General features: G+C 41.9%; 1 protein-coding gene across 2 annotated transcripts; it reads left to right on the top strand.

Moving 5' to 3' along the window:
* The first annotated feature begins 13,482 nt into the window (after positions 1-13,482).
* Positions 13,483-129,371, top strand: LOC126235679 (cytosolic endo-beta-N-acetylglucosaminidase). 2 transcript variants are annotated; one of them, XM_049944408.1, is made up of 12 exons: positions 13,483-13,887; positions 43,900-44,048; positions 56,239-56,542; positions 70,755-70,920; positions 71,031-71,246; positions 71,317-71,534; positions 83,713-83,838; positions 104,624-104,749; positions 104,841-104,966; positions 115,763-115,912; positions 128,159-128,292; positions 128,816-129,371. In XM_049944408.1, the coding sequence occupies exons 1-11, from the start codon at positions 13,643-13,645 to the stop codon at positions 128,280-128,282; spliced, it is 1,950 nt and encodes a 649-aa protein (XP_049800365.1). In that variant the 5' UTR covers positions 13,483-13,642; the 3' UTR covers positions 128,283-128,292; positions 128,816-129,371. The 2 variants fall into 2 exon arrangements, with proteins under 2 accessions (XP_049800365.1, XP_049800366.1); XM_049944409.1 differs by lacking the exons at positions 128,159-128,292; positions 128,816-129,371 and having other exon boundaries at positions 104,841-104,956; positions 115,763-115,899.
* Positions 129,372-243,793: the final 114,422 nt, after the last annotated feature.

Genomic DNA, 243,793 nt, shown 5'->3' with positions numbered 1-243,793 from the left:
TCAGAGCCATTTGAACCATTTGCGAGGAGTATACTTACAGTGCATGTGTTTATGCTCTCTGTCTTCGCGGTATATGAGTGTCTGGCGGTCGATAACTACATGATCGATGCAAAAGGGGCGATTTTGTATGGCACAGGATACAGATTGTACGTTCACTACATCGATACAGTACACGAAGATATATTGTAGGCCTGGAGATCAGTTTCACGCTCTAATATTCAAGCCTCCATTCTCATTAGCAGAGCAGTGTAATTTAGCAAGTGTCTTTTCGTATTTGACAATCTGTATGCCACTTTTGCAGGGTTTAACTGTCAGTGCAATATGGCAATCTGTACAGAATAGTTTTGCTACTGAAAGTCTCGCCTAGCAGACTGTGCTTCCACACTGGCAGTATCAGTAATTTGGTGGGTGAATTCAGTCAGAGCCGATCAGATTGCTCCATTCATTCACAAGACATCCTTTGTGCTGGGACATAGGAGCCTCTACATAGCGGCAAGAAAGTTTGCTGTTTCTGAGCGGGTAACACGTGCCGGACAGGGTGCCTCATTACGACCATCAGGAAGAATGCAATCGGTATTATTCTGGGCTATTTTCGTAAACAGCTCTCGCCAGGACAACAATATCCATACAGACAAGCTGAGATATCACGAAAGCTCCTACAAAAGCGACCGTTAACTATTTCTGCACGCACTTTACTATTTCCAAGAGGTAGACTTGCCTTTTATTTACATAGACATGTGACGTCAGTATAACATTGAGAACCTTTTAGCTGCAACTGTGCTGTGAGCTACTATGCAGCCATCTCTTGCTTGATGCTGGACTTGTAGGTAGATGTGAGTCACAGTAAACACATGCGTGGCTGTAGGCGTCTCAAATGTCCCATTAGGATCACTAGGAACAATGCACCCTGTGCAATTGTGGGAGCATTGCAACAGATTTCTATAGCGTGACCTGAGACATCAGGATAACATTGAGAACCTTTTAGCTGTGTCTGCGAGGGTGAGTCGCTCGGCAATTAGGTCTTCACTCTACCGCAGATAGAGAGGCATCATGTCAGCAATGGTAAACATGTGTGTATCCAGAGGGTCACTTGGCTCTTATTTATATAGACATGTGACATCAGTTTATCACTCAAAGAATTCTAATTGTATACCCAAAAATAAACGCAACTTTCAACTGCTTGCTGTAGGCGGTAATGACATGAGAGATGTGGTTCACGCTTTGGCGGTGGCTTGTGGTGGCGTCAGCGCATTCACATTGTAGCCTATGAAATGTTGTGGTTGACGATAGTTCGAAAGCGTTTTTTATATGCAATAAGTTTTTGTGCAGTGCATTATTTTCGGCTGTTTAAGCGTTGTGAGTGTATTTGCAGAGCCTTTTACATGCATTATTTTGGTGTTTTACAAGTAGTTTGGAAGTCTGTAGGCTGTGTACTGCATTATTTGGACAGTTTAGAATTAGTGAGTTTGTTTGCAGAGCGTTACACAGGCATTTTTTTCGCGTCTGCACATCAGTGTACTGCATTATTTCGGTGATTTACGAGTTGTCTGTAGAATATGTACTGTGACTCCTAGCACATCAGAGCGAGTGTTTTGTATCAGTGTAGTAAATATACTGTATCAAATCCATCCCTAAATAAACTGTTCCAAAATAAATGAAGCACAGTCTTCCCTATCCAGCAGCCCAGAACAGGCTGTGTCGTTTTCCCGCCATTTCTCCCCCCCCCCCCTCCATCGCCATGGGATGACAGTGCCCTCTGGTGGCAGTACTTTGTACTATGTCAGGTGGACTCCAGACCTCATAGTGGACACAATGGATGGAGCTACTGCCTCATATTGCTTAAATGAACATTGCATGCAAAATAAAGAATTACGTCCATCCTATCCAGCACAGGCTGAGCCCTTTTCCCGCCAATTTCTAGTAAGAGGTGGCAGTCAGATGACAGGTTAGTGGAGGTAACCCAAGTGACCTTTTTTCCCGCCATTTTCTTAGGTTAGTGGAGGTAGCCAAGGTGTGTTGCACTGTCATGCTGGAATTTCAACTCCCGCCATTTTCTGGGACAGGGGAGGGGGGAGGGAAAGTAGTTAGGTTAGTGGAGGTAGCCCAATTGACCTATTTTCTCGCCAAAATTTGAACTTCCTGTGATAAGGTCATTGCGACGTTGCCATATCTACTACCGCCATCTTGGATCCGACATCATCAATAAATTTGGCAACAATGCAATGTGGGGCTGTATAAAAGTTGTCCCACTACTAATGATGGTGATTCTAAGTTGGTGACAAGTGTTTGTTAGGTACCCCAATCCCTATGTATACAACTGCTTTAAAGATGTCCTGTATATGGAGTTAGTGGCAGCATGGCGTGTAACTGTAATTTCACATGTCAAACACCGCTGCTACCCAGATGTCCGTTGGGCACTCTCCTTTGCTGATGATGATTCTAGAGGAATTATGCGAGCATAGTATAATTTTTGAACTATGGTTGGATGTGAACAATGACTTGGAGACGCACCATAATGCAGTAGCCAAATCCTCGTCCTCCTTCCAGTTCCTGTAACTGCTTGTAATGTCTTTCTATTACCTCTTGTAGCAGGAGAAAGCTTGTACAGGATTGGCTGAACTATGACAATACGTTCTCAATTCCAGCGAGAGGACTAAAATCAGAGTCCTGACGCATTGACTCAGCTCACTCTGTTTCTATACAGATTGCAGAAGGTGGTAGAAATAGCGCTCTCCGACTTCTGCTCAGATCGGATATAAATTGCGACGATCACATGGACAAAGCCACAGGAATGATGGGGCAGAGACCGAGGAATGCTTACAAGATGTAGAGGGACTGACGATAACCACATTGGAGTTTTGCTGTATGGGGGGGCATGTACCAGATAAATTTGGAAAAGGTGACTCGTTTCGAGATATGAGAATGCCACGAATATGATTCACCAGTGGCTGTAATGATTAAAAAAACATCTTCATAGGATCGAACTCAATTATGTGGTGGAATGGAAAGACTTGATTCCAAATTGCAGACAGCATTTCTACCACAAAGTGAAAAACTATAAGTCTGAAAAGCCAGAGAGAGCATTGATCACAAAATTCTATACATTTGTTATGCCTTCAGTCTAGCATTGATTAAAACATAGCACATTATCTGCTGTATGTGATCATCCTGCCTCACCTCTAACCTACTGGGTATATCACTGAACCTCTGACATGGCATCGAGAGAGAATGCAGTACAAATGCTATTTGTTAGCCTGAGAAATACCTAATGGTGACATGAGGCAGTTGCGAATACCGGATTGATACCACGTTCCTTAACCAAATCACTTTGTAAATTCGGTGAGTTTGATGATTTTATTAAGAGCTTACACTGATGGAGACATGTGCCCATGCTTTTAGTCTGTTAATACACACCCCAACAATCACCGTCTGTATTCAGTGTTGCGGTATTTTTCTGGAAGACCATTTCATTCGGAAGCAATACCAACCTCGATATATAAAGCTCGTACAGTTTTTAACATGGATATCGTTAGCGATACTTGTGTGTGCCCATAGAACGAAGACCAGTTTTTATGCTGGGTGACAGTAACATAGCCGTTGCGATCGTGTTTTTAATAGCTGTTCGCTTTTAAGACGATTATGTTTCTCTTCCTAAGACACACTGGTACCACTTGCAAGAAAAACAAATGAAATATGTTCGTCCATCAAGGATTTTCACTCAGTATTGTTTGGTGTCACCACCATTCGATTATTGGTGAAGTATTATACTTAGTAGGGAATGTGTGATAGATTTGCTGTGATCAGCAGGCTTATGACGTTTGTCTCTGGGTGTAAAGTTACTGTAGTAGTTGTTCCAACATGTGAAAAGAAAATAGCTTTGTCCTGTCGCAGAGCAGGTATGGATTTGACATGGGGAAATGATATTTCAGCGCATCGACGGCCATAAGGGGAATGGAAGATTTTTTTACATGGAAAATTATGTTCAGTCGTAAGGGGGCTGTAGATATTTATATTTCCAGAGCAGTAACCGTCAGGACGGGGTTTATCGATGCTTCGCTCATTGCCGAATATCATCAGTCTGAGGCAGATATTCTAATTAACAATTCTAATTACAGTGATAAATATGCGGCTGATTTCCTGGGACGATTGTGCCTGGCGTGAAGTAGCGCTTGGAGGAGGTCCTGTGGCCGGAATGACTGACATTTCTGGCTTACGGTGGGAGCTGTCATTAAGCCACCCGACCTGGATAGGCTGGATGCAAGAATGCAGCTGACCTGTGTCGCCCTCTAGGTGGCTGAAGAGGGAACTAATACTCACTATGTGTTGGGCAGCCTTCGTGATCAACGTGTGTTTTCTGTGGACATTTGGGAAGCTTTAATATGGGCGAATGTTTGCGTTGGACATTTAGTTACTTCTATGTAAATTGACCGGTGGACTTTTTGTATTGCCATTCTGCACATTTCCCTTCTTTGTTTGGTTGAGATAACATCGATTGTGATGTGTTTTGTGTGCCTCTAGATGGTGAGAAACAGATGGAAGAGGCGTTTACTGGTTCTCTAGACATGAGAAACACCTTAGTTGACTTTGTAAAGTACAGGGGTGATGTGGAATCCCTTATATCATCGATATCAGCATTGGTTAAAAAGTATGAGTGTAACTACCAGTTTCTTCTAATTTCGAGTTTCCACTTAATGATCTTTGCAGACGAGCGAAGTTTCTAGTAACTCAGGTGTTTTGCAACACATCACACATAAAGACTTGCTAAAGTTTTGGGTTTCTAGAGATACCATTTCCACTCTTTATCTTCGGAATTACACTATTCGAGCAATTGGTAGCATTCTGGTATGTGCTTGATATCGAGAACTATCGCGTAAATGGTATAGTATTCTGACAAACCAGGTGAAAATACATATGTTTTTGGTACAGTTACAGTTACATTCTCAGCAAGAGCAAGTACACCAAGTCCTTTAACCCATACATGTATTTTTTCATCATTACTAACTTTTCTACAAGAGCGGGTATACAGAGTAAAAGGCATATAACTATACACAAAACTAGGTCTACTTTGGGTCTTCGGGTCAATTCCACAATGCCATGTCTTGTAGGCGATGACGTGTCGGTCGGCGAAAGACTCTAGTCCAGTAAGCGATGCGTTCTCACAGCGGACAATTGCGAGTGTAAACCACCCACTGCCAGCTGCTCCACTTGCAAGATAAAGTGAAAAATTCACACGACAACCTCGAAAGAATATAGGTTCATTGAGAATAACAGAGTGTACAGTACCATTTTCGAGACTAATTATGTGTTTGTAGACTGGCATGCGATGGCGGCGGTGACGATACACACGTCGACGAGGCATAGTGCTTCAACGCTGTTGCAGATAGAGCTCACAACTCGTTGCATAAAACCACTGCAGCAAGCAGGCCAGGTCGGAAACAGTGCGGTCAACAGACACCTTGCTGCCGGGCGAACCAGCCCACCCTTTGTACATGAGTTCGGAGAGTGGCCACTGTGCGCCGAGGGCGCTCTGATCGCGCATCAGACCAGCGTGTGTTGGGAGGGCACTTGACTCGTGGCCGTTTTTCACACTGCATGACCGACCGACCTTGCAGGAAATACCGAGTGGTGCGACTGTATGCACTGAATGTGCTTTTTTTTTGGGGGGGGGGGGGGGGACTGTCCATCTTCGTGCTATATGTACTCGTATGAGTGTCTGCTGGTCGAAAGCTGTTTCCAGGATGCGGACGCTATGATTTTGTATGTTGCGCGATACGGATAGTATTTACTAAATCGATATAGTATGGTAGTACAATCGTTTGTGGTGATATATCCTGGTTGGAGGTCGGTTTCACGCCGAAAAATTCAAGCGTTCCTCGACAGCAGCAGAGCAGTGTAATTGGGGAAGTGTCTATGGCTTTGGTTTCCATATTTCATAGGCTGTAGACCACTTTTGCAGGGTTGAACTGCCAGTGCAATATGAGTGCTGAATTTTTTCGATGTGTACAAAACAGTTTGCCGCTGTTGTTGTTGTTGTTGTGGTCTTCAGTCCTGAGACTGGTTTGATGCAGCTCTCCATGCTACTCTATCATGTGCAAGCTTCTTCATCTCCCAGTCACTACTGCAACCTACATCCTTCTGAATCTGCTTAGTGTGTTCATCTCTTGGTCTCCCTCTACGATTTTTACCCTCCACGCTGCCCTCCAATGCTAAATTTGTGATCCCTTGATGCCTCAAAACATGTCCTACCAACCGATCCCTTCTTCTAGTCAAGTTGTGCCACAAACTTCTCTTCTCCCCAATCCTATTCAATACCTCCTCATTAGTTACGTGATCTACCCACCTTATCTTCAGCATTCTTCTGTAGCACCACATTTCGAAAGCTTCTATTCTGTTCTTGTCCACACTAGTTATCGTCCATGTTTCACTTCCATACATGGCTACACTCCATACAAATACTTTTAGAAACGACTTCCTGACACTTAAATCTATACTCGATGTTAACAAATTTCTCTTCTTCAGAAACGATTTCCTTGCCATTGCCAGACTACATTTTATGTCCTCTCTACTTCGACCATCATCAGTTATTTTACTCCCTAAATAGCAAAACTCCTTTACTACTTTAAGTGTCTCATTTCCTAATCTAATTCCCTCAGCATCACCCGATTTAATTTGACTACATTCCAATATCCTCGTTTTGCTTTTGTTGATGTTCATCTTATATCCTCCTTTCAAGACACTGTCCATTCCGTTCAACTGCTCTTCCAAGTCTTAAGTCTCGTAATTTGTCCATGTGCAGAAAGCGGTGGACAGCGCTCCCACACTGGCAGCAGCAAGTTGGCGTAAATTCAGTAGGAACCAATCAGAATGCTCCTTTCATAGGAAGTTCCATGATGTCAGAGAGTCACAAGACATCCTTTGTGCAATGCGTAGGAGCCTCTACAGACTGCTTCGAACAAGATAGGGGCAACGTACCTGTGGAAAGTTCCGTGACCTCTTCTTTTTTCGAGTGTTTGTAGACAAGTCCAAGCAGACCATCCTCCTCTGGTTTGGCCAGGCGGGATGTTGTCACCTAGCCGCCATTGTGGCTTTAGAGCATCCCCAGATAAGCAGTTGTAGGGCATCGAAATTTCACCGAAAATTTCAGACACTTTTCTCGTCTGCTTCGAATGCTGTTTGTAATTTTTTTCACGATCTTTTGTGGGATTAGAAATATGTCATGAACTTCTATATATGTAACTGTTCTTATTTTCCCGTCTGCGTTCAGAAATTAGTCTGCTTCTAAAAGCGAGGGAAAAAATTAGAGGCTTTATGTCCCTGACTCCAGCGGCAAATATAAACTAAGCTCACTCAGCGTTTTAGAAAGGTGGTGAACACCACAGCAGTTGTGGCACTCAGAAATTTCTCTCTGACAGTGCCTTCAGACAAGCAGCTAAAACTCGAAAGGTGGTGGGCGTCCTGTTTAAAGTTAAAGAGATATTTATTTAGACTTCCAAATGTCGTTGTTTAGGCTTGTAAAATCGGATACTGCAGCGCGCGAAGTGTCTCATGGATGAAGACTAGGAGGATTCATTAGTGTGCCGCAGTCTTTTTACAGTCATTGTTCAAGTGAGGCGGTATTCCTCGGAATAAAACGTGTAATGACATCGCAAATTGTCGAAAAGTATTTTCCACACACTCATACATTATCTTTTCTTTCCACTAATTGTGTAGGAGTCTATGGATACAGTCCGCAGCTGAGTCCTTGCATGTGGTACAGTTATTAAATTCATCCCTTCTCATCAGCAGCATTTCCTCCATTGTACACATGCTTGTGCCGGAGTGGGTGAACGTCTTGCCTCTTGTGCTTCGGAAGACTGACTAGTCTTTTATCGAATGACCTACAGTTACAGCAAATGCATTTATCGGTACGAATTGTGAAGTGTAACTTTGCTCCGTCCTGCTGCATCTTCATTATTTGATAAAGCATATTCGTCTTCTTCATACAGTCAATAAATACTATCACTTTCCAGGCATTGTGCATGTGGCTATGGACACAGTCCTCAGCTGCTTGATTACAGCTAATAAACTGTTAAACGCCTCTTTCTCCAGCACAGGCATCTCATCCGTTGAAAACATAGTACGCAGTAAACAATTACCTCTCACTCCAGTAGCAAAACACAGACTGAGCGAATTTCCCGCAATTTTTTCCCTAGGACACCATACTGGATTATGTCACGGGAGGAAAGGATGAGAGGAGGGGGAGGGTCAACAGTGCTGTCTGGCTGTGGTGGTGTGAACTATGTCAGTTGGCCTCCACACTTCAAGGGGAACATATGGATAGAGCTACTGTCTAGTGCTCAATGAATGACAACTCCAGTTGTTTAAATAAACTATACACCACACTGCATACAAAATAAATACTTACATCCATCCTATCTGGCAGCCCAGCACAGACTGAGTCCCTTTCACACCAATTTTCAGTTTCGCATGGAGAGGGGGAAGGGGTACGTGGGAGGGGTGGTGGAGTTAGGTTAGTGGAGGTGGCCCAATTGACCTACTATCCCGCCAAAATTTTAACTTCCTGCCATGACGACAGTGCGACGTCGTTACATCTATGGTCGACATCTTGGATCCGCCACCTTGAATAAATTTGGCAAAAATGCAGACTGAGGTGTCCCCCCCCCCCCCCTCTTAGTCGCAGTATTACCTACAACTCAGCCTCATGGCCCAAGTGTAGGAAGCGACAGCATAGCTTGTCACATAACTTTCGGAGTCTCTGGTTCGGACCTTCCGTCTGACTCAGAACCAGGGGGCACTGTTCTGTTCTGGGGACACAGCTGTAGATTGTGAGCTTCGTTGAAACTTCAAGAACAAGGATGGTACCCTCAACCCTCTCTCCTAATTGTTGGAATGAGCCAGGTATGACCTCGGAGCCCAGACAACAGGCGTCACTTGTTCCAACGTTCACCACAATCTATAGTTGCTTGCACCCTGTTCTACATCTACATCTACATTTATACTCCGCAAGCCACCCAACGGTGTGTGGCGGAGGGCACTTCACGTGCCACTGTCATTACCTCCCTTTCCTGTTCCAGCCACGTACGGTTCGCGGGAAGAACGACTGCCGGAAAGCCCCCGTGGGCTCGAATCTCTCTAATTTTCCATTCGTGATCTCCTCGGAAGGTATAAGTAGGGGGAAGCAATATATTCGATACCTAATCCAGAAACGCACCCTCTCGAAACCTGGACAGCAAGCTACACCGCGACGCAGAGCGCCTCTCTTGCAGAGTCTGCCACTTGAGTTTACTAAACATCTCCGTAACGCTATCACGCTTACCAAATAACCCTGTGACGAAACGCGCCGCTCTTCTTTGGATCTTCTCTATCTCCTCCGTCAACCATATCTGGTACGGATTTCACACTGATGAGCAATACTCAAGCATAGGTCGAACGAGTGTTTTGTAAGCCACCTCCTTTGTTGATGGACTACATTTTCTAAGGACTCTCCCAATGAATATCAACCAGGTACCCGTCTTACCAACAATTAATTTTATATGATCATTCCACTTCAAATGGTTCCGCACGCATACTCCCAGATATTTTACAGAAGTAACTGCTACCAGTGTTTGTTCTACTATCATATAATCATACAATAAAGGATCCTTCTTTCTATGTATTCGCAATACATTACATTTGTCTATGTTAAGGGTCAGTTGCCACTCCCTGCACCAAGTGTCTACCCGCTGCAGATCTTCCTGCATTTCGCTACAGTTATCTAATGCTGCAACTTCTCTGTATACTACAGCATCATCCGCGAAAAGCCGCATGGAACTTCCGACACTATCTACTAGGTCATTTATATATATTGTGAAAAGCAATGGTCCCATAACACTCCCCTGTGGCACGCCAGAGGTTACTTTAACGTCTGTAAACGTCCCTCCATTGAGAACAACATGCTGTGTTCTCTTTGCTAAAAACTCTTCAATCCAGCCACACAGCTGGTCTGATATTCCGTAGGCTCTTACATTGCTTATCAGGTGACAGTGCGGAACTGTATCTAACGCCTTCCGGAAGTCAAGGAAAATAGTTCCCTCAAAGGCTGCTGGAATAACTCTGAGTGTAATTGGTGTTCCTCCCCATTCCTTGCTGCCATTTCCTTAAGGGGTACCATTATTCGCCATACATTTGAACTGACAATGATTAATTTGCTTTCGCTGCCCCTTGATGCAGGACAGAACAAGTGAGTCTCACTGGCTTAGTTTCGGTTTCAATCGAAGCCAGCACCTCGAACTTGTTGGTCATTTGGATGGTTGCAACAGCCTGAGTGCTGGTCTGATCTCTGTCTCTGCTGTACAGGACGTCTAAAACCAACACTGACATGCCATTCGCAGTCAGGTGGACAAATAGTGATAGGGCTTGGATTTCCTGAAGGAGAGAGAGTATCCACAGGAGGGGATAGTACTTGAGGTAGTTTGGTACCTCAGGTACACAACACGTGGTAGCTCTCCCATCACACCCGCTCGTAACAGCTTGTAATCGCGTGACAGCAGTAAGGGCAATTTCCATCTGCTTATGAATAGCAACCAACTCATCCCCTGTCCTAGAACATGTAACGTACCCTCTCTGTTATTGTTTTTTTGTTATTGTAGTTGTAGAGATATGAAATTATTGTAGCGGTTTGCTTAGTCAGCCGTACTTCGGAATTTCTTGACATTAAATGGAGCCTGAAACTTGCGTAATAAATACTTCGCGTGAAGTGCGATTTGCGGCACAAACAAAAATTAATTGCGGAGATGCAATCCACAGAATATTAACAGAAAAGCTTTAGAACAATGCGCACGACTGACTAGACACATTCGCGTACGAGTGGTTGCGATCTGATGAGAAAGATCTATCATTAATTTTTTTGTGCAAAATAATTACGTCGTAACACACTCGGAGATTGCGAACGTACAATCAGGGTAGAGGCACGTACTTTCTATCATTCCCCGTGGCCTGGATAAAATAATTGCAATTATTTAAATTTAAGAATATTTCTTTTTCAATCGGACTCCTATTTTTATACGAAAAGGAAGATTGCAGGTTTTGAATGTCTCGGCAAAAACACATCGAAATTAATCTTAGCAGCCACCAAAGGAAGGTAGTGAGCACAATCACGTACCTCTATTGTTGAGTAGCGCCGTCGTAAAGATCGTCGCCTCCATCTAAAATTCGTCTTCTCGAATTAACAGAATAATTTGTGCTCCATTGGAATGGGATTTAGGCTTGATCTTGACAGAAATTATAAAACACATTTTTCATCATTTAACACCTTCATTTAACACACACATAGACATTAAACTATACAATACGTCTTTACGCCAGCACATCAGAACAGAAAAGGTAGTTAATACTAGAAGTAATAAAAGAATCTCGAAATTAGTCCCTTGTCTCTCAATAATAAAAAAGTTTTTAGAGTATTCCTCTGGTATGACAGTTGAACAAATTTTCTTCTTGTATCTTTGAGATTAAATTACAACATTTTTTAGTTCCTTTTCAAACAGCAATCACAGCGGGGCTGCATTATGTCTGGTAACAGGATAGCAAACAAATAACTTTCATCTGGTGCAGTATTTTACAGAACAGTAAACAAATAACTTTACGTCAAGTTTCCTGCATTTCTTTTAATTTGCGAGTTTGATATGGTACAAATATTACCAGTAATGTTTTAGAACTTAAGATGTTTGTAGCAAAAAACGAGATATCTGTTATGACAACAGAAAACTGGTACAAGGTCTACCGCTTCTCTTAAGCGCATTGCAGGTCATGGTAACTAGGAAATTTCGGCAATAGCCTTAGTTTACCGTCAGTGTAAACAATATATACTCCTATTAACAGAGAGAACTAACGTGACACGATAAGTTACATACGTGCAGTAAATGTAAATCGCAAACACTGATTTATTACGAAATTTAAAAAAATAAATAAATAAACGCCCCTAAACTACGAAAACCTTTGGAATCGATTACACGTCTCAAAAATATATCTCTTTTACGTAAATATGTTATTCAATTTGGGAACTGTTAGCTGAGAACACAGACATACATGTCTGTAGTTGTGAGCGGGGATACTGTGGCCAAAGTTTCTGAAAACCACAGTAATCTAGGATTTTCTTTAAAACGGGATGATCAAAATTATGTTCAGACTATGTTTTCGTGCCGAAAATGCTCAGAGATATTTTTATGTTTGGTTGGTTTCCAATCTTTCATTCTCACAACGACGGCGTTCACTCAAAGAGCTTTCCAAGTTGGAATGCTAAGAAATCTGAAGTCAAATGACAGAAATAAAACCACTATAGTAAACGTAAACAGCGCAACCGGACTTCTTGTACGTGAAAGAAAATATCGCTTGAAGAAGTCCAGTTACGAATTAAATGTGATCCCCTTACACTTTAGTCTCTAAGCAGAACAATTAGTATATCCGTAAATCATACAAGCTGAGAAGCTAATGTTTGGGGCAACTGTCTTGGCGAACGATGGCTTCAAGTTTGTGACATTAAGACAACGCCCCTTTTATACCTCTATGGTAAGAACAACGAGACTCACATTATAGACAGCAAATATGATTACGCTAAATCTGCACTTGATTACATACAATACGTTCACCTCGGAATGCAGTTAAAAGAGGTGTTTTTGCTAGGGTAACGCAATTTAGTGCTCACGCGAAATACACATCAGAATTCATTGTGATGTGAAATATACATTCTCGATCTGAATTCTGTGTGATTCATTTATCGATATTCTTCAATTATTTTTTTCTGTACAGATTCATAAAAACTTTTTTTTCTATACGGACGCACAGTAGACTAATGTTAAATAAAACTCGAAAGCCTCTCACTTATGAATCATAGGACACAATATTTGGCTTATTACTGTAAGAAAGAAGAAGCAAACAGACAGTTAACTGTATATTCTCTCAAGTTGATCTAGCACTTTTCCCCTCTCTTCGTGGTAGTAACATGTACAACGTCTTCTGTGGAATTTCCTTGTGTTTTCCTAGGTTTTTACGGATCACAATCATAATCTCCTATTATGCTGAAACTCTCGACGTTATAATTCACCACTGAATAACTGTCTTCCTAAAATCAGTATAAACACACTTTATTTTAATTTAAGGCAGATGAAAACAACGAGCACTTACGAAACAAATTTTAAATCAACCGCCTTAATATACATGTGACGATCAGCTGTTTCATTGAGTTTGGAAATATGTTGCAGGTCTACCATTATCTACGCTGCAATAATTGCACGGCTCTGTGAAAAGTCTACTTAGCATTTATCAGCTATATTTTTCACGCTTACAGAATTTTAATTACGTAAGTGAGCAAATTCAGTGTTTATTTCATCTTAATGCTAGCTTATAAGGTAATATATTGACAGGCGACAGTGAATAAAATTAAAGTTTTCATGCTTAGCACAACGGGGAGATTGGCACCCATGCCGAATCAGTTCTTTGTGACGCGTAAACACGACGCTATGCAATGCGTCGGGAGAAGAGCGGTGTGAGGCGGTTTTATCCAAGTAAACGATTAAGTCTTTCGACATACCATTGCGTCATTTGGTTCAATCAAGTTAGTTAACCACGACGTATTGTTCTTCGCAAAATCTTGTTGAATATTTCGGCAATGGCAGAAAACTTGGGAGTTATTTGTGAACCGCTGGACAAACTGGAGCAAGTTCTGTCATGGAAAAACTACAACACGGAGTGGTCTGGTTATGTGCGCTCACTTTCTGGAGTAACTGATCATTGTGCAAGTGGGACACAGAAATGTCATGAACCTGTTCTACGCCCACAACCACGATGCATGCGAAACAGTGTGCCACGAACGCTAGTGTGTCACGATATGCAAGGAGGATACTTAGAAGATCGGTGCGTATAAAACATTATCGTCATTTATTGGGGATGACACACATATAGAGCATTAAGTTTTGAAAAAAGAAAACACATACGTACCGGTATGTATTTGTTTACTTCACTTATAACGTAAACATATAACGTTTAACCAAGAAACCCAAAGAAATAAATAAAATATATGTATGCAATGCTCCCCCTCCCCCCAATACTTAACTCTCATAATTAAAATACATTACGAACTCATTCCATTATTTAGTTATCTTGCGGCTGGTACAGCAAATACTATCATCTATATAAAATGTTACTACTTTGGCCCACCAATTTCTTTTGTCTGAATCAAATTCTGAACAAAGGGGACTACTGAACTAGTATAACTGTTCTGGCAGAAATCATAGTACAAGGTATATCTTTATTTCATGCTAACTGGTTTACATTTACCAATAATTCATCGAAATTATGATGAGAAACATCTCTGACATGTTACCACACTTTTAATCCAGCAACAGTATTGTATTTCATTTTCTCACATGTGACATCAGTCAAGCGTCATTTTAGAAATTCAGCCCTCAAAAGCTGATTTTTTCCCCATAGTTATTCATTCTTTGTTCTATTTGAATCGTTTGTGTGTGATAAAATAGCAGAGTCATCCACTGATTCAGATTTCCTATTACATCACAGTCCAGCTTCTCCCAGTTAGTGACCAGTTTGAACTGCTTACCTCAAACTATAAGAAGGCAGTTAGTGTATCTCTCCATTAGTGCCATACCTAGTAAAGAAAGTTCTATATTATTGAGATTAACATTCCACTTGTGGACCTCATTCCAGTGCATCAGTTACAGTACTGTCCTCTTCTGATTATACATAAATGTTTAATATTCGTATATCTGATTATGTTACATCCATTTTTCCATTGTGTTCCTCTGTGCAATCCTGTACCATTGTAAAATATCCTTGGGCAAATAAATTACAAATAACAGTTATGTAAGTTAGAAGGATATAGAAAAAACATCAGACACAATTCTTCACACTGGAATTTCTTATTATTTTATCGTATCAAGTCTGTGGATCACTAGAAATTGAAGGTATAACTGACTGAAAGTCTTTTAAAAGTGTTATTGGTATTGCTTCCCTGTTTGTGTATGGGACTCCATCAAAAAGAGTTTTAACAATTTTATCACCATGCAGCTAGCCATCCACCATCCAAAAGATCTAAAGGGTAATCAACGTATTTGTCATTTAACAACAATATATCTATGAAAACTTTCACACGAAAGAAGATTTTTTCAAATATGAGTTTAGTAGTTACCCTTTTCATTTCTTGGGTGAAGTTTTCTATTGGTTACCTTGGTTAGAACTTCTACTGGGCTAAATGTATATATCAGACCATCTCTGAAATGTTGGTTGTGGTGACAGACTGATCTGTAGTGTGGCCTGAGGTATAGGTTAGGTTGAAAAGTTAGTTTGATTGTGAGCTGGTGAAATCAACGAACGTGAAAACAACAATCTGGTTGTGGTATCATATTGACTGACACTAGAGCCTAATGTTTATGTTCGCTTGACAAATACAAGTGTGGTCCAATACTTAACTTTTGTCCTGCTTTTGTTCCATAAAAATGGGTTATTCAGTTTGACACTCGTTTTGCCATTTTTCTTCATCCGCTTATCTGTATGTAGGCCTGCTGTCTTCAATTTTACATTTTGTGGTTTCGTATCCAAATGCTTCCTCTTTACAAGTATATGGAAATCAATCCACATCTGAAACTTCCTGGCAGATTAAAACTGTGTGCCAGACCGAGGCTCGAACTCGGGACCTTTGCAAAGGTCCCGAGTTCGAGTCTCGGTCCGGCACACAGTTTTAATCTGCCAGGAAGTTTCATATCAGCGCACACTCTGCTACAGAGTGAAAATCTCATTCTGGAATCCACATATGCTTCATAAATCATCTCCTGATGGAGACTGTAAGAAAACTTTCATACAAAGAAAACATTTGATTACACACTCTGTCATGAGAAGTTGTATGTTGTTGTTGTAAATTACTTCATAAAACAGTTTTCTTCCACTCTTTAACTGCGCATAATGCATTGTACTGGATGCTGATCTATTGAGTTATCCTTGTAAGGAACTGAAAGATGAAGCCATGTGACTCTGAAATCAATGTAAAACTGAGAATAGTAAATACAAATAAGTGGACAAAGAAAAAAGAGAAAACTGAGGGGATAAAATATACTTTCCTCATTGAAGTTCATATTAGCTGATGTCCCTACTGTATCCCATCATTTGGATTCATTTGAGGAAATTATAGTTTCTGTATAACTGATTAATTATTATTACAATATAAGTTAGGCCTAATCCTTGGTCATAACTGACACATAAGTATTGACACTTTATCACAAAAGCAACCACTGTTCAGTTGGAGACAGAGACTTGGTTCTTTCCAATTAAGGAAGTGCTTGTAACGTAGCTTACAGTGTAAGTAGAAACTAAAGATTTTGAAATCTTATCAGGGAGAAAACTATTTCTTAAGTTCTTTGAAAGTCTTTTGCTCTTTGTAGGTGACAAACATAATCCATTTTAATGTCCAACCATCCAAATATTGAATCTGTTTTCACAGAAAGTACCCTTCATTTATCTCTACTGTAGGTAACTAGTGTTGTAACTATAGGCCAAAGTTATGAACTGACAGTTGTTTACTGTTGTTATTACCGGGGAGCATTTTTCCTGTGAATATTGCTGTTTTATTGTTGATATTTTTAAAATTCTGTTTTTAGTATGTTCATACTGCACAATGCTATGGGCAGTTATGTCGCCTGGCACACAATACAGAAAAATGTTTTAACAGAAACAGAAGTGTCTTTTTTAACAGTATAAGGAAAAGATAGAGTGCAACTCACTGTAAAGATGACACATTGAGTTGTAAACAGGGACAACTAAAAGATAGTTACATAGTTAACTCTCAGCCAAAGCCTTCTTCAGAAAAGGAAAAACACACACACACACACACACCATTCACATTCACACAAGTAAGCACACCTTACGCGCACTTGACTGCCACCTCCAGAAACTCGGACCGGAATCCAACTGACACATAGAGCAGAAGCAGCAGTATATAGGGGACAGGGAAAGGGAAGGGATAGCAGGATACAGATAGGATGAGAAAAGAATGCTGTCTGACAGAGCATGCAGGGACTAGACTGCCATCAAGTGCAGTGTCGGGAGGCTGTGGTATGGGGAGGTGGGGAAGGGGGAAGCAGAAAACGATGGTAGTGGGGAAGGTGAAAGATGGGCAGGTGCGTTGGCAGAGAGCAGCACACAAACAGGGTGAGGGGACGAGAATAGGGAGAAGATAATAGGATAGGAACTGGTGGGTGAATGGTGTGGGGACAGTAGGTTACTATAGATTGAGGCTGGGATAATTTCAGAAGTGGAGAATGTGTTGTAAGGGTAACTCCTATCTACACAGCTCAAAAAAGCTAGTGTTGGAATGGAGGACTGAAATGGCGTGGGTTATGAACCAGCCATTAAAATTTTGCACATTATGGTCAGCTGCATGTTGTGCCACTGTGTGGCCTACTTTGCTCTTGGACACAACTTGGTAGTTGCCATTCATCTTGGCAGACAAGTGGTTGGTAGTGATACCAGTATAAATAGCTAGATGCAATGAGTCGAGCAGAGATGGTATATAACATGGCTGCTTTCACAGGTGCTGGGTGGGTGGATTGAACAGGTCTTCCACCTGGGTATTCCACTGGGATATGACCCCTGTGCTAAGAGGTTGGGATTGGGAGTGGCATAGGCCGTGGGCTACAATGTTGTGGAGGTAGAGTGGTTGATGGAACACCACTTAGGAGGTGTGGGAAGAATGTTGGGTAGGATGTCCCTTATTTCAGGGCACGATGTTAGGTAATCAAAGCCCTGATGAAGAATTTGATTCAGGTATTCCAGTCCAGGGGGATGACAAACGGGGCACTACTTTGTAGCTGGTTCTTGGGGTTGGTGGAAGAATTAGGGGTGTGTGGGGAAATAAAATGGAATATCTGTTTGCAGAATAGGTCTGGGAGACTGTGCCTGTCTATGCCTGTCTATGAAGGCCTTCGTGAGACCCCCAGCATATTGGGCAAGTGAGTTCTTGTCACTGCAGATACACTGTCCCCAGATGGTCAGGCTGTATGAGAGGGATTTTTTGGTGTGAAGGGATGACAGCTGTCGGAATCCAAGTACTATTTATTGGTGGTTTGTGGGTTTAATGTGGACAGAGGTGTGGATGGAGCCATCAGGCAGGAGGAGGTCAACATCCACAAATACGAGGTGCATTCAAGTTCTAAGGCCTCCGATTTTTTTTTTTTTTCTAAATAACTACTCACCCGAAATCGATGAAACTGGCGTTACTTCTCGACGTAATCGCCCTGCAGACGTACACATTTTTCACAACGCTGACGCCATGATTCCATGGCAGCGGCGAAGGCTTTTTTAGGAGTCTGTTTTGACCACTGGAAAATTGCTGAGGCAATAGCAGCACGGCTGGTGAATGTGTGGCCATGGAGAGTGTCTTTCATTGTTGGAAAAAGCCAAAAGTCATTAGGAGCCAGGTCAGGTGAGTAGGGAGCATGAGGAATCACTTGAAAGTTGTTATCACGAAGAAACTGTTGCGTAACGTTAGCTCGATGTGCGGGTGCGTTGTCTTGGTGAAACAGCACACGCGCAGCCCTTCGTGGACATTTTTGTTGCAGTGCAGGAAGGAATTTGTTCTTCAAAACATTTTCGTAGGATGCACCTGTTACCGTAGTGCCCTTTGGAACGCAATGGGTAAGGATTACGCCCTCGCTGTCTCAGAACATGGACACCATCATTTTTTCAGCACTGGCGGTTACCCGAAATTTTTTTGGTGGCGGTGAATCTGTGTGCTTCCATTGTGCTGACTCGCGCTTTGTTTCTGGATTGAAAAATGGCATCCACGTTTCATCCATTGTCACACATGTCTCCTTCAACTGTCGATGAATTTCAATTGGTTTCACACCACGCAAATTCAGAAAACGAATGATTGCACGCTGTTCAAGTAAGGAAAACGTCGCCATTTTAAGTATTTAAAACAGTTCTCATTCTCGCCGCTGGCGGTAAAATTCCATCTGCTGTATGGTGCTACCATCTCTGGGAGGTATTGACAATGAACGCGGCCTCATTTTAAAACAATGCGCATGTTTCTATCTCTTTCGAGTCTGGAGAAAAAAAATCGGAGGCCTTAGAACTTGAATGCACCTCGTACAGTACACTGGGTTGAGGAAGACCAGGTGAAGTACGTAGGAGAGGTGTTGAAGTTGTAAAAGAATGAGGAGTCCAGATCATGAAGACACCATCAGTGAACCTGAATCAGACTAGCAGTCTGCGTTTTGGGAGGCTAGGAAGGTCTCCTCTGGATGGTCCATAAACAGTTGCCATAGGAGGGTGCCATGCAGGTGCCCACAGCTGTGCCATGGATTTGTTTGTATACCTTCCCTTCAAAGGCGCTGTGGTTGTGAGTGAGGATAAAGTTAGTAAGGTGTGTGAGAAATGAGGTACTGGTAGTGGGTTTGGACTCTGAAGGACGCTGGGAAAGGTAGTGTTCAATAGTGGTAAGACCATGGGCATAAGGGATTTTGGTGTGTAAAGGAAGTGGTGATTGTGGATCCAGGAGGTAAAGGGATGGGGATTGTGGAGAGTCGGTGAAGGAAATGGTTGGTGTGCTTCACGTGGGAGGCTGGATTAGAGGCATTTTGTTGGAAGTGTTGGTCAGTGATGGCCGAAATTCTTTCAGTGGGAGCATAGTAACTAGCTATAATGGAGTGTCCAGGATTGTTGGGTTTGTGGATTTTGATTAGCATGTAGAAGGTGGGTATACGGGATGTCATAGTTGTGTGGAGGGAAGTGGATTCAAGGGAGAACTTCTGCGAAGTACATGAGGTTTTAAGCAGGGATAGATGTTATGTTGGACTTCTGGGACAGTATCACTCTGGCAGAGTTTACAGGTAGAGATGTCATATGATTGGCAGAGGCTTTCTGTCAGCTGGTCACTGCGATAACAGTGGTGGAACCTTTGTCTGCAGGAAAGATGATTAGCCTAGCTCAGGATTTGTTTTGAGGTTGTGAATGGCTGTCCTTTCTTCTGCTGAAAGATTGGTGTTCTGGGGAAGGATGGTGAGGCCAAGTTTTTAAAATGTATTTACAACAATAAATAGCTAATGCCCCAGTGAGATAACATATTTAATTAGGCTATGTCTAATCATCATATACTTTTTTTTTTCTTTTCGGTTCACCACTTTTCTGACTGGTTTGATATGGTGTGCCACGAGTTCCTCTCATGTGCCAACCTCTTCATCTCAGGGTAGCACTTGCAACCTACATCCTCAATTATTTTCTGGATGTATTCCAATCTCTGTCTTCTCTACCTCTACAGCTCCCTCTAGTACCATGGAAATCATTCCCTCATGTCGTAACAGAAGCCCTATCATCCTGTTCCTTCTCCTTATCAGTGTTTTCCACATATTCTTTTCCTTTCCAATTCTGCGCAGAACCTCCTCATTCCTTGCCTTATCAGTCCACATAATGAACAACATTCGTCTGTAGCACCACATCTCAAATGCTTTGATTCTTATCTGTTCTGGTTTTCCCACAGTCCATGTTTCACCACCATACAGTGCTGTACTCCAGATCTACATTCTCAGAAATTTCTTCCTCAAATTAAGGCCCATGTTTGATACTACAGACAAATCTTCGCCACCTCATTGAGGCTTTCAGTGTATTCTTTCCACCTATCCACTCAATCCTCACATGTAACAGTGGAATTCCCATTGCCCCTTGCTTTTAATGTCACCGAAGGTTGTGTGGACGTTCAGGTATGCTGAGTCTGTCCTTCCAACAATCATTTCTTTTTCGATTTCTTCACATTTTTCCTGCAGCCATGTCGTCTTTGCTTCCCTGTGCTTCCTATTTATTTCATTCCTCAGCAACTTGTATTTCTATATTCCTGAGTTTCCTGGAACATTTTTGTACTTCCTCCTTTCATCAACCAACTGAAGTACTTCGTCTGTTACCCACAGTTTCTTTGCATTTACCTTCTTAGTTCCTATGTTTTTCTTTCCAACACCTCTGATGGCCCTTTTTAAAAGTGTCCATTCTTCCTCAACTGTACTGCCTGCTGAGCTTTCCATACTGTTGCATCTATAGCCTTAGAGAACTTCAAGTGTATCTCATCATTCCTTAGTACTTCCGTATCCCACTTCCTTGTGTACTGATTCTTCCTGACTAATTTCTTCAACTTCAGCCTACTCTTCATCACTACTATATTGTGATCTGAGTCTGTACCTGCTCCTGGGTATGCCTTACAATCCAGTATCTGATTTCAGAATCTCTGTCTGACCATGGCGTAATCTAACTAAAATCTTCCCATATTACCTGGCCTTTTCCAAGTATACCTCCTCCTCTTGTGATTCTTGAAATTGAAATTAATTATTGTATACATACAGTAGGCCTACTGTCTCACTCTCATCACCTCAAATCATTCATAGTCCTGTTTATTTCTATCTCTAGACCATCGTACTTAAGCAGATTCATCTGTCAGTCATTAAGGAATGATTAAAACAGAAAAAACCAATAGTAGAGACCATTTTTGTATTAATGATCTTTACTCAAAAATAACATAGTATTATATCAAGTAAGTGTGACTGTAGTTTTGCCTTTATGAGTGTTATTAACATGAGCCAGCAGAAGAAGATTATGTCCCGATGTTCAAAGGCAGTTGCAAATGAAAAATATATCCACTCAGCAGGAACCCGTGTTTTAGGAACAACTGTTGGAAACTGTAAAAGATTGGAGCTCCACATTGTAGTCCTGACAGCAATGAATGGTGTAGGAAATAACTGTCATCGAAGATCTACTTATCTCATCATCATCATCAACAAGATGCATTCTGATCAGTAGTCTGCAGCCCCAATGCATCCCTAAGATTTATGTGCATAGGAGCAGCTGAAACTGTTCAGAATGGTCATATCAGTGCTGACAATGGGGAACCATGCTGTACTACCATTACCAACTCTTCACTGAAGGAATCTGTTATCTAGCTACCAATAGTTCCTCACTTGACCGAGGAACATCACCAACAAATTTTACCATTTACGTGTAAATTTTTGTGTGTATTCAGGGCTGGAGAAGAGACAAAGCAGACCAAAAGACCCAGTATGAAATACCATGGGAGAGAGAGAGAGAGAGAGAGAGAGAGAGAGAACAGTCATCACTTATATAGGGTGGGCGAAAACCATCAGAATGTCCTTGGTCCTCCCCCATGGTCTTCACAGAGATAAATAAAAATGGCTCATGGTATTTTTGCATTGATTGCCAGAGAATTAACCAGATCGCTGCTTGACAACTTTGCTGGAGTGTGTTTATGATGCAGTTCTTACCCTGCTCTGGTACCTGATTCTGAATAACATTAAGAATCGACAATGACATAAACTTTTTTTTTAATATATTCTCTATTTCTTCTGTTAATCTTAGGTGTTAAAGGACAGAGGCTTATGACTAATTCTCCATGATAAGTAAAAAATGAAGATTTTGGAAGTTGCCTGTTTCAGGGCTGAATTACATTTCCTTTGGGTGCTTCAAACAAATCACAATTTAGTCTGCAGAGTTCTTGTTGATTTCTGTAGAGGATACTTTTGGTTACCGAAAAAGGTTGCAATACGTGAGCATAAAAGTGCTCAAATAGTTTTACAGCAGATTGAAGTCAGCAGTATAGGACTTTACTGACAGTCATTCACATCTGACCAATGACCCTTTACTATAATAAGAGGAGCAAATTCCTATGCATAATTTATGTAGGATTATCCAAGTACGCTGTAAGATCCAATTGCCTTTCTTCTTGTAGTTCGGTTGACTTTATATTCCACAAGTCACTTATATCAGTGACTATCATTTTGATATTGATGCAGTGATTGAAATTATAAACTGTGTTATTATCCTCAGTGAAACAAATTGGAAAACTGAATCTTTATTTCATACTCTTTGTCATCCGCTGTTTTGATTCCATTATTTTAAATCGATGATGAAGCTCTCTGCTTTTGTAGCGACTTTCTAACATGGTTGTTGAACTAAAATGGTTCTCGCCCATCCATCACAATCTTGTTGAGCGTATACATGTTTGAAGTTTGTTATAAAGAATTCTCGAATTTTGTCAACTGATCACCTTTGGTCATTCTCAGGTGTTTTCTTTGTTTTCTGTATCATACTTCACCATGTCCTTCTTCATATACATGGTGATCAGAAACAGTCTGTAAAGTGTATAAGGGTGTTACAGTGTGGGTTGTGATGAGAAGGAAGAAGGAAAAATTAATACATTGCCCTGTTTCTGAGTTTATTAGTACTGAAGTAACCAATCAGACCATTGCACATAAAGATTCAAGTGGCCTGTCAGAGATGATGTCACCAAACATGCTCTTCAGAATTTGATTTCGTAAAACTGAACAAAAATTGGATGGGACTACCATAAAGATCGAACCTGAGCCAAAGGCTGAGCAGTCTTGTGTGCTATCATGTATGCTCTGAGAACAATTGACACAGTCTGTATCTGGTAGGCTGCTTGAGTTTGCATGCAGAGTAGCCTGATGGATAACTTCAATGCTAATTAACTCAGAAACATTGCTATGTACCAAATGTTTTTCTTAACAATTATTTCTCAGTACCATCTGTGCTGCAACACCCTTGCAAGATTTTCGGACTGTTTCTGACCACCTTGTACAAATGATAGTCTCTCTCATTAATATTCTAAAATGGAGGGAATACATCTGTAAGGTCCTCAAGTAGGTTTCATTCTTAGCATTGGCCAAATACCTTACTTGTAACTCCTTTATTTTAATTTTTTAAGTTTATTATATTCTTTATTTTTAGGATTTGCTTTTAATGAGCACAGCAATCTTTAAAATCTTTTATTAATATAAAACAATGGAAAACCCAGGGTGGAATAATGACAGTGTTATGAAAAGGATAGACACTCACCATACAGCGGCAGTGCTGAGTCGCAGATAGGCACAAAGACAAGACTGTCAGCAAGTAAACTTTTCGCCAAAAAGGCCTTCATCAGAAATAGACCACACACATGCATGTGCACGCACACGCACAAACAAACACACACACACACACACACACACACACACACACACACACACACGCACACACGTACACACGTGACCACAGTCTCTGACTCCAGAGGCTGTACGGCAAGCAGGAGTGCATTATGGGAAAAGCAATTGGGTGTTGGTGGTGAGGAGGAGGCTGAGGCAGGGAGGGAGAGGGATAGCAGGGTGTGGGGGGAGGGGGGGACAGTAAAGTGCTGCTTATGGGTGCATACAGGGATGAGGTGGAGAGAGGGTAGGGCAACTAGTGCAATTGGGAGGTTAGATGGTGGGCAGAGAGGGGGAGGGAGGAGGGGCAGAAAAGGAGAGAAGTGAAAAGACTGGGCGTGTTGGTGGAATAGAGGACTGTCTAGTGCTGGAATGGGGACAGGGAAGGGGCTAGGTGGATAAGGACGATGACTAACAAGGGTTGGGGGCAGAACGGTTATGGAAATATAGGATATATTGCTGGGAAAGTTCCCACCTGCACAGTTCAGAAAAATTTGTGTTCGTGGGAAGGATACAGATGACACAGGCTGTGAAGAATTCATTCAAATGCAGTAAATCGTGTTGAGTAGTGTGCTTAGCAACTGGATGATCCAGCTGTTACTTGGCCGCAGTTTGTTGGTGGCCATTCAAGCAGACTGACTGTGTGTTGGTTGTCATGCCGATATACAGGGTGTTACAAAAAGGTACGGCCAAACTTTCAGGAAACATTCCTAACACACAAAGAAAGAAAATATGTTATGTGGACATGTGTCCGGAAACACTTACTTTCCATGTTAGAGCTCATTTTGTTACTTCTCTTCAAATCACATTAATCATGGAATGGAAACACACAGCAACAGAACATACCAGCGTGACTTCAAACTCGTTGTTATAGGAAATGTTCAAAATGTCCTCCGTTAGCGAGGATACATGCATCCACCCTCCGTCGCATGGAATCCCTGACCCGCTGATGCAGCCCTTGAGAATGGCGTATTGTATCACAGTCATCCACAATACGAGCACGAAGAGTCTCTACATTTGGTACCGGGGTTGCGTAGACAAGAGCTTTCAAATGCCCCCATAAATGAAAGTCAAGAGGGTTGAGGTCAGGAGAGCATGGAGGCCATGGAATTGGTCCGCCTCTACCAATCCATCAGTCACCGAATCTGTTGTTGAGAAGTGTACGAACACTTCGACTGATGTACTTATGTGCTTGATGCTAGTATTGTAGAGCAATGAGTCGCATGTAAACACAAGCACCAAAGTCAACATTACCTTCCTTCATTTGGGCCAACTGGCTGTGAATCAAGGAAGTACAGTACACACTGACGAAACTAAAATGAGCTCTAACATGGAAATTAAGCGTTTCCGGACACATGTCCACATAACATCTTTTCTTTATTTGTGTGTGAGGAATGTTTCCTGAAAGTTTGGCCGTACCTTTTTGTAACACCCTGTAGAATGCAGGTGGTGGTGGGAGGATGTATGGGACAGGTCTTGCATCTAGGTCTATTATAGGGATATTAGCCATGAGGAAGGGGGCTGGGAGCAGGGGTGTGTGAGGATGGATGAGGATATTGTACAGGTTCGGTGGGTGGCAGAATGCCACTATGGGTGGGATGGTGAGTGGGGGGAGGGGGGGGGATGGGAAGGATAATTGACTGGACAGTCCTCATTTCAGGACACAGTGAGAGGTAGTTGAAACCCTTCCGAAGAATGTGATTCAGTTGCTCTGGTCCTGGGTGCTACTAAGTCATGAGGGGAATGCTCCTCTGTGGCTGTAGGGGGAGTCTTGTAGATTGCCCATGAATAGGTTGGCATAAGACGGTGCCATCCAGATGCCTATAGCTGTACCCCAGATTTTATTGTAAATGATGTCTTTAAAGGAGAAGTAATTGTGGGTAAATATATAGTTGTTATCATGACTAGGAAGTAGGTTGTAGCTTTGGAATCAATCAGGCATTGGGAAAGGTAGTGTTCAATAGTGGTATGGCCATGAGCATTACGGACGTAAGGGAGGTGACATCAACAGTGACGAGCAGAGCACCATGTGGTAAAGGGACAGGAACCATGGGAGAGTCTGTGGAGGAAATGGTTGGTATCTTTTATATAGAAGAGTTGGTTTCGGGGAAGAGGTTGAAGGTGTTGGCCTACAAGAGCAGAGATTCTCTCAGTGGGGCACAGTAAATGGCCACAATGGGACATCCTGGCTGGTTGGGTGTATGGAATTTAAGAAGTAGGAGTGAGGGGAGTGGTAGGATGGAAACGAGGCTAGCCAGAACCCAGTCCCCCATACTGTTAAGTACTGTGTTATTGCTTTGCTCATGGAATCCCCCCCCCCCCCAAATGGTCTTACCTTCAAATTATCCACCTCCTGCTGCAATCCTTCCTTCCACAGTGACCCCCATCTGTTCAGATTCCACCAGTCCATAATCCTCACCAACACAGTCCTGCAGAACCAAGTCTTTCAGATCCAAACCTCCTTGCAATACCTCCTCTGCATCCGTAACATTCTCCTGCTGTGCAATCCCAAATTCCTGGAACGCATATCACACAGGGATACTCTTGCCCTCCAGGTACTAGAGGAGCATCCACAATGCTCCCTCAAAAAACTCTTCACCCAGTTCATTTCCTACGCCTGTTCTCAGCTATCTCTACAAAAACCTCCAAACCTCTCCCACAACCTCTTATAGCTGACAAACCCTGCCTCACGCACATATCCCATTTACCCCACCCTCAAAAACTCCCTCACACCACAATACAGAATCCAGAACATAAACAGACCCGAAACAGTCATGAACCTTTCCTCCAAAAGCTTTAGCCCCACAGAAGTATCAGTCATCACCTTATGCCCCACTCTCAAATTCAGTCATGCAGTACTCGTTAAAGATCTTCTCTCTCCCTCGCAGACCCTGCAGTGGAAACACCTTTTTGCCACCAATTGTACCAATCAGATTCAACCAAGGACCAGTGTTGAACCCTGCCTGACTCAGTTCACTCTTCGAACCAACCATGATCCACCCCCACTGCCCCCAGATCACCTCCTGTTGACTTTCCAGAATTACATAACCTCAAACCTCCTCTCACCAGCTTTCCTCAAATCCCTTAATGTGCAACTAACTTTACATCTGCAGAAAGATCTGCAGTCCACCACCTAAAACTGATCCTGACTCTAAATCCTACCTGCTGACAAAGGCTCCACCACTGTTGTTTTGAACTACACAGATTACCTGGCAGAAGGACTCCACTAGCTGTCACATTCATCCACATACTAACTCTGTCACAGTCTCCATTCCAGAAATCCAGCAGAATCTCTTAACTTCTCCGTAGAGTCCACCTATGTCCTCACTCCTACCTTCTACATGCTTCCTGAAGTCCATATATCCAACCACTCACATTGTAATGAGTTACTGTGCCCCCCACTGAGAGAGTCTCAGCTCTTGTAGACCAACACACTCAGCCTATTACCCCCATCCTAACATCCTATAAAAAAGGTACATACAGTTTCTTCCACTGACTCTCCTCAGTTCCTGTTCCTTTACCACATTGTTATTTGCTTGTCATTTTTGATGCAATCTCCCTTTACACTAGTGTCCCTAAAGCCCATGACCTTACCATCATTGGACACAACCCTTCCCAATGCTGGACAGATTCCAAACCTACAACCTCCTATATCCTCACCCACAATGACTTCTCCTTTGAAGGCATCACCTACAAACAAATCTGGGGTACAGCATTAGGCACCTGCATGGCACCATCCTGTACCAACCTATTCATAGGCCATCTGAAGGAACCCTTCTGAAACACCCAGAATCCCAAACATCTCACCTGGTTCAGATTCATTGATGACATCTCCATGATCTGGATTGCAGATGAGGACTCCCTATCCACAATCCTCCAGAACCTCAACACCTTCTTGCTGTATCTAGTCCTCCTCAGCCAAACAAGCCACCTTCCTCAATGTTGACCTCCACCTCAAAGATGGCTACATAAGAAGCTCCGTCCATATCAAACCCGCCAACCACCAGCATACCTGTTCTTTGACAGCTGCGACCCATTTCACACCAAGAAGTCCCTTCCACACGTCTTAGCTGCCTATGGCAACCTCATGTATAGTGTGGAGCAGTCCCTCTTGAAATATACCTAGGGTCTCACTGAGGCCTTCAAAGACTCTAATTACCCTCCCAACCTTGTACAAAACAGATGCCTGCCTTATTGCTCCACCCCCCCCCCCCCACATCCCAAAGTCCCACCATCTGGCCACAGAGCCGCATTCCCCTCATGACTCAGCACCACCCAGGACTGGAGCAACTGAATCACATTCTCCACCTGTGTTCTGACTACCTCTTTTTGTGTCCTTAAATGAGAAATGTCCAACCCACTGTCCTTCCCAGCCCTCCCACAGGGATATTCTGCTGCCCACCGAACCTACACAATGTCCTTGTCCATCCCTACATAACCCTTGCTCCCAACCTCTTGCCTCATGGCTCATATCCCTGTAATAGAGCTAGATGCAAGAACTGTCCCATACATCCTCTCAACACTACCTACTCCAGTCTGGCTGGTCACAAGTATCACCAATCTCATCAAAGACAAGGCTACCTCTGAAGCCTGTCATGTGATCTACAAGCTACATGGGCATGACATCCAATAAGCTATCTATCCGGATGGATGGCCACCAACAAACTGTGGCCAAGTAACGACTGGACCACCTGGTTGCTGAACAAGCTGCCCAACACAACATTCTTCATTTCAATGACTGCTTCACAGCCAGTACCATCTGGATCCTTCCCACCAAAACAACTTTTTCTGAACTGTGCAGGTGGGAACTCTTCCTGCAATATATCTTATGTTCCTGTAACCCCCCTGCCCCCAACGTTTGTTAGTCATTGTCCTTACCCACCTAGCCCCTTCCCTATTCCAATTCCAGCACCAGACAGCCCTCTATTCCACCCACACACTCACAGTCTTTTTACTTCTCTCCTTTTCCACTGCCCCCTCCCCCTGCTCTTCATTTAACCTACCAACTGCACCTAGCTGCCCTACCCTCTCCCCAGCTTGCCCCTGTATGCTCCCACAAGCAGTATTTTACCATCCCTCCCCCCCTCCCCCCTCATCTGATATTCCTACCCCTCCATGCCCCAGCCTCCTCCATAGCACAACAATCTGGTTGCTTCTCCCATGATGCACTACTGCTTGCAGTCTGGCCTCCACAGCCAGAGATGGAACAGTTTCCTTTGCTGTTCTGACCAGGGCTTGTTGAAATTCTTCCCAGCACTCTGGATCTAAGGATTCAAATTTACAAGCGAATTCTCGATAGGACATCAGCTTCTCTATGTCAAATCTATCTTCTTTGCCTGTGTTTTTCTGGAATTTCTTGAAATTAGCTTAATTTTAATCTTTGAAAGTTAGTGATCTGAATCCAGGTTGGCATTCCTCAAAACTTTAACGTTCTGGATCTCTTGTTGTACTTTTCATGTGATGGCAACATTATCAATTTGATATTCTCCAAGATTTGGATTTGGGCATGACCAAGTTTTCTGTTTTCGTGGCAAGTGTTTGAATGCTGTTGATTTCGTGACTAGGTTAAAAGCTTTACACAATTCCATGAGTCTCTCTCCATTGTGGTTGGTTCTTTTATGCGCTGGGTAATTTCCAACAATGTCTGGGAATTTTCTCTCCTTGCCAAGTTGTGCATTAAAATCTCTGGCCAGGATAATGATGTGTTTATCTGGGATCTTGGGTAGGAGGTCTTCTAGTTCTTCCCAAAATTCATCTGTTCGTTTCTGATCTCTCTTGTTTGGCTGGTTGATATGTGCTTGAACATTCACGATGCTGTAAACTTTGCTTGTGCTTCAGAAAGAAATAGTAGATACTTGGCTATTTGGTGAGCTAAAGTCTATGATGGAATCTAGAATTTTCTTGTTGACTATAAATCCTGTGTCAAGATGAGGAATTGTTTTTACAACATGTTTGTCTGTTCTACCTTTAAATATTCTGTACCCCCCTGACTCAAAGATATGTTCATCTGTGAATCTCATTTCTTGAATTGCTGTAGTTAGTGTATTATGTTGCTGCAGGATACCTGTAAGTTGTTTTAGTTTACCAGCCTTCAGAAGTAGTTGGCATTACAGGTGGCAAAGTAATTTGGGCGTTTGTGCTTAATCTTTGCCGGAGTCTCTGATACCGCCAAGCATGTTTGTGCAGGCTCCCCAGACTCTGAAGATCTGCATGCGTCGTCCAAGATGACAGTGGATTGGGTACCACCTGGGGTAGTAGCATTTCCTGAGCTTTCCTCCATACTTTTCTCAGTCGAAACACTGTCTTTTGGGATCTTACAGAGAAGTTATAGCAATTTGATTGTTTTTTTTTTTTTTTTTTTTTTTTTTTTTTTACAAAACAAAGAACTACTGTTGATAATGTTTATTTCAAATAGCTTTGTTATGTTGTAAGATGAGTGTTTCAGTTACCAGTCCTAAATCCTAACTTGAAAATATTATAGGGCAAGGACTGAGTCATATTCAAAGTTTATTAAAAAAAAATTTATCTGTTATTTTATGTGAGTTTACAGACTGTGAGACAAAGTCTTGATGTATCAGAGTCCAATTTGTCTCTAGTGCTATGAAGGAGTATCTTTCCTCTTTGGTATCAAAATCACTTAAATTGCTTTTGACATAATCTAGTGCTGTATAGGTGTATAGGTTTACAAAAATCTGTATCTTGAGCTTGATAAAGAGTGGTCAGTAGTGTTCCTTAGGGTTCACTTAAAATGTTCATTATTGTGATTACTTTTTTTTTAATTTTCAGAATTTCACTGATATTCATGTATCAGTATGCCACAGGAAATATATGACTGGAAAAAACCAAAAAATTCCACATTCACATTTTCATTTTATTTATTTACATTTTATGGCCTTCATTGGACCACTCTAGCCAACTTTGTACCAAGAATTTTTCAGTGTCCTCTCAGCCCATTACTTCTTCATTGTCTCGGATTTCATCCTTCTTTATTCATCAGAAATCACCCTTCCTATTGTCTGTTTGTTGATTCTTGTTTGCAGTCTGGTTTGTTTGTCTGTGAGTTTCCTGATTTTGTCAGTTTTGTTTCTTAGGTCTTCCAATGTAATCTGTAGCTCATCCATATCTTCCTTGATTTCTGTAATCCACTTAACATTGCACTTACTATTCCACAATTTTTCTATTATTCTTCTGATGATCCTGTTCTCTGGTGTTCTGATTAGATGTCCAAAAAATGAAATGTGTTTCCTCCTAATTGTACTCATTACCGGTTCTATTTCCTTGTAGACTGTTTCATTTGTAGCTACTCTCCAGTGTCAATCTTTCTGGTATGATTTGATGATGTATGTTCTGATGATTATTCTCTCTGTTTTGAGTATTTTGTCTATTTGTGCAGTGTTTGTTGTTTTGAAGATGGTTTCACTTGTGTCTGTTATTTCTGGTTCAGTGACTGTTTCGTAGTGTTTTAATTTTGTTTTGCTATTGACAGGGTCTTTTTGTTGTAGGTGTTCTTGGTGATATAATGTGCTCTAGTCAATATGTTTATTCTGTTATGCCATGCTGGCTTTTCATTGAGGCTATATGTTATGATTTCTCCCAGATATTTAAATTTATCTACAATTTTCATTTCTTGGTTTCCTATGGCAATTTTGTTTATGAGTGGTGGGTCAGTTAACATGATGACTATTTTTTCAAAGGATATTCCAAGACCAGTTTTCTGTGCTATTTCCTGTAGTGAGATAATTGTTGTTTGGTTTCCTGACTGCTGTTGGACAAGAGAGCAAGGTCATCAGCAAATCCTAGACAATTTAAACTTATTTTGTCTTTGGGTCTTCCAATTTGGATGTTTTTTGGGTTAATCTTGTACCATTCCCCCATTATGTATTCTAAAGCACAGTTGAGCAGCAGCGGTGCCAAGCAATCTCCTTGTCTTAAACCTGTTTTTATGATGAATGGCTCAGAGAGTTCCTCCCTGAACTTGACTTTTGATACAGTGTTGGTTTGGTGACTTCTATCAATCTGATTAATTTTTTATGGGGTCCGAAATTTCTTAAGATTTTTAGCATTGAAGGTCTATGGAGACAGTCATATGCTTTTTTAAAGTCCATGAAGGTTATTACAAGAGGTTTATTTCGTTTCTTTAAATATGCTATGGCTAATTTTAAAGTGATGATCTGTTCTGCACAGCTTTCCAAGGACTGAAGCCTCCTTGATATTCACCTAATTCTTCCTGTAGTTGCTCTTTGATCTTCTGTTTAATTAATTTTCATTAATGATTGCATCTGTAAATTTCCACACAAAGTAACACACTCCTGCTGTTCTCTTGTAGACATGACAAATATTTATCCCAGTTTAATTTGTAATTAATGTGAAAGCCTAACAGTTTAAGTGATATTTTTTCTACAGTGTTAGTTACCCCAGAATTAGTTTCTATTATTAGATTATGAAGGAGTTTATTAGAAAAAAACCCAATCCATAGGCAGTCGCAATTTTTCTGAGTTACCTAATGCAATTCTATTGTGTCTCGATGTACACTGAGGTGACAAAAGTCATGGGATAGTGATAAGCACACATGCAGATGGCAGTAGCATCATGTACACAATATATAAAAGGGTAGTTGTCATTTGTACCCAGGTGCTTCGTGTGAAAAGGTTTCAGACATGATTAGGGCCGCACAGAGTGATTAACAGACTTTTAACACAGGGTGGTAATTGGAGCTGGATACATGGGATGTTCCATTTTGTAAATCATTAGGGAATTCAATATTCTGAGATCCACAGTGTCGAATGTTCCAAGAATACCAAATTTCATGCATTACCTCTTACCATGAGCAACACAGAGCCCAGCAGCCTTCACTTAACGAGTGAGAGCAGCGGTGTTTGAGTAGAGTTGTCAGTGCTAACAAGCAAGCAACACTGTGTGAAATAACTGCAGAAGTCATTGTGGGGCATGCAATGAACATATATCTATTAGGACAGTGTGACAAAATTTAGCATTAATGGGCTGTGACAGCAGACAACCAATGCGAGTACCTTTGCTAGCAGCACGACATCGCCTGCAGTGCATCTCCTGGGCTCATGACCATGTTGGTTGGACCCTGAATGACTGGAAAAACGTAGTCTGGTCAGATGTATCCTGAATTTGGTAAGAGCTGGTGGTAGGATCTGAGTGTGGCACAGACCCCACGAACCCATGTACCAAGTTGTCAACGAGACACTGTGCAAGCTGTTGCTGGCTCCATAATGGTGTTGGCTGTGTGTGCATAGAATGGATGGTATCTTCTGGCCCAACAGAACTGATAACTGACAGGAAATGGTTATGTTTACCTATTTGGAGACCATTTTCAGCCATTTGTGGACTTCAGCTTTTATGGACGACAATGTGCCATGTGCGATTGGTGTGAAAAACATTTTGGACATTTCAAGTGAATAATTTGACCAACCATTTTGCTCAACATGAATCCCATTGAATATTTATGGAAAATAGTCGAGAGGTCAGTGTGTGCAAAAAATCCTCTACTGGCAACACTTTTGCAATTAAGAATGGCTCAATATTTCCCCAGGAGACTTCCAACGACGTGTTGAGTCCATGTCATATCGAGCTGCTGCACTATGCCAGGCAAAAGGAGGTCTGAAATAATGTTAGGAGGTATCCCATGAATTCTGTCACGCTCAGTGTGTGATGAGCTGTGTTGTGGCCAGGGCTGGTTCAAGAACGTTTTTCCACAAAAGCGTCTTGTCTTTTGGAGCCCTGCCCCTTTTTGTTCATATGATAATGTATCCATCTCTTATAGATTAGGCCTTAGGCCTGTTCAATATGAGGAATGAGCTATGATTGTGGGATGTGTGATCATCATGTTACCAATTTGTCAAGCCGTTATTTGCCAGTAGATGAATCCTGATGGTACCCTGCTTGTTTATTCAAGAGCTCCATTTGGCTACACAGTGGCAGAATGGACCCCATGCCAGACCTCCCTTTCTCAGAAAAAATCTGAGGCAGTACCAGGTATCAAACACGGGTCATTCTGCACTATAGGTAGCAAAACTAATGATTAAGCCATGGAGGAAATCTATTAATTATGATACACATTGTACACAATAATACGAGAGAAGGAAAGTTGCTACTCACCATATAGCAGAGATGCTCTCTCTCTCACACACACACACACACACACACACACACAAGTGCAACTTGCTCACACATCTCGTGTGTGCAATTGCGCTTGCATGAGTGTGTGTGAGTGCGTGTGTGTATGTGTGTCTACTGCTGACAAAGCCCTTAATGGCCGAAAGCTGTGATTGTGTGAATCTTTTTATTGTGCCTATCGCGGCTCGGCATCTCCGCTATACGGTGAGTAGCAACTTTCCTTCTCTCATATTGTTACATTCCATCCTGGATTTTCCATTGTTTGACACATTGTGTGCAAATATTCCACTTTGCTGTTCGGCACCCCACACAGCTTCTACTACTTGTGATATGTCCACTATAGAAATCTTGCACTTGGGGCACCTCTGGCTCAGCTTGATATCTTAAGGGGCAGCTTGTGTCACTTCGACCTTAAACCGGCTCTGGTCATGTTACCTGCATAACACACTCCTAAACTGGCTCCTCCATGATAAAGTAAATCATTACAACTTTCTGTATCCATGCAAAAATATGACTGACATTGGATTCCAGGTGGTATGTGTCAAAATCGTAAGCAATTATAAATAAAAAAATAAAATCATTAATGCAATGATGAACTGAAATGGACGAAGACCACGCCCTGCGGCACTCCAGTCCAAACTTCATTCAACACGAAGAATCTGTTTTTAAGTGAGACAGACTGCCTCCTTTTGCTGAAATAGGACTTGATAAAGCTAATGATGGGTTTGGATGCCACAAAATTCCAGTTTTGCAAGTAGTATGTGAAAGGGTATACAGTAAAAAGTGTTTCTGTGATCACAGAAGTAAAACAGATGTCAAATCCTTATTTTCAAATGCACTTAACATCTGGTTACCAACTTCAGTGACAGCAGTAGTAGCATTTTTATTATGTTGGAATTCACTGTCTGTTAGAGAGGTGATCATGCTTTTAGAAATAGTTATTTAGCTGGTTGTGCACAAGGGACTTCGAAACTTCTGAGAAAACTGGAAGAATAGAAACTGTTCACTAGTTTTTGAGAAGATGCTTATGACTCTTTCAGCAGTTTTGAGTGCATCAGAGAAAACTGTGTATTAAAAATGAAAACAAGAGACTGACAGATAAATATATTTTTTAAAATTATATAATTTGAGAACGAATATCAGTTGATACTCCTGGCAGTAGAGAACCATGACATAGTCTTTATAATATTCTGGGTGATGATAACATTCCAGGGCAAGGCATCCCTTGTATGTGGTTCACTACGAAACAGTTAGAAACTCTACTTGTTCAGTAAATTCAATAATAAAGAGCTCCATCTCATTTTTACAGCTGCATTGCAGATAATTTACAAATCTGGTGACTCAAATTCGAGCTAACAAATCTGGTGACTCAAATTCGAGCTAACAAATGGTCAAGCTAAAAGAGAATCCTATCACTCTGATTATTTATAGGTTGCTGAGACCCCTTGCAACATATTAAAAAAGGTAAACTAATTAAAAATCATGCTTACTGCACTGTTGACATGAAATACACCATAAAACTGCAGAAAACATGTATTAATCATACTGAATCCTTCAGTAACTACAGTCACCAACTATTTGAAAAGGAGCTTTCCAAACATCTGTGGTCGTTGGGCCGTATAGAGGTTGTAGAACCGAAACATACCACTTAATCGATTGAATACTTTTATTGTTGCTAGAAATAGCTTCACGAAATGACGCATTGAAAATCCACAGTCGCTTGATTCGACAACATGGCGAACACTACTCTAAACATTTTTCAGTGAAGTTAGTTCAAAGATGAGTCAGTCGATTGCTTGCAGTCGATAACCGCCACAGAGCCCCCCGCCGGTAGTGCGGAGCACAGCATAATCGGTGAGGTATCGGATCTGCGAGGGGGGGGGGGGCAGATAGGCGAGGAAAAGGTATAGTCCCTATACCAGAGAGGAGACCAAAGCTGACGACCTGCTCTGGACATGGGGAGGGGAGAGGGAGACAGTGATGTTGAGGAAGAGGGACGCATGGAGATGGTGACAATGATGGTACCGGCTGTGTCGATGAACGATGTAATGCTATTGACATCGGCTTTGGGAGGAAGGGAGAGATGCCTGAGCAGTGTAACAGACGGATTTGAATCGTCGAGAGAGCGGGGAGGGGCATGGAGGATGAAAAGGGAACCCTCATGGACCTGTACTGCTAGATTGTAGGCTGTATACATGGAGACATCAACCGTGACGTAGATGCTCGACGGAGGAGCTGGCGAAAGGTGAGTTGCTGGCGACGGTGCGAGTGAGACACAATCACTCTACCTAAAGGGGGTGTAGCTGTGTCGCGCTGAGGGGGAGAAACATCACACGGGTCACTATGACCTCAGTCGGAACACTCACTTACAGTGTGGGCGTCACCCAGCACATCACTTAGAACACTGTTGTCACTCAGGTGAGTACACTCGACTGGAGTGGTGAAGTCACATGGAATAACGGATGCTGCTTCCAAGATGTTCCATGCCATCTTTAAATGGTTCACAGACACTGTGTGTGGTTGTCCGTTGATGGAGATTTGGAACGTGTTTTGGGAGAATGACAGTACCTTGTAAGGTCCTGTGTAGCGAGGTTGTAAAGCGGCATTGAGCCAAGTCTTTGTGTACGAAAACGCATGGAACTGTGTGTGCACGCAGAGGGGGTACATGGATGCGTGAAATACACGTGAGAACACGCTCGACCAAGTTGGGGAGCTCGTCCGATGAAAGGGGATGTGAATTCTCGAAGGACTCGCAAGGAAGAACAAGGGGCTCACTGTAGAGCACTTCCGCTAATGATGCTTGCAGGTCCTATTTGAAGGCTGATCGCACGCCTAAAAGCACCCAGGGAAGGACCTCCGACCACTCTTCCGCATGGCACATGAGGGCTGCTTTTAGTGTTCTGTGCCAGCGTTCGACTCAACCATTAGCTTGTGTTTGATAAGCGGTTGTATGGAATTTATTGACACCGCATAGTTGGCAAAGATTGGCAAAAAGGACGGACTCAAACTGCCGGCCCTGGTCCGTAGTAATCGCGGATGGACAGCCAAAGTGGGCGAGCTACGTTTGGACAAAGGCACGGGCCACCGAGGCAGCTGAGGTGTCAATAAGCAGTACAGCTTCCACCCATCTGCTGGTACGCTCGATCATAGACAAAATGTATCTGTAGCCCTCTGAAGGGGGGAGGGGACCGACGATGTCGAGGTGGACGTGGCGGAAGCGACCCTTAGGAACATCGAACTGTCTGAGTGGCGGCTGGGCGTGATGTCCGACTCTTACTGTGCTGACAGGGTATGCACGCATGGACCGAGTCATGCTTGACATTAGGCCATACAAAACGTTCGGTTACAAGGCATGTCGTAGCCTGAATGCCAGGGTGGGCTGGGTTGTGGAGGGTATCAAAAACTGCGAGGCAGGTATGATTGGGCGCGGTATGCTGGTGGAAGTGTCATATATGACTGGGGAGTCAGACCCCAGTAGGTGGCGGTTCTCCAAGGTAAGAGATGTGTTGGTGTCCTGTAATAAATCCTGTATGCTGGGATCTTGTTGCTGAAGGCGCGCATGATTAGCCATGTCAAACGGCGAAGTAATGGTGTTTATGCGCGACGTATAGTCTGTGACGACATTGTCTGCACCTTTTATATAGCGGACATCCGTCGTGTATTGGCATATGAGATCCATAAGTCGGAACCGACGCAGTGGGAGGTCGGTAGCAGGATTATGAATGGCATCTGCGAGCGGACGGGGATCAGTGAAAATAGTGACCTCGCGACCTTCAATATCTTCGCGAAAGTGTCTGACAGCTTCGTAAATGGCCAGTAACTCTCTATCAAATGCGGACCACTTGCGTTGAGAAGCGGACAGTTTTTTAGAGAAGAATCGGAGTGGTTGAGAGGTATCACCGATGTGTTGCTGAAGCACGGCGCCGATACAGGCGTCGCTTTCGTCCATAATAATAGAGATACGCGCATCTGCAAGTGGGTGCATGAGTGTAACCGCATTGGTCAGGGCGGACTTGAGATTGTCGAACGTGCGTGTCATATCCTTGGACCAAACTATTTTGCGTGCGCCTGAAGTGTTCTTGCCTACCAACGCGTCTGTGAGTGGTGCCTGAAGTGAAGCTGCGAGCAGGATCTGTCGGCGGAAAAGTTCACCATTCCTAAGAAACGATGGTCACAGTACGTTTCCAGAAGTGGAAGTCCGTTAATAATGGCGACACGCTCGGATGTAGGCCGTATGCCGTCAAGGCTGACCTCATGACCCAGAAACGTCATACGAGAGCAGCGGAGCTGGTTTTTATCCTCGTTAATTGCAACGCCATTGTCTGAGAGAATTTGTAGCACACGTGACAAATGTTCTTCGTGTTCTGTTTCGGGCGCTGAGAAAACAAGGACGTCATTGAGCTATGCGTAGCAAAAATGCAGTGGGAGAAGGAGTGAGTCAGTGAAGCATTGCCAGGTCTGCGTGGCGTTTTTGAGGCCGTACGTCATGGTACAGTATTCATAGAGGCCAAAGGGGGTGATAATAGCAATTTTTGGGATGTCATCAGTGTCCATAGGTATCTAATGGTACACTTTTTTACAGTCAATAACACTGAAAATGCGTGCACCGTGTAGTTGTTGTGCAAAGTCCTGAATATGCGGAATCAGATAATTGTCAATGATGGTGTGTGCATTTAATTTGCAGTAATCTCCACATAAACGGTACGAATTGTCTTTCCTGGAAACCAAGTGACCTGGAGAAGACCAGTTGCTGGAGGGCGGACAGACAATACCGGCGTCTAATAGGTCCTGTATGATAGCTTTTGCCTGGCAAAGTTTGTGGGCCGACAGACACCTGGCTATGTGACGAACTGGCGGGTCTTCGGTAGTATTCAGTCTGTAGCATGTGCCGTTCGAAATCACCGTGACATGGGGGCAATGGGAGGGTGTCGAATCACCCACAGCCCTGACAGTTGAAGAGTCACTGACCTGTGGTGGTGGCTATGGGAGCCACGTAGTCGGCATCGTAACAGGAGCTGCGTGGGCGTGGTCGGTGGAGGCCTTCGTGCGAAGTGCCGTCGCAGGAAGAGATCTGCAGTGGCTGTGACCTGTGATAAGGTGGGGTCGTGTGTCGGCTCGACGTGAGCAGGTCACTCAGCATGAGAGTGAGAGAATAACTCAAGCTGGAGTTCATCCGTAGAGTCCGCGACAGGTGCGGAAACGTGTGTGAGGTTGGCAATCACGCTGTGTGCGTGCGCTATCTCGCGTGATGTGTCTGCAATCAATTGTCGTAGTCTGTTGTTGTCGTTATGAATAGCATCTATTTCATGACGTTGGCGGTTGACTTCAGCGATGGAGGCGACGAGTTGAGCCGACAGGTAGGAACAATCGGCAGAAGCGTTGATGAGTGAATCATAACTAAGAGTCAGAGTTGTAGCACATGGCGCCAAGGAGCCAGGGATGTGTGTGCTGGAAGTGTGGTGCACCAGTGCTGCAAACTGTAGGTCTGGAGAAGGTCCATAATGACGGAGGAAATCAATCCCGAGCAGCAACTTGTCGATATCCGCGATGTGAAACGTCAATGGGAACAGCATGTCAGGTGCGAGCTGAAGCTGGATCTCAACTGTTCCGTGAATGCTGACATTGGAATTATTCGCCGTGCGGAGCGTGGAAACGATAGGTAGCAAGCTCGACGGAGCAAGTGTTCGGGGGAGAACGCTGGAGTCCGTGCCTGTATCCACGAGAAAGTGGAGTTTGGAGCATTCGTCGAGAATGTACAGACGGCTGGGTGCACAGCTGGCATCGTGTGTAGAATGTTTTGTACATTGCAGACGCCCTGAAGAGGCGGCGCGAGACGAGGCGCCTAAAGCGGCTCACGCCTGTAGTTTTCCGCCGCGCACAACAGTTGGCATTTGCAGGCGGCACTGCCGTGTGTTGCATGGAACCAGCACAGCCGATGAGTGGGAGGGGAAGCCGGGCAAGGAGTTCCCGCCATCGTCGCGGGGCTGTGCAGGGCGCCAGCAGTGGGAGTGCTAGGAGTGGTGGGGACAGGCAGTAGTTTTCCCATGTGGCTCCCAGGTGGGGACGCCGTCGGCTCACGCAATGCGTAGGAGTTCACGTGGCCGCTCCCAGGCGGCGCTGGTGAGGCACTGACACTTGCAGGTGTGCCAACTGTTGGCACCGTGCGAACATGGCTTGCAGGGACGAGGTGTATGTGCAAATATAGTTGATGCATGCTGTCAGCGATCCGTAGGCGCTGGTCCAAAGTTGCCATTGAGAGGGCGAGCAGTTGGGTTTGGTTGTCATATGGTAACTTGACTGACCAAATGGCCCTCAGGGCGGTATCTGGCAGGGTTTGCTGGTCGACCATTGAGCATAGTCGGCGTCACAGCTGAGACGGCGATCTGTCTTGAATTTGCTCGACATGGATGATTTGCTGCAGCGCCTCATCCGTAGTGCGTGCTAAACGTTCCACAATAATTTTCTTCACCGAAATATAGCGTGGCAGAGGTGGTGGTGAATTAATTATATCACTCACCAGCTCAAGCTTGTCGTGTAGATGAGTAATCAAACTGGAGTAACGTGCTTCGTCCGAGATAACACCATTAAGTTCAAACACATGCTCGACTAGAGCAAACCAAGTGACAGGATTGTCACGATTGAATGGTGGCAGTTTTGGGGGCTTCGACTGCTGTGCCACTGGAGACAAGGTGAGGGCCCGGAAACTGGTATCCGGCTCAGAGCGAGATGCGACGTCTGGCGTGGCAACTGAAGATGCAAAGTGACACGACATGGTTGGCACGGAAGATGCCTGGTGTGTTGCCGACGCAGATGAAACAGCCGGTGCTGCTGGAAACATGGAACAGTCCGAAATACGATCAGTGTTTGTTGCGGCAGGGAAGGCCAGTGCCACCGGAACAAACGAGCGGGCGATCTGGTCGTATTGCATGGCCTGTGTGCCGTACGGCACAGGTAACACAGAATACACAGCACATGATGCGTCGTCGATGTCTTGTTTCACGCGAACACTGTTGGGTGGCATTGTCACAACACAAGTGTCTGTCGCAAGCTGTGACTGTGGAGCGTAATAATTCGTAAGAGATGCAAACGTGGGATGTGGCATAAACGGTAGTTGTCCTGGAGCCGTTCGTAAGGATTCACTCGCACTTACACAGGACAGCGGAATCGTAGGCACACTCGCGTTGTTGATCGGCCACATTGTTTATACACGGAGTTCTATCAGAATCACACGAAAAACAATAGTTTGTTGTCACCAGTGTGGTCGTTGGGTTGTATAGAGATTGTAGAACCGAAACATACCACTTAATTGATTGAATACTTTTATTGTTGCTAGAAATAGCTACACGAAATGACACATTGAAAATCCACAGTCGCTTGATTCGACAACATGGCGAACACTATTCTAAACATTTTTCAATGAAGTTAGTTCAAAGATGAGTTGGTAGATTGCTTGTGGTCGATAACCGCCACACATCATAAGAAAGTTTAGTAATACAGTAATAATCTCTCTCTGACACAATCATGTGTGACAAGACTTTTGCTGATGACATAGGGCTCAAAGAAAGGATGATGATTTAAATTTTTTTGTCAAATGTTCTTTTACAAAGATAAACCAGGAAATACTGCCACCACTCCTTTACCATACCACTGCAAAGATGAGTGATAAATTTATCATTGTTAGTTGTGCTGAAAAAAGAAGAAATTGTTAATTTTCAGTGAAGCCCATGGGCTTGAAAGAGTGCACATACCAAAACAGTTACTTATCGGTATTTATTCATTTTTAACAAATAAGTACAAGAAGGAAAATATTGCAGATAGAAATGGAAAAAAAGTGTAAATAATTACTGAGATAATGCCATAATGCTGCAAAGAAAGGAAAATGTATTAAAATTTAATATCCCATTAATGGCAAGATAACTAGAGCATAAGCTCAGATTGGACTAACACGGGTATGAAAATTGTTTGTCTTGTTTATGGGACAACTTTGTATTCAGTTCAACTGATTAAGAAAGCAAAGAAAAATTAAATTGAGAGATATGTCAGCTACCATTAACACCATGCCCCTCCTCTGTATGAAAGCAAAACCATTGTCTTAAACACCGTAGCATCTTACTCTGTTTGCACTAATGAAAGTGGTGATGGCTGGTGAAATTTTGTGTGTGTTAAAAAAGCCAATATAGCAGATAAACAGGGGAAGAGAACAACAGACAATGTAAGCAATACATGGATTGCAAAGAGAGATTAAATATTGATGAATATTGTGGTGTGCGTACTGTAAGACCTTCGGTACACACACCATCAGATTATTTGACTTGTCGCTCTAACGAACTAGGTGAGTGTCAGCAATAAGTCTCGTGGTCTTATCGTGGCTTGCACGCTTAGAGTAGCAGATTGACGGTGACCAACTTTAAACAGAACTTGATTAATTTTCACACACATTTATTAAAATAATAACAAGCATAAAAATAACTTAACTTGGTTCTGGATGCTATTTACAATTGACAATCTGAAGTTCCTTTGGTCTTGGTACGTTAATCTTATTCTCACATATCTCTGATACTTGACAAAGTGTCTATACATTTCTCTTCATGGCTATGTACAGGAATATGGTAATCTTATTAGGCGCAGACTGAAACTTGACTATAGACTGGTACAGACAAATGCAGACTGACAGATCGGAGCTCTGTACTCTCGTTATAATACCTCGTGCGTTCATGTATCACTGTGCGAGTGTGATCCGCGAGGAGAAAAGGTTGCACGTTAGCAGCAATCTCACTGGTTGCGTTACATATTAACACACGAATCGGCAGAAGCAGAATTTGGTCCGTCTCTATGACAGCGTCATCTCGTAGTGCGGAGACGGACGAGCGCTGCGCCTGCGCTGTTGTGCTTAGTGGGGCGCGCTCTAGTGGGAAAGTTGTGTATGCGCTGACTACACGGAACTATGTACACAACAAATATATAGACATCACCCGAGAGCTGTTTGTTAATATTCCAGAACTGAGCATATAGTATACCTTGTTATAGAAGGGGCAACTGGAGAAGTAGCAAAATATAAGTATTAAAAATGGAGTCAAACGACAGATCACTTCTATTGTGTTGTTGAGTATATTCTGCAGAAAGTATTTTATGCCTAGACATGACTGCTGTGTCTTCTTCTGCCTATTATTTGTCAATGTGTTACTTTACTCTTGCTAATAAAATGTTTGAAATAGTTTCTCCACTCCTCAGTATCATGTCAGTTACTTTCCTATCTCTGTGTGTGACAATAGTTCTCCTCTCTTTATTTTTCACGTACATTCCCACTTCTTCTACCTTTTGCTTTACTTTCTTATTTTGTAGTCCTGGTTGTATCATTTTTTGTGTCTTTTTAATTGTTATTATTGTCCAGTCTTTCCTGATTTAGCTTGTTTTTCTTGTATATTCACTATATTGTTGAGAGCTATTACTGGCAGCCTTTTATGAACTGGAAACTTTATGTCAAACCCTGTTAACTGTTTATATTCTGATCACTGTTCACGTGCCTCTTTGCATTGTTTTCGTCATGGTTCAAAATACTTTTGTGTGATCTTGATTTCATGTTTTGTCAGTTGATACATTTATCAGCTAATTACCATTTAGTATTCCCAGTTCAATATCGGCTTTCACTGTTGATCACTGTTTACTTTCCACTTATATTTTATTAAAGAAGATGTTTTGGAATATTATATGTTTTACAAGATTTTGTTTTTTTTTTTAGGTTCCTAGCAGACAGTACTAAACATGATAGTTACAGATTTTTCCACTGGACAGGGATTGATACATTTGTCTACTTCAGCCATCATTTTGTTACCATACCTCCAGTTGGGTGGATCAATGCTGCTCATTTACATGGAGTGAAAATCTTAGGTAAGATTTGATTAATAAGAAAACCATTTTAAGCATTTAACAAATGCTGTGATGAATATTTTACTTGTCTATTTAGTTTACAGTGGGCATTGAGTAGAGCTATACAGATGGTAGAGGATCTTAAACTGTGTATCTGGGAGTGAGGAAGTATTAGTTATGTATGAATTCTTAGTTTCTTTTAAGAGATATAAACAACTTACACATTAAGAAACATGTTAATTTTATAGTAACTTTTAAAAGTGACAACTACTGCTCATTAACACATATTGAAGTGACACATGAAATTGTACATCTCACCCTCAACTTCCTATGTTTTGCTGTACAATAAGACAAACAACTAGGAAGCTACTAAGCTCTTCTTCAGATCCTACTGAGGTTTCATGCACTAAAACTTCATGTAATCTCATTTTTTAAAAAATTCTGAAAAAAGAGATCCAACGATAGTGCTGGCTTCTTCCAATCCAATTACAAGTGCATTTGTTGATCAGTTGCTCAAAAACATTAATCTCAAAGTGAGGTGGTGTTCAAACCACATCCTCTCATAAACAACAAGATGTACACTCTCCAACACCAGTGACGTCTCGAATGAAAACCAGGTAATAAGTATCCTCAGATGGGGTAGCAGCAAATGAGGTCGTAGTAGTTGATCTCATATAATTTCAGCCCACAAGTTGGAAGAGAGTCATAACTGATGATCTAAGGTTATCTTGGATTATAGGTTTTCATCACTCCAGACATGGTATCTGTATCAGTTGAAAACATCATCAGGAATGTAAGAGCCATCATCCATAAATCACATGGACAGTAGGAAGTGTGGCACTGTATTATTGTGCTGGAATACCCATTGAAAGAATTGAACTCTGGGCTCAAAATTATTTGTTGCAATTGCTTACACTTATTGTTTGTGATACTGTAATGGTGTAAAAGTATGACATGCTTTCAGTACCTATTACTGATATTTTGTCACAGCTGGTGACATCACCAGAGCACTGGCCATCATCCGCATGACAACAGCATTGCAGTAAGCTGGCATAAGGGATGCTGAATCAGCACTCACCACTGCATGGTGCAGCTGCCAGCAGCAGCAAATTAAATGGTCGTCAAGGTGCTATTTTATGCACCCATCAAGCCACCAAGGCATGAACCACTCAGTCACACCATTGGGCCACTATGTAGCCATCCATTCCGCTTACACTAGGCAGTCACTGTTTGTTCATCAACTGCCAGCTGTACACCAAGGTCTGGACTTTGATAGCCCCTGTGCCATCCTGACTCTCCACTGCTTCCACCACTGTGGTCACAGATTGCACTGCTGTGCGCAGGAGCTGATCTGAACGGTTGTAATAGCCAAATGCCACAGCCAAGTCGGACCCTCAGGCTTCTCGCCATGAGCGATGCGGCACCACCACTTTGATCTGTGCGGCATATGCCAGACCACACCTTGCAGGACATGGGTGCCTGTTCGCCTCCAACAAAGTACTGGAAGTCCTGTTGTTTGGGAAAGAGTCTGACTCAGCTGCTAACATCTTGCTGACTTGACCGTGACTATCATGTCTGCAGTTCGAACTGAAAAACTTCCCACTCTTCCAGTAACAGTCTCATAAAACTAACTGCTATAATATGGAGAAATTTCTGCTCCACCAGTACTCTTCAAACTGTATTCTTTGATAGGAAAGTTAATGACTGCACATTGATAAATCTTTTCCATCTCAGTCTGAACTCTGGGCTCAAAATCACTTAGACTCTTTTGCTTGCAAGACCTTGGGCAACTTTGATTCAACAACAGTAAATTTCTTTCAGTTAATGTGTGGCCTTTACATATGTGTGGCTTTCTAGTCACTACATGACAGTAGATTAAATGTATCTCTGCAGGTCCATATAATGAGCAATATTCCATCTTCTACAACTATTGATGAACTGTAAACATTGGTGATCTTGGGTGTGGATATATCGCAGACAGTTGTTTATTATTCTTCATGGTAGCAGTGCCAGTGTCGATGCAGGAAACAGTTTGTTAAGAAGTAAAAGCCTTTTACATCTCATGGTACACAGCGTATGAACCTCTAACATTTTTATGATTTTAAAAAAAATTGGGATATCCTGTATAATATTCTGTTTCCTTTGATATATATTGTGCTAATGATATTTCAAATTTGCTACAAACCCTGTGTTTAGTGATGCTGTTATTGTTGATGTTGCTGTTAATTATACAATATTTAAAGAGGTATTAGTGCAGTAAAATACTATATTTGTAATTTAATACTATGTTCTAAACCATTTGTACAAAGATGATCTACATTAGTAAAATCTCTTGGGCATCCAACTGCATCAAGTGATTTCACATGCATGAGCCCTTGGCTGAAAGTTGTTCTGCTTAATGCTCCACAGCCATTATCAGATGGTAACTGACTATGGTTTCTGGCCTCATCATTAAATAGAGTCATTACCATCTGGCTGTGACAGCACTGATGCTCAGTCAGTCACCATAGAACGCAATGTCTTCATACTGAATCTGCTGTGCCCACTTTAACCGTGTGATGCATGTATTCCATGCTGTCTTTGCTGCAATTCACAGTCTGCATTGAGGGTATTATCAGATTTTGTGATCTTCATAACTTCTTTTATTATGCTATCCCAGAAATTTTTACCCTTTCTGTTTGATACATATATTGTTCAATGCAATTTTATGTCAATTATTCCAATTTCTCTATATAATGTAGTTGTAGAGACCTCCTTTTTTTGACCCAGCATTATTCTATGATGGGAATGGTCTGCTAAACTTAATACTGTACATTCTCACATGCTATTTTGTTAATGCCAGAAGATTTTTGGTCTACATTATTTTTCATTGGCATCATTAGTTTGCATATACACTCCTGGAAATGGAAAAAAGAACACATTGACACCGGTGTGTCAGACTACTTGCTCCGGACACTGCGAGAGGGCTGTACAAGCAATGATCACACGCACGGCACAGCGGACACACCAGGAACCGCGGTGTTGGCCGTCGAATGGCGCTAGCTGCGCAGCATTTGTGCACCGCCGCCGTCAGTGTCAGCCAGTTTGCCGTGGCATACGGAACTCCATCGCAGTCTTTAACACTGGTAGCATGCCGCGACAGCGTGGACGTGAACCGTATGTGCAGTTGACGGACTTTGAGCGAGGGCGTATAGTGGGCATGCGGGAGGCCGGGTGGACATACCGCCGAATTGCTCAACACGTGGGGCGTGAGGTCTCCATAGTACATCGATGTTGTCGCCAGGGGTCGGCGGAAGGTGCACGTGCCCGTCGACCTGGGACCGGACCGCAGCGACGCACGGATGCACACCAAGACCGTAGGATCCTACGCAGTGCCGTAGGGGACCGCACCGCCACTTCCCAGCAAATTAGGGACACTGTTGCTCCTGGGGTATCGGCAAGGACCATTCGCAACCGTCTCCATGAAGCTGGGCTACGGTCCCGCACACCGTTAGGCCGTCTTCCGCTCACGCCCCAACATCGTGCAGCCCGCCTCCAGTGGTGTTGCGACAGGCGTGAATGGAGGGACGAATGGAGACGTGTCGTCTTCAGCGATGAGAGTCGCTTCTGCCTTGGTGCCAATGATGGTCGTATGCGTGTTTGGCGCCGTGCAGGTGAGCGCCACAATCAGGACTGCATACGACTGAGGCACACAGGGCCAACACCCGGCATCATGGTGTGGGGAGCGATCTCCTACACTGGCCGTACACCACTGGTGATCGTCGAGGGGACACTGAATAGTGCACGGTACATCCAAACCGTCATCGAACCCATCGTTCTACCATTCCTAGACCGGCAAGGGAACTTGCTGTTCCAACAGGACAATGCACGTCCGCATGTATCCCGTGCCACCCAAAGTGCTCTAGAAGGTGTAAGTCAACTACCCTGGCCAGCAAGATCTCCGGATCTGTCCCCCATTGAGCATGTTTGGGACTGGATGAAGCGTCGTCTCACGCGGTCTGCACGTCCAGCACGAACGCTGGTCCAACTGAGGCGCCAGGTGGAAATGGCATGGCAAGCCGTTCCACAGGACTACATCCAGCATCTCTACGATCGTCTCCATGGGAGAATAGCAGCCTGCATTGCTGCGAAAGGTGGATATACACTGTACTAGTGCCGACATTGTGCATGCTCTGTTGCCTGTGTCTATGTGCCTGTGGTTCTGTCAGTGTGATCATGTGATGTATCTGACCCCAGGAATGTGTCAATAAAGTTTCCCCTTCCTGGGACAATGAATTCACGGTGTTCTTATTTCAATTTCCAGGAGTGTATATTTTAGCTGTGGGTCTGAAGACTAACTTGATGTCATGATTCTTCAGGAGCCAGCTGTCTTCCCTGTTACTGAACCACAGACTGACAAAATCTACTCATATAGATCAGTATCACAACACTTGTAGCCATCACCAGTTGTCTCAAAAATTCAGTCTGTTAAGGCCTTTAAGGACAGAAGTTGTTTCTGATGCCAGATCTTACCACAAGAATTGATCCATCTGTCTTCTGTGAGAATGGCTACAATAAGCAACAAATACTGCGGGCAATTTCAGTATGCATACATCAGCGGAACACCACTAAGCAAATGAACAAGAATTTTTTGTCTGGTCATTCTGTGATTCAGTGACAGAACATTAGATCTCAGTTCCTGAAGAGACATAATGTCAGTCTTCATGCTTCCAGCTAAAATACGCCAACCCATGGCACCTGTGAAAGATTAAATAGATATCAGAGCACCTGGCATTTACAAAATAGTATATTAATGTGGATAGTACTATGTACTCAACAGAACAATGCCATATTGAACAGAAGAAGTATCTGTGACTGTATTATCCCGAAAAATTAACTGTAGCCAAACATGCTGTGCAAAATGGACATAAAATTGCATTTGATGACATCTCTATCATCGTGAGCCTAGTGGTTTCTGGAACAGCATAAAAACAAAATTATTGAGATCAAAATATCTAATAGTATCCTCAATACAGATGCTACCTCTCTCAGAATCTGACTATTGCAAAGTTACAGCAGGTGTGACAGACCCAAGTAGAAAACATTGCTGTATGCAGCAGTGCACCTAGCACCAGTGCTACAACATCCAGTATCATGGCTACGTAAAGAGAAGGCCAGCAACCACGCAGCAATGAGTTATCACTTAACAGTGGCTGAGGAGCACTCAGCCAAGAGTTGGTGCGTGTATATTAGCAAATTGACATGTCTGGAAGCCGAAATGATTTTATCCAGTCATATTGCAACAAAACCATGCATTCAAATACAGGGTGGGGCAAATAAGTGGCCCGGATGAGTGGATACGATTGGATGTCTATGTATGGCTACAACCACACCCTGTGATGCACACACCATTTATATGCCTGCCACATGATCCGCACCAGTTCAGAGCATAGTGGGGACTGTGTCATTGTGAATGGAGCAGTGCAAAGGGGCAATGGTACTCACAGTGGAGCATGGGGTGTTCATTGTGGAAAGTTTTGTGACCAACAAAGTCTTGGAAATGGTGTGGTCAGTTGTTTGCCGAGAAGTTTAATGGTTTCAAAGTGCCAGCCAACAAAGAGTGCCATGCAATGCTTAGTCTTAAAATGGCACCAGTGAGGATCTGTTTTGAACAAGTCAAAGAACATTCCAAAAACTGGCTGCAGTTCACCATAAAATGCTTCAGAGTCCCGCCAAATCAACCCGAAGCTTGTCCCGAGAAATTGTCTTATCGTGTCGATCATGCGGACGGTTACTCCACCTGGATCTGCACATGCATCACTACTGAGTGTGTGTTGTTTGTGCATTAAAACCAGGAGATGCTCCCCCAGTTTTGTGAGCAGGAGCTGGCTGAGATGATAATGAACAGCTTCAATATTTATGTGTGATGAAGCCTGGTTTTACCTGAGTGGTTATGTCGACCCTCAAGAGTTGTAGGTTCTGGGCAGCAGAGAATCTGCATAACTTCCACGAAACACTATTGCATGATCAGAAGGTTAGGCTTTGGTGTGCAGTGTCTGCGCACTGCATTATTTATTCCATTTTCTTTAATTAGACACTGACTTCGGCACATTATATTGCCAACATTTTGAAACCATTTGTGGCAGCATTAACAGAGGAGGAAAGGCCCTACAGTTACTTTCAACAGGATGAACCAACTGTCCATACAGCTGACTGAGCCTTGGAGCATTTTTACACAATCTTCATATCTGACAGAGTTGTTAGCAGAGGTCAGTCTGGTCGTGGCCCTTGCTGGCCACCCATGTGATCTGATCTGCCACTGTGTTATTGTGTGGGGAGCCCTCAAGTCTAAAGTGTATCATAAAAACCCTCATAGTCTTCAAGAACTGCAGCAGAACGTTTTGGATGAGACTGCAGCAATTCCAGGAGTCCAGCTTCAATCCGCCTTCAGCAACTTGATGATCAAGGTCCAAGAGTGCCAAGAGACGAATGCTAGTCACTTTCAACATCTGCTATAGGTTAGTGCTGTATTTCCTTTCCTCTGCTGTGTTTCTTTGTACCCGGGAACACCGCTCACAGGGCCACTTTTATTTGTTACATCCTGTATTGTAATCACCATGATTTCTGTATGTTGCTTCATATGAATTTTGGTTACTGTAGCCAGTTCATAGTTTAATGTGGTGCTGGATTTTCTCTAAGCAGAGTTAATGTAAGGCAAGAAACTCAAAACATTTCAGTTGCACTGCATTATGCCGTTGCAGAATGCTGTCAGTTTCCAGAGAATGTGTTGTTAACCCAGTTGTGAAAGTGGGTGTTGTGCATAAGGCAGAACCCAGTTTTGAGCTGTCAACCCCTTATGACTGTGGAAAAAGTCTGAATTGTCTGAATGAGGAACAGTTTCAGAGTTTGGTACACTGGCTGTTCGTGCAGTTTGCTACTGTCGGCTGTGACATTCAAGTGTGCAGGAGGCGAAGGACAAGGTTCAGTGTTTGTTTGAGTATACAGTTTCAGTGCATCAGGGCATATTGTTATCCCATACTCTCTGCCATATACTTTCTTCCATGGTTGCTAATACAGTAAGACATACAGGAAATCTTGGTGAAATGCAGATAGTAGGGGAGAGATCTCCCCCCCCCCCCCCCCCACCTCCAAAAACCATGGACCTTGCCATTGGTGAGGAGGCTTGCGCGCCTCAGTGATACAGATAGCCGTACCGTAGGTGCAACCACAACGGATGGGTATCTGTTGAGAGGCCAGACAAATGTGTGGTTCCTGAAGAGGGGCAGCCTTTTCAGTAGTTGCAGGGGCAACAGTCTGGATGATTGACTGATCTGGCCTTGTAACATTAACCAAAATGGCCTTGCTGTGCTGGTACTGCGAACGGCTGAAAGCCAGGGGAAACTACATCCGTAATTTTTCCCGAGGGCATGCAGCTTTATTGTATGGTTAAATGATGATGGCGTCCTCTTGGGTAAAATATTTCAGAGGTAAAATAGTCCCCCGTTTGGATATCCGGGCAGGGGACTACTAAGGAGGAGAAAGAAAACTGGCGTTCCACGTATAGGAGCTTGGAATGTCAGATCCCTTAATTGGGCAGGTAGGTTAGAAAATTTTGAAAGGGAAATGGATAGGTTAAAGTTAGATGTAGTGGGAATTAGTGAAGTTCAGTGGCAGGAGGAACAAGACTTCTGGTCAGGTGAATACAGGATTATAAATACAAAATCAAATAGGAGGACTGCAGGAGTAGGTTTAATAATGAATAAAAAATAGGAACACAGGTAAGCTACTACAAACAACATAGTGAACGCATTATTGTAGCAAAGATAGACACGAAGCCCACACGTACCACAGTAGTACAAGTTTATATGCCAACCAGCTCCACACATGACGAAGAAATTGATGAAATGTATGATGAGATAAAATAAATTATTCAGATAGTGAAGGGAGATGAAAATTTAATAGTCATGGGTGACTGGAATTTGATAGTAGTTAAAGAAAGAGAAGGAAAAGTAGTAAGTGAATATGGAATGTGGGTAAGGAAAGAAAGAGGAAGCCGCATGGTAGAATTTTGCACAGGGCATAACTTAATCGTAGCTAACATTTGGTTCAAGAATCATGAAAGAAGGTTGTATATATGGAAGAGGCCTGGAGACACTGGAAGGTTTCAGATAGATTATATAATGGTAAAACAGAGATTTAGGAACCAAGTTTTAAACTGTAAGACATTTCCAGGGGCAGATGTGAATTCTGGCCACAATCTATTGGTTATGAACTGTAGATTAAAACTGAAGAAACTGCAAAAAGGTGGAAATTTAAGGAGATGGGACCTGCATAAACTGAAAGAATCAAAGGTTGTAGAGAGTTTCAGAGAGAGCATTAGGGGATGGTTGACAAGAACGAAGGAAAGAAATACAGTAGAAGAAGAATGGATAGCTTTGAGAGATGAAATAGTGAAGGCAGCTGAGGATCAAGTAGGTAAAAAGACGAGGACTAGTAGAAATCCTTGGGTAACAGAAGAAATATTGAATTTAATTGATGAAAGGAGAAAATATAAAAAACGCAATTAATGAAACAGACAAAAAGGAATATAAAAGTCTTAAAAATGAGATCAACTGTAAGTGCAAAATGGCTAAGCAGGGATGGTTAGAGGACAAATGTAAGGATGTAGAGTCATATATCACTAGGGGTAAGATAGATACTGCCCACAGGAAAATTAGAGACCTTTGGAGAAAATAGAATCACTTGTATGAATATCAAGACCTCAGATGGAAACCCAGTTTTTAGCAATGAAGGGAAAGCAGAAAAGTGGAAGGAGTATATAGAGGGTCTATACAAGGGCAATGTACTTGAGGACAATATCATGGAAATGGAAGAGGACGTAGATGACGATGAAATGGGAGTTATGATACTGTGTGAAGAGTTTGACAGAGCACTGAAAGATGTAAGTCGAAAGAAGGCCCCGGGAGTAGACAACATTCCATTACAACTACTGATAGCCTTGGGAGAGCCAGCCCTGACAAAACTCTACCATCTGATGAGCAACATGTATCAGACAGGGGAAATACCCCCCAGAATTCAAGAATAATATATTAATTCCAATCCCAAAGAAAGCAGGTGTTGACAGATGTGAAAATTTCCGAACTACCAGCTTAATAAGTCACGGCTGCAAAATACTAACACGAATTCCTTACAGACAAATGGAAAAACTGGTAGAAGCTGACCTTGGGGAAGATCAGTTTGGATTCCGTAGAAATGTTGGAACAAATGAGGCAATACTGACCCTACGACTTAGAAAAAGATTAAGGAAAGGCAAACCTATGTTTCTAGCATTTGTAGACTTAGAGAAAGCTTTTGACAGTGTTGATTGGAATACTCTCTTTCAATTTCTGAAGGTGGCAGGTGTCAAATACAGGGAGTGAAAGGCTATTTACAATTTGTACAGAAACCAGATGGCAGTTATAAGAGTTGAGGGGCATGAAAGGGAAGCAGTGGATAGGAAGGGAGTGAGACAGGGTTGTAGCCTTTCCCGGATGTTATTCAATCTGTAAATTGAGCAAGCAGTGAAGGAAACAAAAGAAAAATTCGGAGTAGGTATTAAAATCCATGGAGAAGAAATAAAAACTTTGAGGTTTGCCAATGACATTGTAATTCTGTCAGAGACAGCAAAGCAGCCGGAAGAGCAGTTGAACGGAATGAACAGTGTCTTGAAAGGAGGATATAAGATGAACATCGACAAAAGCAAAATGAGGATAATGGCATGTAGTTGAATTAAATCAGGTGATGCTGAGGGATTTAGATTAGGAAATGAGACATTTACAGTAGTAGATGACTTTTTCTATTTGGGGAGCAAAATAACTGATGATGGTTGAAGTAGAGAGGATATAAGATGTAGACTGGCAATGGCAAGGAAAGCATTTCTGAAGAAGAGAAGTTTGTTAACATTGAGTACAGATTTAAGTGTCAGGAAGTTGTTTCTGAAAGTATTTGTATGGAGTGTAGCCATGGATGGAAGTGAAACTTGGACAATAAATAGTTTAGACAAGAAGAGAATAGAAGCTTTTGATATGTTGTGCAACAGAAGAATGCTGAAGATTAGATGGGTATATTACATAACTAATGAGGAGGTACTAAATAGAATTGGGGAGAAGAGAAATTTGTGGCACTACTTGACTAGAAGAAAGGGATTGGTTGGTAGGACATATTCTGAGGCTTCAAGGGATCACAAGTTTAGTATTGGAGGGCAGCGTGGAGGGTGGAAATCGGAGAGGGAGACCAAGAGATGAATACACTTAGCAGATTCAGAAGCATGTAGGTTGCAATAGGTATTGGGAGATGAAGAAGCTTGCACAGGACAGAGTAGCATTGAGAGCTGCATCAAACCAGTCTCTGGTCTGAAGGCCACTACAACAACAGGGGAGAGATATCAACGGAGTTGAGTTTTGAGTGAGATCATGTGTCTTGGAACAGGTAAATTGATGAGAATGTTTCTGTGGGTGGAAAAGTTTGAGTACAGCTTACAATTTAAATCTTCCAGGAAGCTCATTATTGAAACTTACAACATTGCATTAGAATTTATACTGCTGTCATGCATTTTTCAATCAGGAACAGTGGACCAGAACACTGTCATTTTTCCAAAGTGTAGAAGTGAATCGTGTAAGTTAAAAGTGACAGATTAATTGTTTTGTAATCGGTATTGGATACCAAATATCCTATTCTTGCATATTGTGTACTCTGTTCTTTTCCGTGACTGTTAATGTGTGGTTTTTTTCAGTGTTATTCCGTGAATAGTGCCTTTTAAACACACAGAAAACATTCGAAAGAATGCATACAACCCAAACTTTTCTGTATATCACCACAATGTATCAACAAACATTATGTTCAGAGACACCTTGGTCTGTGTCATAAATCATCAATACTGTTGTAACTTTTCGTTTTGCACCCCTATTGACAATTTGTTATGGGTCCATACACAGTAGTTTGTTCATGAAATCAGCTACAATAATCAGGCACTGCATTTAAAAAAAATTATGTCTCATCAACACTTCTGCATTTTAAAACACCTGAAAGCAGTGGTAACTCGCACTCTGTGAAGAGTGACTTTCGACACATTTTCCTCACATGAATCATAGCCTGTAATTTTTTTTTTTTTTTTTTTTTTTTTTTTGACACTACAAAGCTGTGACAGTGTCGAGAGAGCCTACTTCTTCCAGACTAGTGAAACATAGCTCAAATTTTCATCCTGGAAGTGATGAATATTTGAAGGAGACATATCAAAAAACAATGACATTGTTGTACATTTAAGTCTTTTTGCAACCCCCTCCCCCTTCCCCCAAATAAATGACATAAAAATCATTCCTGAGATATCTATCTTGTGATATGACTTTTTTTCCAATTGCAGCTTTTTCACCATTCTCACTAGTGTCACATCATTCTAGGTTCTTGCCAGTACAGTGTACAAGCTAACACTTCCACATTCTCCAACAAACCAGTATTGTAGGTATTTCTACAGTGCCACCAATAAAAGCCAATGACAAAAGGCTTTTACTATATGTCCTGAATGATCAACATCACTTATACTTATACATATACCTATTAACTTTCTCAGTTTTTCTTCCATTTCCTTGATCACTTTTTCGTGCAAGAAGTAGTACTTTATCTACATTGACTGCCATAAGGAAGACCCAGTGTTGACTTCCATTATTGATTAATATTTTCTGTAGTGGTAAAAATGAGACCAAGTCCTTGTAACCTTGTGAGGACAACCTAAAGATACTTGAAACAGAAAGAGAGATTAAGAGGCTCTAATTTTAAAATCTTCCATTGACACTTGAGAAAGAAATGAGCTAATCACTTGCCTCTCTGATACTGTTTCAAATGATGTCCCAAGTAGGAGAAAGATACATTGTTAGTGGTATTCACGCGGGTTCCTCGAACTGCTTAGTAAGTTTAGAATTTTATATTTTAAAAAAGTCTGCTTTCTGATACAATATCAAATGTTTGAAAGTGATGCCATGTCAAAGTAAGTTACTAGTCAAATGTCCTCCCTAAGTGCCCAACACTATACTATATATATTTATGTATTAGCATTTGAAAAACTGATACTCTTTAAGATATGCAGAAATATAGAAATTTTATGATACAATTGTGAAGACTGTTTCCTCATAATTTCCACCACATTAAATCATTATCTTACCCACTGTGCTTATATTTATGTTTTTCTTCCTTGTGTCAGGTACTGTAATAACTGAATGGAAAGATGGAGAGAAGATGTGGGAAGAGATTTTAAAAAGTGATGAAATTTGGCAGTCCTTTGCAAAAGCACTTTGTGATATATGCCACCACTACAGCTTTGATGGTTATCTTTTAAATATTGAGAATGTAATTGCCCCAGAACTAATGGGAAAGTTTCAGAAATTTGTGGACTTATTTGTTGAAACTCTACACAAGACTGTCACTACTGGGGAGGTTATTTGGTATGACAGTGTCACACAAGATGGAAAACTTGCATGGCAGAATGAACTAAACATTTTCAACAGGTAACAAAATTCAGCATAATATAATGTCTGAAACACACAATTTTCAGAGAAAACATAAAATAGATTGTTCCTGTCATTTTTACTTCAAATTAAAGATGCAGGTAGAGTGCTTTGCTTTTATCTTTATAGTCTATGACGTGCCAAGATACGACACTTCATTTGCAGTGCTGTTGTGCGCCAAATGTGAGTTCAGAATAGGTATGCTATGTCCAGATATAAAATTCATTCTCTGACTGACTGAAGAAGAAGCCAGGTTTCTGGATTGTGCTGTGACAGTGATGAAATCTTGGTTTGTATCACATATCAGATTATGAGTGAGAGTTAATGTAATGACACCACATATACACAATCAAAGAAAAAATCTAAGGCTTTACTTCCTGCTGAAAAAAATAACGTTCACAGGAAGGACACTTCTCATCAAATCTTTGCCTTGATTATGCATTGCCATACTTAAATCTGCTTTGACATATTACAAAAATTGTGGTAGTAGTAGTATTAGCAGTAGTAAGTAGTAGTAGTAGTTGTTGTTGTTGGAACTGCTGTCTTCAGTCTGTGAACTGGTTTGTTGCAGTTCTCTGTGATAGTCAATTTCTGCACATAAATACTGTAATGTACTTCCACTTGAATCTGCTCGCTATAATCAAGCCTTGGTCTCCCACTACATTCTTACTTCCAACATTTCACTGTAGTACTAAATTAACTGTCTGCTAATGCCATATCACGTGTCCTGACATCTGTCCTCCTTTTAGTCAAGTTATGTTATAACCTCTGTTTAAGATACTATCCACTCTGCTCAACTGATCTTCCAATTTATTTGCAATCTTTTTACAGAATTTAGATGTCATGGCAAATATTCAAGGGTTTCATTACGTGTTCTTGAATTTTATTTCCCTTTCCATATTTCTCCATGCTTTACTTTATTGCTTGCTCTATGTACAGATTGACTAACATGAGGGACAGGCTACAGCCCTGTCCCAGTCCCTCCGCAATTACTGCCTTGTTGTCATGTCCTTTGACTCCTACAACCACTGCCCGCTTTCTGTACAAGTTGCTCCCTGTATTTTATGTCATAATTTCATAGAGAGTATTCCAGTCAACTTTAGCTATAAAAACTTTTTCTAAACTTACAACTGCTATAAATGTAGATTTTTTTTCCCTCAGTCTGTGTTCTAAGATAAATTGCAGGGTCAATATTGCATTGGGTTTTCCTGCGTGTGTCTTTAACCTAAACTGCTATTTTTTCAGGACAGTATCTGTTAGTCATTTCATTATTCTGTGGATGATTAGTTCTCCAATCCCCTGCAGATAATTAGTTCTCCCATGGATCTTAGTAGTCCTGAAGGATTCTTTTGTACTCTGGGTGGTTTGTTTTCTGTTAAAGTTTATTTCCTTTGTATTACCCTTCTGTATATTCTGTTGGCCCTTCAACCTTCACTTCTTTACTTAGCACTCATTTGCCATCTGAGCTTTCCGTGTTTATAGAACTGCTTAGTTGTTTGTTTATTCACCTTGTTAGGATGGAAATCATTGGAATGTAGGTCAGCCTCCTCAGGTGAATGCCTCGATATTTTGTTTACCATGATATACATAGGAGACATGACCATTGTGATAAGAGATATCAGTGCTTGTTCAGTAAGTTTTATTTGTTCCTTATTTTCACATGCTTTTTGAGACTGGAATGGTAATGAAATAATGTGACAGTGGTTCAGAGAACTCCTTGCCAAGCACTTGATTGCGAATTTCAGAGTATTCATGTGGATGTGGATGCAGATGTTAAGGGAGGGGAAACAGGAAGGAGGGAGTCATCTAAGAATGGATAGGAGTACAGAAGTCCAAAATAAATTAATTAAAAGCTTACAAAGCATTACTTACTTAGATCTATGCCACAGTTCATTTTAACGTGGGACAGAGAGAAAGAAGGAATGTTTTCAGAAGGAAGAATGGACTATAAATAAGGGGATATAAAATAATATGGTTACATAGGTTTTGAGAGGAATTATAGAGGACAGTAAAAAAAGCAGAAATTAAATGAGAACATATAGTTTCAATGGAAACTGCTAGATTTGTTTATAATGTTTTGGGAGAATGAAGTAGAAGAATAATTGAGGGGATCATGCAAAAGAGCTAAGAGAAAGAATGGAGGAGAAACTGACAGTGAATAAATGTAAGACTAAATTGTAAAAAAAGAATGTGTAACAAACTGTACATTCAAAAGAAACTCACTTCAACTAAAAAGGCAACTCAAAGGAAAAGTAACTCAAATTTTATTTTTTCTGTCGCCAAGTGATCTTCCACTGGTTGTCAGTGAGGAAAAATGGGAAAAAGATGACATAACAAAATGTTTTAAGGACTCTAATATTTTATCCAGAAAGCCAAGTTATTTAGTACTTCTGTCATGTGTCTTGGCATAGAATCTGTAAGCAGTGAGACATAACAGCCTGCAGAATTAACTTCCTCCCACATGCTAAGAACACAGTTCCAAAGAGCGTCCGTTGCAGTCATTTGGTTTCATGGCCAGTTCTCCATTAACATTCTGGTGACCTCAGCCCAAATTTTCTACAGGGTTCATATCAGCAGCCAGTGGCATTCAGTCCATGACATTTACACCAATTGTGGAGAGCTGCTGCTGAACTTATGCAGACTTACGACTGGGAGAGTGATCCTCTTGCAATGTGAAGTCCTCTTTTCCATATAGCATTCACATCACATTTTCCAATATGTGGGCTAACTACTCACTGTTGAGAGTGCCTTCTATCCTGTGAAGAATTCCTGCTCTTCTCGCAGAAATCCATCCCCAGCAGAAAACAGATTGCCGTCCACTTCTTCTCATCTTGGGTACATATTCTTGTCAGTGGCGAGTCCCTTGTGGCCTGTAAACAGCAGTTAGACCTTTGTTAAGGAAAACACCTTCTTGCCAGTGAAAATTGTGTTTTCCCACAACACACTCAAATGGAGCTCCAGAAATGCTAGTCAGTATAAAACATTGTCTTCGCTGAGATCTTTCACAGTGGAGTGTTATGCATACAGTCCAGCATCCATCAGCCTTTTGCTATTTCATCCCGCCATCCCCCTGGACTGAACCTACGTTAAACAATTACACCAATAACCTGACCAGTGCTTTCCTCTCCCGCAACTATCCTGCAGACCTTGTCCACAAACAGATTTCCCGAGCAATACATTCCTCCCCGTTCAACAACAATGTTCCTACCCCCAGACCACACAGAAGCATCCCCCTTGTCACTCAATATTATCCTGGCCTCGAAAACATCAACAAATTACTCCGCCAGGGATATGACTTTCTCAAGTCAACCCCTGAAATGAGATCATCCCTTGACAAAATTCTCCCCACACCACCCAGAGTTGCCTTTCGTCGCCCCCCTAACCTCCGTAACATCCTTGTTAAACCCTACAATATTCCCAGATTACCTTCTCTACCCAACGGTTCCTACCCCTGTAACCGACCCCGCTGCAAAACCTGCCCCATGCATCCCCCCACAACCACCTACTCCAGCCCTGCTACTGGTAAAACATACACAATTCATGGCAGGGCTACGTGTGAAACTACACATGTCATTTATCAACTGACATGCCTGCACTGCACAGCCTTTTACATCGGCATGACAACAACTAAACTGGCTGAGCGCATGAACGGACACAGACGAACTGTCCGCCTAGGAGATGCCCAATACCCAGTAGCGGAGCATGCCCTCCAGCATAATTCTAGGGACCTAGGAACCTGCTACACCGTATGTGCCATTTGGCTCCTCCCACCCAACACCAGTCCCTCTGAACTGCGGAGATGGGAACTTGCACTCCAACACATCCTTTCATCCCGCCATCCCCCTGGACTGAACCTACGTTAAACAACCTCACTCCCATTCACTCTTCAGTCTTCTCCTCTTTCCCTTTCCTCTTTAGCCATTCACGCATCTTTTCATCCTACATAGTTGTGTTTATCTTTATACTATATACCTCTTTACTTCTGTATGCATCCTCTTTGGTTTGAAGCTGGCACAGTACTTACAGTAGAATATCTTTGGCTTCCCTCTGACAACCATGCCTCCATCCTTGCTACCCTCCCATTTTCCTTTCCCTGTTGCTTCATAACCTGGGTTGTGAGTAACTGAATCTCCTTTCCCTTCTTCCCTTTCTTTCCCCTCTCTCCTCCCTGATAAAGGAACATTTGTTCCGAAAGCTAAGAATGTAAATTTTCAGTTCTGTTTTATGTGTATCTATCGGCTGTACTGAGCTGAGGTAAGTACTGGCCAGCCCCTCTATCTCTTTGTTAGTATTTGTTACCCACTATTTTCTCCTTTTGAAGTTACCATACAGTACTTCAGGCTGCACTAATTTAGGTTTATTGTGACCTCCTTAAATCTATTATAACAAATGCCGCAATCAACCCTTTGAATGGGCATAGATGACTTCCTTTCCCATTCTTCCCAGTTCAAGATTCTGCCTTGCATCTAATCTCATATTTGACAAGCTGTTGTACTGTAATTTTCCTCCCTTTCTTTTAACCTACTGAAGGCAAGTGTCGCACAAAGGTTAATTGGTGGACACACTTATCAGTTATTGGATACACTGTCATTGACAATAGTAGCAAATCGCAGAAACGTCCTTTCATCAATGCCTATTTGTCTTCCTAACTGTGGTAATTAATTTTTCTCAAAACGATCATACTTGAAACAATAAAACTTGACTTGCTCAATAGTGCTCACTCCGCACAGGGCACAGATGTTTTGAACTGCCTCCACTGCTTTTGCCCTTGTATTAAACACAAGTAGAACACAATGTCACAAATGCTAGACTTTATTGTGTTTTAGACTCCATTTTTTATTGCATAAACATTGCTCCTCATAATGTAAAAGATGAGAAATATTCACGTTGTCTTAGCATGAGTTGTACTGCAAACTTGAACAAAATAAGACGATAATTAAACACTCTCACAGGAACAGGCAATACAAAATGCTTGAACATAGTACAATATCATACACAATGTTTTAGTAGTAACATAATGACACTGAAAATAAGAGCTATAAGACTTCTGCTCCTGACAGTGTGCTGTCATACTATCAGTACTGGAATCTTGGCGAATTTGGATCCAGATGGAACTCTTGCATAACAGTCAGTGTGGAACTAACTAGAGTTTCTCTAATGATCAGTACTGTAATCTTAGTCATACACTCAGGTGACACCTAACCCAATTCACATTACTCTGTCATCCTGAATAACAATTTATATTTAATAAAAGACTTTCAAAGGAAATAAGTTTCTTCAGAAACTTCCTGGCAGACTAAAACTGTGCGCCGGGCCGAGACTTGAACTCCCGTGTTCGAGTCTAGGTCCGGCACACAGTTCTAGTCTGCCAGGAAGTTTCATATCAGCTCACACTCCGCTGTAGAGTGAAAATTTCATTCTAGAAGTTTCATCAGGTTTTCATTTATGTATTTTCAATCAAATTACCCACTGATACAGATTATGTACTAAATTTCTTTTTGAGCTAATTAATGCTTATATTTGTACAGCTTCATTCATTACTACATTTCCAGTCTCCATATTTACAGTGCTGTAACTTCAGTCTTAAGAACTGGGGGATCCTGACTCAGACTTTCAGGCATCCTAAAGGGAGAATATGAAGACTGGACATAGTTCGATTTTTAGAGGCCTCAAGTCAGTTTTCTGAACAGACTGGAGAGAGTACAAGGGGAATAGCTAGATGTTCATGGTCCAGGAGTCTCCAGTGTCCATAGGATGTGCAGTGATACACTATGTTGTGTATCATCAGTTACCTGATTCAAACACTGCATGATCAAAAGAAAATTGTAAAGTAGTGCCCAACCAAATGAGGCAGTGTTGTTGTTAAGACACTGATGTCATATTTAGGAGGATGGAATTGTGATCTAGATTTTCTGTGGTTTTCCTAAATCATTTCAGGCAAATGCCAGGATGAATCCTTCAGCAGCTATCCTATCCTCATAAGAACATAATTGTATATTCTATTTATATGTATGTTTTGATCTGTGTATTTTCATTGTATGATGATGAAGACAAAGCCTTTATCAGTGTGAGATGATCCCTGGATGTATAAATAAATGAGTAAATAAATATTAGATGCCATTGTTATAACGTCAAGTTGAACACATATATTTCAAAACAACGCAACACATGTAAGTCACTGAGCAAGTTGACAAAGCAAGACATGTGAACGCAGTAACATTCGAATGAGAACTGAGTCCAAGTCTAGCGGCCACTGGCTAGCTGGTCCCTTAGGTGGCGCGGCTGCTGCATGGCTGGCAGACAGCGCCGCATGTAGAGGACACACGTAATTGCGCGGCAGCACTTTGAATGATCGGCGAGTCACAACACTTTTTCCCCCTTTGAAATTTTTTCACTGATCTTGATGGAGGTGGCCTGTAGATTGCTAACGTCAATAGGCGTTGTTTGACTGGCCGTAAAGTCTCGAGGAGGAGCTTTCCCGTACAGACGGAAGTGTCCCCGATGATAATGGGTCGAGATGACAGGAGATGTAGGGGTCGAATCTGCTGGGACCCCGTGCACCAATCTGCCCGTTGCGCAAGTCTGGTTGATATAACAGGAGACATGGGCGATGTGTCGCCATCCGTAGGAGAAGGAGGCGAATAGATTGGCTCGGACAGATGATGGTCATCCGGTTCCTGCATGGGCACGTCTCCTGGTGCCATCCGTTCTTGTACTGGCACCGAGATGAGAGGGCTGCGTTGTGAGTAATGAGAGATGCCAAGATCCCGAGCGTCAGGTTGAGCCGAAGGTGGTGTAGCAGCATTCGGAACAGGCGTTGCCGGCACCCGAGGCCGAAGCTGGTCCGAATGATGCACTGCAACACCCGTGTCTGTCTGGATTTCATACAGGTGTCGGCCACGGTGTCGTAAGATGCGGCCCGGACTCCATTTTGGCCGCCTGCCATATCCCCGTACCCATACAAGGTCGTCGTTGGTGAACCGGCCAAGCGAAGGCACCTGCGGCCGTGAGGTGGAAGGCCGCAGAAGATGAAGTAGCATGCATGGCTGTCAGCCATGTAAGAGCTCAGCCGGGCTGTAGTTGCCCAGGGCGGTGAAACAGTATGAAGCCAGAAATTGGAGAAGTGCACCATCAGCAGCAGAAGAAGTCAGGAGTTTCCTCATCTGAGCCTTAAAGGTGCGGACCAGTCGTTCAGCCTCACTGTTTGATTGTGGATGCAACGGAGGGGCCGTGACATGCATGACGCCATGATGAGCACAAAAATCCACAAATTTGGAAGAGGCACATTGCGGACCATTATCAGTAACAGGAGTAGAGGGAAGGCCTTCCAAAGAAAAAATGCGGGCGAGAGCATTTGTGGTTGCCGCGGTGGTAGGCGACGTGCAACGGACAATGAAAGGAAAGTTAGAGTAGGTGTCAATTACAAGTAACCAATAAGTACCTAAAAAAGATCCCGCGAAGTCAGCATGAATGCGCTCCCAGGGCATCTCAGGCGAAGGTCACGGTGACAAAGATGACTTCGGGGCGGCGGCCTATCACGCACAAGGGCTGCAGGCAGCGACCATGTGTGCTATTTCAGAGTTGATGACAGGCCAGTACACATGACGGCGTGCCAGAGATTTTGTGCGGGGGACACCCTAGTGCCCTTGGTGAAGGAGGCGCAAGACCGAAGCACGCAAAGACACAGATACCACAACACGCGGCGAAGCATTGTCGGTGGAAAGAAGGATAACACCATCCCTAGCCGTGAGGCGGTAGCGCAAAGCGTAGTAGTTTCGTAATGGATCAGAAGTCTTAGTGGACAGACGATCTGGCCAACCCTTCTGAATACAGCGTAAAACCCGGGAGAGGGTAGGGTCAGAACCCGTAGCAGCTGCCAGCCGGTGCCCGGTGATGGGGAATCCATCCACAGCCTGCTGCTCGGCAACATCCAGGTGGAAACACAAAAGTTTGTCCCTATTGAATGCTAGATCAGGACCCATTGGAAGGCGAGACAGTGCATCAGCATTCGCATGTTGAGCCGTCGGCCGGAAATGAATCTCATAATTGAAACGAGACAAGTAAAGAGCCCAACGCTGGAGGCGGTGTGCAGCCTTGTCGGGAAGTGACGTTGATGGATGAAACAAGGAAACAAGTGGTTTGTGATCCTTAACAAGATGAAAATTGGATCCATAGAGAAAAACACCAAACTTATGAAGAGCATAAATAATGGCCAAAGCTTCTTTTTCAATTTGAGAATACTTTTCTTGGGCATCTGTGAGCGTTTTGGAGGCATAAGCAATGGGTTGTTCAGAACCGTCAGAAAAACGGTGTGCAAGGACTGCACCAACCCCATATTGAGAGGCGTCCGTGGCAAGAACAAGATGTTGGCCAGGTCTGTAAGTAGCCAGGCACGGGGCCTGTTTCAGCATAGTCTTCAATTTCTGGAAAGCCACATCGCTTGACGCAGACCAGTGAAAACGCACGTTTTTTTGCAACAGGCGATGCAACGGCTGAGCCACCGAAGCAGCAGATGGTAAAAACTTGTGATAGTATGCTATTTTCCCCAAGAAGGCCTGCAGTTCCTTAACAGATGTAGGGCGAGGAAGGGCATCGATCACAGCGACAGTTTGCTGAAGCGGACGAATACCGTCCCGAGAGAGTTGAAACCCCAAGTACGTGATAGATGCCTGAAAAAATTGTGATTTCTGAAAATTACGCTTGACTGGCAGTCTGTAAGACATGAAAAAGTGTGCAGAAGTTCTGAAGATGTTCTTCAGTGGTGGAGCCAGTGACAACAATGTCGTCCATGTAATTGATACTCCCAGGGACAGGGAGCAATAATTGTTCCAAGAATCGCTGAAAGAGAGCAGGGGTGCTGGCAACCCCGAATGGCAATCGTTTCTATTGATAGAGGCTGAAAGGCGTGTTAAGGACCAGAAACTACTGGGAAGCAGCGTTGAGAGGAAGTTGATGATAAGCTTCTGACAGGTCAGTTTTAGAAAAATACTGGCCACCCACAAGTTTAGTGAACAATTCTTCAGGTCGGGGCATAGGGTAAGTGTCGATGAGGCATTGCACATTTATAGTGGCTTTAAAATCGCCACAGAGATGAATATCACCATTGGGCTTAGCAACAACAATGACAGGAGAGGACCACTCACTGGAAGTGACAGGAAGCAAGACCCCTGATGTAGTGAGACGATCCAGCTCCCATTTTACCCAATCACGAAGGGCCACAGGAATGGGCCGAGCCCGAAAAAACTTAAACCGAGCAATGGATCTGAGCGTGATATGAGCTTCAAAGTCGTTTGCATGGCCTAACCCGGGAGAAAAAAGGGATGAAAATGTCATCGACAAGGAATCCAGTTGAGCATAAGGAATAGCATCAGAGATGATATTGTATGAGTCATCTATGGAGAACCCAAAAACGCGAAAGGCATCGAAACCAAAACGATTTTCTGCGTTACTCTCGTCGACCACAAATATGGGAATAGTGCGAACGACGGATTTGTAAGATACCTCAGCATTAAATTGTCCCAAGAAAGAAATCTTCTGTTTATTGTACGTCCATAATTGCCGAGTGACAGGTGATAGGAGTGGAGAACCCAACTGAAGATACGTCTGAGAATTAATGATAGTGGCAGCAGAACCAGTATCCACCTGCATGCGAACATCCCGACCAAGGATTTGGACTGTGAGGAATAACTTCCCTGAAAGGGTAGAAGTGCAATTGACAGACAACACAGAAGCAGAATCAGTGTCACGGTCATGATCATCATGTATGTGGTCGGATTTGCAAACGGAAGACACATGACCCTTCTTTTTGCAATTGTGACACATGGTCCAGCGTTGGGGACAATCCTCACGTGAATGTTTCGTAAAACACCGCGGACATGAATGAAGTTGCTGGGGGTTTTGCTGCAGTTTCTGAGAGTGTTGTTTACGATTAGGCCGAGGCTGCGCGTGGGAGCGTACTGCGGCCACGTCGGCCGGTGGGGACGTGCTGCATGTGTTGCCAACAGTGCACAGAGGTTGTATGTCCCCGACGTCACCCCATGCCTCTATTTGCGCTCCAGCGGCGCGAGAAATTTCAAAAGACTGCCCGATGGATAGGACTTCATCTAGAGTCGGATTTGCCAACTGAAGGGCATGTTGCCTCACTTCTTTGTCAGATGCCGATCGGATAATAGCATCCCGTACAATGGAATCTGCGTAGGATTCTTTGTGAACGTCAGTAACAAATTGACACTTTCGACTGAGGCTGTGAAGCTCAGCAGCCCAAGCACGATAGGATTGATTCGGTTGTTTTTGACAATGATAAATGGCAACACGAGAGGCTACCACATGCGTTTGCTTATGAAAGTATATGGACAGAAGTGAGCACATTTCAGCAAGGGACAAAGACGCAGGATCTTTCAAAGGAGCCAATTGCAACAACAATCGATACATTTGAGGTGAAATCCATGAAAGGAACAGAGACTTACATGTTTGTTCGTCCGTGACATGAAATGCCAAGAAGTGCTGTCGAAGACGTTTTTCGTAATCAGACCAGTCTTCCACCGTCTCGTCGTAAGGAGGAAAAGGAGGTATAGACAACGACGAGAAACGGCCCGCATTGGATGGCGCGACGAAATCGCGAATCGCCGATGTGAGAAGCATTTGCTGTTCAATGAGACCTTGCAGTAGTTGCTCTAAAGTAGCCATGGAAACCTGTGGGTCAACGATGAAAAGGAAAAATCCACTACCTCATCGCCAATTGCTATAACATCAAGTTGAACACACAAATTTCAAAACGACACAACACATGTAAGTCACTGAGCAAGCTGACAAAGCAAGACATGTGAACATGGTAACATTCGAATGAGCACTGAGACCAAGTCTAGCGGCCGCTGGCTGGCTGGCCGCTTAGGTGGCGCGGCTGCTGCATGGCTGGCAGACAGCGCCGCATGTAGAGGACGCGCGTAATTGCGCGACGGCACGTTGAATGATCGGCGAGTCACAGCAGGCAGTAGTTGGTCCTAGTTACAGTTACAGAGATTTGTTTGTGTTGTTTATCATTATTGTGCACAAACATGTATGTACTGAGAAGTTCAAAATAAATTTAAATTGATATACAAAGGAGAAACCTAAAAGTGTAATTAAAAAATCTACATTTTGTGTCATTGTTCTGTATGCTGGCGGTACTGTTACCAGTGATGTAAGGAATGCTTACAGGTGACATATTACTACCGAGAAGCAAAACGCAGCTGCAATACAAGTTCAAAATGGCTGCCCCACTTGAGATCTGCACCAAGGAAGAAGAGCATTCTGTCATACCTTTTCTGAACAGTGAAGGTACGAAACCTATTGAAATTCATCAGCAAATGGGGATCCAGTATGCTGATGCATGTCTCTCATTGCAGCAACTGTGTGTGTGAAGCAGAAAGTTCGAAAATGGCATCACTCAGTGCTTGAGTCAAGCACACTGTGTTGTGATACCATTGCGTATTGCAGCTGTTGAGGTCATTATGATGGAAAATCAGCACGTGATGGTGTGTGAAATAGCTGCACATTTGCTTTAGGTGTGGCTCAGCACAGCACATTACATCATTCATGAAGTGCTTAAGTTTCACAAAGTGTCTGCAAGAGGGGTGCCACCGCAGCTCCCTCTAGAACTGAAAACAGCAACACACTGATGTGTGCAAAGAACTTTTGTGATACTTTGAAGTAAAAAGTGATCACGCTGAGCGGAGACCACAAGTTTGGACCACTCAAAGAGGTGATGGGAGGAAAGACATTTCATTCCAATGAAGAGGTGCAGCAGGCGGTGCACAAGTGGCTGTGCACACGACCAAAAGAATTCCTCCCTTCCGAGAGGAATTCGTGCTGGAGGGAGTGTGTTGAATTACAGGCAGACTATGTCAAAAGATGATATACTTTTTTTCAGTAAAAAATATTCAAGATTTTCATTTGACTCCCCATCGTACATTTAAAGTGTGATGAAAATCATCCACAATGTTTTTGTGGTGTAGTGCCACAGAAATTCCAATAGCCTTGTCTTTTTCTCCACACCCACATTGCCTCCCCAAATACACACTTTTACCCTCTGCTACTATAGTCTGTTCAGTTACCAATTTGGAATATTCAGTTTGTTTTACAATACAAGATCTAAAATCCAGTTCTTCATTTCCAGGTTGTTTGGTCATTGTTTTCCTATACTTCTTAAAACAAGCTGCCCTTAAACCCTGTTTATTTTCATGCAATCATTATCATCATCATCTTCTTCTTCTTCTTCTTCTTCTTCTTCTTCTGCTTCTCCTGTCTTTGTGGTACATTAGATCAATCACTTCTGGACGTTCTGTGCCTTTCTGTTAACCAAGTATGGTTCCATTCTTTCTGTTATCACTTTCCTTTCCTTTCTGCTTCAAAGATTTGGATTGTTTGTTTGGTTTTGATTTCAACTTCTAACTTCTCTTTCTTGTCATTGGACATTTTTCTTTCAGTTTTATTTATGACCATATTTTCTGTCATTTGGCATTTTTAAAGTCTCTCTCAATTTCCTTAAAACAGTTATCTATGTTTTTTGTTGTTGTGAAAGTAGTCAATAAGTTTTTTGGTTAGTCTATTTGGATTCGTGCTGAGGATGTGTCCACAAAAATCAATTCTTCTTTTCCTTGCTGTATCCGAGAGTTTTTCAGTTGTTTGGTGAAGGATTTAATTTCTGATATGGATTAATATGTTGTAATGGAATTTGGTGCCTTTGATTTGTCTCAATATCTTCTTTTCTTTGATCTCCAACCTTTGAACTGGGTCATGATTGGTGATGGGCAGTGTTTTGGCTGCATATAGGACTTCCAGTTTGATTACCACATTATAGTGCTTTATTTTTGCATTCCATGAGAGGGAACCTGCATGTTTTGGTGAGTTGGAAGGGCAGTTCAACTTTATTTTTTCTAGATTCCATAGCCTTTTCCTCAAGGGAATTTCAGATGAACCATTCTTCAAGATGTTTGCATTTATTAACCATTTTTATTTTTTTATTCTCTCACTTCAGACTGTTCCTGTGGGCTTTTTTTATGTTTGTCTGTTTTGTTTTTTACTTTGTGGAGGAGATTTTGAGACCAAATTTTTCTGCTTGTTTCTTGGTATCAGCTAGTAGAGCGGTTTTGTCTGCAAAGGCTATACAATTGACTCCTATATCTTAGTTTTGTGTTTCTAGTTGGATTCCACTATGGTTCTTTATGTTCCACTCTGACTAATTGTTGTAGGGCACAGTTAAGTAGCAGGAGAAGAGTCCATCTTCTCCTTGCTGTATTACAGTTTTTATCTCAAGAGAGTCAGAGAGTTCTCCCTTTATTTTAGCTTTGGAGAATGTGTTGGCAACAGTTTCTGTGATTAGGTTTATGATATTGTTGTTTAGGTTTAGTTCTTTTAGTGTAGAGATGAGGGATTCCTGGTCTCTTGAATCATAAGATTTTTGAAAGTCACTGGAAGTGATAACATATGATTTTGCTATTGATTTTTGGTAGGCCATGAGGTTTTGAAATTTAGAATTTGTTCAGCATAGGATCTTCCTTTCCTAAAACCCTTTTGATATTCTTGAAGTTGATATAGTTGAGGTTCTACTCTGTTTAGTAGGACTTAAAAAAAAAATCTTGTGTGCCACATCTGAGAGTGAGATTCCTCTGTAGTTGTTGGGGGTTTGTTTCGGACTTGTTCATTTGGAATGTGTGAATGAGGGCCATTTTACATTCAATTGGATTCTTCCATTTATTAAAATTCTTCAGAGATGTTTTGGAGACACTTTATGACACTTTTGTTGACTATTTTCCAAAGTTCGGCCTGATAGTGTTTGAGATTCGATATGGTTGTTTTTAGGGTAACTGGTTCCAAGCTTAGAGTTGGTTGTTGTTGAGGTGGTGAAGTCCATTTTTTGCTGTGGGTTCTTCACAGTTAAGGTGGCTTCTGAAATATTCTGCCAATATTGTGCAAGTATTCCTGTTGGTTTGGGCAATATTTCCATTTCTGTCTTGGAGTTGAAGGGTCGGTGTGCTGTCTTTGGTTATTTTTTGTCTAAGTCACGTAAAAATTATCTGCATAATTTTGAAAGAGGAGTTGCCTCCCCCCCCCCCCCTTTCTGTTGTAAATCTTAAATTCTTATTTGATACATAATCACACATTGATTTGTATTTGATTAAAATGTGTTCTCTTTCTGCATTTCAATAAATTCCAGTTGTTGCTGCATTTTCAGGATATTTTTTGACAAGTGTGATGGCATTTTCCTTAACTATGCATGGAGTGAACGACATCTTCAGAACTCTGTTAAAAATGCAGGCATTCGTGGGTATGATGTTTATGTTGGTGTAGATGTCTTTGGTCGCAAGTTTTATGGAGGTGGTGGATTTCAGACTAGAAAAGTTAGTGTTTCTTATAATGCATTTTTAAAGCTTAATCATACTATTATGTAATCATTATCTTTACAGAGTAGTTATCCAAATAGTTCCTTATAAAATGAAATTAATTTCAGGCTGTGGAGCTAATCAGAAAACATAACTTGTCCACTGCAGTATTTGCCCAAGCCTGGGTGTATGAATGCTTTAAACAGTCAGAGTCCTTTATACACCGTGAGTATGCTTTTTGGCAGACGCTATGGCCATACCTCTTTGTGCATGGACCTACAGATCTTCCTTTTTCAACATCATTTTGTCAAGGCAGTGGACATAAGTATTTCTCTGAAGGACGGGTATGTGACTTTCTGAAATAGGAACAATCTTTACCTACTCAAGCATCTACTGAATCTTGTTTTGTTGCAGATGGTGTCAGAAACCAATTGGTACAATCTGCGCAGGCAGCAGTACCAACCATGTGCAACAACTTGCTTAAACCATCGTTACAATGTGACAGCTGAAGAACACAATAAGAGCAGTGGTATATATCCACCTGTAGAAGACACTGGTTGTATGATTTACTATGCAGATGATGCATTTCAAGGAGGTGGATGTCTGTTACTTAAGTGGTCCCGTATAGAGAGGTGAACATTTATCTTTCTGTTCTCCCTAAAGCTACTGATAACTTCTGAAACTGAATTAATATCTGCCTACAACTTCTTGTACTTTACAGAAGATTTCTGAATGTGTGTGTGTGTGTGTGTGTGTGTGTGTGTGTGTGTGTGTGAGAGAGAGAGAGAGAGAGAGAGAGAGAGAGAGAGAGAGAGTGGACAGCATGTTGCCATTTTGTTTCCTGAGAAAGTGTACTACAGTTGTAAAACTAACTCATTCCACATCTTAGCACGAGGTCGCAGTTATGATCTTCAGGACATACTGTTTTGCAAGTGTATGCACCACAGATAGGATGTACCATGGAGGAGAAAGAGCATTTCTTAATTAGCTCGAAGAACAAATAACAGAGGTGAATACCATCATTATGGGATGGTAAGCTCAAGACTATGATAGACTTCATCATCACTGAAAGAAAAGCTGGTCAGTATGTTACAGAAATTAAAGTCACACCCAATGAGTGCTTAGGTAGCAACCACTGGCTATTGATTGCTGACCTAAAATATGTTCAAGTGCCAAAATTTAAACAAAAGGGAATGCCAAAGATTAAGATTTGCCTGTTGAAGCACATGGAAAAGAAAAGTAACTATGAAGCACAAATAACAGCCACATTACCCAAAACTGAAAAAGGTGGAGTAGAAGAAGAATGGTCTTTATTCAAAGAAACCCTTGTTAAAGAAGTCATGGACATCTGCAAAAAAATAAGTGCCACAGCTTAGAGAAGGAAACACCATGGTGAAATGATGGGTGGAAGGCAACTGTAAAAGATAGGAACATACTGAAAAGAAAATTAGACCATGAAAAAACAGATGATAGATGAAATGCATTAGCAATTGAACATCTAGCGGAGGAATGCCAGAGAAAGAAACTAGCTGTAAAAAGACTGATCCAGGAAGGAAAGGAAAATTGCTGGGAAAACTTTACTACAAGGACAGAGGAAGATTGTCAGGGAAGTATGAAATTACCGTACAAAGTACTAAAGAGTAAATGAAATCAATATGTAAATATCCTTGCACTGAAAACAGATGACAGTAACTTAATATGAACAGAGCAAAGGATCAGGGATGAAATGAAAAAGTACTTCAACTTGCTGCTAAATGAGATGGGGACAACTCAACCATCAATGACTGTAGAGTAATTAATGAATTCCAGACCAACGGACACCCATTAAAATGGCATGAGGTAGACATAGTGTTAAAGAGTGTGTGGAATGGAAAGTTGTCAGTCCTCAGTTCAGGCTTAAATTGGCTGTATAGAGTGTTATCAATGATTTCGGAAGAAGACAAAATCCCAGAAGATTGAGTAAAGGAGTCATCATTCCTCTGTTCAAAGAAAGCAATCAGTGAAAATGTGGAAGCTACAGAGGCATCATGGTGCTGTCACACACCCTGAAAATGTTAGAAAAAATCTTTTTTTTTTTTTTTTTTCAGTAAGAATGCTGGGGAAAAGCACTGGGAGTATGGAAGAAATCTTCGGACTGCATTTGTGGACATTGAAAAAGCATATGACATTGTTCCTCAAAACAAGATATGGAAATGTTTGGAAGACCTAAAGGTGCCAAGGACCTAATTGTTAAAGTCAAGATGCTATACCAAACGTGTTACAGCTATGTCCAGATAGGCAGTGGACGATCAGAATGGCTTGAAACAAAGAGAGGTGTCCAGAAAGGAAGTGCCCTATCACCACTCCTGTTTGTAATAGTAGTGGACGAGATCATAAAATGATTGGAACAACACATTCAAAAATTTTGGACTAAACATAAGTGAAATGAAGACAGTAGAATTGACCATCAACAGGCTAGGAACAATGTCAAATATATTTTTAGAAGGAGTCAAAGTAGAATCTGGTTCCCATTTCAAGTACCTAAGAAGCATGATCTCAAAGACAACACCATTAAGCAGGAACTACTCAGCAGGAAACAGAAAGTAGTCAGCAGGACACAGAAAGCATCTTATTTTTATAGTCAAATAAGAAATTTTCTCCAGGATAATAAAATGCAATGAAAAGCAAAGACGACCATGTACAACAATTATTTTGTACCAATCCTTACATATGGTTTAGTAACATGTATCCTACTAAACAAAGAACTCAGCAGATTTCTTGCAACAGAAGTGAGATTCATTAGCACTATGAATGAAACAACTACAAAGGACAAAATCAGGAATGAGGTGAATATAAAAGTAGTTGGTATTGAGGCTCCCATTACCAGTGTCATAAAGAAACACAGGCTTCAGTAGTATGGGCACATAATGAGAATGAGCAGCGAAAGACCTGCCAAAAAGTATTTCAACCTAAACGTCGTAGGAAGACGACCACAGGGAAGACCAAGAAAATAGTGGATAGAGATCAGATGTGGAGGAGAAAGGACACAAATGGGAAGTTGTCCTGGAACAGACAATGTATGAAGATGGGAGGAGATAGCGAGCATGTGTTCACACACCCGGTTTACTGGAGTTGGAAAATGATGATGATGAGAACATGCAAATAAATAAATGGAGTGTGTGATTGGAGTGGGTTAGGAGAAATGGAGAGCAGGAGGATTATTGAGTAAAGGCTGCATTGCAAAGATAACTCTCATTTGTGAAGTTCAGAGAAGCTAGTGGTAGATGCAAGGATCCAGATGGAATGGGTTGTGAGTCAGCCATTGATCTGGAGCATGTATGATTTAGCAGCATGTTTTGCCACTGGGTGGTCCAGTCTCCTCTTGGCCACAGTTTGGCAGTGGCCATTCATTCTGGTAGACTGTTGATTAGTGATCATGCTCATATAAAATGCCATGCAGAAATTGCAGCAAAGCTGGTATATGACATGGCTGCTTTCACATAAAGGCATTTCAAAACAGACATTTGCAGAAGTGAACTCCAATGGAATATTTGTGCTATAACTGCTAATAGAAAATGGATCCATTCTTGTACTTTTGAAATAAACTAGACACCAGAATATTTGACGAGAATGCTCTCTCTCTCTCTCTCTCTCTCTCTCTCTCTCTCTCTCTCTCTCATTTTCCTGTATCCTCAAAGTACCTTACGCTGTACAGTAAAATACTTTTTCCTCCCTCTGGCTTCTTTTAAAATATATGTCAGTCAACATTCACAGTGATGCGTTATTTATGTTCAGATACTCTGTTGAACACAGTGGAAGAATGTTTACTGTTTTGCACTTCAACTACTTCAGTGCTTCCACCTGTTTTAAACAGTTAAAAAGATCTGATAATACTGACTCAACTATAAATTTGAAATATAATTGCTAATAAACTGATATGATATATGTGATGTATCTCTACTGACAGACTGCCCATAAATCCCTTGCAATATTGCTTCTCGTAGACTTGAATTCCTCTGATGTACACTATACTAACTACTTGCTGTCACTGAAAATAACACTCCAGACAAATGCTGCTTCTTCGCTCACCACAGTTTTGTCAAAGTAATTCAAGACAAGACTAGTGATTCTATCAGACCTATTTGCCTTACTCCGTATATTAGAATAGGCATACTGAGAGTGTACAAACAAAAGTGAATTATTATCATTAAGTAACCTGTACATTATGACAAACTGACTGAAGTTAGCACTGTGCACTGGCTATCAAAATATTGGTAGGATATTAACATATGCTATTAATATTTGAATAAAATAACTAATATTAAATTGTTATGAAATACTGAAATTTAGAGAGCTGCCTTTGTGGAAAATTGAGGGTCAAAGAAACAGCGACTTCCATTGCATCTGTGGTATCTTATTGCTTAACCTCTGTTCTCTTCAAGTGTAGGTGAATTTGAGTTCTGGCACAGGATCTACATGCATTGATAATGACTTTGCAATAACAGTGTGATTTATTGTAGTAGCTTGTCAATGTGGTATTTGCAGTTAAACATGTATGATTCCACAGTCAACTTAAGTAGAATGACAAGAAGTTGTGACTGCAACGAAATCTGAGTCTGAATGGAGATTAAAATACATTTAGCTGTCTATTGTTCTTTTGATTAACTGTTTTGGTTTTCACTATCCTTTAACTTTTGTTAATGTTCATGTGAAATTCTGCTACAAGATATATGATTACAGAGATACGAGACAGTGTTGGTGCAAAGGATTCTTCCAACAACAAATGCTTTAGCCCTCCCAGTAACAAATATTACAGTAAATAATTTATTCTTATTCCAGATTCTGTGAAAATGAAAAATTGCTAAACAGTCACTTCTCAGTCTCAGACGAAGTGGCACTTTTAAGTATTTTGTGTCTATTCTGTTAATGCAGTGTGCATTGGCATCCATTGGTGATGGGGCCTGGTGCTTCTCATAGATTCAATGTCTTGATAATCTTCTGTCTTGTGCACTGGTTTCTTCTATTTTGAATCTTGTGTGCTTGTAATTTCCCCTCTTGTGGTTTTCCTTCTTCGTTGTGGATATAAACTCATTTCTTCTCAAAACGTCATCCTTAACAGCAACAATACTGCTGTTATAGTTATTCTGGAAACTTCTGTGTTTCTCTAATTTTTGTGTATCAAAACTGCTTCCTCCAGTTCACCACTGTTATCCTCTCACCCATATAAAATTTTCTGACTTTTTTTTACAATGAAAACCACTTCTCCTTCCCCAAAATTAAAAATGAGTGGTAATGATTCACAACCTGTTCAGTGCTGTCCATGTTAACATTACAGTGTTCCAGCAGCAACTAATTAATTTCTCTTGTTACTTCTTTGTTAATAGAAATTCATCACACATAAAACTTTTTCTACAGGATCAAAGCATATGTTGCATTCGGGAGGACAATGGTTCAATCCCGCGTCCGGCCATCCTGATTTAGGTTTTCCGTGATTTCCCTAAATGGCTCCAGGCAAATGCCGAGATGGTTCTTTTGAAAGGGCATGGCCGACTTCCTTCCCCATCCTTCCCTAATCCGATGAGACTGATGACCTCGCTGTTTGGTCCCTTTCCACAAACAACCCAACCCCAAAGCATATGTTGTTTACACAAAAATTATGTACGATTAAAGTTACACAAAATGTTACAACCAGTTTAAAGGATACACTGAATTTCATTTACAACTTAACACAAAGTAAAGAAAAAGGTTTAGGTATGTATAAATATTTATGATTTTTACTAAACACATAGTCGAACACCAAAAACCTCTTTGTGTTGAAGTCATTTTCCATAGGTATGTGGGAGTTTGGGTCCTTATCATTGTAAATAACAACCCGTTGATCCACTTGTTAAAACAATGAGCACATTTATTGTCACACTTCAGATATACGTCATTACACATTGAACACTCCCCCCCCCCCCCCCTCCTCTGCAGTGCAGAGCACTAGGTTCTGGTTGTTGTGGGGGGAGGGTGCAGGTGTTGCGCCATTTTCGTCTGGAGGGGGAACTGGGCGGGGCAGAGCTGGGGTTGGAGCCCTTTTGGATGGAAAAATGTAATCACGGTGCCACACCGGTGGGAGTATGCGGCAACCGGTTCGTGAGGTGACAGAGGGGGTGGGGGGAATAGATGGAGACACGGGGTACAACACGTACAGTGTCCCCGTGGCATCAATGAAAGATTGAATGAGGGAAGGATCTAAGGAATTGGGGATCGGCGAGGAGTGGAGAATGGAAAGTTGGAAGGTGTCATTGTCAGCGGAGCGGGGGAGAGCGTGGATGACTAAGAGAGAATCATTTGTGGTATTTATACAGATGTCCGACAGTGAAAAGTGTGAGACGTCGATGGAGACGGTAGTGGGTTGTTGAATGTCGGGTGAGAAGTGTGTGATGGACGTAGCAGGAGAGGGTGGGGTGAAGGCCGTGGACCCCGGACTCTGCCCAGTGAGGGTCCCCAGCGTTGGGGAAGGGGCCGTGGCCGGTGTGTCATCCCTTGAGGAGGTGGCAGTGTGGAGGTTGTTGTCTGTCGTGGTCGGTGGTGTCAGGTCACTGGAGGTGTTGTCATCTGCAGTGACCCACACCGGCTTGAGTCGAGACACTGACACTGTCGAGGGTTTGCCTTTGATACAGATGTCGAATGTATTCGACGAGCGCCTAAGTACCCTGTAAGGGCCTGTGTATGGGGGTTGCAGGGCGGCGCGCACTGTATCGTCCCTAAGCATCACAGCTTCACACGTGTCTAATCGCTGGTGCACAAATGTTTTAAGCGGAGTCTGTGCTTTTGGAGTGGGTGCTCTCTGCACTCGTATCATCTGTTGTATGTTCTCGATTAGCACGGGGTATTCAATGGTATCTTGGAGCAGTGAAGGCTCGACAAACTCAGCTGGTAGGGTCAACGGCTTGCCATAGAGCAGTTCGGCAACCGAGCACTGCAGGTCATCTTTATATACAGAAAGGAGGCCTAGCAGTACCCACGGGAGGGCGTGTAACCGCCATTCCTTGTGGCACATTAGCGCTGTCTTTAATGTGCAGTGCCATCGTTCCACTAAGCTGTTGAATTGGGGGTGGTAGGCTGTCGTGCGAACGCGGCCAACGCCGAAGAGCTCACACATTTTTGTGAAGAGGACAGCCGCGAATTGATGGCCTTGGTCTGTAGTAATGGTTTCGGGGCAGCAGAAATGTGCAACCCATGTGGAGAGGACAGCGTTGGCGACTGTTTAGGCCGAAATATCAGCTAGAGTGGTTCCCTCGACCCATCTAGTTGTTCTGTCAATAAAAGTATGCAGGTATCAGTAACCATCCACCTGGGGAAGGGGGCTGACAATGTCAATGTGGATGTGGCGGAGTCTGCCAGAAGGAGAGCAGAAGACGCCTGAGGGGGGCGTGCAGTGGCGTCCGACTTTGGGCCGCTGGCACAAAATACAAGTGCGACACCAGTCGTGACAGTCTTTGCAAAGCGAAGGCCATACGAAACACTCAGCGATGATGCGCGTAGTTGCGCGAGTTCTCGGGTGGGCGAGACTGTGCAGTGCATCAAACACTGAGCAACCCAAAGAGGAGGGGACGAGGGGGCGTGGCACGCCTGTGGAAGTGTCACACCATAGCTCCGAGCGTGTGCCAGGGATCGTCTTGCGCGCCAGGCGCAGAGAGTGATTATTGTCAGATAAAAGGCTCGCCAAGGAGTCATCATTTGTTTGCGCCTAAGCAAGAACTTTGAAGTCGATTGAGGAAGATATGCCCGAGATCCGGGAGAAATAATCAGCGGCTATGTTGTCAGATCCTTGAACGTATTGTAGATTTTGTAGATTGGTTGTGTATTGTGAAATGAGGTTGAAATAACGGAACCTCCTAGGAGGTGGGTCAGCAGGAGGGTTTGTGAGTGCTTGGGCGAGAGGTTTGTGGTCTGTAAAGATCGTGAGGGGACGTCCCTCGACATCTTTGCGGAAATATGTAATGGCTTCGTAGACAGCTAAGAGCTCTCTGTCGAAAGCGGACCATTTGCACTGAGAGGGAGAAAGTTTTTTTGGAAAGAACTTACGAGGTTGCACCACCTCTCCTCTGTGTTGTTGAAGTACTGCGCTGACTCGCATTCTGGAGGACGATGGTTCAATCCCGCATCCGGCCATCCTGATTTAGGTTTTCCGTGATTTCCCAAAATCGCTCCAGGCAAATGCCGGGATGGTTCCTTTGAAAGGGCACGGCCGATTTCCTTCTCCGTCCTTCCCTAATACGGTGAGACCGATGACCTCGCAGTTTGGTCTCTTTCCCCCAAACAACCCAACCCCAACTGCGCTGATAGCTATTTCACTAGCGTCCGTGGTAAGCGAAAGTGTTGCATCCGGGTGTGGATGGGCAAGTGTGATGGCTTCCATGAGTGCGGTTTTGAGTTTTTTGAAAGACACTCGGATGACCTCTGTCCACGGCACACGTCTGTCGCCTGACGTTTGTGGCCTGCACAGTGCGTCTGTGAGGGGGACCTGTAGTTTGGCGGCTCTTGGAATGTGGCAGCGGAAAAAATTGATCATTCCTAAGAACCGGTGGAGTTCATTGTATGTTTCTGGTATCGGCAGCTGTTTGATAATGTCTATTTTCTCTTGTGTGGGCCGGATACCATCAGCTGAAACTATGTGTCCAGAAAAACAACAGAATCCTGTCTCAGTTTGCATTGTCTTTGTTGACGTTCACACCAGGGGATTGTAATGTGTCAAACAGCACCCGGATGTGAAGCTCGTGTCCCTCGCGAGAGGAAGAAAAGATCAAAATGTTGTCCAGGTACACGTAGCAGAAAGGTAGGGGTTGTAACACTGTATCTAAGAACCTCTGCCAGATTTGAGCGGTGTTTTTCAATCTGTAAGGCATGTAAACATATTCGAAGAGGCCGAAGGGTGTGGTGATGGCCATTTTAGGGATATCTTGTTCGTACATTGGTATTTGGTGATACGCTTTCTTACAGTCTACCACACTGAAAATTTTAGCACCTGCCAACTGAGAAGCGAAGACCTGAATGTTCGGTACTGGATAACTGTCCATGATTGTGCAGTCATTGAGATGTCTATAGTAGCCACAGAGTCTGCAGGAACCATCCTTCTTTGGTGTGAGATGAATCGATGACGACCAGTCACTGGAGGATGGGTGTACAATGCCTGCTTTTAATAGGTCCGAGATAATTGCTTTCGCCGCTTTGAGTTTGTGTGGATTCAGCCGTCTTGGTTGGTGTCTGACCAGAGGTCCCTCAGTCGTATTGAGTTTGTGACATGCGCCACTCGTGATTGATAACATGCTATGCGCGCGGGGTGTGTCGTTAGCATTCGACACTCGTGCAATGAGTCAATGATTTGAGTGCACGCCGGTTTGTGCAAAGAGCGAATACCTCGAAGTGAGGTGAGTTCGGATTTTGTGCTCTGTAATATCTGTTCGGTACGCTCGATAACGGAGGTGAGCTTGGCCTGTGTTTGCTTGAGTCCACTGATTTCTTGTCGTTGTAGTAGCACGTCGCAACTTTTACTAGTTAACTTGGCCGCAAGAAGAGTACATTCAGTCTGCAATAGTGAAATGTCAATGTTTGTCGACTGAATGGGTGATACAGACGCAGTGGCCGTAAGGGCGATAGTCTTTTGCGAAGGTTGGTGGACTAATGTACTTTGCGGAATGTCTAGCGAAAATTTGTAGTGTCACAGAAAGTCAATCCCTAAGACCGGACAAGTCACCTGTGCCACGTGAAAAGTCCACGAAAACTTCAAGTCTTTTGACAGTTTGAGCGTTAAAGGCGCCGTACCTAACACATTGATATGAGAGTCATTAGCCCCGCGTAACAGTCTGGGCGAGGAAGTTAACACGGTAGGTGTGAGAGCTGGGGGTATTACACTCGTATCAGCACCACTGTCAACGAGGAATTTCGTTCCTGAGATGAGGTCAAGAGCGAATAGACAACCGTCGGTGCTTACCGTGTTAGATGCTGTTGCTGCTGTAACGCATCTTTTTTCCTGTGCATGAGACGCTGCGCCTATGGCGCCTCGCGAGCTGCGTTTCCCACCGTACAAGGGCTGCGGCAACATTTCCTGGCCATGTCGCCAAAGTTGGCGTGGAACCAACACAGTGGCCAGGCTGCGTTAGGCGGGGGTGATGTAGAGCTCCTGGTGTCGGCTGTGTCCATTGTGGAGTGCTGCAGTGCGGTGTTGGTTGTCATGGCGGATGTCGTGGAGGCTGTATCTGGTTCCCCACGATGGCGGGCAGATGCCACCACTGTCGTAGCATGAGCGCTGAGGAAGCGAGCTTGCCCGAATCCTGGGGGGGGGGGGAGGAAGGGGGGGGGGAAGGGGGGGTGGCGTGCTGTTGAGATCACTACCCTCACTCTTCATGCTGTGCGCTCACCTATTAATAATCCTGAAAGCTCGATCCGCGACCGAGAGCTTCTCGTCCAAAGTGCTGTTGGTGAGCGGCAGGAGCTGTAGTTGTAATGCTTCCAGCATTTTGATGAGCCACATCGACCATAACGCTGTATTGGGTAGCAAATCCACAGGTGCGAGGGCACGGAGTCGTCGCCATAGTCCCAATGGGGTGAGGTCGTGCAGGTGTTCCTCGTGAATGATATGATGAATAATCTCGTCCGGAGCTCAAGAAAGTCTTTCACAAATGAGTCTTCTCATGTTCGTATATTTCGGTGAAGTCGGCGGGCTGATCACAATGTTGCTAATCAAATCCAAATGGTCATGCAAATGTCCCACCAAATACACGAAGCATGATTCTTGTGAGTCAATGCCTGTGGCAGCGAAAATAGTCGACTAACGCGAACCATGTGTTGGGCTGCATTTTTGCAAAAGTCAGCAGTTTAGGTAACTTAGTTGGTTTGGAATCCACGACCACTGAGTGTGTAAGAGGCACAGGTGTGGGAGCAGTCAATATGGTGTCTGCCGGGGGCTGGGGTAGGTTCGGGGGCCCGTAAACTGTTACACCCCTCAGATCGGTCGTTACTGCTCTCTGATATCTAGCAAAAGTGGATGAGGTACTAGGAGAGGTCACATTCACTATACACTGTTCAGTTCGATCAGAAAATTGAGGCTGTGTGTAGCCAGGCGCGGAACCAATTCGCAGCGCTATGATGTAGCAGCCGTGTAGTGGCACTGCTCCAAAAGTTGGTGCAAAGTTCAGAGGGGGGTTGCGCCCCCCTGAGCATGCGACGTTAGCGGTGGAATGTCTGGATCTCTCTTCACACTTTGTCCTGTATGTTCGAAAGAACGCTCTTGAGGCAAGATGCCGGGCGGTACGTACGTGTTGTCTGTGAGTGTTGTGGTACTGCAATCCACTCGCAGGTCAGAGGGCCTCGAAATGTTTGATGTATAGAGTCCATGCGTAGTGCAGGTGGGTGGCATGGTCGGATTCTGACTGTAGAAATCGTACGGCAGTACACCTCGTTGCGTAGGCCACATGACGATATAGGCGGTTCACTCGTACACACGATTGTTATTGTTATTGAACTCTGGTAGAACACGGGAAGAGCGTCACAAACTGTTGTTGGGGTCACCAATGTAGGAGTTTGGGTGCTTATCATTATAAATAACAACCCGTTGATCCACTTGTTAAAACAATGAGCACATTTATTATCACACTTCAGATATACGTCATTACACATCGAAATATAATTGAGGGAAACATTCCACATGGGGAAAAATATATCTAAAAACAAAGATGATGTGACTTACCAAACGAAAGCGCTGGCAGGTCGATAGACACAAAAACAAACACAAACATGCACACAAAATTCAAGCTTTCACAACAAACTGCTGCCTCATCAGGAAAGAGGGAAGGAGAGGGAAAGACGAAAGGATGTGGGTTTTAAGGGAGAGGGTAAGGAGTCATTCCAATCCCGGGAGCGGAAAGACTTACCTTAGGTCTTTCCGCTCCTGGGATTGGAATGACTCCTTACCCTCTCCCTTAAAACCCACATCCTTTCGTCTTTCCCTCTCCTTCCCTCTTTCCTGATGAGGCAACAGTTTGTTGCGATGTTGCGAAAGCTTGAATTTTGTGTGTATGTTTGTGTTTGTTTTTGTGTCTATCGACCTGCCAGCGCTTTCGTTTGGTAAGTCACATCATCTTTGTTTTTAGATTACACATCGAAAGTATCACGTAGACAGAACATAATGGCCGCCTTGGCCCAAAGAGTTTTTGCACGCCAGAGATGTTATGGCACATCTTTGTTGCCACAGGTATAACGTGTAAGTGAATAGAAACAGATAGATCAAAGGAAACAGAGTTCAGAATTAATTCTGTAGAGTTTTACATCTACATCTTTATTCTGCGATTCACTATAAAACTCATGGCAGAGGGTACTTTGTATTGTACCCCATATTCCATTCCATTCACAGATGGTCAGATTTTCATGTTAGCCTGTGACATATCTTTAAACATCTTCCTGTTAATATTTTTCAAAATTTCAGTTACTTACTCCCACCAATCAAAAAACCTGTGACCATTTACACTGCCTTTCTTTGTGTATGTTAGTTCTACATTAATCCAACCTGATACAGGTTTCTGACATCCTATGGGTGAATTATAACTTTCCATTTGTTTCATCAACAGCTAAGCGTATGTGATCAGTCAATTCAATTTTCTGTTAAAAAGTTTGCTAAAACATACAGTCAGTGAGCTATTGCAATGCCATAAGTTAATCTGTAATCTTCTTTGAGTTTGATATTGTAGTCAAAATTACGTATGTGTTTGGTAAGTGGATTTTCTAGTGTTTTTTATGTATCCAGACTGAAATTGTCACTTTGCAGCAGAAAATATAATTTTATTCTAGCACTGCTGATGAAGTTAGTGAAGCTGAAGCTGTTCCAGGAGCTAACAAAAGTGAAAACGAACCTTCCCAAAAGGAAATGACTGAGAGTCAGCCAAAACCATTGGATGCTGTGGTGTCTTGTAAGAGGTAATGAGCAGAGAAGTATAAATGTTGACACTTAAAAAATAATATAAAAGTATTTTCAGGGCCATCTTACCATATGCCAACAAAGTGCATATTAGGTTGAAATATTTTATTTCATATTAATGGACTTTTATAGGCAACAAATTTTACGTTTTTCTTATTTATGTATTTCAAACAATGGAAAATCCAGGATCGACTAATGACAATATTATGAAAGAGTGAAGGTGTTGAGTCACAGACAGTGGAGATGTTGAGTCACTCACACACACACACATGACCACTGCCTGTGGTTGATGAGGCCAGTCTGGCCATTGTGTGAGCTGCATTTGTGTCAGTTTGTGTGTGTGTGTGTTGTCTATTTCAGAAGAAGGCCTTCTGGCTGAATGCGACATGTTTAATAGTCCCTTTGTTGTGTCTGTCTGTGATTTATGTATTTATTTACTAGCTGAGTATCCATTGTTGCCCCGATATGTACTTATTCTAATCTTCGATTAGTCCAGCTCGTCCTTTTCTCCCCCTATGTCCATCTGCTCCTTCGCCCCCTCTTTGTTCATCTCCTCCACACCATTTTTCTGTCCACATCCCACTCCCCCCAGTCTCTGTACAACTCATCCTGCCCATTTACCTGTCCATATCCTCCTCCCCATCCCTCTGTCCACCTCTTCTTCCTCCCACCCCTTCTCTGTCTATTTCCCAATCTCATCTTCTTCTGTCCATCTCCTCCTCTTTCCCTACTCTGACCATCTCCTTCTCTCTCTACCCATCTCCTCTTCCCCCTTATCTGTGCCTATCTCCTCCTGCCCCCTTGCTGTCTGTTCATCTCATCCTCCCCCATTCTCTCACCATGTCATTATGCTCAACCAGAAGGGGGCTCAGGGTTCATACCCCACAGTATTTCCATCCAGATTGTAACTAATATGTGTACCAAATTTAGTTGCAATCATTCCAAGGGTTTAGAATGGGCTTCTACCCCATTGCTTTGCTCGCATATGCTTATTTCAAATATACACTGATGGGGGGGATAACAGCACTAAGAAGGAGCGGTGCAACATAAACGAAAGTTGGTAGGTGTGTTGCTGCATCTGAAAGATGATGTCTATTCAGATTTTGCTTTAAATACGTGCTATAACAGTTGTGAGCATCAGTTACCTTTTGAGATAGGACATGGTGGATTGATAGTAGTCAAGAATGCCTTTAAAGTCCCAAACACCATTATCACCACCTCACTGTGTTTGGACAAGGTTGTGTAATACGGCTATGGAAAGCTGGACGTTCCTTCTACAGTATTGCAGAAAGACATGACAGGAATGTAGCCACTGTACATGATTGCTGACAGTGGTGGCCACAAGAGTGTACGGTCTCAATAAGACTAGGCTCCAAACAGCCATGTGGCACTGCCAAGAGGGAAGATCATTGTCCTTGGTGTATGGCTCTGGTGCATCACACTGCATCTACATCAGCAATTTCAGCAAGAGTTGGCACCGGAGTGACACACGAACTGTTAAAACTTTTAAGGACAACTCCTAGCCAGATGCCCTGTAGCTTGCATTCCACTGCCCCAGAGCATTGCTGTTTTTGACTTTAGTGGTGCCAAGTGAGAGCTCATTGGAGGGCAAGGTGAAGGCCTGTTGTGTTTTCTGATGAAGGCTGGTTCTGTCTGGATGCCAGTGATGGCTGTGTGTTGGTTAGGAGGAGGCCAGTTGAGGACATGCAACCAACCTGTCTGTGTGCTACACACACTGGACCTTCACCTGGAGTTATCATCTGGGGTGTGATTTCGTATGACAGCAGAAGCACTCTCGTGGTTATCCCATGCACCCTGACTGCAAATTTGTGTGTCAATATAGTGATTCAACCTGTTGTGCTGCCATTTGTGAACAGTGTTTCAGGGCGTGTTTTCCAACAGGGTAACACTCATGCATATACCGCTGTTGTAACCCAACCTGTTCTACAGAGTGTAAACATGTCTTGGCTTACTCAATCACCAGGTCTGTCTCCAATCAAACACATATGGGACAACTCCAGTGTCATCCAGGAACAGCATTAACCACCCCTGTATTGATCAGTTAAGTGCAACAGGCATGGAACTGCATCCCATAAGCTGACATCCAGCACCTGTACAACACAATGCATACATGTTTGCATGCTTACATTCTACATCCTGGCAGTTGCACTGGTTATTAGTGTACCAGAATTTCACATTTGCAATGACTTATCTCATGCTTACATTAACCTGTGATCTTGCAATGTTAATCCCTTAAGTATTTTACCTAGACCTATGTGTTTCTGAAATTTTTTTGCTCTACATTAAGTATTTTTTTATACTGCAATTTGATTTTTTTCCATCAGTGTATTACACATATATTTAATATTTTTCTCACATATTTGTACCTATATTTCCCTTGTGTCTCTAACAAATTTCAACTCACTGTTTCCTTTACATGCAGTAGTAAACAAGTAATAAATTAAAACATTACACATCATGCGGCAGTTCCACACGTATCTCAGTGTTTATGAACTCACATCTCCTGAACTATGTCTTCTACAGTGATTACCGTATTTACTCGAATCTAAGCCGCACTTTTTTTCCGGTTTTTGTAATCCAAAAAACCGCCTGCGGCTTAGAATTGAGTGCAAAGTAAGCAGATGTTCTGAAATATGTTGGTAGGTACCGCCACAACTAACTTCTGCCTTCGAGTATATGTAGCGCTACACAGGCATGTGCTTTACAGGCACAAAGATAAATGCTGGCGCCAAAACCTCTGCGTCAGTAAATAAATTAAAAAAAAAAAAAAGGTGGAAGACGAGCTTTTTTCTCCGCCCCGAATTTCGACCACTGCATTTTCATACATTACCCAACGAAGTAAATACAAATTCCGTATTGTTCATCTTCGAATGTAGCAGCTTTTCAATGTACTACGAAAATCCGACTGGCAAGACCGTTTGCGATGTTTGTCAGTATGGCCAATTCTACGTTCTGATTTTTTTTCTACCTGTGAGAAGTGATGGTTGTTAATGGGAACTTTTGTGAATTCTGAATCACATGCAGTATTCTCTTCACCATAAGAATAATACGAATACAAACATTTTGCCATGTATTCTTTCGTGTTTGCTGCTATCTCATTTAAATCTTGTCTGCCTAATAAACTACGAAACTAGAGTGAGACAACACAAACGCGGAAGTATACACATATGTCATGTTCATACTCGTATTATTCTTATGCCTAATAGTGATACACTCAGAAATGAAGCACGGCAATTGACTAGATTTTTAAATCTAAGATGACTCTAATTTCTGTGCAGAAAATAATGTACTAAAGAGGCGTCTGCAAAGATTTTCAAACGGAGAAAAATTTTCGCTAAACTCTCGTTCAGAACATCTTCTATCATACGCAGTTTATTATTTGGTTCTTGTTGATCATTATCAAAGAAAGCAGCAGTGTAAATAACAACAAATAGCAGTCTCTTGCCATTGTTTCGCTACTGAGACAATTACTCTCTCTTTTTTTTTTTTTATTGTAAGCGGCGGTAACACGCACAAAAGCAAACCATGCCACGACAGGTCGTGAACATTCATTATCGGAATGCGAAAAACAATGCATGACACAGTACAGTAATGCATTTTCAGCTTAGAGTGACGGAAACACCTATAACAAAGAGAACGGCAATTATCAGATCAACGAAAAATAAGCAATCAATTCAAACCAGACGAAGCACGTGAAAAACGAAGGGTACCCACATAAATAAGGACGGAGCGCCTGACGCATAGCAATGGCTACCTGGTAAAGCTTAACTGCTAAGCTTACGGCTCGAACCAAATTACTGTAGCTGTATCGTCATTCATTCGACCTGAATTCTGTCTCATATTACAATGGAACAACTTTGTTTCGATTTGGAGGTGCGGCCTAAAACTTTTCTCTCACCTTGAATTTCGAGTCTTAAATTTCAGGTGCGGCTTAGATTCGGGAAATTATTTTTTCCTTTATTTCGAGTCTCAGTTTTCAGTAACAGTCTAAGAGAAACGAAACAATGCACCGCGAGGAATTATCCAAATGGGACAAAAATCAATAGATGTGATGTACACATACAGGCAAACAAATGATTATAACTTCAGAAAAATTATGATTTATTCAAGAGAAAGAGTTTCACAGGTTGAGCAAGTCAGTAATGTGTTGGTCCACATCTGGCCCTAATGCAAGCAGTTACTCAGCTCAGCATTGGTTGATACACTTGCCTGATGTCTTCCTGAGGGATATCGTGACAAATTGTGTCAAATTAGTACATTAGATTGTCAAAATACCAAGCTGGTTGGAGGACCCTGCTCATAATGCTCCAAATGCTCTCAGTTGGGGAGAGACCCAGCGACCTTGCTGGCCTGGGTATGTTTTGGCAAGCATGAAGACAAGCAGTAGAAACTCTCACTGTGTGCAAGCAGGCATTATCTTGCTGAAATGTAAGACCAGGATGGCTTGGTATGAAGGGCAACAAAATGAGGCCTATATTATCATCAGTGTACTGCTGTGCTGTGTGGGTGCTGCAGATGACAACCAAAGGGGTCCTACTATGAAAGGAAATTGCACCCAGAGCATCACTCCTGGTTGTTGGGCTGTATGGCAGGTGACAGACAGGTTGGTGTGCCACCACTGTCTGGGGCATAGCCAGACACGTTTTCACTGGTCATAGGGGCTCAGTTGAAAGCGGGACTCATCACAGAAGACAGTTCTACTATTAAATGTCCTTCTGCTCACTGAAGCACCAGTTGCATGTCGGGTTGATGATAATGATGTATCCAGGGCTCTGGATGCTTCTCTGACAGTTGATTGGTCCTCTCATTTTGTCATCTTTCTAAGTTCACTGCTTCCTTCTTGATGCTGAATTTGGTTGTGGTTCACACATTCCTCCCATCATATCATCAAATAGTGGAATTGCTCTTTTCAAGTGTCGAGCTATTCACCCATTACTCCAAGCAGCTTCTTCAAGTCCAACTATGTGTCCTCTCTCAAACACTGACATCTGCATAAATATTTCAAGCCCTGTCTGCAAGGCATAGTTACTGTCCAACAGAGTACACGGAATTAAATTCATAAAGACTTCATGCCCTGGTGTCAACATGTCCCCTGTTTACTATCCTTGTGAGCTGCATAGTGAAACTGCACTGTACCATCATGCATTCATCCATTGACCACCAACATTTACAGTTTTGCAATTTACATCACTATCTGTATGAATGTCAATTAATGACCAATTAGCATAACTCCTTCATGGTGGGTCTTAGAGTGTAATTTTGCTGGTACATTCAGTGGTGTCCGTGAACCCTCTCTGCAAAATGTTTCTCGAATACAGTTAGTAGTAAGGAAGTAATAAATTAAAACATCATGCTTCATGTAGCAGTTTTACTGCATAAACAGCAAAAAAAGTAGTAAAGGATAAACTTTTTTTTCCTTTCATCATTTTGTGGGTGCTGTTAGTAAGAAAAAGTTTTGCAAAAATTTGAAATGATGTGTAAAAATTGTTGCAGATCTCTTAAGTGTTCTCATTCTCAAGTACTGGATGACTGAAGTATGGGTATTCGTGCATCATGGGCTACACTACTTTTGACTCCCACCCCCACCCCTTGAATGGTAGATGTATATTTCTCCCACAGTGATTCTTTCAAGACAATAACACACACACACACACACACACATATGTATATACGTATACTCATTTTTAGAATATGTATGGATTTGTTTCATCGGACAATATTTCTGCCAGAAGACAAACAGTCTAACAAAAATAAGCAAAGCACATAGAAGAGTAGCAAGAAACAAAATGGAACTTCACTGGTTGAGAGGGAATGTGTTGTTATTTCAGTGATTCCAAAATCAAATCAGATTTACAAAGGACTTGGTAGTATGAGCCTCCTGGTTACCATGACATTGCCCCCCCCCCCCCGCCTCCGCCCCTATAGCTTGTGTGCACCCAGTGATTTGGTTCGAAAGTGTCATAAAGCCATTTATCCTCTCCTGAGGCAATTTGGCCCAAAGCTGCGGTAACTGGTCCTTGATATCCTCTACACTGACACTAACAAGGGAAGTCTCTTGGCTCGAACAGAAATTTCATGTTTCAATGTATTTAGAAGCTTTACATACCATTGTAATTATGCTGGTGAAAGCACTGAATTTTGTTACCCTAGTTTGGCCACTATCAGCCTTAAAAAATGTACCTGAGGTTCCTTAACAAAATGCATGAAACAATATGCAGTATCATAATAGGCTTATTTGGTGAAAACAGTGTCTGGACATTCCTCAGAACCACATTCTTGAGCTGCAAAATCAAATGCCACTTGAATCACAATCTTGAATTCAGCAGCATGTTCTGGATTGTTGTGCACAGCTACTGCCAGGAATATTGAAGGAAGGGCTGATACACTGGAGCGGACAGCTGGTTATGAATAATAGAATGCATTTCCATTATGAAAATTCTGTTTCCTAATTTAGTGTCAAAATCACTGCCGGGAGTCCTTACAGGGGCTGTTATACTTCTTGCATATATTTTATACTAGCTTAGTGCCTGCTGCTTTGCTCGCATTGACCTTAAGGTCTGTACAATTTTTTTCTTTCTACTTTTCCTTTTATTTTTGTGTTGTTACACCCACTGCTCGTGTGTAAATCTACATACTGTGCAAACAGTGGTGTAAAACCAAAAACAAGTTGTTGTGGTTATAGCTTCAAAATTGCCTTAATATTTTCAAAAAACTCTTCACCCCTTGTTTCTGCCCCTTAGTGGTGAAATTCTGAAAAATCCCTTCTTAAATTATGCATATAGCATAAGATCAAAACCCTCTCCAGATTTCAGGTATCTATCCTTAGCATTATGGGCTGGGCAATGATGAGTCAGTTAGTACATTTCCTTTTATAAGTAGTGATTGCAGAAGAAATATACATCAACAGGCCATGTGTATTTGGTTTTTTTTTGGTGGAATGATTATGCATTCAGTGTCTTTGCCTGCAAATAAATCATGTACTATTGTTGTATCCTTGTGAGCACTCCAAGAATCACAAAGTAGTGTACACTTCTGGTTATTTGTGACATTGTCATTAAAACATTCACACAAAAGGATTTTAAATGCTTGTTTCTCATTTTCCCAGTTGTGCTGGCCTCCAAATGTCTTTCCAATTTTTGTGCCAGAAATTATGTCTTAAACACAAACATGCAGTTTATTTGTTAACCGCTTACTCATTGAAAGTTGGACATCCATTATATAAGTGTGAGTTGTATTGTGTACAGATTGGACTAATGCAGCTGTTGATTTTTCCTCGTTTTTAGATAGCGTCACACCAGAAGTTAGCTCATAATTAAATCCACTTTAATCAGTGTTCCAAATTTAGTGTGGATATGCTGGAAACTTGCAGTTTTCTGGTGTACTACTTTGACAGAATGGGCCTCAGACTGGTGAATATCTGGTGGTCTTCCTGTACGTATCTGGCTGATATGAAAGCAGTAATGTATGTATGGCACATTCTGCATTTTTTCTTGAGACATGCTGTAAATGCGGCAGAACATTTAAACTTGGTGTGACCAGTTTCTCTTGCTTTTTGCATTGCCAGAAGTTTCATATGCCAGTAATGGACACATTTTCCTTTATTCCTTGCTATGTCAGAATGAAGTGGAATATGTTGTTTTATCTCCAATTCTTTGATTGCTGTGTTTCTTCAGCATGTATGTTCATAATGTCTTTTTTTTCACTTAATCAAATATTACTTTGAAGTTCGATATGCTCTTCAGTATCGAACAGTAGGTCACAACTTTACATGGAGGTGTATGATAATCATCGTAAATACATTCAAAATGTAAAATACTGAAAGTATTGAATTTCTTTTCTGGTGAAGGTTCATAGTCACCATAACTGTGAGGTTATCTTTGAGGAGTACTGTTTCTGCCACTGCCACTAAATTTTTTTTAATAAAATCTTGAACACTATTAATTGTGTCATTATCTATAAAACAGTTTTCTTCACCCTCTGTCCTATGCAGTGTAACTTAAGCAGTTAAATGAATATTCATTTTTCTCAATTATGAGATCTGCCAAAAACACTACGAAATTGTCATCAACCCATTCTAGATCATCTTACTTTGGATAATGCCTTCTTAATGTGGCTACCACAATATTTAAAATGTTCTAGTCAGTAATGGATTCATTCATTTTTGCTGTATATGTATGATAATACTGACAGACATATACTAAACTTGTCAACTAATTGCTGAGGGAACTGATTGACTGGTGTGTTAACCCACTCTCCCAAGACCGCAAGCACTGCTGTGTACAAACTGAGAGTAACACAATCACATGCTGTCGCCAACATAGTTAGAAATGTATTATGGGTTTGTCTACAAATGTGTAACTACAAATACCTGTTTGAGCCTGGAGATGTCCCTTGTAAGACTGAGTTGTTGCCCAAGCTGATCCCATGTATTTTCTATCAGGGCCAAATCTGAGGAACCTGTTTGCCACAGGAGTACTTCAACATCACACAGACAGTTCAGAGAGGCAAAAGTCGTGTATGGATGAGTATTGTCCTGTTAAAAAATGGCATCACAGTACTGCCATATGAGAGGTACCATATATTAGGACATGAGATGTCCATTGTGTACTGCTGTGTTTTCAGTTCCCTCCATCACTACTAGCCATGAGTTGTAGACATACCCGGTGGCTCACCATGACACCACAGGAGTAACACTGCTGTGTCTCTCCAAAACAGTGGAAAAAGGAACATCTTCCTAGGTTGGTGCCGTACTCACCAGTAATGGTCAGCTGGTGTGGTGCGGAACAGCAATTCATTGCTGAACACAATGCAGTGCCAGTCATCAAGGCACCACTCCAAAACCAGCCATTTGTGTTGTGTTGTCATTGGTAACCTACGCATGAAAGTAATTCCCTAGTCTGGCTGCTGCTCATCTTTGACCAGTTGTAAGGGATGACGCAGAATGTTGCACGGAGTCCATCACTTGCTGTTTGGTGGCAGGCACAGGTGTGAAGGGGTTACGATGAGCAGGGTGCAAAATATGGCCATCCTCCCTTATGGTAGTCAGATGTGATTGACTACTGCCTTCACATTCACTAGCAGTCTGACGCAAAGCTATTGTTACAGACAAATCTGGATACTGCACTATTTGACTAGCTGGACAAAACAAAACCCACAGTGAGGCCCTACTCAAACCCTGTCATGTGCTGATAATTGTGGCTCACATGAGTATGTGGTGTGTCCCTGTGCTTCATAGTGATCACTGTGTGCCTGATACTGTTCATGCCTCATATTAACCTGCCAAGCCTGGTAACAGCAATAAACATGAACAAAACTAATGCACTCTGGTTGCCGCTCTACATGTGACAGAAAATTACTACTCAAATTATTCACGTACCTGCCGACGATGTGTATGTGTATGAGGTTACATTGTTATCTAACCATGTTTTTCGGTGCTTCATCTTTTTTGTCAGGCAATGAAACTTAAATGTTTGAGATTACAGGACACTGTAGATATCCTCAACATTGACAGATTGTGCACTTGTGTGCCCTCTGCCATCTGCTTACACTCCTGCCGCCCCCCCCCCCCCCCCCAAAAAAAAAAAAAAAAAAAAAAAAAAGAGGAGGGTAGAGAGAGAGAAAGAGAGAGAGAGAGAGAGATTATGTCACTTGAGGACACTGATAGTGGTAAATGCCTTAGTTTTACAGAACATGAAAATACAGCAGTTAAGACCCTGGGCACATAGTCAGGGTTCAACCACATGGCCATCCTGATTTAAATTTTTCCTGGTCCATTATTGATATCAAGCATACACCAAGCTGGTTCAACCAGGACGGCCTTAGTCAGTTTGCTTTTAAATTTGCATTCCAAACAACACAAGCCATGACCTGCAGATGTCACTGTCAGTTCTGTTAACAAACAGGATAAAGACATTTGTCAAGATTATAATGTCCAGATATGATTGGCACAAGACAGAGACCCTATGACCATTTCAGCTAAGTCTACATTATAGTGCTACAAACACAGTGAAAAACTGGTCAGATGCAAGTAGGACTTGTGTACAGAGGGTTTCGTGCAAACTTATTTACATTTATAGACAGTTCATCCATTCAGGGAATCAAGAATCTTGATCATTTTTGCCTTTATCAACAAGGATATTAACAAGGTGATTTTCAAGAACATTTTAATTTCAATAATATGTTGTTGTTGTGATCTTCAGTCCTGAGACTGGTTTGATGCAGCTCTCCATGCTACTCTATCCTGTGCAAGCTTCTTCATCTCCCAGTACCTACTGCAACCTACATCCTTCTGAATCTGTTTAGTGTATTCATCTCTTGGTCTCCCTCTACGATTTTTACCCTCCACGCTGCCCTCCAGTACTAAATAGGTGATCCCTTGATGCCTCAGAACATGTCCTACCAACCGATCCCTTCTTTTAGTTAACTTGTGCCACAAACTTCTCTTCTCCCTAATCCTATTCAATACCTCCTCATTAGTTATATGATCTACCCATCTAATCTTCAGCATTCTTCTGTAGCACCACATTTCGAAAGCTTCTATTCTCTTCTTGTCCAAACTAGTTATCGTCCATGTTTCACTTCCATACATGGCTAAGCTCCATACAAATACTTTCAGAAACGACTTCCTGACACTTAAATCGATACTCGATGTTAACAAATTTCTCTTCTTCAGAAATGCTTTCCTTGCCATTGCCAGTCTACATTTTATATCCTCTCTACTTCGACCATCATCAGTTATTTTGCTCCCCAAATAGCAAAACTCCTTTACTACTTTAAGTGTCTCATTTCCTAATCTAATTCCCTCAGCATCACCCGACTTAATTCGACTACATTCCATTATCCTCATTTTGCTTTTGTTGATGTTCATCTTATACCCTCCTTTCATGACACTGTCCATTCAGTTCAACTGCTCTTCCAAGTCCTTTGCTTCTCCGATAGAATTACAATGTCATCGGCGAACCTCAAAGTTTTTATTTCTTCTCCCTGGATTTTATTACCTACTCCGAATTTTTCTTTTGTTTCCTTCACTGCTTGCTCAATATACAGATTCAATAACATCGGGGATAGGCTACAACCCTGTCTCACACCCTTCCCAACCACTGCTTCCCTTTCGTGCCCCTCGACTCTCATAACTGCCATCTGGTTTCTGTACAAATTGTAAATAGCCCTTCGCTCCCTGTATTTTACCCCTGCCACCTTCAGAATTTGAAAGAGAGTATTCCAGTCAACATTGTCAAAAGCTTTCTCTAAGTCTACAAATGCTAGGAACGTAGTTTTGCCTTTCCTTAATCCATCTTCTAAGATAAGTCGTAGGGTCAGTATTGCCTCACGTGTTCCAATATTTCTACGGAATCCAAACTGATCTTCCCCGAGGTCAGCTTCTACCAGTTTCTCCATTCGTCTGTAGAGAATACATGTTAGTATTTTGCATCCGTGACTTATTAAACTGATTGTTCAGTAATTTTCACATCTGTCAGCACCTGCTTTCTTTGGGATTGGAATTATTATATTCTTCTTGAAGTCTGGGGGTATTTCACCTGTCTCATACATCTTGCTCACCAGATGGTAGAGTTTTGTCAGGACTGGCTCTCCCAAGGCCGTCAGTAGTTCTAATGGAATGTTGTCTACTCCTGGGGCCTTGTTTCAACTCAGGTCTTTCAGTGCTCTGTCAAACTCTTCACGCAGTATCGTATCTCCCATTTCATCTTCATCTACATTCTCTTCCATTTCCATAATATTGTCCTCAAGTACATCGCCCTTGTATAGACCCTCTATATACTCCCTCCACCTTTCTGCTTTCCCTTCTTTGCTTAGAACTGGGTTACCATCTGAGCTCTTGATATTCATACAAGTGGTTCTCTTTTCTCCAAAGGTCTCTTTAATTTTCCTGAAGGCAGTATCTATCTTACCCCTAGTGAGATAAGCCTCTACATCCTTACATTTGTCCTCTAGCCATCCCTGCTTAGCCATTTTGCACTTCCTGTCGGTCTCATTTTTGAGACGTTTGTATTCCTTTTTGCCTGCTTCACTTACTGCATTTTTATATTTTCTCCTTTCATCAATTAAATTCGGTATTTCTTCTGTTACCCAAGGATTTCTACTAGCCCTCGTCTTTTTACCTACTAGGTCCTCTGCTGCCTTCACTACTTCATCTCTCAAGGCTACCCATTCTTCTTCTACTGTATTTCTTTCCCCCATTCTTGTCAATTGTTCCCTTATGCTCTCCCTGAAACTCTATACAACCTCTGGTTCTTTCAGTTTATCCAGGTGCCATCTCCTTAAATTCCCACCTTTTTGCAGTTTCTTCAGTTTTAATCTACAGGTCATAACCAGAGTCAGAGTCCACATCTGCCCCTGGAAATGTCTTACAATTTAAAACCTGGTTCCTAAATCTCTGTCTTACCATTATGTAATCTATCTGAAACCTGTCAGTATCTCCAGGCTTTTTCCGTGTATACAACCTTCTTTTATGATTCTTGAACCAAGTGTTAGCTATGATTATGTTGTGCTCTTTGCAAAATTCTATCAGGCGGCTTCCTCTTTCATTTCTTAGCCCCAATCCATATTCACCTACTACGTTTCCTTCTCTCCCTTTTCCTACTACTGAATTCCAGTCACCCATGACTATTAAATTTTCGTCTCCCTTCACTATCTGAATAATTTCTTTTGTTTCATCATACATTTCATCAATTTCTTCGTCATCTGCGGAGCCAGTTGGCATATAAACTTGTACTACTGTAGTAGGCATGGGCTTCGTGTCTATCTTGGCCACAATAATGCGTTCACTATGCTGTTTGTAGTATCTTACCCGCATTCCTATTTTTTTATTCATTATTAAACCGACTCCTGCATTACCCCTATTTGATTTTGTATTTATAACCCTGTATTCACCTGACCAAAAGTCTTGTTCCTGCTGCCACCGAACTTCACTAATTCCCACCATATCTAACTTTAACCTATCCATTTCCCTTTTTAAATTTTCTAACCTACCTGCCCGATTAAGGGATCTGACATTCCACGCTCCGATCCGTAGAACGCCAGTTTTCTTTGAATAATATAAATGTGACATAAAGTCATGGAGGAGGCAAGCAACCATTATTACAGTAATCAGTGTTTCTCCATTCAGGCAGACAAGGTCACAATTGTAAAAGTCAAACATCAGGCAAATAATGACTTCATTGTTTATATCAAACAATGGAAAATCCAGGATGGAATATAACAATACCAGAGAAGGAAAGTTGCTATTCACCATATAGCGGAGATGCTGAGTCACGAGAGGCACAACAAAAAGATTCACACCATATAGCGGAGATGCTGAGTCACGAGAGGCACAACAAAAAGATTCACACAATTATAGCTTTCGGCCATTAAGGCCTTTGTCAGCAGTACACACACACACACACACACACACACAAACGCAACTTGCACACACGTCTGTAGTCTCAGCGAGCTGAAACTACACTGTGACAACTACAGTGTAGTTTCAGCTCTCTGAGATTGCAGACGTGTGCAAGTTGCGTTTGCGTGTTTGTGTGTGTGTGTGTGTGTGTGTGTGTGTGTGTGTGTGTGTGTGTGTACTGCTGACAAAGGCCTTCATTGCTTATATGACGCATTTCAAAATTTATCCAAAAATAGTCTGCAAATATTTGTTTCACATATAACCTGAAACACTGTATCTACTTGCAGCAATTGCTTCTGGATATTTGATGATGGATAAATTCCGAAACACATCTGTGAGTAATAAAGTCATTCATTGCCTGGTGTTTGACTTTTACCATTGCAATCCAATCAGTCTGAATGGAACTACTGATTGTTTTACCATCAATTTGATGTTGGATAAAAAAATTACAAAAGAAATATTTTGTCAGGTGGTATAATTACAAATTAACAGTTTCGGATTTTTTCCTTTACTTGTACTGTGAAACCCTGTTTATTGCCAAATTTCCTGATTCTATGCCAATGGGAAGTACCCAATAGGTTTTGATGCTGAGTGAGTTTGCGAGTATCAAAATGAGTGACATAAATGGCCATATATTTTTATTACATTGACTTAGAAGCTTCAAGTTCTTACACTGCCAAGGGACAATAGATCTTAGTACATGGCATAACATGATACATCTACCCATTCCTGAGAAAAAGGGTTTTTAACAGTCAGAGAGACAGACAGACAAACATACGGACAACAGAGTGATACTGTAAGGGTTCTGTTTTTACTGATTGAGGTTCAGAACCTTAATTACGCGCCTTCAGGCGCCATTGCCACTCACAAGTAATATTGTTACAGATAAAATATTATGTTCAAACCTAATAAGTCCCATTATCCAAATGATACAGTCCTATAATGGATGCACTTCAGGAACATTATCTGGCCAACTATTTTTGTCAGAGATGGTGTCACTACTGGAGACATTTGATGGCCCAGTTCTCAAGACCTTTTTCTATACATGTACAGCTCAAAGTAACTGTGACAAATAGGCTGATGAGAAGGGAACTGTGTTTCTTGAAACAAGAATAATACTTTTTATGTTTGACAGCCAGTGGTTACCACGAATCAAATGGATGCATGGCTGTTGCGATGTGATGCTGCAGTATTGATCATAATTGACAATGTTGACTGCTACTTATTGTGGGTGCTCAGAACATGTGTAAAGCTGCAAGGATGGGTCATGGGTAATGTTTGTGGTAGCTCCATCAGTAGAGCATTCACCTGCAAGAGCCAAAGGTCCCAAGTTCAAGTCCCAATCCAGCACACTGTTTTAATCTGCCAGGAAGTATCATATCAGTGCACACTCTGCTGCAGAGTGGAAATTTCATCATGTGTTGCCATTGTTCTAGGATGCAAGATTATATCCATCTACTAGCACACTCCTATAAGCATATTCAAGGACTGTGACAAATAGGCTGATGAGAAGGGAACTGTGTTTCTTGAAACAAGAATAATACTTTTTATGTTTGACAGCCAGTGGTTACCACGAATCAAATGGATGCATGGCTGTTGCGATGTGATGCTGCAGTATTGATCATAATTGACAATGTTGACTGCTACTTATTGTGGGTGCTCAGAACATGTGTAAAGCTGCAAGGATGGGTCATGGGTAATGTTTGTGGTAGCTCCATCAGTAGAGCATTCACCTGCAAGAGCCAAAGGTCCCAAGTTCAAGTCCCAATCCAGCACACTGTTTTAATCTGCCAGGAAGTATCATATCAGTGCACACTCTGCTGCAGAGTGGAAATTTCATCATGTGTTGCCATTGTTCTAGGATGCAAGATTATATCCATCTACTAGCACACTCCTATAAGCATATTCAAGGGCTATGAAACAGTACTGCACATACCTAAGAATGCCGAAGCCCTGTTGATGGCAGTGCAGGTAATGCTTATACCTTTCCCTACTCATTCACCAGAAACATCACTGATCTAACATTTGTACAAAAGGATACCTAAGCATTATCCAGCAGTAAATGTTAATGTTTTATTTAACTTTGTGAGAAACATTTTAGGAACTTTCGTTGATTGGCAGGTGTTTGGTCAAAGGCATTACATATATGTGGCTTCCACAGCAGACTCGTTGATTTAATAGATTCATTCCTTTTCACACATTTATGTAGATATCATAGTGATAACCTCCTGTTAGATAGTTTTGTCCAAGGGAATGGTGTGTTAAAAGGCTCAGTATTAAATGTTATTTTCTTTCCTAATAAATTCAGTAGAATAAACCCTACAATAACTGTTTTTGTGCTCTTCATTCATGGACATTTTCGTAATATACTGCTCTTCTTCCAACATAACAGCGATGACTCATTAGTTGTACTAGATGATTAGGATGCTGGAGAGTGAGCAACAATAACTTTTTTAGATATCTATTCCTTCGTCGTAAAATTCGGCCGCCTGCACCTTCAACCGCGTGGTTACCTCTTCTTGAAGCTGTGCGTTGTCATCAAAACGCTGCATAGCCAACCACTTCTTCATTGCAGGGAATAAGTGGAAGCCAGGTTGGGACTGTACGGCGGATGAGGAAACAACTCCCACTTAAAAGATTTGAGAACTTTGCGAGTGGCATTTACCGTGTGGGCCCGGGCGTTGTCGTGAATCAGCAAGATCTTTGAGCCCAACTTTCCCCTGCGCTTGTTTTGTATTGCTCTTCCGAGGTTGTGCAGAGTTTGGCAATACCTTTGAGAGTTTATTGTAGTGCCTCTTTCCAGGACATCCACAAAAATCACACCTTTTCTGTCCCAAAAGACAGTCATTACGTGGTTGAAGGTGCAGGCGGCCGAATTTTATGACGAAGGAATTTCCAAGCTCGTCCATCGCTACGATAAGTGCCTTAATTTAAATGGCAACTATGTAGAAAAGTAGTATTTAAGTGTGGCTTTCATCTGTATATAATAAAAAAAAATTCCAATACTTTATTTATTTTTAATTCCAAAACGTAATGTACTTTGTGGATAGCCCTCGTATCTTGTGCTAGGGGGAGAGAGTGCTATCTAATTCAGTTGTCAAAAGTTGAAACTCTACTCTCACTAGTAATGAAAAATTCTCCCACTTGTTGATAGTAATCCAAATTAAATTGAGCCTGCATAAAATAGCTCTGTCAGAAATGCTGACACTTTCAAATCACTGGACCCGAGATTTAATGATTACTTCCTCACCCTGTAATCAAACATTGCACCCCCTAATAAATAACCAAATACAATTCCATTTGTTTTACTTGTATGAACACCTAATGAACATTAGTTAAGACAATATAATCCGTAAGATAACAAAATCCTTCGGGTCACTGATAAGTAGTAATTTACTGACTATAAATGATGTTTGTAGCAGAATATTAAAATCTTGTAGTGACTTAATAGGATTACCCTACAGGTATCTTTGTGACAAATCAGTGACCCCCGTACAGACGCAGATATGCTGTATTAACATCCATATATCCAGCTGGGCGGAATCAAACCACCTCTGATTACAGACAAATATCACTCCTTGCAGTCCTTTCAGACACATTTGAGGATGTGGCAGAATTCTAACTCTTTTCATTGAGGTGGACTTTTTGATTGGCTCTCCAGCTTCACTTTTCATTAAGGATGCTCCACAGAGAAAACAATGACTTGCCTTACAAATGAAGTCTTGGCAGAGCTAAACAATAAAAATAATATTATTGGCATATTATGTGGCCTTGCCAGAGCCTTTGATTGTGTGGGCCATGATATTTAACTTGGCAAACTAAAGTGTTGTGGCAGTAATGGTGTCCCTCTTACATGGATAGACATTTCATAACAGAAAGTAGTGTGTCTTATTAGGAGGCTGTATCGTGGACATGAAACTAACCTCAGAATAGGTGAATATAATGTGTGAGTGTCCACAAGGACTGGTGCTGATCCCACCCTTGTTCTTAATGTACATAAGTGATCTTCCAAAGACTTAAAAAGAACAGTTCAAAAAGCTAATGTTTACTGGTGGCGCAAGTGTACTCATCAATTCCACAGCAGTGATGGTAGCTGAACAGGCCTACAATTAACAGTTTAAGCCTTAATCTCACAAAGATTTCAAACAAGCATAAACTGCCTGCTAGCATCAGCAGTAGACATTATTACTTATTTGTTTAACATATGACAATACAAACTGAAATACAAATAATTTACATGAATTGCATAATTTTACAAAATAAATACAACAAATGAAGTAAATCTACAAATTAAATAATGGAAAATCTAGGATGGATCACACACCTCACAAAGTCCAACCATGCGGCCAGAGATGAGTGTTTTCCTCGTGATTCAGTGCCACTCAGGACTGGAGCAACTGAATCACATTCTCCGTTTCAACTGCTTCTTGTTGCGCCCTGAAATGGGGAATGTCCTACACACTATCCTTCTCACCCTTCCCACAGTGGTTTTCTGCTGCCCACTGGACCTTCACAATATCCTCATCCATCCCTACACAACCCCTGCCCCAACCCCTTGCCTCATGGCTCATATCCCTGTAATAGACCTAGATGCAAGACCTATCCTGTAAATCCTCCCACCACCACCTTCTCCAGTCCTGTCACTAACATCATTTAGCCCATCGAAGGCAGGGCTACCTGTGAAAACAGTCACATGATCTAAAGCTAAGTTGCAAACCCCGTGCTGCATTCTATGTGGGCATGACAAACAACAAGCTGTCTGTCTGTATGAATGGCCACTGACAAACTGTGGCCAAGAAACAGTTGGACCATCGAGTTGTTGAACACGCTGCCCAACACAATGTTCTTCATTTTAATGACAGCTTCACAGCCTGTGCCATCTGGATCCTTCCTACCAACAACACTTTTTTGAACTGCACAGGTGGGAACTCTACCTGCAATATATCCTATGTTCCTGTAACCTCCTGTCATTGTCCATCACCAGCTTATCCCCTTCCCTGTTCCCACTCCAGCACTACACAGCCATCTATTCCACCAGTTCACCCCCGGAATTTTACTTCCCTTCCCCCTCCCTCCCCCCTCCTTCCTCCCTGTTCTTTATGTAACCTCCCAAATGCACCTAGCTACCCTACCCCCTCTCCACCTTGTTCATCCCTGTATACTCCCATAGGCAGCACTTCCCGGCCCCCACTCCTACCCTGCTATCCCTCGCCACCCACGTTCCAGCCTCCTCCTGATACCCACCTCCCAAATTGCTTCTCCCATCATGCACAGCTGCATGCAGTCTGGCCTCGACAGCCAGGGACAGGGATTTTGTGTGTGTGTGTGGGTGGGAGGTCTAATTCGGAAGAAGACTTTTTGGCCAAAAGCTTACTACTCAACATATCCACCATTTTGTCATAAATTTACAAATTAATATCTAAATTTTCAACCCTTTCAAGGGCTCTCTGTGTCACTTCAAAGAAATCTTGATTCCCAGAGTAAGCACCTCTGCTAAAGCTTGTTACAGTATGTTTTATTTTATGATGTTCAGTGCCATTGTTACATTAAAAAGATCAAGCATTTCTTCATTGGTGAATGTTTTCTGCAGATATGCCATTGCCTGTATGATTCCTGTTAATTGTCCTCCAAAAAAGTTTTGGCAATTCCATGCAGTCTGTTCTTGTATCAGGCCTTATGAGAGTCAGGTATTCTTCGTGGGTAATGCTGATCCAAGTTTCCGACCACTTTCTATTCATGTGGAAATCCATTGCTTGCGATAATTTTGTCAGTATAGTGGACGGCTGCATAAATTTTAATCAGCTCATTATAAGTGCAGACACATCAGAGTGGATTGGAAAGTGGGAATTTTAGTTACTTTTTCATATTCATTGAGAAGTACATTCTATCTTCACACAAACAGTGACACTGTGAGTGAAATTCTATGGGGTCCGGTTGGGTGATTAATTAAAATGAAGTCAGTACATAGGTAACTAACCAAGAAGTACATTTCAGCGAGTTTTGCCCGTAGAAGCAGCTCTGATTGTGTTGACCTGAAGATAAGAGCGTTTGCTCATTTTGCATATTTTTTATTGCATGAAATTATCTTCTGGTTTGGTCCACCTAAATTAAATTCTTTATTCCAGCAGATAAAATCAGTAAGAATATTGTGTAAAGGAAATAACAACATGTCTTTTAAGGATTTAGAAATTTTTGCATTCACTTCCCAGCACATTTACTGCATAATATTTTTTATTGCTAACTATGAAAATCTGTTTCAGCTGACCTGTGTCTAGCACAATCACAATACAAGGCACAAAAATAATTTTAATTAAGGCTTTATCACCATGTTTGGGGCTCAGGGTGGAGTTTTGTAGAGTGGTGAATAGACAACAAGCACTCGTCTAGCAAGAGTACTATAATTCAAAAGAAAATTAAGCATTAAGCCATATAATGATAGTTTATTATTAATACAGTATGCAGATTACGTTTTTGATTTGACCGTCTTTTGTTAATGTATACCTTGAATCATTCCACATCCCTGATGCCACAAAATGGAATATTCAATGTTCATGAAAAAGATATTCCAATTTATATTGGGGAGAAGTAGGTATTGTAAGTAGAGTATACAAAACAACATTGAACACTGCTTACTTTTCAGATAATGTTGTCTTTTTTTGAAACTTTTTAAAGTATCCTAAGAAGGCCTACACATACTTTTTGGAAATTATGAAACACCTTAGGAACATTCAACTGTAATGTAAGTTAAATAAGTAGGGAGAGGAGCAAGAACATCCTTCTTCTCTTGTGTTGCTGTGTGTTAAATGGCTCTGGGACGTTTGTCCAGTCTAAATCTTTAAAGAACATATTTCCTCCACAGGTTGTACTGGTTGTTGTTTTTTCCCCCCCTTCTTTTGGAAGAAGGAGCAATGCAGATTTCAATTTGTAATTTATATTTTTACAAATTGCTTGCAATTCTGTCATTTGCACCCATCTTTAAACCTCATTTGCACCCATCTTTAAACCAAAATTTTGGCTTGCCAGAGATCAACAAATTATTGCGGATAGCGTTTGATTTGAGTGTACTTCTTAAACATGCTAAAAACTCAACCTTTTTTTTCCCAACTATGACAGGATTTGTAAAAGTAATAATTTAAATCAAGTTTTTTATGAAAAGGATAACCTATAACTGCCCTGCCAAATTTATGATTAATAATAGTGTGGTAAGCACATTAACTTGTAACATATTTTTTCTGAAATGTGGCTTGATAGTAAAACTACCATTTTTGCTTGTGTGCATATGTCATTACAGTTTCTTCATATTCAGATACAACAAATAAAAAACAATTTCTTTACATTAATTTTTTTCATTTCATTTGTTACAGTTGTCATAATGAAACAGATGTCCCCAGTGGAGATGCAGCCCCATCAGTAGATGCTATAGTTGAAACTGGGGAAGCTACTCGAAGACCTGATCCAGCACCTGAAGTACCAGAGTCCTTTTATAAGAGGTAGAGTTCTGAAAATTGGCTTTAATTTAGACAAGTCTTTACCAAGAATGATATTACAGTTTGTTTTAAAATGTACTGTGTAATTTTTCAGGCTGATAATATGCAAGTTTGAGTGGTCTGGTCTGTTATTGGTGTCAGTAGCCATAAAAGATATAAACCATTTGGATGCAAAACTGGATATAATGTTTTTAATACAAGAAAGCTCAGGCAAGTACAGGTTTGTGTTGCAGACTGTTTTTGCATGTTTCTGTGTTCTAAGATGTAAGGAGATGCATTGTGTTAATCAATTCTGATTACAAAATATTAATGGTGGTAAATTTTTGAGATAATGCATGAAAAAAGTGCTTGTAATCTCTGCAAAACAATGCATGTCGCTTGTGCATTTCCACTATCATGTATTGGTTGCAGTTATGGTTCTTTGAAGACTGTGTATTAATATACACACCTCAAAACTTAAAATGTTTTGCCACTTTTACTATTTCTTATTGGTACAAGACTTAGAGTAAAATACTGGATTAATTGTGATTAATGATACTTTAAAGCAGTCCCCAATATGCATATCATTGAAGTGACTACATTGTTTACAGTTTCCTGTAAAATAATGACTATATCATTTCAGAAATAATTAATCCTGTCTTCTGATTTAAACAACATTGCAGACAATTTCAACAGATCAAGAATAACAAAGTTCCAATGATAAAAATGTGTGGCATACCTTTAAATTTCCTCCATGATGCGTTATCATCCTTACATTATATGAAATACTTTCTATAACTTGCTCAAATAAGTTGTTGTCCAGGCATGTACCTAATCAGATCTGTTGAACAAGTAGCAGAGGATCCCAACTGGTGACATTTTCACAGTTAGAAATTTTACAATGTATTCACAGACATTTTAAATAAATTTCTTAGTTGAACATTTGTTTGTTTTGTAATAGGCAAGTTGCACAGGAAATCAATGAAGACTAACTCTGATGTAGTAAACAGTTTGAAATCTGTTACATAATACTTCCAGAGCATTGCAAGCTGCATGAGAGTAAACAGTCCAGTTCACACACTGTCAGAGTTCCCCAATAACAACCACAGTCCAAAATACGAGCCCCATAAACCTGTAGGCAAGGACCTACACCACATAGATAAAATACTTGTAGTGAATAATGAGTGAAAAAACTCTTTATTTGTAGAATAATGCCAAAACTACTATTAAACAACTAGAATCAATAAATGCTAAGAAGTTGCATGACATGTCAGCAAAGATAAGAAACAACATCCAACAAATAAACACATCACACACCCTGACATCAGGTTGCACAAGTGCACAAAAAGTATCTCTGCCACACAGCCCCCTCTTGAAGTGCAGAGCCCGTAGGATGTCTTGATACCTGAATTTAATCCAATGGTTGGCTCTTGTGTGCGTCTCGGGAGTGGTGACGCTATTGTTTGCAGTGGTGATGTATCTGTCAGTTGTGGTGCTGTCTCGGATGATGTGGGAGGTATCCATTCACTTCATTCTGCATTCGCTACGTCTTGATGTACAGATGTGGCATCTGATATTGATGCAGTAAAACCCACACTGGCTTGATGCATTTCATCAATACCTTTGCCGAAATGCCATTGTTCAACATGTCCATGATGTGCTTGTCTGTTTGTAACATTATGTGAGAGCAATCGTGTAAGTCTTTGTGTACAAACACCTTATGATTGCCATAGTGGGAAGGCAGTGAGCAACATATATTCATGCAGTCAGCTGCAGCCACTGTGTGAGGTGCTCTGTGTTTGGCAGTGAGATTAGTACTAAATAGTCTGCTGGAATCCATAGTGGTTTGCAATAAACCATCTCAGCCCCTGACACACCAATGTCACATTTGTGAGCTGTTCACTGGCCTAACACCACCAATGGTAACACTTCCGTCCATCTCACTTGATGGCACATCAATGCTGCTTTCAGAGTTCTGTACTACCATTCCACCAGGTAGGGTGATAGCTAGTCATGTGGCATTGGAAACCACACATTTTGGCGAACTCTGCGAACAGTTTGGACTCAAACTGGCATTCTTACTCAATCGTAACATGGAGAGGGCACCCAAAACATGAGACCCACATACACTGAAACATCTTCGCTGTAGTTTTGGCTGATATATCAGCTGTTGGGGCTGCCTCTGCCTACCTTGTACACCTATTTATGGCAGTAAATAAATACCTGTAACCCTTTGACAATGGAAGAGGTCTGACCCGGTCCACATGAATGTCTGTGAATCTAGCAGAGGTACCTTGAAAATTTCCAATATCAGTGTGCACATGTTGGCCCACTTTGCTTCACTGGCAAGGAATGCAGAAACGTACCCAAAGGCACAGGTCTCTTTTCATACCAGGCCACAAAAAGCAGCATGTGAGCAACTTGATTGTGGCATTGGTTCCTGGGTGTGAAAAGATGCGAACACTTCTCTGAAATGTATGGTCTTGGTTTGCCTTGAGTAATGTCACACCACGCTTCAGCTGAGACTTAGGAATTGGAATTTGTTCGAACTTCAGATCTGTAGGCAGGTCTTTTAATAGTTGCTGTAGTTCTGAATCAACAGTGTATTCCACCAGGAGCTCGTCATAGTCTACAATCTCTTAAATCCCACAAGTGCATGAAAAATAGCCAGCCACTAAATTCTCTGCACCTCCTACATGGTGTGTGTCTGTTGTAAACTGGCTTATGACTCAATATAAGGGAACTGTATTGGTGAGCACTTATCGCTAGTGTTTTTAAAGGAAGGTGTTATAGTTTTTGGTCTGTAAACACACTCATTGATCTAGCTTCTGCTAATTGCTTCATAGATCGCCAACAGTTCCATGTCATACCCACTCCACTTTTGTTGTGACCCTTATAACTTCTTGGAGAAAAACTGCAGTGGCTGCCATTGGCCTGCTAAACACTTGTGAATTTCTGCCCCAATTGCCGACTGGCTTGCATCCACAACAATAGCTAACTGTGCATAGCGAATTGGGTGAGCAAGCAACACAGCCTGGCTGAGGCTTTGTTGTAGGTCACTAAATGCTTTGTTCATTTCTGGTGTCCAGCTAACTGGTCACTGATCCTTGGCCCACCACCGATGGCATTGCAATTGATTCATAATGGCCTTGGGCAAGCTTATATGCAGGAATCTGCTGTTTGTCTCTTAAGAAGACACTCCTGAGTGGCACCACAACAGTTGGCAGTAATGTTGCACATGCTGCTCAGTTTCCATAATGACAGTGGGTGGCACCACTGTAGTTTGATACACAAACTGTGATTGCCTCAGAATTTCATAACTCCACTTGTCAGTGATGATCATGAAGTAAAAAGAGTGATTCCACACATGCCAGTAACTATTCACCAGTCTCCTTCCTCTATACAGCATTTTCCTAAATTAAAATGCAGGAAAATGCTGTAAGGAGGAAGCAGACTAGCAAATAATTATTGACAAATGTGGAATCATCCTTTGTGCAGAGACCTCATTTCAATATGTCTGCAAAATTAATGAAATGTAATTATGTGCTATATGTAAGACAGAACAATACACAGTCTGCCCAAAAAAGTCAGAGACTGATTTTATTCCTGGCGATAACTATAACTATGGTGGCAGCTTGAACTAACAACTGCAAACAAAACCTGTGTGTTTGAACAGTCAGTGTGAGCAGGCAGTAGTGTGTCAACATCATTGTGTCACAAATTGTTATGGAACAGCATCTGTAAATCAGGTGTTCAAGACATTCACCAAAATGTTGTGAAGCAAAATGTGTGTAAAGTTTTTTCACACCTCCACCTGAAACAAAAATGGTGATGTTTGTATGCCTGTCATGACTTGATTCTAGTGGGAAACATGGACAGTTCTTTCTCCGAAAAAATCATCACGGGGCGATAAGAGTTGATGTTATCGGTATGAATCTACCACAAAATGACAAAGTGCAAGAATTCACATGAAAGATCAACACTTTGACACCATAACCAACTTTCAGAACAGTGTGATGCTAGGATTGAATAGTAACCCAAAGAAGGCCTTTTCTGACGATTTCATATTGTTGTTTGAGTTTTCTGTGTGTGGTACTGTGGTTCTGAAGTGGGGTAAGACACCTGAAGCATGAAAAACCACCATTTCAACTTTTTTATATTTTGCACAGGACAGCAGGAACAGGTTTGATATGAGCTTGTGGATCAGAATGGTCAATTTAAATAATAAAGCAAGGAATTTCAAAAAGAGCCCTGAAGGGTTTACTTATGAAAAGAGGTACAAATTTTAATCATGTGGGGAAGCAACAAACTTCTTACAAAGTTGGCCAAAGTCTCGAGTATGGCATGGAAGAGTGGAAGTGGACATGTTAGCAGGTCAGGTGCTGGCATGCAAGAGAGAGAGAGAGAGAGAGAGAGAGAGAGAGAGAGAGAGAGAAGCAACCATGCTCCATCCCCTGCCTGCCCACATCCAGAGCACCATGTGATCCTCTCTCACACCCCTATTGGCCAGGGATTGTGAACGAAGTCCATTCAAGGCATTTCTTGATCAGCAGTCCTTACTGTGTGAGCAACAACAGCAGACCAGTAGCTTGTGCTGAAGCCATGGGGGGGGGGGGGGGGGGGCTGTGAGCAGTCTGCACAGTATTCCAACCTGTAGTAAAGGAGTATAAATTCTCAATAAAAAATTTTAAAATTTGCTGCCCATGTGCCCTCCAAGGGGGTCGTCCCTGTATAGTTTTTTTTTTTTTTAATCCAGTCTCTATTTGGACAGATGGGGTAGGTATCAAAGGTACAAACTTTTTGGTCATTTTGGAAATGTCAACCATATAATTGATTTTACTTTTAATAGGTTTAACAATTTTTTCCTCTTATTTGAGAAGGAAATTTGAGAGAATTTTTTATTTTAGTTCCTTGTATTTTTTTCATTCGTGTACTTAGTAGACTGCTACTTGCCACAAACAGGAGCTGTCAAGTTACAGACAGTCAGAATGAAAAAAGAGTGCTAAAATTTTAGCTTTCAGGCAAGAAAGTTCTTCTTCCAAAATAGAAAACACACACACATTCACTCAAGTGCAACTCACACACACAGATGGCCACTGTCTCTGAGTGTTAGGGCCTGACTGTGGATTGCAACTGTGTCTGATGGGCACAGCAATCTTCTAGGGAGGGTGGTGGCTGTAGGGATAGAAGAGGAGTAGTGGAGGGTAGGGATAGCAGAGTATGGGTGGGGAAGATGATGTGCTGCCTGTGGAAACATCCAGGAACATGGTGCAGGCAGGATGGGTTGCTAGGTGCAGAGTTGACTGGCTGTGTTGGGGAAAGACCACTAGCTGCGTTGGTGGGATAGAAGGTGTGTTTAGTGCTGGAGGGGAAGGGGATAGGTACATGTAGGACAGGGAAATTTGAAAGTCAATGCCTGGAGGGGTTACAAGAGCAAAGGATATGTAGTAGATAGAGTTCCCATTTGTGCAGCTCATTGCTGGAGTCACTAGGAAAATTCCTGATGGTGCAGTCTGTGAAGCAATCATTGAAGTGAAGCACATTGTGTTGGGCAGCATGTTCTGCAACTGGGTGGTCCAGCAGAATCATGGCCACAGTTTTATATTAGTGGCCATTCAAGTGGGCTGACAACGTGTTGGTTGTCACGCTTTCATGTGAAGCAGCACAGTGGTTGCAGCTTTGTTTATAGATCATGTGGCTGCTTTCACAAATGGCCCTGCCTTTGATGGGAGACTAGAGTAGCTGGTGGTGGGAGAATGTGTGGGACAGATCATGCATCTAGGTCTACTTTGAGATATGAGCCATGAGGCAAGGGGATCGGAGTAGGGGTGAGTTGGGGATGGACCAGGATATTGCATTGGTTCAGTGGGTAGCAGAATACCAGGAGTGGTGGGAAGGATAAGTCATAGAATATTCCTCATTTCAGGGCACAATGAGAGGTAGTCAGAACCCTGGCAGAAAATGTGATCCAGTTGCTCTAGTCCTGTGTGGTCCTGAGTCATGAGGGGAGTGCTCCTTTATGGCCATATGATGGGTATGTGGGAGATGGTAGGTGACAGCAGAGACAAGGCATGGAAGATCTGTTTGTGTATGAGGTTGGATGAGTAACTTCAGCCTGTGAAGGCCTCTGAGATCTTTGGTATATCTGGAGGTGGACTACTTGTCTCTACACATGTGATGGCCATGAGTGTCTAGTCTTTATGGAAGGGACTTCTTGGTATGGAGTGGGTGGCAGCTTTCAGCTGAATAGACGAGGCATGGGAGATGTGCATCCCTGCCTATCCTCTTCCCCACTACCACCCCATCACTACATACCCCTTTTATCCCACCAACCCACTTTTTTTGCCTCTTCTCTATTCACCTCCCTCCCCCCCCCCCCCCCTCCTCCCCTGTCCACCGAGCAGAGGCTCCTGAGTCTGCACCTAACAGCCCACCCTGTGTTTGCCACATTCCGGCATGCTATGTTTCCACAGGCAGCCCACCCAACATCTTCCCTCTCCCCTAACCTGTTATTCCTTCCCCTATCCGGCCCATGCTGCCTCCTTACACTCACCACCCACCCCAGTAGATTGCTGTGCACATCAGACCCAGTCCACAGTTGAGCCCATAGTGCCTGGATACACTGTTCATGGCTTGTCTTTTGGAAGTAGGACTTTTTTGCCTGAAATGTTACTTGTCAAGTGGTCTTTCTCATTGCACCTGTCTGTAACTTGATGCCTCCTCTGTGTGGTGAGTTGCAATTATCAACATTCTATTGTATCATTCGGATACAGTTTTTGTTTAGTTGGTGTTTTTTTTAGTATGTTAAAATTTGAGTGAGAATATGAAAATACTTTCTGACCATTCTTCATTCTAATTATTTAATAAATTTTCTTGTTTATGAAGAATCTCTAATATTTGTTGTGATCTAAGGTTTCCCTGAAAATTTACTGATATTGGAGTTAGTGTTTATAGTGAGAAAACTGTTCTTAAAAATTGATTAAATTTATTAACACATATATTGAGTGTAATGATTTCATGAAGGTCATTGTAAACTTTGCCCTAGTCAACAATTTTTTAACCTCGTCTGAAGTGTAACTCAGCCTCACTGTTAGGTTAACCAATGTATATCCTGTAGTCAACTCTGTATCTTGATTTTACTATCCATTTGTCTACTTTTGACTTCCTACTTTCTTGAGGTACTCAAGTATGGAAATTTATGACTGATTGTGCCCAGTAATGAACCACATTTTCTGTCAGACTCCAGTCAAAAATGTATTTAAAATTAGTGTAAATCAATAATCCCTCCTTTTTCTTGGCAGACCACTCTATATAGTGTCAAAATTGCTCATAGAGTATTTTTATTTGCCTTACAAGAACCTAAAAAGAAAAAAAATTGAAAACATTTCATTTCCCCATGTCAGAGTAGCATTTTATGTTAGAATCTGGCTGTCTAGCAAGTACCGTGCAGAGAGAGAGGTAGAAATAAAACAACAGAATACACTGCGTGCTCCAGATATTCTCTTTCCTAGTTATTGGCAATGTTCCACATGAGCACATGGTTTCTACATTCTAACCCTCTCAATACATTTTTCTATTTGAGAAAAACTGCTATTTTTCTTTCTATAATGACTGTTGTATTTGCTGTATGTCACTCATAATGAACACTTAAATGGCTAAATGCTGTATGTACATTAACATAAAGATCAACACAAAATGCAATAAGCATACACCGAAGAGCGCAGTACAGGCAGATGTGCCAGAATGATGGTACTGGATGAAGTTTCATGTGTACACAGTCCCTTGCTACTGCATTCATCTTCACCACTACCTACTTATCTGCACATCAGTCTTAACTCCCAAGAAGCTGCTTCCATATGCTGATCTACATGGAACTAACTTATATCCATATTTTTTAATGTATTCATTTTTTATAAATATGACTAACCTAACCCTATGTATTATATAATATACACACTCATCTAGCTTATATACACTTGTGTGAAGGATATCTACTGTCTGGTTAAATGCCGTCTAAATAGACAAACAATTCTTCACATCTTCCAAGAATCAAGAGCTCATTGACTTTCCCCCTTAACATAAAATCTGATTTGGTGAACAAACACAACTGAGGATCATATTGATAAGACTGAGAAATGTGCACCAGTTGTAAATTATATTAGCATAACTATTTTTAGAGACTATTGCTCCATCATCGGGTGTTACACACTGTAACCAGAAAGGGAAGACTTGCTGTAGTACAGTAACAGTTAAAGTCTTGGCTAATGGATGCTTACTCAAATGGTTTGTCAAGTCAAGGCTGTGGAATGAGTGGACCACTTAATTGTAATATATTTAACTCATGCATGCGTTACATTAGGATCTGCAACAGAGAATACAATGATGAAGGGGGGGGGGGGGGGGGGGGAGACATGACTGAGATTTTCAATACAAACATGAGCATGCCAGAGCTGTCAGCAAAACGCCTGTCTCGCCAGCACAGATGAAACCAAATTTTGCTTAACAGCTGGGGCAAGGTTTCACAGCTGACTGTTACATGAACTTGTGTGGATGTTAAAGTAAAGTAACATGTCACTGTTAACTGAACCATCTGCTTCCATTAATATAGAAGTCAGAAAATAGAAATGAGACCTAACCATGGTACAATGCAAAAATTATGGTGGTACTACATGAAACAAATTTATACTAAAATAAAAATGCATTATCTGGGCAATAAAAATGGGCAACGGAGTGCTGGTACCATACCGTACATAGCACAGCAGTCTGTAGTGCTCATAAAGATAATAAAATGAGACATAAAAATCTATTTGAAGGCCAGGAATTGCAAAATCAAAAGTTAGGTCTAGAGTGAGCAAGCGAGCACAGACTAAAACCCTGGTGGAAGCTAAAGTATATGAAGTTAAATAAAAAACAGGTATAAAAAACAAGCATCAAAAAGTATATCATGTATGTTAAAGAGCATGGCTGTGGGTAGCTTTGAGAGATGAAGTAGTGAAGGCAGCAGAGGATCAAGTAGGTAAAAAGACGAGGGCTAGTAGAAATCCTTGGGTAACAGAAGAAATATTGAATTTAATTGATGAAAGGAGATAATATAAAAATGCAGTAAATGAAGCAGGCAAAAAGGAATACAAACGTCTCAAAAATGAGATTGACAGGAAGTGCAAAATGGCTACGCAGGGATGGCTAGAGGACAAATGTAAGGATGTAGAGGTTTATCTCACTAGGGGTACGATAGATACTGCCTACAGAAAAATTAAAGAGACCTTTGGAGAAAAGAGAACCACTTGTATGAATATCAAGAGCTCAGATGGAAACCCAGTTCTAAGCAAAGAAGGGAAAGCAGAAAGGTGGAAGGAGTATATAGAGGGTCTATACAAGGGCGATGTACTTGAGGACAATATTATGGAAATGGAAAAGGATGTAGATGACAATGAAATGGGAGATACGATACTGTCTGAAGAATTTGATAGAGCACTGAAAGACCCGAGTCGAAACAAGGCCCCGGGAGTAGACAACATTCCATCAGAACTACTGACGACCTTGGGAGAGCCAGTCCTGACAAAACTGTACCATCTGGTGAGCAAGATGTATGAGACAGGCAAAATACCCTCAGACTTCAAGAAGAATATGATAATGCCAATCCCAAAGACAGCAGGTGCTGGCAGATGTGAAAATTACCGAACAATCAGTTTAATAAGTCACGGATGCAAAATACTAATGCGAATCCTTTACAGACGAATGGAAAAACTGGTAGAAGCCGACCTCGGGGAAGATCAGTTTGGATTCTGTGGAAATATTGGAACACATGAGGCAATACTGACCCTACGACTTATCTTAGAAGCTAGATTAAGGAAAGGCAAACCTACGTTTCTAGCATTTGTAGACTTAGAGAAAGCTTCTGACAATGTTGACTGGAATACTCTCTTTCAAATTCTGAAGGTGGCAGGGGTAAAGTACAGGGAGTGAAAGGTTATTTACAATTTGTACAGAAACCAGATGGCAGCTATAAGAGTTGAGGGACATGAAAGGGAAGCAGTGGTTGGGAAGGGAATGAGACAGGGTTGTAGCCTCTCCCCGATGTTATTCAATCTGTATATTGAGCAAGCAGTGAAGGAAACAAAAGAAAAATTCAGAGTAGGTATTAAAATCCATAGAGAAGAAATAAAAACTTTGAGGTTCGCCGATGACTGTAATTCTGTCAGAGACAGCAAAGGACTTGGAAGAGCAGTTGAACGGAATGGATAGTGTCTTGAGAGGACGATATAAGATGAACATCAACAAAAGCAAAACGAGGATAATGGAATGTAGTCGGATTAAGTCGGGTGATGCTGAGGGAATTAGATTAGGAAATGAAACACTTAAAGTAGTAAAGGAGTTTTTCTATTTTGGGAGCAAACACCACAACAACATCCCCTGTGTTTTACAATGACATATTTTTGCAGTTACATTCAGTGGTATATGTGAATACTGTCTGAAAAATGTGTGGGTAACAGAATTTGTAGTAAAGAAGTAATAAAATGAGAGGTTATGTGTGATGCAGCAGTTTTCTCGCATGAGTAGTGAAAATGTCATAAGTGATAAACATTTTTCTCTTTCATCATTTTGTAGGGTGGAGGGGAGGGAATGGGCGGGGTGTCAGCAAGAGAAAGTCTCATAAAGGTTTGAAATTACATGTAAATTTGGTTTGCAAGTCACTAAGTGCTTCCAATCTGAAATACTGGATGAATATAGCCTGGCTATTTGTGTATTGTGAGCTGCATGATATTTTCACCCCTACCCTTTGAGATAAAGGTGGAGTGGTGGTTCTGTTCAGATGGTAAGTGATATACAGTTTGTACCAAGTTTGGCTGAAATTGATCAGCAGGAGGAAACATAGAACAGACCGACATACTTCCATCCTTATAGTATGTACAGATTCAAAGATTAGAGGCAGTGGCCACCGTTGATATATCAGAGAAAGCATTTTGTAAGGCATTTACTGTTAGTTGGTGTTTTTGCTGAATTTTTATTCTATTTATTTTTTTGTTTATTTTCTAGCATGAAAGAATTATTGGATACATATACATCATCTCCCGGTGATGAGGGTGTGTATCCGTACCCGCAACCGGACATTTTAAATAAAGAAATATTTGAGCTTTATGGTAGATACTTACCAAAACCTGCTGAAAACAGTGGCTGGAGAATCAAGTAAGTATTGTGAAGTGCTGAACAGCAGTATTTTTACAGAAAAGATTGTAAAATATTGATATAATACTCTAGTCGAGTTCCATCTATAATTACCTCATTCTCATTGGGATGTTACAGCAGAAACTTCCAACCATACATCCTTGTTTCCTAGTGCAGGAAGACTTAATATAGCACAAGGAATAGGAAATCAGCATTAAAAATACTGTCTCTGTGATATTCCAGTGTACAATCAAAAACAGAAAACATTTGATTGATCATAAGTGCTTGAAGTGACAGTCCATTATGTATTATGATGACTTCATTGTTACGAGAGGCATTCAATAAGTAATGCAACACATTTTTTTCTGAAAGCAGGTAGGTTTCCTTTAGGATTCCAGTGCACCATATTATTCCCCACTCTTTGGCTGCAAAGCCAAATTTTTGAACATAATATCTGTCTAATGCGATGGCCTTACGCCACCTTACTGAGGGGACCTGTATGCTCACATGGCATCATTTTACTGGTCGATGTCAGAGACAATGGCTTGCTGCATCAATAACCTCCCATCGTACACATACTGCTTCCCGTAGAGAGCACCTTTCATTGGTCCAAACAGATGGAAATCAGAAGGTGTGAGATCCAGATTATAGGATGGATGAGGAAGAACAGTCCAATGAAGTTTTATGAGCTCCTCTCTGGTGTGTAGACTTATCTGAGGCCCCATGTGGTCATGGATAAGGAGAAGTTTGTTTACATTTTTGTGGTGATAACCACACTGAAGTCATTTCTTCAATTTCCTGAGGGTAGCACTGTACCCTTCAGAGTTGATCATTGTACTATGGTGGAGGACATCAAACAGAATAACTGCTTCAGAGTCCCAGAAGACTGTCACCATGACTTTACATGTCGAGGATGCAGCTTTGAACTTTTTCTTTGGAGGAGAGATGGTGTGACGCCACTCCGTGGATTTCCATTTTGTTTCTGGTTTGAAGTGATGAACCCATGTTTCATCATCTGTAATGATGTTCATCAAAAAATTGTCATTAATAGCCTCATAACTTGAAGCATTTGTTTACAGATGTTCCTTCATTGTTCTTTATGGTTTTCTGCTGGGTGATGAGAAATGCAGTGGGCACATGCTTTTACGTACCCCAACTGGTGCGGGAGAATATCAGCACTACCAACAGAGACATCCAATTGTGCAGCAAGATGTTTAATTGTGACCCATTGATCAATTTGAATGAGAGTGCTCATAAGTTCCAGGAGTAATAGCTTTCTGTGGCCAGCCACCACCTGGGAGATCAGACCGGTTTGCACGACATTGGTACAATGGTGACAGGCACCACTCCCAATGACTCACCATGCTTTTGTTCACTGCCAAGTCTCCATAAACATTCTGCAAGCCTCTAAATATCTATAATACTCTGGTTTTTCACTAAAAGAGACTCAGTAATGGCTACATCTTCAACTTTTGTTTTCCTGCCGTCATCAGTTCCATGCAATATTACAGTATGTTGATTATTTTTACTTTTGGGCCATCTAACAACAACTGATTGAAATGGGATTTTCATGCCGTGTGTGTTTCACTTTTATTCTGTGCAAGGCATCTTCAGTGGCAGGTTTCATCAGTGTTGTTCTACATGTTGTGTTTTTGTTCCATTTGTGGCACTGCTCCTACGCTGTGAAGTCTGAAAAACAAAATTTCAAATGGTAATTATAAGAAGGAGAATAGTACCAAAAATGGAACAAAAACACAACATGTAGTACAACATTGATGAAACCTGCCACTGAAGGTGCCATGCAAAGAATAAACAATTTCCACGCTATATACATATAAATGCCATGCAAAGAATAAACAATTTCCATGCTATATACATATAAATGCCATGCAAAGAATAAACAATTTCCATGCTATATACATATAAATGTATATAGCATGGAAATTGTTTTATTCAGTGGTAATGAGATGGTCCAAAAGCAAAAATTATCAACACAGCATAAAATCAATGATAGCTGTCTACTTGGAACACACCTCTGTTACAAACGGCATTTTGAGGCTATGTGTGGAGCCACCGTCTATCAGAACTTCATGAAACTGTAGGAGCTGAAGCAGGATTATTCCAAAATGCCCAACAACAAATTCTGCATTTTTTCCACCAAAATGGGCAAAGAAAAAAAAGGTGTTGCACTGCTTATGGAATGCCCCTCGTAAATGTAATATCTGTAGTTTAAACCAACAAAAATAAAATGGTGAAAATGATTGTTTCTTAAATGTGACCAGAAATAATTTTATCGTCTGTGGTAGTGGTGCAAATAATTTTTTGGGTATTTTTCTGCTTTTGACAAAAGATATGTTTCTGTTTATCCAACTTGACTGATTCCATTTTTACATACAATATTGTGATAATGGACCTAACTGTAATTTCTACCTGTTGCAGGCAATGATCTTATGTGTACTCCACCTTTATGTTTCTGTCTAGTTTATTAAATGCTTATATAATAATGTATGGAAAGTTCTGGTTGAGAATTACAAATTATTTAGGAATAAGGGAGATGACTCACCAAAAGGCAGAAGCTCTATGTTTTGATAGGTCCACAAACAACAGGTACAGAGCTTGGGTAGCTTTCAGAGTGCACTTCCTTTTTCAAGCTTGTGTGAGAAACATACACACACACACTCACTCATATGCACATGCCTGTCTCCCTACATTGTGCTCAACAAACTGCCAGATCTTTCCTGGCCTAAGATGAATGTACTGGGGTGAGGTGGTGTTGAGTGGGGTGAGGGATGGAAAGAGGCGGAAGGCAGGACAGGGGTTGGGGAAAGCGGCTTGTGGAATAGTGGGGAGGCATCTGTGGGCTGGCTAGAGGTGCAAGTAGAGAGGGCAGGCAGCAGACTGCTGGGCACGTGATTTCATAGTGCGGGGCTTGAGATGACTGCACATATCTAGCTGATGTGGGTACACATACTGGGTGGGGTTGGTGCGGTAAGGAATGGTGCACGGATGCACTTTTGCACATGCGTACGTGCGCGCGCGCACACACACACACACACACACACACACACACACACACACACACACACACACACACACTATTGGGTGAGCTCCCATCTGTGCAGCTCAGAAAAGCTGGTAGTCATGGGGAGGATTCAGGTGGCATTGGTTGTGAAGCAGCCATTGAAATCTCATTTTTGTGCTCTGCTGCATGTTGTGCCTCTGAGTGGCCCACCTTGGTTTTGGCAACAGTTTTGCAGTGGCCATTCATTCTAGTTGACAGCTGGTTGGTTGTCATACCAACGTAAAACGCTGTGCACTCCTTGCAGCAGAGCTGGCATATAACATGGCTCCTTTCACAGGTGGCCCGGCCTCTGATGGGGTAGGATAAGCCTATGACAGGACTGGAGTATGTGATGCTGGGTGGGTGGATTCCACAGGTCTTGCGTCTGGGTCTTCCGCAATTGTGTGACACCTGGGGCAGAGGACTGGGGAAGGGGGTGGCATAGGGATGGTCTAGGACATTTTGGAAGTTGAGTGGTCAGTGGAACACCACTTTGGGAGTGGTTGGTAGTATTTTGGATGGATGTCTCTATTTCAGGCCACGATGACAGATAATCAAAGCCCTGACAAAAGATGTGGTTCAGTCGTTCCAGTTCAGTGTGTTATTGGGTGACAACGAGGGTGCTTCTTGTGATTTGTTCTTGGAATGCATTTGAGGATCATGTGTGTGGGAGCATCTGGCACAGGAGATATGTTTGTGAATTAGATTAGAGGTATTCCTGTTGGCAAAGGCCTTTGTGAGGCTTTCAGTATATTGGGTAAGGAAGTCATCATCACTGCAGATGCAGCTACCATGGATGGCCAGGCTGTATGAGAGGGATTTCTTAGTGTGGAGGGGTTGGCAGCTGCCAAAGTGCAGGTACTGTTGGTGATTGGTGAGTTTGATGTGGACCAAGGTGTGGATGGAGCCATCTGACAGGAGGAGATCAAGATTTAGCAAGACGGCACAACGGGTGGAGGATCACCAGGTGAAGTGGATGGTAGAGAAAGTGTTGAGATTGTGGGGTAATGATAAAATGTCCTAGTCTGGGTCCATATTATAAAGATGTCATCAATAAACATGAACAGACCAGCAGTTTGGTGTTTTGGGAAGCTAGAAATGTTTCCTGTAGTAGACCAGGAAGATGGCATAGGGGAGGGGGCCATATTGGTGCCCATGGCTGTGCTACAAATTTGTTTATATAACTTCCAACATAACCTCCATTCCCTGCTGAAATCCTTAGGCCCTTCCCAGAACCTCTCCCCTGATTCCATCTCCATACTCACCCCAACAACAGCCCACATCCCACATTCTACCTGCTTCCCAAAATCCACAAATCCAATCCTGGGCACCCTATTGGGCCTAATTACAGTGCCCCCATTGAAAGAATCTCAGTCCTTGTCAATAAACATTTCCAAGCATTTGTCTTAAACCTAGCCTCCCACATTCAAGATACCAACCACTTCCTCAACCAGCTCTCCACCATCCCCACACCCGTACCTCCCAGATTAATGCTTGTCTCTGTTGATGCAACCTCCCTATACACCTTTCCTAATGCCCAAGGCCTTGCTGTGATTGAATACTACCTCTCCCAGTGTCCTGTGGATTCCAAACCCACCACTTCATCCCTTGTACACCTGACCAACTACATCCTAACCCACAACTACTTCATCTTTGAGGGGAAGGTATACAAACAAATTCATGGCGCAGCCATGGGCACCCACATGGCACTGTCCTATGCCAACTTCTTCTTGGGCCATGGAGAGGAAACATTTCCTAGCTTCCCAAAACCCCAAAATCATGGTCCGATGACATCTTTGTAATCTGGACCCAAGGCCAACACACCTTATCCTCATTCCTCTCCAACCCCAACACCTTCTCTCCCATCCACTTCAGCTGGTCCTCCTCTATCAATCATACCACCTTCCTAGATCTCGATGGCCTCCTTTCAGATGGCTCCCCCACAACTTGGCCAACATTAGACCCACCAATCACCAACAGTATCTGCACTTTGACAGCTGCAACCCCCTTCCACACAGCCTGGCTCGGCTACCCATCGTTGATGCATTTGCAGTGATGAAAACTCCATCACCCATTGTGCTCAAAGCCTGACGAAGCCCTTTGAAGACAGGCAATATCCTCCAGAAATAATTCACAAGCAGATCTCCCATGCCATATCCTCACAAATACCTGATCCTCACATCCATCCCAAGAACCAACCACAAAGAAGCTCCCCCCTGGTCACCGCATATCACCTGGGACTGAAACAACTGAACCACGTTCTTCATCATGGGTTTAATTATCTATCATCTTGCTCTGAAATGAGGGGCATCCTACCCAAGATACTTCTATCCCCTCCCAAAGTGGTGGTCTGCTTCCCACCCAACCTCAACAACAACCTAGTCCATCCCTGTGCCACTCCCAACCCCAGTCCCCTGCCACAGGGATTGTACCCTTGTGGAAAACCCAGATGCAAGACCTGCCCAATCCACCCACCCAGCACCACCTACTCCAGTCCTGACATAGACTTAGCCTACCCTATCAGAAGCCAGGCCACTTGTGAAAGCAGCCATTTTAGATACCAGTTCCACTGCAACCACAGCACAGTGTTTTACATTGGTATGACAACCAACCAGCCATCAAACTGTTGCCAAAAACAAGGTGGATCACCCGGTGGCAGAACATGTAGCAGTGGACACCATATGAGATTTCAATGGCTGCTTCAAAACCTGTACCATTTGGACTCTCCCCACCAGCAGCTTTTCTGAGCTGCGTGGATGGGAACTATACTAACAGCACATCCTTCGCTTCTATAACCTTTTTGGAATAAACCTAAGATATAAAAAAAAGGGAGGAAGGTTTATCTGTTTAGCAAGAGTAATAGAAGGCAGATTTCAGACTACCTAACAGATCAAAACGAAAATTTCTGTTCCGACACTGACAATGTTGAGTGTTTATGGAAAAAGTTCAAGGCAATCGTAAAATGCGTTTTAGACAGGCACGTGCCAAGTAAAACTGTGAGGGACGGGAAAAACCCACCGTGGTACAACAACGAAGTTAGGAAACTACTGCGAAAGCAAAGAGAGCTTCACTCCAAGTTTAAACGCAGCCAAAACCTCTCAGACAAACAGAAGCTAAGCGATGTCAAAGTTAGCGTAAGGAGGGCTATGCGAGAAGCGTTCAGTGAATTCAAAAGTAAAATTCTATGTACCGACTTGACAGAAAATCCTAGGAAGTTCTGGTCTTACGTTAAATCAGTAAGTGGCTCGAAACAGCATATCCAGACACTCCGGGATGATGATGTCATTGAAACAGAGGATGACGCGCGTAAAGCTGAAATACTAAACACCTTTTTCCAAAGCTGTTTCACTGAGGAAGACCGCACTGCAGTTCCTTCTCTAAATCCTCGCACAAACGAAAAAATGGCTGACATCGAAATAAGTGTCCAAGGAATAGAAAAGCAACTGGAATCACTCAACAGAGGAAAGTCCACTGAACCTGACGGGATACCAATTCGATTCTACACAGAGTATGCGAAAGAACTTGCCCCCCTTCTAACAGCCGTGTACCGCAAGTCTCTAGAGGAACGGAGGGTTCCAAATGATTGGAAAAGAGCACAGGTAGTCCCAGTCTTCAAGAAGGGTCGTCGAGCAGATGCGCAAAACTATAGACCTATATCTCTGACGTCGATCTGTTGTAGAATTTTAGAACATGTTTTTTGCTCGAGTATCATGTCGTTTTTGGAAACCCAGAATCTACTATGTAGGAATCAACATGGATTCCGGAAACAGCGATCGTGTGAGACCCAACTCGATTTATTTGTTCATGAGACCCAGAAAATATTAGATACAGGCTCCCAGGTAGATGCTATTTTTCTTGACTTCCGGAAGGCGTTCGATACAGTTCCGCACTGTCGCCTGATAAACAAAGTAAGAGCCTACGGAATATCAGACCAGCTGTGTGGCTGGATTGAAGAGTTTTTAGCAAACAGAACACAGCATGTTGTTATCAATGGAGAGACGTCTACAGACGTTAAAGTAACCTCTGGCGTGCCACAGGGGAGTGTTATGGGTCCATTGCTTTTCACAATATATATAAATGACCTAGTAGATAGTGTCAGAAGTTCCATGCGGCTTTTCGCGGATGATGCTGTAGTATACAGAGAAGTTGCAGCATTAGAAAATTGTAGCGAAATGCAGGGAGATCTGCAGTGGATAGGCACTTGTTGCAGGGAGTGGCAACCGTCCCTTAACATAGACAAATGTAATGTATTGCGAATACATAGAAAGAAGGATCCTTTATTGTACGATTATATGATAGCGGAACAAACACTGGTAGCAGTTACTTCTGTAAAATATCTGGGAGTATGCTTGCGGAACGATTTGAAGTGGAATGATCATATAAAATTAATTGTTGGTAAGGCGGGTACCAGGTTGAGATTCATTGGGAGAGTCCTTAGAAAATGTAGTCCATCAACAAAGGAGGTGGCTTACAAAACACTCGTTCGACCTATACTTGAGTATTGCTCATCAGTGTGGGATCCGTACCAGATTGGGTTGACGGAGGAGATAGAGAAGATCCAAAGAAGAGCGGCGCGTTTCGTCACAGGGTTATTTGGTAACCATGATAGCGTTACGGAGATGTTTAATAAACTCAAGTGGCAGACTGCAAGAGAGGTGCTCTGCATCACGGTGTAGCTTGCTGTCCAGGTTTCGAGAGGGTGCGTTTCTGGATGAGGTATTGAATATATTGCTTCCCCCTACTTATACCTCCCGAGGAGATCACGAATGTAAAATTAGAGAGATTAGAGCGCGCACGGAGGCTTTCAGACAGTCGTTCTTCCTGCGAACCATACGCGACTGGAACAGGAAAGGGAGGTAATGACAGTGGCACGTAAAGTGCCCTCCGCCACACACCTTTGGGTGGCTTGCGGAGTATAAATGTAGATGTAGCCCTCCCACCCCCGACCCAATAGTGTGTGTGGGTGGGGGGGGGGGGTGAGGGGGGGGGGGGCGAGCAAGCTCGCATATTTTTCCCACAAGCTTAAAAATGGAAGCGCATTCTGAAAGCTAGCCAAGCTCTGTACCTTTTGTTTTGTGTATCTATTGACGATGCAGTAATTATGCCTTTCAGTGAGTCCCCTCCTTTATTCCTAAATAATTCATAATTTTTAAGTGGTAACAATAACAGATATTTTGCATCCATTTGACAGGTATGTCACACTCTTACTTTCCTAAATACGTAGTATCTGTAAAACGTTTACCATATTTGTAACACTTGAGGTATATGGAATTCAAAGTAATACCTTCCTGCATTCGTTTATGACATTGTTTGTACAATAAATGAAAAGCTTTTTGCATAAATAGACAAAAATACCCATTACTGTATTATTACATGATTGAAGAACGGAATGGCTACATAAAACTAATTGCAGGTAAGGCAATGTCAGACTGACATTTACTGGAAGAATACTCAGGAAATGCAGTCCCCCAACAAAGGAGGTTGCTAACTATCCGCTTGTTCGAACAATACTCGAATATTGCTTATCAGTCTAAGATCTGTACTACCAGACAGGACTGGGAGAAGAAATACAGAAGATCCTAAGAAGAGCAATGACTTTTTTGCAGGCTTATTTAGAAAGTATGAAAGCACCACACAGGTGCTCAGCCAAACCCAGTGGCAGACACTGCAAAAGAGACATTTACCATCACACTGTGGTTTCCTATTAAAATTCTGAGAGAGTACATTCCTAGAAGAGTCAATCAGTACAGTAAAACCCCTTTTAACGAATCTCAGGGGACCAAAAAATTTGTTCCTTAAAAGAAGGCTTTCCTTAAATAATGGTTTAGGTCAAAACGCACTAATTAAGCATTCCAGAATCAAAATTGGAACCTAGGCTATTTAGGCCATATAAATACTCCATAATCACAAACTCACCTTGTGCTGCATACAAAAATACAGTGAACATGAAAATGCTTCTTGCCAAATTTATAGATATTTTGGATGTTAGGTCACATCAAAAGTCATCAACTGGTATCTTAATTTAAAAGGAGAAAACTTTATTTAGCTAATGGCACTCAATGAATTAGATACCACAATAATGAATAAAACTGCTATACTGTCTTTATTTCTGAAAAAAATCGAGAAGAGTAGTCGGCTGCTTCCTTCCAGCACAGCGTATGCCTAGAAGTTGTTGTTTCAGCTGGTTAATACTGTTAAAAACTGACTCATCTACAACGAAGGATGAGAAATACCTTCTAACAGTCTCAAGTACTTCCACAGCTGCATAAAAACTTGGTGTTGGTGAGTCCACATCTTCATCATCATCCTCGTCACCACCGCTGTCACCACCAATTTCAGTTTTTTCACCAATATCAGGAGAAAACAGCTCACTCATGTCCATAGTGGGTGTAGAAGAAAAGTACATTATCATCACACAAAATAAAATCTTTGAATGTCTCAGTCTCAGGAACATCTATAACATTCCAATCTTCTTCAGGGATATCGTCCTCCACAAACGATGTTGCACCACAGCAAAGTATAACTTTTCCAATGCTCCACTCTTTCATTGCCCACAGATGCACTTTCTCCACTTAAATTTTGGATTGAGAGATTGTGATGTTTTTTAAAATGTTCTAGCCAGCCATTAGATGCACTGAAGTTTTCATATCCCATCCTCAGTGCAATTTCTAGTGTCTTCTCAAGGACACATTGGCACCTATGGGAATATTTGCAGCTCTTATTCCCTGAAACCAGTCTAATAGAGCAGTTTCTACGGCTTTGAAAGACGACTCACGAATATTCTTCCGTTTTGATGAACATGAACTGCGTGCTTCTAAATTTAATAAAGCCTCCTTATTTTTTATTATTCTGCACAAAGCTGATGGCGCCAAATCGTATTTCTTTGCAACATCGCATAATTTCATACAGGTATTGCAATTCTCTTCAAAATCCCGAATAATTGTTAGCATCTGCTGTATCATCAGTTTTCTTCATTTGCTGGCCATATTACACATAGAAAAACACTATTGTAAGTAGACTACACAACTACAGTATATATTTTATGCTTTTACTTTATAGCGTCAGACATGACGGCTGGAGTACGGTAGTGCAGAAGAATTGTGTTTTCAAATCATCTGTTGAACATTCATCAGTCTCTATAACTTCACAACTATCGTTACGAGACCAATATCTGAACGCTAATGTGGACATCAATTTTAAGAATGCAAATGGTCAAAGCCTCACGTTAAGATTTGTTGTCCGAAAACAAGAAGTGCAGCTGCAGACCGTATTTTAATTTGCGAATTGTAACACACTTATTCCTTAAAAGCGGGATTTAATAGAAAGTGTGATTCGCTAAAACCGAATTTCAGCAACACTGTTTTTATGGCGTTATCTCCGGGACCAACGAAAGTATTCCTTAAAAGCGGGATTTCCTTAAAAGCGGGTTCGTTAATATGGGGTTTTACTGTATTTTGCTTCCTTGTACACATATCTTACAAAAGGACCATGTAGACAAAATTAAAGAGATTTGAGCTCACATGGATGATTGCTAGCAGTCATTCTTCCCATGAACCATCTCCAACTGGACCAGGAAAAGGGGAAAGTGGCAGTGGTACAAAAAGTACTCTCCACCACACAGTGAAAGAGGGCTTGTAGAGTATGGATGTAGATGTAAATTTTCAGTCCACTCATATTTGTCAGAAAGTGACTTCAGCTGTGAGGTTCAGAACCCATCACTTCTGAAAATTTCTGAAACAGTGCCTCTTGAGTTAGGTTTTTACCAGCAGGAATAGGTTGAAATCAGCATATGCAAGATTGAGAAGCTGGGATGGGTGATCCAGTGTTACATTCTTGGCAAAGTAAATTTAAACTGCTATGCAAGTACATTGTGAAGCAGAAACACCAGTTTATTCTCTAACCATATGTATGTACTTCGTTACCTTAACAGTTTGTAAGCTGTGGATAATGGCTGCATAAAGTCCCATTGTCACAATTTAAACCTCTGAGTTTAATCCATAGTTAAAGACATTTTGTCCACAGTTGTATGGCAAATAACAGTTTTAAATGGCAATCATGATCTTGTCATCAGCCATTTCAGTGGGATTGCTTGCTGTTGACATGCAAACTTCCCTCTGGTCAAGGGAAAAAAATGGTTCAAATGGCTCTGAGCACTATGGGACTTAACATCTGTGGTCATTAGTCCCCTAGAACTTAGAACTACTTAAACCTAACTAACCTAAGGACATCACACACATCCATGCCCGAGGCAGGATTCGAACCTGCGACCGGAGCGGTCACGCGGTTCCAGACTGAAGCGCCTAGACCGCACGGCCACACCGGCCGGCAGTCTGGTCAAGGGACAAAATTTTGGAAAAGATGTAAACAAACTTTATGCTTATTCAAAACTTCATATAATAATTGATCATTTTAGATAAGTGTGGTTGGATATACTGACAAGTAGGCTTAGTGTTTTCATCAGTCATGGAAACGGCCATGTGTCTATTGTAGAGTCATCTGTAGTGCTTGTGATGTGTTCAATTAACTAATTTTTATTGTCATTTCTCTGTGGTTTTTCATTATCTCATTTAAGTAGGTTCTCCAACATCTGCAATGACTCAAAATGTTATTTTCATAAGAATATTTTAAGAAAATCAAATGTTGGCACATTTTGTGTTAATGAACTTTTAAAATCTGACAATGTAAGAATATTGTCAGCCGCAGTTCCAGTTATTTGATAAATGGGAATTGGGAACTTCTTGTAATCTTTCCCTGGTAGACTTCACTTTTAAAAATGGACTGGGATTTTTGTGTGCGTATTTCATTTTCATTTATTACAAAAAAATATTATAGTATTTTGGGTCTCTCACACTGGTCAGGGTATAAGACCATTACTTAGAAGAAGGTGCATGTGAATCCCGTCCCAGTCATCCCAGTTCCTGTTTTCTGTGGTTTCTCAAATTCCATCAGTCTCTCTGTTCCTTGGCTAGGTCCATGTAATCCCTTTCTCCTTCCTTGCCTAGTTAGCTGATAATGAATCTGTAGCAAGCTCACTGTCCATTTAATGTTAAAACCTTAAATTATTATTATTATTATTATTATACTGTTATACAGAGCTGTAGACAGTTTCTCTTTTTCCATTGTGATAAGTAATTGAAGTGTATCATATGATCATATTCTGGGTTGCTACATACACACTGAATTTTCTTTTACCTTTGATGTTTCAGTCATTATTTATTCCATGTAAACGGAACAATTCTGGAGATAGGAGCAAAGCTCAGAGATCCAGGGACAGAAATACTGTTGGGATATTTGTCACTATACCCATATGGGAGACGTTACCGATTATAGTGTGTTCAAAGTAAGTAAGTGCTACAAGATTTTGGTGAACATATATCTGTGCTCTTGCAAGTCACTGAATTTAAGTCTACAGAACCATGTGTCAATGTAGAAATTACTAACAAATATGTATTGATTGGAAAGACAAGTTAGGCATGAATTGAACAAAAAAAAAGTGTAGGAAAACAAAAGAAAGCGGAGAAATAAAGTAAGCTGCAAGTAAAAGATGTTATTAAAGAGCTTACCACTGAGAACCCAAAAACTGTTATTAATGACTGGTTGCAAATCCAGATATGGATCTTCTTTTGTACCCAGTGCTCAAACTATTATTAGTAAAAGCTACTGTGATCCTTACAATGATTTCATTAATAAGCGATTCAGGATCACAGTGTTCCAATTTCTTTTCTTTATGTCACTACTCAAGAAGAGAGGGAGAGAGAGATAGAAAAGGATAACTTTTTTAGTGTACAAATTTAATTTTTTTAGAAGCAACTACAGTAGTTTGTTAATTTTAACTAATTAGTTATTTGTATTTTCTGTTCCAGTGATACCAGACATTTTGAGCCCGTAACCAAAGATTTTTGAAAGTAGAAGTAATAGGTGACAAGAAGTCAAGAGAATAAGAATTATCTGTTGTAACTGTAGTGCTTTATCAGTGACCATAAAATTTTATGTATGAAGAATGGATTGTGAAATAAGATGATTGTCATATCCAGTATAATTTGGTCTGTAATATTATTATTGTCTTTTCCCATTATTTTGTTGCTGGTCATGAAACATCAAATTATCAATAGTTTATTTTTGTATGTCTTTAAAATTGTCTTTTAATGGCATTTCAACTGTGTGTGGAACCAACAGGAAGTCAGTTACATGAAATTACCTAATGAAAGGGTCCATGTCTTGAGTGTACTGCAGTTCATATCAGCAAAACATGACATGTTACTGTGACATACATATCAAAAAGTGTGATTTCAATGTAATGGGTAAAAATGTTGGGGATATAATTTTATAGAGGATAAGTAGAAAGAAGAATACAGTTATTCTTATATTATGAAATGTACGCTATTTTTATTATATATTTGTTATTGACAGTGAAGTATATTTTATCTTGGCTTACAGGTTGTATTAAAAAAGTAAAAAAAGGAAGTTATTGAGAGATGTTGAGAATCTGAGAATCCCCCTAGTCACTAGAAAGATAATGAGAATCATAGCATTTGCAAACCCTCTTTTGTGATACTGCATTGCTACATTTCCTCTTCATTCCTTTGTTCTTTCTCCAAACATTGAGACTTCTTAAAGGTATACAAGTTTGCAATGTCCACAACCATTTTTTGTAAAAGAGAACAACACCATTGTGTTCTGTAATGTATTTGCTGCTGCTCATGTTGCTGTTTGGGACATGTTTTGTAAGAAAAATCACGCCTGAATTAATCATTATATTCTGTAAATAAAAGGTGAGTTAAGGAAATATCTCCAGGAAGAAAGAACCAAAGGGATAAAAAGACCATACTGTACTTATTTTATTTACATATTTTGAAAATGGGTCACACTAAAATTTTAAAGAGGGTTATGTTCTTTTCTTTCATATTTATTTAGCTGCCTCTTACATTACTTCAAGAGGTCCACCCCTGGTCTAGGGTAGTGCCTTTGACTGCTAATCAAAACATCCTAGGTACCTTGTTTGAACTCTGTCACTGCTTAAATTTTGAATAAAGGTCCTCAGCAATGACAGCCAAAGACTTCCGGCATAAGAAGTCACGCTCATTCTGCCAATGGCCTTGTCAGGCACAACTGAGGATTGATCAGAGTTTTAGGCCACACTCTTGCCCGTGGGGTGGGAAACTGCCCCCTAAAGGCAGAGGAATCAGTAATGATCAACAACATGAGGATGCAGAAGACAGTGGAATCCACTACATTAAAGACACGCAATGGGTGTCCACAGGACATGTTGCTTGCAATTGAAAAAGTGTCATCATCTCTCCATTGGCAATAAATTCTGGATTGGCCCACTTTTTGGAGGCCCAGGAGGGCGGAGACAAGGGGAAGGTGACATGAGAAAAAGATGGAATAACCAATGACAGGATAACATTCTACAAGTGAGAGCATAGGGTTCAGAAAAGTCCCTTTTTTATGGCAGGGAGGACAGAAAGAAACCAAGTTTTAAGAGAGGTTAGGACTGAGACAAACGTTCGGTTTGAGAAGGAACCCAAAAAACATAATTCTAGCTTATTACATCAGCATAAACAGCTATTGGTTAAGAATGTTCAACAATCAGCAGAAATTTCAGCTCTACCCAATTTTAACTCAGTCAGTGGGAAATGTCAGCTGTCTTTTTGCATAAAAATATTTGAGGACTGAGAAATAAAATTAATGAATTAATTATCTGCATAGATGAATAAGAGTCCTCAAACCCAGCTGACATAATTTGCCTTTCTGAACATCATGTGACAGAACTTTTAAGTGTTACAGGATTTAGGTTAGCATGTCACTTCTGTAGAGCAGAAATGGAGGAAGGAGGAGTTGCCACATTCACCAGGAACTGTCATTAATTTAAGAACAGAGACATTCATAAATTTTGCTTGGAACAGGATATGGAAGCATGTGCAACAGAAGTAGATTTTCACAAAAGATCCTTCATAATATTAAGTGTATATTGAGCACCTGCAGGTAACTTTAATCTGTTCGTAAACCACCTTGAAGCTGTACTGGCCCATTTAACAACCAAAAACGAAGAAGTAGTGGTTGCTGGTGACTTCAGTGTAGATTTCCTTACAGACTGTCCCAATAAGAACTTATCTGAGTTAGTTACACTATCATTCAACGTAATTCCCACTGTAAAGTTCCCCACTAGGGTAGCCAATTGCTCACAAACACCCATTGATAATAACTTTATAGAAAAGTGCAATGAACAAAATTATATTACAAAACCAATAGTAAATGGCCTCTCAGACCATGACATGCAGTTCCTTCTGTTAAATGTTAATACTGAACAGAATATAAAATCTGTTAAATCCGAGCTCAAGAGGGTAATCAATAAGCCAAAAATTGATTATTTTGGGACACTCCTCGGAGACATTCACTGGACTGATGTTTGCAGTGCTCATGGCACGAATGAAAAATATAACACTTTTGCTAATAAAGTGCTTACCTTATTTGAACACTGTTTTCCCCAAAAACTAACCAAGGTTAGAGTAAAATCTACAAAGAAGCCATGGACCACCCGAGGAATAGAGGTATCTAATATTCACTGAAATCGAACACTTCCCTTGACCTATATAGGTCAACAGAAACTACCGATACCAAATCATGAAACCCAAAACTACAACCACGTCCACAATCATCACTACCTCAAAAAGCACAACAAACCAACAAAACTGGAATCAAACACTTCCCTTGACCTGTTATCCTTACGACATCTCCACATGTAGCTGTCCCTGATCAGAGACACTGGAACTTTAGTAAGCCTCATTTCTTCACAACACACTGAACACTTCATGACTTCAGCCAACAGGCCGAATAGCTGAAGAAATTTTATTAGAGACAATGTACTGTCCCCCACCATCGCCGACAACCAAAAACTGTTGACATTGTCAGTCATATCCATACCTACAGACATAAACAAAGCAATTTACCAAAATTCACACACGATGAACAGAAAAAAAACTACAATAACGTCGACATAACAAAACCAAAATCGTTGACTCACTGAAAAATATTCCACTGAAAGCACAGTCACCACCGATACCACACACGTGCAATGCTACCACGCAAATGAACCTCATATGCCACATAACACGCTAACCATAAACACACCACCAGAGAGAACCACCGACCACAACAATACGTCACCTATAAACACGCCACACATGCAAACTAAAACCAAAAACATCACACAACACATAAACACACCTCCAGAGAGCACCACCGATCACATCAAAATGACACCTACAAACACTCCACTCTCGCAAACTAAACTCTGCGCCGTTGTGACGTCACACACCACAACAGCCTTACGTCACAGGTCAAAGCTGACGGGTGGAATTGGACGCTTGGGTTGACCCACTCACCCTGTCGGTACAGCCGTGAAAACAGAGAGTAAGAATCTGGGTCTTAAGTCGCAGAATGAAATTGGAGTATGACCGTAGTGATGCTCCATAACGATTCCGAAACTGTGCGACGCTGCATAACGATTCCGAAACAGTGCGACTAAGTTGCACGACCACCCTATTCTGACGAAGACCAGATCAAGAATCCCCTGCACCCGTGCAATGCATGATCAAAACCAATGTTACTCAGCTCTCCACTACCATCAAAAAACCGCGAATCAGCATTCAGTGATGATTCCAAAATTCCCCACACTATCTCAGAATATCATTTGCACCAATAGTGATTGTTCCCTCCAATTTCGAGCAGGGCTTTATGACGTCAACTGGCCTCAGTTTAAGTTGACTAATCATACCCCTGCTATTTAGATGAGGGCACAGAACTTTCCATTTGACTGGCTACGAAAACAACATGCCTAGACCACCGGCCATCTGGCACCAGACAGTCGCGCCCAGCAGGGCACAGTCCACAAGTTTTCTCAGAATCATGAGGACAATACAGTCAGTCAGTGCCAGCAGTCTTCGTTCCAGACACACCGGAACGGTAAACACACAAACTGTGGCGACACTCAGACGGCTTGCACGTCGTTTCGCCCTGTATACAATAGGCGAAACTCAGGTGAAGTCAGTCACCCCACTAAGCGCTCAAGCCCATTGATGTACGATCCTCTCTGTATTCGCGGAAATGCAGCCGCCTACGGAAACGCAGTGTGCTGCGTCCTCTGGTGCTCGCCTCGCAATGGGCCACCCAGGGAAGTAACAGAGGAAACTAAAAGCAAGACCACATTCAGTTACCAACACGCATAGCAATCAGTTGAAAAGTACTATAAGCTCTCAGTACGAATACTCTCATTAGAATAACCTTGTTCGGCGTGTTACCGCCATGCAGTGACAAAAAACATTAATAAAACTGATGGAAATGAGAGGTGACATGCAAAAGAAGGCATGGAACCTCTCACATGCTCACCTATTTAAACATATAAATTCAACTGTGACACATTTTTAGAAAGCTGAAAATAATTTGAAGTCATTGTTCATTCATGGCTTTCAAGTGACTCATAATAGTAAGAACATTTGGCAATGTTATAATTGGAAAGTACACTTAAGTTAATTGCATTTTTGAGAATTTGTATTGGGGATGAAACTACAAACACTGTTTTTGCACTTTTTTACAGCATTATTTTAACATTTAGGACAAATACTGGTTTTAATAAATTGTAGTAATTTATTGGTAAGCAGCCTGGCACCAGTCTACATTGAGAGAAATGCTCATCATAATAAAATAAGAGATATCAAAGCTCGCATGGACAAATTTAAGTGTTCATTTTTCTCACATGCAATTCGAGAGTAGAATGGTAAAGAAATAGTTTGAAGGTTGTGCCTCTGCCAGGCACTTTGAGTTACAGAGTGATCATGTAGATATAGATGTAGATATTTTAATCATGTAGGCACACATACTTGACAAAGACATATCCAAAAGGGAAGTAAAATACTGAGTAAACTAAGTAATCGTAAACTGTAAGGACTGATCTAAAAAATATGCTCGAAAGTGTGTTTTAATGTGAAGGAATAATATTGAGTTTGGCCTTGTGAGAATGTAAGTTTAGTAAGGAAAATAATTTAACAGACATTAGAGGTTATAAAGTTACTGTAATTAATAATGTAAATTAAGTTACATGAAAGCTTTTGTCTTGCGGGGAATATGTGGTGTAACATGGGATTCCTTCCCCTCTTATCCTCTTAGGCCAACAAAAGATGCTTGTGAGAAGTGAAAACATGGTTTAGGTAGGTATTAAGTATGGAACGTCACATTGTGCATGATCTTATTTAATGTATGTGCAGATGAAGTGTAAGTCATGTCATCTCTGAACATCGGCAAGGCACAACTGTGAGTAAACCATTCTGCCTGCTATGGTGGGGTTCTTCCTCTTTGCACATTGCAGCTTGGTTGTCTCTTGAAGGTCAAGAAACAAAGATGGCATGCAAAAGAATGTGAATGATGATAAACAATTGAAAAATAATTATAAGATCTATCATGTGATCGACTGATAATTTCAAAGCAAGACACACATGTTGTAATAGTCTGTCATGAGCTATAAGATTTGTTCACCAATTGTTGTGATTGGAGGTGTATACAAGAAACAGTGGATGTAAAATACACAAGAGTTGTCATTAACCATCAGTAGTCACATAACAGAGCACACAATGTGGATAGACTTATTTTGATACTCCCTAAAAATAGCCACGTTGTGAAATACTGAGCAGTAAAGTGGAACTCGATGCTATATCAATTCACGTTTGTGGACAACCTGTACGGGCAACAACATAACTAAAACAAAATCACTGGGTGACTTATGCACCCACATAACTACTCATGGGTTAAGCTGTTTACATTATTTACTATCTTGGATAGATTCAAGCCCTTTTCCAGCACCCACACATCTCAACAAAGTGAATAAATCCAATAGAATGGTCATGTGACACTGCATAGTAGGACCACGAAAGTAATGAACTTTGAGAATGGAGACTGCAAAGTACTTACAAGGTAAATTTGACACAAACACACACGGAGTTCCAAATTTACCAAGTAATGCCCTATTCTGACTTAGTACCATGACAGGACACTGATGGAACATTCCAGTATGTGTATTACAACAACTAACGTGTTGAGTACAAACACTTGACTTTTTTTTATCAGCCATTACATCTATATTATTGGTTTTTTACAAAATGTACTGTACAAATAATCAATTTCTGAGTAGACTTGGGTCTCATTTTGTTTTGCGGCTGCAGAATTCCGATTAGCTTAGTCCACCACTGCCCTCTATCATGCACTAGACACTGGTTTGTGAGTGTAAATGCTTGAAAGCGCCATTGAAGTGTCACCAAGAGAACAACCTGAAAAACTTCCTTGACATCATAACACTAATTTCTTTAATTATCCTTGATAAGCAGAACAACAGAATAGTAGTCTGGTAAAAAATCATTTGAGATCATAGACAAAGAAGTCACCACATAATTTCCAGCACACAAAAAAACTGAAGCATGACCTTCAAATAACATGGTGAGTATGGTAAATGTGCTGTAAAATCTAACAGGGACAACACACGTTTGGATTTAAGCAAACATCTGTAGAGAGCGAAACTGAAAGATTTCAATCTTCTCAGCACAAAGAGGGCTGCCAAGGATCTAACAACCAAGTACCAAAAAAATTTTAAAAACATACAACAAGGTATAAACATTATTGTAGTCATCAACCTTTAGTCCCAGGTCCTCCAAACAGAATCAATTATTCAGGATACAACACACAGGAAAGCAATATTAACACAGAACTACACATTTTGAGAGTCACTGGAAAAACCATTTGTTCTGGAAATTAGCTGATGTGACAAAAAGAATACACAGTGAGAAACACAAGTGAAGGAAAGAAGGCTCACTGTTGAATGAACAGTATGATGGGATGGAACAGGGGGACACCAATTGGAAATTTTAAAGTAGACTGAGAACTTTTTGTCACTATGTCAGAGAGTGCACTAGTCAGAAGCTGATACTAACACACACTAATTATCGATTCTCCAATTGAAAGATTGCCCCCCTCTGTGTAAGTACCAAACTATTCATCTCCTCCTATGGTAGTACCAGAGATAATTGGACTGAGAATGTTATTGGGAGCTCAGTCACTAATTAAACAGTTCTAACAAATTTCGGAGTGGGGCATCAGTTAGATGACAGTTGTGGTCATCAGTCCAGAGATTGGTTTGATACAGCTCTCCACACTAGTCTATCTTACACTTTTCACATCTCTGTAATTACTGAACCCTACTTTCTCTTGACTTGTCAAGTCTCAATCGCCCTCTACAGTTTTAGCCCACACTCTTGTCTCCTTTTCTTGGTACTGTGGGATGTAAACTATGAGCCTATGGGAAACAGGAATATGGATAACTGTATACACAACATACTGTTCCCATAAATGTTTATACATACATATATTTCAGCACAAAGAAAGATACACCTGTACACTGTACAAGGTACAAAGGTCGACTGGAACATTAACATGGTAGCTCACCAGAGCAGCTAGAGGTCAGATAAATCGACTATGCGTGAGAAAGTATTGATCAGTGAAAAGAAACCAGGGGGAATGTTTTCCGTGCCTTTGATGTAGCGTATGTCATTAGTAAATTGAGAGACCAGTTCGAACTGGCGGAAACGCCTTGGGGGTGGGTCCTCGGGAGGATTGCAGAAGCTGTCCGCAAGTGGTTTGTGGTCAGTAAGGATGAAGAAAGAACGGCTCTCAATGTCAGGGTGAAAGTGTTTGACGGCTTCATAGACTGCTAGAAGTTCTCTATCAAAAGCAGAATATTTCTTCTGTGCTGTATAAAGTTTTTTAGAGAAGAAATGAAGGGGTGAACGTGTTCCCTTTGCATTGCTGTAATACTGCCCCGACCGCGATGTCGCTGGCATCCGTAGTGATGAAAAACTCGGCAGACGGATCGGGGTGGGCGAGTAATACGGCGTGAACTAATACTGTCTTTAGAGCCCTGAAGGCCTCTAGCACAGGTTCAGCACAACACACTGGCTTAAGGCCCAAAGTCTGTTTGCCAGACAGCGGGACCTGCACCGCGGTGCAGAAGGTAGATGTCGGCGGTAGTGATTCACAGTACCCAGGAAACGTCAGAGTTCTTTGTACATAGCCGGGGTGGCAATGACGTGATAGCCTGCACACGGGATTTGGGAGGCTGTATTCCGTCTGCGGAGACGGTGTAACCCAAAAATGTCACAGTAGACTGGCGCAATTAGTTTTTTCTTAATGCAGACGACAAGGCTGTGTGTGAACTGGTGATCCCAGTGTGGTGACAGTGTAATGTACCGTTGAGTGTCTCATCTTTTACCAGTGTTGCAGTAAGCGATGGACAGGTGATTTCAGGGAGCTAACGAAGGAGGTAGTAGTACGATGAATCACCTGCAATCACTTCGATGTCAGCATTGTTGGGATGGTGCAGGTGTCCGTAAGTAGACAGCAATTGTGAAGAATCAAGGATGTGTTTATTGTGAAGATGTGGGAGGAGACTAAAATCCGGTACATGGATATGTCTCGATTGTTCGGTCCGCAGTTTGAGCGAGAGCATTTAGGTCAACATCGAAAACTTTTCTGTGCATGATCAGCAAAGTGGGACAGACAAACATTCCGCAGAACATCGCCGTTAAGTTGCGTTGTTACCTGTCAGCGTGCGAAGACGACGAAGTATTTGAAATAGTGTATGGTCGCCAAGTACTTCAGTGCAGAGCAATTTTTCAGGTACGGTAGCTTATCTTCTGACTGTGACAAGTGTGTTACAAGCACACGCTTGGTAGAAGCTTTTAGTGCTTGGGATGTCTTGTACTTCCATAGCCATTTACTCGTTAAGTACAGGCACCGCATAACTATTTACTTTGGCGAGAGGTGGCGTTGGCGAAGACAAATTGGCTCTCAAAGGTGGGCGATTCACAGTACTGGATTATCTGGCCAGAAGGGTGGGGTTTCACTGCAGTAGGACTAAAGATCACGTTTGCCGCTGGTAATTCAGTGACTGACGCGGTAGGCGTTGATTACGCAACACCATGGCTCACGAGTAATTCTGCGCGGCGCGATTTACGCGAAGAGTTACGTGCGACGCGTTTTATCGTGCCGACAAGCCATTCAGTTTTTCCGACGTACCATGCTATCGTTCCGGATAATAATTGGGAAACTTGGGGTCAGCAGACATCGTGTGTAAATGCAATTTATTTTAGCATACTACATGTCCGCCCCCGGTAGCTGAGTGGTGAGCGCGACAGAATGTCAATCATAAGGGCCTGGGTACGATTCCCGGCTGGCTGTTGTGTTGTCCTAATCATCATCATTTCGTCCCGATCGACGTGCAAGTCACCGAAGTGGCGTCAGATCGAAAGACTTGCACCACCCAGCGAACGGTCTACCCTAGTCACATATTTCCATTTCCAGCACACTACATAACAGTTAATAACAAAGAGCAATCGTAGTCATTAGACTGCTAAGATGTCTGTGTGCAGGGTGAACATTAATAAAACCGACAAACTGCAGGGACGGATTCCTGACTGGATATGCAGGAAAAAAGGTCCTTTGAATATGTGTTCGGAAATTCATCATTGCCACTTTAGATGGCGCTGACGAATGACAGTTTCCCTGACCACGTTCCGTGTGTTCCTTCCGTATTTCAGGCTGTGTGATTGACGCAGCGTCCTGTAAGCAGTACGGTCGCAGGTTCGAATCCTGGATGTGTGTGATGTCCTTAGGTTAGTTAGGCTTAAGTAGTTGTAAGTTCTAGGGGACTGATGACCTCAGATGTTAAGTCCCATAGTGCTCAGAGCCATTTGAACCGCCGCCGGTTTTTTTTTTTTTTTTTTTTTTTTTTTTTTCCAGCAGACTGGTCCGGTGTTTGTGACGGGAAAAAGCTGAGATGGTGTTTATGTACGGGCAACCAGACGGAAACGGTCGAGAGGCAGCACGGCTATACCAAAACAAGTACCCTCACAGACACCAAGCACATCACACAACATTTCAAGTCCTTTTCGGGCGTTTGCGTGATCATCGGTCCTTTCAGACAGACGAATGAGCAGGGAGGCGGCGGACTGTGCATACACCAGATATGGAGGACCCGGTTCCACAGGTTACTGAGACGAATTCTAGTATAAGCTCCAGGCAAGTGGCCCGCCGACGTGACGTAAGCCAAAGTACGACCATGCGTGTCCTGTATCACAACCTCTACCATCCCTGTCACCTGCAACACGCGGCACGTGGTCAGAGGAACTGTCATTAGTCAGCGCCATCTACCGTGGCAACGATGCATTTCCTGACACATGTTCACTGGATTTTTTCCCAATTTCCAGTCAGGAATCACTCCCTGCAGTCTGTCGGTTTTATTGATGTTCACCCTGTATACAGGGTGAGTTAGGAGGAAAGGTACTTGCTTGTGATGATAGTATTAGTCATTCTGAAAAAAGAACTTCATATGGACGTGTGCCCTATTCCGAATGGTTTCCGAGATAGAATACATTTAATATCTCTTTCGTACGTTTTCCTTGAATAATTCGAAAACCACACCCTCCAGCGAAAACGTGTCGCAGTACAAAATTGAACTACATTCAATTTCCTACGAAAATAGTTCTATTCATTATTTCTCTACGACTAATATTTTCTTTGAAGTTATTTCAAAAGTTTAAAATAAACAATATAACACTTAAGACTTCAAACTGAATAAGCGACTTTCGAAATAAATCCAATATATAAACAATAATTAATATTAACATTATTTATATTAATTTATCTGCGTCTATCTTCCTCTTCCCGGTATTTCTATTCGTGTGGGGCTGTCAACCGCTGTTTGGAATCAAATGGCACTTTTATAATATTCATATGTTCTTGACCTTAATGATCTCTTTAGTGTTTTTCCGATTGATGCAGCTACACGGTCAATCTGGAATTCCCCAAGGCAGCTTCACTTGCTTACCCAGGTCTTTTGCCGGCCGGAGTGGCCGAGCGGTTCTAGGCGCTACAGTCTGGAACCGCGCGACCGCTACGGTCGCAGGTTCGAATCCTGCCTCGGGCATGGATGTGTGTGATGTCCTTAGGTTAGTTAGGTTTGAGTAGTTCTAAGTTCTAGGGGAATGATGACCACAGCGGTTAAGTCCCATAGTGCTCAGAGCGATTTGAACCATTTTTTGTCCCCCTGAAGCAACCTCGACTTAATTGTCGATCGATTCAGTGAACTAAAAGGAATGTTTGTTGGGATGGCTTGTGTTCATCCAGTTAGCCCTAGAAGACGAGTTTAATCAGTCCATGACAAGGGGAAACATAGTCGCCCCTAATAAGTACTGTCGCTACTTGAAATGTTTCGGTGGCTTTCTGACGCTGAGTAGTCAAATTCCGACTTAGAGACCGTTGGACCGGCTTCAGACCTGTTAACTCAAGGCAGGAGCCCTTCCTTGCCACAATTAAGACTTCCGTCACTCCACGCTCCGATTTATAGACTATTACCTCTCCGTCGGTTATTCAGTCCTTTTTTTCCATGGTCACCTCCCACTTCGCAGTCCCCTCCCTGTGATCCAAATAGGGGACTAATCCGGAAGCTTTTGCAAGCAGAGACATTGTTATGACACTTTTTTCAATTATAAGCCACATGTCCTGTGTATACACATTACGTGTCTTTAACGTAATGGTTTGTATTGCTTTCTTCATCCCCATGTGGTGACTAGAAATACTAGAAGAAATTATGTTGCGGCGAGATGTCGTAGACGTAGCCTAGGTAGTTGTTTTCGGCATGAGTGTCTCACTCTGCAGTGGAGGCAATGCTGTTTTGAAATTTATTAGCGTATTAAAGCTGTGTGTGAGTCCGGGTCAGTTTTAATCTGCCAGGAAGTTTCAAATAGCTCACTCCCCGCTGCAGAGTGAAAGAGTCGTTCTGGAAATTTAATTTGCAATTACATTAAGTGCTAGGGAGAACGTCAGTTCTGAACGTTGGCCTCGATAATTACAGGTGCTTTGCAGGTAGAATAAAACGCGAGTCTCAATTCTGTTGGCAATGGAACTTTCTGTACAAGTTACAACTTGCCGCGTCAACTCAACGGCATGCAGTAGCGCGAGGTGGAATCTTAATATCTCCGTTTCCAACTGCCACGTTTGAAAGTGCAGTATAAAAAGTGTCGGATAATAAAGCTGTGTGTTTATCGCGTTGTTTTTAACGTGTGTGTTCTTGAAGCGAAAGTGACGCAAGAGCCGTTACTTGCAGACGGGAGAAACAGTTTATTGAAAAATTCTTGGGCTAAATAAACTGCCACGTACGTATCCGTTACGACAAGAAAATTTCAAAAAGGCTGCGATCATCTCATGCAACCATGCAGTATATAAGTTTTGAGTAACAGGAAATATTAGTCTTTTTCTGCACTTTCTGTATTGTCTTAATTGTGGCCTGTTACGCTTTCCATACCTTTCTCAATCTCGACTAGCTCTTTTCCGTTTTGGTTTAAATTTCTTTATCTGACGTGGTAGTCTCTCTGGATCCATTCTTCGTAGATGTTAATTCCATTTCTTTTTATTTTCATCCAGTTTTTCTCTCACACTTCAAATTTTCAACTCTTTTCGAATATCTTCATTTCGTATTTTATCTATTTTTTACTTTCCTTCATCGCTCTAACAAATCTCATTGTTGTTCCTTGTGATTATTTATTTTTCTTTTCTTTGTCATCCGCTATTCACTTCGATATAATGGGACTGACAATGCTACTGTTTTATAAAATTGTTTTTTGATTGAAAATGGCCTACTATCGTATTTCTCACTGAATATTTGCCCGAAAGTGCTAGTGACTTAAATTTACTAGAAGATAACGTATTTTCATATTTTAATCTGTACGTCGTACATTCATTTCGTAAAATCTTTTTTGTAAATGATTTTTTGCCGGCCAGTGTGGTCGAGCGGTTCTACGCGCTTCAGTCTGGAACCGCGCGACCGCTACGGTCGCAGGTTCGAATCTTGCCTGGGGCATGGATGTGTATGATGTCCTTAGGTTAGTTAGGTTTAAGTAGGTCTAAGTTCGAGGGGACTGATGACCTCAGATGTTAAGTCCCGTAGTGTACAGAGCCATTTGACCCATTTGAGCTTCTTTTGAAAAAATCTGTGCCACATCACGAGCATACATACATTGTTTAGTTCTGTACCCCGGTGTTTATCGTAGAATCTCGTCAGCGAACTGCATAGTCAAAAAATGCTCATATGTGTGTGAAATCTTATGGGACATAACTGCTAATGTCATCAGTCCCGAAGCTTACACACTACTTAACCTAAATTATCCTAAGGACAAACACACATACCCATGCCCGAGGGAGGACTCGTACCTCCGCCGGGACCAGCCGCACAGTCCATGACTGCAGCGCCTGAGACCACTCGGCTAACCCCGCGCGGCGAACTGCATAGTCAATGGAAATATTGAGCAGAATAGGGTAAAAACTACCGTCTTGTCTCACTCATTTAATTATTTGAATCAGTTTTGTATATATCTGTCTTATGCCTAAGAGCCCTAATGTTCTTTTATACAGACGTTTGTTAGTTGAGATTAGCTGTAGCTCCATAACTTCTCTCTTACCGCTTTATCGAAAGCCTTAAAATCTGTAAAAGCAATAACTGCCTCTATGTTAAACTCTCTCTACTTTGCGATAAGCTACCGTAAAATAAAAAAAGAAATTATGAAACGTTCCCTTAGAAAAATTATGAATAACTGTGGTAGTGAACTTCTACGTTATTTGACACAAAGACAGCTGAATAAAACTGAACGTACTCAGGCAGTTCTCTCTTTACTTATTCTGATCATCACTAAACTGACACACAGTATTTTTTAGCGCAACACAATCTGACTTTCAATAATCCCTACAAAAGAATGGCCCTGACCAACAATAACATATACCTTTCATGAATCACCTCACAAAAATCTTCGTTACGCGAACTACTGCAATAGAGCGAGCGTCAATACTGCCAGCTAAATAAAAGATTCTAACTACTGAAGGCACTGACCACGGATAGGCATAGTTATCAAATGAAAGATTTTGATAGAGAACAAACAACGTATTTACCATAATAATGTTCAAAAGTCATTAGTCATATCCAACTGCCCAACACTACGCAAGCAAATATTTCAACAATGACTCCAAGCAGCCACAGACTGTACACGGCGCAGTCAGAGATTTTCACACACAGCGCTACCTGGCGTTACCAACATAAAAACCTAAACAGCCTACTTACAAAATATGTCAGTCGCTGATCATGCCTTTCTAAATCCGACACGTTTTTCCCGTGGTGTAACGAGACAATACACGCCGGCGGCGATTTAAAATGGTGCGACATCATATGGTGGCACCAAGGCTGCTGCAGTTCTCTCGCCCCGTACTGGAGGGCGCTGCTGTCGGCAGTGGTCCAGTACTAGCACCGCACACAGCCAACGAAGAATCCCCACTGTGACTACAAGAAAGAAGGTAGCGGAACAACCCAACAGGACGGACTTGAAGAGGCGCCTTGGTAGATGTTGTGTGTTGCCAGGCTGACAGCCGACAACACTAGTGTGCTGTCCATACTACGGCGTGTCCAGTGCTGTTTTGGCGTACAGCAGTCTGCGCCTTGCGGTTCACGGAGAGCACGAACTGGAGCAGTGTTTTGGGTTGTACATGTATGAGGGGCAGTCAAATGAAAACGAGGCAGGTTGAGAAAATGAGTAAACTGATATTTATTTCAAAAGTAATCGCCATAGCTGTTATAGATCTGTCCCACTGTGAGACAAGACCGTCAATGCGTTAATTTAAAAATGTTTGCGGTTGCCTGTGGAACCATAACTGTATCCATGCGTTCACCTGTTCATACGAAGCAAATCGACGGACAAGAACGTCTTTCTTCAGGGCTGCAGAAATATCGAAATTGCGTGGCGAGAGAATGTGATTGTATGGAGGATGTGTAATAGGCTGTGTTCTACGTTAGCGACAGAAGCGAGTGACAGCGAGTGACTTCTGGAAACGCGACGCTCCAGCGACAAGCAGCAGCATCGGGCGAAAAGCTTGGGTGTCCTGCATGCGAGCGACCATGTCGCGCTACAAGGTGGCTGCTTAGAGCCAACCAGCTGTTTCTATAAAACGGCGTCCTTAACCTGTAGAATACTGTAGTTGGGGTGTAAGGCTACAGAATTAGGTTTACTTATACAATAAAGCGAAAAGGAATGCTGTGCATGACATTTACAAAGGGAGGAATGTCCATGGAGAATTTCGTAAGTATCATCAACTAAGAAGATCGCCAGCCAAATTCTTCGAATACACGTGAATGAGCAGAGGAGCATTCGAGTATTTCATCATTAAATTAAATACGAATGTTTTTTTACATGATCAAGAACTTTTAACAGCCAATAAATGCAGAGGAACGACTATTTCATCAGTGTTAAGGTCAAGCGTTTCAATTACTCTAAATAGACTGTAAAAGTAAAGCTTACAAAATTTTTGAAAAGAAAGTCAAACGTTTTGTGTGATGATTTGTCTAAAAGTATGAAATAAAAAATATTAGGAAACGTTTGGTGCACCTCATTTTCTGTACATGATGTCGAGCGTCATTCAAAGGCACGTAGAACGTTACTCTGACCTACTTATTTCTTTTACACAAATCATTTCATAAAATATTTGACTGCTTTCTTCCATTCTTGAATTTCAAGTTTTATTCAGAAAGTATGATCTTACTGACTCCTCGTTTGCTTCCTAATGTACTTGATTTGAAGGAAGCCTTTTAGACATTTAAATACCGAGACAATCATTTTATGTGCGAAATAGCTAGATCTTGAACAGATGAAATTTTTGACACATTTACAGCAGTTTTTCGTGAAATATTTCAATTTTTCCACAGCTTATTAAGTTTTCGTTCATTACCCCGATTACTTTCAAGCAGTTAAATATTTTCATGCCAAACTAGACCTCATGCTGGTCACTTTGATACGCCATTTACCTGTTTCTCTCCCTTTGTTTGGCTATGAAAATTCAGACATAACCTCATGGTGTAAGTTATAGGGAATATTTTATTAGCTCTGCTGACGCGTTTACAAAAACGTATCGAGTGTTAATCATATGATAAAATAGTCCTTTCTGCATGCTGTCGTTTCCAAAATTCGTTGTTTCGATATCTTGAACCTTTTATGAGATACGACGAATTTTACGACCACTTGATTCCCGAAGCGCAGGAAAGGTTCGGAGGCGCCGGGAGCGACCCATCCGCGGATACAACAACCAATATCTCAAGAATGAAAATAGAGATCATTCCGTTCTCAACTTTAAATACAATTTAGATATATTGGTTACATTTCATATGCAATAATGTATGGCCTTAAATGAACTATACGGAAAGTCTACACTATGTGATTTTACCTCTGCAAATTCTTAAGAATGTTGTGCAGCCATGTACTCAATTTCGTGCAGCACAGTAACTATGATGAATAACGAAAATAAATCTGACCCTTATCATTTAAGGATATCAAGCTATAGGTTGCGGAAGAATCAAGTTTTTTCACTGAATAGTTTTCTTAAAATCGGCTGTTAAGTAATTCATAGCTGCCGTCGCATCTGCTCCACTGCTTTGCCAAGAAGACACATGACTGTCACTCTGTGTCACGCGAGCTGCAGCGACAAGATTCAAACACGTTTGAATTCAAAGGTCGCCAGTGCAGCGGGAGACAGGCAGCGACACAGATGTCGCTCACGTAGGACACTTCCGTAACTATACATGCGGTTGTGTTTTGTCGTCTGAAGCTGTCGCCCGTTGTCGCTCGCTTCTGTCGCTCACGTAGGACATGGTCAAAGGGCTTTCCGGCGAAACTTCTCCACTGTAGTCAGAACAAACTTGGAAACATGTAGTTGGGTCCAGAATTTTCTCTGGGAAGCCGTTATGCAGCTTCCACATAGTCCCCATCTCTCCCATTGGAATTTCCATATTTTTGGAGCCCTGAATATAGATATTCGTTGTAATCGATTTGCTTCAGACGAAGATGTACACGCCAGGGTACAATCATGCTCCGATTGGGAACCACAAACATTTTCAAATGAAGCCTTTGTCGGACTGACTTGTCTTCTCACAGTGGATAAATGTACCAATTATTACGGTGACTACATCTGAAACAATAAAAAGGTAACTTAATTTTTTGCATCTGTCTTGCTTTCTTTTGACTGCCTCTTATATATATATATATATATAGGATTTCCTTGGCCCAGTGCAAATTGTTGTTAAGACTATCTGCTATACGGTTGGTATTGTATTTACTGGAAACAGCATACATTACTAATGCGTGTAGTGTACTCTACGACGGACTATAGGATTATTACTAGTCTTAACTGCCTTGTCAGTAATCGATCAAACCTCCTCCTCAGTGTATGGACTAAGATTATTTCGAACTTTTCATCCTGCAGTATTTAAAGAACCAACTTGCTTTGCTGATTAGTTGGTTTGTTGGTTCATTCGGGGAAGGGGACCAAACATTGAGGTAATTGGTCCCATGGGATTAAGGAAGAATGAGGAACTAAGTCGGCTGTGCCGTTTCAAAGGAAACATCCCGGCATTTGCCTGAAGTGATTTAGGGAAACCACGAAAAACTTAAATCAGGATGGCCGGACGCGGGTTTGAACCGCTGCGCCACCTCGTTCGGTTTGATGATTAGTGATGCTAGTGCCCTCGAGTAATAAATTTGTTTTGGGCTAAATTACGCTTAGTTAGAACTCTTTCTTGTCATTCTGTAGTTTAGCAGGGCCTGTGAGCATGATTAATTAGCGTAATTTTTACGTGTATTATGTGTCTCTTGTATAGTGTGGTTTTATTTAGCCTATGTCTCCGTTTGCCCGAGCTTATTATGAGTCTTGTATACTGTTTCTGAAATGTTTTGACTCCGTGTGTTTGCCCAGTGCAAATTAATTACCGAATTTGAAATATGAAACGTCCCCTTTTGAAAAATTATACACGACTGTGCTTAAACTGACACACAATATTTTTAGCGCAACGCAATCTGACCTTCAGAAATCCCTACAAAAAAATGGCCCTGACTAACATTAACCTATGCATTTCACAAATCGCTTACCTCACAAAAATCTTCGTTACTTGAACTACTGCAGTACAGCGAGCGCCACTACTGCCAGCTAAATAAAAGATTCAAACTACGGAAGGCACTAACTACTGATAGGCATAGTTAGCAAATGAAAGATATTAATAGAGAACAAACAATGTATTTACCTTAATACTCATAATATACACTCCTGGAAATGGAAAAAAGAACACATTGACACCGGTGTGTCAGACCCACCATACTTGCTCCGGACACTGCGAGAGGGCTGTACAAGCAATGATCACACGCACGGCACAGCGGACACACCAGGAACCGCGGTGTTGGCCGTCGAATGGCGCTAGCTGCGCAGCATTTGTGCACCGCCGCCGTCAGTGTCAGCCAGTTTGCCGTGGCATACGGAGCTCCATCGCAGTCTTTAACACTGGTAGCATGCCGCGACAGCGTGGACGTGAACCGTATGTGCAGTTGACGGACTTTGAGCGAGGGCGTATAGTGGGCATGCGGGAGGCCGGGTGGACGTACCGCCGAATTGCTCAACACGTGGGGCGTGAGGTCTCCACAGTACATCGATGTTGTCGCCAGTGGTCGGCGGAAGGTGCACGTGCCCATCGACCTGGGACCGGACCGCAGCGACGCACGGATGCACGCCAAGACCGTAGGATCCTACGCAGTGCCGTAGGGGACCGCACCGCCACTTCCCAGCAAATTAGGGACACTGTTGCTCCTGGGGTATCGGCGAGGACCATTCGCAACCGTCTCCATGAAGCTGGGCTACGGTCCCGCACACTGTTAGGCCGTCTTCCGCTCACGCCCCAACATCGTGCAGCCCGCCTCCAGTGGTGTCGCGACAGGCGTGAATGGAGGGACGAATGGAGACGTGTCGTCTTCAGCGATGAGAGTCACTTCTGCCTTGGTGCCAATGATGGTCGTATGCGTGTTTGGCGCCGTGCAGGTGAGCGCCACAATCAGGACTGCATACGACCGAGGCACACAGGGCCAACACCCGGCATCATGGTGTGGGGAGCGATCTCCTACACTGGCCGTACACCACTGGTGATCGTCGAGGGGACACTGAATAGTGCACGGTACATCCAAACCGTCATCGAACCCATCGTTCTACCATTCCTAGACCGGCAAGGGAACTTGCTGTTCCAACAGGACAATGCACGTCCGCATGTATCCCGTGCCACCCAACGTGCTCTAGAAGGTGTAAGTCAACTACCCTGGCCAGCAAGATCTCCGGATCTGTCCCCCATTGAGCATGTTTGGGACTGGATGAAGCGTCGTCTCACGCGGTCTGCACGTCCAGCACGAACGCTGGTCCAACTGAGGCGCCAGGTGGAAATGGCATGGCAAGCCGTTCCACAAGACTACATCCAGCATCTCTGCGATCGTCTCCATGGGAGAATAGCAGCCTGCATTGCTGCGAAAGGTGGATATACACTGTACTAGTGCCGACATTGTGCATGCTCTGTTGCCTGTGTCTATGTGCCTGTGGTTCTGTCAGTGTGATCATGTGATGTATCTGACCCCAGGAATGTGTCAATAAAGTTTCCCCTTCCTGGGACAATGAATTCAAGGTGTTCTTATTTCAATTTCCAGGAGTGTATATAGCAGTTCATGACAAATTACAAAACTCCGCCATCTCTCTCCCCACACCCACCACTGCTGGCGGCTCACCTCCAACTGCGCAACGCTACGCGCTGTTCACATCCAGCTGCCGCTGCCCAACACTACAATGGCAGACAACAATGCAAACCAGCCACAGACTGCACACAGCACAGCCAGTGATTCTCACACAGACCGCTACGTAACGTTGCCAATAAGAAAACATAAAGAGCCTACTTACATAGCCCCCATGCTCCCCACAAAAAATTTTACAAATTGTTTTGGGCACTGGCCAATACAGATTTGAAAAAATTTTTCATAATTACGGTAAGAAAGATATCAAATGCACACACTTATTAATACAATGTTGGTCAAAAGCTAAATTTTTCTCACAGTCCATAAAGACAGTCATGATCATTCATCACAGTAACATTGCAGTGTTTTTCTCAAAGTCTGAGCAGTAAAAGAAAATGCACACGGAAGTAGTGGATTTCCATGCAATCTTGAAGAAGTAGTGTTGTCCTTCCAACGAAAAGACAGTGCTGACTCTTGATATGCAGACAGGTAATGGGCCACAACAGAGCAAACCCACCGCAGAGTCAGTCGAAGTTTTGAAGAATATTGGTACGTAGGTCATCACAGAGTAGACCCACTGTAGTCCTGGTAGAGATTACGGTATTGGTAGGTCACCAGAGGTGCAGACCCACTGTAGTCAAATGGTTCAAATGGCTCTGAGCACTATGGGACTCAACTGCTGTGGTCATAAGTCCCCTAGAACTTAGAACTACTTAAACCTAACTAACCTAAGGACAGCACACAACACCCAGCCATCACGAGGCAGAGAAAATCCCTGACCCCGCCGGGAATCGAACCCGGGAACCCGGGCGTGGGAAGCGAGAACGCTACCGCACGACCACGAGATGCGGGCCCCACTGTAGTCCTGGTAGAGATTACGGTATTGGTGGGCCACCAGAGGTGCAGACCCACTGCAGTCCTTGTAGAAATAATGGTACTGGTGAGTCAGCAAATGTGTAGACCCACTGTAGTCCTTGTAGAAATAATGGTATTGGTGGGTCATCAAAGATGCAGACCCACTGTAGTCCTTGTAGAGATGGCCAGCAGCCATCTGTTGTGACTGTGCAGGTACACAATCACCACTGAAGAGTCTTGCGGATAATATAGCAAGTCCATAACCACCACTTGTGCACTCACAAAGTTTTTGGAATTGTCCTTAGAACCAGCAATGCTGTGATCCAGTCCCTTGCTGAATTATTAACACACGTGCAAACACTAACAGTCCCTACTTCTCACATATTGTCCATATACTATGACCAACAGAAACGTGTGCAGTGAAATGTAACTTACAAGTTACTTAATTTGATGAACTGGTGTCAATTACAATTTTATAACATAAGATTACAATTACAAAGATACAGAATACATCATTAAAGAACATAACAATACAGATAACATTTGCAGTAATAGGGGCTTTACAAAAGAATAGAAATAAACATATACACCAGTGTTACAGGAATTATGACATGAGTACATAGATAAAAGATCAGAATAACTTTCGGAATATAAACTTCACACATGAGTATTAAAACAAAACAGAACAAATAATGTTTAAACATCTTTACAAAGTAAATAACATGGTATTAGAAAAATTCTACAACATAACAACATCAGCTAAACACACAAAGACAGGAAAAACACAAATACACAAGGGAACACAAACACATAGTGGGATAACACAAGGAAAGGACAGGGTTTCTTTTACTGCAGTATTTTGCAAACAAAACTTTCTTTACTTCTCGGAGATCTCCCTTCGTTCCTCATTATTTCCAAAAAGTCCTATCTACACCTGCTTTCTGTACTTTTTCGTATGACTTCTCAATGCATTTCTTCCAATTCATCGCAACTCATTCTCTTATATAGTCTACCCCCTCTTAAGCTAACTTAAATCTACTGAGCTCAGATGCTAAACTAAGGGACGAGGCAATGCAGCAGCACAAAACAAATAACACAAACAGCAATGACAAAATATTCAAATTCGCAAAGCAAGCAGCAATATTACAACTAATATAAGGCAATGTGCAGCAAACAAAAAAAAAATCATTAGTAAAACTGGCTTAACAGAATAATACAAAGTCAAATTCAGTAGCACTAGGCCTGGCAAACAGCTGCAGTAAATGCTATAACGTATACCTAAGCATGACAAAGCTCAAGCAGAAAAAATAGTACACTAAAGACAACAATGCAGATAAAGGTAATGTATAATCGCATCTTAATGTCTATGTAATTAAAGTGGTGCACCACAAGAAGTTATTCTACCAAAAAAGTTACCAAGTACTTGAAAAGAAAATTATAAATGCAGTTCCTGTGAAGGTAAATGTCTTTTTGTGCTCCCTCATTTTTTTAAAAAAATTATTATTTACTCGATCTGTAGACAGAAAATATTTATATTAGTACATCTATAAAATTTTATTTTAACCAATGCTGCAGTGCCGCTAGAAACTAGATATTAAACAAAATGAGTAAATAAATACATAAAGTAAGCCATATGGCATTTCTCTCAACAAGCAAGACAATAGCCGTGAACTGTTTCTCATCGTTTCATTAGGCATTTTAGTAAATATCATAAATTAAGAGCTCCACAGTATAATCATATGTTTTCAAGTTTGAGAGTGTCGTATTTGCGATGCTTTCTACAAAGGAATGTCAATAGCGAGGATAATGGCCTCCCTTTTTTTTTGCACCTAATGGCTTTCTTTTGTCAGACGACTACCTCTCAGCTGGGCGCCCAAAACGCATTACGTCAAGGTCACTTACCTTTCTTTCCGAAATATTTACGACAGCAGCTTCCGCTACAGTGACAGTCTCATATAAAAATTTCACAGGTCGAGAATTTGCGTTACAAATGTGTAGAAACAAAATCTTATGAATATAACAGTGTCCAAAAAGTTTTCGCCGGCATTGTGATACATTCACGCATTTACACACATTTCATAGCCCTTAAAGTACGATTCTTGGTTACCAACAACCTTTTTCACAAATCAGCGTCCGTAACCACTACTCATTATTTCTTACCTTCTTCGTCGACACTTCTTCAATATTTCATCATCACAGATACGTAGCATAATCAAATAACTCATACAGCATCAGCTTATTGATCATAAACATACCGCAACAGCGTAATACACATCGTTATCATAACATCATAAAACTTCAGCCAAATCTCAAAAACGTCGTAGCTTCCTTCAATAATTTCAAAACCTAAAAAAATTCTCTGCTCATGTCAAAAGTGTCATCTACCTCAAATGTACTTTAAAAATCATGATCCCATACCAAATATATGATTCAAAGCTCTCATAGTATCACAATGGTTAAAAAAAAATATATATGAACAGTTCACACAGTGCAAACAAAATACAATTTCATAAGTGTGAAATTATCCACCTGTGTAATTGCGTAAACATCTGTCACTGATGTAGAAAAAAAATGTTTGTTTCTCTGTTAAATAATCAGGTAGCTGTGTATTTTGTGTTGGAGAAATATGGTACCGATGTGTAAAGTTGTATAAGCAAATACCATATCAGCTAGGGCTCCTTGTGCTTGCCAAACACATGGTACACAAAGTAAGCGTGTACGCCCCTGAGGATTAATGTAATTATACCCTCAGGTGTTACAGATTACAGCAATGGAATGAAATGTATCACGGAAACCTTTGCATCATTGTACTTCAAATATCATTAAAAATAAATATTTTAAGTACAAAATTAATCACTCAAATACGTGTACTGTAGCGCTAAACTGTGCGTCTTGTAAGATAATCTCTGTGGAAGTCTCGTAGTTATCGTCCTCTGTAAGCAAAGTTCTGCTGAAGTCAATGTACTTACCTCATGATAAACAAAAGTGAAATGCTTTGCGTATAGATATCGTAGTTATTACGAATATTGTTGTGATGAAGAAAGTACTGTACTGTAACGTATTGTTCTGCTATGGAAAAGGCTGTCTCATTGTAGCTATACCGCAAAAGTTACTACTAAAACATGTTTTACTTTCCAGAATAAAACAGAAAACTGTGCAGATATAAAACAGAAACACTGCAAAAGCAACATTGTAAATTGTCACTCATTAGTAGCGTCGTGATAAAATCATGTAGCTGTCACATAAACTAACCACTGTGTCATCTGGTATTTCGCAGAAAGTACTTTAAATCCAGAATGTATTTTCAAGTAAACCAAAATGTTGTATTAAAATCTCATTAGCAGTACTGGTAAATGTCCTAAGTATGTGAGCCTTATAGTCGTTACGTAATCGTGCAACTAACAAGCAAGAATGTACACACACAATAACACTGTGTCATCTGTTCACAATAACAAAGCATTCGTAATTTCTGTTTAAATAAGTTCTCTTGGTTCTTGATTGGATATTTAACTTCAAACATTGTTGCATGGTAACAGTTTCTAAGTCTGACAATGCATACTAGAAATGTGAAGTGAAAAGTTTTATGGCAATGACAAAGTTAAAAAGCAGATTATCTTTCAATAAACGGTTTTACATGTGATATGTGGTGTAAACCTTTACTCTTCCTAGTAAGCAGAGTTTCAACTTCTACGCAATTATCATGTGGTATACGTCGGATTCTGTAAGGTCCATTGTAAACTAGAAAGAATTTGTGACTCAAGTGTTTCTTCTTATGTGACAATGAATGAGCTTTAATGAGAACTTTCTGACCAATGTATAATTTCTTTGCATTTGGTTTACCGTGTAGTTTTCTCCTTTTGTCTGCTGCAGATTTTATATTTTTAATAGCCAAATCAATTATGTCTTTGTGTCGAAGTTTACGTGTATTCGGGAAAGGTACAAGCTCTCTGATTCTGTTCGGTGGTTCTTCATTCTTTAGTACAAGAGTAGGTGGTAAAGCAGTGGAGTCGTGAGGCATTTCATTCAGCACTTTTTGAAATAAGTGTAAATATCTGTCCCAATGCTGATGCTTTCTGTGACAATAAAGTCTGCAAAGCTTATTGATTTCTTTCATAATCCGTTCAGACGGGTTACAATGTGGTGAGTACAATGAAATAAAAACAGGTTTGACTTTATGATTCCGAAGCGTGACCAAACAGCAGATCTGAATTGCGGTCCGTTATCTGAAATGACTTTACTAACGTGTCCAACTTCACGTAAGAAATTTTTAACAAAGGCGTTGGATACAGACCGTCCAGTGGCTTTATGTAACGGAGTGAAAGAAACAAATTTTGAAGTAAGTGCAACAGCGACGAGAACGTACGAAAATCCATTAGATGTTCTGACAAGCGGTCCCAAGAGATCAACAGCAGCAAATTCTTTTAATTTAGAAGGAATAATAGGAAACAACGGAGCACGATGTGAGACAGTAGATGGTTTCGCCTTTTGACAAAGTTCAAAAGTAGACAAGACTCTTCGAATTCTCTTTTCCATATTGTTAAAATAACAAGTCGTTCGAAGAATATGATAACATTTTCGTGGACCAAAATGTGCGTAGCTGAAATGAATGTACCAAATGAGCTTATTAACAAAATCGTCTGGAATGCAAAGTACCCATAGCTTGTCATTAACAGTGCAGCGTTTGAAGAGTATGTTGTTTCTAACCAGGTAATAATGCCGAATCTGTGTGTGTGTCTTTTCATGCCATTTGCTCTTGATGTCTTTCCAAATCGGATCTTTATCTTGTTCATGAGCAATGTCCTTTAAAGATGTGGTGATGAAGTTTTCAAAGGCGACTTTCTGAATGTAAAGAATACTGAAATTTTTCTCGAGGTTGCCTTCTGTGTTACTTTTCTCAAACCCAGCCGGTGCGCGTGACAGTGCGTCCGCAACAATGTTCTCCTTGCCGGGAATGTAGACTATTGTGAGCTGAGATACTGCGTCCACCTCCTACAAACAGGTGGCACTGACAGTGTTGTCATCTTTCATTGCTTTGTTAGAAGTTAGTGAGCCATCGCGTTCACACATTGGTCGAGTTCGGCGATCTGGTTGTTAGGTTGCTTACACACATGACTAGACTTGGGGATTTGTGCAGTGCCAAGGGGATAGAAGAATTTAGGAAACCCATCGTCTCGTTATAGCTTTAAGTTCAGGAGTTTCACGAGAAAACACAAGTACTGTTGAATAGGATAACATAACATATCATGGAAAATGAAAACTCTGCCAGGAATGAGCTAGGATGTAAAGAAGCTGTTGTTTCAGGATCCGTTGAGGGCATGTCTGGAACATTTACTAAGTTGTCTCATTCTTTGGTAGGAGCATTACGCGAAGGAAGTGTGTTGTCGGTTAGGACTAGTGAAGACATTGAAGTTACATTACATTTCCTCCTCCAACTACAAGACAGGGAAGAGGTGCTTGGATTAAAAAGCTTTCAGTATTATCAGTTGTTAGTTCCAATGGTTTCTGACCACTTAGAACAGGCGCTGCAGGAGGCTAAGGTGAAAAGACGGCATTTTGCAAAGTTTTGTGAGATAATTTGTAAAAAATATCTATAGAATACAGCTAGACATGATATAGTGGAAAAACTGCATTTTGGAGTGCAGTGTTCCAGAGGATCTTTGGAGGACTATGTCAATAAAGCAAAAAAACGGCGCTCGATGTATGTCTCTTTCCTTTCCTGTGGAAGGGATTGTTAACAGCATATTGGGGGGGGGGGGGGGGGGGAATGTGCCCTGCGGATAGGACATGAGTAATGTTTAATACTCGTTTAGGGAATTTTGTACAACTGTAGCAATATTGATTTTGCAAGCTGTGGCCGTACGGGAATCGGATAGGAACGACAAGAAGGGATTGGCTCGGCGTTGGTACAGGGGGAGGATCGAGAGCCTCTGGTTGGGGAACGCAACTGGGGAAACATTCCATTTTTCATGTGTAACTGTAATGATCTTTAGCCAGGAACTATCTTGATAATGACGGAGGCGCCAGTAGATGACGATGGGTAAAACGAAAGCCGCAATGAGTGCTGAGGTGTTATAGGATCCTTGCGGCACTCATTTCTCAGTTCCCTTTTGCATGTGCTTGTGTTAATGGAGAACTAGTACATGCACTGCCCGGTACAGGCAGCTCTCTCACTGTAATCAGTTAGGACTACTATATGTCGAAAATAAAATGATATTTGTAAGTTTGTGGCATTATCCTGAGAAGGTGAATAATGTAAGGTGGACAAATCAAGAGAAATGCACTTGTTGCTTGTATATGATTTCACGTGGACATTTAGAGTTAGCGACGCTCAAGGACTGTCGGTTGTGGTAATCTTTGGGCGGGTTTTGTCGATTATATCTGTTTAGGCCCTATTTGGCGCAAGAAAATGTTCCTTTGGTTTTCCTCCTCAAACGGTAACTGAATTCTGCAGACATTTACCTCTCACGGGAGTGCATTCGGTTATTACTGATAGTGGTACTCGAGTAACATCTCATGAATTGAGTCATTAGAACGCAGGGCAGCGTGAACAACTGGCGAACTTGTGTGAAGAATTTACACTACTGGCCATTAAAATTGCTACACCACGATGACGTGCTACGGACGCGAAATTTAACCGACAGAAAGAAGATGCTGTGATATGCAAATGATTAGCTTTTCAGAGCATTCACACAAGGTTGGCGCCGGTGGCGACACCTACAACGTGCTGACATGAGGAAAGTTTCCAACCGACTTCTCATACACAAACAGCAGTTAACCGGCGCTGCCTGGTGAAACGTTGTTGTGATACCTCGTGTAAAGAGGAGAAATGTGCACCATCACGTTTCCGACTTCGATATAGGTCGGATTGTAGCCTATCGCGATTGCGGTTTATCGTATCGCGACATTGCTGCTCGCGTTGGTCGAGATCCAATGACTGTTAGCAGAATATGGAATCGATGGGTTCAGGAGGGTAATACGGAACGCCGTGCTGGATCCCAACGGCCTCGTATCACTAGCAGTTGATATGACAGGCATCTTACCCGCATGGCTGTAACGGATCGTGCGGCCAAGTCTCGATCCCTGAGTCAACAAATGGGGACGTTTGCAAGACAACAACCATCTGCACGAACAGTTCGACGATGTTTTCAGCAGCATGGAATATCAGCTCGGAGACCATGGCTGCGGTTACCCTTGACGCTGCATCACAGACAGGAGCGACTGCGATGGTGTACTCAACGGCGAACCTGGGTGCGCGAATGGCAAAACGTCATTTTTTCGGATGAATCCAGGTTCTGTTTATAGCATCATGATGGTCGCATCCGTGTTTGGCGACATCACGGTGAACACACATTGGAAGCGTGTATTCGTCATCGACATACTGGCGTATCACCCGGCGTGATGGTATGGGGTGCCATTGGTTACACGTCTCGGTCACCTCTTGTTCGCACTGACGGCACTTTGAACAGTGAACGTTACAATTCAGATGTGTTACGACCCGTGGCTCTACCCTTCATTCGAACCCTGCGAAACCATACATTTCAGCAGGATAATGCACGCCCGCATGTTGCAGATTCTGTAGTGGCCTTTCTGGGTACAGAAAATGTTCGACTGCTGCCCTGGCCAGCACATGCTCCAGATCTCTCACCAATTGAAAACGTCTGGTCAACGGTGGCCGAGCAACTGGCTCGTCACAATTCGCCAGCCACTACTCTTGATGAACTGCGGTATCGTGTTGAAGCTGCATGGTCAGCTGTATCTGTATATGCCATCCAAGCTCTGTTTGACTCAATGCCCAGGCGTGTCAAGGCCGTTATTATGGTCAGAGGTGGTTGTTCTGGGTACTGATTTCTCAGGATCTATACACCCAAATTGCGTGAAAATGTAATCACATGTCAGTTCTGGTATAATATATTTGTCCAATGAATACCCCTTTATCATCTGCATTTCTTCTTGGTGTAGCAATTTTAATGGCCAGTGGTGTAGAATTATCACTAATCGTCTAGGTCATGTAAGGCGCAGGGAGCATAAAATCTAACTATTGTCTGTCTCCTCTGTGAGTGAAGGAATCCATCCCATCACTTGATTAACCCTCTTGTATTTCATGGTTTCAGAAAGTGAAGGTGTTTACTAATAAACATCTTTACCCTTAATCTGGCACATTTTCAACTATCCTTGGCTGAGTAGTGAAAATCAACAACTGCTTTTGTGAATGACTGGCATCTTTTGTAACCTCCCCCTCACTTATCGACCTTAATGACAGTGAAAAATTAAACCGTGTGTACCTAATGGGAAATTTGGGAAAGCAATCGTCACCGAAGTTAATCTGTCGGTAAAGAGGGAGGAAAGGGTTACATCTAAATGAAAGGAAAAATGCGAATGAAACTGGTGGAAATTAATTTTGAAAAGGGGTAAAGTTAATAAAGAAAGTAAATGTGCGGCCGTTACGTCAACAATTAACTAGCGGTAATTAGATATTTGAGATTTGGGGGAAATCACGGTCGCCAGTCCTAAGGACAATTACTATAGTAACTGAAAAAGAAAGGTTATTACACATATAATTAGCACTAGAAGCGTGGCAACTGAAGGTTGACACGTGTAGTGTGAAAACTGAAAGTTTGTCAGAAGTAATAAATTTCGCTACACTCTGACTTAATTTAGCAAAAGAATTAATAAAACCGGAAAATCGAAAGTTAATTTAGTGACTGAAGTTAATAGTGAGCTTTCTTTCTGAAGCACATCGAAATCCAGCAGAATACGGTTAGTCTTGGACTACCTCAACAATCATTTCAAAAGCAACTTGACTCTACGCAATTTAGAAACAAGAGATTTAACTTTGAACTTGAATTAAATGATTCTGAATAATTAACAATAATAAAATTTAGTACGTACCAAGCTGAGCTGCAGTCACAGGTAAGCTAAAATATGCTAACAAAACTCGCACTCTTAATTTGTGCTTGTGTAATCTAACTATTGTAGCCAGCTATGCTTTAACTGCACTTGGAAACTAAAGTAATGAAATGCAATGATAGTACTTTAATGCTGGCGTCTGAATTTCAACGACACTCGGTTTCATTTCGGAAAAAAGGAAGGGACCCTGCTTGGTAATGCAATTGGGACAATGAGCAACAAAGGTTCATGCTGAGTTGCTGTAATTTTGCGAGGCAAATGGAACAATTTGAAAAGCTGAGGTCTGCCATACAGTTCTGAAACTTTACGTGCTTTTAGTCTTCCTTGTTAGTTGATTGAAGGTTTGAAGCCGTCGATCGAGGAGGTGGCGACGGTCACTCATTGTCGGCCGTCGCTGTTGCAGAAGCTGGATGTTGGCGCGCCTTCTTCTCGACACGGTCACCAAACGAAACGGGCTCTTGATGCGCGCCGGCTAATGCTTCCCGTCCGCGACACCGTGCCAGAAACTAACATAGCAAGTCGAGCGCAATTACATGCTGCTAAACCCCGAAAGCGCGGCAACTCGCGGGAGCGTCACACCACACACCTGCTCCACTCGCTACTCCAGCCAGACCCCAACTGCTCTGCCCGCGCTCCACGCGGCAGAGTTAACCCTACCAAAGATCCTACACACTTTGATTCTTCACACGACCTATCCATGTAATCGTTCGATAGCAGTTTTCCCTAGGCAAGACCCAGCGTAAAAATACAAATAATATTTACGAAACAAACCAATTATACATCGACATAAATGCATACATACATACATACATACATACATACATATATATATATATATACAAATAGTAAACCAATTACAATATATAAAGGCACAGAAATGTCATATATTCAGGTAACAAATTAAGGAAAAAACTTACAGTACAATAGATGGAAATAGGAGGATATGCATTTCCGGCGTTACACGTGCCCCACATTGTCTGAGGATGTTCGTGTAACCTAAACAGACTCAGAAAATGTCCCAAAAAATAAACAGCGGAAATGCATATGCTCAAAACATCATCAAAATTTAGCATTCGTCTAATTAAGCATAAATCAATTTTTTAGACCATAAAAATTGAGTGGAGACAGTCCTAATCTTATTCCACTCTGTCATCTTGCACAAAATAAAACAGGTTGACGACATATTAAAATTCATAGAAAGCATAGAAAATGGTTTAGCTATTCTAAAAATCTAAATTCCTAGCAGTATCAAGAAATGGAATACTATTTACAAAATTAATCAGATTACATGGTCATAGAAAACAGGTATATCAAAATACGCAAATTAATAATTAATTACATAGAATACGTATTTTATATAAACTTTTCATAATTAATATTCTCGTCATGAGTGTGCACTTGACGCTAAACAAGAAAATAATATACAGCAGATCGACAAAACCATAAATGTTGACAACAGAATTCTTTCATATCAGCTGTCCGGGAAGAAAAACAACTCCGCCTTCCGTACTCGCAAGTACAAAGAATGCCGACACCGGCACGAGAGCCGACAGCGACCCAAGAGCCGACAGCGGCTCCACCTTGCCAGTATTGTTGCGCCCGCCTGTGCGGCACGCTTGATCTCACTCGCCTGTGTAGCGGCATTTCTAGAACGTCCGTTTCACTGAATTCTTTAGGAAAACTCACTCCCGAGTAATCTCAAGGAGTCCCTTAATACTATCACAGTGGATAACTCAACACTGTCCATCATCACACGCAGGTACTAGCCTGAAACTTAAAACAGCGTCTAAGTACATCGGCAATGACTAGTAAAACACACATTCATGCATTCATGAAATCTGACAGCTAGTTACAAAAGCATATTTACATTCCTTAATCTACTGTGACTCAGCTGAAAACTTAAACTAGCAGCTTGGATTTTTCAATTGGTTAAAACGTCTAATCAAAAATTAATTACTTGTTAATTACAAGTTCTTTAATGACCTCTAGGTCAGGCAAAAGCATCGCAACATGGCACATCCTTAAATCTTACACTCTATATTACATACTGTACAAATTACCCATTCTGTGGTATTAATCAATCCTAGGTTGGTACAATTTCAAGTCCACAATATTCCGTATACCTAATCGTTTTCCAGAGCTTAGATACTCTAACCAATAAGCATTTGTGTGAGGTATACCAATGACTTTATATGGTCCATTATACACAAACTTAAATTTAGAGATTTCATTGTCTATCTCGCTCGATTTCTCGTGAGCTTTTACAAGAACTAAGTCTCCGATTGCAAACTTAGCAAAACGCGCTTTAGCGTCATGACGACGTATGCGAGCATCGGCATTTAGCTTCATTACTTCTCGCTAACGATCTTTTTTCACACCAATATTAATGTCAATCCGTGGAGGGAATTTGATTATCTCTTCCAATTCACTTTCTACACTTTTGTCAATGCCGAAATTCCTCACGTTATGGCAGTTCAAACTCATTCCTACGTCAATGTTATCCGGCCAGTTAACAATGTGTATAGGCTGGTATTGCCTATGCACACCGCCTCCTGCCTCGTCAAAACCAACTACCATTGTTTTATCTAGTGACATACATGTCAAAGTTTTGCTTTCGCAATTAATCACTGCACGGTACTTTAATAGCCAATCTAACCCGATAATTACTTCCGTAGTTAAATCTGGCACGACGACAAACTCTTGTTCAAATCGTGCCCCACATATCTCGAAGTGGATAAAAATCTGTTTTGTGACCGGTTTACTGGCCTTCCCAGTAGCACCGATAATTTTCACTCCTGTTACTGGCATAACTACGATGCCAGGTCTGTCTTTCAGTAACTCAAATATTTTCCCAGATACAGCACTCAATTCTGCACCGGTGTCAATCAACACGTTTAGTTGTAGGTCGTGCATATTAACAGACACTACTATCTGTCTACACTTGTCCTCGACTGTTTCTTTATTTTCCCACAGTAAATCCTCGTCTATATCCAGGTCATTCCAGAAAAAACCATCCGGCTTTGATCCTAAAACCGGCTTATCTGGCGGCCTTTTCAGCCTCTGTTCACATACAGTTTTAATTTCAACACGTTTGTCCTGAGGCTTAGTCTGTAGCTTCGCCTCCAATACCGAAATCTTTTCCTGTAACTCGTCAACTAGTGAGTGTTGCTTTGCAATCAATTCACTAATTGTCACCCTCGTTGATTCCACATTGGTCAGATTGATCTCATCTGCCAATCTACCTGGAGGAATGTGCCCAGTAGTATCTGCAATTACTTCCTCTGGATCTGCGCAACCCACACTGCTATCGTCTGACCGTATAACGTCAGCTCTAACCTCATACACGTTATAATCTGCGTGCTTTTCTACCAATCGTGTCCGGCTATCACTAAAATTCTCGTACTCTTTCTCCTTAATACTTTCGCAATGTTTAAACTGGAGGTTTGCGTCGGATGGGTCGGCTACTTCTACCACTATAACTTTCGGTAAAGTCTGCCGGTTAGGGCCAGAACTTTCCGTTACTATTTCAGCATCCAACTCTTGCGGGACGAAACACGACGAATCTTGCTCGTGCCCCCCATTAACATCAACTATTTCTGGTAAAGTCTGCCGGTTAGGGCCAGAACTTTCTATCACTTCACAAATACTATCTTCCTGTGGGACGAAACGCGGCAAATCCTGCCCGCGCTCCCCATAAACGCTTCTCCCATACAGACCCCTATAATCTCTTAGTTCGTCGTATAAGCGACCGAACTGCCTTAACCAGACCTCATCCCTCTCTGCATCCCCTCGCTCGATGACGGACGTTTTATCCGACATCTGATCTTCTCTCAACACTTGCGAATCATTCTTAAACTCAATCTCCAGTTCCGCTGTGGGTATTACAGCTACCACTTTGTAATCGATTTCCGGAACACTACTTAAATTGTTCTCACTGACAGTGAATGTACTTCCTACTGCCGTGTATACAGCTGATTTACTACCTGTGGGCGCACTCCTTTCTCCTAACACTGGCACACTCTCCCGCCGTTGATTATTCCACACGGAATTTTCATAACGACGACACCTGGGTTTTCTACTGTTATTGAGCCGCCAAAATTTCTCCACGCCCGGTCGGCCCCTCACCGGCGCGGCTAATGGTTTCCCTGTCTCGTCCCAGCAGATACGCTCCCCGGATGCTGCTGAGGCGGCTGATCACACACTCTGGCGTTATTACTATTCTGCGAAGCCCGTATCACGCTAGTATGATACTGGTTTCCGTCATTCCTGTTATTATTTGCAGTGTATCGATTGTCATTACGGCCCGAACCACTATTGTTATTGCTGCCAAGATTGCGGTATGCATTATTCCCATAGTTATGATTGTTGTGGTTGCTGTGGTACCCGTTGTTGTTACCACGGCCTCTACCAGTATCGCGATTATTGCGCCAATTGTCCTCGTCCTCAACTCTTTCCAGGAAATGATTGATTGTCCTGTAATTGCTTCCTACGTAGCGTTTTGTATCATCTGGAAGCTTCTTGTAGAGTTCCCAGACTATTTCGGATTCCGTGCGGCGATCACGCAAATATTCCAACTTGCGGATCCAGCCCTCACAAAACTCCTTCATCGAGCCGCGCGAATTCGCATCGAAAGGCCTCGATACGACAAATTCGCGCCAGACACTTTGCTGTTTTTGCTCTGACCAGTATTCAGCCAGAAACAAATTTTTAAACTCGTCAAAGGTCAGGTTCGTAATGTTGAGGTTTAAGCCCCAACGCTTGGCATCAGCAGCCAACACATCAATAACCGCATTAATTTTTCTCTCATTAGTCCATGATCTGGGTAAAACTCTTTCACAGTTTTTAATGAAATCCGTCGCGTGTATACCGCCTTTTTTCAAGGGGTCGAACCGCTCCTCTTTCGTCAACAATTCCGAACTATGTGCACAGATTGGCACATAGCTCTGTTTTTCTTCAAGTTTCTTTTCTAATTCCGACACTCTCGTAATCACTTGGCAAGTGGTTGTCGCAAGCGTTTCCACTTCCCTCTTTTTCTCTTCGCAGGTATTAGCCTGCTTCCTCACTTTGGTATCTACTTCGGATACTAAAACCTTTAAAGTTTCCACCTTCTGTTGATCGTCTTTTCTCACTAATTGAATTTGTTCCGTCACCTTATTCTCGATGATCGGAGCAACTGCGCCTCCTACACTTTTCTCGATTCTGCTAATTTCGGAATTAAAACGCGTATTTATGCTCGCAATTTCCGCCTGAACGCCTATCATTTCCTGTTTAAGATTACCGATTTCGGTATTAATCACAACAATATCTTCTTTGATTTTATCAACTTTTGTGTTAACAACTCCAACATTGTTGTTAACAACATTAATAGCTTTGTTCTGATTGTCTAGCTTCCTGTCAATTTTTCCAGACTGAGCTTTAATTTCTGCCGATTGAGTTTCTATCTTGCTAGACTGAGCCTTGATTTCGTTAATCAAAACATTCAATAAATCAGTTAAATTCCCGGAAACTACCGGTTTTACTTCCGTAGCGGCTTCCTCTTTAATTGTCCCCCCGTATTCGTCATCAAGGGATTCCGATTTGATTTTCACTTTCGATTCCGAAACATTTTCTAATGTTTGGAATTCCATTTCTGCTCTTTGTTGCGTCTCGGCGGTCGCGTCTTTCATGCTAGCCGCCTGCCCCTGAACAATGGGTACCGCGGTGCGTGTTTCCCACTGTTCGACCGATTGTTCCGTACCCAAGTCTACCAAATTTTGGTAATTGTTGCCTTCACTCATTTTAATAGTTTTCAATATAAATAACAAATCTCAAATCTAATTAGGATTCCTCAGACTAATATTCTCGCTGACGTATCGACCATTTCGTAACCAGTACTTTGTTACGAGATTTGCACAATGCAAAATTCGTGTCCAGACCAACCTCAAATTTGAAGATTGTCCTGTCACGGTCGCCACGTGTAACCTCCCCCTCACTTATCGACCTTAATGACAGTGAAAAATTAAACCGCGTGTACCTAATGGGAAATTTGGGAAAGCAATCGTCACCGAAGTTAATCTGTCGGTAAAGAGGGAGGAAAGGGTTACATCTAAATGAAAGGAAAAATGCGAATGAAACTGGTGGAAATTAATTTTGAAAAGGGGTAAAGTTAATAAAGAAAGTAAATGTGCGGCCGTTACGTCAACAATTAACTAGCGGTAATTAGATATTTGAGATTTGGGGGAAATCACGGTCGCCAGTCCTAAGGACAATTACTATAGTAACTGAAAAAGAAAGGTTATTACACATATAATTAGCACTAGAAGCGTGGCAACTGAAGGTTGACACGTGTAGTGTGAAAACTGAAAGTTTGTCAGAAGTAATAAATTTCGCTACACTCTGACTTAATTTAGCAAAAGAATTAATAAAACCGGAAAATCGAAAGTTAATTTAGTGACTGAAGTTAATAGTGAGCTTTCTTTCTGAAGCACATCGAAATCCAGCAGAATACGGTTAGTCTTGGACTACCTCAACAATCATTTCAAAAGCAACTTGACTCTACGCAATTTAGAAACAAGAGATTTAACTTTGAACTTGAATTAAATGATTCTGAATAATTAACAATAATAAAATTTAGTACGTACCAAGCTGAGCTGCAGTCACAGGTAAGCTAAAATATGCTAACAAAACTCGCACTCTTAATTTGTGCTTGTGTAATCTAACTATTGTAGCCAGCTATGCTTTAACTGCACTTGGAAACTAAAGTAATGAAATGCAATGATAGTACTTTAATGCTGGCGTCTGAATTTCAACGACACTCGGTTTCATTTCGGAAAAAAGGAAGGGACCCTGCTTGGTAATGCAATTGGGACAATGAGCAACAAAGGTTCATGCTGAGTTGCTGTAATTTTGCGAGGCAAATGGAACAATTTGAAAAGCTGAGGTCTGCCATACAGTTCTGAAACTTTACGTGCTTTTAGTCTTCCTTGTTAGTTGATTGAAGGTTTGAAGCCGTCGATCGAGGAGGTGGCGACGGTCACTCATTGTCGGCCGTCGCTGTTGCAGAAGCTGGATGTTGGCGCGCCTTCTTCTCGACACGGTCACCAAACGAAACGGGCTCTTGATGCGCGCCGGCTAATGCTTCCCGTCCGCGACACCGTGCCAGAAACTAACATAGCAAGTCGAGCGCAATTACATGCTGCTAAACCCCGAAAGCGCGGCAACTCGCGGGAGCGTCACACCACACACCTGCTCCACTCGCTACTCCAGCCAGACCCCAACTGCTCTGCCCGCGCTCCACGCGGCAGAGTTAACCCTACCAAAGATCCTACACACTTTGATTCTTCACACGACCTATCCATGTAATCGTTCGATAGCAGTTTTCCCTAGGCAAGACCCAGCGTAAAAATACAAATAATATTTACGAAACAAACCAATTATACATCGACATAAATGCATACATACATACATACATATACATATATATATATATATATATATATATATATATATATATATATATATATATATATATATATATATATATATATATATATACAAATAGTGAACCAATTACAATATATAAAGTCACAGAAATGTCATATATTCAGGTAACAAATTAAGGAAAAAACTTACAGTACAATAGATGGAAATAGGAGGATATGCATTTCTGGCGTTACACTTTCCGAATACAACTGGGTTCCCGTTGGTATGTCAAGTGGAGCAGCTGTGTTATCTCGTCTAGGCGCTCAGTCCGGAACCGCGCGACTGCTACGGTCGCAGGTTCGAATCCTGCCTCGGGCATGGATGTGTGTGATGTCCTTAGGTTAGTTAGGTTTAGGTAGTTCTAAGTTCTAGGGGACTGATGACCACAGATGCTAAGTCCCATAGTGCTCAGAGCCATTTGAACCACTTTTTTGCTATCTCGTATTTTGGATAATGACTTTCCAGGTTTAAAGTTCTGCTGTGCGTATCACTACTCAGCTGATCTTGTGATGTTTAGTCAAAATTTTCAGGAGTATCTTGGCCATTTGAGGGTGGCTCTTTAATGTTTCCAAGAGGCGCAGTTTACGTTAAGCCGTCTATAGTAAAGTTTGCTCGGCCCGAAATCTACTTTCTAGAGTACATAGTATTGGCTGTGTGAGTTCTCATCAGCCAGAACAGATGAAAGTGTTCCACGCCTGCCTACTGCCTAAGAATGTGAAAACAGTGGGTCGTTCTATAGGCATGGCGAATTTTTAGGAAGTTTACCCTGAATCGCTCAGTATCCAGCCTCACTTAACGATTTGAGAAAAAAAGGAGAAAATTTGAGTGGCGTTCATCCCAGTATTTGTTGTTAAATGCTTTAGGTGGCCGTTTTGGTCATGCCCGATTTTGAGACTGAATTTATTGTGCAAATGGGCGCATCTCTTGGGGTTGCCTCTGTCCTTCTTCAAGAACATCCAGCTATGAGACAGCCTTTGGCCCTTGTATCTCGCAGTCATTCTCCTCTGGGAATTAAGTACTCATTTTATGAACTTGAGGTGTTGTTAGCTCTAGAAAAGTTCAAGGTGTATATAGAACACTGTGTTGTCAACTGGAAATTGATAACCACACCTTTGGTTGGGTCCTTGTAAGACCAGGGTAGACCGAGTGGGTCGTCACTTGAGTGGTTAGAATTTCTGTATTTCATTTTAATGTCAAACATGTTCGTGTAACTGAGAAAGCAGTTGCTGTTGGTCTTTGGCTTATGTTTGTTGCGGAGAACGCGTGGGAATTTGCGGAAGAGGGATAAGTTCAACACCAAATTAGGTGAGGAGTGCGTCCCATTTGGACGGGGCTTCCATTCTTTTTTAAGGATGTAGAGAAACAAAAAGATGTGAACCAGGAGTTGTTTACAATTAAAGAGTGGTTAAAAAGGGTGAGATAGTAAGGCAATATGTTCTAAGGGGAAATATCTTGTGCTGTCCAGCTTGGTCACGATGGGGAGATAATATTGTATTATCGTTTGAAATGGTTCCATGCCTATTCAAGTACTATCGTGAAACATCCATAGGTGGCCACTTGGGCAATTAAAAGACAAGGATGAAGATTTCTGAAAAGTAGGGAAGTTGGTCCAGTCATGTAAGACCGGTTGCCTAAGTAAGCCCACATCGAATACCCGACAGGGATTGCTGGCCTCTGAAGTCGCGCAAGTGGCGAAGCAAAAATGTATAAACATTATGCCGGTCCGTTTCCGCAGTGGAGGCTTTATATTCGCATAGAGGGGACGCAGGAAGCAAGACAGTATGTCACAAGTGTTTCAAGTCGATGACACTGTCTACCGAGTAAGGATACACATTCAGCAGAAAGTAGACTGCGACAGAAAACTAAATGAAGCGGGGCAAGCATATTCGTTAGCTCGTAAAACACTATGATAGAGAATCTATCTCTTTTGAATATAGCAGAATAAGGAGGGCTCATTCCATCATTACGAAGCGAGCATTGCGTCAGAGCCCCACGCTAGCTGCCTTTAAATACTGCAGCTCTCTATGTCTAAAAATGGCTCTGAGCGCTATGGGACTTAACTTCTAAACTCATCAGTCCCCTAGAACTTAGAAATACTTAAACCTAACTAACCTAAGGACATCACACACATCCATGCCCGAGGCAGGATTCGAACCTGCGATTGTAGCAGCAGCGCGGTTCCGGACTGAAGCGCCTAGAACCGCTTGGACACCCCGGCCGGCGCTCTCCAGGTCTCGTCAAGAGTTGATTATTATGGTCGATGGCATTCACAGTAATAAGACTCGATTCCACGATTACGATACTGTAGTGAATCTATGTTCTGGATGCTTCAGTATAGTCTATGAACTAGCTCAATATGTACTCAAAATGATTTTCACCTGAACTTCATGTTGCTCGCCACCTACAATCTACTGATGGGGAAACTGACTGCCTTCCGACAGCACCACATCACAGAGAACCGTCAGTACAGGACTTCAGCGTGGAAGCCAGCAACAGGACCTCTTGGGGTGGTTGGTTTGCGCTATAAAGGGACCGAACTACACGGTCATCAGTCCCTTTTTCCTGAGGCGAGCAAGGCTCAAGGTACAAAAACACCCAAAGTACGTTTGAGAAAGTAAAAGGGGGAGAAGGAATGGGGAACAACACCTAAAAAGAAAACGAATGGAACGAACATATAACGGGGAAAACATACAAGGAAGAGTAGAACAAGGTATTAAAACTATAGAGCAGATGGTCTGGGCTGGCTGCTCACAATAATAAAAAGTGGATGAACCAGCCACATTGCAACACATTAAAATGTCCACCCCAAAAAGACAAGGCGAGATGAACACATATGGGGAAAAGAAGACCACCAAGACAAACAAATGCAAAGAAAGTGCGACAGAAAAAATGGTTCAAATGGCTCTAAGCACAATGGGACATAACATCTGAGGTCGTCAGTCCCCTAGAACTTAGGACTACTTAAACCTAACTAACCTAAGGACATCACACACATCCATGCCCGAGGCAGGACTCGAACCTGCGACCGTAGCGGTCGCTCCGTTTCAGACTGAAGCGCCTAGAACCGCTCGGCCACATCGGTCGGCTAGAACAGTCTTTGTTTACATGCAGCGTAGTATGTTGGTTTCCGTGTTGTGCAAAGAAAGTGCACCCCGAACATTTTTTTTTTTATTTTGTGACTGTGATTTGTAATTGAAAATGCGTCTGAAATGTTTAATGAAGTTTTTAACTAAGGATAGTGAGTATTATGAAATCTGTGTCATCTTGCAAGAAGGCTCTCTCTAACAATGTGCACAAAGTTGACACCTAAGTTCCACTGTTTGCCATATGTAGATGGAAAAAAAACAATATCATGAAAATGTGAGTAAGTATCTTCACTTGCCTTCAAATACCTGGACCTTTTACATCATCCCCTAGATACAAAGATGACATTGAGAGCCACAATTACATCGACGAAACAAAATGAGTACTAAACATTTTTGCTCATTGTTACAATCACTTTAGAACTTTTTTTCTACACTGCTGTTTCCAGTTTGAATAACTACGCATGTACATAGCTATTACTCTAGTTAAAGAGATGAAATTCTATAAACTATGTACTAATGAGTTTTAATGGAACTTAGGGAACGACAGCGTTTGTAGTGAAGTGTACAGATTGTGTATTGAGTGCGTCGGATGATCAGAGATACTACACATGGAATTGATAGCATTTCCAGCAGGATAATAAAAGCTTGTTCCCAAGAAATAAGTGGGATTCTTAGCCACATATGTAATAGCTCTCTGAAGCAGGGTATTTTCCCAGATAGACTGAAGTGTGTCATTGTTAAAGCACTGCATAAAAAAGGGGATACGCCTGATGTCAACAACTACTGTCCAATCTTTCTTCTGACTGCCTTATCCAAAATTCTTGAAAAAGTAATGTATTTTAGAGTAGCTTCACACCTATGTAAATATAAAGTTTTAACAAAATGTTAGTTTGGTTTCCAGAAAGGTTTTTCAACAGAAAATGCTATATAAACTTTCACTAATGAAATATTAAATGCCCTGAGTAACCGGAAATCACCCGTTGGGATTTTTTGTGATCTCTCAAAAGCTTTTGCTTGTGTAAATCATGGAATACGTCTAGATAAGCTCAAGTGCTGTGGTATGAATGGCACAGTGCTCAAATGATTTAAATCATACCTAACTGGAAGAGTGCAGGAAGTTGAAATAAACAGTTCACATAATATGCAAAAACTGGTGATTTCTCAAACTGGGAAACAATCAAGAATGGGGTGCCGCAAGGTTCGGTCTTGGATCCTCTGTTGTTCTTAATATATATTAATGACTTACCATTCTATATTCACGAAGATGCAAAGCTGGTACTTTTTGCAGATGATATAAGTATAGCTATCATACCCAAAAGACAAGAATTAACTGGTGAAGTTGTAAACAACGTTTTTCAGAAAATCATTAAGTGGTTCTCTGCAAATGGGCTCTCATTAAACTTTGACAAAACACAGTACATACAGTTCCACACACTAAACGGAATGACACCATTAATAAATATGACTTCGTTCAGAAATGGGCAGCTAAGGTAGAATACACAAAATTTCTAGGTGTATGCATTGATGAGGGGTTGAACTGGATCTGCTGAAACGTTTGAGTTGAGCTATTGATGCTATTAGGGTCACTGCAAATTTTGGAGGTATACATCTGAGTAAATTAGCTTACCACTCCTGTTTTCATTCTCTGCCTTCTTATGGCATCATATTCTGGGGTAACTCATCATTGAGTAAAAGAGTATTCATTGCACAAAAGCGCGTAATCAGAATAATTGCTGGAGCTCATCCAAGATCATTCTGCAGACACTTATTTAAAGAGCTAGAGATCTTCACTGTAGCCTCACAATATATATATATATATATATATATATATATATATATATATATATATATATATATATATTCACTTATGAAATTTGTTACTAACAATCTGAACGAATTCAATAGTAATAGCAGTGCACATGGCTACAACACTAGGAGAAAGGATGATCTTCACTACTCAAGGTTAAATCTAACTTTGGCTCAGAAGGGGATAAATTATGCTGCCACAGAAGTCTTTGGTCGCTTACCTAATAGCATCAAAAGTCTGACAGATAGCCATATAGCATTTAAATGGAAATTAAAAGAATTTCTTAATGACAACTCTATCTACTCATTAGATGAATTTTTGGATATAGTAAGTGGGTAATTTCCTCAACCCACCCCCCCAAAAAAATTTAGTGTCATGTAATATTTTGTGTAATGTAATATCTCGTATAGACACCTTTTATTAACCTGACAAGTTCCACATCATTAAGAAGTGTCGTATTCATGATCTATGGAACAAGTACTAATCTAATCTAATCTACACACGGGACGTCCGTCACTACAATGCGGCGTGTTGTGGTTGTTATGTGGTGGCAGGTGTGACTGATTGTCCATGTGCCATTGTACAGAAGGTGATGTAACACCACCTCCCCTGTATTTCACTGTCGGCACGCGATGGCAGGTAACGTTCTCCAATAATTCGACATACCCAAGCCTTCCATCAGATTCCCAGAGGGTACAGCTTAATTAATCACTCAAAATCGCTCTTGTACATTCATCCACTGTCCAGATACATGGCTCTTTACGTACCGCAAGCGTCACTTAGCACCGACTACACAAAAGTGTGGCTTATTCTTTTTAACTCCTTTTGCGCTGTCATTGTGTTGGCTAGACCACTGGTAACACTTCGGAACTCATAACTGATTCCATCCGCTGATTTCATGCGACGTTTCACAACCATTATCCGCAGTGTTCGACGGTCCCTGTCCGTAGTACATGATATCTGGCTGGTCTTGGCTTAGCTTTCGTCGTTCTTCTACTTTACCAACAGTGGACTTGCTCAGCTTCAGAAGGCTTGATATGTTCGCGATGGATTTGTCACTCTTGTGACATCCACTGACTGATCCTCGTTCGAAGTCACAGAGGCCTCCTGAACTGGCATGTTGTGCTATTTCTACTTCTCTACTGAGAACACCAGACTCTCGGTCTCCCTTTACACTGGAGGACCCGCTTGTCGTGACGTCTGGTGGTCATTTCCGCATTACACATGAGTGTCCGGATATACTATTCTTTAGCTAGTGCATGTGTCTCTCTTTTCTTTGTCTCAGTATCTGACGGACACACAACGAAGGCTGGTTAGAAATGCAGACAGCACAGAGAAGGACTTGCCGTTCTCACCGACCGAAATGTCAGGTGTGGAGGACGGCGTACGGTCGTGCGCAGCAAACCGAGTGAATGGAGGCGTCGCGTCGTGGTGCGTGGGCGATGTCGTGCCGAGATCACCTGCCAGCCAGCAGTCCGTGACGAGACTAAAGCATAAAGTCCGGTGCGCGATGGCCACCGCCGTGCCGTCTAGCTACTGCTGTAACCCTGACATTTATACGCACATACGACTCCAATCAAAACTAGTGGCGCCATTGTTATTTCTGGTTAGCTGGATCCACACGTTCAACCAAATTAGCAGTTGCACTCTTCTAAGGACTAGTAACAGAAATATTTCTCGTTGATCTCAGCTCCTAATAAATAAGTAACACTAACGGTTAAGTAAATATGTAATCATAGAGAGTATTGAAACCTCATGGTAGCTTAAAACCGTGTGCCGGACCGAGACTCGAACTCGGGACCTTAGCCTTTCGTGGGCAAGTGCTCTACCATCTGAGCTACCCAAGGACGACTCACGACTCGCCCTCACAGCTTGAATTCTGTCATTACCTCGTCACCTATTTATTTATTTATTTGTTGTTCCGTGGGGCCAAATTAAGGAGAAGTCTCCATGGACATGGAACGAGTCAATACATGAAATTATAGCACGATAGTAGAAATAGATAAAATGAAATATAAGAAACGTATTCAGGCGACAATTCGTAAGTTTAAATGAAGAAAATCAACAATGTAACACTGGAATTTGCTTAATTTTTCAGCTCTTCCAGGAGCTCCTCGACAGAATAGAAGGAGTGAGCCATGAGGAAACTCTTCAGTTTAGACTTAAAAGTGTTTGGGCTACTGCTAAGATTTTTGAGTTCTTGTGGTAGCTTATTGAAAATGGATGCAGCAGAATACTGCACTCCTTTCTGCACAAGAGACAAGGAAGTGCATTCCACATGCACATTTGATTTCTGCCTAGTATTAACTGAGTGGAAGCTGCTAACTCTTGGGAATAAGCTAATATTGCTAACAACAAACGACATTAAAGAAAATATATACTCTGAGGGCAGTGTCAGAATTCCCAGACTATTGAATAGGGGTCGACAAGAGGTTCTCGAACTTACACCACATATAGCTCGAACAGCCCGTTTTTGAGCCAAAAATACCCTTTTTGAATCAGAAGAATTACCCCAAAAAATAATACCATACGACATAAGCGTATGAAAATATGCGAAGTAGACTACTTTTCGTGTTGAACTGTCACTTATTTCAGATACTGTTCTAATGGTAAATAAAGCAGCATTTATTTTCTGAACAAGATCCTGGACATGGGCTTTCCACAACAGCTTACTATGTATCCGAACGCCTAGGAACTTGAACTGCTCCGTCTCGCTTATAATATGCCCATTCTGTCTGATCAAAATATCGGTTCTTGTTGAATTTTGAGTTAGAAACCGTAAAAACTGAGTCTTACTGTGATTTAGTATCAAATTATTTTCCACAAGCCACGAACTTATTTCATGAACTACATTATTTGATAATGTTTCAATATTACACAGAAGATCCTTCACTGCCAATCTGGTGTCATCAGCAAACAGAAATATTTTAGAATCATCTGTAATACCAGAAGGCATATCATTTATAAAAATAAGAAACAGTGGTGGCCCCAGCACCGACCCTTGGGGAATGCCCCACTTAACAGTGCCCCATTGGGACTGAACATCACTACCACTCTCAGTATTTTGGAGAATTACCTTCTGCTTTCTGTTCTTAAAGTAAGAGGCGAACCAATTGTAAGCTACTCCCCTTATTCCATAATGGTCCAATTTCTGCAGTAATATTTTGTGGTCAACACAGTCAAAAGCCTTCGTTAAATCAAAGAAAACACCTAGCTTTCGCAACCTTTTATTTAATCTGTCCAAAACCTCACAGAGAAAAGAGAATATAGCATTTTCAGTTGTTAAACCATTTCTAAAACCAAACTGTACATTTGACACCAAATTATGTGAATTTAAATGCTCCAGTAAGCTTGTATACACAACCTTCTCGATAACTTTAGCAAATACCGATAGCATAGAAATAGGTCTATAATTGTCAACATTATACCTGTCTCCCTTTTTATAAAGTGACTTCACTACCGAGTACTTTAATCGGTCAGGAAACCGACCACTCCTAAAGGAAAAGTTACAGATATGGCTAAGTACTGGGCTAACATACATAGAACAATACTTCAGTATTCTGCTAGATACCCCGTCATATCCAAGAGAGTTCTTGGTCTTCAGTGATTTAAATATTAACTCAATCTCCCTCTTGCCAGTATCGTGGTGGAGCATTTCAGGTAACAGTCTCGGAACACTTTTTTCTACAAGCGCTATATGATTCCCTGTTGGGACTAGGTTTCTATTTAGTTCACCTGCTATATTCAGAAAGTGATTATTAAATACTGTACATATATGCGATTTATCAGTAACACGGACATTCCCACTACGCACTGATTCTATATCCTCCAAACTTCACAGAAGCTCTCCCGCAGACCTTGCAGACTCCTGGACGAAACGATACTGGATTTTCATTATGCAGAGAGAGTACTGTCGTGACTATGACGACATACCCGGGAATAAAGATTTACTCATTACTCAAGCTCAAGCGAGGACGTTACAATTACAGGGGAGGGAGTGGATAAAAAAATATGGAAAATCCAAAAACACAACTCTTTTCCATGCTTAATACGGTATAGGGAACCCGTTGGTGTTGGAAACAGCTTCTAGTCGTCTCGGAGTAGATAAATATGGGCTTGTATGGTGTTCAATGAAATTTTGTACTATTCTTCCTGTAGAACAGTGACAAGTTCTGATAACGATAGCAATCACGCACGCTTCTTTCCATGACGAACCACAGAGGCTCAATAAAATTGAGAAGTGACGACTGTGGCGACCAGGGGATACATGGCAATTCATCCCCGTGCTCACAAAACCAGTCCTGGATGATGCGAGCTGTGTGAATGGAGGACCTGTCGTCTTCGGGACCAGATTACCACTGGGTAAGGGATGTTTTACCATGAAATGGATCTGATCAGCTAGAATGGTTGCCCAAATCTCCCCGAACCCCCGCCACGTTCCACTCTTGGGACATAAACTCGGCCAGAACTGAGAAGCAATGTCAAATAAGAACCATCCGACCAAATGACTTCCTTCCATTTCTCCATAGTTGAGGTTTTATGGCATCGGCACCACTTTCTTTTTACAGACATTTGCATCTCTGGTGTTTGGAATTCCAACTTGCCCTGCAATTCCCTGCTAATGGAGCTCCCTTGGTGTTGTTCAATTCCGCTGTGACTTTTGTAGCGGTCATTCCCTTATTTTTCCTCACAGTTCTCTTCAATGACCGTCTGTCACGATCACTCAACACACACATTTTCCGCTTTTCCCGTATGCGGTGTAAATCTTCTAAAGGGCGCCTCTTGAAGTACCTAACTCTTCGGCTCCCTTCGTTACAGAGGCCTCTCTATGCGAGGATCAACAATTTGCCCAAGTTCGATTACACCTAGCTCCAACCTAATGCACTCGCAGCTATACAAAACATGTTTCTCACCACGACTGACACTTGCAACGTATTGAGGACACTGTACTGTTCGTGGCTTGTCAGGCTTGTCTAGCATCTCGCGGTGCTTCCATACCTTTGTCGATATTTCCGTAGTTTTGTCCATATTTTCTAAAGTTGCACTAGTTTGCTGTTCTTACAGTTCTTACATCACTTGCTTGTAAAGTATACTTCTCAAATGCAAATGTTTGGATTTACTCTTTTCAGACGATGTATATCTCTGCGTTGCAATTTCTTGGCAATTATGCTAAAGTGATGTACCAACCATTCGTATAAAAATGATTATTGACACATTAATTTTTTTATTTTATTGTTAATATTATTAACACTAAGGTATCTGTAGTATGTCACAATCGCGGTTGATTTCATGTCATATTCTCTGGGGTTGTGGAACATTGAATGTGAGACGCCCGTCCCTCCAATCTCACCGCACTGCCGCCACCAGAACAGAAACCTCCATCTGTCCCTGGTCAGCACATTTACAGCTGATATTAAAACATGATAATGCAGGCTTCTTTCTTTCCATAGTGCAGCTTTAGGATTTTTCACACTTATATTCGTGGTCCTGTCATTCCTAGTTGCTTTACCTTTCTCTGAATGTTTTACTAAGGTAAAGTCCTCGAATATGATCCCATATGAAAAAATGGCCACCCCGTCTAAACTATCCAGCAAGTGGCACGGTCATGCGGTATTACTGTGAACTTCTTCAGAGAGCGCTGTTGAGCTACGAAGAGCGTGAAACAAGAAACTTTCTCGGTGATAGTCCTTAATCTTGTGTTTTCTTTCGGGAGCAAAGGTAAGTTTTTGCTTCGTTTTAGTCACAGAATGTATTTCACTGTGAAACATAAATATTAGAAAGCCAGTTGTTTGATCACAGGTAGTCAGCATTCTTTGCTTTATTTTGGATTTTTTTGAAGATATTTTACGTCAACTGTACTGTTGGCAATCATGCGCCAAATGCAATGTTTGCCGTTGTCCTAATATGGCCCCAGTCCTGGATCTAATTATGGCCTCAGGCCCGTATTTGCGTAAATGGCTTAGCATATCATCAAATAGTTTCTCCTCCCGCTTTCAGATGGCAAAAAGACGAAACTGGGAAAAAAATGCAAGTCGCAAGTGGTGGTGGTTTGAGGTCAATGTAATGCACGACACAGGGCGTCTAGCTCGTAGCTGCCGTTGAAGTAAGTGATTTGTAATGGATCGTTGTGCCACTGCGGTGACAACTGTTGCTCAGATTGATGCTGCAGATGTAGTACGATGCTCCGGAGTCACACATCGAACACGATGGTCCTCCCTCTCGGTAGTGCCATGTGATCGTCGGTGGCCGGTCTTCTTGCGATCGTACATTCTCGTGACCACCGATGCCAGCAGTCATGTTGTAAGCGTATTGTCATATCGCTGACTTAGTTGTGGAGTATCTTTGCGGGCAGCCGCGTCTGTCGAGTCGAGCGCGGGACACGGAACTGTTGTGTTGTGTAGTGTGTAGCTCTGCATGTGAGAGGCTTTGTTAATATGGAAGTTAAAGTGTTCTTACAAGTGCTATTACAATAAAGTGATGAAATATGGAAATGATTCAGAGGAAAGTGCGTCGAGATGTAATTTAAAAATGAGCAGTGCTGATGATAACGTATTTGTGTATCCTCTCGTTGCGTGTCGTGCCGTGCAGTATCAATCATCCGCGCCGTGTTCGGTCTCCCAGAATGAACTGATGTGAATCAGCAAAAATTAGTTACCATAAAAGAGTGCAGTCAAGTGCCAGTGTCTTGTAGCGAGCGTGAGGACGTGCGTTCGCTCATCGCGTTTTCGCTGTCAACAATCAGCCGCGCCGCGACGGTTACGCGCACGCCCGTACAAATGAGAACTGAAAAACTAACTTTACGAACAGTTAAAATTTATTACTAGTGTCAAGGAGGACTGGTACCAAGTATGTGTGTATGCGTGACGAGCGTAAGATCTTTCGTGCGATCATTCGGCTTCCACATCATCAACAATCACCCGCGTCGTGTCGGTTACGCGTACGCTCGTCTGAGTGATATTGTGGTCTGGTAATCATCCATTAATTGGGATAAACACTTATGAATTTGAATGTAAACAGTGCAACCTGCGATTTTCTTTAATCGTCTCAGAATATAGTTGTTCATACCAGACGTCGAACAGTGTTGTTTTAACGTTGAGTGGCTCCCCTAACCCGGCTTGCATATTTCGATAGATAATTTCAGGCAAGCCAGCAGCAGTGTGGAGCAGAACAGTACGACCGCCGCGGGATTATCAGATACGTGGTGTGGACAGGGCGCACGGTCCCAAAGCAGAAGCGACAACCAGTCTAACAAGGGGAGGCCGCCAATTGTGAAATTCAGATTCGATTCATATTGCGCATAATAAAAGCTCATAACCAGAGGTGTAATGTGGCAAAGCACCAAGATGCACTTCTCAGCCGTTGTCGAGAAAATCGACAGTTAAAAGAAACCGTTGAGGCGAAATACTCTCTACGATTTGTAACTTCCTACAGCGTCGTGGCGTAGCGGTAAGCGCTCGGGTTCGTAATACGAAGGTCGCCGGATGGAATCTCGCGCCATGCAAGTTTTTTTTTAGTATTTGTTATTTGTAATTAAGATATATATATATATATAAAATTCCCGGCAATCAGTTGCAACAATTATGCATATAATAAGTTGTTGAAAGTCGTTTGTCGTGGAAAAACTGGCGACTTCGAACATGATTATGTTTTCTGCAAACAAAGTTGTATTTCACAAATGTTTTTTGTCTTCATAATGTTTACACGTGTAGTTAACAGAAGACGTAGAAACGATATTCCGAAACGAATACGTATAGTGTAAGTCAAACGTTCGAATTAGAGACCCCATGATATATATATATATATATATATATATATATATATATATATATATATATATATATATATATATATATATATATCAAAAGATTAAAAAACAGCCGACCAGTTGCAAAGGATAAAGTAATCTTTACCTAGGTTTCAATAGATATAAATCTATCTTCTTCAGAAGACGGCAATATTACAGTAACATGGAGTGAAGTATCCTAGTCATTTTTGCAAACATTTACATAACTCAGTTGATCCAAATAAAACATAGCCCTGAGAACAGGGTTTGTCAGACATATAGAGATTAAGAACATAGTAGTTGAAGAGCGCATGGGCGCCCATGCGCTCTTCAACTACTATGTTCTTAATCTCTATATGTCTGACAAACCCTGTTCTCAGGGCTATGTTTTATTTGGATCAACTGAGTTATGTAAATGTTTGCAAAAATGACTATGATACTTCACTCCATGTTACTGTAATATTGCCGTCTTCTGAAGAAGATAGATTTATATCTATTGAAACCTAGGTAAAGATTACTTTATCCTTTGCAACTGGTCGGCTGTTTTTTAATCTTTTGACGTGGAACCGTTGCTGTAGCGCAGCTATGTTTAATATATATATATATATATATATATATATATATATATATATATATATATATATATATACTCCTGGAAATGGAAAAAAGAACACATTGACACCGGTGTGTCAGACCCACCATACTTGCTCCGGACACTGCGAGAGGGCTGTACAAGCGATGATCACACGCACGGCACAGCGGACACACCAGGAACCGCGGTGTTGGCCGTCGAATGGCGCTAGCTGCGCAGCATTTGTGCACCGCCGCCGTCAGTGTCAGCCAGTTTGCCGTGGCATACGGAGCTCCATCGCAGTCTTTAACACTGGTAGCATGCCGCGACAGCGTGGACGTGAACCGTATGTGCAGTTGACGGACTTTGAGCGAGGGCGTATAGTGGGCATGCGGGAGGCCGGGTGGACGTACCGCCGAATTGCTCAACACGTGGGGCGTGAGGTTTCCACCGTACATCGATGTTGTCGCCAGTGGTCGGCGGAAGGTGCACGTGCCCGTCGACCTGGGACCGGACCGCAGCGACACACGGATGCACGCCAAGACCGTAGGATCCTACGCAGTGCCGTAGGGGACCGCACCGCCACTTCCCAGCAAATTAGGGACACTGTTGCTCCTGGGGTATCGGCGAGGACCATTCGCAACCGTCTCCATGAAGCTGGGCTACGGTCCCGCACACCATTAGGCCGTCTTCCGCTCACGCCCCAACATCGTGCAGCCCGCCTCCAGTGGTGTCGCGACAGGCGTGAATGGAAGGACGAATGGAGACGTGTCGTCTTCAGCGATGAGAGTCGCTTCTGCCTTGGTGCCAATGATGGTCGTATGCGTGTTTGGCGCCGTGCAGGTGAGCGCCACAATCAGGACTGCATACGACCGAGGCACACAGGGCCAACACCCGGCATCATGGTGTGGGGAGCGATCTCCTACACTGGCCGTACACCACTGGTGATCGTCGAGGGGACACTGAATAGTGCACGGTACATCCAAACCGTCATCGAACCCATCGTTCTACCATTCCTAGACCGGCAAGGGAACTTGCTGTTCCAACAGGACAATGCACGTCCGCATGTATCCCGTGCCACCCAACGTGCTCTAGAAGGTGTAAGTCAACTACCCTGGCCAGCAAGATCTCCGGATCTGTCCCCCATTGAGCATGTTTGGGACTGGATGAAGCGTCGTCTCAGGCGGTCTGCACGTCCAGCACGAACGCTGGTCCAACTGAGGCGCCAGGTGGAAATGGCATGGCAAGCCGTTCCACAGGACTACATCCAGCATCTCTACGATCGTCTCCATGGGAGAATAGCAGCCTGCATTGCTGCGAAAGTTGGATATACACTGTACTAGTGCCGACATTGTGCATGCTCTGTTGCCTGTGTCTATGTGCCTGTGGTTCTGTCAGTGTGATCATGTGATGTATCTGACCCCAGGAATGTGTCAATAAAGTTTCCCCTTCCTGGGACAATGAAATCACGGTGTTCTTATTTCAATTTCCAGGAGTGTATATATTTGAATTACAAAAAACAAATACTAAAAAAATTTGTATGGCGCGATATTCGATCCGGCGACCTTTGACTTACGAACCCAAGCACTTACCGCTGCGCCACGACGCTATAGGAAGTTATACATCGTAGAGAGTATTTCACCGCAACGGTTTCTATTAACTGTCGACTTTCTCGACAACGGCTGAGAAGTGCATCTTGGTGCTTTGCCACATTACACCACTGGCCATGAGCTTTTATTATGCGCAGTATGAATCGAATCTGAATTTCACAATTGGCGGCCTCCCCTTGTAAGGGTCCCCCACCCCCATTTGTACGCCCGGGCGTGGTACAATGTACACTGGCTACATTCCTGCGAAGTCGTTTTGCATTATCACATCCAGTTTCTCGTAGCCCTATTACACAGCTTCGCTCAAAATTAGTTAGGTTACGATAACTTTGTTGCGTTTAAGGCATTCTTGGCTAACATCAACCCACAACGTCCAATCTCAAAGGTCACTAACGCTCACGACCGTTGCAGCGCGTATTTAAACCAAACATGATTTGCATCTTCAGGCGCCTGGCGCGAAATTTCAATAGACATCACAGTTCAGATATAGGAACACACCTACCGCCTTTCGTTCGTGCCAAACAACTACTTCTTGGCGTTGTCATTTTTTTGCCGTTAGTGTATCTCAAAAGTTATTGGTTTCAGGACATCCATTTACATGAGCTTTTGTTGTATTTTATGACCAACGCTAACAACCTCTAGGAATATGTGAGATTTGTTTTTTACACACTGTCTATGTTCGTGTTCACAGCGAATTGATGAATTTGATCAATAAATACGCAATTGGGAACTGCACTAGTCTGTGTTGTACTGTACTGAAATGCGTTCATAAATCCCCGCACAGCACCAAAATTTCCATTATCGCCACACTTTCACAAGAATCAACTGCTACAAAGACTGTTAATACCAAATGGTTCAAATGGCTCTGAGCACTATGCGACTTAACTTCTGAGGTCATCAGTCGCCCAGAACTCAGAACTAATTAAGCCTAACTAACCTAAGGACATCACACACATCAATGCCCGAGGTAGGATTCGAACCTACGACCGTAGCGGTCGCTCGATTCCAGACTGTAGCACCTACAACCGCACGGCCACTCCGGCCGGCTTTTAATACCAACTTGGAAGCTTTGCTAGCGGCATGCTCACTTCTTCTCTGGAAGAATGTCTTAAATTTGTTTGACATTTCTCATTAATGTATCTTGAAATGTACACGCAATATAGCCTCGTTCGAATTTCATATAAATAGCTCTGTATTTTCGTGCTGCATCGTAAGCCATGAGGTATGAAATGAGTAAAGGATATTGTCGTATGGCATTAATGACTGGGATAGTTGTCTGGGGTTGTTCCGTCGGCCGGCCCTTGTGGCCGTGCGGTTCTACGCGCTTCAGTAGGGAACCGCGTGACCGCTACGGTCGCAGGTTAGAATCCTGCTGTTCCGTCGCTTGGGGTACAAGCCTTTCTATTTGACGCTACTTCCGCGACTTGAGTGTATTTGTGATGACGATGAAATGAAATGATTGGAACAGGACAAACACATATTCCCGACGAGAGAAAACCTCCGACCCGGCAGGGAATCCAACCTGGGACCCCAGGATCTAGGGGCAGCGACCCTAATCGCTAGACCATGAGATGCAGACTGTAAGATAATTTCTTCTGACTGTATATTGTTTCCACCGTATCCGACCACAGTTCCGCATTGGAGGAAAACGTGCGAGACACAATGTGCTCAGGTTCACCTTCAAGAACACGAAAATGCGTACGAATTAAACCGCTGATATACCACCAACTCTCATCGGAAACTCAGTTGAATTCAGATCATGTTAAACATCGTTAAATTGTTCTACTGTTTAAAACCACCAGGTTCCAAAGCAACTTTTTTTTTTAATGCCAGTTCTACCCTTAGCTCATGTGTCATGTGATGTGGCTCTCAGCCCAGCGTAAGCCTTTTGAGTGGCTGACTTGAGAGAGAGATATGACACTTATCATACTACTTCCGGAAAGCAACGAAAGAGAATTAAGGCTTAACATCTCAACATAAACTAGGTGGTTAGCGGTGAAGCACAACTTGGGATATTTCACGTTTATTTCCAAATGAACTATCACAGTATTCGTCTTAAGCAGTTCAGAGAAGGCATGAAAAACCTAAAAACTTATCTGAACGGCCAAATGGGGGTTTAAAGCACACTTCTCACAAATGCACGGCCACTTAGCATCAGCTTATTCAGTTCCTGTTTCCAATACTCGGTCAAGGAACAAGCTATTTTCAGGTGCTAATAACAGTAGAGTTTTGGACCTGAAATACCTGCTCCTTCACACGTATGTTTGCCATTTTTGTAAAACAAAAAAGGAATTTCAACTCGTCATTGGTTTACAACAATATTTTCAAAACTAAAATGCACATGTATATTATATCACACAAAATATTACTTAGACCTTCCATATATTTAATAAAATGCACAGAATATTAACAGCATGGAGGTACATATCTAAAGAATGCGAAAAGTACGTATTCATTTTTAAGTGATAGTCAATGAGATTCAGATTGATTCTAATTGTATTCCACCGAAATTTCAGCATTTTTTAGCAATTGAATATAATTCTTCGAAAATTTAAAAGAGGTGTTTTCATAGTTCGCTGTCACCTGGAGTTCTGGCTTTATTAAATCGTTGGACTTCTGTTTCTTGTAGAACACCACTTATTCTTTACGAATGAAAAGATTCGCTTCACAAAGGTACTGGAGCCACGGATACTGAACAAAAATCCTATCACTTCCGAAATATTTGGTACGTGTTGCTCAGGTACTGAAGAAAAGAATGTAAGCCAGTGTGCAATATAATCACCATCTTTGTTCACACTGCTGCTAAGGTTATCTCAATGACTGCTAAACTCTTCATATAGATCATGTATGCTAATATTTTCACTTAAGTGAACCAGTTCTACAGCCTTTTCAAAAACTTTAAACTCAATCCCTTCCTGCAAAGAAAATGTTATAAGGAGTATACAGAGGCTGTCATTTGCCATACCATAAATTTTTTGTGGTTATTGAAGCATACTGCTACGAATTCTATTGAGGTCTTTAGTTACCGTTTTTTGTAACGACATAGAGAACCCATTTAGAATTTCTTTCGCTTTGCTAACAAAAAAAATTGTGTTCTTCTTTGCTGAATTTTAGAATAGAGAAGTCTCATTTGTTTCTACGTCTCTAGTACACTTAAGTCAGATCTTTCTGTGCTTTAGCTACCATCTCCAGCTGATGCTCAATATCACTAAAAATTACTAAAAAATTACAGCACATTTCAGTAACACTGTCTACTCCGGGCCATCTTTCATTAAAGTGTTAATTAGTAATTTTAGACAGCCAGAAATACAATTAAAGGAACTTTTAATTGCTTCCCAGTTTTGAAATACTCTAGAAAAGGCTGGTGGTCATCAAATCTATCTGATCGGAAAGTTCCTCAAAATTTCAGTCCACTCTGGATTCACAAATTCATCGAACGATTTTAATTTTTTTCTTATTTTGGCTGAGACAGAATAGTGGTCGTTTATCTTTAAGGCTGCATTTTCATGACAGTATCTAAGCTGTCAACTGCAAACTTAGTTGTTATGGACGACATAATTGGGACACTTAGCTTTCAGTAAGTTATGGTTTTCATCTCTCAGCAACTGGTATATGGAATGTGTTTTCCAAAGTTCACATTGCCATTGTCTGCAGATTAATAAAATATAAATTCACATCCAACATGTGTTTTTCCAAGCTTTGTAATACCACGTTGTGAGGTGGCTATAATTTCGCACCTTACAAGCACCCATCCACATACTTTACTGTGATCTACAAACACAATTAGATATCATGTGATAGGTTGTACATCGTATATATGAATATATAAAGGAGACTGACACTGTCACGTACGCCTTGTATATAATAGTTAACGCTTATTGCATGAAAGGTGACGGAGTGTCTTTATTATCAGAATGGCGTAATGAATGATTGCCTATACTAGTAGAGGTGGGAACGACTGGCAGGCGGAATTCAAGCCCTGAGTGGATAACCCACACTGGTGTGGTGGTTCAGCTCCACACAGGAAGTGCCAAGGCGGACAGTCTGGACACCTGAGCGCGAAGAGACAATACAGGGGCGACCGGCCGCTATTGTAGTGGGGCCAGAAGGATAACCGGATAACACTTCCGAACTCTGCAAATTTTGGACGCAGGTGAGAGGAACGAAGAAGCGGCACCGGGGAAACCACTCAGGCTGGGTTATTTCCAAGGATTTTTACTCAGAAGCATACCATTGTGCGAGTACAGGCATTTCCTCGCAAACTTTCCACACTGGACAACAAAAGACTAAAATATGATTGGTCGGCATTCGGAAGAATCTGTAGGGAGGGGAATATTCCGTGGTTTCGGGAATATGATTCGTTTTCGGAGCCTTGCTGGGAAGCAAGCGGTGGGGAGACTTGGTCTTCCGTTGTAAGCGCCCATGTGTGACGGTCGCTCGATATCAGCTTTGTTGATACAGACCGACTTGCTGTCTTTGCTCTCAGAAAAGTTTATAGTCAGAAGGTACTGCACCGTTGCGAACCTATACGATTCTGGACTTCACCTCCGGGTTGGATGTCGTCGTTGAGTACGCAGCGTTCAGAAATTGAGAGCACTTCCTATACTTACATTGAGACGTTATCTGAACTCCGTCCTTGTGGCTGGGAGTTCGCGTTTCTCGTCTGTAGAGCACAGAGAGGAGAAGACAGTATTAGAGTATATTAGTCAGAGGACTGCCTTCTGCCGTCCTAGTGTCTGAAAGAGTTTATTTGCGGCTGGAGTTCTTCCATCGTCGCAAACGAGTACGAGAACCATCACATCAAAGCACCGGACGCAGTACATATGGTGATACTGCAAATTGCTTTGGCTTATTAGAGCTATAAAAACTAAACAGCTGTGATCACGTCAGTTTATTTCAACTGAGGTTCCACACCATAGTAGATCATCTTTGAAAGTAGTGTCTTCTAGTGTTTGGTACGTAGATGATGTCAGTCATTTCGCGTTATTGAAATTAGATCGCGCAGTCATTATAAGGGGCAGAGTTGGGCAACTGATTACTAATTTTGCTTGGGAAATGTAAACTTTGTAATATAAAACTTTTACTTAATCTACAATAAATATATAATCAGGAACAACGTTTATCATTTAGTAGTATTAGTTGCCTTAATCATTCATTTATGTTTAAGTTGTAATTTATATGTTAAAGTCCACTAAGAGATCCTAAGATCTGCTTCAGGGGTAGTCAGACAGGACGAAATCTTAATTTTAGCCTTTATTATTTTCCGTTGCGCACATTTATTTTTACACTCGGCTGGAGTAGCATCTTGGAACATTAATAATTTCCATAAATCTTTCCTCACCACTTTCAACAAAATATTCACTGCCTTCAAAGGGTCAAAGTACCAGATGCAAAATGGGAACATTTCCGATTGTTTTGTTTGAAGTATTGGCTGTCAAGGAAAAAATGTTAGTCTTTTCTGGACTCCTTAAAGCAGATACAAAGACATGATCACTTTTAGGAGCAAGAACGTTCTTCACAATCATTTCCTCTTTAGTGCATCCGCATGGAAGTAGGGAAGCAGTAGCAGAATCACTAAACATGTGGATGACAAGTTTCTTACCGCACTCCAGGCTTGAATAACTTCGACTATGTTTCACTGGATGGCACACCAAACTAAGTTCATATGCAGCTTTTTACCATACCCTTCTTTGCTCTTTAAGCCTACAAAATACCTCGCAGTTTATGTCGACTTCCAGAATCACAGTTTTCCTTAATCTGATGTTCTTCCTACTGGGGATATTGCCTCAAGACAGTTCGTCCACTTTGCGAAATACTGAAACGCTTCGTCTTGACATCAAATGATATCGAAGTCTACCCGCCCCCCCCCCCCCACCTCCCTAACCCTTCCAGTGTGTGTGGATGCGGGGGGGGGGGGGGGGAGGGCAACTTTGAAATATTACGTGAGAACCCACATTTTTGTATTACAGATTCCGATTCTACGGATAAAAATACCTCAGTTTTGCCTGAAACACTTTTTTTTTCCTTTCGCCATAGATGACGCTGTAATAGGAAAAATCAAGATGGGTAGAAAATTCTATAAAACTTCCTGGCGGATTAAAGCTGTGTGCTGGACCGAGTCTCGAACTCGAGACCTTTGCCTTTTGCGGGCAATTGCTCTACCGACTGAACTAACTAACCACGACTCACGATTCGTCCTCACAGCTTTCTCCCAGAAGTACTAATCTTGCAAGGTTCTCAGGAGAGCTGCTGCTGTGAAATCTGGAAGGCAGAAGACGAGGTACTGGCGGAAGTAAAGCTGTGAGCAGTGGTCTTGAGGCGCGTGCGTAGCTCAGTGCCGGCACGGTAGCTCAGCGTGATCGGTCAGAGAGCCAGGGGCACTCTGTAATTAAAAAAAAGAAAAAAAAAAGAACTGAGTAAAGGAATCAACGATCAAATAGAACGGATATAATGTGACGTCCGCCCAGACCAAACGCAACGAACAATACCGAATAAAATGAAAAATATGTCCGTAAAGCACTACAATCTGTCTACACCTGTCATTATCAATGGTTTGGTCTTCTCATAACAAATCCTCATCTGTCTCCAGGTCGTCCCAGAAAAATCCTTCCGGTTCCGGTGCCGACTGCGGTTTTCTAATTCTTTGTGTTTAAACGTTTTTGATCTCTATTTGTCTGTCCTGCGATAGTTGAACTTATTTTGATCTCAACACCGTGTCATCGATTAATGAACTTTGATTAACCAATAGTTCGCTAATTGCCACGTCAGGTAGGTATTCTTCGGAAAGATGGCTGTCATCTTCCGAGATTTTTAGAGAAAGGTGCTCTGTTTTTCCTTCTATCTCATCTCCCGAGCTCACGCAACCCTCATCACTCTCGTCTGACTGTATAACGTCAGGTTTGACCTCATAGGTATTGTAATATACGTGGCTTTCAATTAGTTGTACCTGGTCATTATTGCCAAATTCATCTCGCCCCTCCTCGTAACATCCGCCTCTGTTTTCAATAGGACTAGCGTCGCTGGGGTTGGCTACTTCGAAAACTTCATTTGGACAAGCGTGCCGTTCAGGTACAGAGCTTTCCGTTTCAAAAACGCTAATTCCTTGCGGGCTGAGAAGCGTCAATTTCTGTCCGCTCTCCCCATTAGCACACCTCCCATACAATCCTCTATAACTTTTCAGTTCGTCGTACATCCGACCGAACTGACCTAACCACACTTCCTCGCGTTCCACATTTCCCTGCTCGATAACGGAAACTTTTTTCGAGATCGGCGCTGTTACTTCCTCTGCCGACTCATACACCACTGAAACTTGCGTAACCGTTGTTGCTTTAACAGCGGCCGCTTCCTTCTCCCCTACCGGTATACTAATATCATTATTACTTTTACGAGCATTGACAGATGCGTCGACTGCCATTTCCAGCTCAGTTATCATTACTCTAGGTGCGTCGCTCTCCTTACTCTCTCGCACATTCTCCCTTCGCTGAGTTATCCTTTCGGATTTATCATGGCGGTATTGTCTAGTTTTTCGTTTGGGCCGTCAAGGTCTCCCCACGCCCGGTGGGCCCCTAACGGGCGCGACTAGTTGTTTCCCTGAGTAATTCCGACAGACCTTTTGCTACCAGACTGCCGTGATGTATCATTCCGCTCCTGTCTACTATCATTCCTCCAAGTACCACGTACCATATTTACTTGATACTGGCCCGTACCATTTCTACAGTTGTGGTTATTGTTACTATGACCATTATTGTTGTAGTGGTGTGCATTGTTATTACCATGATGGTTGCTACCATTATTGCCATGATTATTGTTATTGTTCTGGTTGTGACTATGGTGGTAATTGTTACCATTCCCAAGGCTTTTAACATTTTCGCGGTTATTCCCTCAATTGTCTTCGTCTTCTACTTCCTCTAAAAACGCAGAAATCGTTCCCGAACTACTGCCGATGTATCTCTTGGAGTCATCTGGAAGCTTCTGCCACAGGCCTCAGACAATCTCCGATTCAGTTTTCCGATCTCGCAAATATTCCAATTTGCGGATCCAGTTTTCACGAAACTCTTTCACGGAGGCGCGTGTTTACATCGTAGGGCCTCGACACTACGAAATCACGCCATACACACTCTTGTTTCTGCTCTGACCAATACTCTTTCAAGAATGCATTTTTGAACTCTTGAAACGTCATGTTTGTTGTATCGAGATTTAAGCCCCATCGCTTAGCCTCGCCAGGTAACAAGTCGATTACTGCATTTATTTTTGTCTTGTCTGTCCATGATTCCGGCAATACCCTTTCACAATTTTTAATGAAGTCGGTAGCGTGCAGTCCATCCTGCTTTTTGAGGGGATCGAAACGCTCCTCCTTCACTAATATTTCAGCGCTATGAGGGTGGTAAGACACATAGTGCACATTTTCTTCTAATCGTTTCTCTAACTCATTTATCCTTGTAAATACTTGGCAAGTGGTAACTGATAATGTTTTCACCTCCTGCTTCTTTTCATTACACACAACCGATTGTCTATTTACTTTAGCACCTACGTCGGATATTAAAGTCTGTAAACTCGTTATTTTCCCTAAATCCTCTTCTCGAGCTACTTTCACTTTTTCAGCTACCTTGCCCTCTATTGTGGGACCAACAGAGTCTACCAGTTTCTGTTCGATCCTCCCTACTGCAGTTTCCAAATGACTATTTATGTCTCCTATCTTTGTTTGGGCTTCATCCATATCATGCTTCGGATTACCGATTTCGGTACTCAATGCTACTACTTCTGCTCCAGTTTTATCTACCTTTGTGTTAACAATTCCAATATTACCGTTAACAGTTTTAATTGCTTTATTCTGGTCATCCATTTAACTGATTAACAAACTGAACAAATCCTTAAATTTTTCGGAAATCACAGCTTGCAACTCCGGTTCTGTCTTAATAGATTCCTCGTATCCGTCATGAACAGGTTCTGTTTAGCTTTTTATTCCGTATTCCGTAGCACTTACAAGTGCATGGAATTCCATTTCTGCCATTGTTCGATTTTCAGCTGCAGTGTCTGTGATGCTAGCCGCCGAATACTGAACAATGGTCCCGCTTCATGGGTCATGCATTATTCGACCGATTGTTCCACATTTGGTACAATCAAATCACTCGTTTCGCCTAATTTATTCATGTTGACCAGTTTGCTGATTACTGTGAAATTTAAATGTGTGGCTTATTTCTGCCACTTACTGTTATTGTAAATGAGCGACTTTGTTTGTAGCATCAAGTTATTATGCGCTACAAAACTGCACAATTCAAATTCGTGCCCAGAACGATAGCAAACTGATATTTTCCTGTCACAGTCGCCACGTGTAGCCCCAACCCCCCCCCCCCCCCCCCCTCTTATCAACCTATCCCGCTTGCGATATAAAATTTGACCGTGGATCGTGTGTATGCCTAATGGATTTTTTCTAATTGTATAAGGCTATCTTTCCCGAAGAAGTGATACCGATAAGTAGAAGGAAAGTGTACAGCCGACCTTTCTGATGGTAAGTCCACTAAAAATAAAAGTAATTAAACTGAACAGGGCTATAATTTGAAAAATGAAAGTTGTTTTGTGCATTTACTCACGAACAACACTAGACAGGAAGGGGTACCACTGATCATGAATCCAAAAGTTACACTAATGAACGAAAAGGAAGTAATTAAAGCTCACCAGGCCACTAGGGCAATTTACATCCAAAATCCTGAACAAGATGATGGGAAAGAAAAACATGTATTTTTAAACACTGACGTGGCAACTAAAGGACACTAATTTTAAGTGAGGATGTAATGAGAAAGAAAACTGAGAAGTCACTCTTACGTTATGTTTAGCATTAAATTTTGAAAAAGGCAATCGAGTAATGATTTGAAAATATGCAATTAAACTGCATGTTAGAACTGAACTTCACTACGTGAACAATGACTTTCAGTGGCCTCAGCATAACGTCATCAAAGAAATTTAGGAAAAAGAAGCAAGGACTTTTTACTTTGCCGTTACTTATTTTACAAATTGGATTTCAAGTTATTGTCTGAACAACTGAGCATTTTTCACTGACTCGAACAGAATTAAATACTATAACAAGAACCAAACGAAACAGGTATGTGCTCCAAGCTACATGTAAAATAAATAAACCTTCCGCTCTCTTAATTTGTGCATTTCTTTAGATTTGGATTTTTTCCAGTGATTGATTCTCAAACTTGAAAAATGAAATTGCTTTACTTCAGTCATATACTGAAGCCTCTGTTGTACAACAGTTAATTGAAAGTAGACTGAGGCTAAAATTCTTAAATGAGAAACTATTCATTAATAAACTGATTGTTAACTATTCAATTTGTTTCTTATGACACTCAGTTAGCGTATTAGGAAAAAAAGGGAACAAGGATCCTGCTTGGTAACAATGTCTGGGGGCAATGAGGACACAATCGCCCTGAGTTTAACTGATTATTATTTAAATAAATCTTATCAATCAAATCACATTCTGTTGTGCTGCTGGGTTAGCCGTTAATACTTTCTACCAATGAACAGTCAGTCTTACTTCAGTGCTGTGCATACGACGAAACTCGGAGCCGACGACGAAACTGTGTTGCTGGAACTGCCGCTGTTGTTGAACACGGTAGCACCTTGTGGGGCCACGGCTAATTACAGGAACGGGCAATCGTAATTAATACAGCCTCTTCCGCCCGTCCACTGCCCGTACTCCTGCTGTAGACATCTGGCCGGCGCGCGTACATGATGCCGCCGAAAATGTTACTGTCTACTGCGAGAGCGTCAATACCACACTTCTGCACACTACAAGGGCTGGGACCCGTCTCTCGCTCTCACCGCGCGCTCTGCGTGACAACTCCCTACCCAAGGACTTTACAACGCACAAGCACTGCTATTATCGTTGCTAGTCGAAGCAAATAACAATTCCTTTGGCTTTTTTCCAGAGCTTATAAGTTTCACAGTAAAACACAGATAAATACAATGAAACGTCAACAGACTTCTATCTAAATGTACACATACAGTGAAGCAATGTCCTTACTTATTAAAAGAAAGCATTTAAGTTACTAATATTTACACACAATTAAAAAAAATTATACATCGGTAGCAGGTGCCATGCATCCTGCACTTTCAGTGTTACAGTAAGTGTCATTAGGTGTCTATCCACAGGTATTATAATTCGCGTAAGTAAAGCGCAGCTGATTAGCGTATGCAGTGATGTCGCACATAGCCACCCAGATGGATTCCATAGGATTTACATTAGGTGAATATGGTCGCCGATTCATCAAGTTCACTATAAAGCTATTCAGACTAGTGTAGCACGGTTCTGGCTCTGAAACATGGACACTTATACTGCTTCCATAGGATTTACATTATGTGAATATGGTCGCCGATTCATCAAGTTCACTATAAAGCTATTCAGACTAGTGTAGCACGGTTCTGGCTCTGAAACATGGACACTTATACTGCTTCCATAGGATTTACATTAGGTGAATATGGTCGCCGATTCATCAAGTTCACTATAAAGCTATTCAGACTAGTGTAGCACGGTTCTGGCTCTGAAACATGGACACTTATACTGCTTCCATAGGATTTACATTAGGTGAATATGGTCGCCGATTCATCAAGTTCACTATAAAGCTATTCAGACTAGTGTAGCACGGTTCTGGCTCTGAAACATGGACACTTATACTGCTTCCATAGGATTTACATTAGGTGAATATGGTCGCCGATTCATCAAGTTCACTATAAAGCTATTCAGACTAGTGTAGCACGGTTCTGGCTCTGAAACATGGACACTTATACTGCTTCCATAGGATTTACATTAGGTGAATATGGTCGCCGATTCATCAAGTTCACTATAAAGCTATTCAGACTAGTGTAGCACGGTTCTGGCTCTGAAACATGGACACTTATACTGCTTCCATAGGATTTACATTAGGTGAATATGGTCGCCGATTCATCAAGTTCACTATAAAGCTATTCAGACTAGTGTAGCACGGTTCTGGCTCTGAAACATGGACACTTATACTGCTTCCATAGGATTTACATTAGGTGAATATGGTCGCCGATTCATCAAGTTCACTATAAAGCTATTCAGACTAGTGTAGCACGGTTCTGGCTCTGAAACATGGACACTTATACTGCTTCCATAGGATTTACATTAGGTGAATATGGTCGCCGATTCATCAAGTTCACTATAAAGCTATTCAGACTAGTGTAGCACGGTTCTGGCTCTGAAACATGGACACTTATACTGCTTCCATAGGATTTACATTAGGTGAATATGGTCGCCGATTCATCAAGTTCACTATAAAGCTATTCAGACTAGTGTAGCACGGTTCTGGCTCTGAAACATGGACACTTATACTGCTTCCATAGGATTTACATTAGGTGAATATGGTCGCCGATTCATCAAGTTCACTATAAAGCTATTCAGACTAGTGTAGCACGGTTCTGGCTCTGAAACATGGACACTTATACTGCTTCCATAGGATTTACATTAGGTGAATATGGTCGCCGATTCATCAAGTTCACTATAAAGCTATTCAGACTAGTGTAGCACGGTTCTGGCTCTGAAACATGGACACTTATACCGCTGAAATATGACATCGCTGCTGGGGAAGACATCAAGCATGAAGGGATGCAGGTGGTTCGTAGCTGTCAACATGTCTTTGATTGCTACCACAGCTGCCATGCAAGTGCAGGAGGATCTCTTCCATAGGATAATATTGCTCCCACCAACCTGTGTACGGTGTGCTCCGCGTTTCGAACCACCATTGTGGATACCAATGACTTAGTGTAGCAAAAATGTGATTCACCTGAATAGCCGACACGTTTCCATTGATCCACGGTCGAATCCCAATCGTCCCATGCTCGCTGCAATAGTAATTGACTATGTCTTGGGTCAACATGTGAACACGTAGGGGTGGTCTGCTGTGGAGCTTCATGTTCAAAAATGTTCGATGAACGGTGTGCTCCGAAATACTCAGCTTGCACCAGCATTGTGCTCTTTCGGCAGAGATGCCATAGATCACAATCTAACCTACTTTACAGAGTGGACAAGCCTCCGAGCCTCACGTTCTGTGACGAGTCGTCGACGTCCAACTATGTAGCGCCTAGTGGTGGTTTCACTGTCCTTCTACCTCTTTCCGTAGATGGTCACGACAGTAGCACGTGTGCATTCGACCAGCTTCGCCGTTTCCGAGGTACTCGTTCACAGGCTCTGCATAATAATAATCTGCCCTTTGGCATACTTATCTGTGTATTTTCCCTCTCTTCTGTCGTCATTTGTTTCCTTTTGCTACATGGTCTAGGTGAAATGAAATGTCGTGTAGCTAGGGCCTCCCGCCGGGTAGACATGCCATGCAAAATCGCCACAGAGGATGCTGAAACATAGTATTGTATCATACGAAAGTTACCGCTACACTTGCTAATTCGACCGCAGAAATGTCCGCTGGAGATCATCGCTTCCATGCCTGACGCATCGCGATCACTTGCGCGGACGCCGGTCTGCATGAAGCAGCCGCTGGCTGCTGGCGCTGAAATTGGTCTTACCATGACAGACACTCAGGAGCCCTTTCACAAACATGTTGCTACAAGGTTTTTGTATTACTGGCTGATTAGAAAATGACCGAAACTGTCCCTGACCTTCTGTCGGACTGGTGCTCTCAGGAGATAGACGGAATACGGCTTGAAAAAGAAAGGAAAAGAATCACGGCTGTGCATTCGCACTGCATGATATTTGAAACATCCCCTTTGAAAAATTAATGACTTACTGTGCTGATAAACCTCTTGCGTTATTTGATTTTCAAACAGCTGAGCAGAACTGAACGTATTCAGACATTTCTCTCTTTACTTATTCTGATCAACACTGAACTGACATACAATATTTTTAGCGCAACGTAATCTGACTCTCAATAATACCTACAAAATAATGGCCCTGACTAACAATAACCTATACCTTTCATGAATCACTTACCTCACAAAAATCATCGTTACTCAAACTACTGCAATACAACGAGCGCCAATACTGCCAGCTAAATAAAAGAGTCTAACCACTGAAAGCACTAACTACTGATAGGCATAGTTAGCAAATAAAAGATTTTGATAGAGAACAAACAATGTATTTACCTTAATGATGTTGCTGCATGGTCTAGGTGAAATATATATATATCAGTTCATGATATCCAGTATGACAAATTTACTCTTTTTGATGGACACACGTCCAGATCGTCCGCTCTCAAAATTCTCCCATCTCTCTCCCCACATCCACCACTGCTGGCAGCTCACCTCCAAGTGCACAACGCTACGCGCTTTTCACATCCAGTTGCCCAACACTACAACAGGAAACACTCCAACAATGCCAACCAGCCACAGACCTCACACAGCAGTCAGTGACCCTCATACAGAGCGCTACGTGGCGCTACCAACATAAAAACTTAAACAGCCTACTTACATAGCCCCCATACTCCCCACAAAAAATTTTACAAATTTTTTGGGCCGTGGCCAATAATGATTTGATAAAATTTTTCATAATTACAGTAACAAAGATATTAAATGCACACACTTATTGATGAACTGTTGGTCAAAAGCAAAAATTGTTCTCATAAAGACAGTTGTGATCATTTATCACAATAGTGCTTGCATTGCACAAAGTCTGATCAAAAAAAGAAAATGCACGCGGAAGTAGCGGATTTCCATGCAGTCTTGAAGAAGTAGTGTTTTCCTTCCAACGGAAAGACAATGCTGACTCTTGACATGCAGACAGGTAATGGGCCACAACAGAGCAAACCCACAGCACAGTCAGTCGAAGTTTTGAAGAATATTGGTCGGTAGGTCATCACAGAGCAGACCCACAGTAGTCCTGGTAGAGAATATGGTATTGGTGGGCCGTCAAAGGTACAGACCCACTGCAGTCCTTGAAGAGACGTCCAGGAGCCATCTGTGCAGGTGCACAATCACCACTGAAGAATCTTGCAGACAATATAGCAAGTCCATAAACCACCGTTTATGCACTCACAAATAAAATTTTTGAAATGTCCTTAAAACCAGCAATGCTGTTAACCTGTCCCTTGCTGAATTATTAACTCACGTGCAATCACTAACAGTCCCAACTTCTCACATATTGTGCATATACTATGACCAGCCGAAATGTGTGCACTGAAATCAATGCTTACAAGTTACTTAATTTGATGAACTAGTGTCAATTACAATTTTATAACACGAGAATACAATTACAAAGGTACAGAAAACATAATTAAAAACTTAATAATACAGATAACATTTGTAGTAATACAGGCTTTACAAGAGAATAGAAATAAACATGCACATCAGTGTTACAGGAATTATGACATAAGTAAATACACAAAAGATCAGAATAGCTTTCGAAATAATGTCTAAACATCTTGTCAATGTAAATAACATATTATTAAAGCAAATTATATTTGAGGATAATAGTATTCCTCATCATAGTGAATGTATCTTATTATTAGAAAAATTCTACAACATAAATCTTATTAGCTAAACACATAAAGACAGGAAAAACACAAATACATAAGGGTACACAAACACATAGCGGGATAGCACAAAAGGAAAGGACAGGGTTTGTTTTACTGTAGTATTTTGGAAACAAAACTTTCTTTACTTCTTGGAGATCTCCCTTCATTCATCATTATTCCCAAAAAGTCCAATCTATACCTGCTTTCTGTATTCTATTCATATCCTCTTTCAAAATAATTATTCTTCATTGTACAGTACCTTTTTTTACAATTTTTTTCGTATAACTTCTCAATGCATTTCTTCAAATTCATCGCAACTCATTCTGTTATATAGTCTACCCCCTCTTAAGCTAAATTAAATCTTCTGAGCTCAGATGCATAAACTAAGGGACGAGGCAATGCAGCAGCACAAAACAATTAACATAAACAGCAATGACAAAAAAATGCAAATTGGCAAAGCTAGCAGCAATAAATATAAATTAGCAAAGTAAATGCAACATACAACTGATATGAGCCAATGTGCAGCAACAAGAAAAAATAAATCAGTAGTAAAACTGGCTTAACAGAGTAATACAAAGTGAAATTCAGTAGCACTGTGCCTGGTAAACAGCAGAGTAAAATTAGTTACAGAGAAAGATCGCTTTTCCGTAGTAATGAATATGACAGAGATAACCATAGAAACAGACAATATGGGAACCAAAACAATTATTATCATGGGAGACAGAATAACTTCAGACGCAACAGTTCAGCACGCAGTTACGATTCAGGGAGAAATTCTCCACCACATGACCGACAAGAAAGAAACTATGGAATCTACCGACATGACGACAGACGATATAATCGTAACGACAGACCTGAATATCATCAGAACTGGCAGGATTAAAACAGGGCAAGGGGCCTCTCGACAAGGTGAATTTGTAGAAGTTAGGTCTCCTAATCCTAATAACGATGGGCGCCAACAAAGAGACAGACAATGACTCGCACCGCAGGCAGCCGCATGCGCCGGCTGGCTCAGAGAAAAGTAACATTGACGCTAAACATGAGAAAAATTCCAGTTTTATTTCGCGACGTATACCGCATGATAATTGCGTTCAAGTTGAAACTCTGCGTACTAGAAAGGGTAAAAGATTGCACCACATTTCACTTGTAAAACCGTTTATTGAGAGAGAATCTGCTTTTTAACATATGTTCCAAGTATGGGCATATCTTATTTGAAATGCTTTCTACAAAGAAATGTCAATAGCGAGGTTAATGGCCTCTTTTTTTTCCATCTAATGGCTTTTTCTCTGGGCTACTGGCACAGCTGGGCGCCCATAATGCATTACGTCAAGGTCACTTAGCTTTCTTACCGAAATATTTATGACAGCAGTTTGTGCTACAGTGACAGTATCATATAAAAAAAAATTTCACAGGTCGAGAATTTGCGTTACAAATGTGTAGAAACTAAATCCTATACATATAACAGTGTTCCAAAAATTTTCGCCGGCATCGTGATACATTCTCGCACGTACACACATTTCATAACTCTTAAAGTATGACTCTTGGTTTCCAACATCCTTTTCCTCAAATCAGAGTCCCTAACCACTACTCATTATTCCTTACCTTAGTACACATATACATATTCGTCGACACTTCTTGAATATTTCATCATAATAAATATGTAACATAATCAAATTCCTCATATAGCATCAGCTTATTGATCATAAACATACCTCAACAGCATAATACACATCGTCGTCATAATAATAACATCATAACACCTCAGTCAAATCTCAAAAACGTCGTAGCTTTCTGCAATAATTTCAAAACCTAAAAAAAATTCTCTGCTCATTTCAATAGTATCATCTACCTCAAATGTACTTTAAAAATCATGATCCCATACCAAATACATCATTCAAAGCTCTCATAGTATCACAATGGTTCTGAAAAAATATGAACAGTTCACCAAGTACAGACAAAATACAATTTCATAAGTGTGAAGTTATCCAACTGTGTAATTACGTAAACATCTGTCACTGACGTAGTAAAAAAAAGTTTGTCTCTCTCAGTTAAATGATCAGATAGCAGTGTAATTTATGTGTTCGAGAAATATGGTACCGATGTGTAAAGTTGTATAAGCAAATACCATTTTAGCTTGGGCTCCTAGCGCTCACTACACACTTAGTACACAAAGTAGGCGTGTACCCCCCTGAGGATTAATGTAATTATACCCTCAGGTGTTACAGATTACAGCAATGGAATGAAATGCATCATGGAAAACCTTTGTATCATTGTAATTAAAAAATCTTTAAAAATAAATGTTTTAAGTACAAAACTAATCACTCAAATATGTGTACTGTAGCGCTAATCTGTGCGTCTTGTAAGATAATCTGTCATGTGCCAAGTGACGTAATTATCGTCGTCTGTAAGCAAAGTTCTGTAGAAGTCAATGTACTTACCTTGTAATAAACAAAAGTGAAATGCTATGCGTATAGATATCGTAGTTGTTACGTACATTACAGTGATTAAGAAAGTACTATACTGTAACGTATTGTTGTGCTACAAAAAAGGCTGTCTAATTGTAGCTATACCACAAAAGTTACTACTAAAACATGTTTTACTTTCCAGACGAATTCAAAAAAACACTGCAGATATAAAACAGATAGAGCGCAAAAGCAATTATATAAATTGTGTCACTCATTAGTAACGTCGTGATACAATCGTGTAGCAGTCAAATAAACTAACCACTGTGTCATCTGGTATCTCTCAGAAAGCACTTTAAATCCAGAATGTATTTTCACTTAAACTAATATGTTGCATTAAAATCTCATTAGCAGTACCGGTATATGTTCTAAGTATGTAAGCCTTATAGTCATTACGTAATCGTGCAACTAACAAGCAAGAATGTACACACACAATAACACTGTGTCGTCTGTTCACTGTAACAATGCATTCGTAATTACTGTTTAAATAAGTTCTCTTGGTTCTTGACTGGATAGTTAACTTCAAACATTGTTGCATGTTAACAGTTTCTAAATGTGACATAGCATACTTGTAACATGAAGTGAAAATGTAATGTAAACCTTTACTCTTCCTAGTACTCAGAATTTCAGCTTGAACGCAATTATCATGTTGTATATGTCGGTAAAAAATACTGGAATTTTTCTCATGGTTAGCTCATGTTATTTTTCTCAAGCCCAGCTGGCGCACGTAGCTGCCTGCGGTGCGAGTCATTGTACGTTACCTTTGTTGTAGCACGTCGTTACTGGGATTTGGAGATCTAACTTCTACAAATTCACCTTGTCGAGAGGGCTCTGCCCTGTTTGAATCCCGTCACCGTCAGTTCTGATGATATTCAGGTCTATCGTTACGATTATATCGTCTGTCGTCATGTCGGTAGATTCCATAGTTTCTTTCTTGTCGGTCACGTGCTGGAGAATTTCTCCTTGAGTCGTGTTTTGGTTCCTATATTGTCTGTTTCTATGGTCATCTCTGTCATATTCATTACTACGGAAATGTGATCTTTCTCTGTAACTATTATTCTGCCAACTGTTGTCATACAGGTGGTGTCTGTTTTGGTCACTACTTGCGTTGTAAGAATAGCCTTGTCGTGTCCAGTTATTGTTTCTGTCATCGCAGAATTGTGACGGATGTGACTTGTAATTGTTGTGTTCCTGTTTTCGCGTTCCGCGATTGTCAGTGTCAGTGTCTTGTAACAGTATCTGAAAAGATTCAATGTCGTCTTTGCAACGTCCTGCCAAAGTAACAGACCGTAAATGTTCAGGCAATTTGATTAAGGAAAAGTGGATGAGTTCTGAGGGGCTGTATGGGTTTGACAGATACTGTTTCTTATGCAATATGTCTTCAAAATATATCACAAGACAGGAAAATTCAGATTGTTCGAAATGTTTCATCATTATGATGCTATGTTTTACTCGGTCTTGTGTAGCTTGAGACCAATATGCTGAGAGGAAGGCGTGATAAAATTCTCCTTCACTGTTACAATCGTGAATGACCGATCGCATTCTTACAGCTGGTTCATTCTCTAAGTAGTCACACATAAATTCCAATCTGTGCTCTAATGACCAGTTGGGAGGAAAACAATGAGAGAATTGATGAAGCCACGCTTGTGGGTGAATGTCGTTGCCAGAATTCTTAAACCTTTTGAATTTACGTGTAGTAATGAACAGCTTATAGTCAAAGTCATCGTCTCGGTGAGTCGCATATCGGTCATTGTTACGTCGTATCGGCGGTTCCATCTCAAAATTCGGTGCACCTTGCCAATTTCTTTCATAATTTCCGAAATGCCCTATGTTATTATTTTGTGGCTTTTCCGTATTTCTAATTCCCTCTTCCCTTGTTGGAGCGCGAGTCTCCTCTGAAATATGTAATTCTTGTATTACTTGTGCCAACTGATCTTGTACTTCCCGGATTTCTCTTTTGTGTTGCATATTACTCTGATTCTGATTTTGTTTGAATTTCCTAATTTGTTCGTGCTCTTCTGTGTCATTAAAGACTACTGGTCTTGTGTCATTCATTATCATCTACCTTCGTAGATAAATTATTTAGCTGATCCGAAAGTTCGACTACTTTCTCTGGTAATGAACTAATTTCCTCCATGTGTCTTTCTGAACCAATTTTCAGAGTATTTAATGTGTCCTTTAAGTTTTCCTGAGTTTTTGCAAGTTGCGTAACCGAATCGGGAGATGCAACTGAGTTAATTTTAGCCCCAAAGGTCTCGTGATTTTCATGAACAATAGTTTGCAGTTCTCTTATGGCTGCTTCGTGATTCTGTAATGCATTTTCATGGTGCGAAAAAATAGGTTGAAAATGCTCACAAATTTGTGTTTTTACGTAATTACAGACTTTTTGACATTTGGATTCGATGTTATGTAACTCAGTAGTTAAAACTTCACGTGTTTGTTGAAGTGTTTCGTTAATTTGTTTCTGATTTTGTTCCATTAGTTGCTGTGACTGGCCGGCCGAAGTGGCCGTGCGGTTAAAGGCGCTGTAGTCTGGAACCGCAAGACCGCTACGGTCGCAGGTTCGAATCCTGCCTCGGGCATGGATGTTTGTGATGTCCTTAGGTTAGTTAGGTTTAACTAGTTCTAAGTTCTAGGGGACTAATGACCTCAGAAGTTGAGTCCCATAGTGCTCAGAGCCATTTTTTTGCTGTGACTGTTTTTGATTTTGTTCCATTGCGCCTAACTTTTGAAGCTGTTGCTGTGTTTGTCTCTGATTTTTTCCATTTTGTCTAACTTTTGAAGCTGTTGTCCCATTTGTTGCATTAATTGTAATAACAGTGTACTGGTGTCTGAAACATGTTCCTCTGTACTTTTCGACACTGTATTTGCACCGGTAACATTCGCATTTTGAAAAGCAGAAAATGTGTCTTGACTTGATTGAGAAATGGGGAATGACACAAAACCTGAATCTACAGTATTTGCAAGATTGTGTCCTATCATTTCAGATTCCCAGGGCGAGCTGTTGCTGACTGACCGATCGACAATACTACCCTGTTCACTAGCTGTTTCACTTTCTGCACCATTATTTATTGCCTGGTCCATTTCCCTATCCACAATTACCAAATTACTATGTTGAACATTAGTTAATTCATTACACAGTGGTGGTAACACACTACTCTCGTCTTCACTGTCATTTCTCAGTTTACTTTGGAGCCTAGTATTACGTTTTTCACACGCCATACTTGTCACAATATTTCACACGATAACACAGAAAAGCACAATTTGAAGAGTAAAATAAGAAAACACAATAAAATAACACTGAAAATAATATCTAATTAATTGCAAGCACAGCTGCAAAATACTTGGTGCAAATCTACATGCATGCCACATCTGTTTTACTGTACAACAATGAAAAACTACAACTTCAAAGAAGATTCTCTCTACAATTATGTGCTAGCAATAAACAATAGCTACACCAATTACACCAACTACAAGAAAAAATCAGAAGATTCCAGTGAGGTATCCTGGCAGGGTCGCCATATGAAACATCCCCTTTGAAAAATTAATGAATTACTGTGCTGATAAACCTCTTACATTATTTGATTTTCAAACAGCTGAGCAGAAGTGAACGTACTCAGACATTTCTCTCTTTACTTATTCTGATCAACACTAAACTGACACACAATATTTTTAGCGCAACGCAATCTAACTTTCAATAATCCCTACAAAATAATGGCCCTGACTTACAATAACCTATACCTTTCATGAATCACTTACCTCACAAAAATCTTCGTTACTCGAACTACTGCTATACAGCGACCGCCAATACTGCCAGCTAAATAAAAGATTCTAACTACTGAAGGCACTAACTGCTGATAGGCATAGTTAGCAAATAAAAGATTTTGATAGAGAACAAACACTGTATTTACCCTAATGATGTTAAAATGTCATCACACACACACACACACACACACACACACACACACACATACACACACACACACACACACACACACACACATATATATATATATATATATATATATATATATATATATATATATATATATATATCAGTTCATGATATCCAGTATGACAAATTTACTCTTTCTGATGGACACACGTCCAGATCGCCCGCTCTCAAAATTCTCCATCTCTCTCCTCACATTCACCACTGCTGGCAGCTCACCTCCAAGTGCACAACGCTACGCGCTTTTCACATCCAACTGCCCAACACTACAATAGGAAACACTCCAACAATGCCAACCAGCCACAGACCTCACACAGCACAGTCAGTGACCCTCATACAGAGCGCTACGTGGCGCTACCAGCATAAAAACTTAAACAGCCTACTTACACATTGACTGCTAGACCATGAAGAGCTTATTCACAACAACAGCTCACGTGGAAGTCAACACTTATCGTGCCGTGTGCTGCGTACCCCATTATGACAAAAACAAGTTGCTAATACATGTGGAATTCGGTGGTTGGCTGGACAGAGGCTATCTTGTAATGGCTAAGATGTGGGATCGATTCCCACTGAGGATACCAGTTTTTAACAGCCACAAACACACCCTCCTCACCGCCAGTAATGCAAAGTAAAGAACGCAGGGCGTTACTGCGGTTCGATTCAACGTTAAACATGTCCGTTCATTACTGAGTGGAACAGAGTTGGATAAGTTTTGTACGTCAGAGGCGGAAGTCACTGCTTTCAGAAACTCTGTCTGTAGTAAGCTTTCTCACACTAGTAATGTTATTTTAGTTCATGAGCCAATCGTCATGTAAGATCGTAGGACCGTCTTTTCTTGTTCTAAGTGACTTTGATATTTTGAAAATATTGGCAATCGCTGGGGTTCGAGCCCCGATTCCAATTTTTCTCTGGATTTGAGGCCGCTCAGATGGTACTGCCCGATCACTCCATTGTTTCGTCACGATGCCAAACTCCACCAGGTGTCTACGAACGGCGCGATCCTAGTTGCTAGTGAAAGAGAATTTGATAGTTGCCACCTCTTGTGTGAGGCCAATAATGACGATATGGGCGGTGTCGGAGTCCCTGCCAACGCAGAACTATTTGTTGCGTTACCTCTGGTCGAAGAGGTGCACATGTCTCTGCTGGTGAAGAAATAAACAATTTATGTCTGTTCGTAGGTGTAAGCCAGTAAAGAATACCTAATACGAAAAATCATTCGTCTCATAGTTTCAGGTTCCAACATCAAGCTATTGGTGGACATATTTAATATATGATATCTGACTGTGCTTAGTTGACCTTATAGGTACTGGGTTCTGCTTCCCGTCAATCACCACGTCTTTACCTCATAGCGTTTCACACTTGTGCATTGCACTTTTTTACGTACCTTTCATGGTTACTTCTCAGGTGCAATACAACATTCATGGGGTTCCCGGTGCAGGTTAAACGAATCATCATTTATTTCCAGCTTCAGACATTCGGCCTTTTAAACTGTCTCTGGTGGACGCTTCGATATTTTACGTCTCTTTACGCCTAGTCGAGTCTCAATCAGACAAGCAAACTTTGTTTAACAGAAGGTTCAAATTTGGATCACAATCAACAACTCGTCGTGTAATTTAATGAGTGCGATAAAACTTCTGTAGTATCACTTATTGTGATGAAGTGTAATGTAAATGCGTTAAGGCCTATCTCATCTCTAATAACATGTTGGTTTACATCTGGACTGACTGCCATAATGAGCAGTGTTCCGTAATGGTCTCTTGTGGTACTGATTGTGTGTGGTCAAACGACTGTATTGCAGAGGGCTTAGAGGACCTGCAATACAGCTATGCTGTGTTGGTTGCCTACAATCAGGTGCAGCCCACGCATTGGAATTCAGGAGTGGGTCGTTTTTTATGCAGTCGAGTGTACATTTCTGACGTGCTCAAGAAATGTTCTTGGATTGCACCGAGGGTGTTGCCAAATTGGAGGATTTTAGAGGGACCATTTGCAGTTTTACTCATGTACGTGTTAATTTGGCACTCCTGTGTGGTCGCTTCACAGGAGAGAAGAAAACAGGAAATCTGAAAAGGCATAAGTACCCTTTGCTGTGTCGAATCACTTTCACATATCGTTCGATGGTTTTGAAATGTCTCTAGTGATTACACGAGAGCAAAAAATTGCGGGCGCGATTCACTCCAAAGGAATGCGATCATGTTTACTGGTGATGCAACCCCACAATGTCCTTAGAGCAGGATTGAGACATCCGAGGGTGTCAGCAGTGTTAAAAGTTGTCAAGAGCATCTTCCTTGTGCTTATCGCACTACAAACTGTCCTTTTCAGCCGCGAAATGTGTGGGAATCCATGCTTCAGGGAAAGGGGTGGTTTCATTGACGTCCTTTATGCCACCGCCAGAAGCCTTTTGGTGCTCATTCTGAGCGATGGTATGTCTGAAATGTTTTCCTCAGCCACACATAAAAAATCGCGTGACTTCAACGTTTTCGGCACGGTTCTGACATCTGTCACAGAGACGTCAAACTAAGGGCTGAAATATGGTGTCACGTGGTCATACTTAGTGCCAATGTAACATTATTAACTCATCTTACAGCTCATGTGAGCTTCCGAACTGAGGCATTTTCTTCGCCTGTGCTGACACCTTTCTGTTTGAGGCGTCGCATGATGCCACTGTTTTTTAACTTCACACAGGAAGGTTTTAGGCTCTTTTGAACCATATTTCCAACTTCCGTGGCGCATTGGGATGCAGCTACGAGATTTCGAAAAAGTGATACTTCAGTTTGATTCCACAGTATAGATTTGGCAACAACTACAGCAGTTAAAAATCAGAATTATTTTATGAATAAACTGTTCCACAAGTTGTCCTGGAAAATTTTGTCAGATTGGTCCGAGCAAACAATCAAGGTCTAGATTCTCTCAGTTCTAAGACAATTCTGCAACTTATTGTTGTATCACGCTACATCCATCGCAGTCGATACGCAGCGCAGTTTTCATGTTTCTTATTTCAGGAACTTAAAAAATGGTTCAAATGGCTCTGAGCACTATGGGACTTAACTTCTGAGGACATCAGTCCCCTGGAACTTAGAACTACTTAAACGTAAGTAACCTAAGGACATCACACACATCCATGCCCGAGGCGGGATTCGAACCTGCGATCGTAGCGGTCCCGCGGTTCCAGACTGTAGTGCCTACAACCGCTCGCTCACCTCGGCCGGTCGGAACTTAAAAATCTGGGTTATTTTTGAAGAACGAAGAGACCATGAATGCATCAACTTCCGGAAGTTTTCCGCTACCAGCTTTCACAAAATTCATTTCCGTTGTTACTTAAAAGTTGTAAATAACTGAACTGCTTGCAGGAAAAGAACGGAAAAACTCTGGTAACTTCGGCTAACACTCCTGTAACACCTGCATGGCTTCGTATTACTCTTAGCCTGCGTCGTCAGAGCTTCAGCTAATACAAGAGTGTTTTCGATCACGCGACCAAATCTTGAAATTTTATGATTTTTAACCTTTAATTACATAAAAATAACAGAAATTTTGACAGAATATTGAGCGAAAATGCTATCTGAATGTTATATCATTTAAAATAACAACAATCCGAACCGTATTTTTAACACAGGAAAGCACCAATTAGCCGAAATCATGACCGCAAATTCATATATTTTATAACAAGTTTCCCTTAATATACGTCTATGGTCACAGACTTTTCTGTTTAACAGATTACCGGTTTCGGTCTTTAATGACCATCATCAGATCTGTCTCATAAAAACAACAATCTTTTCTGTTTAACAGATTACCGGTTTCGGTCTTTAATGACCATCATCAGATCTGTCTCATAAAAACATTAGGAGCTTGTTTTTATGAGACAGATCTGATGATCGTCATTAAAGACCGAAACCGGTAATCTGTTAAACAGAAAAGATTGTGACCATACACGTAAATTAAAGGAAACTTATTACATATACGGGTCACTGTGTTATTTCGCGAAGATGTCGCAGCTTATTTTATAACAGTTAAGCGCTAAATGTAACATCTAAACAACAAGACAGCATCAAGAATTGTGTAAATAAATGGACAGGCAGACCAGCGAAACCGCTTTCTAATGCGCCCCAGAGGTCCACGCTACCGGTGGCCCTTCCCCGCAGGATCCTGTATGTGCTACAGTCGCGGCCTGACACACGTGGCCGCTAGGCGTGTACTTGGCTTTAGAGGCGGGCCGGGCGGTGCAGGACTGAAAGCTGTCGCCGCGCGCCGCACCTGCTCTCGCATTCTTGTGCCGGCTGCGTCATAATACGGCCCGCCAAGTGGGACAGGCAAAGTTCACGGGTCGGCCGGCCCGCGCCCTCCTGCTGCGCGCTCCGGAAATTCCTCTGCCGCCGGCTTTGGCCGTCGGTATCGAACAGTAACAACAAAAATCAGAAAATCAGAAGTGTATGCCCTGATATGTCGAGTGAAAGAGAAACCTCAAGTGGGAGAATTGGTGACGAACGTTTTTCGAAATCTATGCGCAAGCAGCAGCTTCATATTTCTTGCAGAGTGGACAAACCAAGAGCAGATATAGAGGATGTTACAAAAAGGTACGGCCAAACTTTCAGAAAACATTCCTCACACACAAAGAAAGAAAATATGTTATGTGGACATGTGTCCGGAAACGCTTACTTTCCATGTTAGAGCTCATTGTATTACTTCTCTTCAAATCACATTAATCATGGAATGGAAACACACAGCAACAGAACGTACCAGCGTGACTTCAAACACTTTGTTACAGGAAATGTTCAAAATGTCCTCCGTTAGCGAGGATACATGCAACCACCCTCCTTCGCAGGGTATCCCTGATGCGCTGATGCAGCCCTGGAGAATGGCGTATTGTATCACAGCCGTCCACAATACGAGCACGAAGAGTCTCTACATTTGGTACCGGGGTTGCGTAGACAAGAGCTTTCAAATGCCTCCATAAATGAAAGTCAAGAGGGTCGAGGTCAGGAGAGCGCGGAGGCCATGGAATTGGTCCGCCACTACCAATCCATCGGTCGCCGAATCTGTTGTTGAGAAGCGTACGAACAATTCGACTGAAATGTGCAGGAGCTCCATCGTGCATGAACCACATGTTGTGTCGTACTTGTAAAGGCACGTGTTCTAGCAGCACAGGTAGAGTATCCCGTATTAAATCATGATAACGTGCTCCATTGAGCGTAGGTGGAAGAACATGGGGCCCAATCAAGACATCAACAACAATGCCTGCCCAAACGTTCACAGAAAATCTGTGTTGATGACGTGATTGCACAATTGCGTGCGGATTCTCGTCAGCCCACACACATGTTGATTGTGAAAATTTACAATTTGATCACGTTGGAATGAAGCCTCATCCGTAAAGAGAACATTTGCACTGAAATGAGGATTGACACATTGTTGGATGAACCATTCGCAGAAGCGTACCCGTGGAGGCCAATCAGCTGCTGATAGTGCCTGCACACGCTGTACATGGTACGGAAACAACTGGTTCTCCCGTAGCACTCTCCATACAGTGACGTGGTCAACGTTACCTTGTACAGCAGCAACTTCTCTGACACTGACATTAGGGTTATCGTCAACTGCACGAAGAATTTCCTCGTCCATTGCAGGTGTCCTCGTCGTTCTAGGTCTTCCCCAGTCGCGAGTCATAGGCTAGAATGTTCCGTACTACCTAAGACGCCGATCAATTGCTTCGAACGTCTTCCTGTCGGGACACCTTCGTTCTGGAAATCCGTTTCGATACAAACGTACCGCGCCACGGCTATTGCCCCGTGCCAATCCATACATCAAATGGGCATCTGCCAACTCCGCATTTGTAAACATTGCACTGACTGCAAAACCACGTTCGTGATGAACACTAACCAGTTGATGCTACGTACTGATGTGCTTGATGCTAGTACTGTAGTGCAATGAGTCGCATGTCAACACAAGCACCAAAGTCAACATTACCTTCCTTCAATTGGGCCAACTGGCGGTGAATCGAGGAAGTACAGTACATACTGACGAAACTAAAATGAGCTCTAACATGGAAATTAAGCGCTTCCGGACACATATCCACATAACATCTTTTCTTTATTTTTGTGTGAGGAATGTTTCCTGAAAGTTTGGCCGTACCTTTTTGTAACACTCTGTATATATTGGCCACGACATCTTGGTAGATGATTGTTGCAGTGTCTGTGTGTTTATGGGTTGCATTTTTTCATATGACTTGTCAAGCCAATGGCAGCACGACATCTCTTGCCGCAATTGTCACAAGTGTATCTGGCTGCTGAGGCAGGAGCAATGGTAGCATTGCGAAGCTTTTTCTACCTTAATCTGTCTAACAAGCCTTCATCGTGCTTCGACATTCCAGATGATATATCATCACGCCACTCTGGTTTCATGCTAGCCAGTGCCTCCCATCTGTTTGTGTCGATTCCAAAGCTCTCCATATCTCGTTTACAGGAGTCCTTGAACCTCAATACAGGACGTCCTACAGGTCTTTTGGCTAGAGAGATCTCTCCAAGCATCACCTCACGTGGCAAACTGTCAGAATCCATACGGTGGACGTGTCCCAGCCAGCGGAGTCGTCTCTGCTTCAAGATAGCTGAAATACTGTTGCCGTTACTGGAAGCAGGTAAGAGGACGTCCTTTAATTTGGTGAGCTGAAAATGAGGGAGAGGTGGGGGGGGGGGGGGAGGGAGAGAGTTGTCTGGCAAAAACCTCACCAAATCTATTTTAAAGAGGGGGAGGGAGGAGAATGAAAATCCCACAAGTTTTGGTAAATCTGAGAATATACATTGTTATAACGGATAACATTTTGTTTTATATAGTTATCCCCGAGCAGAGACAGTATCAGTGCCCACCAATCTCTATAGCCTCGCTGAACGGAACTGAATGCCTTAAGCGTGTCAATGCCCAGGATTCCCCGATGTGAAAAAAGTGCCAAACAAATGTCAGATTTCATTTGGTGAGTTCTCTGCCGAGCTGCTCGAAACCACTTCGTGCCAGTCAGTCAGCAAGTCAGTCGTGATATCTGCTACGCATATAAAGCCGATGTAATTGTGTTCAGCGTGAATTTGTATCAGAACTTTTGCAGTATGTCTCCTAAGCGGCACGCAGACAAACCGAAACATGCGCGTGAGCAAGAAGCTAATCGTTTGGAAGATTGGTTGATTCGGGGGAGGAGACCAAACCGTTTGAAAGGAAGTTAAGCTGAAGTTCACATAAAAAAATGGTTCAAATGGCTCTGAGCACCATGGGACTTAACTTCTGAGGTCATCAGTCCCCTAGAATTTAGAACTACTTAAACCTAACTAACCTAAGGACATCACACACATTCATGTCCGAGGCAGGATTCGAACCTTCGACCGTAGCGGTCGCGCGGTTCCAGACAGTAGCGCCTAGAACCGCTCGGCCACCTCGGCCGGCGAAGTTCACATACAAGTATTTTCTTAGTGATCTTGTGAATCAAAGAAAAGTACAAACAACGTTGTCTTTCATTTGCAAAGTAAGTAAATGTTCAATGAATGTAATATAATATACCAATAAAACGTAAATTTTTTTGATATCCGTAGAAACAGTTAATATTACGGTACGTTGATAATTTTTACTTTTGGACCGTCTGATTAGAACTGAATGAAACTCAATTTTCGTGGCATACACGTTTCCTCTTTATTCTTTGCAAGCCTTCTTCAGCAGCCGGTTTGGTGGATGTTGTCCGACATATTGTGTTTCTGTTCTATTTTTGGCGCTGTTCTTCTTCTTATAATTGCCATTTGACATTTTATTTCTGAGATTTCAAGCACTAGGATCGGAACACTTGTTTTTATGTTACATTCGTTTCTCAGTTGCTATTGCTGTGAAGCCTGAGAAACAAAATTTCAAATGGCAATTATAAGAAGAAGAACAGCACCAAAAATGGAACAAAACCGCAACACGTAGAATGACTTCCACGAAACTTGCCAATGAAGATGCCTTGAAGAGAATAAAAGCGAAACGAGTATAGCACGAAGATCGTAGTTCATTCAGTTGTAACTAGACGGTCCAAAAGTAAAAACAGTCAACATGCTGTGATATTACACGCAGCTGACGACCGCAGGACTACAAAAGTTGAACACTTAATACTATTTTCCTGGGGTCCTTCTGCCCATCTATCTCTGCGTCTCTGTCCGGTCCGTTCGAATACTACTCAGAGTTGGTATGTTAAAAGTAAAATGTTTTTAATCATCGCAGCTTGTGGTCTCGGGGTAGCGTTGCCACTTCCCGAGTACGGGGTCACCTGCCTCGAGATGACTGGGTGGTGTTGTGTCGTCTTGATCATCATCATCATTCATCACCATTACGGTCGGAGGAAGACAATGGCAAACCACCTTCTCTAGGACGTTGACTAGTACGGCGGCGCGGGTCTCCCGCGTCTTTCCCCTACGCTCTGTAAAGGAGTATGGGACTTCATCATCATCATTGTTACAAATACTGTTTGATGCACTTCAGGAATAAAATAGGGTTTTGTTGCAGCTTTTTAATCAACGTTTAATACAAACTTTAAAAGATTCGTTTTTATGTCTTGTTGTCCGACTGCAGTGTAAACCTTGCCCGAGAGGGGTGGGGGGCGGGTGGAGGGGGGGGGGGGCATCACCCTGTCTCACCAAGTCTCTCAAGGGGCCAGGGGGACTCAGATTTTAAACAGAACCCCTGACGCTCTTAATGGACGTCCCCTAACGCCCGGAGGTGCCCGTCTCTGCAAAATGTGGTCCCAATGGTCATTATTAAAAAAGACTGAGGACAGGGAAACTGGTCCTAACCTCACCGGAGAAAACATTACTAATTTCCTTAAAGGACGGCTGATCCCGGCGGAGGTTCGAGTCCTCCCTCGGGCATGTGTGTGTGTTTGTCCTTAGGATAACTTAGGTGAAGTAACGTGTAAGCTTAGGGACTGATGACCTTAGCAGTTAAGTCCCATAAGATTTCACACACATTTGAACATTTTTTTTTCCCTTAAAGGATGACACTTCTCACTTTGGGAGACTATAGAGGGTGCAGAACTGTTACCAGATGGTGATGTGACAGCCTACTGATGGTGTAGATAATGGCAGTGAAGTGGTGGTGTTTGTGACAGTCATATGGAATCAACGGAATAAGATGAGTCGATGTGGACACATGTCAGAACCGCAGAGCGGAGCTGTCGTGTCTGGACTTGCGCATGATCATATCGTAAAAGAAGTTGCCCGATTTCTTGGTGTATCAACGCCAACTTTGTAACGTGTGTACGAGACCAGGAATGGCAGTCTCGTAAACTGACACACTGCCAGGAGAGCGGTGTGCTGACCACACGCCCCTCCGTATCCGGGTCGGTATGGCGCCTGTGGGTGAGGATGACACGGCGGCCGGTCGGTACCGTTGGGCCTTCATGGGCTGTTCGGGCGGAGTTTTAGTCTCTAGTACGAGGAATGGAGCACCACACGCAAGTGTGTCATATAGCATAAGAACAATGCTCGTAAAACGATCCTAACTGAGGGGGGCCAGAGACAGGTGCCGTGCTTTTCCCATGACAATTTCAAACCCTGCAGGAATTTCTGCTGTCAGTGTATGTAGGTATTTGGGGACCATTTGCAGCCATTCATGGACTTGAGTCCATTTCACGTCGAGCTGCTGTACTACGCCGGGAAAAAAGACATTCGACACGATGTTAGGAGATATCCTACGATTTTTGCCACCTCAGTGGATGCTTCATGAATAATTTGTTTTTAATTGAACAACTGATGAAAACAGTTAAGGATATATAATTAATGTGGATCGAATACGCGGTTAATTCCTTTTTTATGATTGAATTCTCCCATGTTAGTTGGAGGGCGACGCTAAAGAATTAATCAAATGCGGAGCTAGCTGAGCAGACATCAGAGCTCCCCAGTATATGTATTTCCATCCGCTGTATATCTCGTTTTCAACAGAGACCTTTTAACATCAAGCGTTTTAATATGATACCAATTTGTTTACATCAATTCTACGTACATCCATTGGGCATAACCTCCAAGAAATTCCAATTCAGAGAAATACACAAGATGAAAAGCATTCGTCTGAAAATTTTGATAGTTACACGTTTCTCTAAAAGTTATAAAGGGCCATCCATAAACTACGTCACACGAATTTCATGATTTTTGGAACCCCCTTCCCCCTCCTTGTCACCCATGGGCACATTTGTGTGACATCCCCCTCCACAGTGACAAAACATATTTTGAAGTTTTAAATTGAGAAGTTATTAAATTAAAACAGCACTTCCGAAATCATTTCGATAATTATACATAAAATCTCCATTTTTATAAAATGAAGAATAAATCAAACGTTTCAGAAAATTTACAAAACATAACAAATCAAATGAACGTTGTTGTCGTTGTGGTCTGAAGTCCAGAGACTGGTTTGATGCAGCTCTCCATGCTACTCTATCCTGTGCAAGCTTCTTCATCTCCCAGTACCTACTGCAACCTACATCCTTCTGAATCTGCTTAGTGTATTCATCTCTTGGTCTCCCTCTACGATTTTTACCCTCAACGCTGCCCTCCAATGCTAAATTTGTGATCCCTTGATGCCTCAGAACATCTCCTACCAACCGGTCCCTTCTTCTAGTCAAGTTGTGCCACAAACTTCTCTTCTCCCCAATCCTATCCAATACCTCCTCATTAGTTACGTGATCTACCCACCTTATCTTCAGCGTTCTTCTGTAGCATCACATTTCGAAAGCTTCTATTCTCTTCTTGTCCAAACTAGTTATCGTCCATGTTTCACTTCCATACATGGCTACACTCCATACAAATATTTTCAGAAACGACTTCCTAACACTTAAATCTATACTCGATGTTAACAAATTTCTCTTCTTGAGAAACGCTTTCCTTGCCATTGCCAGTCTACATTTTATATCCTCTCTACTTCGACCATCATCAGTTATTTTACTCCCTAAATAGCAAAAGTCCTTTACTACTTCAAGTGTCTCATTTCCTAATCTAATTCCCTCAGCATCACCTGACTTAATTCGACTACATTCCATTATCCTTCTTTTGCTTTTGTTGATGTTCATCTTATACGATCCTATCAAGACACTGACCATTCTGTTCAAGTGCTCTTCCAAGTCCTTTGCTGTCTCTGACAGAATTACAATGTCATCGGCGAACCTCAAAGTTTTTATTTCTTCTCCATGGATTTTAATACCTACTCCGAATTTTTCTTTTGTTTCCTTCACTGCTTACTCAATATACAGATTGAATAACATCGGGGAGAGGCTACAACCCTGTCTCACTCCCTTCCCAACAACTGCTTCCTTTTCATGCCCCTCGACTCTTATAACTGCCATCTGCTTTTTGTACAAATTGTAAATAGCCTTTCGCTCCCTGTATTTTACCCCTGCCACCTTCAGAATTTGAAAGAGAGTATTCCAGTCAACATTGTCAAAAGCTTTCTCTAAGTCTACAAATGCTAGAAACGTAGGTTTGCCTTTTCTTAATCTTTCTTCTAAGATATGACGTAAGGTAAGTATTGCCCCACGCGTTCCAACATTTCTACGGAATCCAAACTGATCTTCCCGGAGGTCGGCTTCTACCAGTTTTTCCATTCGTCTGTACAAAACTCGTGTTAGTATTTTGCAGCTGTGACTTATCAAACTGATAGTTCGCTAATTTTCACTTCTATCAACGCCTGCTTTCTTTGGAATTATTATATTCTTCTTGAAGTCTGAGGGTATTTCGCCTGTGTCATACATCTTGCTCACCGGATGGTAGAGTTTTGTTAGGGCTGGCTCTCCCAAGCCTATCAGTAGTTCTAATGGAATGTTGTCTACTCCTGGGGATTATTTCGAGTTAAGTCTTTCAATGCTCTGTCAAATTCTTCATTTAGTATTATATCTCTCATTTCATCTTCATCTACGTTCTCTTCCATTTCCATACTACTGTCCTCATGTACATCGCCCTTGTATAGACCCTCTATATACTCCTTCCGCCTTTCTGCTTTCCCTTCTTTGCTTACAACTGGGTTTACATCTGAGCTCTTGATATTTATACAGGTGGTTCTCTTTTCTCCAAAGGTCTCTTTAATTTTCCTGTAGGCAGTATCTATCTTACCCCTAGTGAGACAATCCTCTACATCCTTACATTTGTCCTGTAGCCATCCCTGCTTAGCCATTTTGCACTTCCTGTCGATATAATTTTTGAGACGTTTGTATTCCTTTTTGCCTGCTTCATTTACTGTGTTTTCATATTTTCTTTTTTCATCAATCAAATGCAATATTTCTCGTGTTACCCAAGGAATTCTACTAGTCCTTGTCTTTTTATCTACTTGAGCCTCTGCTGCCTTCACTTTTTCATCTCTCAAACCTACCCATTCTTCTTCTACTGTATTTCTTTCCCCTATTCTTCTCAATCGTTTCCTAATGCTCTTACTAAACTCTCTATAACTTCTGGTTCTTGCAGTTTATCCAAGTCCCATATCCTCAAATTCCCACCTTTTTGCAGTTTCCTCAGTTTCAAATCTACAGTTCATAACAAATAGATTATGGTCAGAGTCCACATCTGTCCCTGGAAATGTCTTACAGTTCATAACCTGGTTCCTAAGTCTCTGTCTTAGCATTTTATAATGTATCTGAAAACTTCCAGTGTCTCCAGGCGTCTTCTATGTATACAACCTTATTTCATGATTCAAATGGTTCAAATGGCTCTGAGCACTATGGGACTCAACTGCTGAGGTCATTAGTCCCCTAGAACTTAGAACTAGTTAAACCTAACTAACCTAAGGACATCTCAAACATCCATGCCCGAGGCAGGATTCGAACCTGCGACCGTAGCGGTCTTGCGGTTCCAGACTGCAGCGCCTTTAACCGCACGGCCACTTCGGCCGGCGTTCTTTCATGATCCTTGAACAAAGTGTTAGCTATGATTAAGTTATGCCCTGTGAAAAATCCAGCCAGGCGGCTTCCTCTTTTTTTCCTTACCCCCATTTCATATTGACCTACTACTTTTCCTTCTCTTCCTTTTCCTACTATCGAGTTCCAGTCACCCATGACTATTAAATTTTTTTTCCCTTCATTATCTGAATAATATCTTTTATCTCATCATACATTTCACCAATCTCTTTGTCATCTGCGGAGCTAGTTGGCATATAAACTTGTACTACTGTGGTAGACGTGGGCTTCGTGTCTATCTTGGCCACAAGAATGCGTTCACTATGCTGTTTGTAGTAGCTTACCCGTACTCCATTTTTTTTTATTCATTATTAAACCTACTGCTGCAGTCCCCCTATTTGATTCTGTATTTATAACCCTGCATTCACCTGACCAGAAGGCCTGTTCCTCCTGCTGATATGATCTTTCTCTTCAATATGTCTCGTTTGTTTCCTGTTGAATGTCTTTCTTTACTGTTGTTATTCTTTTTGTTGCTTCATCTGTCGCCATGCCAGCGTCGCGTGCTTACACCAAGCTACTGAGCTCACATTCTAGTACTACAATTTTATTCCTAGAAGTGTTCTGAGTAGGCGTTGATTTAGGTTCTCCTTGAAGTAACTGATTTCCACTTGGTTGCATACTAATATATTGTGTCTTTTGATATTTCTTGTTTGGTTTTTTCCTGCAATTAGAAGCAAGCACGTAAAATGTTGAATGTGGGCATGTCACGCAATATATATACAAAATCACCCCGACGAATACAGCTACACGATAGAGAACTGCATTGAAATCGACCCTGTACGTTCCGAGATTACCTCCGACAGACAGACAGACAAAAGATAAGGTCGCTGATTTTGCTGTACAATAAGTGGTGAATAACAACTGAATGTAACAGACTGGGTTGTTCTGTTTTTTTAATATGCCACTGAATACTAAATGTATTTTTAACAGCGGAGAAGGAATTGCTAAATAATATACAACTCAAACTTACTTTAACACCCAGGGTCTAGTTACTCTGGTGACTCTGACGATGAAAAAATTTTCGAAATAAGTCTATAAGTATCGCTTTCTCTTTCGTCAGTTTCATTTGCAATTCTTTGCTTTTCAAATCAGCTTCACCTTCAGCATTGAGACAACTTTTCAAACTGCACCAAAATGTGTTAACTTCACCTCGTATATGTTGTTTATTTTTATTAGCATAACCTTCACTGTATACATCATATAGTTTGCGGTAAAGAATACCTAAATCACTTCTTTTACTCTTTTAAATTTGTTAGATAAACTGAAAAACCACAAAAATATTAGAGCCAAGAAAAACACATCCATCAACCAGCGAGTAAAGTTTCGGCGGAATGATATAAACAAGCGAACATGGCGAAATCAGAGCGGTGGCGGTTTTTATCAAGGCCTCAAAGGCGGTATTGGCCTTTCGGCGTACGTCAAAGGCGGGAGATGCGTGTCGCCGTAGGTACAGCGAGGATGAACTGCAGTTACATCGCGCAGCCGGCATATGCCAAAAAGTATTACAAAAAAATTAGAATCCTGGTAAATAGTAATGACAGAATTGGTAATGTTGGAAAGTTTTTCGTTCTAGTTGAAGTTTAGAATTACAACATAAAAGTCTGTACATGTAACGTCATGAATCTTCTGACTCATTCAGCCATTGCAGCCTTGAATATGTCTAACGTCAAAAAATCTGTTTTTTTTTATTTCTTGCAACTATTATTTCTAATATTACGCCATATCTTGGCAAATACTTTCGGTGATATTTAAGTCTAATCGAAGCATAACAATAGCTGGAAAATTGGACAGTTATTTCAAGTTCATTTATACATTGTTTCGGTTTAGCTTAAAATGCAAGTATTCTGTTAGTCATATGCTCAATTGTCTTGTTTGGTCCTTCCATTTCCAAATTAAATTCGTTGACTAAGAAGTTGTAAGTGAACATCATTCATCATTATCAAGTCCAGCATAAATTTTACAACTTTAATGTAAGAACAAAATAATTTCAGAGTTCAAATTGACAAACAGTTCCACCACCTTTCCTTTGTTTACCCAACTTACAGCAGTATGTAGGAGAACATCACCATAGCAAACTTGCAATTCCTCCAGTAGATTTGTAAATTTTTGGTGATTAAGTTCATGTTCACCAGTTAAATTTATAACGCTTGTGTCGCTTTCATAATGTCCTTCGATTTGTTATTAGGGAATTGATATCGCAAACTTTTTTGCCGCATTCCTTCTTAATCAATGCTATCAGACCATTGTTTACGCCAGTCATTGATGGACAGCCGTCTGTACACACTGATATGAAACTGCTCGTACGTAAGCCATTTTTTCTACAAAATCTTTATTAAATCTATAAAATCACTAACTTTTGTGTGACCTCTCATGGTTAAAATTGTCAAAACTGTTCTGTTACAAATAATGACAACAGAGCCATCGAAGCTACATCTGTACTGGAGTCAAGTCATATGCAAGACTAAATTATTTCTACATTTTTACTTTATTAATTACTCCCTCAGACATATATTTCGAAATATCTTCTGTGCGACGGCGACAGGTAGATTCTGAAAGCATAAGTTTATTCCTTTCAGCCAATAAGTGTGTACTGTTTGATTTTCTCCGCCTGGGGCCTGGGTGTTTGTGTTGTCCTCATCATCATTTGGGAAACGTGAAGTGACTAGACTGTGTAAAGACTGGGAATTTGTACGGGCGCTGATAACCGAGCAGTTGAGCGCCTCACAAACCAAATATGATAATCATCATCATCAACAACAACAACTGTACTGTTTGAGAAACGGTGAAACAAAGCTTGCGGAACAGTTATGACACATTGCTTCACCAATTCAGAACCAACGAGAGGTTTCGTATTTCTTGCAAGAATATTACATACTTCGTATAGTGATTTCGTGGCAGCTTCATTTAAACCAACTGGTGCTAGCATGAAGTTTTGTTGATGACGAGTTGTTGATTTTTAGATTAGTAAATTTTTTCCTTTCTTTAATTTGAATTATAAAGGAAAGCTATTATAAATGAATTATGCTCACTTGGGTAGTGGAAATTGTATTTCTTCATTCCCACAACGCTTTCCTAGCATATTAAGTAAACAGCAGTACCTTCTTAGTGTTTACTTATAAAACAAAATTGTTCGTCCCATATTTCTTGGAAAGTTCTGTTCTCTTCCCTTATCTTCCTCTTAATCACTGTTTTTGACGGTGCACCAGACTTTATATACTCCAGTAAAGATAATCACATAACAACGAGTACAAATACACTTAACAACGAGACGAACCCTCAGGAGCACTGAAACTTAATAACTAACACTGATTGAAATGGCAAAACTGAGGTGACTGCGATAAAGCTAGCGTTCGGACTTCAAAATTCTAATTAGATATTTCAGATGAATAGTTAACGAAAGGAACGAAACCAAAAGAATAAAGGAACGTTACAGTTCGCATGTAATTTAGCAGTGTTTCAGATACACTTAAAAATTGCTAAAGTACGTTGAGTACGAGATAAATAACTTATTTTAAATAAAACCAGAAAAACTGAAGGGAAGAGGTGTAAGGGTAAACGCTGTAAGTAAATTTGGAAATACGGCAACGATCAGAATGGACAGAGTTTAGCAGAAGAAAATAATGTGCCGTTAGTTCCCACAGTCATACTACCAAAGCAGTCATAAGTGTACACCACAAAAAGTGCGAGGAGCGCCTGTATCTTTCATACGTGAATGGCTGTGAAGAAACAATTACATATTTCGTCTTGAATTTGGATCTTTATTTTCTAAAACTCAACCTCCATCCGAGCAGGCCTTGGAACGCCCAAAGCTACCGACCGGCCGCCGTGTAATCCTCAGCCCACAGGCTTCACTGTATGCGGATATGGAGGGGCATGTGGTCAGCACACCGTTCTCCCGGCCGTATGTAAGTTTACGAGACCGGAGCCGCTACTTCTCAATCAAGTAGCTACTCAGTTTGCCTCACAAGGGCTGAGTGCGCCCCACTTGCCAACAGCGCTCGGCAGACAGGATGGTCACCCATCCAAGTACTAGCCCATCCAGACAGAGCTTAACTTCGGTGATCTGACAGGAACCCGTGTTACCAGTGTAGCAAGGCCGTTGGCATTTTCTAACACTAGAAAGTAAATTAAAGTACAAAAATACTGTAGTTTATGTTCCTTGTGATGTACTTTTTTGCTGTATCATCCATATTAGCGCCTATTCAATTGCATGCTATCCTCACTGTCTCGTCTAATGTGGAATCTTTGACTATGGTGTGAGACTGTATTCTCACTGTTGTTACTTTGGACCTCTGTTTGAGATCGCTGTCAACCTCAGCGATCTAACTGTTGTGACATTATAGTTATGTAGTAAAATGTTGTTGGTTTTATTAAGTGTGCGAATGACTCTGATTTATAATAGCATTTACAGTACTAAAAAGTATGAGAATGGGACACGATGATAAAAGTTTGATAAATGGTTTAAAAACCAGTTTTCTTCTACTCATTGTGTTGCATTACACCAACCTCAGGTAATTTAATGTCTCCTGCTACAAATAAGTACCACATTCGTGAAGCATCATCTCTGCAACGTCCGCCCCCCCCCCCCCCCCCGATAGCTGAGTGGTCAGTGCGACAGACTGTCGATCCTAAGGGCCCGGGTTCGATTCCCGGCTGGGTTGGAGCTTTTCTTCGCTCACGGACTGGGTGTTGTGTTGCCCTGATCATCATCATTTCATCCCCAACGACGCGCAAGTCGCCGAAGTGGCGTCAAATAGGAAGACTTGCACCCGGCGAACGGTCTACCCGACGGGAGGCCCTAGTCACACGACATTTACATTTATCTCTGCAATGCGCTTTCACGAATCCATGTTACTCGCGGCGGACTTGCGTGCCCTGCCCTACCGATATGTGAGGGGTCACTGAGGTAAGTCACCTTTGATGCACTGTTAACCGTTTGCGGTCGGGCAGTCCGCTCATGCCTTTGGCGCTGCCGTATTCCGGCAAGTGAAGTTTGCTGCTCAAATCGTTTAATTTACGATGCAAGTGATAATATTAAGTTACCTAACGTACTACTTCGATTTTTAATCATAACTGTGCGCACGGCCCTGCAAACAAAATTACCGCTACGGGAGACAAATCGTGTGGCAGTAAATGCCGTGTGCCACCCGTGCAAAGCCGGGAATGGGGGGAGGGACGGGCGCTAGTATTATTGTAACATACGGCTGAGAACCGTGTACAGCGAATCGGGTCCCACGCGGCACGCGGAGCGCACTTTGACAACCACTGCTGTAGACTCTCGAAGCGTTCGGATTTGTTGTTGGCAGCAGGTACGGTCAGCAGTAGTTCATTTGAGCAGTTGACAGCGGGCTCAGGCACATGCGCAAAGCTCAAGTGGCATTTGAGCAGCGTATTCTCTGTGTACTTGCAGTGTGGCTGTTTGAGCAGTGAGTGGCAAACAGCCAGATGCTCCGCGAACAAACTTTTATGGTGCCTGGGATCTCACTGGAGTAAAACTGTTTCCAGTGATGAGCCCGCTTCGAAATGAGCCCCTAAGACCAGCGAAGACGTGTTTGGAGACGTCTCGTACAGCAGTGCGATATCAACCTGACCGTCGCACGCCATACGCGCTGACAACAAAGAGTGCTGGTCTGGAGTGCCAATTCAGTTCATAGCAGGACCCCTCTGGTTGTCTTTGCAGCGCTCTTACAGCACAGCGGTACGTCGACAATATTCTTTTCCCCCTTTTCCTGTTAATCTTCGTGCTTGCCAAACCCTACCTTGGCCGGCAAAGTCGTTGGATTTTTTCCCGACTGATAACGTTTGGAGCGAAATGGGCACAGCCATCCAACCAGCTAGGGATTATGACGATCTAACGCGCCAATTGGACAGAATTTGGTACGATATCCCTCAAGATAACATCCAACAACTCTATCAATCAACGCCAAGCCAAACAACTGCTTGCATAAGGGCCAGAGGTGGATCAAGGCGTTATTTACTTGTTCAGTTTGTGAAGCCCTTTCTCTTAAATAATGCATCCAATTTTTCTGAAATTCTAATAAATTTTTCTACCGATTTCCGTCCCATTCGGCTAAATCTTTCGTGATGCGTCATTATTAGTACTATTATTATTATTATTATTATTATTATTACTTGTCGTGAAATGTATTTTACTTTACAATTTATGCGTGCTATGCGTCACTGCTCAATGTGTGCTTGCAGCATGTAAGAAAATAGTTACAAGCGAACGAAGGTTGCCAGCGTACAGCCTGCAACCGGGGGTTTGTTGCGGCGGTAAATTTTACGCCCTAGCAAGTGGCCCGTATTTCAGAGAGAAACGAATAGCCCACGGAATATGAGATGAGAACCATCCTCGTGTCAGTAAACTTAATTTTACAGCTATGGAAACATAACAGATGTAGTACTGAAGCCGATATCATTCCGTGCAAAAACCGACGCCTGATACTCGAAAAACTGCTGCGATCTGAATAAAAATACTGTTTGACAGCTAGCGCTTGGTGCACTGTAGGGTCGATTTAAATATCCTAAGAATTAGCAAACAGCAAGGGTGCAATATTCCGCAAGAATAGGTCAGATTAACAAACATCAAGAAGCACAGTGTAAGCTGACCCCAACTCTATGTGAACCATTCACAGTGGCCAAGATGAGAAATCTGATGAGCCGCGGAGTGCTTCTCCGCGCCACCCAAAACGCGTTTTAGTCTATCGCCGAGTATGTAAGTCAACGTCTCAAAACCGGCGATGCACCCACTGGCGGGAGACACGTCACGCAGAGGGTTGTGAGGATGTGAGGCTGGACAGGTACTGTTCTCGTTGTATGTTTTAGCCGGCCGGTGTGGCCGTGCGGTTCTAGGCGCTGCAGTCTGGAACCGCGAGACCGCTACGGTCGCAGGTTCGAATCCTGCCTCGGGCACGGATGTGTGTGATGTCCTTAGGTTAGTTAGGTTTAACTAGTTCTAAGTTCTAAGGGACTAATGACCTCACAAGTTGAGTCCCATACTGCTCAGAGCCATTTGAACCATTTTGTATGTTTTAAGGGATGTAGCTCAGTGGTCAGCGCAACAGAATGTCATGTCTAACGGTCTGAGTTCGACTCCCCGCTGGGTCGGAGATTTTCTCCGCTCACGGACTGGGTGTTGTGTTGTCCTTATCATCAGCCGGCCGCTGTGGGTGAGCGGTTCCAGGTGCTTCAGTCCGGAACCACGCTGCTGCTACTGTCGCAGGTTCGAATCCTGTCTCGGGCATGGATATGACTGATGTCCTTAGGTTAGTTAGGTTTAAGTATTTCTACATCTAGGGGACTGATGACCTCAGACGTTAAGTCCCATAGTGCTTAGAGCCATCTGGACCATTTGAACCTTATCATCTTCATTTCATCCCCACTGACACGTAAGTCACCGAAGTGGCGTCAACTCGAAAGACTTCCACCTGGCGAACGGTGTGCCCGCCGGGAGGCCCTCTCGCCACACGACATTTCCATTTAGGGATGATAATGGTCCCGGTGCGGGCTTGAAACAAGGCCACACTGCCCTTCAATGTTTCATCTCTCCTGTAATCTCCTCCAGAGCCACGAAAACACCTTAGGGTACGTTCGACTCCACATTTACTCGACTCTGACACAGACCAACCTTACTGTCGTCCAGAAATGTTGCTGTGCGGTACTGCTTTCCTTCAACTCGAATACCGTGTTGTTGTTGTTGTTGTGGTCTTCAGTCCTGAGACTGGTTTGATGCAGCTCTCCATGCTACTCTATCCTGTGCAAGCTTCTTCATCTCCCAGTACCTACTGCAACCTACATCCTTCTGAATCTGCTTAGTGTATTCATCTCTTGGTCTCCCTCTACGATTTTTACCCTCCACGGTGCCCTCCAATGCTAAATTTGTGATCCCTCGATGCCTCAAAACATGTCCTACAAACCGATCCCTTCTTCTAGTCAAGTTGTGCCACAAACTTCTCTTCTCCCCAATCCTATTCAATACCTCCTCATTAGTTACGTGATCTACCCACCTTATCTTCAGCATTCTTCTGTAGCACCACATTTCGAAAGCTTCTATTCTCTTCTTGTCCAAACTATTTATCGTCCATGTTTCACTTCCATACATGGCTACACTCCATACAAATACTTTCATAAACGACTTCCTGACACTTAAATCTATACTCGATGTCAACAAATTTCTCTTCTTCAGAAACGTTTTCCTTGCCATTGCCAGTCTACATTTTATATCCTCTCTACTTCGACCATCATCGGTTACTTTACTCCCTAAAAAGCAAAACTCCTTTACTATAAGTGTCTCATTTCCTAATCTAATTCCCTCAGCATCACCCGACTTAATTTGACTACATTCCATTATCCTCGTTTTGCTTTTGTTGATGTTCATCTTATATCCTCCTTTCAAGACACTGTCCATTCCGTTCAACTGCTCTTCCAAGTCCTTCGCTGTTTTTGACAGAATTACAATGTCATCGGCGAACCTCAAAGTTTTTACTTCTTCTCCACGAATTTTATTACCTACTCCGAATTTTTCTTTTGTTTCCTTTACCGCTTGCTCAATATACAGATTGAATAACATCGGGGAGAGGCTACAACCCTGTCTCACTCCTTTCCCAACCACTGCTTCCTTTTCATGCCCCTCGACTCTTATAACTGCCATCTGGTTTCTGTACAAATTGTAAATAGCCTTTCGCTCCCTGTATTTTACCCCTGCCACCTTCAGAATTTGAAAGAGAGTATTCCAGTTAACATTGTCAAAAGCTTTCTCTAAGTCTACAAATGCTAGAACGTAGATTTGCCTTTTCTTAATCTTACTTCTAAGATAAGTCGTAAGGTCAGTATTCCCTCACGTGTTCCAACATTTCTACGGAATCCAAACTGATCTTCGCCGAGGTCGGCTTCTACCAGTTTTTCCATTCGTCTGTAAAGAATTTGCGTTAGTATTTTGCAGCTGTGACTTATTAAACTGATAGTTCGGTAATTTTCCCATCTGTCAACACCTGCTTTCTTTGGGATTGGAATTATTATATTCTTCTTGAAGTCTGAGGGTATTTCGCCTGTCTCATACATCGTGCTCACCAGATGGTAGAGTTTTGTCATGACTGGCTCTCCCGAGGCCATCGGTAGGTCTAATCGAATGTTGTCTACTCCCGGGGCCTTGTTTCGACTCAGGTCTTTCAGTGCTCTGTCAAACTCTTCACGCAGTATCTTATCTCCCATTTCGTCTTCATCTACATCCTCTTCCATTTCCATAATATTGTCCTCAAGTACATCGCCCTTGTATAAACCCTCCATATACTCCTTCCACCTTTCTGCCTTCCCTTCTTTGCTTAGAACTGGGTTGCCATCTGAGCTCTTGATATTCATACAAGTGGTTCTCTTCTCTCCAAAGGTCTCTTTAATTTTCCTGTAGGCAGTATCTATCTTACCCCTAGTGAGACAATCCTCTACATCCTTACATTTGTCCTCTAGTCATCCATGCTTAGCCATTTTGCACTTCCTGTCGATCTCATTTTTGAGACGTTTGTATTCCTTTTTGCCTGCTTCATTTACTGCATTTTTTTTATTTTCTCCTTTCATCAATTAAATTCAATATTTCTTCTGTTACCCAAGGATTTCTATTAGCCCTCGTCTTTTTACCCACTTGATCGTCTGCTGCCTTCACTACTTCATCCCTGAGAGCTACCCATTCTTCTTCTACTGTATTTCTTTCCCCCATTCCTGTCAATTGTTCCCTTATGCTCTCCCTGAAACTCTCTACAACCTCTGGTTCTTTCAGTTTATCCAGGTCCCATCTCCTTAAATTCCCACCTTTTTGCAGTTTCTTCAGTTCAATCTGCAGTTCATAACGAATAGATTGTGGTCAGAATCCACATCTGCCCCAGGAAATGTCATACAATTGAAAACCTGGTTCCTAAATCTCTGTCTTACCATTATATAATCTATCTGATACCTTTTAGTATCTCCAGGATTCTTCCAGGTATACAACCTTCTTTTATGATTCTTGAACCAAGTGTTAGCTATGATTAAGTTATGCTCTGTGCAAAATTCTACAAGGCGGCTTCCTCTCTCATTCCTTCCCCCCCAATCCATATTCACCTACTATGTTTCCTTCTCTGCCTTTTCCTACCGACGAATTCCAGTCACCCATGACTATTAAATTTTCGTCTCCCTTCACTACCTGAATAATTTCTTTTATCTCGTCATACATTCATCTAGTTCTTCATCATCTGCAGAGCTAGTTGGCATATAAACTTGTACTACTGTAGTAGGCATGGGCTTTGTGTCTATCTTGGCCACAATAATGCGTTCACTACGCTGTTTGTAGTAGCTAACCCGCACTCCTATTTTTTTATTCATTATTAAACCTACTCCTGCATTACCCCTATTTGATTTTGTATTTATAACCCTGTATTCACCTGACCAAAAGTCTCGTTCCTCCTGCCACCGAACTTCACTAATTCCCACTATATCTAACTTTAACCTATCCATTTCCATTTTTAAATTTTCTAACCTACCTACCCGATTAAGGGATCTGACATTCCACGCTCCGATTCGTAGAATGCCAGTTTTCTTTCTCCTGATAACGACGTCCTCTTGAGTAGTCCCCGCCCGGAGATCCGAATGGGGGACTATTTTACCTCCGGAATATTTTACCCAAGAGGACGCCATCGTCATTTAATCATACAGTAAAGCTGCATGTCCTCGGGAAAAATTACGGCTGTAGTTTCCCCTTCCTTTCAGCCGTTCGCAGTACCAGCACAGCAAGGCCGTTTTGGTTAATGTTATAAGGCCAGATCAGTCAATCATCCAGAGTGTTGCCCCTGCAACTACTGAAAAGGCTGCTGCCCCTCTTCAGGAACCACATGTTTGTCTGGCCTCTCAACAGATACCCGTCCGTTGTGGTTGCACCTATGGTACGGCCATCTGTATCGCTGAGGCACGCAAGCCTCCCCACCAACGGCAAGGTCCATGGTTCATGGGGGGGAATACCATGTGACAATTTAAAAAGTAAGAATTGCTCACTGAGTGGTGGAGAGACGTATGTTATCAATTTCTAGACACGGAAACAAACGTTCAGGGAACTGACCTTAGTGGAAGACGTAATTATGATTACAGTGACAATGAAACAGACATAGACAGGGGGTGTAGCCAGGCGAAAGTATAGTTTATTAACCAAGCAAGTACTTTACTCAATGGCAGAGGGTAAGAAAAGATCAAGGCGGCAACCGAATGCGAGGTGGGTAAGTCCGATTGGAAAACATACAGCGGCAATACAGATCCATACAACCGATTACGATGACGATAAAATGCAAATCAGTCTGTCACCACGGTTTTGTTATAAAATTTTCCATAACAGCTTGGAGAGCAAGGCAACGAACTTTAAAACTACCTCCTTGGGACACACCAGACGTTTCTGTAGTGTAAAATATGTTTGTGTTTCAGATGGGGAACACAGAACGGTACAATAGCAAACCTCTTGAAGACGACACGATTTACAGCACATGCACTTAACACGTTCAACAATTTAGGCTAATATCCTGTGGCACTCAGATGACACAGCATACACTCGTTAAGGAAACCGAGATTCGACCGAATGCCGAGAACGATTGGAGAGGAACCCGATGAGGCTGGCCCGACCAGCTGTTAGCCGTCAATATCTCTTCGTCGACTGCGAACAGAACAGACGACAACAACAAGGAAACAGGTAAGCGGAGGCGGCACTACAGAAACAAGCAAGTCCAACTACCCATTTTCAGGCAGAGAACCAGAGACGTAGCGAAAGTAGAGACCAAGTACGAATGGTGTATTACGACAGTGAGAGGTACCGAAGCGAATGCTTCGCTGAGTTCTGTCTCGCTTCGCGGCTGAATCTGCAAGGCGGCTGTGCGCTCTTGATTGACCGGTCGAATGGTCCGTAGACGGCTACGATAGCGCTCGCGGATGTAACAGCGACATCGAGCGGCACAGGTTCAGTTCAAAATGGTTCAAATGGCTCTGAGCACTATGGGACTCAACTGCTGAGGTCATTAGTCCCCTAGAACGTAGAACTACTTAAACCTAACTAACCTAAGGACATCACAAACATCCATGCCCGAGGCAGGATTCGAACCTGCGACCGTAGCGGTCTTGCGGTTCCAGACTGCAGCGCCTTTAACCGCACTGCAGGTTCAGTTCCACGCTTTCAAAGTCACGGGGCTGGGATGCCAATCTCTCGGCATTTAGCGTTAGTATACCACGAACGCATCATGCAGAAACGTTACATTTGCATCAAAGGTACTACATACTTCGGTAAATAAATGGTTAACATTTCATCAGAACAGCACAAAGAAAGTTTGAGTAATGTTATAAGCATTCTGTATATAAAGAAACATTAGGCAGCAGGTGCTTATTCAGAAATGATTTGAATTTTGGCTGTAATGAGACGATAGTATTTTGACTCAAGTAGGAAAGGTCTACCACCACATGTCGGACTTCAATAGCAGTAGGATCATGGCCTATTGGGAGCGCAGTCTTATCGTTTTGCAGTTTTGCTGTTCATCTCACAACTGCTACACGAATATGGAATCTGTGGGTCCAGGAGGAACGTACTCAACGTCGTGCAGGATCTTAGTAGCTCCACACATGGACCAGTCACAGTAATGCAACCACTCACAGACGGCAGGTGGTAACACTGGCAGTGGAGGTACATAAAGCGTGTCGGGAGCACGCGGAAAACAGTGCAGTCGTTGTCGTAATGCGGAAACGGAGCAATTTATCTGCCATCCAAAAGGGCGTGATCGTTGGCTTTCGGGCCACGGGTAGAAGCACATCTGAAAAGTCATGGCAAAATGGCCCTATCCAGAATCGGCGCTAGGCAACTGTGGTGTTCCACGGGCCACAAATGTCAGGGGTGAACGACGGTTGTGGATACACATACGGGAGAATGGACGTGCAACTGTTGCTCAACTGACAGCCCAGATGACAGTGTCTTCACAACGGCCGTTTAGCGAACGTTGCTGTATATAGGTCTTCGGAGCACCGCCTGGTTCGTACCGTCTCACTGACTGATGTTGATCAACAAAGGCTGGAATTTGCAACCCAGTACAACTATTGGGCGGACTGTAAGTAGCGACAGCTGGCCTTTTCAGATGAATCACTTTTAATGCTCCATCGGCCGGATGGCCGCTGGCGTGTACGGCGTGAAACTTCTGAAAGTAATAACACTGCAACCATCGTCGGAAGGGTCCAGGCCAGCGGAGGGAGCGTTTTGGGAATGTTTTTGTGGCATCTTGGGTGATGCTATCATCCTGGAAGGCACAACGGGTCAACACAAGTATGCATTTATCCTTGGGGACCAACCCTAAATGCAGTTTGTTGTTTCTCAGCATGATGGCGTCTACCAGCAGGATAATACACTCCTGGAAATGGAAAAAAGAACACATTGACACCGGTGTGTCAGACCCACCATACTTGCTCCGGACACTGCGAGAGGGCTGTACAAGCAATGATCACACGCACGGCACAGCGGACATACCAGGAACCGCGGTGTTGGCCGTCGAATGGCGCTAGCTGCGCAGCATTTGTGCACCGCCGCCGTCAGTGTCAGCCAGTTTGCCGTGGCATACGGAGCTCCATCGCAGTCTTTAACACTGGTAGCATGCCGCGACAGCGTGGACGTGAACCGTATGTGCAGTTGACGGACTTTGAGCGAGGGCGTATAGTGGGCATGCGGGAGGCCCGGTGGACGTACCGCCGAATTGCTCAATACGTGGGGCGTGAGGTCTCCACAGTACATCGATGTTGTCGCCAGTGGTCGGCGGAAGGTGCACGTGCCCGTCGACCTGGGACCGGACCGCAGCGACGCACGGATGCACGCCAAGACCGTAGGATCCTACGCAGTGCCGTAGGGGACCGCACCGCCACTTCCCAGCAAATTAGGGACACTGTTGCTCCTGGGGTATCGGCGAGGACCATTCGCAACCGTCTCCATGAAGCTGGGCTACGGTCCCGCACACCGTTAGGCCGTCTTCCGCTCACGCCCCAACATCGCGCAGCCCGCCTCCAGTGGTGTCGCGACAGGCGTGAATGGAGGGACGAATGGAGACGTGTCGTCTTCAGCGATGAGAGTCGCTTCTGCCTTGGTGCCAATGATGGTCGTATGCGTGTTTGGCGCCGTGCAGGTGAGCGCCACAATCAGGACTGCATACGACCGAGGCACACAGGGCCAACACCCGGCATCATGGTGTGGGGAGCGATCTCCTACACTGGCCGTACACCACTGGTGATCATCTCGGGGACACTGAATAGTGCACGGTACATCCAAACCGTCATCGAACCCATCGTTCTACCATTCCTAGACCGGCAAGGGAACTTGCTGTTCCAACAGGACAATGCACGTCCGCATGTATCCCGTGCCACCCAACGTGCTCTAGAAGGTGTAAGTCAACTACCCTGGCCAGCAAGATCTCCGGATCTGTCCCCCATTGAGCATGTTTGGGACTGGATGAAGCGTCGTCTCACGCGGTCTGCACGTCCAGCACGAACGCTGGTCCAACTGAGGCGCCAGGTGGAAATGGCATGGCAAGCCGTTCCACAGGACTACATCCAGCATCTCTACGATCGTCTCCATGGGAGAATAGCAGCCTGCATTGCTGCGAAAGGTGGATATACACTGTACTAGTGCCGACATTGTGCATGCTCTGTTGCCTGTGTCTATGTGCCTGTGGTTGTGTCAGTGTGATCATGTGATGTATCTGACCCCAGGAATGTGTCAATAAAGTTTCCCCTTCCTGGGACAATCAATTCACGGTGTTCTTTTTTCAATTTCCAGGAGTGTATTTAACACATCTCGCAGGGTACGTGTGTGGTTTGAAGAGCACCATGATGAATCTACTGTACTCCTCTAGTCACTAATTCCTCGGATTTATACCCTATCGAGAATACGTGGGGCCACCTTGATCGGGTTGTGCGCGCGCTATGGGTTCTCGACCGACAAACGTAGGGCATCTGGCCGCGGCGCTGAAGTCAACGTGGTTCCGCTTCCCTGCTGGTACCTTCCAGAACCACACTAGCTCTCTTCCTGGAAGTCTCGCAGCAGTCCGCACTACTAAAGTTCGCTATTCAGGCTTTTGACAGATGGACACAATGTGTCGGGGCAGTGTTGCAGCGTTGCACAGCGACATAACGTTTCTTGAGTCAGTAAATGGGCGTGTTTGCAACAAGCCAAGTATATAGATGAACATTTTTCTTTTTACACATAAATCTGATATCAAGAGAAATTAAAGCAGGTTGAAAAGTTACATAATTAAACAAAAATTACATATTAATAGAAATTTTTGCACTTAAAATTTCCGGGCTTATAGGCCGTGGTCGAAGTATAAAACTCTCTCCTGACGTTTCGTCTCCGACTGCGGGAGACATCCTCGAAGGTAAAACAGTTCGCGCAGTCGAAGACGAAACGTCAGGAGAGAGTTTTATACTTCGACCACGGCCTATCAGCCCGGAAGTTTTAAGTGAAGACAGTACCGGCTGTGAAAGCTTACATTGTATGAGAAATTTTTGCTTTATAATTATTAATTCAACTATCTCTGACTAATTAGCATCAATAACTACCGATCTGAATGTTACTATCGAACTTCCCATCCCTAGTGGATGGAACTAGGCCGACTGCCCCTAGCTCTCCACCGCTTTTTTTTTTTTTTTTTTTTTTTTTTGAGTCATTAATCTTCTGACTGGTTCGATGCGACCCGCCAAGAGTTCCTCTCCTGTGCCACCCTCTTCATCTCATAGTAGCACTCGCAACCTACGTCCTCAGTTATTTTCCTGGATGTGTTCCAATCCCTGTCTTCCTCTACAGTTTTTACTTTCTACAGTTCCCTCTATGACCACAGAAGTCATTCCCTGATGTACTTATCCCTATTTTTCTCAGTATTTCGAACATCTTGCACAATTTTACACTGTCGAACGCGTTTTCCGTATCGACAAACTCTATGAACTTGTCTTGATTTTTCGTTAGTCTTTCTTCCATTATCAATCGCGTCAGAATTGCCTCTCTAGTGCCTTTAGCTTTCATGAAGCCAAACTGATGGTCATCTAACGCATCTTCAATTTTCTTTTCCATTCTTCTGTACATTATTCTTGTCAGCACTTTGGATGCATGAGCTGTTTAACTGATTGTGCTATAATTCTCGCACTTGTCAGCTCCTATAGTCTTCGGAATTGTGTGGATTATATTTTTTCCGAAAGTCACATGATATGTCGCCTTACTGACACATTCTACACACCAACGTGAGTAGTAGTTTTTTTGCCACTTCCCCCAATGATTTTAGAAATTCTGATAGAATGTTATCAGTCCCTTCTGCCTTATTTGATCTCAAGTCCTCCAAAGTTTTCTTAAATTCTAATACTGGATCCCCTATCTCTTCTACAAAGACTCTGTTTCTTCTTCTATCACGTCAAAAAATCTTCCCCCTCATAGAGGCGTTCTCTTTCCACCTATTCGCTCTCTTCTCTTCATTTAACAGTGGAATTTCTGTTGCACTCTTAGTGTTACCACCCTTGCTACTAATTTCACCGAAGGTTGTTTTGACTTTCTTATATACTGAGTCAGTCCTTCCGACAGTTGATTTCTTCACCTTTTTCATGCAGCCCTTTCGCCTTAGTTTCTCTAACCTTCCTATTTATTTCAATCCTCAGCGACTTGTATTTCTGTATTCCTGAATTTCCCTGAACACTTTTGTATTTCCTTGTTTCATCCATCAACTGAAGTATTTCTTCTGTTACCCATGGTTTCTTTGCAGTTACATTATTTGTACCTATTTGTTTCTTTCCAAGTTCTATGATCGCTCATTTTAGGTATGTCCAGTCCTCTTCAACTGTATTGCCTACTGAGCTATTCCTTCTTGCTGTGTTTATAGCCTTAGAGGACTTCAAGCGTGTTTCGTCATTCCTTAGTGCTTCCGTATCCAACTTCTTTGAGTTTTGTTTCTTCCTGACTAATGTCTTAAGCTTCAGCCTACTTCTATCAGTACTACATAGTGATCTGGGTCTATATCTGCTCCCGGGTAATCTTACAATCCAGTATCTGATTTTGAAATCTGTTTGACCTTGATGTAATCTAACTGAAATCTTCCAGTATCAGCCGGCCCTTCCTCTTCTTATAATTGTTGAGTAGTGTGTTCGCTACTACTAGCTGAAATTTATTACATAACTCAATTAGTCTTACTTCTCTCTCATTCCTTGTTCCAGGCCCATATACTCCTGTAACCTTTTCTTCTACTCCTTCCCCTGCTCTGCATTCCAGTCCCCCATGACTATTACATTTTCATCCCCCTTTACGTTCTATATTACCCTTTCAATATCCTCATATACTTCCTCTGTCTTTTCATCTTCAGCTTGCGACGTCGGCATTTACTGAACTACCTAATGTTTAGTGTAAAGTCCTCATTTATGTATATCATTACAGAAGAATTTTGTCTCAAAAACAAATAAAAAAAGGAACATATCCTAGCTAATTATGATAAAACATATGTCTACATGTGGCGTATGTCTGTCTCGGAACTACCTCGAGTCTTGCTTATACCATAAATGCAACACTGTAATGATTCTACTATACAAAGTTTCCTTGTGTGTCTAGGAGGTACTGAAGTCAACGCAATCCCAGGAGAAGCTTGTAGGGAAGCAGCCTACTCACGCCATATAAAACCATGTGCTTTCGATTGTGTGCCAGCCTAGTCCGCTGTAACTAGCTATGACGTCACGAATGTTGCATAATTTTTTTTTTTTTTTTTTTTTTAAGCTCCGTCCTTAGGCCACAAGTGGCCCTTCCGGGACCGTCCGGCCGCCGTGTCATCTTCCGAGGAGGATGCGGATAAGGAGGGGCGTGTGGTCAGCACACCGCACTCCCGACCGTTAGGACGGTATTCTTTGACCGAAGCCGCTACTAATCGGTCGAGTAGCTCCTCAATTGGCATCACGAGGCTGAGTGCACCCCGAAAAATGGCAACAGCACATGGCGGCGGGATGGTGACCCATCCAAGCGCCGGCCACGCCCGACAGCGCTTAACTTCGGTGATCTCACGGGAACCGGTGTAGCCACTGCGGCAAGGCCGTTGCCTAATGTTGCATAATACCTTAAAAATAAAATAAATAATCTGAAAAGTTAGTAACATGTCAGGAGTGATGCTAAAATAATAATGTGTTAAGTTTCAGTTTGGTAACTTAAACAGTTTTTCGGAATTTGGACATTTTACATAAAAATCATCGGCGCAACAGAAAGGAGCTAGAAACTTCACAATTTATCTTCGGATTCTTTTTTCATTGTAATTTAATGGAAACAGCATGCTGGATCTCACAAAGTAATATTTTGGTGAAATTCATGATTTTCTGTTTTTTTGTCCTAAAAGTTCGGAAGCAAGATTAGGTATAATGGAGATACGCTATAATAACAAAGATGTGAGAAGTTTCAAAAAGTTAGCTATAAAACTATAGCTGTAGCGTCTTTCCAAAGGGCAAGTTCAGAGCTCATCTGTTGCGTACAGTACAAGTAAAATAATTCTCTCGCCAAAAGTATTTAACGTAGCCACATTAGAATTTTGTTATAGATACTTCCATGTGTGCTGATTGCACAATTAAATCGAGAGCTTCATTGGCATTCAGCGAATGAAGCAATTAATTATTTAGTAAATTGATGTTTTGCTAGCCCAGAGGCTTGTTACTAAGGCAAATGACGGCTGCCCTTCGGCGGTTCGCACAACATCTATATAAATAAGAGCATGCACGCTAGAGTAAGGCCCCAGTTCTCTTCTAGATTCGTATCAGCGTGCAATCCGTGTCGGAAGCCGCGTCGCGTTTGTGCAGTTGCCAGGAACAGCCTTGGATGCAGTATTATGTAACTCGGTATGCGCTTAACAATGGGTTCGCATTGGGGTAAAGAGTTAATAGCAGAACGACTCCAGTGATTTATTCTCAGTTTGCGTATGTCGTATTTTCACGTGTCACCGCAGGACAGAGTTTCTACCATTACTAGCGTGGCGTTTGATGAGTATTAACATCAAATTTTGGCGAGCATTCACTTGGAACATTTACATTGTTAACGATTATTGAACAGTTTCGTTATCTAGGGACAATAGGCTCCACGCAGTAGATTCTAAACAGCTCTGATAGTACAATAGCTGATATGGTTAATCATTTGCCTGGAATTTTACGCTTTATCGTTTTCAGAATATAGTGGAAATTGTTATAGTAAACCGCATTTTCTATGAATCCTAGACGTCATCCTAAATCCATAGAGTAATGAACTTCAATAATCAATAGCTTTAATTCTCCATCAGAGTGGGCACAGTGAACTTTAATTGCAGGCATCACGTTTTTGGTAATCACTTTCTGGTTGCCAACATTGTAGTTAGAGAACCTGAGTTGAGAATTGCAACAAATAATAGAAAATATAACAACTAAAATTTCCACCTGCCGGCCCACAATCTATACTGTAATTAATCAATGAAACTTGATATTATCTCAGTTACTGCAACGTGAGAGACACAGTAAAGTACATGGTTGATCTAAAACGAGACATATTTTGTGTGACTAGGCAAAACTCAACTCCACAGAAAACTGAGTCGAGTCTTAAGTAGTCACATAAAATCTGGCCGATTCTGTTCTGATAGTATAATTCGTGACAATGACTAAACAAAACACGTTTCCATAAACTACAAAATCAGACTAACAAGGGGAGGCCGCCAATTGTGAAATTCAGATTCGATTCATACTGCGCATAATAAAAGCTCATGGCCAGAGGTGTAATGTGGCAAAGCACCAAGATGCACTTCTCAGCCGTTGTCGAGAAAATCGACAGTTAAAAGAAACCGTTGCGGTGAAATACTCTCTACGATTAATAATTTTTCACAGCGTCGTGGCGCAGTGGTAAGCGCTCGGGTTTGTAATCTGAAGGTCGCCGTATCGAATCTCGCACAATGCAACTATTTTTTTTTAGTATGTGTTTTTTGTAATTCAAATGTGTATACACACACACACACACACACACACACATATATATATATATATATATATATATATATATATATATATATATATATATATATATATATATAATTCCCGGCAATCAGTTGCAACAATTATGCATACAATAAGTTGTTGAAAGTCGTTTGTCTGGCGACTTTGAACATCATTATGTTTTCTGCAAACAAAGTTGTATTTCACAAATGTTATTCATTGTCTTCATAATGTTAACCACATATAGTTAACGGAAGACGTAGAAACGATATTCCGAAACGAATACGTATAGCGTAAGTAAAACGTTCGAATTAGAATAGAGACCCCACGAACACAAATTCGCTGTGGCAGGTATGAAATATAAACTCCGTTACTCGCTCGTTACACTTGAAGGACAGATGTTGAACGGGCCGAAACGAGCCGCCGCTTAACAGCGTAGTTGCCTGCTAACTTCCAAAGAAGGTAGATGCGGTCCCTAGCGCAACTTATAACATCCTCGAAAATCAGTGCGGACTGGAGAGCTTTGGTACACCCTGTTAAAAAAACGGAAAAATGGAGGCGGTACAATTGGAGAGCGATCCGCCTTCACCAACATGCATAAGCAATTCATCATATATATATATATATATATATATATATATATATATATATATATATGAATTACAAAAAACTAATAATAAAAATTGCATGGCGCGAGATTCGATCCGGCGACCTTTGGATTACGAACCCGAGCACTTACCATTGCGCCACTACGCTGTAGAGAAATATTAATGGTAGAGAGTATTTCACCGCAACGGTTTCTTTTAACTGTCGATTTTCTCGACAACGGCTGAGAAGTGCATCTTGGTGCTTTGCCACGTTACACCTATGGCCATGAGCTTTTATTATGCGCAGTATGAATCGAATCCGAATTTCACAATTGACAGCCTCCCCTTGTAAATAAAATACACCCAAGCAAAGAAAAAAAGTTTGGAGAACCAGGAAGAAATCGTCCGAATGGGACGGAAATCAGTAGACTTGATGTGCATGTACAGACAAACAGAAAGATCGGAAGGTTTATCGAAGAGAAAAAGCTTCACAATTTGAGTAAGTCAGTGGCGCGCTGGTCCACATGTGGCCCTTATACAAGCAATTATTCGTCTTGGCGTTGATTAACAGGGTTGCTCAATGTTCTCCTGAGTCATATCGTGCCAAATGATGTCCAAATGGCGCTTTAGATCGTCAAAATACCCAGCTGGCTGAAGGGCCATACCCTTAGTCCTGCAGACGTTCCCAAATGGGGAGAGATCCGGCGAGGCGACCTTGCTGGCAATGTTAAGGTTTGGCAACCACGAATACAAGCAATAGAAACTCGCCATATGCGAGTGGGCATTGCCTTGCTGAAATGTAAGCCCAGGTTGGCTTGCCACTAAAGGAGACATAACGGGACGTGGAATATCGTCGACGTACCGCTGCACAGTAAGGATGCCACGGGGTCCTGCTATGAAAAGAAATATCAATCGAGACCATCAGTCCTGGGTTTGGGGCCGTACGGTGGGTTTACAGTCAGGCTCAGGCTGATACCTCACCGCTGATTAGGGGAGTCTCCAGACACGTCATTGTTGGTCGACGGAGCTGAGTTCGAAGCGGGACTCATCACTGAAGACAATTTTACTCCAGTCGTAGAGATTCCAGGCCAATGGTGGTTCCAGCCACAACACGATTTTTGGTTCTGCATGCAGCATCTCGATTGAAATATCGGTATGTGGTGACTCCAAGGAGAATGAACGTTGGCAGGCTTCATTCGTCTTCGTTATTCGGACTTGTACCTGGAGTGACGGTACGGGGTGCGACTGGGTACACTGTTTCGCATAGCCGGCACTTCGGATAGCAGCCACTGCATTTATGGCGTGCTAAAGCCGGTGGCTGTGCTTTATCTTCGAGATGTCCATGACATTATTGTTGAAAAGTCTGCATGCCCGGACGTGTCTCGGTACAGAAGATTCTACTGCTGCTCTAGTCAGCTTCTTTTCCGGATCTCCTAGCCAATGAAAATATCTGTCATGGATTGCAAACAGACTGGCACTGTATCCCTTGCCAGCAAGTACAACGTACAATGTCTGGCATAGAGTTGAAGCAGTATGGAATGGCGCACCCATACATGTCATAAAGGCTCACTTCGACTCGATGGCAAGTCGTGCCAGCCAGAGGTGGCAGTTCTGCGTATCAGATTCCTTCGGACGAACAAAGGCTACATTTCATTCTACTATTTGTGGTATATCAGTACATATTTAAAATCTATGTTACTATACAAAGACAGGCCGATTTAACGTTGTTATCAAAAATCTTGAAATGATTTTTTACAGTATACTTTAATAAACACTCCTACAGACATAGTTTATTATTTTAAACAGAACCGTAGAGGTTTTTTGTTAAAGTCGTCTGCGAGAAAGAAAATGCTGTTCTGTGCTCTGCTGTGAATATATGCGGTTTTGTTGCTTTTCTCACAGACCGTTTCAACTACGATAGTACGGAATTTAAAGCATTAAACCTAGTTTACACGACGGCACTGACTTGCGCCAGTCGCTGCGTGAAACGAGTTATATGCAAATGGTTTCGTATATGTCTGCAGACACGCCGCCATCTGTGTACACTTAAGTTTCGTCGTTTGCGAGTGCCGTATATTCTTGTCTAAAATGAAAGTTTTTGGCAGCTGCACGAGTTGTGGCGGATTTAATGTTTCTTTGCGTGAAATCGCTGCATAATAAAAAAGATAAAAAAATTAAGAAACGTGTTTGGGTTCGCGAGTGGATCAAGAAAAGACATCAGCTCGGTTGCTTTGCGACATTGCTAAGAGAAATTGTACTGGAAGACCCAAGAAGTTATTTTAATCACCTCCGAATGACACCAGACCAGTTCACGTATCCTTTAAATACAGTGAGCGAGGCAGTAAGGAAAAAAAGATTCTGTAATGCGTGAAGCGTTGTCGCCAGAGCTAGAGATACAATTTACATTGCGTTTTCTGGCAAATGGCGATTCATATTCTTCACTGCAAAACCTGTATCGTGTTCCTAAGTCTACAATTGCCAAATTTGTTCTAACTGTTTGTGATGCCATCTACGTGGGACTTGCAGAATACATGAAGGTGAGGCGTAACAATGTTTAATTAATTTTTAATATTACTATTAAAGTTAAAAAATACATTTGCTGTAAGACCACACCATTACAATTTAACTTAATTCATTGTGGCATCACAGTAGAAGTTGATGGTTTATGACTGTGACAGCCCTTCTTCCCCACCTAGTACTTCCTCGGCAGCAACTAATTGTTGTGAATGGAGCTGTTCTTTCTTTTGCCGTTCGGCCAAGTAAAGCTTCCGCTTATACGTAGTTAGGGACTGGATTTCCTCCATCGTTTCTATGTTGTATTCTTCTGGCAATTTCCGCATTTGCTTCATAATGCTCTTACAAAAGATTGGCAATTTCATCCTCCTTGTCAGGCTGATTTGTAATTGACCTTCGTGCATCGACATCATTTTCAAGACGCTGGGGAGGACCTTCTACACGTCTTTTCTTTGTACTGTGTTTTGATGCTGACTGCAAGCTACTGTTGCAAGATTGAACACTCACACGGTCATTGATTTTGTGCATGCTTGATGTGGGTGGAGACTGTGGTTCATTTATTAGTGTGTCCTCAAATGCATACTGATTTTCATCTTCTTCATTTGTTCAAATGGTTCAAATAGCTCTGAGCACTATGGGACTTAAAAGCTGAGGTCATCAGTCCCCTAGAACTTAGAACTACTTAAACCTAACTAACCTAGAACATCACACACATCCATGCTCGAGGCAGGATTCGAACCTGCGACCGTAGCGGTAGTGCGGTTCCAGACTGTAGCGCCTAGAACCGCTCGGCCACTCCGGCTGGCTCTTCATTTGTGTGTGTGTGTGTGTGTGTGTGTGTGTGCGCGCGTATGTGTGTGAATTCCGAAGGGACCAAACTGCTGAGGTGGTCGGTCCCTAGACTTACACACTACTTAAACTAACACTTATGCTAAGAACAACACACACACGCATGCCCGAGGGATACTTGAACCTCCGGCGGGAGGGGCCGCGTAATCCGTGACATGGCGCCTCAAACCGCTCAGTCACTCCGCGCGGGTTCATTTTCTATATTATTATCCTGGAAGGGAGAGAATGAGATTGTTATAACCAGACTTGTGATATACCTGATCATAATTTAGTATCACTCTAATGAACTGCAATGTTTAGATCAGTAATGCTGATTACTTTTTTACAGGTACCCCAGACTGAAAATGAGTGGAGGGACATAATGAAAAACTTGGAAGTTAGATAAAATTTCCCATGCTTTGGTGCAGTAGATGGGAAACATGTAGATATTAAATGTCCACCAAACACTGTTTCTCAACTCCACAATTATAAAAGAACCTTCAGCATTGTTGTTTTTACTGTTGTAGACAGTATCTACTGTTTTACTTATGTTGACATAGGCGAAGCAGGGAGGGCGTCTGATGGTGGCATTTTTGCAAGCTGCACATTAAAATCGGCAATAGTGTTAGTTGGTGATGATGCTTTCCAGTTAACACCGTATTTGATGAACCCTTTCTCAAAACATGGCCCAATGACTGTAAAAGAAAAAATATTCAATTACAGACTTTCGAGAGCTCGACGTGTTGTAGAAAATGCGTTCGGGATTCTCGTGTCGAAATTTCGTGTTTTTGAAAAACCGATTCCACTCCGCCCATAAATAGTGGACAAAGTTGTCAGGGCTACATGTGCTATCCACAACTGGCAGAGAAAAGCAGCTCCCCAACAATATGTACAGCCCCAATTCATAGATCAGGAGAATGTGGAAAGTGGAATTTATCGGCTAGGGACATGGAGGAGCATAAATGCTTGGGGGCTGATAAACGCAAAGTTACAAGCCAGCAGCAATAATTGTTCAAAACAGGCTGCATTAAGAAGAGCATGGTTTGCAGGCTACTTTGTTACAGATGGTGCTGCACCATGGAAAAGTTTAAGAGTATGAAAATATGTATCATTTGTACAAACTGTGAATGTTAAGCATTGATGTCTTTTTAAATAAATGACTATTGAGTAAATAATTCGACTTACCCGATTTGTGTATCCTTTTCTCCTGTGCACAGTTTTCCTTAAAAAGGAATCAGCCATGGGATTTTCGTCTTGTAGACGTGGGCTTTTCCGCAGCCAGATGTTTTGCTTGCCTGCATTTTTCTTAGTTCGTTGGTATATGTAATCCGAATTGAATGTATTTCGCCCTGCTGCTCAGGCGTCGTCAGTCCCTCCATGTTTAGTTCGCGCAGGATGGCCTCAAGTGGAGGAACACGCTGCTGCTTGTTTTTGTAGTCAGCATCATTAAAATCCCACAAGCACTTATGTATAGCGTAGATATCCTAAAAGCGAAGAATTTCTTCTGTTCCCCACCTCATATTTCTGTTTGTTTACACTATACTGACTCACTTTAACCTCAAAACTCGTGCCACTAGTGTCACCAAAGTTGCTTAGTTTCACAGTCGAGTTGCGCAAACGAGCTCCGCGCATGCACAGTGGTCAGGTAGCGCCGTTGCATGCAACCAATTGTCGTCGTGTAAACTAGGCTTTAGAGAAACTGTTTCTCCCATACATATTTTTTCTCATTACATACAATTTTAAAGAAAAATTGTATAAATAGCGACGTGCTTTTTACTTTCTTCCTCGTAGTTGGGTTTCACAGAAAAAAAGAAAGTTTTATTTATTACTTATCACCTGACCCGTGGTCTAGGGGAGCCGGCACGGTAGCTCAGCGTGTTCGGTCAGAGGGTTAACTGCCCTCTGTAACAACAAAACTGAGTGAATGGATCAATAACGAATTTCAACGGGCGTCAGGGGACGTCCGCCACGAACAATTGCAACGTCTGTCAAAGAGGGCGGAGGAGCGGATAGAGGTTCAGGGCACTCTCTTGTCCTAGGGGTGGGAAATTGCCCCTAAAGGCGGAAGAATCAGCAATGATCAACGACATGAGGATGCAGAAGGCAATGGAAACCACTGCATTAAAGACACGTAACGTGTATCCACAGAACATGTGGCCTGTAATTGAAGAAGTGTCATGATGATCTCTCCATTCTGGCAAAAGATTCTGGATAGTCCCTCATTCGGATCTCTGGGAGGGGACTACCAAGGGGGAGGTTACCATGAGAAAAAGATTGAATAATCAAGGAGAGGATAACGTTCTACGAGTCGGGGCGAGGAATGTCAGAAGCTTGAACGTGGTAGGGAAACTAGAAAATCTGAAAAGGGAAATGCATAGGCTCAATCTAGATATAGTAGGGGTCAGTGAAGTGAAGTGGAAGGAAGACAAGGATTTCTGGTCATATGAGTATCGGGTAATATCAACAGCAGCAGAAAATGGTATAACAGGTGTAGGATTCGTTATGAATAGGAAGGTAGGGCAGAGGGTGTGTTACTGTGAACAGTTCAGTGACCGGGTTGTTCTAATCAGAATCGACAGCAGACCAACACCGACAACGATAGTTCAGGTATACATGCCGACGTCGCAAGCTGAAGATGAACAGATAGAGAAAATGTATGAGGATATTGAAAGGGTAATGCAGTATGTAAAGGGGGACGAAAATCTAATAGTCATGGGCGACTGGAATGCATTTGTAGGGGAAGGAGTAGAAGAAAAGGTTACAGGAGAATATGGGCTTGGGACAAGGAATGAAAGAGGAGAAAGACTAACTGCGTTCTGTAACAACTTTCAGCTAGTAATAGCGAATACCCTGTTCAACAATCACAAGAGGAGGAGGTATACTTGGAAAAGGCCGGGAGATACGGGAAGATTTCAATTAGATTACATCATGGTCAGACAGAGATTCCGAAATCAGATACTGGATTGTAAGGCGTACCCAGGAGCAGATATAGACTCAGATCACAATATAGTAGTGATGAAGAGTAGGCTGAAGTTCAAGACACTAGTCAGGAAGAATCAATACGCAAAGAAGTGGGATACGGAAGTACTAAGGAATGACGAGATACGTTTGAAGTTCTCTAACGCTATAGATACAGCAATAAGGAATAGCGCAGTAGGCAGGACAGTTGAAGAGGAATGGACATCTCTAAAAAGGGCCATCACAGAAGTTGGGAAGGAAAACATAGGTACAAAGAAGGTAGCTGCGAAGAAACCATGGGTAACAGAAGAAATACTTCAGTTGATTGATGAAAGGAGGAAGTACAAACATGTTCCGGGAAAATCAGGAATACAGAAATACAAGTCGCTGAGGAATGAAATAAATAGGAAGTGCAGGGAAGCTAAGACGAAATGGCTGCAGGAAAAATGTGAAGACATCGAAAAAGATATGACTGTCGGAAGGACAGACTCAGCATTCAGGAAAGTGAAAACAACCTTTGGTGACATTAAAAGCAACGGTGGGAACATTAAGAGTGCAACGGGAATTCCACTGTTAAATGCAGAGGAGAGAGCAGATAGGTGGAAAGAATACATTGAAAGCCTCTATGAGGGTGAAGATTTGTCTGATGTGATAGAAGAAGAAACAGGAGTCGATTTAGAAGAGATACGGGATCCAGTATTATAATCGGAATTTAAAAGAGCTTTGGAGGACTTACGGTCAAATAAGGCAGAAGGGATAGACAATATTCCATCAGAATTTCTAAAATTATTGGGGGAAGTGGCAACAAAACGACTATTCACGTTGGTGTGTAGAATATATGAGTCTGGCGATATACCATCTGACTTTCGGAAAAGCATCATCCACACAATTCCGAAGACGGCAAGAGCTGACAAGTGCGAGAGTTATCGCACAATCAGCTTAACAGCTCATGCATCGAAGCTGCTTACAAGAATAATATACAGAAGAATGGAAAAGAAAATTGAGAATGCGCTAGGTGACGATCAGTTTGGCTTTAGGAAAAGTAAAGGGACGAGAGAGGCAATTCTGACGTTACGGCTAATAATGGAAGCAAGGCTAAAGAGAAATCAAGACACTTTCATAGGATTTGTCGACCTGGAAAAAGCGTTCGACAATATAAAATGGTGCAAGCTGTTCGAGATTCTGAAAAAAGTAGGGGTAAGCTATAGGGAGAGACGGATCATATACAATATGTACAACAACCAAGAGGGAATAATAAGAGTGGACGATCAAGAACGAAGTGCTCGTATTAAGAAGGGTGTAAGACAAGGCTGTAGCCTTTCGCCCCTACTCTTCAATCTGTACATCGAG

The sequence above is a fragment of the Schistocerca nitens genome, chromosome 2, assembly GCF_023898315.1.
Source record: "Schistocerca nitens isolate TAMUIC-IGC-003100 chromosome 2, iqSchNite1.1, whole genome shotgun sequence".
Classification (NCBI taxonomy): Eukaryota; Metazoa; Arthropoda; class Insecta; order Orthoptera; family Acrididae; genus Schistocerca; species Schistocerca nitens.
This window is presented reverse-complemented; position numbering and strand designations above follow the sequence as displayed.

Excerpts from the sequence above, each read along its gene's own strand:
- LOC126235679 (XM_049944408.1), top strand. The coding sequence starts at position 13,643 with ATGGCAGAAAACTTGGGAGTTATTTGTGAACCGCTGGACAAACTGGAG. Across the intron at positions 13,888-43,899 it reads GGAGGATACTTAGAAGATCG|GTTCCTAGCAGACAGTACTA; the intron begins GTGCGTATAAAA and ends TTTTTTTTTTAG. Across the intron at positions 44,049-56,238 it reads ACATGGAGTGAAAATCTTAG|GTACTGTAATAACTGAATGG; the intron begins GTAAGATTTGAT and ends TCCTTGTGTCAG.